Source organism: Rhipicephalus microplus, chromosome 2 (assembly GCF_043290135.1).
Source record: "Rhipicephalus microplus isolate Deutch F79 chromosome 2, USDA_Rmic, whole genome shotgun sequence".
In the NCBI taxonomy this organism is placed as follows: Eukaryota; Metazoa; Arthropoda; class Arachnida; order Ixodida; family Ixodidae; genus Rhipicephalus; species Rhipicephalus microplus.
In genome coordinates, this window is record NC_134701.1 from 252875337 (window position 1) to 253163694 (window position 288358).

Consider the following 288358-nt stretch of genomic DNA (forward strand, 5'->3'; position numbering starts at 1 on the left):
AATCACAAGAAAGGACGTGTATTCTCTCCCACGAATAGACGACGCCCTTGATCGGCTCCACAACGCCAAGTACTTCTCGTCAATGGACCTCAAGACTGGCTATTGGCAAATCGAAGTCGACGAACGAGACCGAGAGAAGACGGCGTTTATAACACCGGACGGCCTTTTCGAGTTTAAGGTGATGCCCTTCGGCCTTTGCTCAGCGCCTGCAACTTTTCAACGCGTTATGGATACAGTACTGGCAGGATTGAAGTGGCAGACTTGCCTTGTGTACTTGGACGACGTCATCGTGTTTTCCTCGAGTTTCGACGAGCATCTTCGGCGCCTTGAAGCTGTACTTCAAGCCATCAAGACGTCCGGACTCACACTGAAACCAGAAAAGTGCAGATTTGCGTATGAGGAGCTCTTGTTTCTGGGGCACGTTATCAGCAAGTCTGGAGTTCGTCCTGATCCACGGAAAACAGCCGCCATCACCGATTTCCCGCCGCCCACTGACAAGAAGGCCGTGCGCCGATTTCTGGGCCTGTGCGCCTATTATAGGCTGTTCGTGAAAAACTTCGCCCGCATCGCCGATCTTCTCACTAACCTTACCAAGGCCGACTCGGAGTTCAAGTGGGAAACGCCACAGGAACACGCTTTCCAGGAGCTTAAACATCGCCTCCAGACGCCTCCGTTACTTGCCCATTTCGACGAATTCGCCGAGACAGAAATACATACTGACGCAAGCAGCGTAGGTCTTGGCGCCGTTCTTGTGCAGAAGGCTGACGGACTTGAAAGGGTTATTAGTTACGCCAGCCGATCGCTATCCAAAGCAGAAGCAAATTATTGCACAACAGAAAAGGAGTGCCTCGCCATCATCTGGGCTACGTCGAAATTTCGCCCCTACCTCTACAGCAGGCCCTTCAAAGTTGTGAGCGACCACCACGCCTTGTGTTAGCTAGCCACCTTGAAGGACCCTTCAGGTCGCCTCGCACGATGGAGCCTGAGACTTCAAGAATATGACATTACTGTCATTTACAAGACCGGCAAAAAACACTCCGACGCTGACTGTCTCTCTCGTGCGCCTTTCGACCAACCGCTACCCGACGACTCGGATGACGACTACTTCTTGGGAACGATAACTACCGACGACTTCGCTGAACGACAGCGGGCCGACCCGGAACTTAAAGCCCTAATAGAATACCTCGAAGGCAGGACCGCCGAATTCCTGAAGGTATTCAAGCGCGCACTTGCGTCGTTCTTTCTATGAAACGGTCTTCTACAAAAGAAAAACTTTTCACCGCTTCGAGCTAAGTACCTCCTTGTGGTGCCTTCAGCTCTGCGACCAGAACTCCTGCGGGCCCTGCACGACGATCCGACGGCAGGGCACCTCGTTGTTTCCCCCACGCTCGCGAGGATACAAGAAAGGTACTACTGGCCACGTCTTACCACCGACGTCACTCGTTATGTGAGGACATGCCGGGACTGTCAGCGACGCAAGACACCGCCGACAAGGCCAGCGGGACTTCTGCAGCCAATTGATCCACCTTGCCGACCTTTCCAGCAGATTGGTATGGACCTACTGGGGCCGTTCCCGACGTCGGCTTTCGGAAACAAGTTGATCGTGGTAGCTACCGACTACCTCACCCGCTACGCCGAGACAAAAGCCCTGCCAAAAGGCAGTGCATCCGAGGTAGCTAAGTTTTTCGTCGAAAATATCGTCCTACGTCACGGAGCCCCGGAGGTCCTTATCACCGACAGAGGAACGACATTCACTGCCGACTTAACTCAAGCGATCTTGGCATACAGCAAAACAAACCACCGCCGGACGACAGCGTACCACCCACAGACCAACGGCCTCACCGAGCGGCTTAACAAGACGATCGCCGACATGCTGTCAATGTACGTCGATGTCGAACACAAGACGTGGGACACCATTCTTCCGTATGTGACCTTCGCATACAACACGGCGGTGCAGGAGACGACGCAGATATCTCCATACAAACTGGTCTACGGAAGGAGCCCGGCAACGACGCTCGATGCCATGTTACCCAACGTCACCGACGAAGAAAACCTCGATGTGAGCGAGTACCTTCAACGCACCGAAGAAGCCCGACAACTTGCGCGTCTTCGTATCAAGAATCAACAGACGACCGACAGCCACCGTTACAACCTTCGACGACGCTTCGTGGAATACCAGCCCGGTGAACGTGTTTGGGTGTGGACGCCGATACGCCGACGTGGACTAAGTGAAAAGCTTCTGCGACGGTACTTCGGACCGTACAAGGTGGTTCGACGTCTCGGCCCACTTGATTACGAGGTTGTCCCCGACGGCATCACGAACTCTCAACGACGCCGATCGCGACCTGAAGTCGTGCATGTCGCGCGCCTCAAGCCGTTTCATGCACGTTAACAAACTGAAACAGTGTTTTTTGTATTATTGTTGTATTGTAATTTATTCATTGTACTTTCTTGCATTATTATTGTACCTTCATCTTTAGTTAAAGCATCGAAACGATGCCTTTTTTCAGAAGGGGGCAATGCCACGTTCCATTTCACAAGTTTTTGTTATCGTTCCGAAGCACCGCACGATTCTCGGCGCAAGCCGCGCCTGCAGGTTTCTAGAGGGTTCCGGACTGTAGTAGATCATTTCAATAAGATCACGCCCGCTGTGCGAACGGTACCGATTGTTCTGGAACCTGCGCCACCGCCAGCGATAACGCTAGAACATTCGACGGCAAGGGTATAAATGCCGACGCGCTTCGCCGCTTGTCAGTTGTTGATCGAAGGCCGACGCTGCGTTTGCCGCTATCAGTCCGAGACTGCTATCTGTGCAAGACTGCTGCTGTAATTAGACTTTCCCTTTACCGGGCACAGGTTCGCCCAAATAAACAGTTAAATCCCAACACAAAGTTTTCTGCTTTGGCCACGTCACGACCCCGTGACAATATGGTGTTATACAAAACTTTTTTCATTACATGGCCGCGCGAAGGAAACATTTTTTTTTGTGACCACACGTGTTTGTCATTTTGATGGAGGTTCAGGTTGCTACGCGCCATGTAGTCAGGCGTTCTTGTTCTTCTTGATTTTTTTTTCGCCACTTGTCCGCACTCATATATACTGAAAGCAAACATAGGAACGCTTCTATCAGGCATTCGTGCCATCCCTTGCTCCTTCTTATCACTAACATCCACATCCCACCCGCCCATTCCTGTGAATCTGATGACCACGGTGCGCCTTCACGCGATGAACCTGCCCCTAGGCGTCCGTTTTGGGTGTTTGGTTATACGCGGCGTGCTGCCCGTTTCGGCCGCCGCCGTTTCTTGTGGTCATGGCGAAGATTATTGGTCGAGTTCACCGCGACATCTGTTCACAGTGAATAAATTTTGCATCCTAACGCCACTCACAGGGAGCAGTGCTACATAATAAAAAAGGAAGAGGGATTTACAAATTTATTGATTGATAGGTAAGGTTTAACATTCCCAAACCACCTTATGATTATAATAGACGCCGTAATCGAGGGCTCTCAAAATTTTGACCACCTGGGGTTCTTTAACGTGCACCCAAATCTGAGCACACGGGCAATCAGCATTTTCGCCTCCATAAAAAATGCAGCTGCTGCAGCCGGGATTCGATTCCGTGACCTGCGAGTACCTTAGCCACTACACCATCGCGGCGGGGTAGAGATATGAAAAAAAAACAGATCTTTGTTTCAAATGAATAGATCCGAGACACACGTACAGATACAACCTAAAAAATGAAACACCTTTGAAATGAAATGAGCGGGTCAGTGTGGTATAAATCACTAGTCTTCGATATTATTGGAGACGTCATGAATAGTCTTTCGGACATTTGCTTTCACGCCAAGATGGTATTGTTTTATATTTGTGTGTTTTATGCATGTGTGTGCTCATGCGTTTATTTACCGTGTGCTACTGTTTGTACGTTCACTTGTTGCGCAGTATGCTCGGTCCACTAAATAGATAAGGTGTAGCCGGCACCATATTTGTTCGCCAACTTCTCCTTTAATATTAAATCAACGTACAAACACTTTCGAATGAACTTTTACATGTTATGTTCATTAACTTGTCTCATTAAAAAAACAAGCCTAAAAGAATTAGCTGAGGCCGACATGATGTGACAGAATTTCTGTCTAGATTTTGTCTCAATTTAAAAAAGAGAGTGGCTAAAGTGAAGTGAACAAAGTGTAAAAAAAAAGAAGAAAGCAAGGAGAAGTGACAGAGAAAGAAGCGACAAACGACAACCAAATTGTTGTTGGTTATAAAACGAATCGAGAGCGGGAGAGAAGATAAAAGCTACAGAGAAGAATATATGCTAAAAACGAACGAAACGCGAATGAAATCACAAATGGAACATGGTCTCTGTAGAGCACAACGTAAATTTGTTGTAGAAATAATGACCTAGAAAGAACACGATTAGGCTCTTGAAGAAGTAAGAAGAAAGGGTAAGCAAGATATTAAAGCTGAAAATGAAATCTTAAAAGGAAATAAAGAATAAAAAGGGCGTATGGAGAAAAAAAAGAGAGTTATCACTACTCCTTGAATTCACATTTTAGAAGAAGGAAACGCAATAAAATGGTGACATTCAGAAGTGAAAAAAGACGGGAAAATGAAAATAAGCATTAAGATGAACTTGACGGAGGAGGTTTGTTTATTCCATGGATCAAAAGAAAGACGGGCTGTCGTCTTTGTAAGGTGGTTGAGTCATTAAAACTTGCTTTTGTGCTCTTACCGTTCTTTTTCGGGTGTGTGGGATAACTTTTTCATTCACGTTGAGTGGTTGCAGTGAATTGTTTGGCTTTATTTCCCGCGTAAAAAGGGGCACTCATTCGTACCAAAGCACGTCTGCGTATTGTTTTTTTTTTGTCACTGTTGCTTTGTATTTTTTAGACGTTGTTTACAGGAGCTAGAATGTGGGAAAGCGGACCTTTTTTTCTCTGTTCCCGGTTTTAGAGAAGCAGAAATGAATATAAATTAATGAAAACTGATGATTTGAGCCGCGCTGTATGAAACAGTTGCCAATTCAGATGAATGTGACGGTGCACTGGGACCAATGGACGCAGGATGGTTTCGTATGCACGAAGCCGATTCTGCACACAAACCTTGTTTCAGCATCGGAAGTCAGGGCAGTGTTCCGGATCCACAATTGTGGTCTGAACACAGCTTAGCTCGTCATACAGAATGCTCTCAAAGCTTTGTTGCGTTTTCGCCCAGACGTCTTGCACGTCTCTGCATATCTTGTACTCGTCCGTGCGCGGCAAGTACATGCGCATTAACATAAAACACAAGAATGGTGGCCCCAGCATGGACGATGGTTCTGTATGCACACCCGCAGTTCATACAGTCAATTCTTATAATTACATTCGAATTAATGTAATAAAAAGATGACTATAAACAAATTAAGCCATAATATATATGTCAAAATGCATGAACATTCATGACTCCTTAATTTACCATACACACCCCGCCGCAGTAGTCTAGTGGCTAAGGTACTTGGTTGCTGACCTGCAGGTCGCGGGATCGAATCCCGGCTGCGGTGGCTGCATTTTTGATGGAGGCGAAAATGCTGAAGACCCGTGTGCTCAGATTTGGGAGCTCGTTAAAGAACCCCAGGTGGTCGAAATTTCTGGAGCCCTCCACTACGGCGTCTCTCATAATCATATGGTGGTTACGGGACGTTAAACCCTACACATCTATTTAGTTTACCATGCACTTAAATTAGTAATAGCCTTAGGTCTTTCTGACGTGTTGCATGTCATCGAGTTTGTGCCACACTGTGTCCTGCTTCCTTGCGTCCTTCTCTCCGAGGTGTACATCAGCGCCAGTGTAAACACGTTATGTTAAAAACACACGACTGAACGTGTTGCGGCGCAACGCGTAGTTTCTAGCTTTTACAAGAATTTGTGCAACGGCGGTTACCTGTTTTTCAGAGAATGCTTGCGCTTTGTCGAGAAGCATAGATCCACACTCGCACAAATTGAGCCGAAGCCATCGGGCGTGCAAAAAAACAAAAACAAAAAAACAAAACGTCCTGCTTTTTTTCTATAGTCGAAAGTCCGGAAGAAACACAGACAAAATCACTTTAGAAAATACATTTTAAAATGAACGAAATGCTTTTCATAGAGCTTCTCGTATGTGGGAGACAAAAACGAAAGCGTAAAGTTGGACGCAGTGCGCCTGCCGCGTTGTGTATCTCACCAGTGGGCCTCGTAAATTCAGAAAAGTAGCGAGCTACACGTTATTGAATCTTCGGAGCAATGAATCTTTATTTGCGCGCGCCAAATAGCAGGAAAACTTTGACAGCGTAATACCCTTCTGTGTTTGTACTATACATTTTGATTAATACTGCCAGCCCGAGGAAAACACCGAGAAGCAGCTCCTTTCTTTACAAACGAGCGTCGCAGATTTAGGTGGGGAAAAATAAAAGTGAAGGATGAGAGAGAGAGAGAGAGGGAGAGAGAGAGGGTGTGTTAACAAAGTGAGAGCGGGGTGAACCATCGTAGATTTTGCGGGATGATACCGCATACAGTTTTCAAATTAACTCGACAGCTTCGCACGTTATAGAACCCCAGGTGGTCTGAATTTTCGGAGCCCTCTACTACGGCGTCTCTCATAATCATAGAGTGGTTTTGGGACGTTAAACCCCACATATCAATCAATCAATCAACTCGACAGCTTCGGGCATTGTTGTTCAACTACTTGCTTCGTTTGTTTCTTTTTTTTTTGCGCACGTATAAGATGAAATAGATCGTATATATCTAGAACAAGGTCGATGCTTTCGTGATATACGTTGAAGTTAAAGCCTAAATGCAAAAAAAAAACAAATAACAAAAGAATATACGATGACAAGACGCAGCCGGAAAGTTGGCAGTATATATATATATATATATATATATATATATATATATATATAATAAATTGTCGCATGGCTGCTGATAGCGAGTAGCAACTTTACAACTAAGGCCATAAATATATGCTGGATGTGCATGCTTTGTGGGTGCCTCGTAGCTATTTCCGCTGATTTATGTTTGTGCGGTGCAGGAAATGCGAGAAAGCAGGCGTTTCGCGGTATGCTTACCCTAAAATAAAGAAAAAATGTGATTATACTTGGCTTACATGGCTGCCGTGTTAAACTTAAACGTATTGCTTTTTTTCTGCGATAGCTTTGTTCATGTTCATTTTCTTCCAGAAAAACTGGAAGAAAATATCGAGCGTAACTGACGCGCAAATTGTTAATGAACATTTTATGGATATAATAATAAACCACATTGCTAAAAAGTATATGCACTGCTAAATTTAGGAAAGCGATCTTCGAAAACGTGTTCTTTTGAAAATGAACACGTTGGCAGTGTGCGTTCGTACTTTTTATTCGATTACGCCTTTGTGCCGTGTTGTGCCGATTTCCTGTATTTAACTTTCGATATGCTTAAGCGTGAACTCCTGTAGTCTCAGCGACGGTGTCTGAGCTTTTGATAAGTGTGGAGAAGTGATGGTCATCAACAGAGTTGGGCAGGTATTGACACCTACCGCAAGCGTGCTCACGTTGCTGGGATTCTGTCCCATTTAAATGAAGGAGGACTGCTAGAGGGACGTGTTCTATGCGATGTATTGCACGGTGAAAAAAACTGAGTGGTCAACATTTCCAGAGACCTCCCCCCCCCCCCCCCCCACAGCGTCAGTCACAATCAATCATACGGTGGTTTGGGATGTTAAACCACAAATATTAGAATTATTTCTGGGAATCTGGTTTTGCATCTCACGTTTTCACTTACCCCTCATTTACAAAGGGCTGATGAATACAGTGTGTTTTTTTCCACCGTTAAGTCGAAAATTAGGAGGTGGTTCCAATCTTTGTCTTGGTTGTATATTACACGCACGCTGAAGTGCTCTTGCTCCTCGGCGTTCGTAGGCCCCAGTGTGTTTTTGTCGATATCCGCTTCGAGATACACTTCATCTGATGCGATATCCGCTTTGTCGCATTCCCGAAGCAGATCTCGGAAGGCACGTTGAAAGACGCACGTGGTTGAGATTTGTCCCGCCAGGTGCCGCTGAGATCTGAGCCACTCCCAATTTTTCAGTGAACTCGATCAATTCATCATCATTAGTTACCACGACAATCAACTGGCCCCCCAAAAAACCTATGCTTCACATGTATCCAACAGAACTTTGAACTTTAGCCATAACCATCAATTTTAGATTTTTAGAAGAGCTTTGACGAATATCGGAAAACCGGAAACAAATGCTCGTCTGGAAGTGCTGGGAAGACAAACGGGAGCGTCCCTCGGAGCTCGTCCCACTAGAAGCGCACCAACGCCACCACCGAACCCTCACTTACGTCGAGACAAATTGTCACGCCAGCAACACACTGGTGCGCACCAGCCTAGAATTTCCTAGAAACCCCGTTTAGGGTCAGTTGTTTTTTTTACGCCAATGACACACGTGGAGACCACAGACCTACGTCCAGGATCTTGCGAAACCGCTCTAGGCAAGTACGCAACGACAAAAAGCACTGTAGTGAGGCCACAGAAACTCTGGATGAACAACGGAAGAGCACTCGCCGATCCTAGCAATGCCTCCCTCATTATGGCTTCCCATTTGGCTTACTCCCTGCGTCGTTTTCCTGGGGTCTCGGGGACAATAAAGGAAAATGGGAGGGCCACCAAGAGGAATGTTGCCAGGCTTTGTTTCCTGTTACCGATGTTGCGGTCTTCGTAATGACACTGTACAAGTATGTTTCTTTTTTTTTCGACACAATTCATGTTATGATAATGTAAGAGGTAACTCCTGGTTGGCTTTCTAGCAATACCTGCTGCCGATGACGGGGTGAGGGGATTTCAAGCTTACATTTTTCTATGCAACTACGTAGCACTGTGCTGTATGCTGCGCTATACGATGCGTTGCAATGACAGTTTGTGCCTTGCTGCCCTACACTTCGCGACGCCATACTCTAACGCTTTGCCGTGATAGGTGCCGCTTTGCTACGCCACGCAACGCTATATGCTTCGAAATGTTACGTTAGGCTGTGCTAGGCTGAGGTGTGAGTTTAGCATCTTCACTCTCATTAAATCAATGTTTAATGCCTGTTTTTACTTACCCGAGAGCATACAAATCTTCCCGATTGGTCATTTCGGGGTTGTCTGTACCAACAAACCTGTACGGAACCTTCTTATTGATATCGAGTGGCGGTATTATATTCTGTTGCTAACTTGAACGTTAATAGCGATTTAATCGTGGTGTTAGCTTTGCCCACCATTCGTGCTCGTTGTGCGTACTACTTTCGGTTGTTGGGGCTTTGCGTTCTAAAATCACGATATACGAATATGAGGTGCGCCGTAGTGGAGGGCTCTGGAAGTTTCAGCCACCGGGGGACCACGTAAATTCATGTTCGTGGACCTCAAGCGTTTTCGCCACCATTGAAGATTCGGCTGCTGCGGCCGAAATTCAATCCCGTGACTTTCGGGTCAGGAGTCGAGCGTCATAACCATTAGACCAATGTGGTGGACCATTGTGACAGCGGAAACGTCTCGACGTGTGAAGGGCTTGCGCGGTAACCAGCATTGGCAAATATGGTACGTGATGATGTGATACAGAAAACTATTTCTTGCGCATTGCGTTAACCTGTAGAAGGTGCGTCAAATCCGCATTTTCGCACGCCTTGTTTTATGTAACAAATAATGTTGCATACTTGTTTTTTTTTCTTCAGAGTGTATATGCTTTCTTATTTTTGAATATAGACGAGCACTACATAGCCAGAAGCAACTTATATGCGCCCGACACGACAGCGTCTCGCTGCATCGACCAGTGGTTCGTAGTGAAATTTCTCTTCCAGACGAACATCATTTGTTTTTGCGTGGTTAACGCACCTTTAATAATGCAATCTAGAGGCAGCGTTGCGCCAGAAAGCTCGAGTCTCGTCGACTCTTGCCGTGTCCGTGCGCTCTGCTCGTTCGGGCAATCAATGACCGAGCCGAAAAGCCGACGGACAGGAGCCGGTTCCAGTGGTGCTCTATCGCCCCACCCATGCATCAGTGTCAGCGCCTGACGACGTGTTCTACTACACACAGCGAGTCCATGGTACCGCGTGAAAAAAGGCGCCGCCAATAGGCGTTCTTGTCGCAACTTCTTCCAAGCAAAGGCTTTTATGTTCTACCTTCGTTGCCGCTGCATTATCCGTGTATCAGGCTCACCATAGGAAGTAAAGAACTACACGTAGGTGTTGCGAATAATACAAGTTCTATCGCTAGTAGCGAAGTACTTTCAGGAAGCAACGCCAAAGGTAATATTGGTAGTAAAAAAAAAAAAGAAGCATGAGAGGAGCATCACGCCACGACAACCTGCCTAGTCCCGGCGGCTGATGCCAGTCTCCTGAAGCTGGTTTCGAAAGAGTACACAAAAGGCAAGCATCGTTTCTGCAGGCAGCTTGCCTCATTATGGTGCGTTGGCCAGCTGCGTCGTTAGTACGTACGGATGGTGCGCGCGAGGGAATCAATGAATGGATTGCACCGCACTTGGCACGGATTCTCGCAAACGAATGGGCCCCTGCGTTTTCGTTACGATTCTGAAAGGAAAGCAAAAAAGAGGAAATATTGTATTAACAGCATCGCACATGAAAGAAGGGGGTCGGTGAGTCTGCCCTCAATGCGTAACGTGCGCACCTTATTACTTATTCAGATATTCTCAAGACGAGCGTTCGGTAATCAGGCGTAAGTCTTCAGCGTGCATTTGGGCGCATTAGGAGTGCAGAAGTAATGAGGCAGATATATGGAGGTGTATCTGGCTCCACGAATAAAGCCCGTGAAGTGCAGTGAGCGATGACGGCCGAGGGCGAACCAACTGAAATATTTATGTTCGAAAATATTTCACGACAAGTGGCAACAATATACATGCTTCATATAGATGTGTCCTTTGACTTTTTTTCTTCTTTCGAGACCTGAGTTGTAATTTATTTGACTCTCTTTAAAGAGACAGGTGAACAGCTTTAAATATTATTAAACTCTCTTCGAAGAGTTGCGGGAGCCTGAAGAAAGCGTGTCTCTTCAAAGTCATTCATATACGTGGTGAGTCAATAACACAAACTTTACTCTCTGTTTTCTTTAGAGTGTACCACATAATATTCTGGTGGTTTGGGGCACTAACACTGAAGAAAATAAAAGCTTTAAAAGAACAACAAAATAAATGTAGATGAAATGGAGACAGGAAGGAAATGGCTTTTAAGCGGCTTTATTGTCACATGACGACTATAACTATTTCACTGAGCAGAAATATAATAGGTAAAATAACAAAAGCAGCAGCAACAACAAAAACAACACAAAACACGAATAACGAAAGACGTGGATAGCAAAGCAACAATGCAGCGATGAATATACTTGATAGACTTTCTTATAGACTGTTCCGCATCTCCTCATACTTTATTAAATTTCTTAATATTCTTCGCCTCTTGCATTTGCGGCAGTCAGACAGACTCTCGAGTGATATTCTGTGTGCCGAGCGAACATAGCGAGGTAGTCGTCATCTATATGCGCATATATTTTAGAAGAAAGGTAAATCACTGATACAACGCGCCTGTGCAAAGCCATTTCTTCGACGATGTGTCGCCATTGGTATTTGTGAAAATTTTATTTCAGTCCCATCTGCAAGTCTTCGACAATTCTATACAAATTAACACGCACTCGAAAGCATACACGAGAACAGCGTTGTGACTTGCGAGTACGCGCGATGGAGAACAAAGAAGACTAGCTTGCGCATCTTATAAGTGTGTTTTTCAATTTTAATCTTACCCGTCAGGGCTCGGAAAGGAAAATAGGGGAGATGCGATAAAAACTGAGAAACTAGAAAAATGATACGAATGTGGGAAACAACTAATAACGATAAGGCGAATTAACTAGAATAAAAAAAGCGGACAAATAAAAAAAAACACTTCGGCTGACAGGACTTTCGGTTCACGGCTGCGCAGTTTGCATGATAATAGGTGAGAGCAGGTGGCCAATTTGCAGATAAGTGTGCGGAGTGTCGACTCAACGCCAGCATTTATTTTCACAAGCTGATTAGCTGGGCTTTATCAGCGAAAAATAACTGGATCTTCAATCGAGAGCGCCAAATTGCATTCCAGTTGAGATGAATGACGTTATATTCAATTCAAATCACTCAAAAACGTGCTCTCGTCTCTACTAATAATGGTAAATGATGTTGCGTTGCTTTTTTGCCCATTTTAATAATTTTTTGTCTGTTGCTTCGCTGTTTTAAGGTTATTTAAAGGTTTTGTAATTATATTGAAACTTTTTTGCGCTTTGAAGCCTCAGGCATCTTCAGTGTGAGGTTAATTATTACGGTTGATAAATGCTCGGGGTGTCCTCGTATTGGTTGATCAATATCGCTTTTTTCCTCTCTTGTGCGTTTGGTGGTATTGAAATTATACATACAGCCTCTGTCAAAATGGCCAAAAAAATATGCGTTCTTAACGTGCATTGCAGAACGCATAATGTTCTGAACGCCTGTAGTTACAGCCTATAGTAACATTAGTATATGGTTGAAACTGAAAGTGCGCCGATTTTCACTGATTTTCCGCAGAAATGTCGTAATACAGTTCATTCGTAGATACTCGCGAATCAAAGTAAGTAATAATGTGTGATTAACCATCTGTCTCAAAAAACCTATTACTATACTAACAATGAGTGGAAATTTTAGTACAACCTGGATGCTTGAGTTTCTTCAATCGTACTAAGCAGACAAGCCTGTTTAGGTTAAGATGCAGTTTCCTGCAGAGAAAAAGTGGTGGCAGCCTATTTCTCGGCTAGTGGCTGGAATGAATACAGCCTATAACGTTGTGTAAATGGAGCTTCGTGTGTAGAACATGTGACGCCTAACGTACACAAATCTTGCTTTCGCAAATCCCCAATTCCATATGCTAAGCTGAGCTCATATATCAGCTTGCTTGTATAGCACGCCTATAGCACGCCTATTGTAAAGTAGGATAGATTGTGGTAGTGCACTTTCTAATGTATACCGTGCTGTGAGGTGATGACTCTTCGGGGACCTTGCGTCAGACATATTTCTGTGCTGTTTCATTACGACAGCCAAATATCATAATCACAACCAAGAGCTAGGTGATCTTGAAGTCAATCAAAATATATATTTATCAAAGTCTAGCGAAAGCTGCAAATTGAGACTTTCATTTTTTTCGGTTCTCGTTCATTGCACACATGTCGGCATGGTCAGAGATTGGTACGTCCAAGGATGTGCGGCCATTTTCGCTTTTTTTTGTTCTTGCGTATGGGGCACAGTTTTCGCACTCTTGAAAAATGGTGCCACGAATTCAATCAACTTTTTTTTTTCATTTTATAAGATGTGGGCATTGATGAAGACGTTATCACTAACTGAACGCCAAGCGCGCAACTTCAGAAATGAAGCGTTTCTTCAAATCTATTGAAGCGCTTTCTTTCACTGATAAGACAGCTTGATAAACAGTTCTCTTACAACAAGTTCTGAAGCTGGTTTCATCGCGTCGTCGACGTGGCGATGTTCAAACGAAGAGTTGCAAAATAAAAGACAAATATAACTTTAATAGAAAAGCACTATTACTCTCTGACATTTCTTTTTTCGTGACATCAACTCTTGGACAAACACAAGCTTTCTTTATTTTTCCTTCGATTAAGTCGAATCTTTGTACTTGTGAGATTATTGATTTAATCTAGCTGATACTGTAATAACCGACGCTTTGGTATAACAGTACCTCTATAGTTAACACGGCAACAAAGCTGTGGAGAGGTTGGTTAAATGTATATGGCCATGTCACTAGGGAAATAAATAAGAAAGCTATTGTTGACGTTAATATTTTTCTCTGAAAACTTTCTAACTTGTCGATCTTGGCTTATAATCTTGTGCGTTATGTGTCAGGACGTGTTCTCAATAGCCCTTCGTCTCAAACATCACTCAATAGCACAAAGAAATCAGATGCCTGTTTAGCATTTATTTCTGGCGCAATGTTCGAAACACGATGAAAAAGAAAGAGAGAGACAGACGAGCGCAAACAAGTACAAGTTACTGCAATGTCACAACCTAATTTGCAATGAGATGTTGTCGAACAAGAATAGTAACGAGAGCCAGCCTCTGCATAAAAGAGCTTGTTTATTTCAAAGTAGCGACTGCTTTTTTTTCTTAGTGTCTTTAATGAACAGCTAACAAACTCTGCTCCATCATCAATGGAGGAAGAGGACGAGTAAAACCTATTTGAGTGCAGAGATGAAGAATGTAACTATACACTGAGCCCAAGCTCACATTTCCTCCTAAATCACCTTTTTTTTGGGGGGTGGTTCTAGCTTAGCGCGAAATGTATGGCATGACGCAAAAACTATCGCGATCAAGAACGGGCGTGTCTCACAGAAATCGAGCGAATACCACCACTCAGCTCTGAACCACTCGGATATCCAGTAACGCTTGTGGAACGTTGCATGGCCTTGTATGCTTATCTATTTTCTGGTTAACCTCCCTGCCTTTCCCTCATTTTATTCTCTCTCTCTCTATAGTAAGGGGTTAGAAATGGGAAGTGAGGCCGAGCAGGAGAGATGTGTCGGTGAGTAGGATAGAAAGGAGGAATAGAAGAGTGTAAAGCTCGGCATATAAAAAAATGATAAGTAAGTGCAACAAAGAGAGAAATGGATAGAGAAGGAAAGAGAATGAAATAGAGAGAAAGAAATGGTGAGAGATAAAGCAAGATGGAAAGAAAAAAGTAACAAGTGAGAAATAGGGATTGCGAGAGAAAGAAAGAGGGAAGAAAGAGAAAGAACTAGATAGGAAGAGAGAGAGGGAGGGGGGAAAGACTGGCAGGAAGAAAGAAAGAGAAAACTAAGCAGAAACAAAGAAGGCCGCCCAACACCACACTTCTTTCAGACTTAGCACTGCTATTGCGAAGCTGCCCGTTCCTGCCCCCGGCAAGTTATCCTTTCACCCACCTTTCTTTTTTCACTTTTCATATTTACATTGCAATTTGGTCTAATAACTGCCCCTATACTTTCCTTGGCATTGTTATCTGTTAGATCTCATTATTATTGTGTCAAACACGGAAGAACGAGCCCATATATATATATATATATATATATATATATATATATATATATATATATATATATATATAGTCTAGTAGATCCTCCGTGAGCGGTCACAACGTGGTTTATTTCGACGTTTCGGCCTAGAGTATGGCCTTCATCAGGATGAAGGCCAGACTCTAGGCCGAAACGTCGAAATAAACCACGTTGTGACCGCTCACGGAGGATCTACTAGACTATATGCAACGCTACGGCCCCTCAACCACCATGCCTGCCTATATATATATATATATATATATATATATATATATATATATATATATATATATATATATATATATATATATATATATATATATATATATATATATATATGTATGTATGTGAGCGCGTTGGAGGTATGAGAAGCACGTCCGGTAATGTTTAAGGTCGCGTCATCCTATTATTGGTGGTATCACGGAAATAAACCCGACATCCATTTCTTTGCAAATGAAAACTCAAATGGAAGAACCACGTTTTCTGTAGACTCGCTCCTCGTGTGTCATGTGTGACTTCTGTTGGAAATACTGCGACGGCGTCGGTATATATATTGTGACCGGGGACCTGCTGGGTTAGAGGCGATAAAGCCAGGAGTCTTTCACTCGGCAGTCTTCGATGGTTTTGTCTACTATTAAACCTCGAGAGTAAGATATCGATTTGTATTGGAACGGACTATCGATTTCTGCCTACTCTTCTTCACTCTCTTAGTGTTTCACAGGTTCTCGGAAAAAGGTTTCCGGGAGGGTGATCAAAGTAGCGAGTGCCAGACTCCGTTTCAATTTCAGTACTTTAGGTTCTGCGTCGAGCGTGGGTGATAGAAATAGATATGGCGGGCTTTCAGCCCCGACCAGGAAGGCATTGCACGGCAGCCATATAGTCTGCAGTCACCAAAAAATGATCCGGTCGCCTGTATCATCAGTCTAACCTTCGAGTTAGCAAGTGCAAGCTACCAGCGCTCTGTGATCTAATCGATGTCTTTTGGGTTTGCAGCCGAACACCGTAACACAAAAAAAGATAATCTGTGATAAATGAGCATTGACACGTTGTTCATAAGAAACTTCATAATACTTTAGAATCGCTGGCTGTGTCACTTGAACATGAAATTGTATGAAAATGCGGTGCGAATTTTCATCTCCGTGGCTATAAGCTAAGGGCACAAATTTTACGTCTTTGTAAACACACAGACACACACACACACACACACACACACACGCACGCACACACACACACGCACGCACACACACACACACACACACACACAACACACACACACACACACACATACAAACACACATACACACACACACACTGATACTGATTTGTTTTGTTGTAGTGGTCTATGCGCCCTTTCAGTTAGGCAGAATTCAAGCTCTCATGCTCGCCGTTTACTTGCAAACTGTCTCAGAAGATCATTTCAAGATTACCTGGAGGGCGGAAAGCAGTTATTTGCTGGAAAACTGTTTGAAAGCATTCAGTTTCATTCAAGGTTGGATAGGCTGTTAGCGCTATTCGATTTGTACGGGATCCTATCTCAAAGATTGTTATTTGTACACTTTTAATTGAATGTGCAATCAAAGTGCCTAGTTTTACGACCACGCACTAACAAAAAATTCGGGAACGCACAACAATGCACATGTCATCAAAGTGGGAAAGTGACTTAGAAGTGTGGCGGTTTGGGCTATAGTTGGTATGACATGACGATAGGTATAGCGCGAGAACAGAACAACTACTTGTCTTTTTGTCGTCGTTTGGTTCTCGCACTATAACTATCGTCAAGAAAGTGACATTACGTAAAGTTCATTAGAATGAATAAAGTTGTAGAAATTATTTTTTTTTTTTTGCACGCCAGTACTATGATCTGAATGCCAGGATTAGGCACAATGATATTACAGTGCCCAATAAGAACCTTACATTCACCGTGGTGGAGCAGTAATTATGGTGCTCGGTTGCTTATCTAAAGGCCACGGGTTTGATCCCGGCCGCATCATTCACAGAGGATGGAGTTGAAATAATACATGCACTGCGCATGCACTGTGCAGTGTCAGCGTATATGTCTAATAAGATCAGATTGCCGAAATATACACAGCCCTCCACTACGATGTATCTCATAATCAAACTGGTTTTTGGACGTAAAAGCAGATATTATTATTAAGAATCTCGACAAAATGTTTTCGGGATTGATTAATTGATATGTGGAGTTTAACGTCCCGAAACCACCATATGAATATGAGAGACGCCGTAGTTGAGGGCTCCGGAAATTTCAATCACCTGGGGTTCTTTAACGTGCACCCAAATCTGAGCACACGGGTCTACAACATCTCCGCCTCCATTGGAAATACAGCCGCCCCAGCCGGAATTTGATCCCGCGACCGGCGGTTTAGCAGCCGAGTATCTTAGCCAGTAGACCACCGTGGCGGGGCATTTTTACCGGGAGTGTTACTATGATTCATGTTATCTTAGGAGTGTCGTTATAGAGAAATCACTATAGATATAAATTATATTATTTACGTCATAACGTGCACCTCACATAGGTCCTGCTGTGAAACAGCGTCGATGTTTAAAACAGCAAACCTGCCCGATTAGAAAAACCACGTTTAAATAGAACAACAACAACAACAGCCCGTGGCTATTACGCGCGTTTCCGACGCAATAAATAGCGCGGTCACGCCACAGTGCGTTTTACCCGGTGTTCATATCGGAAGCGAAGAAAAAAACGCGAGCTACGAACACCCCTGTTTGTTGCATTCGATCTCGCGTGCAGAGATATGCGATCTTCCAGCCTCTGTTCCCTGACTGAGATAGCGGACCAGCATTTGAAGCGCGCCTTTACTTATTTCGCTTGTCTCGCTTTTTCTTTTTGTACAATTTATTCCGTTTGGATTTCTTTGACGTGTACGGTAAATTGTTTTCAACTCCCGTTTGCGTGCGTGTTTCGTCGAGTTTTTTTTTTTAAGTTTAGAACACGGGCGAATAGGTTTCTCTACGGTTTCAGCTTTCTTTCTTTTGGATTTCTCTCATATCTCGCCTCCCCGTCGGTCGGTTTCGAACTCCATTCAACGTGGCCGCGTTTCCGTTCTGCTCTTCCGTTCGACTATCGCCGTTTGCTTCATTGACGACGTATCGGCAAGACACGACAATGCCCGGGCTTTACCCATTCGCCGTGCCGAGAAACGATAATGTAAGATCCACTTCGCTACTCCTTGCATCTATTTATTTTCCGCACATTTCCTCATTTCTCAATTTCTTACGTGATAAACTTCTTTTGCTGCTTCTGATTCACTTGACCGAATGAACGGAAGAAAACAGAAAAATTATTCATTACGTGCTTGTGAAGGAAGCAACGATTGCAGTCAAATCCTGCCGGGGGCGTTCGACCCAAGGTTCGACCATACCATCTCATAGTTAGCTGATTCCAGACAAGGAATGATTGAACTTATGGGCGAGGCTTTCAGGACTTGTGAACCAGGAAAACTCACAAGGTTTTTTTTTTTAGAACCTCTCCTAGTTTCGAACATGGTTCTGGGGCTGTTGACAACAGAAGTGACTTCCGGGCACATATTATCTTTCTTTTGTCAGCTTCTGATTTCTGCTTATGGTTTGAAAATTCGCTTTGTCTTTCCACTTTCGACATATTAGTACGATGGCTCTGCGCTGGTCCTTCTGTCCATTTCGTCCGTCCTCATGTGTGTGCGCTAAAGATTCAGTAGGCATCTTAATGCGCTTTAGTTTTCTGGTACGTCACCGCTCAGCTCACATAAGAAAGACCTTTAAGACAAGTGCAATCACACTTTCTTTTTTATACGTTAAACAAGGATTACCCCGCATAGACGTTAGAGCAGATTGATTGATTGATAGATATGTAGGATTTAAGGTTTCCAAACCACCGTATGATTATGAGAGACGCCATAGTGAAGGGTTCCGGAAATTTCGACCACTTGGGGTTCTTTAACGTGCACCTAAATCTGAGCACACGGGCCTACAGCGTTTCCGCCTCCATCGGAAATGCAGCCGCCGCAGCCGGGATTCGATCCCGTGACCGGCGTGTCAGCGGCGTTAGAGCGGGGTGGGTAACAGCAGGGACGTTAACAATTTTGCTTTTTCACAGCACACTTGCATTTCCGACCACTCTCTTTAATGGTTCTAACAAAAAAAAATGAATTTGTGAATAGGTTCGTCTTGGCACGATATTTTCTTTGTTTGAAAACATTATCAGTTGTAGTTGATGAGGTTCCCTAAGATATTTTTCTTTTTTAATTACTGCTACATTATGAAACGACAGAAAAAAGGACTTCATTCGCAGTTCTTGCCGACGTGAAGAAAGCGCTTTCCACACAAGTTTATTTTTCGTTTGAGTGCAGCCCTAACTTTTCTTGTATCATCCCAAGACGAACGTGGCCACCTGACTTCAAATTTTCTCAACTTTATCAATCAAAGTTACTTGCGAATGATCTCATACGACACTAGCATAGTCTATAGTATAGGTGAAACACATGTTAAATAGTATAAGTTCAGTTCCTAAGTTATTAGGTTGCTTTGAATAAAGTTTAGTGACCATCCAGCTTCACAAAGCACATCGTCCGAATGCGCATTTCATTAGCAATAAGATGAAAAAGACTACACATAGGTATTTATATCTTACCACTCTTTTTACACATTCATTGCTTAAAATATACCCTGCTTCCAATGGTCTGCGCTTCCTTGTAAAAAAAATTGAACACACTTTTTATTATTTAAGTTCGTTTTTCACATGAAGCATCAATTCTGAACACGTTCCAAACCAGTCAGCAGTTGGTCAAGATTACTGTCTCTCTTTAATTGGCTATACACAACGTAATCGTATGCAAACAAACGTGATGATTGCAGACGTCATGGGGTGACATACTCCATCAAAAGAAAAAAAAAGCAGAAAGTGGGGGGGGGGGAGGGGGTGGTATGCGTATCGCAATCGATACGCATACCCGAAAGAAAAAAAAATGGGAGGGAGTTTCGCTGTTAACGATTCCAACAAGACGCGTTTGTCATGCTCAAGGTTTGATTACATCAAACTTCAGTCACCTTAGAACTGCTCAGAATGAGCGCAAGAAAAAAAATTGCGACCCCCCCCCCCCTTCTACCACATTAAGAAAATAAGCAAGAACCACACGCACGTAGTCTGAATAAACGCAAAATGGGCAAGCTGTGTACACTATACACTGCAAATGTGAAGGCTTATTCAGGCATGCGACTATAGCACCGTTTTCACGTTCGCTTGTGATGGCTGGTCGAAAGGCGACTTAATGCGACTGACGTTCACACCTTCGTGCGGCCTGAATTATACGACGCTCGATAGAATTTAGGTCTGCTCGTATATGGCTCGCATTGCCATTGTCCCGTAACAGGATCTGACGTCCTGTTCCTGCACACGCGATTCGCTCAGAGCTTTGCGACCGCAGTCGCGCAGCCACTTCGCGACCAAAGCGGCCGTGTCCGACCAGTCGCATTGCGACTGGCTTAGTCGCGTGACCACTGTTTGTCGCTGGTGTGAACAAGCCTTGAAAGGGGGGCACTGGGCACAGAGGTGAAGCCACTGGCAGATAATTTAGTTAGCCACAGCGAGATCTTTATATGCAACAACAGACAGAAGACAGCGCACCTTTGAAATCCTTTTTTTTTTTCGATAATAAATACGCCTTCGGCGATTTGAGACGGTGCCGGTGGCTGGGTGAAAGAAAAGTACTTTATCCTCTCCGGACTTCTTTGCTCTTTAGGTATTCGTATTTTCGTTTCAAACACGCACCTTGAGAAATATCGGTATTCAATGTTTCTCAGCTGACAGTTGTCGCGAAAAAGAATGTGAAGAATTGTCTTTTCTGCGTATTTATTTTCAGAACTGTCCAACTCCCGAAGATATAGGGTTTTGTCTCCTAGTATGCAAGTGGGTACTAAAAACATTCTCAAAGAATAAAGGTTTTCGCGCAATGAAATTGCATCTTTAAAATCGTATACTATTTTATAAGCTTCCGCGCTTATTACAACCAGTGGCTAGACGTATATCACATCGGCTCGTTTCGTGATTGTCACGCTACTGTCACTCTCGTATGAATCAATATATTTTTTTTCTTCACTCTTGCTTTTGTTTATACAAGCGATTTCACCAGCGGGTGTTGGGGCACTTGAACCTCCTCCTTTATGTTGTTTATTGTTAGCCGAATTTTTGTTTCGAACATTATGGAAACAACGCGTCTTTTCTTTTTCAATAATTTTGAAGTGCCGCCGGGCTGACAATGTTCCACATCACTAACAACAAAATGGTTGTGGTGCAACTCTTGTAAACCTCGTTATCGGTAGTAAAAGACATTTCTGATCTTGTTTTACTAGAACCGCGCCGAGGTCCAAGTTTAGTTATGACGTTTCAGTTTTGCAGCAGTCTACAGCGAAAACTTGCGCTGCTGAGTGACTTTGATAGCCGAAACGTTGCCCTCACTCGTTTCACACTTTCATTCTTTGTTCTGCATACGTCGGCCCTGGCATGCCAGTGTTCTATAGCGCCCCGCCGCGGTGGTCTAGTGGCTAAGGTGCTCGGCTGCTGACCCGCAGGTCGCGGGGTCAAATCTCGGCTGCGGCGGCTGCATTTCTGATGGAGGCGGAAATGTTGTAGGCCCGTGTGCTCAGATTTGGGTGCACGTTAAAGAACCCCAGGTGGTCGAAATTTGTGGAGCCCTCCACTACGGCGTCTTTTTTAATCGTAGCGTGGCTTTGGGACGTTAAACTCCAAAAATCAATCAATCAATCAATCAGTCTGCTACAGCACCTGCTAGGAGTGCGTGCACCTGCTAGCAGGATAAACAGGATCTTCATCGCCCACTCGGCAGAGTATGTTGTTTGCGACATCTTGACATCACCCGTTTGGACAGGTGACGTAACAGCTGCCACTGAGGGAACTGAGTAGGGACAAAGAGGAACACGCGAGCGTCCATTGGTGGTTTACTTTCGTCTGGTCCCATGGCACCGCAGTGGCGAGGCTTCGTGCGAGCGCAGCTGCGAAGCTTCTCCGTAGTGAATCACGTGACGTGCGGTCACGCCTGCCACACTTGCTCTCCGGCGGCTGAAGGTTACTGCGACGCCATGAATGACCTTGGGGGACATAGCGGAGCAGACTATGCACTCTAAAGAAATCAACAAACAAGCAAACTTGTATCAGCAGAGAACTGAGTTAGTACGTATTCATGTTCAATGGAGATGGTGTCCTTACTTTTTCCCTCCCATATCTGCGTCGTACGCCATGTTTTTTTTTTTTTCCACGAGCAACCCTGTGTTTCACGGTGAGCCTAAATCGGGACTCTAATGACCGTTGTCAATTGATTTTAGTGTTCTACTTTCGTCTCAATCGAATAGGCCTGTTCCCCATAACTTCATTACATATTTGAGGCCACTGTATTTCGAATATTCTTAGTTGATTCCTAATATTCTTTTTTTATTCTTAACTACTGCATGCAAGATAAAATGCTAATATTGGACTTACTAAGTGATGTCTTCGTTTCCTGCACCGCGTGACAGCGTCGGCATTGAATCCAGAAACCTGTAACGTAGATCGGCAACCACTGATGCTGTATAGCTAAGCGAAAATAGTGGAAGCTCACCAGCGACGTTATTTTCAAATGGTGATTATAGGTCGAAGAAGCACCGACAAGGAGCCATCCGCAAGAACTTAATGCGATAAAAGAAAGGTTGGTGCAAATGGTCTTGCTTTTATAGCTAAACATTTGAAAAAGCACAGGACAAACATCATATGGATCTTGTACGCATTTTCTTGTTCTACGAAAAAAAAACAAAAAATAAAAACAAAACGGAAGTCGCATCATTTCTTCCTGTGCACTGGTACACGCGATGTAACTTGAACGACGACGGGGTGGGATGGGATTGCCCTGAACGGCTCCGATCGGCCGGGATTGTGGCGAGTGATCCCTTTACGGTTTCTTGGCACTCGAGATCGATTGTTGCAATCACGGTGAGCAATTGGAACTAGCAGCCATTTTCTTGAGAAATCCATTGAAGGGCATCCAAGGAATACGCATACGTGCAGCTTCCACGAGTGCGGAATGCGTCGTAGTCTAGAACACTCGGCAAATTCGAATGCTTAAGTACCGCATCGCATTCCCGTCTAAACTTCTTTCCTTCCATTGTTGGCTGAGAGCTATTCGTGTTCCTGACTGTGCGTGGAAAGCGTTACTTCGTAGAACATTGTTCAGAGAAATCCAAGCGCGCAGAAAAGGTGATGACAGGAGTCACCAAAAAAGAAAAAAGAAGAAGAAAAGGTTACAAGAAAAAGCGTTAAAAACGAGTATAAGAAAGTATGAATACACATTTGATATCAACTTGCCGTGGCTGCTTTGCCAAATGGGAAAACGTATAAGCATCACAAGAAGCGGTGGTTCAATCTGGGAATGCATTGCCACGCATCAGTAGTCGTGTTCTTTGAGCTTTTATCTCTTTTACCTTTCTTTTTTGTCCGAGCGAGAACAAAGTCCCTCAAACTTTTATAGTTCTCAACATCGAAATTACCGGTTGTAGTTTTGCGTGAAGTAACACCTGATTGAATTACTTTACACGTCTCGAACCTCGGTTCCACTTCTTTTGGGTGCTTTTCTCGTGTTTTTACTTTTTATGCGTGATGAAGCCACGTAATATATTAGCTTTTATGTATTGCTTTAGAAAGCACTGTTATAAAAGAAAGAAAATGAAAAAAAGTGAAGCGAAATGCAAATGTCTAGCTAACTGATTTCTCGTTCTAAAATAATATGAAAAAAAAAGAACATTAGAACTCCAGCAGAGAAGAGATCCCCTGTCGTCAGCTCCTCCTTGCCCGTGGTTTCCCTTTGTGCCCTAAATTTTATTGTTCCCTGCCGTGGTACCTCTGACTGCTCTTGGACTATTTCGATGCTGAAAGCGAACCAAGCCTTTTGGTGTGCTTGTTTTTTATAACCAGTTGTTTTCTTGTGGAATGTGTATTCGCGCAGTGGTGGGACGTGGATGAAATTGATATCGCAGCCTGCCCGGGGCTCCTTTTCTTTTTGGCGGTGTTCGGCCTGATTAAGGCTCCACCAACGTTGGTGTTGGGAGCTCCACCTTGTCCGACAAGCGCGCCATCGTTGAAGCACCGCGAGCGAGATCTATAGAATACGCCCCCCCCCCACCCCCCCGCCAGCCTGTTCCCTCCAAAAAAAAAAAAGGACATGAATTCAATGGAGGCTGTCGGAAGATATTGAGCTGAACGGTTCGCAGACAGACTGAATGGACTTTATCGGCTTTTTCCACCAAAGATTTTTTTGTTGTTGTTGTTGTAAGGCGAACCTCCCTCTGTGCTTGAACGGAACGCATCTGCTGCTGTGAAACCATACGAGATAATTCTGCGTGCGTTGCTTTCGACCACTACTGAACAGTATTTCGCAAGCATCAGTGCATTTTTGCTTCAGCTGTTATGGAACTCACCTGAAGACGTTTCGTTCCTTTGGTTTGCTTCAGTGTATGTTTCGTAGTCTTAAAAAAAAAGCAGTCGATTCTCATCCTTGGAAGCCCTATATAAGAAGTAAAGTTGACAAAAAAGATTTTAAAGGGGCAGTAGAAATTCTTTCGCAGTGAAGTCTATACCTTTCGTTTAAAAGCAGCGGTAACTGTGAATAGAGCAGAGAACGCTTATTTAAATACACGTGAAGATGATAGCTAGCGAGGTAGTAACTCGGGCCTGTTCTGATTTGATTGTTTTTTTTTTTTTTTGCTTTACATCCCCAAATCATATTCTGATTTTGAGGAACGCTGTAAGAAAGGGAATTCGAAATTTCGATCGTCTGGCGTTCTTTCAGGTGCGGTTCAAGTTAAATGTACGGGCCTCCCGAATTTCGCCCCCGACGAAATGCTGCCGCCGTTGGCGTGGTTTGATCCCTCGACGAACGGATCAGCAGTCGAGCACCTCTTGACCACTGACCTCTTGACCAGTCTCTTGACCACTGCGGCAGCTAACGCTCCAGTTTTATTCGAGTGAAAAACAGCAAATGCACTGACCTACCGCACCGAGTGCAGCTTTATAATCTGAATTCTCTTAACAGAGGGAGTCAGCCCTACTCAGTTTCTCGACAGGCCACCGAAAGTAGATGTCATCTGGACTAGCGGTAGTTTATCACTGGGGAGACTGCCGATTACTCTTTATATGCACCGAAAAGTTAAGGGAACATCTTGGAAGGGATGTGGTTAATTTTCGCAGGAACAGAGAAATCCGCCAGAGCCATTTTCGTAACACAACAGAGAAGGTTTCCGCCAGACTTGCCAACAGCATTGTAGCGGCTCGACCCTAACTCAACTTTGGGGAGTTAACTTTCTTCAACAGCGTTTCACGTCTCTGATATGCGTTACATTGAATAGGTTACATTTAATTAAAATTTGCATAGAAAATGGCAAGAAGAAGGTCTGGAGTGAAGCGCCAAGTATCAGTAACTTGAGTGGCCTTCGTTGTTTTTTTTTCATGACCCCATTAGGTTAAACTAGACGCCCTTCAAAAACAATAATGAAATGACGAACCCTTGAAAAATAATCTAAACGGGGCAGTAATTCTTGACTTAGGTGTCCTGTAGCAGCACTCCATGGCACGTCGGCGCTTGTGTGATCCGGTGTATTTAATTTGGTTATGTCTTCCGTTTCGCAGTGCTGCCGGAGCAGATCTCAGAAACCACGTAGGAGAGAACGCGTTGTTGAAATATCCTTCTCTGTGGCGGCAAAAAGGCTGTAGGCTGGTGTGCTCATAATTGGGTACACGTTAAAGAACACCAGGTTGTCGAAATATCCGGAGCCCTCCGCTACGGCATCTCTCATAATCATGTGGTGGTGTTGGGACGTCGAACCTCACATATCGATCATATAAATCGAGATATGCTTCTCGCAAGAAAAGTGTCTGCTCTTTCAACTGACTCCTTCAAATATTATTAATTAAATATATTGATAGTAGTCTGAAGTGAGCTTACGCACTGATAGCCAATATAACTCTTAACCATAACCAGAACTATCAACTTCGTACCAGTGTAACCTGGGAGAATAACTTTGCTGAATATTCATAAAACCGAAAGTAGTTTCTCGACCGGAAGTGCAGTACAGAGGAAAAAAAAAGGCAGTTCCAAAAATAAAAAGTGAAGGAAGTGAGAGAAACATTTTGCAACTTGCAACTATGGCGAAGATCATGTTAGCATATGCACAAAAAATATTTGCCGCAAATTGTTTGAAGCGTAGCGTGAAGGGCTCAGGAAATGTTCGCTAAGAAGCCGCCGTCAAACGCACGGTGCCGCCAAGAGTTATGGCTTCCAAGGCGAACCGGGGACGTCGTAGTTTTTCACGGTACTCAGAAAGGCAGTCAGTTCTACGGAGATGAGCATCGCACGTGCGTTGGTTCCATTAGCTTACTCAGCACAGCTTCTAATGATGCTTCGGTTCTGCACTTTGGAGTAAGGGCCACGAATACGTGGAATATGAAGTCGAAAAGTTACTGAATTTCGGGGTTGGCAAAGGTTTCCTCCAGAGCTTGATGATGGGAAAGTCGGAGATGAAGAGATGGGCATAACTTTATGTAGTCAAATTTTATTTGCCAGCGGAGCCGTTAAACTTTCCACTACTCCTCGTGGCATGACCTGGAAACTATCACCACCATAAATCGACACGGGTTCTCTCCGTAGTATTCGTCCTTCTCATCTTCTCTCCCACATCCACTGCACCATTTTGTAAGACATGAGACGTATTAAGCTCTGATGGGCGGGGGGACGAGTAAAGAGAGAGATAGAGAGAGAGAGGGGGGGGAGGAGGAGGAGGAGGAAAGGTAATACAGAAAAATAGACAGAGAGAGAAAGATATAGACACAGTAAGTACTGAAAGAAAAAGACAGTATAGCCATCCGTATTGTAGCATAGTGAGTGATGATAAGAGGTGAGAAAGGAGAAAGAGGGTGAAAAATAGCGTAGTCTTATATAGTGTGGTATAATAAGGGGTGGAAAGGGGAAATGTGGGTGAGGAAGAGGAAATTAGGTGGGAAACACCACCAGCCCACTGTTTCTCCATTCTACGTCATAGTAGAGCGTAGCTGTCTGAAGCTTTCTTTAGTTTTTTCACGGACAGGTTTTTTTTTTCACGGACGACCCTCGCTCCAGGTTTTTCTACCGCCAGGTTTTCAGGCTGGCGTTGCGTGAGGGGGACGTAAAAATGTCTAGGAGTTGGGAGTCACGCTTGCAGTTGTACAGGACGTGTGCGAGGTATTCAATAGCGCTGCATCTCGTGGAGTGTTTATAGAAAACTTCAGGGCAAATGTGGCTGTGGACTTGCGTATTTTGCAATCAATGAATTTGTAGGTGTCCCCACGTGGTGTTCTGGGGTTTGTTTAGCTTCGAAGTAGTGTGGGGCCTCCGTACATCAGAGCGTCGAGTGAAATGGGTGCTTAGTCTATAATGTAGGTCTCGTGGTTATTGGCCACTCTGAAATCCGAACGCCGATGATATTTGCCTCTGGAGTGCTGCAGTTACTCGCCCTCAGGTGCGTGCACGAATACAGCGGGCAGCAACTCTCACAACAGCCTACCTTCAGAAACAAGGCCTAACTATATCAACCGTGAAGTGCGCGTTGATCGCGTTTACACGCAAACCAATGACGCCATACCCTGTTTATATCAATGGGCAGAGTGTCAAATATGCACGGACGCATCGTTTCCTGGGCATAATAATCGACAGAAGTCTTTCGTGGAGCCCACATTGTGCGTACTTGAAGAAGAGACTGCTATCTATTGTGCATATAATGAAATTCATGTGCGGGAAAGCATGGGGAACTTCTGTGGCCTTCATGCTACAGCTGTACAGGGCCCTATTTCTGGGTCTATTGCGCTACAGCTTGCCGGTACTGACTAACACTTGCAAATTGAATACTCATTCATTGGAGAGTTTGCAGGGTCAGGCACTGCGTGTCTGCCTAGGACTGCCCCGATGCGCTTCTACTTATGCCACTATCATGCTTGCCAAAGACCATCCGGTCAGGACATATATAGTTGTGCATTGCCTCAGAGCGCACATTCGACATGCTAGCCGTGTCCCCGACCACCCCTTGGCCCTCCTACCTTCCGGAAGACCCATAGCCAAGCACCTAAACAGCATTCCATCAGGATATACGCCAGCTGCGAGAACGGCATGTCCTTTGTGGTGCCTCGACCAGCCGCAAGTACGTCTAGAAATTCCAGGAATCAAAAAGAAAAGCAGTCACTCCAGAGTAGCATTGAAGCAAGCAACACTGCTATTATTACATGAGTTGTACTTAGACCGAACGCAGATATACACTGATGGGTCCGTCTCGTCCAGCAGCTCATCAGGTGCCGCTGTAATTCCGGCTGCAGAAATGACAATCAAGTTTAAGTTGTCGCATATGACTACATCTACGGCATCAGAGCTTGCTGCTATAAGGGCTGCTTTACAATATCCCGTTCAAGAACGTCCAGGTAAATGGGTCATATTCTGTGATTCGAAGGCAGCGCTTCAGAGTTTGCAGTCTTCCATGCGTAGGAGGAGTCATGACCAACTGGTACAAGAAATAAGACATTGCCATCATGAAGCTCTAGCACGAGGGCATGATATTATATATCAATGGCTGCCTGGACATATCGGTATTACCGGAAATCAATTAGCCGATGATGCAGCCCGCCCAGCCCATGAAGAAACCCGTGTAGTCCCGATTCCTCTATCAAGGAATGATGCAGCAAGACAACTTTACCTGCTGGCTCGAGATCTCACACGCACGTTCTGGTCGTCTACCAGCTTCCAAAGGTGTCAATTTTATGAACTGGATCCTTCGCTCAAGCTAAAGCTACCATCACAACTTTCCCGCTCCGATGCGACACTGTTATGCCGCCTTTGGTTGGGTGTTGCATTTATAAAGGTGTACTCCTTTCGCATTGGTATGGCAGACACTCCTACATGCGACTACTGCGGAGCTGAAGAGACCATCGAACACGTCCTGTGCAGCTGCGCTTGCTACGACACACAGCGATGCCAGCTCCGGATGGTTTTGAATCGACTTGACCCCGGACCATTTTGTGTGCAGAAGATACTAGGACCTTGGGCATCTGCCTCAGTTGCGCAGAAAGCAACTAAAGCACTGCTATTTTACCTTATGTCAACAAACCTGAGCGACCACCTGTAGACTGTGTGTGCTCACCGAGTGTGCTCGTGATTGTGTGTACCTGCTCATCTTTCTGCAACCTCTTTTCTCCCCTTTATCCCTTCCCCAGTGCAGGGTAGCAAACCGGATGTGCGTCTGGTTAACCTCCCTGCTTTTTCTTGCATCTTTATCTCTCTCTCTCTCTCTCTGAAATCCGAACACTCAGACCTCAATAGATTGCACCCAAAAAGCATTGAACCGAGCCAGAGTGTCTGTGCAATCGTTCACCTGTAGTATTCGTTTTCGATGCTGAAAAAAATGAAGATGAACCAGTGTGCTACCAGTTACGGCCAGCATACGTAACGATGTTGACGCTGACCTCATTGGTGATGCTACTTTCTCGCGCTCTACTTCCCTCCATTTTCTTGTAATACGTTCGGGATATAGGGGACCGTAGAATGGCTCCTCCTGTTAGTGTTCTTTTTATGCTCAATCTGCACGAAGAATCGGCTCAATAAGGAAAGCACGCGAATTTTCTCACGGTGCCCTAATTTCAAAGATCTGCATCTTTGAAAGAAGCTGTCTTTGGAGGTAAATGTATCCGAATACCTTGACTATATATAAGGCAATATCTCGAGGCTGAAAGTTGCGTTATTATGGCAGTGTGCAAAGGCCATATCTGGAGGCTGAAAGTTGCATTTTTATGGCATTGTGCACACGAGGTTTAGCGACGGTTTAAGAATTATTCTTTTCTGAGCACATTTCTGGCACAGCGCTAACTCGCCCAAAAGCGAGAATATTGGCCACCGTAGTAGCTCACTCGCCGAAACGTTTTACTTTAACCGAAGTAAAAAAAAAAAGACGTGAAAGCTCACTGAAGCTTTAACGACAATGTCCGCTGAATGGTCGTCAGGAGCATGAAACATCAAAACGCCCAAGACAGCGAAATACTGTGCCCTGCCGTCACTTTTGTGTAGGAACTCAAAAGACCATTAGATGACCGCAGCTGTGAAAGGAACATTTCTTCGGATGATCTTTACTTTAGCCGAGAAAAGCTCGAGTAGTTACTTGTGCATTGTTCCAGTCGCCGTGGACATTCTGTCTCCACGCAGACAGTCTAAAGGGAAACAATTTGCAACATTCTACACTGCCCGACGCAAGAAACATTGTTTTATTGTTTTTGTTTTCGTGCACTGGAAACGCTTCTAGATCGTGGTTGTATCGCATAAACACTCGTTTTTGTTTTCAAGACAAGAAATGCTGCGTCTCCAAACTCAGGATTATACATTTTTGTTCCTTCAGTGAGGTTTGCAACTGCAAGAGCGGCGTCAGGGGGGGCCGAATATTAGCACAGTATCTCACAGAAATACTGGCGTCTTGCCACATGGTCGTATATATCAGTATAGATCGACAGAACACTTGCGTCTGCAGCCACATTACACGGAGCAGTTTAGTCGGCAGTAGTACACAAAGCTAAACAGCTCTGTAAGAAAAATAAGCCTCCGACACAGAGCTTTAGTGGGAACATTTCAACAGCAGCTCTGTACTGTTTTACTTTTGCCACATGTTTTCCCGCCACAAAAATAGAATACAATGTGCCAGTGTGGTTAGGACACTTCACTGGACGGTTCCAGTGAAGAGAACACTTTAGTGTTATGAAACTGCGATGACGCAAGCGACGAAGCCTGAAAAAACAGAACAAACATGATGTACAATGCTGGAAACATTGTATCGGGGAAGTGGTCTGGACGGCCATCTGTGACTTTGATGGAAAACGCACCCGTATTTCTTGCTTACGGTGAATGAACTGAGGAATGCCAAGAAGTTCACTGCATACTTGCGATGCTGCGAAGGAGAGAAAAAAACGCGACTTCGAGCTTCTGATAAAGCTCAGACTGTGCGAATAATTCGGCTGTAAAATTAAGTGTTTCGGTCGTGTGCAGATTTCGTAAGCACATCTTTTTGTGGGAGCGCTTGGAGAAATATGAGTACAATGTAAGCGATGTAATGCGTCTTGAAAGGCTGATTGCTACATAAGTAACGCAATCGCAGCTTTAGAAGATGGGCTGTGCGTAAAAATTGAGAATGATAAAAAAGGTTCCCAGCAGGAGCACTTTGAATTTAAATGAACTTTTCTGATTTCGCAAAATAAATGAGAAAAAAATTACAGCATATCCACGGAGTAAATAATGATGAGTGGGGCGAAGCGTCCATCCGTCCGTCCGTCCGTCCGTCCGTCCGTCCGTCCGTCTGTCTGTCTGTCTGTCTGTCTGTCTGTCTGTCTGTCTGTCTGTCTGTCTGTCTGTCTGTCTGTCTGTCTGTCTGTCTGTCTGTCTGTCTGTCTGTCTGTCTGTCTGTCTGTTGATATGCTGTACTAGCTACGCCGTATAGATTGACTGCCCTAGACCATAAAGAGCTTCGCCCCTAAAAAAGTCATCTTTCCAACAAAGTGCATTTCCAAGGCGACTGCTGAAAAAATATGGGTTTGCTATGTCTTCAAAGCAATGCACTCGCAAAAAAAAGTTTTTTTTCTTCTGTGCGCTGCAGTATCTTCTGAGGAAAGAAAAAAATGAAGAAAGAAAATGCTAGCAGGGCAACGAGGCGTTAGTATGACTTACGAGAACACGAGGAAAATTTAGTGAGAAATACATGAGCTGCTATATAGGACAAGTAATCTATGGAACCGCACAAACAGCTGGAACTAATAACCATGACCAACCTTGTGATATGGTGGGAATGGGTCAACTTCCTGCCGTAAAATTATCTATTTCTACAGATCCCTGCAATCTAGAAAGTGTAGAACTGTAGCGAAACCGTAAACACGCGTGCACAAGACAGCTTGCCCAACGCCAATAATATCGATGTTACGAAACTTATCTGATCCTTGCAAGAAGACGTTCTCTAAGCAAGAAGACGTTCAGCAGCGGGTGACAGGAGAAGGCAGACAAAACAGCGGAGGCAGCAGACGCCGCTGAATGTGCTTAACATTATTCTTGCACAAAATTGTTTAGACAGCAGACGAAACGGCAAAAGACGAAAGACTAAAACAGACAACAGACGAAAAAACTTTGAGCAAGAAGTAGTCATCATGGAGTTTCAGGGCCTTTCCATTGTCGAACACTCATTTTCCGTAATTTGCCTATCAGAAACGTGGCTGTCGGCAGACGAAGGGCATCTGTATGCTTTGCCAGGCTATGAATCCGAATATTGTCACCGTGTCACAAATCGTGGTGGCGGATCTGCAGTCCTAATAACTTCATCAATACCATACAAACGCCGTCAGGATCTGTTTTTTGACATTAATTGTGAGTCTGTTTGGCTTGAAGTAGAATCTTCTGCTCTGCCATTGAACAATCGTCATACAGTCATTGCATCCATCTACCGTTCTCCCTCATCCTCGAATTCCGAGTTTTGCGTGCAGCTTGAAAGAATCCTTGCTACTCTAACCCTGGAAAACAAAAACATTATTATTTGCGGTGACGTAAACATAAATATCCTTGATACTAACACTCCAGTTTGCTTGGAATATGTTCGCTGTTTTCTTAGTTTTGGCCTACAATCTCTGATCCACTCCCCGACTAGATGTGATATGAATGGGTCTAACACATTAATCGACCATGTACTGTCAAATATCTTTGCTGATTCGAAGTCCGGGGTTATTGACTATTTATTCACCGACCACTATCCTGTATTTTTCTGTCTTGATGCCTGTATTCCCATAAAAAATAAGCATAATACCAAGACAGTATTCAACTCAGCGGAATTTGTTGAGATAGTGCGTAATGCTAACTGGGACTTTGTAGCACAAGAAGAATGTGGCGAGGAAGCGTTTAATGAATTTTCGGCAAAAATAAGCGCATTCATTGCACAATGCACAACCACAAGTACCGTCATACATTGGTTTCGCACGCCTAGAAACCCATGGATAACACCTGGTCTCTTGCATTCCATATCTAAAAAGGAAAACATGCGAAGAAAATTAAAATCTCAGCCTTCAAACAGCTCTCTAAAAACGCGCCTTAAAAGATATTCAAATCTACTTTCAATGCTGCTCAAGAGGGCCAAACGCGAGTATTATGAAAAACAAATAGATAAGAACGGTAATGATACCAGGAAAAGCTGGCAGCTAATAAAAAAATTCTTGAACAGCAGCGAGACTACATGCTTATCAAAAATAACGGTTGACGGACGTTCCCTTACCGAGCCACTCGATATCGCTAATGCTTTCAGTGATACTTTTGCATCAAATTCCCCCGATTCACTAGTTGACCTTCATTTTCCCATTCTATCTCGTTCACCTCAGTCTTTTTATTTACGTCCTACATCTGCAGACGAAGTCTTTCAAATCATGTCATCTCTAAAAACCAAAGGGCCAGGCTTAGATTCCATTCACCCGTCTAAGATAAAGCTCGTGGCACGTGAACTGTCTCCTATTTTAGCTGAAATAATTAACAAATTGTTCAAAGCAGGTGCATTTCCTGATGCTTTAAAGGTAGGAAAGATAACACCTGTTTTCAAAAAGGGCGATCGTTTGTCAACTAATAATTACCGTCCGATTTGTGTACTTCCTTTCTTTAGCAAAGTAATTGAAAAGCTTTTTTACTTGCGTTTGATGTGCTATCTGCTTAAATTTAACCTACTCTCTCCCCACCAATTCGGTTTTCGACCTGACTACTCGACAGAGCTCGCCTTGCTCAGCTTTACTGACCGAATTAAACAAGCCATAGACAATGGATTACTTACTGGGGCAGTTTTTATTGATCTCACGAAGGCTTTCGACACAATTAACCACCGGATCCTTCTGTGTAAACTTGAATCTTTCGGAATTGTGGGTCCCGCTTTGCAGTTCATTCGCAATTACTTAACAAATCGCTCACAGGTAGTTTATGTCAATAACATTGCGTCATCTGCTAAGCCAGTTACCATGGGCGTCCCTCAAGGTTCAATCTTAGGCCCTCTTCTATTCCTACTTTTTATTAACGACCTACCTAGTTCCCTTAATCATACTAACTGTCTTCTTTACGCCGATGACACTACTATTTTTACATCCCAGAAAACAACTGCTGAACTTGAAAGTAGCTTAAACTCCGATCTCTGTAATATTTATCAATGGTGTGTTAACAATCATCTTTATATGAATCCCTCTAAAACTACATTTGTGGTGTTTTCATCCGCACAGAACACATTTCCCTCACCAGTTTCCGTATCTCTTAACAACCATATTATTTCCGTATCGGATCATGTGAAGTTCTTAGGCGTAATACTAGACAAGCATTTAAAATATAACTATCATGTACTCTCAATATTAAAAAAAGCTTCTTTTGGCATTCATGTTCTCATTAAAGCCCGCCCATATTTTCAGTCACGCATTATTTTATCATTATACTATGCATATATTCATAGCCATCTTTCCTATTGCATTTCATCCTGGGGTAATACATATGCCAGTCACCTGGAGCCCCTTCTACATCTTCAGAAACGGGCACTACGTCTGATCGCCTTCGCTCCATTTCAATCGCCTTCTACGCCACTCTTTATTTATTTTTCCGTGCTTCCAATTAATCTTTTGTTCACTCTAAAGTTAGCTATATTGATGTACCGCCTCATTTATCATGGTCTATGTGTTTCAGGGCTATCCACACAACATCTTGTCAATACTAATAACACCAGGTTTTCAGCCTGTCACAATTTCGTTCTCCCTAAAGTGCGTAGCAATTATGGAAAACTAACTCTTAAATTTACAGGTGTATCCGTATGGAACAACATACCACTTGAAATAAAGTTATGTCCCACATTCTATTCGTTTCGCAAAATGTTTAAAGAGTACCTAATCACAAAACGTGTTTTCTAAACTCTGCCGTCGTGCCTTACTCCTAATTTTAGTATTTCTTTTACTAACTATACCACTTGCTGTTGCACAGAACTTTTCTTGCCTTGTTATTACAAAATTTTAACCATTCTTTGTTTAAATCGTACAAAGTGTTTTTCACTGCTTGCTGCATTGTTATCGCAATTTACTTATTCTCTAACGGAGGTCCCCCCGACAGTTTTCTAACTTCGGGACCTCCTCTGTACTGTAAAATTTTATTCACGTAACGTATGCATTCCTGAAATAAAGTTTGATTGATTGATTGATTGATTGATTGAGTACCGATTAGCTCGAACCCTGTTAAGCTGAAGGTGCTTGTCACTAAGCGCGAGTACTAGAGAGCAACGATTGCCGGCTCATAGTAACGCTGCTGTGCGGCGCGCGAAAAGAACCTGTTTGCTGCTCACTGTAGAGAAGAACCTTGCGCAGAAAATTATGATAAGTGAGTCAATAGACGATGAGGTTTTCTAGTACAGTGCGAAAGGAGGTAGTGTGTTTTGAGTATCGGAAAAGCGCTCGTAAAGTATCATTGTTCATGGGGAAGGAGAGGTGTGGGGAAGGAAGAAAGTGGAACGGAGAGGCGACCTTTTCGAAAAATACTAGTACACAAAGAGCCAGGCTGGGGTACCTAGCTCATAAGAAAAAACTGGTGGGTGCCGGTTTTCTTGGGTTGAATTACCACTAGGTCAAAAACTATAGGTCCATCACTGGGAATTGAATCCAGTACCTTCCGCATTACAGGCAGGCCCTAACTCTACGGCCGCTGAGGCGTCTGGATGGAAGTTGGCATGCAGCATCGTCGCCTAATCATTCCCACTGCACCATCCTCGCTCACTATCTCTCTCTTCTCCTCGTGTTTACGTGTGGGGCTGAGAGTAGCTAATCACGGGAGCAAATCAGTCCCCGAGTCCGGCGGGTCAGGGATTCTTCCTCGGACGCAGAGGACCTCCATTTCAACTGGCGACCTAATTCGTTGAAGCGACAAGACACACGGGCTTTCATTCGGAAGCCACAGAGCGTATAGCGCTTCCGTTCGCTGTGGGCCTAGCTATAGCGCCACGAGCTCGCCGTATAGTCCTGCTCGCAATGGGGAGCTCTTCAGAGAAGCTCCAATCGCGGTCGGCACGAGGCCATCGGCTTCGCTGGTTGCGCGCGGTGCATCACGCGTAATAGCGCAGCGGCTCTCACGATTGCGTATTGCGTGGCGTTGACGAGCAAGCACTCAGGTGCAGACGCTCTTGTTCGGCCGTGCGGCAGCGGACGTTGCCACAGAGGCGCGCGACGCCACCGTGCTCGCTTCTACGGTTATGGTCGTCGGCTAATGCTCAGGACGGATAATTGCGGCCAGCAAAGCATTAGTGCTGCAACCGGGGCTGATTGATTGGCCTTTTTTAGCCAAGCCCCGTTATCCCGGAGAAAGTGTGCGCCGGAGTTTGTGGGCCATGGCCGTCATCGATTTCGGTACACAGGGGCACGTTTAAGCCTTTCTTCAGTCCGTATACCGTCTTAGAGGTATCTAAGTGCTTTTAATACGCCAGGCTCTCACGAAGAGTTTTTTGTGTATTTTTTTATCTTCACAGTCAAGCCGAAAGCCGTGGACGTCACCGATAAATAGCAGCAACTTGTTCGTTTATATTTATTGTTTAAAAAAATAGAACAAAATGAAACGAGGAGTTATCAGTAGTCTAGGCGGTATTTTACACATAGTGTTATCATTTGTTTAATTGCAGAAAAAAAAACACGATAAAATGAATCTTTTCAATGTAGGGAAAAGAAGGCACACCCGTACACCACGGGAAGTTTGATTTATGCTTTTATATTTCAGAAGTGAACACGCTGAAAAAAATTGAGGCTATAACGTAAAAAAGAAACGCTTGCATCTTTTTATTCCATACGGAAAATCTCTTACAGAGCGCTCTCTTGGAAGTGTACTCCTAATGCCGATGTTTTGTTCAAAGCAACGCCACTCATTATTGGCTTGTTACCAATATATGCGAAAATTGTAGCACAACGCAGCAATACTGTCATCACTGGCCGTGCTGGGCTAAAAAGATTCTACTGGTAACTGTCTTCATTAGATATTTAAAGAAATCTTCATCCGAAACAAGTTGTAGATGAATAGGAGCACTGCCATTTGTATCCGAAAGTGATTTACGTTTCGTTTTAATTGTTCTCCCAGAGAACGAAAAGTCTGTATGTGTGGATAACGCAATATATAAAAAAAGAAAGCAATTGAACTAGTCTTTTCTTTCATACCCTTTCATCTGGAAGCGATGAAAAAGTCGTAAAAGTGGGTGGGTGCTGTGGACATACCTTTTTCAATGACTTTGCTTTTTCAAGGCTGCATCTTTGAAAAAAAAAGTCCACTTGTCGAAACGTCCGCGTCAGCACCCAGAACTGTTTAGGAATTTCTCATTTCAAGCTTCTTGCCACTTCTTACTTTTTCATTTATTATCTTTCTTTTGCATGGAAGCGTTATGTCTCAGGACATCTTGGGAGTGAATAACACTAAACATTCGTAATTAAAGCAAACATCTACTCAAGAAGTTTATTGCACGTTTGCAGTTATTTCATTTTAGTAAGCAGTTTACCTTTACTACATAATACCGTTGGTCCACCGCTCTATAAGAAAACCTATAACCCCCGTCTAATTCCATCTCAGACATTCATGAAGTTTGTGCGCGTGATAAGTATCAGAACTGTGGTATTGCGGAGGGTCAGCTACGAGTTATTTCTGTGCAAAAGCACACAAAGGCTTCCTTTGACGCCCTAATACGCTCGTGTAGAGACTATCAGTCATTCACTCATGAGTTGCTCCTGTAGGGATGACAGAGTGCCTGACTTCTCTAGATGAGATGAACTCTTGCTGCTCAAGTTGCGACTCGAAGATACGGCATTAAAGAGGCGAGTGTTTCGGGAACATTGATTCTCTAAAAGGTACAATTAGGGTGCCTTTTTTTCATGGTGTGGGGAGTCTCTTATCTTGGATTTCAAGAACCCACTCTGTGAAGCTTCTTTCATAAGTATCCGTTATACATCGCCTTATCTATGCGGCATCCCGTTCTTGGTTTTTCAGAAAGAAGTGGAAGGAAATTTTCGAAAAGAGAATATTTATATGACGCGAAAATTTCTAAAAATCTGGCTATATATACTGCAGACTCCCGTTTCTCTTTATTTTTCAAAAAAAAAAGAAGGCGCTTTTTCACCGTGAAACACCGTCAGCCTCTTAGAGAAGTTGAACTTCAAGCGAACTGCTTCGCGTTTTGTTTTAAACATTCTTCCACTTTTTTTGAAAAAAATAGTGAAAATATCATAGTTCTCTTCCGAATTGCATTTTGCGTAATTATGATGCAACCGCCATTGCCGAAATCCGGGCTTGATGGTGAATGGTATGATGCAATGCTGTTCTAGCTATAAGGAACAAGAAGACAAGGAAATTGTAAAAGCACCGGTGTATAATTAAACTAAAGTTGGTTGGTTAGTTGGTTCCTCAACAACTCGGCGCAACCCACCTAGGGGGGTAGGCCATCAATGGGACGGTGTGCATTAAACAATATGCAGCTGGCTGAAACAATTTTTGATTGCCCCACTACGGTAAGCTTCATTATAACAACGTGAATCGGCCACTTAGGGCCTTATAGATTTTTTAAATAATAAGAACAGAAAAAAAATGTCCCTCCCTCCCCCCCCCCCCCACACACAAAAAAAAGAATTCTCAAACTGGACTTGTCGGGTTCATCTTCATTAGCATCGTTATGTGTGATATACTAGCTTATACTGTGTTGGGAATTTAATTATATTTCCTAACCATGCCATATTAGCATAATATTGATTTTTTTCATTATTGTGCGTCCACTTAGTTTTCGCTTTCTTTCCCGTCTTTCTTCCCCATTCTGCCTTTCCTTAGCACAGGGTAGCGAACCGTATGCTCCAATTTCTGGTTAACCTCCCTGCCTTTCCTTGATTTTATTCTCTCTCTCTCTCTAGTGAGATGTTAAATACAAACAATCTATGGCAAAAGCGCTTGTTAATTTTTTTTTAGTTTTCACTGTAGTCGCTGCGCACATGAGAAACACGCGTGCATAGAAATGCATTAGGAATATTGTAATGTTAGAAAATATAATTTATAATGCAATGACCGTAGAGGCTATAGCGGGAGGAAGATGAATAAAGTCTACAGCGAATTAGCAGTAGAAAAGAAAGTGATGCAAGCTCCTTTTAAATATGAAAAAAGAAAGCGATTTCACAGCTCCAGGCAAACTTAAGAAACCTGCACAGATCACAGAACATGCAGAGTAGCGCACGAAGGCTCGCTCGGGTGCTGTGATGCTGAGCATGTGTTTATGCAGTAATACGGGAGCCCTTTTAAGGCAACAATCGCACAACAGATAAAATAAAGATACAAGAAACGGTAATCAAACCTGTTCGTTATGTATGATAATAATGGTATAACCAACAAGACGCCGCGTCTATTCAATCTATTAAAAACGAGGTTCCCTCGACTGATATATTTCATATTTTTTGTAAACATTAGTTTTTGTGATGTGTTCTCATTAGTTATGTTGTGCTGAGTTTCACGCTTCATGGCTTTTTTGTTCGATCTCGAATTGCAAGTGTTGGCTTTTCTAACAATGCCATATTAGCATATTATTGTATTGCACATGAACGTCTAAGCAGGTGTAAAAGACGCAAACAGTAGCATCAGTTGTTTTTTTTTAAACCTTCGCGCATGCCTCTCTGACCATATAAAGTTAGACTGTGAACCGTGCTATGACGATGAATGCCGGATGATGTTACCATGGCAACGTGTTCTATATGCCACGTTCACATTTACGCCAATTGAAGCTTTCCTACAGTCAGTGGAATGCCTTCCTTGGGTCTCGAAATCTCGAACCGAGTTTCAACTGCTTCAAATTGTGTACTGCCGCTGGGCTTATCTTTGTGCAAGGAAGGCACAAACTATGTCAGGCTTAAGTGTTCCTTTGAACTTCTGCCTTTGAAGCGTACGGAAACCGAAGTCGTCATAATTTTCTAGGAAAATGCAAACGAAAATCGCATTTTTCTGAAGGATAAAAGAGTGCTTCTCGGTGCCGTAAGCTTGTACTGCGAAGGAACACGTGTAAACAGCTATGACAACTACCAGATCACCGTGCGGTACGCACGTTTTCGTCACTCTGTGAAAAACCTAATTGAAATTTCAATAAAGCGCACGTTACACAATGGTCGCATACTTAAAAAAATAGCTTCCGACGAAGCATGCTGCACTGAGAGACCAAATATTTCTCGCCAGTGACCATGGCAGGCTCAAACGCACATGCATACCTTGCAACGAAGGAGTCATTATGCGAGACTTGCTTTTATCACAGCAAATGCGTACAAAGGCAAGAGACACTACAAGTACGTGGTCTTTTTCTTGTCCTTCCATCGCTAATTGCTCTCAAGTTAAGTCGTTAGACACGAACATGCACATCGTTTTTCGTTTAATTGAACTTCCGCCACTGTGTGAATGAAACTGCTCCTCTTCACCCTTGGCTTTATTAGTGATCCTTTTTTTTTTTGTCTTTTTGCTTCAGCGCTCACGAAACATGGCCGCTCGTTACTAAACTTAAAAAGGGGAGCCTAACTGCTGTCTCCACAGTTCAGTGCAGTGCAGAGAAGGCTCCACTTGCCGTACCAAATGAAGTTTACAGATAAGCCCCTTTAATGAAGGTTGTCTCCTTCAGGGCGAACGCTGGCTGGGTGTCTTAGATGGAGAAAAAAAAGGTTCACCCTTGTGTACACCGCTAAACCCCACGTAATCCTCAAGTTGAACCACCGTCGAGTAAAAGGAGGATTAGGGATTGATAACGGACAAGCTTTTTTTAGTTCTTCCTCTCCTTTTCTCGGCTGTCGCGTGCTGTATACTTTCGGCAGCGATGCACGCACGTGGTACAGAGACCACGTTTCGGGGGTCTTACAAGCGCTGCATTGTTCTCGTCGAAGTGGCCGGAACAAATTAAAACGCACGTCAGCTCAAGTGCTTTGCTGACGCTGTCCCGCACGCGTGAACACGCAGGCAACCGAACATGCGCAAAAGGAAAGCATTAGTTGCACCGCTGGCTGCGCTCCGGCAGCTGCCTGACAGCGCGAGCGTCGCTGATGGTGTGGGAGGAACGTATTTGCAGCGCGAAATGACTTCATCGTTGTTGCGCTTGCGAAGAACAACTAGAACGCGTGGGACGATTCGCGAATGTCCTTGCGAACTGAAAAATCGGCTGTCGCTGCGCCTTCAGGGGGCTGGTACGCTCGAAGACTGGGGCTCGTGATAAGCCACGAGCGCGAAAAAGCCCACGCAATGTGCATGCAGCTTCTTCGATCAGAGAAGTAGTTCGGCAGATCCCTCGTACCTTGGGAATCGATGTCATTCGAAGCATGTGGAGGGAGCGTAACTGTGGCGTACTCTTTCGTGGATGGAAATGCTACGAAATGACGCTAAACATGTGTGCGAATGTTATACGCACAGACATGTATGTCGAACAGTCATACGCGTTTTATACAACCAGTTGTTTACAGTTGCGTAACGATTCCAGGAGCGACGTCAATACTACCAACAGCAGAGGCGGTAAGCTGAAATATGACGCTCATGCTTGCGAGGATGGTATCTCTGGATAGCGATACGCTAGCGACTTGAGTGGATGGTGCTTAACTGCTATTGACGCTAACCCGACTTGGTGCACGTATTGTTGGGGTGCATATGTCCGCCTCATTGACACAGTGGCTAGGATGCTCGAGTGCTGACCCGGAGGTCGTGGGTTCGATTGCGGCCGCGAAGGTCGCATTTCCGTGAGGCCAAATGGTACAGGCCCATTTACTGTGCCATATCTGCGCAAGTTAAAAGAACACCAGATGGTCTGAATTTCCAAAGCCTTCCACTTCGGCGTCTGTCATATTCAGATAGTGTGCTTGGGACGTAAAACTCCAGATGCCCCTACTACTACAAAATGCAGACACACATTAGTGGTGCTCCGTACTAGTGGGGCGGACTGAAGAAACGGTGTTGCGGGTGGCCTTTCCTCCCTTCTCACTCTCACTTCCTTTTGCCACCCCCTCGATATCTGTGCATGGCTGTATGCTACGCTAAGAGCTGATATAGGCAGGTACCTGCTTTCTGTGGTGCATAGAATCTCAGTTTTGTGTGGACGATTCTGGATTTTCGTGAATTGCTTAAGCTGCTACGCTGTTTGAAACGGTGCTCTTGAACAGTGAAGTTATTAAAGCTAGGCGTAATTTATGCCTGAAGCCTGTCAGTAAACTGTCGTCATTATAAACGGTTATGCGAAACAGAAATAGGGTATATCCCACTATTCTCCTTTGGCACGCTAAAAAACAAAGAAAGCGATTGGTTAGTGCAACAAACAGTTGTGAAACAATTGAGGTGAGTCGAAGACATCAAGTAGAGGTGAGTCGAAGACATCAAGTAGGTACATGCGTACATTTATTGCGAGGAAAAATAAAAAAAAATGAAAGTACCTTAGCTTGCACGACAAGAATAACGGTCGTTCAACAATAAGAAACATGTGAATGAATAGGGCAAAAGTCAGAAGAATTCTGATGACAAGGAAGAGGGAAAAAGTTAACACGAGAAAAGGAAGTATATGAATTTTTTTTCCAAAAAGAAAGAGAGACTGAAAGGTCTTTTTTTTTTTTTTTGGCTCCGGGTGTAGGTGTTTTGACTTCTGAATCTTAAACTTTTCTTCGGCGGCTGTCGATCGGCTCGATATCCTGGAGCTCTTCGAGGAAGTTGCCGGATCCAGTTAAGAACAACAAGAGAATACTAGGGGACGGTAAAGGCAACGGCGGCTGTGATAAGAACCGGAAGAGATGGAATGCGTACGCGAACGACGGCGAGCTCGTAAATCTGTGAGAGCTACGAACTCTGAGTGGTACTGTGGTTACGGTGTCCGGCTGCTGACTGGAAGGTCGCAAGTTCGACTGCGATCGCGTCAGCAGCTGAACACCGTTTACAAAAAAAACACAAACAAAAACACACACACACGGGTTTAGACAGCGGAGCTACTTAAGCCATTGTCAAAACTTCGGTATTATCTAGGCAAAACTGGTGGGAGCAATTTGTTGGAGGAGTATGTTCTGCGCGATGTAAGTGCACACGAAAAAAATGCCAAATGGCCGGAATTTCAACAACATTCCACTACGGCATGGCTCGTAATCAGATAATGGCGCGTCCAACTGCAGATACTATTTGAGGATCACGTTTCGACCCCGAGAAAAACGCCTTCCGACCGACAACACGCTGTAGGGGCTTGCGGTTTCTCTGTGGCATTAAAGTATTGATCAGCTTTTTTTCGTGGACGCGCCCGGAATCGGTAACTATGGTAGGGTATTCAGGTACGATAGACCTCTCTCTCCTAGTTTCTTGTGGATTGCTTTTCTATTTCTTATTATACTCGCTATTCTATTGAAAGAAAATTATGGATTTTATGGGTGGGATCTAGTACGACAGTGAACGTGCGCGGATTAATAAAAACATACTGCTTATAGTGTTCCCTTCATTCCTGTAATGCCTCTCACGCCTATTTGCAGTTGCTTTTATTCACTGAAATGATTATTTGGGCTCCTGTTTGGCCCAGTTTCTTGTTACACCGGTAGGAAAAGACATTTGTGGAAAGGATCGTGATAATGTAGAAGTAAATTGAGTACTTTTGTCCAGTACTACCACCACCACCACCACTGCCTAGAAGGAAACAACAATACTTTGCACCAAAGAAACCTAGAAAAAAGCATTGAAGTTGAGTTTAGAAAAAAAAAGTAATTACTAACTTTAACTGTGGCTTCAGATTTCGCAATACTGGCAAATAAGCCCCCCCCCCCCAAAAAAAATATATATATATATGTATAGAGTCTACCCGCAAAAACATTCATATGGCAAATGCGTGCGCAGCGCTCTTGTTTATATTTCATATCTCTTTCTTGGCTCTTTTATAGTGAAAACTGTTATGAGCTCACAACGAGGTTCGTGTGCGCCGTAGTTGTCCGCCATCGTTCGTAACCACTATCACGCAAAATGAGACAATACTAAATAAATAAAACCACCAGAGACACAATGAGATTTGAATTCGGGTCTCCTGCGTGCCAGCCCAGTACTCTACCACTGAGCTACACTGGTGCTTGGAATCCCGTTGCAAACTTACCATAGGCAAACTTCATGTCAGAAAAGGAATCGCATTATTGTGCGTAATGAAGCGCTTTAGAGCAGCTAGGGAACAGCCAGGCATCAAACAATGCGCATGGCATAACGAGCAGTTCGTCGAATGATACAGCCCATTACAATACCACTGGGCATAACTCTTCATCGTCGTCAGCCACATCATCCAAAATTGAACAATACGTTTTTGCAAGTGTGTAAAGGGTACCACGCTTCTCCGAATAATGAATAAGGATAGCATTGCGAATGCCAGTCTACTACACAGACATTATGATTGTTTATGAAATAGTGGGTACCAAGAATGTGTGCTTGTAGCAGTTTCCCGAAGAGTGTTATAAAAGATCCCTAAAATGTCCTCTTTCCCAGCTTTCGCTGTCACTGTGCTGCACGTTCCGCGCAGGCTTGGCTGTTTTTCTTTTTAGCTTAGTGTTGATTCCATAATTTTCCAACAGCCGGCTCTAACTCACGCTAGCGCCTCATGTTTTCGAATCTAAATAATGATAAAGAAAATTTGTACACTGTTGGCGTCACATATTATCTTGAATGTGTATGCAAGCATATTATACCGAATTCTAGTGAGAGAAAGAGACGCTAGTACAGAGGGAGGGAGAGAGAGAAAGAAAGAAAGAGAACAAGAAGCCAGCAATGTCCATTTTTGTTATGCACCTGAAATACTGCATGATCAATTGCCTTTACGAAACCTTCTAGTTTCAAGCACTTGCTCTGTTTTCATTATGAGTTGTTAGTTATAAAACCGGAGAGTAAAAACTAACGAGTATAGAAGAGTTGAAATAGTTGTTAATGAAGTTAATAGACGGGATAATTACTTAATTGTGAGCCAAGAAAACCATCACAAGGAGACAGGGGCGTCGGCAGAAAATCTTTTCTTTAGGGTTTAGGGCACGTTCCTAATTTCGGGGGAGAGGGAACCTCCTTGAAATGGGGATATTTGCTCTGTGTATGCCATGGCAAAAAAAAAATTCAAGAAGTGGGGATGAGCCCGGTCACGGTGTGCCGCCCCCTGGTTAGGCTACTGCAAAGGACGAAAGAAAAGTTGTTCGTAATTACGGGCTCTTGGTCAGGTTAAGTAACAATTTCTTTTCCCCTGCAAACACTGGGCAGGCACTCATTGATGTCCGACTACAATAATGGGTGGTTGTTTTGTTGGACTTGCGGGCGATTTGATAGATTGCTCGAACATAAAAAAACTGCATGGAATTGACTACACCACAAATGAAGAAAACTTGCATGGTTTCATGAAGTTCATTCAGCAGGTATTGCGTAAAAAGCGTGCACGTAATTGTATTGTACAGTGCGTATTTTCCAGTTACTCAGCATGCTTAAAAGAAACAGAGAATTGCACAGTTGGAAACATTTTTCGTACCTCAGTGAGCCTGTTTTCGCAAGTGCCTGAGAAGTGAAAATACAGTAAAGTGTAATTTTATATTGTCTGTATGCAGCTGTTGTCTTTGTGTATTCGCAAGCAGCCATGTGAAACTGCGATAAAGGTCATATGTCTGTCTAAGCCCTCAAGATATTGACACGTCGAAGCACTGCGATGTCGTACGCGTGTGCGACATGTGTTTTTGTGAACGGGGAACAATCGACGCCCCCAACCCGCGATCTGAAGAGTGGGAGCGTATAGTCTCTAACTCTCCGGACGTTAGGACTGCGTGCGCAGAGGTTGAGGTCGCATACCCGTTACATACTCCGCAATACTACAACATCGAAGGCTGGTGCGCAGAGAGTACTCCCCAACAGAATCAAAATGAGAGAGAGAGAGAGATATATATATAAACGAAGAGGAAAGGCAGGGAGCTTAACCAAGCTTTGTCTCGGTTGGCTACCCTGCACTTGAGGTGGGCGAAAGGGGGATCAATAGACACAAAGGAGAGAGAAAAAGTAAAAGCGAGAAAAAGATAGAGGAACAGCCAGCTTGAATCTACACAGCACTAACTCGCGCATTCGAAACTCAACAAAGAGAACAGCACCATATTTAGAAGTCTCCAGAGGAACTTATACACACATGACATACTAATGAACAGGCTATACTCATCGTTACACCCCACTTAGGCCCAATTCACGGCCTACTGGACATTTTGGCCCGCATGACCTTCGCTTGCTCATGCAGTATACACACAAACACTTCAACTTTCCCGAATGCTTGTAAGTACGTCATTTGGGAAAACAAATGGAGGCCAAGCTTGCCTTAGATGACCAGGACCAACAGTGATGTCTCGTCCCCAGGGCCAAGGAGGTGGCGAAGGCTAGATGGTTCCTGGAATGAGGAGACCTCCAACCCTGGGTAGAAGCGGAACTTGTACCGCTATGCCGTTTCGAGCAATAAACGTTTATTCGCCCTCCTTCCCCGCAGGCAACTGTCGTACTTCTTTACCTTATTTGTAAACTTACTTGTGTGAACTACTCTAGCGACTAAAATCGGTTATCAAGGACACTGAATAATTTTCCCATTTCGTATTCGGATGCTTACTTTATTTGTAGTGCAACAGTGCAATGATATAGACAGTTATACAGTGATATATACATAATATAGACAGTGTTATAGACATAAGCCAGTGATATATACGTGATAGTGATAGAGACAGTGATATAGACATAGGTGGTTATCACTTACATTGGGAAGATTAGCGCTAAAGTAAGCTTCGGGTAAGATATCTTAACATATGAGTCACCCGTCGCTCAGTCAGCACGCGAGTAGATGAACAGACGCCTTTTAAGAACACTGCTTTGCCGTTATTGTTTAATATAAAAATTACCTGTGCTCCCCAATTTTTTTAAGTTTCTTTGATATATTTGATTTTGAGTTCCTGATTAGTGCTGGTAATATTTGTATTCCCCCTCCCCCCGAATTGTTAGAAGGCGCACTGAGAGAAGACGAGACTACTTCATTAATGAGCCGCATTGAGAGACATCAAAAATAACCAAAAACAATGAATGCATGCCCTGATCGATGTCGTCTTTATACACTGTAACGAAGCGTTGACACGCCACAAAATAGATGCAAGCGTGACAGCATTAACAAATTTGCAAGCACACCTTCTTTGCAATATGTCAACGTTGCCTATTCGTGAAATGTGAAACAAAGAGTATATTAAAAAGAAAGTTGGATTTGTGCAGCGAAAATGAAGTCCAATTCAATTTTGATCAGTCCGTTTATTTAGTCGCTGACGCGTATGAAAAAGCACCGCGATCTCGCCGACGAAGCTTTTGCAAATATCTTCTCCGAGCACAAAGCACGTTTATGTATAGTGCGGCTGAGATGAAAGAAGCAGCCGACATTGTAGGCGCTCAGGAGTGGATGATTGGACCCTTACAGCGGGACGCACAGACTCGGCATTCCGGCGTAAATCGTATTCCGACCATCTCTGCACGGCGATAGCCTTTGGGCTAAGTCTTTAGGAACACTTCGCCATTGTAAATTTTCCTGCTTTATGAGTTTGCTTTATTTAAAGTGAACAGCGTATCGTCATTTTCAAAGTGACGCTGATTAGTAAAAATGTGGGGTAGATCGAAGGATTATGTACGTTTTTCGTGTGCCGAGGCTTGCATGTTATTTTTGCTGGAAGGAGTCGATAAATGTATTTGTAGACCTCAGGAGTGTTTTTTTTTTATGTGTGTCGCTTGTGCAGGGTAGCATACCACGGTTAGCTGAACTGGTTGGAATCTATGCCTTTTCACTCTCTCCTTGTTTTTTTCCTTCACCGTTTCAGTTATGGCACATTCTTTGAAAAATAAACTTCGTTTGAAACACAAGTTCAAAAACAGGAGGCAGTTTTACAATTCAATAACAGATGAAAGAACTATTTTCTGAATAAGAACTAGATGACAAAAAAATAATAAGACATCACACATCATTTGAGTCGAGGTTACCTGAGGGCATTTGTTCAATCAATACGGTGTTCTTCAATTGAGTCGAAGCATAAAACACTGTTCAGATAAAAACTATGATGCCGAAACTTAGTTGTGTAAAGAAAAATCTTGGAAATTGGATTCCGAAATATATAGCTTGTACAGAAACGTAGTAGAAAAAAAACTAATTTGGCCGAAATTCAAGATGGGACTCGTGACCTCTGAAATGTGAATACGCTTCTTTTGCAGGTTCATGAAGGCTGTAAAATTTTTTGTTACTCTTTGAACAATTGTGTTTCTTTTAATTGTGCAATTCCATCTACAACTTGAACTTTACCACACTCTTCACAAAAAGTGCTTTTGGTGTTCGCGTTCCTAATCTCCAAAACACTTGTTTTTTTTATATTCTCGGAGCTGTTAGTGCGGCGTAAAAAGAACCCTCGGTAAATGTACCTAAAATGGACAAGAAGCACTGCTATGAACATACTAGGTTGTAAGTGTCCAGCGCCGAGTAAATGATAGCAGTGTGGCGTGCAATGCTGGTTGCCAAACGATGATGTTGCAAAAGTAAACGCAAAAAAAAAAAGAGGAAACACGGATATTAGCGAACTTCAACGCGTACGCTTCACTGAGAACTCGGCCAGCTGTACGAGTATTCGTCAGAGAAAAAAAAATTATGTGGGCTTTCTTCTGTCTTCTGAAGTGTTCCAGCTATGTCTTTGCTCGATGATGTTGCTATAGAGAGAATGTTGCTAGAGCAAACAAAAAGTAATGCGAATCCAATAAAAAAGAAAGCTGCACTGAGACGGAAGAGAGGAACGAAAGAATAGAGAGATGACACTTTAGTCTTGCGGGGTCTCGATGCACTCACCCGGATGTGATGCAGTGTGTGGAAAAACGCACCGCAGTCGAGGCGATGATGGACGCCGTAGTAGGACTGTCTGGCCTACAAGTGACCCAAGAACTTTGAAAAAGCATCCAACCATGGGCGGCGAGACGCGCATGGCTGAATTGGAGACACGGCATTACACTGGGGGGGGGGGGGGGGGGGTTGCTTTCTCATTTAAGCACTTAGAAAGGAGCAAAAAGAAATACAAGCTAAACAAGCAATGAAACGAAAATGTGAAGTAAGGCTAGACAAGTCAATGCCACGTAAGTCAAATAAAGGCGTAGCAAAGCAATAAAGCATGTAGAGAGGAAGCGTGGAAAAAACGTCACAGCGCTCAAACTGTTTGAATTTTTAAAGTGAACAAGACCGACTCAGTGTTTAGATTGGTTTGAGGAGATGATTAAGTTTATTATGATAAATATGACAATAATGATGACGATGATGGTATATACGATGTAAATGAAAGGTTTTATACCAACAACAAAGAGTGTGTGAGAGAGAAGGAGCAGAGTTTGCGTAAAAAGTACTAGCTTGACTGAAATTTTTATTATGAGAAGACTAATGGATTGGTCGTAGGAGGCACGACTGACCCAAAATACTCGAGAAACCACTTGCCGACCCTTGGCAGGTAAGCCACATATTTCAATCACGTGTGATTTCCAGTAATCAATGAATATATAATGACTCGGGAAGCCACTAAATAATGTAGCCCAATTGAAAGAATGCTTTGGGGCGAATGGCCACGTGCTACAAAGACAGATGTGCGCAGAACGGCGTGCAAGTCACACCGGCTAAAATCGAACAAACTGAAGTCGTTGTTTGGGTGTAATCTGCAGGTAATCGACAGTGAGAATGCAGAATGCTATAGCCACTGGTGATAGCTTCGGTTGTTCGACGGTCATGCAGTTTTTTTCCAAACGAAGAACTAACACAATATAACTCGCTCGGCGTCGGCGCTTTTCGTCTGGAACAATAAATGGAGTAGGAGCCAATGAGATTCCCTACCGGGTTTCCGAAAACGTTCAGCATCTCTCATCCTTCCACGCTTTCAGGCCAGTTGGAGTGATCGAGCTTGGCCGCGGTCTCTGAGTAAGGGTGGAAGTTGCGAGACTGCCCTTAAGAAGCCGTCCTCTTACTTATTTTCACATCTCTTCCCATGAGTCATTGCTATAGAGTCAACGCGGTTCGTGCCTCAAATTTCTCTCTAATGGAGCCCGAGGCCATGGGGTTTGGTGGTTTTACCCGTAGGGCACACACGCGAAGCCGTCAGTATTTCATTTCTTTCGTTTCTTGCCACATCATGGTACTAGGCTCTTCCGTCGTTTAGTTCTCCCCTACCCCGTCTCCTTCTAGCAATTTAGTGGTATACTGGAGATTCACTTCCGTTACTTAGGAGAACTTAGTAGTGCTGTACGCGCAACAACCACCTCTTCGTTCTCCCAAGCTCTGCCTTACGCAGGATCATATGTGTCTGCTTTAGCTTGCTAGCGCGCTCAAGTGCGTGCGTGTGTGTGATTTGTGAAAAAAAGGATCGATGTGTGATTGATTGAGATGATGGGCTTAACGTCCCAAAACCACCATGTGATTATGAGGGACGCCTTAGTGAAGGGCTCCGGAAATTTAGACCACCTGGGGTTCTTTAGCGTGCACTTAAATCTGAGCACACGGGCCTACAGCATTTTCGCCTCCATCGAAAATGCAGCCGCCGGGTTGATGTGTGCCTGCGTCACTCGTTTGTATGTGAATGAGAGAGTGTGGTAGTGAACGTGTACCTGGGCACACTCACTTTGAAATGCGTGAAGTGAGCGAGTGAGTATTTGTCTGCACGTGTTTTCGCGCGCTGGTGAGGGCATGAAGGAAGCGAGGTCTAATCCCGGCCGCAGTAGCGGAATTGAGGCGAAATGCGACAGGGCCGTGTGCTGAAATTTAGGCGCACGATAAATGACTCCACGTGGTTAAAATTTCCGGGGGTCATCGACAACGGCATTTTCGATAATTATATACTGATTTTGGAACGTTGGCTAACACTTCAAGAATTTGGCCAACTATGTTCGTGCCATTGTTTGTCATTGCTTGTGTGCTCATCCCTTGAACGCGGCATGGCAAAAAAAAACAATGAAGCTTGGAGGCTCTCGGCACGCCTTGGCAGAACAAGCCGAGAAGACAGAGCAGAACAAGAAAAAGAAGGAAAAGAAAAAAAGAGGTGAAAAAGGAGGAGCAAGAGACACAATGGCTCTTTTCGTCTTGCACGGGGCGTCGTAGGTCATTTGTTGTCCTTGCCTCTACGCTCGGATGCACCCGCTTGCTTGCCGTCGATGTCGGGTTCCCTTTTTGCCGCCGCCTGCACCTTTTCTTCTTCTCCAAATCCTAGCCTAGGGCCACTCGTCTTCTCGCGTCTTGCTGTTGCTTTGTCGCGATCGGCCGTGTCTCGACGCCTCTCCCCTTTTTCTTTTCTTTCTGTCTTTCAATCGTTGGTTGCTTTCTGTGTTCTTGCGTAACTTCATTTGCAACGCTCCGACCTCCTGTCGTCTGACACGCTATTTTTTTTTTTTGCTCTTTTTGTGGTCGTATGCTTTTCTTACCTTCGGTCCCACGTTTGCCTTGTTCCGTTTTGCCGCGAGTCTTGTTCCTCTTTGGCCAGGTATGTCTGAGATGATGTAGTTTGTGTGCACCCCGTATTCTTCGGTACCTTTTGTACGCGTGTCTGGGCGTGTGCGTTTGCGTGTGTGTGCGTGGGTGTATTTCGTAACGCACTTTTGTTGCAATCTCTGCAGTATCAAACTATTCTTCTTCAATTTTACACTCGCTTGCTTTAGTTTGATATTACTTTAACCTTGAGTCAACGAACTATAATAATAAATTGCTTGTCTATTCTTTTTGTGCGAGAACTTTGTTCTTACGAACAGTTACGCGAGATTTTTGTCGTCCGAAAATTTGGTCGATATGCACAGTTGGCATACGGCCAGGGCACTCTTTTTTTTACAAACAAGCGGGCATGTTCACTGCGAAGCCATCCTTTCAAACACAAATTGATCATGGTATTAAGAATGAACAGAACAATTAGTTGTCATCATAATCCTTGCATGCTGCTAACACAACCAGTTCCCAAAACATTCGTGCACCCTAAGCTTAAGTACAAGCCGTCGGTGCTGAACTCGTACTACCGATTTGATCGCTCGCTTGTGTCAACCTAGAATGGCTATGCTATGGGTTACGTTCTGACCTGCAAGGGAGTGTCAGTGGGAGATTTCTCCTGTGCGTTCTTGAACAATAAAAAGTTCGCAGCGTGCGCGTTAATTAAAAGCCGAATGCTCCTGTCTCTCATTCCCCATTAGCAGCCATTGACATGTACATGGACCACTATCCGACAAGAAAGGATTGCTACGTTATACTAGCTTGGCGTAACTTCCTTGGTTTTAGAAAGGTTCAGCGAGCGTTGGGCTGCAGTTCCATTCAGTGAACTAGTATATACTATGAACTCGAGGTGGTTAAAGTGTGCAAGAAAGTGTGCGTGTGCCACTTCTCGTTCAGTCCTTGGAATGTCCGCTGGATGACGGTGTTTCTATAAGCGGAATATATAATGAAAAGATGCGAGATGGTGGTACTTGGAGTGTTGACTAGATGGACGAACGGACACATAGACAAATGCATGGACGGACGCACGGATGCCTGCATGGACGGATGGATGCATAGATGGATGCCGGGGTGGAGCTTGGACGAACGCAGGGACGGACGCACAGATGGACGTGCGGACGCACGAACAGACGCACGCGCGGATCGGCGGATGGACGCATGGTCGGGCGCATGGACGGACGGAAGCAAGAACGAATAGACGGACGGATGTTTTGCCGCACTCTCCATCATTCACTCCATGGATATGCTGCCATTTTTTTTTCGTTGCTTGACTAAGAACACCACATGCACCATTGAAAACACAGCAGAAACTGCGGTAGGCAGAGCGTCTTTTGCCTACCAAGACAGCGCCACTGCATTTTGGGGACGTAAGTCCGGTGGAATTTGTCTATAGATTTAGCTGTGGTCGCGATGTTGTAAGGCGCTCGGCAGGAACTAATCTCAGAGGCCACCATGTTGAGTTTTATGAAGGATGCTTAGTGCAGGCATGAAAAGCTTCAAAATGAATTGAAACAGCTCGCGACTTAAAAAAATATAATCGGGAAATGTTCTGACACTAATACTGCATGGGAGCACTTTTGCACACTGGAACGATAAACGAATGGAAGATGTTGCCTCTGGTTTGGAAACACAACCAAACGTTGTCGAATATCCTTGACGCAATGCCGCGTTCCATCGTAACCAATTGAGCGCAGCGCACTGAGGGGTGGATTTGACCGTTTCGTACTGTTGGCTCGTTACTAAAGGAGTGTCGCCAGAGCTCGGAAAAAGCCTGAGTTTTGCCAAGCTCGGGCTATCTAGCATATGGGCCTAGAAAGTGATATTCGTCAAACCCTCTTACACTCCCGTACTGCTTTTGTTATATCCCAAGTGAAATATGTGATCATAAGAGCACGCGCAGATAGATAGATAGATAGATAGATAGATAGATAGATAGATAGATAGATAGATAGATAGATAGATAGATAGATAGATAGATAGATAGATAGATAGATAGATAGATAGATAGATAGATAGATAGATAGATAGATAGATAGATAGATAGATAGATAGATAGATAGATAGATAGATAGATAGATAGATAGATAGATAGATAGATAGATAGATAGATAGATAGATAGATAGATAGATAGATAGATAGATAGATAGATAGATAGATAGATAGATAGATAGATAGATAGATAGATAGATAGATAGATAGATAGATAGATAGATAGATAGATAGATAATCTCGAAGTGCGTTAGACTCACCGAAAAATGCTTCCTATTTACTATAACATCAATTCGTTGTCGCAAAGTCGGCCTGAATTTGCATAGGTTATTGTAAAGTAGTATTCAGTGTACTTTTTCTGGTCTCTTCAGTTTTGAGAAATACCGAGCGTTTAGTTTCGTCATAAAAAATAGTAAGAAATACGTATACACTACAAAGTAAGTTTAGGTTAAAAGACCAGCTTCGACAACTGTTCATTACTTCATTGCTTCAACTCCCCACGCATTTATTCTGCCCAAAGTTTTGCGATAAATAAGAACGAGAGAAAAAAAACAACAAAAACCACTGAAGTGCTGTTGCGAGTGTTCACTGAAAAGTGAACACGTTGCACGAGGGCGTTCGCGAATGCTTTGTGTCACAACTCTGAAATGCGTCGTCCCGTTCTTGCTTCCTTACCGCGTCATTCCCTAATTGAAATGCGCCGTTTTCTGCGCAGCAGCTGTCACAACCAGGCCCGACATCGCGCATCTTTTTCCTATATCGGTGGCTGCCAAGGCAGTGAGCGCGACTTGGCCCTCGGCGCGAAACAAAAGACCGCACGTGCGAAGTCACTCCATCACAAAAATAATCGAGCGTTTCTGGTAGCACGTCTTTTAAAAGCTGAGTATTGTTTTCCAAAGTTCAATAGGAGGCTTTCGGAAGTAATACATGTGGTGCTTCTGCGTTCTGTCTCGTCTCAGTACAGCTGAATAGGTGGCAGCGCATAAGATGAAGTTCGTACCCACCTCGTTTCGCTGTTTGAAGTGACTCGTTTAATTCATTTGTCAATGGGTGCTTTGTCTTGGTACTTGTTTTGTTCTGGCTGTACTTCCTTCTTGACTTGTTTTCAGTTTTATTCCGTGCTTGAAATTTCCGGCTTACAACTGCACCATTTTTTGTGCCCATAGTAAAGCCACACTTGCAGGTTATGCTCCATGAAGACGTTGTCTGCATGCTTGTGGGCCATGAGCGGGAACAAAACTTTGTAAACAGTGTAATCTATATGTGTGCGCTTGCATGGCCGCACATGTTATGTGCTTATCCTTGTGTGTATCATAATAATCACCGATCACCTGAAGTATCGTGTGAGGCGAACAGCCTGGCTAACATCTCTAGATTTTCAATAAAACATATTCTCTCTCTCTCTCTGTTTTCCGCTGCCAGGTTACGTTTTGTTTTGTTAGTATCATGATATATTTTTACAGTATTTGTTTAATTTCTAAGCTTCCTCATTGTAAGCTTCTCATAATAAGCTACCAAAATATTCTGAAAAACAAAATACATCACTTGAATAAGCGATGTCTTTTCTTTTCAGAGTATTTTTGTACTTCTTGGTTTCTTTATTCTTTCAATGAGGTGACTTCGACGGAAACTTTCGTACTACGGGAAGATTTTTCGAAAATAGCCCTGTTGCTATTGGCGTTGCACTGTGCACTTCACGTCGACGTACAGATGGTTGAAGTTTTTTTTTTTGACGTGTGTTTGCCGTATGTGCCACAAGTACGTCGTCTTTGCATGGTAGCGGGAGAACTAAGACAGCAGCGTAGGGCCCTCAGTCTGTTCCGAATGTTCACTTGAGGGGGCAGCACGGTTTCTTTCTGGCTTAGCACATCGCTAGGATGTTTAATAAAGAAATCATTTTGAAAAGTAGAATTAGAAAGATGCAAGTGGTCCAGGAGTTCGTGCACTGTGTTTCTCGGCCAGAACAACTAAAAATTGTGTTTTCCCGGACTTGACGCACCCTTGCCGTCATTCAAGCAGACATGCAAGACATGCCCGCAGTCAGAAAATGACTCAAAGGGGACCATCAGATATATGAGAGGAATACATTCAGAATTCTGGTGCTTAGAAGATGGGAGTCAGATCCCCGGTTTTCTTGTTTTTTTTTATCAGCCCCAAAATCTACGTACAAGACGTTTGCAACTTCGAAACGCTTACTGCAGTGTCCAAAAATATCCACTTACGTTATCCTGTAAAGCGTGCACTGCCACAGTAAGAAGCACTGTGGGGGAAAGCTACAACTTATTTTGAAGAAGGAAGAAATTGAAAAAAAAAAGCATTAACATCGCCCTGCGTTCTAATTCCACAAAAATAGTTGATTGTTGATAATACGTGGAGTTTTACGTAAAAAACAAAAAAACATGATATGATTACGAGAGATGCCGTAGTGGAGGGCTCCGGTAATTTTGATAATCTGGTGTTCCTTAACCTGCGCTGACATCCCCCAACATACCGGCCTCTGTCAATTAGTGAATGACTACCTTCTTTCTCCAATAAAACATATAAATTTTCAAGAGAGTATTTTAATACCTGTAGCAATTTCTGAAAAGTGCTGCCTACATTTCTGTCCAGCCCTGAAGACAGTACTGCCGCAAGACTCGCTGTTGTGTGGAAAAGCCATAAACTGCATTTAAGGGCACTAACGCCGAAAGCGAGCACAATCTCGACGTCTAACATTTGGAACAACAAATATTTACTGACCATCCTGTTCTTTTTTAACTGCTTAAGTGAGAGCATTTTAGTACTGGTAATAGTGTCCGACGCATGCTGTCAGTTATTCCGTTCACCGGTCAAGTGTATGGGGCTAAAGTACGTAAAGAAGCTTCAAAACATTTCGAACGAAATGGACGTCTAAGGAAACAGTTTCGCGATATAAAAATTGGTTACCTCAAAAAACAAATTTTTCATTAGAACAAAATTTTCCATTAGTTGGAGACCGCTCTAAAAGGCAGAAATTGTTATACTGAGTGATAGTAGAACAACAAATGCGTTCATTTATTTGTGAAAAAAAAGGGGGGGGCGGAATTGTGTGCCATGCCAAGTGCTTAATAGAACATTACAGTTTTGTCCTAATATTAAAAATCTATTTCGGAAAACACAGATAAGTGATATCGCAGTCTGGGGACACGAAAATATTTAGAGATACTGACGGTAATTCTGGCGATGGCTTCTGGTCTAAGGCAATAATTTTCTTTTCATATTATTAAGCTAACACAAGACGGCAAAGTCTAAACGAAGAAATACTAAATATTTTGAGAATGATTCACTATATGAGCGTTGGGCCGTTATTACTAGCCAAAGCAAGAATTTTGAAAATGACAGGGTAAACAAAGTTCTTAATAATGACATCTTGAGAAGCTGAAAAAAAAAGTGCTTTGTTTCCTCTCTGGAACGCAAGGATGCACTATTCTTCAACACTGGCGTGAACTGCGATGTCAGTTAACTTTAACTCGCGAAGGATGACTTATAATGCTGCCTAGCCTGCGCTGGCTTAGGCAACGTTACACCATTCTATTGAGAAAAAATTGGCAGATCTGACGTACAGTGGGAATCGATGATATGTGAAGCACGATTGAAAAATGTTGATATGTCACTTTAAAATCAGCCCAACGTTACAAAGTGGAGGTAAATGATGCCATACATGACTTCAGTGTCATGATTATTATGTTTGGATGTGTCGTTTACTTTCGTTATCTGTTCACGTCACGTGATGCCAAATTTAGTATATGTGGAGCTAGCGAAACGGCCGCGAGCACGCTATGAGCGTGGTATGCTGTCATGTTCTTACATGAAACGCGTGTCACGATTGTCATGTTTACACCTATCATATATTTCGTCATCCATTGACGGCACGTAACACCAAATTTGGTATATGTGGAGCGATGTAGCGATGACGCGTGCGCACACTGTGCACAGCGATGCTACGTTAGCAAAACGGGAGCACTCTATAGTCTGACGAGAGGTGTGATCGGTGCGAACAGCGTCCGTCGGCACGGCCTGACGGCAACCTGCGCGAAATGCGACATGCTGTATTTCGCACCGATGCGTGCCTAGACAACACTGTGTCTCCCTCTTTTTGTGACGGAGGGACGCTGGACGCGCTGAAACGCACATGCGTCAAAGCAACGCAGCGCGGCGCGTGCCTGCAAGTATATAGCAGGACCGGCGCCTGGCGTGACAACGCCGGCGTGACGCCACGAAATGAACGCCGGCTAGCACGCGCACCGTGTCACGTCGAAATGTTATGGCGCCTTGACTGTGCCATGTAGTAATGTTCTCACGTGACATGCATCTTATGATTATCATGTTTGCACCTGTCAAATACCTTCGTCATTCATTGGTCACGTAATACCAAATTCGGCATGTGTGAAGCTAGCGAAACAGCCGCGAGCGCATCATAAGTATGGCCTTAGTCATGTTCTTACACGTCACGCATGTCATGATTATCCTGTTGGAATGTGTCATTTACCTATGTCGTCCTTTCGCGTCACGTAATAGCGAGTTTGGCACATGTGAAGCTAGCGAAATGGCCCCGAGCGCATTATGAGCGTAGCATGTAGTCATGTTGTTACATGACACGCATCTAATGTTTATCATGCTTGCACCAGTATCGCACCTTCGTCAACCATTCACGTCCCGTAATACCGAATTTGGTATGAGTGAAGCAAGCTAAACGGCCACCAGCGCATTATGCGCGTGGAATGTAGTCATGTTGTTACATGAGACGCATCTCATGATTATCATGTTTCCACTAGTCCCATACCTTCGTCATCCATTCACGTATGGTAATACCAAATTTGGTATATGTGACGCAAGCGAAACAGCCGTCAGTGCATCCTGAGCGTGGCATGTAGTAATGTTGTTACATGACACGCATGTCATGACTTTCATGTCAGGGTTTGTCTCTTGTGTTCGCCATGCAATCATGTCGTACCATACCAGTTTTGCAACATGCCATGTGAACGAAACCACCACAAGAGCTGTAGGACAATGAAATGCAAATCATGACATTCATGACATACATATCATGATTTTCATGTTATGACTGGTCCAATATGTTCCTTATACAGTCATGTTATGCCATTATAAGTTTGGTACCGATAGCATCATCGAAACGGCAGGAGAGCTAAAAGTCGTAGGTGGCTAGACAGATAGATACATACGCTCAAATTCGCTGAAGTTCGCTAAGAAATGCTTCGAATTTAAAGAAATATGATTAGAGAGAAAAGTCTAAAGGACTGTGGTTAGCTTGCAGAAAGGTGAGGTCTGCTTATCCACAGAAAACAAAAAAATATTAAAGAATTGTAAAGAGATAAACCGTGGTAGAAATACACCAGGTGAGAAATGGTTAGTATACTTTGAATTTGTACTGGCACCAGTACGCAGACAGTCGCTCGTAGGAATCTTGGCTCTAGTCAGGAACTGAAGGAAAAGAAACCACGGAAGTCACAAAGTGAACTTCACCTCGTGCTTCTAAAACGTTTGACGTAGATGACAACACGATGCTTTACGAGACGGAAGAATTAGAAACAGTGCTGAGAGATTTAGTGCCTGCGCCCCCAAGCGACTTGCGTACCCGGGCTTCTTGTGTGCGGTTGCTGAACGCAAAAAAAAGTAGAAATAGTAAAAAAAAACGAAAATAAGAAGTCACGGCTTTGCCGCAAAGGCGAAGCAATGAACGCGTTAGCAAAAGATTGGAAGGTTACGCGCAGAATGGCAAGCATATTGAAACGTGGCCCGCGTTTTTCACGCACAAATGACACGCGACAAGTACTCACAGGTACATATTACCGCGAATAAGCGTCTCAGCTGTTCCTTCGCTGTGTGTGAAAAGTGCGCCCCTTTCGCAAACGAAGGCTGTACAATGGTTGCAGTAAATTTTGTGCGCCTAGTAACTACAACAGAATTGTTCCGACGAAACACAAAAGCTAGCCAAGAGGTACGATCCTCCCCACCGCAAGATCAGGGCGCACGATCGAGTGTACACCCCCTTATTCTCTACGCGGGCCAAAGTACGCGTGAGAGATGAGGGCCGCCGTGCGCTCACTGCGCCATCTTGCTGATAATGCTCCCCCCCCCCCCCTGAGATGCCCGCCAACAGCGGTAAGTGGTAGATGGTAATAGCTTGCCGTTTGAACGTAGATGGAGGTACCTTTCAGTGGTTCAGTGGTTAACGCCTCGCATTCACAACGCGGAGGTCACACGTTTGATTCTGCGGGCCGGAGCATTTTATGTGTGATTTTTTTCTTGTTTGCGTTTTAATATATATAGACACGTATACATATACGGTAGATGACATTGACGCCGATGTCCACGTCGACGCCTACGCCAACGCAGGCGGGGAAATCCAGCCGAGAGTGCCCATATAATTGCTGTCGCAATAAAACAAGAATGCTAGGAAGCAATGGCTGAGTGTTTCCGGCATTACAACTCTGTGATAAAGAGTTGTGTCACGGTGGTTGACACTCGCTTAGACGCAGGGATTGTCTCATCTAATAACACCATGGCAGGAAAGCAAATTTTAAAGCACTTTGAAAAGGGCCTGCAACTACCAAATTCCACCAATAAATTGTCGCTTTTTATTTAGAAACAAATTCGGCCTATCCCACGTGCCTTGGGAATCGATGTTATGCGCACTATGCAGAGGGAAGGTGACTGTGTTGTAATTTTTTAATTGAGCGACAGGTTATGAAAGGACGCTAAATATATGTACAAATGTTGAAAGAACGGTCATGTTGAACAGTCGCAGATGTTTATATAACTGGTTGATCGCACTTGAGCAACGATGCCAAGAGGAACATGAGTGTTGGCAACAACAGAAGCGATAAGCTAGTATGATACGCTGGTGCTCGCGAGGATCGCAGCCCTGGACACTGCTACATAAACAAACTTCAGGGAATAGCACCTAACTACAAATAATGCCAATCCGACATGACGGCTGCATTACAGAAGTACATATCTAACGTTTATAAAATTAGATAGCCAGCACTGCGACCACAGTTGATGTCTCACGAACATACGCGTCCGTTTGAAAAGTAGTTCCGAGACCTGGCGAGGCTCTGTGGTAGAATGCTTGATTGCTGCGCGGAATGCTGCAGGGTTTGATTTCGGCTGGCTCCCTGACATTTATTTTATGCATTCGTCGGGTCAACGCAGGATATGTCAGCTTTTTCTTAACGTCCACGCGTTAAAAATACCGATGTGTGCTCTCACCGTTACTGAGTAGATACTAAGTGTCAACCGCTGGTAGAGCATACCCGCATACCAGTGGCACATACCCATCCGCCAGTATGTGACACTGCCTGGCGAAAAGTGTTTGATGACTTACGTGACGGGATTGTGACATTATTTATGTCGTGACCAGCAAGTCATATTCGTCAAACTATCTTGCTATCCCATAGTAATTTTTGATTGATTGGCATGTGGGGTTTAACGTCCCAAAACCACCATATGATTATGTGAGACGCCGTAGTGGAGGGCTCCGGAAATTACGACCACCTGGGGTTCTTTAGGTTGCACCCAAATATGAGCACACGGGCCTCCAACATTTCCGCCTCCATCGGAAATGCATCCGCCGCAGCCGGGATTCGAGCCCGCGACCTGCGGGTCAAGAGCTGAGTACCTTAGCCACTAGACCACCGCGGTGGGGCTCCCATACTAATTTTGGTTCATGCCAAGTTAAGGGGGTGATTATGAGAGCACCCCGACGTAAGCGGCTATATAATAGATAGATAGATAGATAGATAGATAGATAGATAGATAGATAGATAGATAGATAGATAGATAGATAGATAGATAGATAGATAGATAGATAGATAGATAGATAGATAGATAGATAGATAGATAGATAGATAGATAGATAGATAGATAGATAGATAGATAGATAGATAGATAGATAGATAGATAGATAGATAGATAGATAGATAGATAGATAGATAGATAGATAGATAGATAGATAGATAGATAGATAGATAGATAGATAGATAGATAGATAGATAGATAGATAGATAGATAGATAGATAGATAGATAGATAGATAGATAGATAGATAGATAGATAGATAGATAGATAGATAATATTTTAACGTTAGCATATCGTCCTGTACCTCACCTTCCATACAAACACTAGAGGCTCTTTAATATGAGAAGCGCTTAGCTTAACGTACCCGCTCATATTGAATCGCTTAAGCCTCTTTCGTGAAGGTGTGGAAAGTACATTCTGTCGGCCAACTCTTGCGCGTTATTGGTGCTCATAAATACGTGCCCTTCATTTTATTTCGTAACGTGCGGACTTCTCTAAAATTGTTTCTCACCTCAGCAGCTTGCAATGTAAAGCAGTTAGTACATTTCGATGGCGCCAACGAGTGCCCCTTATGGGATTCCAAAAATAATCTCGCGCCACGAGGACCCAATGACTAGAATAATATTAAAAAAACAGAGGTCAAGCAACGTGAAGGACGTATTGTCACACACGTCATTCACAGATTGCGCGATTCGGAATCAAAGCCGCTTTGGGGCCGAGATGTCCCGCCCACCCACACACTCGAGGCTTCGTGTCAGCCGCATTAGGCAATGCCTATCGCCTCCGAGGCTGATCTAAGAAAACGGGACCTGCCTCGGCCATGCGCGTAGTAGGGCGTGTAATGGCAGTCACCGAAAAAAGGGGTGGGAGATTGAACCGATTCACCTCGCAACACACTGAGTGCAAGCAATCGCGCATCTGGAAAAAAACGACTTCGGCGGCAGGAGCCGCGCCGCGCGCTCAACGTCCCCTTTAACGCTCCGGCGAAACCTGCCGCCGGCTTTCCGCTCGGGCGACCGTGCCGAGCCGTGCGGAGAAACCCTCCTTCCTCTCATTCTCGCCTCCCTTTCTCTCTATTCACCCAGACAAACATGTGGCGCTGTATAGCCCTTCTTTTTCTACACCCTTTTCTGTACCAGCTCACCTCAGTGCCGCAAATTAGAGAGGAAATAGCTCCTTCGGTGCCCGCTCCATTGCTCGCGAGACTCTCCGCTCGGTCAGCAGGACGAGCGGCGTGGTTGGGACGGCTGCCTCTTACGACGACGCTAAAGCGACAACACTGGGGCCGAAACTGGCGCGGCGACTCGGAAATTACCGCCACCGTCGTCGTCGCTCGCACTGCGTTATACGAGCGCTTCTCGTCCACTTCTTACTTCTTTTTTTTTTTGGTGCAGTGTGTTTTTGTATTAGAGTACGCTTTATTTTTTACAGCACTTTTCCGTAAAATATCGTCGGTGTTTTACTTTATCTTATACCCTCTTTCGTTACAGTTTGATTGTTAGAAAAAGAAGGTCTATCTCGCGAGTTTTTGAAGACGCATGCAAAGCTCTTCGCGTTTCATTGAAAAAAAAACGTTTTCTTCCTTAGTTCTCGTGGCGTACGTCTAACCTAACCTAACCTAGCCTTCAGATGTAAAATGCATCTGAAGAAACCTTCTTCATGGTTGGTGATTACATTGTGTGGTTTCTTTTTGCAAACAGTTTAACCCTTCCTGTCAGGGAGCAGCGACCGGCGAGATAAGATAGGTGCTTTGGTCTGTCAATTCTAGCAATATTGGCATTGTTCTGTGAGTTTTTGTAACGTTTGGTTTTTAAAGAAGTCGTCATGTTTGGGAGGCGCCACTCGTACAAATGCGATATAAAAAAACAAGTGCTTCCGGTGAAAAGCTTGAATAAACTTTAAGGTTGGAATGAAAAATATCTTCGGAAAATATTACGTACAAGTGAAGTATTTTAAATAATGTTCAGGGTAATAACTGTACTAGGTTACTTTCTGAAACAAAATGCTTTTATTGGTGATGTTCACACTTACAGTTAACGTGCTCGCATCAGCAAGTTCTATTTTCTTCCGTGGTGTTCACTGCGGGATAGGTGATTACATTTTCTTTCGCAGCATCAAACAGGGAAACTTCAGGAATATGAGAGATTACATATGTAAAAAAAAAGAGTCCAATGAACCATTCATATGGTCTAATAGAAACAGTTATTATCCCGTATTTCTGTTTCTTGGCTTCATACTGTACTGGCATCGCATAGTTAAAAAAAAACAGATTTCCTGATGAGTTTACACTTGATGCTCAACACTATATCCTGCGTCTCTTTCAATTTACGTGTTCAGAAGGTGTAAGTGAACAAAGTCAAACTAACACCATGCCCACCTCCGCTTACCGAGCCGTAAGATTGTTAACCTGCACGTGTGCATACCACAAAATTCCATAACAAAACGCAACTTTCTCAAACAATGATATCTTTTTACAGCGAGAGACTTGTTCGCAAACTTGCCTTACGCAAGGTTCAAAATGGAATGGTGTTAATATGAGTAATAAGGTGTTTTGAAACAGCAAAAGAACAATTAGGCGTCAAACAATGGGAATCGCGTTACGAGTAAGTCGTCCAATGCTCTAACCTACTACAAAAGCTTATCCTTGATCACTTATGAACCATGGCACATCGGTTAGATTATTCATCGTCGACAGCCACTGAATGAAAAATTGGCACGAAATTCTTTGCAAGTGTGTAGCGGATACCACGCTTCTCCGAAGAATCACGAAGGATATCATAGTAAATGCCGGCCTTCCACACAGAAATTATGATTATTTATAGCGTAGTGGCTACCCAGCAAGTGTGCTTGTAGCAGCTACCAAAATAGTCTTTCGAAACGGCTCTGAAACGTGCAGCACCGTCCAGCTTTCGCTGTGACTGTGCTGCGCGTTCCGCGCAGGCCTGGCTAATTCAGATTTCACGCCGAGGCTGCTGTGAACAGGAAGACGCTGAACTTTATTTTTCTCTCTGTATCTATCGTCTCGCCTACAGGAAACCGCTAGCGAGAGTAGGAAACTTTTTACGTCGGCCTGTTTTCTTCCTTCCTCTTTTTCTTTTCATTGCATTTATCGCGAGCTCTGATAAGACACCACGACACCAGCTCCACGCACCGGCGTGTGCACACGACCGCGAAAGATACGTTGTACATTTGCGAACTCGAGGGTAAAAGCTTCGCGACTCGTTGCACTGTGCTACGCATTTGCCTGTGACTACACCGAAGACCCGCATCGTTTTCTGGGACAGCACAGCGCGCTACGTTTTCCCGTTGTGTAGAGTGAATTGTTCGCTGTGGAAGAGGCTCGCTGAGACGAGTTCAAAATCAATGAAAGAAGAAACTTCACGAAGAAGAATCGCAGACACAGTACAGGTGATACAGAAATGCGAAAAACATTTACAAAAAAAAACGGAAGGAAGGAGTACGTTATAGCAAACAAGGTGAATAAGTGGTGGTTGAATGAGTGAACGTAGGCAGAAACAAACAAGTGTGGGAGAAACGAAATATGAGAGTGACTAAACTAAAGAAATATATTTGAGTGCGTAAGTGTGTAACTGAAGGAACGAAAACAAGAGAAATAATAAAACAATAAATGAATAATTGAAGAAAGAAAAATATTGAAGCCTGGAAAATTTTAGTAACGAAACGTATTTTGATAAAGAGATTGAATATGTATATAAATAACAATGCTAGAATGGTAAGGAATTGCTAGAATTAGTGAAATAAATCGTTGTAGAGTAGAAAAAAATAATGAGCGAGTTTATGAATATGCAAATGAACAAACAGATAAATGGCTGCATGAGCGAATGATGTGATAACCAAATTTTGGGCTTGCCCCTACAAAGTTTCTCCAAGAAAGCCATAATTTGAAGTCTGTTATTTCTAACATCCGCGGTTTCGTAAGTTTCAGCAAAAATACGGTGCACGTATACAATTCTTCAGGTAGGTGTGGTTGTCGTTATGATGAATTAAAAATCGTAACTTGCAAAATGAACATACATACAAGTCGGGAACAGAGGTAGAGAAACGGAAGTAAAGAAGAACAAAATGAGATAAACTGGTAGAGGTAAACGCCGGGATAACGGAAATAAAAACGCATAAGTCAGCAATAGCTCTGCCGCTGTGTCTATTACCCTTTCTTTTTTGTGCGTCTTTTTTTGTGATTACTTTGTGTGAGAATGTATAGACATGGTACAAAGTTACAGAAAAAACACAGTATTTAGGAAACATCCACTCCAATGCCCCGTATAAAGCCGGAGAGGCTAAGTACACGAGTTAGTGCGTGTGCCTTCATAAACTAACTTGGCGCCAGAAATGTGTTTTAAAAAAGCTGATCATTTCATTTTTGTTTCTTTCGCGAGGTTTCATTGGCATAACGCTTCGTATTTTGCTTACTCATTGGAATACCGTTCATTTACAGTTCAGCACAAAATACGTGAAGAATACGCAGGAATAACATTGTTTTCGAGTAAAAGTTGAACCACAGATATTACGGAAGAGAAAAAAAAATAGCTTAAGAAGAGAGGGATAGGCAAGATGACAAGCAAAATAGGAAGGCAAGACGTGCCATATTTTCCGACGGCGTTCCATTTTCGTATTAAACCCTCGTGCTATCCATCTTTTATTCAAAAGGAAAATTTTCGTCCTGCGTGTCAGAGAAGAAGATCGCTCGTATATTCTCCACCGGAAGAGTCGATCCCGAAGGGGCAGAGATGGGATCTATGAAGGTAGGTGGGCTGTCGGGGAAATAACAGGAGGTTGGGGAATGTGCTGAAGTAAGAGACATGGCTGCGATGACAGTGTGGTTTCTCCGATAAGGTTCGCTATTTATTTCATATTCTTGCATCAGCCGGTGCAGAATACAATCTAAGTACGTGCTTAAATTAGTACGGCTGTCGTGTTTTGTGCGGGGAATCAACGTCGTTGTCGACGCGTTGATTCGCGTGTGAATTGCATTATAACGTACGTCCTTAGTTTTTAACGTCCCAAAAGCACCATATGATGATGAGAGACGCCGTGGTGAAGGGCTCCGGAAATTTCGACCACTTAGGTTTCTTTAATGTGCACCCAAATCTGAGCACACGGGCCTACAACATTTCCGCCTCCATCGGAAATGCAGCCGCCGCAGCCAGGATTGATCCCGCGACTTGAGGGTCAGCAGCCGAGTACCTTAGCCACTAGACCACCGCGGCGCGGTCAAATCGGTCAAAAAAAAGAAAGAAAAAAGAGAGAGAGAAAGGAAAGATTCAAGAAGCTTCGAGAGTTCAATGATTGCGTCCGCACCACCTGTAAGCTTTATTAGTGACTAGCAATTTCTACACGAATATTCTTAGAATGAATTCAATGCAACTAATCACGACTTATTGAGAGTGAAACAACGACAATATATAAAAAAAGGCATAATGAGCATTTGTACTTGTGCCTTTCTTGAATTTTTTTACCTCGTTCTCAAGAAATCGCGTTGTTTCCCTGCAGTTCTGTAGAAATGACCCTGACCAAACGGTGACGTTCCAAATTTTAAAATACAACTGCTTTCCCTATTATTCCCTAAATAAGCATTGCATATCCGTGTTATTGTGCTGTGCGTTGCCTTGAGGATGAAGGAGCACCGAATTTTTCTAAAGCACACCACTTAATGGGATGAAGGAAACCTTCTTAAGGGCGTCGTGTGGCTTCTAAATTATTTTCTCTCTCTGTCGGCTAAACTTGCACAACAATCTGGAGAGCTCATCTGCTGTTCTTTTGTATTTCTTTCTTTCCCTGGTTTTTCACAGCATGACGTATGTGCCTTTCTTTCTTTCTCTCTTTTTCTTTCTTTCTTTCTTTCTTTCTGTCTTTCTTTCTTTCTTTCTTCCTTTGTTTCTTTCTTTCTTTTTTTCTTTCTCTCTTTCTTTTCTTTCTTTCTTTCTTTCCTTCTTTCTTTCTTTCTTTACTTCTTTCTTTCTTTATTTCTATTTATATTTCTTTCTTTCTTTCTTTCTTCTTTCTTTCTTTCTTTTTTCTTTCTTTCTTTCTTTCTTTCTAACACAGCTATGATAGGCACTGAATTCAGCTCCATCAGAGGTCGTCACGGTATACGTAATAAACAACACAAAACAAGCTTGCGAGCCCTGTACAAAGTCTAGCCACGTGTTGCCACTGTGAATTGTTACATTTTGCGCTCCGTCATCCAGAATGACGCTATAGGCATGTCTGAACATCACCGAGCACAACCACACTTATAAGGCGCTTGTGGGGAAAAAAATGGTTCACTGAAACACACGCGAAAGAAGTCTGAATTACCATCCTATCAGATCAACATGACTGATGGGTACCGCCGTGGGGCGCATTCCTCACGACAGTGGCAGTCATCTCTCTACTCACCCTCCATGTATGCATGTAATGCAGTGCTCTCGTTGTTTGTCGACAAGCAACGTCAATTTTTTTTCAATGAGTTATTACACTACAGGAGTATCATTTTTATCTGGTGAGTTGGCGTGTGTGTTCTTATTGTAACTGTTTTAGGCACTAAAGATACACACGTGCCACAGTAAAAGACGGGGCCGAACGCTTGTTCACTGTGCCGTCGTGTTCTCTCTCTCTCGCGCGCGCGCGCGTGTGTGTGTGTGTGTGTGCACCTAAACTTTATAAATAGAGATAAGGCATACATGCTCGGCCGAGCTGCACTAAAGCATTTATTTACGATAGAGGAAACATGAGAAAGACTTCGTGTGACAGTGAGTCACTGATATTCTGTTAAGTTTGACATGCTAGGCTTAAAGACTATGTTCATATCAATGACACCAAAATATGTGTCACAGGGGATATAGCAAATGAAAATGAACTGGGCATTCTTTTTGCTCGGTATAATTTTTTGTAACAAAGGAGCTTTCCTGGCGCTTTATTGTGTGTAAATTTGATTGAACATATCAAGCATAATTAGTACAAAAGAGATTCTCTGTCTGCTACATTACGGCTCCAGAACGTGCTATGCACATGAGCGTCATCATTTCCTGCTACTAGAAATGCAGTGTTTTCCCTCCTTTCCTTTTTCACTCACTCACTCACTCACTCACTCAGAACAACAAGCACAGCGTAATGATCCAAGGCGGAAAGAAAAAAGACAGAAAAAAACAGAAGTTATTACTCTTTCACATTCAAACCACAGTGAATCGATTTGTTCTACTGGGACTACCAACACGTGTGCCAACTGTATTTTTCAAACAGCGATTCGTGGAGTCATGCACGCGACCTTACAAGAAAGGAGTACGTAGCCCACATTTCGTTATGTACACTTTCTTGTCAATCACACGCTGAAGTGATCTTTGCCAACCGTTCTTTCCGACAAAAGGCTCTCTATGCCGTTGCCTGTCACTCCTACAATGGGCGAAGCTTCGGCGCACGACACGCATTAACCGGGAATCCTTTCACTCTCCTAAATCACTTCCGCAGAGGCTTTGACGGGAACACAGCCGCGGCACACAAGCCACCCTCTTTCATGAACACGCTGCGCAGTGCGTGCGACGACGTTTGGCTAACCGAGGTTGCACAAATATAGACCCCCTCGGTTGTGGTGGTGCAGCGTGAGGAGTAGAAAGGTGGGATGGAGGCTGTGGGCGAGGTGTGCTCGTTGTCATAAGCAACAAGAGGGATGCTATGCTTTCCTTTAGGGAAGACGTGCAGTACAGAGTATTCTCGCGCTCTTTCTATTCGACTGATTTTGTTAAACGAACGACAGCATGATCGTTTTGCTGCGCTTATCATTTCGGGAATATTTCGTTTAGCTAGCGTGGTAGTGAGAATAGGTAACGATGGGCGATGAAATAACGCTTCTTTCGATCACGCTTACGGAACCCATGGTTCTAGTTCTGCTCTCGTAATGCGGCGCTGTGTGGCTGCCGGAACTAGCGAGGCGTTATAAAGAAGCCACGTTGAAGAAGCAAGTGTGGACGCTGACAGCAAAAACGACGGTGTTGTGATGTTCATAAAAGCGGGTTGAAAATGTTGGCGCGAACGTACAGCGGCGTTCAGTAAGAAGGCTTGTTGTTTGCTGAGAAAGTGATTGCTCACGTGTTGTAGGCTTCCCGGGATTTTCGATGAACGCGTTTGTAAATACCGGATCTTTTTACTCGATCTCGATAGCATTCTCTCTGTCCTGTTTTTCGTACACTTCCCGTCTTCACCGTCGCTTGGAACACAATGCCATTATTTTCTCTAGTTTTGTGTACGCCTCGTCACGTGTCAAAGAAGGCTTCTCTGTGTACTGCGGTGGCGCGTATCTGTGTGCTCTTGCATAAAGTTCTTCCACATATTTGCGCTTGCGCTTTTTGTGAGAGGAAAGGTTGATTGATATCAAAGGTGAATACAAAGACTGTAAAATAAACGCGACTTCAATAGGCGGGCCAAGCTGCTAGTTACCCTCAGTCCTGTATCCTTGAGCGATAGCTTTGTGTTTACTTTATTTTTTTAGTACTATGCCACGTTTCTTGTCTCTGAAAACACAAATACCTTTTGGCATCGACGCCAGGGCAAAGTTCAATGTCAGCACAGACGTCGAAATTCCCGCTCCCTTTTTTCTGTCTGGTCGGAAACAAACGTGTGGCGTGACATATGCCTGCCAACAAGTTTGGCGTGAACTGTGTGCGCATAAGGAACTTTTGTGACTGCAATTTCATTTCGCGTGACGAACAAGTGCAATAAAATTTACGTTTCGTTTTGCCATAGTTTTCCGCTTAAGAATGCTGTCATTTCGAAGGGATATTCGTTGGTATAAAAGAGAGAAATGCACTTTTCTTAAAACGCGATAGGTTTTACGGAAATGTAAAATGATTTGGAATAAAGATGCAAGATTGCTTTGATATGCATAATGGTACTGCGATGGTGCGCGTTGCTGTTCAAGGCAACAGCACTAGAATGGTTTTGTCTCGGTGGTGCAGTCGTTGTGGCGCTCGGCTGTTGAATCGGAAGCAGTGAGCTTGAACTGGTGACTTTCATGACTTTTAAACGCCGTGACCGTGCTTGAGCCTGGCCACTGCGTTTAAGTCTCGATGGAGATGAATTTCTGGAGGCCTTTGTTTTGTGCGGTGGCAGTGCGCGTAAAAAAAAAAAACATGATGGGTTAATTTTCCGCAGCCTACTACAGCATTCGTCACAATCGTATCGGTGTTCTGGCGCAAAAAATTGCAGACATTTTCTTCTTCTTCTTCTTATAATAATAATAATAATATTATTATTATTATTATTATTATTATTATTATTATTATTATTATTATTATTATTATTATTATTATTATTATTATTATTATTATTATTATTATTATTATTATTATTATTATTATTATTATTATTATTACCTAATTTTCGAAACTTCCTTGCGTGTACTTTTATATAAAGAAGACACAGTTAGTTGACGTGTTGCCTTCATTCGTACAATATGACTCCACGAAACTGTGGCGCTCCCTGTATGTGATTGAGCCCTCTCTATTGAGCCCTCTCTCATTGAGCCCTCTCTACAGAGCACAGATGTTACTTGTGTTTGAGAGTTATCCATAGTAATACTTTAATTACAGTGGACTCTTCGCAACTATTGTTTAATTGTTCTGCCTTGCCCTTCCTTCTCTGATATGTATTATGTACCCTGAGGGTGAAAAAAAACAAACAACGCCAGGCCTATACGCAACGCGCAGCCCTGTTTCAGTGAAGGCTGGAAAAGCGGGCTTTCCGAGCCTTCTTCAACCCTTTTCGGGTAGCCACTGCAAGCACACAAGTAGGGTACACACTAAGCCAGAAATGATTGTGTAGTAGGTAGGAATTCACAATGCCGTATTTCATTATTCCTTGGAAGAAGCGTGGTACCCGCTGCACATTTGCAAGAGACTTTGTGCATTTTTTTGTGCTGTGGCTAATGACAACGAAACTTTACGCCAGAAGCTTTTATAATTCCACAATCTCTCACAATGGGTATGCGCCACAGTTAATAGGCGGATAAGATCAAGCTTTTGTAAAGGGTTGGATCATTTGACGAACTACTCGTTGCGCAATTCGCATTACGGGACACCTGGTGGTTGCCTTGCTGTTCTAAAACTCTTCATTACTCATATTAAGGCGCTTACTTTCCCGACATCAAGCCTGCCTCAGGTCAGTTTGCAAAGCAGTTCCAAGCACTGGCGTGGCTCAGTGATAGAATACTGGTCTAGCACGCAGGAGACCCGGGTTGGAATCCCATTGTGCCCATGGTGTTTTTGATTTACTGAGTTTTTTTCTTATTTCGTGTGATAGTGGTTACGGATGCCGGCGGCAAACAACTATGACGCGCACGCGACTAGTGTTTTGATCTCATAAGAGCGGTCGCTGTAAAAAAAAATCAATAAAGGTGTAACAGGTGCAACTTACAAGCATGTTGGAAGGCACAAAACATTTAAGCTGAACTTAACAACGAAGCGTCAGCATGATTTGGCCATTAAAAGAGGAAGCGTATTCGAACTGTGCTACATGACCTTCTATCAGGTTTCTTTATTAATGACATCGACACGTAATACTGCGTCACTCTCCCCGTTAGAATGACGTCGGCGCTTCAGCACATGATGAGTTTATGCTGGAGTTAGATTTGCTTTTAATAAGGCAAAAGCCTTATAGGTGCCTCGTAAAACACGAATATTAACCGTCGGAGTCAGCGTCCCATGCCATCGAAACGAATAACTCAAAAATTCATCATCACATGACATCACCATTATACGTCAAGATGACTTAGGAGATTGCCAGAAGTAGTGAAATCACGTGACGTAACGTCACATGAGGAGGTCATGGCGTGAAATCGTGGGTTGCTCAAAGGTGGTCCGACCACTGGGGCAATGCAAAACTGCCTTAGCCGGAGAAAGCTTTCTATGGTTGTGTTCCAATTCTAGACAGGATCGCCGTCAGTCTACGCCGACAGCTTAGGAGGCATCATCGTGTCCATGCTGTCCGAGAAATTGAACACGTCTGAACGGCTTCTACGCGACGAGACGCGACTTCGCGTCGAGAAGAAAAAGCTAAGATAAACAAATGGAACTGTTAATTTTAGTGAATTTTGTGGACACATCTACGCAAATTTGAACAATACTCATATTGAACGTCCGAAAAAAAAAACGCCTGCTTGTGTGCAGACGACCGTTGCGGCGAGATCCGAGCCATTCGAGCAGTTTGCTGAGTCATAAAGTTTTCTAAAATTAATTAGAGGGGATTCTGGGACAGCGATCGTTTAGCGACTATGGGAATTACGAGTATTACATGGATTTGCCTAGTCTTCATGCTTGCGGGTGGCAAATCGCACTTGTTAAGTTCGTTTATTGCCGTGTTTTCGTTTTTTTTCGAATGAAAGAACAAACGGTTTTGATCTTTGTGAGCTGATTTAAAGTGGTTATCCGAAAATGTGAAGGTGGTGAAGTGTAACTGCCGAAACTTTTTCGATTGATGTTTCGTGACAAAGCGTCTTCAAGCCACGTGAATCCAGAAGGAACGTAAAGTACGAAGACAAGGAAAACCTATGTACTACCCACAATTTCGATTCTCGCTGAAGCGCCTTGCGTTGCAGCTCCCATAGACATTAGAGCCAGAGTTCCCCCTAGTGTATATTTAGGAAACTCGATGCGCTGAGCCACCATCTTGTTTGGATATCAAAGTAGCCTGCATCAACCCGCCGCGGTGGTCTAGTGGCTAAAGTACTCGGCTGCTGACCCGCAGGTCGCGAGATCGAATCCCGGCTGTAGCAGCTGTATTTTCGAAGGAGGCGAAAATACTGTAGGCTCATGTGCTCAGATTTAGGTGCATGTTAAAGAATCCCAGGCGGTCTAAATTTTCGGAGCTTTCCACTACGGCGTCTCTCATAACCCTATGGTGGTTTTGGGACGTTAAACCTCACATATCAATCAAAGTAGCCCACATCGTTTTTGTCTCCGATGCTGCCTTCTCGAAGCTGAAAATTTTGCAAGCTACGAGAGAATCGGAAAGGGACTTAGGATGGTCGCTGTTCACTTAGCTGTCTATTTAGCCATCTATGGTGAGTATTGGAAAACACCGTAAGGGTAGCAGAGTAGGATAAGTTCTCTAACCGAGCAGAAGAAAAATATGATGGCATTACGCCTTCAAATCCTTTTCGTGATAGGTGACCCTGTGAGTTTTTTTAAAAGTGTGGCCAAACCTAATATTATTTTGTGTGTTAATCTTTTTCGGCATACCTGTACTTAACGTTCTGTTGAACGAACAGGTAATGCTGCAACGTTACATGTTCCTGTAAAATTGATTTTACCGAAAACTGTATTTTTCTTCATACGTAGCAAGGAATTCGTCAAACCTCAAGTTGATCTTTTTTCACACTTTTCAGTTGAATTAGTACATTGACGAAAGTCACATTGTTGCGTATACGGTTGCCTAAAATGACTCGAAGAAAAAAACAGAAAAGGTCTAAGCCAACTTCTCAGCTGACTGTATTGCCCCTGCCCACTTTTTTTTTTTTTTTGCCGAAAAGCTCTCTGCACCCAGCGTGGTTTTGTATTGCCTTGGACATCGGAGGTGTTTGAAGCTCTCCACACCTCACGTGGTGTTGCAGTGCCTCTGAGATCTGCCCGCTTGTGACCAAGCAGCGTTGTCAGGCGATTACGTCCTAATGCGTAGTCATCATTGCGTGACGTCATAGTACCACTTACGATGACGTCATCACACAATGATGGTAGCTTGTATCACTTGTGTTGACGCCGCCAATGCCAAAGGTCACTTTTCACGCTTAATGAGGCATAACAAAATGAATGATATTACTACTGTTGTAGTGGTGTACGTATTTCGTAAACACCAGTCTATGTTAGGCATAACGGGCACGCACTTACGCCTGCGCAGCCACAAATAATGCAGGTGAAGAAAGCGCAATGCGTCCCGGACCAGCCCCTTGACTAGGGCCCCGTGTTTCGTCACTTGGCCATCAACGGTCGTCCTGAACTGGCGCAATGAATCGGCCGCCGAGCTGCTCTGTCTCGACAGCAATGCATCAGTGTCGGCGACGAAGGAGTGCCTTCTGTTCTGACACAATTATGGGTGCCGAACGCTCAATGCGGCGCTGTCGTAACACCCTATTAACGTCGCTCTCTTGTTCTTTCTTCCTTTGTTTCGTTCTTGAATTTTTTACGTGTAAATGAGCAAGCAAAGCAGTATAAGAGCAATTTGTTTTGTTTAGAGGCGTTTCTGCAAAGTCACTCGCATTTTATTACGATAGCGTTACGTTAGGAAGAACACGAGGGTAAAGTGCTCTCGTATGGTTATTCAGTCTGAACTCTGTCGCGATAGAATGAGCTGGCTCCGAAGTACAATGAAAAGACGGAGGCATAATCTTATGGCGGCATCATTATGAACTGCTTCGGTGAAGAATCATTAGCATGACAAAGCAGCGACTAGATTAAGCTCAAGTCGTCTGTAAATCTTGTCAATCAATATAAAGAGTTTGGATCCTAATGAATCGAGTGGTAACGAGAGAAAATGGAGGCCATATATAGCGAAACTTTGGAGGGAGGGAGGGCATGCAGGAGCTTTGTCATCGGTGAACTTATTCGAAATTCATGAAGAAGAACGGCGATTTCCACTGGAGCTGTGTAGAATAATAAAAAAATGTACAAAACTGATTTCCTAAAAGATAAGTCCAACGTAGCTGCTGTATGTTGCCCAGTTTTCAATGTACACGTTTTTTTTTTTTTTAAATCCCAGTTGGGGAATCCTTCCGGTAATAAAATACATGATGATTTGAACGAGGTTGCTTGGGATTGTAATCCGTTATAGCAGGGTTGTTGAGATCGCCATTTAAATGCCACGACTATTACTGATAGGCTCCGTTCAACCGTGACAATTAAGCAACATCAAATTCGATTCAGATCTTAAGAACTGAAATCAGCAAGCTTTAGTATACGAACTCGGCTGGCGCACTATTTCATCTGTTAAATTATGAACACAAGTTTCATCAACATTAGCGCACCTTGCGTTTTGTCACGCAAGTGTGCGTCACAGCAAAGCTGCCGGGCGCGTTTCAGCTTTTCTTGTTAAGCGTCTGCAGAGAACGCTCAGGGAATTGGTGGAGTGTGTGCCGGTTAATGAGGATCATAAAGTTCAGTCTCTGACACTCAGCAGACCTCAACCGCAATAGAGAGTTTGAGAATTGGGGGCCTAAGACACTGGGTCCCCGAGACGCATTGCGTAGGTTACTGTTGCGTTCGGAGGACCAGCAGAGTTCGAAAGCTGGGTCAAACCAACGCCTCCTGTATCAAGATGCCCGACGAATGGCTCGTGTTGCCAGTGGAGTCGCCTTGCCGTCAGTTTTGAGCAAGCGCCGTGCAGTGACTTTCGCGACCGACACTATTATCACGGCGTTTTTTACTTGGGGCCCCTATTAGAGCAACGTCCACATGCCTCGACAGCCCACAAGGCAGTGAAAGCCCGGCTGTGTTTCCTGAGAAAGACAGGCTTGTGTGAACGCCTCTGACATGCGGTAGAGTTCTACACGCTGCAGTGAAACTACTGTCAGTCTCCCCCCCCCTCACTTTTGTTTTCTTTTCCCTCTCTTCCATCTTTCTCATCTTTCTTGCCCCTTCCGTAATCCCCCAGTGTAGGGTAGCCAACCGGATGTCTTTGTGGTTAACCTCCCTGCCTTCTCCATTTTGTTGCTTCCTCCTAGGAGCACGTCACTCGAGGGTCATTCGAGATCTGCAACTAAACACGACTATTTCGAAGGCTATGCAAAATGTCGAGTTGTTGCACCGTCCGCCACAGGTGACGCCAAAGACCGAGAATATTCGAAAATAAAGGAGAGAAAGGGTGTGGCAGCTGTTTTTGTGCTAACGTGGTTGGCATCTGATAGAGGAGGCGTTGGTTAAACGCAGGCTGCGTTGGATGGATGGATGGATGGATGGATGGATGGATGGATGGATGGATGGATGGATGGATGGATGGATGGATGGATGGATGGATGGATGGATGGATGGATGGATGGATGGATGGATGGACGGACGGACGGACGGACGGACGGACGGATGGATGGATGGATGGATGGATGGATGGATGGACGGACGGACGGATGGATGGATGGATGGATGGATGGATGGATGGATGGATGGATGGATGGATGGATGGATGGATGGATGGACGGATGGATGGATGGATGGATGAATGGATGGATGGATGGATGGATGTATATGGCTGTATCCTTTAGATCGGGCGGTGGCTAGCACCACCAAGCCGTAATAAATAATGAACCAAAAACTAGATTTATTTTTTTTTCCTTAAATAGTGAGGTTGAGGATTCGTACTTTGCAGTGAAGGGTTTAGTTTTCACTCGTGTCTTGACTTTAGCCACCAATCAGATAACCTCCTTCTAGTTAATTCTACCCGCTTAAAGTCTATTTTGCCCTCTCTGTCCCTAAACCCCAGTGCTTTGAAAAACTCTGCGCCATCATCCTGAACTACAGGGTGAAGCCATTTACAGAACATTATCAAGTGTTCGGCAGTTTCTTCTTTCTCTCCACACGCACTGCATGCCGTGTCTACCCCTTCGTATTTGGCCCGATATGTCTTTGTTCGCAATACTCTCGTCCTGGCCTCAAACAGTAAAGAACTACTCCGAGTATTATCATAGATCCTTTCCTTGGATATTTCCTGCTTAGAAGTTCGATATATCTTTAGTGCGGACTTCATAATCATGCCAATTCTCCACATATTGGTCTCAGCTTCCTTCACCTTTTTCTTAACCGATAGTTTTTTTTTTGGTTGAACCCCCTGCTGTTATCCAAGTATTTACCAGTCAATTTTCTGTTCGCTTCCGCCATTTTGTATCGACATTCTTCATGTACAAGAAGCTGAATACCTTCCTAGCCCAACGCTCCTCCCCCATTTCTCTCAATCGCTTCTCAAATGTTATCTTGCACTAGCTTCCCTGCCCTCAAATGATGTCAATCCCATATCACCTTGTAATCCCTGACTTGGCGTATTCCAGTGAGCTCCTAAAGCAAGCCTACCTATTCCGCGTTGTTTAATTTCTAATCTTGCTTGAACTTCTGATCTCATGCATAAGACCGTATTGCCGAACGTCAGACCAGGAACCATGACCCCATTTCCATATTCCTCTGACAGCATCATACCTGTTGTAATTCCACAGTGCCATGTTTTTCATTACCGCTGCATTTCTGTTACCTTTAGTCGTCACGTATATTTCGTGTTCCCTTAGGTACTCGGCCCCACTGCTTATCCATACGCCCAGATATTTGTATTTATCTGTTATCTCTAGCGTTACCACCTGTATTCTAAGCTCACTATCTTCATTGTCATTAAAAATCACGACTGCTGATTTTCTCTTACTGAATCTGAAATCTAACCTTTCTCACTAATTACCGCAGATATCCACCAATCTCTGCAAATCTTGCTTGTTGTCGGCCATTAGCACTATATCATCTGCGTACATCAATGCTGGTAGTGCCTGTTCAATGAGTTTTCCTTGTTTGACAAAAGAGAGGTTGAAGCCCAGTCCACTTCCATCTAATTCGGCCTCTAATCCTTGTAGGTACATCATGAATAATAAGGGTGACAGGGGACACCCCTGCCTAAGCCCCCGTTTGACCTCTGCAGGCTTGAATACCTGTTTCTCCCACTTTATAACTACCTTGTTGCCTTTATCCATTAAAAGGTTGCCTTTATCCATTAAAAGATCCATTAAAAGATATCCATTAAAAGATTAGTGACTACATGTTCCACGCCTAGTGTGTCCAGTATTCCCCACAATTCCTCCTGAACCACGTTATCGTACGCTCCCTTGATATCCAAAAATGCTAGCCACAGGGGCCTGTGTTCCTTTTCTGATATTTCGATGCACTGCGTCAGTGAGGACATATTGTCTTCCAACCTCCTGTGTTTCCGAAACCCATTCTGCAGTTTCCCAGCACCCCCTCATCTTCTATCCATGCCTGCAGTCTTTCCTTTATAATCTGCATCCCCAGCCTGTAGACCACTGATGTCACTGTTATAAAACGGTAGTTGTTTATGTCAGCTTTGTCCCCCTTTCCTTTATAGATCATGCTCATCCTGCTAAGTTTCCATCCATCGGGAACTTCACCATCGATTATTAGTTTGCTCACTGCCTCTCTCAAAGCCTGCTTAGACTTCGGACCTAATGTATTTATCAGCATAAATAGAATGCCATCTGGGCCTGTTGATGTACTACTAGGAACCCTTTTCTCAGCCCTTTCCCACTCTCGTTGTGAAGATGAAGCCATTGCGCCACTTGATTCATCCTTGTCTATTGTGGTGCATAAAGCACTTCTCTGTTGAAACTTTTCTGTCACCCTTGTTCTTGTATAATCAATGGCTTCGTCCCCTTTTAGCCTAGCACCTTGAGCTGTAGTTATAAACCTCTGCTCTAGGCTCGTCTCATTTCTTAGGGAGTTTAGATGGTTCCAAAGTTTCGCAGCTGCCTTTCTATCTTTTTTACGTACTTCTGCCAGCCACTGAGCTCCCTTTCTTCTAATCTTTTCATTGATCAGAAGAGATGCATCCCTTCTACAGCTTAGAAAGATTTTCCATTTTCTCTCAACATCATCTGTCGGTTCACCCCGCTGCTTAGCATGTCTGTGTTCCCTAAAGGCTTCCTCACGTTTTGCTATGGCTCTCTTAACTTCCTGATCCCACCAACTTTTGGGTTTGTGTCTTCTTTTCCGGGGTGATTGTCACGTGCCTTAGCCAGTTCTTGCCTAAACAGTCTAACTTGATTCGTGTATGTCCACACTGTTTTAGTATCCTCAGTGATTTGGTTAACCTCCCTGCCTTTCCCTCATTTTATTCTCTCTCTCTCTCAGTGATTACTTTCTGAATTTGTTCAGTGGCTATTTCAATTCGCCTGTCTGAATAACGCACGGAGCCCCACCCGCGGCCAAATTGAAAATTGTGCGAGACGCAGGCCATACGGCACCGCTGTGTCTGCTTCGTCTCGCTGGTGACTCGAGACGCCTTGAGGCCCACGACTTTTGGTCCTTGAGGCAACACGAACGCAAGAGCCCAAGATGGGCTTTGGTTCTGCGCATGCACCCTGACGCGTCGCAAGCTTTTTGGGTCTCCAAGCTCCTTGGGGCCCCAGTTCTCAAATTTTCTTATGACTCTGTTGTCAAAGAGTCGGGAAGATCTAGCGTGGGTCCAAGTTTTCTCGCGGTATAGTATCTGTTGAAAGGGTACACGCAAATATACGCACTCGCGGCGCTGCTATACTGCAGCTCAGCAGAAACACTTCGCATAGATCATAATAATTGTTGGGGCTTAATGTGCCAACACCACGATATGATTATGAGGGACGCTGTAGTGGAGCCATCATTCAACAGTGGTCCTACGACAGGTGACATTGTCGCTACTCAACGAAAAATACGGCCAGAGGACCCACATTTACACCAATGGATCGGTCTCGGCTGACAGCTCCACAGGTGCTGTTGTCATCCCGGCGTACCAGGTCACTATAAAGCTCAAACTGTCGCATAGGACAACATCCACAGCAGCGGAGCTTGCCGCCTTACGTGCTGCCATACTTTATATCGCGGAAGCCCGACCTCATAAATGGGCTGTGTTCTGCGACTCCAAGGCATCCCTTCAGAGCTTGCAATCAGCTTTACGACAAAGGGAGCATCAACAACTAGTGAATGAAATAAGAGAAGTGATTCACGAAGTTTTATCGAAAGGACATGACTTGGTGTTCCAGTGGTTACCGGGACATTGTGGTATTGTCGGTAATGACCTTGCTGATAAAACTGCCCGATCCGTCCACGCGGACGCCAAGACAACCCCAATTCCATTGTCGAGAACAGACGCTGCAAGGGGCCTTCACTCGTTCGCTAACACCATGACGGAAACTTGGCTGAGTGACCCCAGTGTCAGGAACCACCGCCTACACAAATTGGACCCATTGAGAAAGCTAAAAGTTCTATCGGACCTCTCCCGCCAGGATGCAACTTTACTGTGCCGCCTGTGGTTAGGAGTAGCTTTTACAAAGGCGTACTCCTTTCGCATAGGAATGGCGGATAGCTCCCGATGTGAATCGTGCGACACTGACGAGACAATAGAACATCTACTGTGTTTATGTGAGCGTTTTGCGAGCGAACGCAACTTGCTACGCGAAACGTTAGAGACACTAGACAGTAGACCTTTTTCCGAAGAGAAGATACTTGGCTCATGACTCTACGCGTCGCTGGCCAGCAAAGCGACGCGGGCATTGCTAAGTTTTCTAAAGACGACCGGACTACGCGACCGCTTATAAGCGTGCAATGGACAAGGTCACATCTACACACACGTTGCCCTTCACTTCTCTCTCTCTCTCTGTAGTGGAGGGCTCCGAAAATTTCGTCCAGCTGGTGTTATTTACCGTGCACGTTAATCTAAATAAACGAGCCGTATGTATTTTCACCTCCACTGAAAATGTTGCCATCGCGGCCGGCATTCGATCCCGCGACCTTCAGCTCAGCACTCGAGTAACATAACACCACCAGGCCACCTTGGCAGGTAAGAAAGTTCGGCATAGAGACACGTCTAGTTTTCTCTTCATATTTCGTTCTTATGAATACGAAGTTGGTACGGGGCCGAGGCGCTTATCGTAACACACATAATAAACAGGGTGTCCCACATAACTTGAGCCAAGAGTTTGAAAATGAAAGACACTTCAGCGGTGAATTGAACCAAACGCACACTTGATTGCACTAACCAGTAGGTACTCAGGCAAATTTTTATTTGTCCCTATACTAATTAAGTAATAATTTTAATTACCTATATTTTAATATTATGATTTGGAAACCCAAAATATGAACATTGAGATGTAGAGCACTTTCAAAAACCACCGAATAAATTGTTTTCTGTACGATACGTCTAGCGCTGTTATTTTTTCCGCGTTGTAAAAAAAGCCTATAGCAGCACTCTAACAGTGCGCTCGCGGTCCGTCACCCGTGGCTTCTTTTCACGAATTTGTGGGCTTTCTTTATAACGTAGAAAGAATAACAGCGCGAGACGTATCGTACAGGAAACAATTTAGTCGGTGGTTTCTGAAAGTGCTCTACATCTTAGTGTTCATAGTTGGGGTTTTCAGCCCATAATTTAAAAAAATAGGTAATTAAGAATTAATAATTAACGATTATGGGGAGAAATAATGAAATAGCCTGAGTACCTACAGGCTAGTGCGAGTAGTATGCGTTTGGTTCAATTTGCCTCCTAAGCGCCTTTCATTTTCAAAATCTTGGCTCAAGTTATGTGGGACACCCTGTATATGCATGTATATATACGTATATCCCTTTGATGATGCTTCCTTGAGCAGCTATTGAGCATCGGCTTTTTATTCTGTCTAATCCAATGCTTCGTACGCAGTTTTGTAGGGACGTGAATCAGTTTTTGCGTCCGGTGTAGAGGACAATTTCCCTCTGTATACCAGCGAGTACACTTTTTTTTGTTCAGTGTTACTGGCTCTGTTGCTTGAACTGACTGCATACACGCGCCTTATAAGCTGACGAAGATAGCATTGCAACGAACGAAAGGAACAAAACAAAACATGTTTAGAGACAGACAAGTTCACGTTCTCATACCTTTACTAAATGAATTTCTTTTTTTTCGTTTGTAGCTCTTTTGTTTACATCTTTGATCATACGCGTTCGCGGTCTATGTGCTCCTGAAAATATCTCGAAAACCTAAATGTGGGTCAGGTAAAAGCTCAGCCCTTGCTTAGGCAAAGCTTACGTGGTACTCTTTTGTACTACAGAAACCTCATGCTATGCTAATGGGCTGCCTGACATTTTTGCAACGCAAATGAGCGCCATATGCCCGCCTACACGCTTTGTCTGCGTCTCACTACGAGTACGCTACAGCGGGTTCTCTGTAACTAACGACCATAACAATAAAGTCCATGGAAGAAATTGTTTTGAAGACGCGGGACAATAAAAAAAAACGGGAGGCAGATGCTCACTGGATCGTTGTGCTCCGCACACTCACTAATTGTTTTATTTTCTCGACAGTCATTGTGTTCATTGCGGTGCCTTTTTCCTCCCTGAAAGTTCAGTAACGACAGCAACGTTCTTGTAAAATAATTTATTAAACAGAGTTTTTTGATCTTCAGTTTATGTACACATACAATCTGTCGTCATTCAAGGCAGCTGCTACCTTCGTTTGCTGTGTGCTCTCTTTTAAACTGGAGACAGTTGCGGGTATAAATGACCGAGATTTCGCAACAAGGGTTACAAAATTTCAAAGTGAATGAATAAATGTGAATTAGCCTAAAAACAATGACCTGCGTCAAAGCTGGGTCCCTTCGTGTATTACGATGCATCGTGCGTGATTGTTTTGTTGCCTTGGATGGCTGCATCTTACGAGCAAATGAATGTGGGCGATGGCGAGCACGTGAGCCACTTGTCACAAAGTGCGTGTGGTCGTTTTGTGGGCGAGATTCAAAGAAACAACTAGGCTGCGTCAGAATGTCTGCGCTGCTTTGAAACACACGAACGCGAGCCCAGGAGTGTTCCGCTTAAGAGAAAATGTTGACCGAAATAGTCATGCGAGATGGTCCTTAAGCAGAGTATGACATACCCATTCCGTTTTCTTCTGGACAGCGGTGGTGTTTGTAAATAAAGAGTGTGAATAGAAACCATAAGTTCTAAAGTATCACGGGATCAATAATCCGTGGTTGGCAGTGAAAAACTGCTTTTATTCTTAAAGTATACCTGTTGCAAGTTCAGCCGTGCTCCACGTTTTCAAAGCTCAGTGCTGATGCTAAACTTATAGAATAATAATTATCTCGCTTTGTTAACCTTCAACAGGCGCAATACACGCAACTCGTGCCACCAGCGCAGCGGTCGATCATGATCAATACAGAAACGCTTGCTGGGAACAATGAGTACGACTTATAGTGCTGGCGGCTAGCGTCGCCGTGTGTCTTACAGCCGGAGACGCTACACAACGTGAACATGTTATTTTGCAGCCGTGCACGTGGCCTGGCCTATACAGCGTTTGCCTTGTTTTTGGCCTTGTCCCAAAAGGTCGTTCGCGACACAGCTCGCGAGCTTAGGTTCGCCGCAGTGGAAGTCTCGTTAAAGTAGGGCACAGCTTGTCGTCGGCCTTGGCGCGTCTGAACTTTGCAGAAACGCTAGATGATGCAGGATTGGAGGTGGTCATCACGTGCACCATGTTCATGGCGCAGACTTGGCTGAAAAAAAGAAGCCTCGTATTACAGTGACGAAATCGCGAGATAAGATCCTGACAGTCTACTGCTCCTCGCCATACTAACTACTAACAACTGAAGTCATTAAGACAATTTTGCTTCGATGATTGTGCGACCTGAGCTAAAGACCAAATACACTGCCGTGTCGTGTATTCCATTGCATCACATAGTCCCGCCTTTAAAGAGGAGCATTTTTTTACGTTATCTCGTGCCTGAATTTATCAATATTTATTGTTATTTGCTCACTATATACGAAGACGTCCAAAGACAAACAGGCCTTTACGCTTATTAACACATCTGTCAATTTACACAGCTATGTTAGTGTTATGCGTAATTTCTGCCGCATATAGCTTTGTTTTATGCAGTGCAATGACTGCAAGTGGCTAGAAGTAATAGTCACCTTCCCGTGAATTCTCCCGCAATTTATTACATTTGCATGAACCAATCTTTCAAATGACACCAGTGTGTGTGACGAGAATTTGGCATAATTTCAGTGCTTACTGTATACACAACACCTTTCTTGATTATCCTTAAGCAGCGTCGCTTAATCGCCAATCTTCGACAGTCGCAGAGAAGTTCGAACCTGTAAACAATTTTTGTACCAACTCCATTATGCGTGAACGTTTGCTGCACGGTAATATCGCAGGACACACGTAATGGAAACTCACCACGCGTCATAACCTGTGCATGTCGTCCTCATCAAACACTTTGCATTTGCTGTAAACGTAGAAAAGCTCCGACCCATCTCGGCTTCTGAAATGGAAGGCAGGCAGTCAGAAAATAAAGACATATTTAGAAGAGATATCACCGTCGATGTAAACATGACTGCAAGAGAAATGCTTTAGAATAACCTATATTCATATAATTACTTGCAATTACCTCGATTTCTAATGCTAACCAACACTATGGGCTGCCCTAGCCAACATCGTCCAGCGGTTACCCAAAATTAACCATTACTCCTAATGAGCGAGTACATGCGGTAAGCTTCGGAGGGCAGGCTTTAAACACTTGCAATCTGAAGATAACATCGTTCTGGACATTTTTCGTACGCTTTCCGTTTTGCAGTAAAATGCTGGTAACAGCTGTTCCTAAGTCAGGTAAACCATACTTACACGCATACAACATGCACTAGCTAAATGATGGCTAGCGTAAGCAGGTATTGGCTAATGTTATAATTTATTGGCGTCTATTCTTGTGCGTATCACTTGAAGTGAAAGAACTGAGAGGTATTATTCAAGCACAATACAACGTAGTACATAAAATGTAAATAGTCACTTACAAGCCTGTGGCAGTTTGAGACTTTCTTGATTGTATGGCTATATGTTCACCTGAAAAGATGAAAGAGAAAATATTGGGGGGGGGGGGGGGGGATTCAAATAACGAAATCAGAAAAATAAAACGTATTTGGGAGGTGGTGAATGCGCAGAAAAGATTTTGGAGTTACTAAATATATTATCCTGCATGTCGCACTATACTCGCTTAAATATAAATGAAAATAGTAACGCGCGGCAAAGTACTCACAGTAAATGTCACTGCACTCTGCGAACGTGCGAAGCTCTTATTGAAGAACTGATGAACTGTGCGATCAGGGTAGAAGTAAAAGCGAGTGTGCATATGAATGATGGAACAGAAAAAGGAGGGATAATGTTGTATGATCACAATTTACTCACAATTGTGGCTAATCTGACGAAATATATAATTTATTATATTTCTCAATCAACGGCTCTCTGTGACAAGTGTTCTTTATAGTTTGCCCATAAAAAAAAACAGGATGAGAACAGACAGTAATTTGACTCGGAGCCCTCACTTTTGAATCCAGTGAAGAGTGTGATTATAATAAAAATGAATGCTATAGATACATTTTTCAAACTAACGAGGCTGTCAAAAGCGTTTAAAGGTAAAAATATCGAGCACAAGGCCACCGTTTGGGGGCCGAAACGTCGGTTGCCTTTAGGTATTTTTTTTTGTATTTATTCAGAGCCTTCTTTTACCTTTGCATGTGTAAGTGCATATTTTCTTACCCTAAAACTCCTGCATGCCTACTTGAATCGCATTAACCATGTCTCGTGTGTCCGCGCGACTGCGCGGACATGTTCTCAAACACAACAAAACAATTGTTTTGCAATGTTGGATCCTCTGCTTGGACAGATGCTTCGCCTTGCCTTAGATGACCATCGTGGATATTTTTTTTGCGTGTAAAGGTGTTTTTAAAAACCTAAAGACCGTCGTAAATTAGGCTATGCTAGATTGCGTGATAGCATCGGGATGGCTGTTTTATTGTAGGAATAGTAAAAAAACAAAAGAAACACAAATAACACAAAACAAAACAAATATTCATAATCACTATGTAATATTTGTTGGTCGGCGTATAAAGAGGAAGAATAGTCCAAGGAGAGAGGCCGACAGATACAGGGTACACTGTAACCTACATTACCGCGGATACAGTCCGTACAGATAGTTTTAAAAGTACACACATATGAGATGACTATGAGAAATGTCGATTATTAACACAGTACTATGAAAGGAAGCAATATCGGCAAACATAAATGGCTTATTAAAGAGTGCGCAGCATGGTGCGATTCGCTGACGCACACTCAACTAAACACATCATACGGAGGTGCTGAGACTGTGACGACCGCGTGAGAGAAGGGAATGCTGCGAAGAGCATCGACGAGTACCTGGCCTCTTGTGGGCGTAAGGCACGTCGTAAACCCTGTGCGGCACGGCGTACGCGGACGATCCCCGGGACGAGCCGCCGTTGCCGCCGCAGTAAGTGGGCTCCACGGAGCTCAGCACCTCGCTCTTGTAACGCTCGCCTGACATGCTCCCTGCAGTGGGACGAAGAACAGGCTGAGAATGCAGCGTGACGCCTTATCATTGTTATGTGCCCGTAGTGTCAGCAATGGCTCGGAAATTGGGCTGTCGCGAATGAGAACGTTGAGGTCTCTATACTAAACACAAGGCTTTAGCATACTGTGATTCATCCTATTCAGCTCATGCTAACCCGTAACTTCAGTGATGCATGCTGCTTTAATTTGGCTGTGTTAAGAAGATCCGTGCGCTTGGGTTCACATGCATATAAACTCCATCTGACTGCAGTTGCAGATTGGAGCATTACACTTTGTTAAAACGCTGAAGCAATGTATACATTATTTTACATCACTTTACACAACTTATAAAAAGTGCGCGCAGATGTGCTTGAAATAGTCGGCAGTGGAAAACAAGAAACCTCATCCTCACTGTGTTAATAATCAATAAGGCAGCAGATACAATGACGCCTATTCAGGCCATCTACACGACTGCAACCGAAATCGGATTTGTAAAACTTTCGTTTAAATTTAGCAACCTTAAGTTTGCAGTAGCATGCGCTTTGCTAATGTGCAGTTTTTCACAGGGAGATTCAGAGCGGCCGCCACAATCCTGAAGTGAGCACTGGAATGCACAAGGCCGAATGTGCCAATCAATCAGGGGGAAAGCTTTGCGTGAGATCAAGCCAACAGCCTTTTGTGTACATGCCAAGTAAACTGGTTCTGGGCACTATTGGTGCTTCCGCTCTGCATGTTTTCTTGGCAGCCTTGGCCAATGACGGAATTGACGCGTGCTGCTCGTTCTGTCTCCACCGAAATCCTCGGCTTTGGCGGCGGTACAAGTCAGAGCAATTGAGTGCAGATCGAGCTTCTCTGAAACGACCAACGCAAAGCAGGAACTCACTCTCAATCGATCAGCGAATGCCGCTTTCCCCTCCGCAAAGCAATAAATGCTGCTCTAAATCAACCAGTGAAAAAAAGCCAAAATTATTACACGTTAAAATTTATTGATGGCTTCAATGGCCATCAGTGAACTGGCCTTGCGGCGTGCCGTGGACCACCGTTGCGTCCTCCGCATGCCGCCGTAGAACGCACCACAGCACGGTGAGCACCACTACAAGCACCAGCACCGAACTGCCAATAGGCAAAGTAACGGTCAAGTGGCGATAGAAGGACGCCATCTTGGCGTCAAGAAGGTGCAGCTTCTGAGAAGGCACGTCTGCGTAACAAGGAGCGAAGAGGGTTACAGTAAGTAGGCGATCTCCCTGTTGGCCCAACGCCACTTTAAATTCAGCGCAGCGGTGACAAAAGAGCATGACATTGCTATTACTGCTGTGGAAGCAAGCGCAACAGAACAGCTGCACTAATATTTCAAGATGAGCAAGCGCAGGTTTTGGAGCAGGAATCATTTCTGGATTAAGATAGGCTCTTAAAGACTCATAATCAAATGTTGGGCTAGTTGGATATGCATGGCATAACTGTCAGTTCAAGTTTATTTGTTTATTTGTCAGTTCTGTTTATTCGTGCGCTTAGTTGAACTGACAGTTATACCATACTTAAAGACTTGTTTTACTAATAAGGAACTCTAAGTACTAACGAGGCTTCTACACTTTATGTTCCGCAGTAATGTGCACTTGAGGGAAAAGTTTAGAACTTAATAGGGCGAGAGAGAAGGAAGAAAATGAAGTCAACTAGATGAGCATCCGATTTGTTACCCTACACAGCGGGCGAAAGAAAACGAAAAAAAAACGCCAGGCCTGCGCGGTAAGCGCAACACAGTCGCAGCGAAAGCTAGAAGAGCGGCCTTTCAGAGCTTTTTAAAAACACTCATTTGGGTAACTACTTCAAGCCCACTTGCTTGATACCCACTATTGCACTAGTAGGCCGGCATTCGCTATACTATTTTTTATCATTCTTCTGCGAAGCGTAGTATCCGCTAAACACTTGCAAGGGATTTTGTTGTGCCAATTGTACATGCAGTGGCTGACGACAATGAGGAATTAAGGTTGAAGTGGGTATGCGGCACAGTTAATAGGGGAACAAGAACAAGCTTTTGTAATGGGTGGGAGCATTTGACGACCCACTCGTTACGCTATTCGCATTGTGCGACGACTGGTTGTTCTTTCGCTGTTGTAAAACGCTTTATAAGTCGTAATAACGCGATTGCTTTCCCGAAATCAAGCCTTCCTAAGGTAAGTTTGACAACAAGTCACGAGCACCGGTGTAGCTAAGGCGACTGTCTTGTCATCGCTTCTGTTGTGTATATTATTGTTAATACTCATGTATATTATTTTTCATGTTTGCACCACGTGCAAAACCGGTAATAGAAGAGGAGCAGGAGGAGGACTGGTGAAGCTCAGTGGTAGAATATTGAGCTGGCACCCAGCGGACCCTGGTTCGAGTCCCACTATGCCATTGGCGCTAGGTTTTTTTTTCTAATTTCGCTCAATGAGGTTATAGACACCGGCAGTGGCGGCGGCGGACAACATGCAAGTGTGCGTGACCCGAAAAGTGATCTCATAACAGCTTTCGTTGCAATAAAGAAAGTATGTGCCACTTCAATCAACTTAGCGTCGCAAAGGCTGATTAAGCACTAGAGCTGGTGGCACCAGCTTTCATTTTGGTTAGTGCTCAGTGTGCCCTTCCTTTTTTGTTAGCACTACCTGCGATCGACCACACCCTACAATTAATTGATCTACTCCTTTCACCGGCACAGCCAATGATGCTGCTGCTCTCTCCCCCACTCCACATCATCTGCGTCACTACCGCCATAGCTTCGCTTTTGCATGACGCAGTCTACGTAGCTAACCTTTCTCTTTTAGACTCAACTCGCACCGCCAGTAAAACTGGTTGTTGGACTAGTTGGTAGATGTTACCTTCTTAGTTGATACAATAAAGTTGATACACTCATGCCCTTAGCATCGACCGTGCTCTCTCTCGTCAAGCTACGGCCGCAAGTGCGGGCGAGGTATCCCCAGGAAATTACCCGGGGTTTAAACAGTTCCACTGTTAAAACGAAGCAAATAAGGAGGGAGTACTTATTGCAGCACGGAAAAGCTTATGTGTCATGCATTTACGCCACCTAAATAAAGGCTTGCAGCCGTAGTAAATGGTGCGGTGGCAAAACCAAACGCCTCGCGCATATTCCGCAGCACAACGCACCTCCGGACAGCGTTAGCGTGGCAAAGTTGACTTGCGCCGTGGTGCTGCCGGCGTCGTTGTGGGCCACCATGAGCAGCACGTACCAGGACCCCGGTTCGAGATCGGCGAGCACCAGCGGCTCGTCGTTGAGCCTGAAAGGCGGGTGACTGGACACCAGCGTCCAGTCTGCTTCCGTGCTGCGCCGGTAGTGGACGGTGAAGTGGCTGATGGGGCATCCGCCGTGCCACCACGCTTCGGGGTGGAGCCAGGCGGATGTGGAGTTGCTGTCAACCAGGCGGTCCGGCTGCTGCAGCACCGGGCCTACGACCAGGAGCGTCATGACGTAACAGAAAGGGTGGCATTCAGATACGGCATAGTATCACAGCTTGCTAGAGCAACGTTATAAGTTAAAGTAATGCCGGTGTCAATTGCGCGATCTTGATCGCGATCAGGGCTGATCCGGATTGAGCATCGTCCGGATCGTGTAGCTGCACCTGATACGGACTAAGTCTCATCCGGGTCAGCTGCTGCTACACGATGAATTTTATTAGTGATCATGCCCACTTGGGGTCGAGACCATCGCGACATGTGCGTCATGTCCTGGCTTTCGAAACCCGATATGACTGACGTTCTTGCCAACCTCCATCCCGATTAGCTTGAACCACGTGGCAGTGAGCATTCTTGACCATGGTAGAGACATCATATACGGATCCACCCTGGACGCGATCAGTAGTATACCCATGTGTCGCCTTTATAACTCTACAAAGAGACGAACAGCCTACGGGTTTCGTGCAACGAAAACATGCAAGTGAAAGAAGTTCGTCTACAATGATCGAGCATTGCAATAAAGGGTAATCGAGAAAACATATTGAGTTACTTCAGAGCAGCACGCATAATTATTGTACCACAGTGAACTTACTTAGGCAGCGCAAAAAGCTTCACTTTGTAATTATACTAGGAATAGCGCGAATGAACGGCGCAATCATAGTGGCTTTCGGGATTGCTGGGCGTGCGCACTAACTGGTCTCTGCGGCAAGTTATCGTGCTTCCGACATAAGAATACCTAGGAAAGGTGTGACGACTACGACAGCAAGGAGACGACAACAGGAAGAGGCAATGGTTGTTTCCTGTTGCTACTTCGATTATTCGGGTAAGGACAACTCACGGTTCCCTTCAGTCGAGGCTGTGACGACGTTGCCTTCGGGTCCTCGTCCTACATCGCTGGCAGAACGCATGCGCAGTTGATGTCTGGTGCCGCATGCGAGACCCGAGAGAGCAAAGTTTGTGCGGTCACCGCCCACCGACTGCTCTCGCCAAGGATGCTCGTCGCCTTCTACTCGCCACGACACGTAGTACGCTGTAACGATTGCACGCTCAGTAAATCAATCGAACGGGAAATGGACCCGAAGCGGGAATTACCACATTCCCAACCTCCAGAAAAATTGCGGTTTGCTACTAACTGCTTTAGGTATGTGTAGTTCCGTTACAGTGTGTGCACAACGACCGAGTATCGATCTTGCAACAGCAGCGGAAAAGCTTACTAGGCATTGAAGCTGCGGAATAAGTTTGTTAGTTCTTGCCGTGATTTCTAACTGTTTTTATGTCCATCAGAACGACTAGATTGCATACCGTCAAATCACCTTTTGGTTCATAAAGCAGTTAAAATGTATTTGCGCCATGCATGCTTCTGCGTCACTTTGAACAGACAAAAAAAACTACATTTCTTTCAATTGTATTTATCCTGAGTATATTTCAATGTATAGTCAGATTAAAATGTTGCTGGTGTGCACTCTCTTCTTTATTAAGCTTCATGGTTTTCATAGGAACGTTAAACGCCACAAATCAATCAGTAATCATGGTTTTCATACGTGCTGATAAAAAAAAACTAGAAATATCGATGCGCAAATATTTGAGACCTTCTATTACATTCAAAAAGGCATTTTATTCTCGTACGATGACGCTTTTGGCTCGCGCTTAGCAAAGCCAGCAATGCAGAAACAACACACACGCACTAGCATGCGCGCCTTATACACGTGCAGCGCAGCTCCAGAAATGACAGCTTTCTCGCTAGGTCGCACAGACAACTATCACCTTAGCGCCAGACTAGCGCTAAGCTCTACAAGCCGTTTGATCTGACCGCGTATATAACCCGTTAGATGAGCCTGTGCAGCCAGTATCAATCACGCTGCACATGCTCCGCCCGGTCGAAACCGTCTGCGCGCCGTCAATAATGCATCGGGCGGGCTTACTCCTTATGGGGGCATCATCGAAAGCGATGACCGGCCTCTCCCACGCCAACGATATGATCCGAGCAGTGGTGCCGACCACCCGGTACGTCGGAGCTGGAGGGGGATCTGCAACATTCAAGGAGAGCGATAAGCCGAAGACGCCCCGGCATGGCAGCCGGTCATATTGACTACTCTGCGCCCGGCGTTGCAGAATTAAACAAGTCCGGCACCATGCTTGTCATCGTTTGAGGGCATAGACAATCGCAGTCAATTATTTACGCCGCTTTTTCGCGAGTTGATTTGATGTACGGCTTATATTTTTGAAGAAATTTCGATTATCTCTATTTCTGACGCCATGGCTCGTAAGGGCAATACGACCATCTGTAACCAGCAAACCATAGTGTGAAAGATGGCTTCGACATCAATGTTTTGCTTTGTTTTCCACGTTGGCTGAATGAAAGATTGAGCTGGACGGATGTTTTCAGCATAACGCAAGCATGAGTTATGAATGTATATTTATCATAGCATTATTTGTTTTTCTATTTAACTTCTGATAAAATAAAATCCCTGAAGTTTGTCATTTTCGGTTGTCATTTTCGGTTGTCATTTTGACTGAAGTTATCATTTTCGGTGTCGAATTCTGTGAGTACGAGAGAAAGGAAAAGAAGATGTGATTTTTAACCAGAACAAATGACTAGTTTGTTACGCTAAACCAAGTGTGGAAAAAAACAGTAAAAAATGTAAAGCAGATAGATAGATAGATAGATAGATAGATAGATAGATAGATAGATAGATAGATAGATAGATAGATAGATAGATAGATAGATAGATAGATAGATAGATAGATAGATAGATAGATAGATAGATAGATAGATAGATAGATAGATAGATAGATAGATAGATAGATAGATAGATAGATAGATAGATAGATAGATAGATAGATAGATAGATAGATAGATAGATAGATAGATAGATAGATAGATAGATAGATAGATAGATAGATAGATAGATAGATAGATAGATAGATAGATAGATAGATAGATAGATAGATAGATAGATGGATAGATGGATAGATGGATAGATAGATAGATAGATAGATAGATAGATAGATAGATAGATAGATAGATAGATAGATAGATAGATAGATAGATAGATAGATAGATAGATAGATAGATAGATAGATAGATAGATAGATAGATAGATAGGACACTCAACCGTTGCTGACGGCCCCGTTTTGTCTGTTGTAGAATGAACAATGACATGAGTATTAAGAGCGTAGTGTGTATCTAATCATCCGGTTGCTTTGCTCACCAGCAACTAGCGTGCGCACGGAGTGCGTTCTGGACGGAGGCCCTGGTCCCTTGGAGTAGTTGTAGGACTGCACGAGCACCTCGTAGCGGGTGTCCCTGTCCAAGCCGGTGAGCACGCCTTCTCGTTCGTGCAGCGTCTGGTAGCGGATGGGCTCTGGCGACCCCTCGCGCCTGTAGGCCACGTAGTAACCGTCCACGCGGTTGCTGCCACCGGGCCCCGATTGTCCGGGCGAGGAAGAAACGTCCTGATTGCAAGCAATATCAATCAATCAATCAATCAATCAATCAATCAATCAATCAATAACCATTTATTCATTTGTTCGGCAAGTCATAGTCATGGACATTTACTAATTAGTTAAATGCTTGCTAGTTATTACGTATGACCACTGACTGAAATACATGGCCTGCTAGCATCATGCTCGTATGTGCAGAGGTTAGCGGAATGTGTTCGCTCGATAGAGTTCACCAAACAAAATAATGGGTTTTTTTCTCAATATTTAATTATATTTCCTAACAACCAAGTGAAAAGGGATAGCCATTACCATAAAATGGTGACAACGACTTTTCCGCTTAATTTTGCACCAACAAAAAGTAAAAGAACGAACGCATGAATCTATCGACTGCTACGTGCTACGTAATTGGACAGCCCAGTGCAAAGCAAACGCTTTTGAGTGCGTGAGATCTCATGTGAATAGGGTAAGAAACGAACATAGTACGTGGCTTTGCGTGGAAACGCTGTACGGTTTAATAAAATATGCAGTGTACGCCCCACAGGTGGAAGAAAATAAAAAACAACAATGCAGTGAATGAACAGATTTAAGAACGCACGAAGTTTGTATAAATTTTATATACACAGAACACATTGCTATCGTCATAGCTTTGAATGATAATTTTCCTTCCGTTCATCCTGTTTATCGCTGAAGATTGATAGCTGATTTGTCATTGCCCTAGCTCTATTTAATGTAAAACTATAAGGACTCTGCGGTGACATCAGTGGGAATAGCTTCTGGTTGTATTACCTGTGGAGCGACAGTTATGCTCACCTCAAATTTTATTGCGATGCTCCTGGAATCGATCGGCGTGAGGTGAACACTCGTTGGCGCATTTCGAGGAGCGGCAATAACAAATACCAGGAAAAAGAAAGCTGAAAATTCGGCAGATCCCACGTACTCTGCAATCGATGTTATGTGAAGAATGCGGAGGGAAGGTGACTGTGGTGAAACTTTTTTTTAATGAGCGAAACGCTACGAAATGACGCTGAAGGTATATACAAATGTATGCGCAGACATATGTAGGACAGTCGCATATGTTCTGTATAACCAGTTCGTATGCAGCTGCACAATGATGCTAACAGCAACATGAATATTAACAAGACCAAATGCGGTTAGTTGGTCTTTAGCGTTCGAATTTGTGATCCTAATAGGTTTTCTAGGGATGTACTTGCCATAGCATTCTTTTAGCGGGACGGCTCAGTGCTTTCCCATAGTTGAGTACGAAGTACTCTAAATCGTTAAACACTTTTTTCTAAACATGCCACCTCTGGATAGTGCCGCGTAGACCAACATGTGAGCATTGCGCTGAAGTATACAACTGATGTTAACCCGATGAGACGCCTGTATCATAAGAGCACATATGTAATATTTAAGAGATTAGACATGGAGCACTCCACCTACAACTGACATTTCACCAGCATTGCGTCTGTATAGCGCCTTTTTCGAAAGAAGTTTTGAGACCTGGCGCGTCTCTGATAGAATACTTCATTGTCACGCAGAATGCTTGGGTTCGATTACTGCCAGCCCTCTGACATTAATTCTTTGCAAACGTCTTGTCAACACTGCCAATGTCAGTTTTTCTTAACGCTCTCGCATTTAAATTACCAATGTGCGTTCTCACCATTCATGGGTAGGTATAAACTATCAATCCCCAGTCGCGTATATCCACATACCATGTCCTATGCTGACTGGGTATATGTCACACGCATCTAGTGAAAAGGGTCTGACGACGTACGCGACAGGAGTTTCACGTTATTCATGTCACGACCAGCCAGAAGTATTGGCGATGCCCTCTTACGTTCGTATATTAATTTTGGTCAGCTTCAAGTTAATAATAATAATAATAATAATAATAATAATAATAATAATAATAATAATAATAATAATAATAATAAATAGAGTTTATCGTCCCAAACCACCAGAGGCTCTTGACCGTGCACCCAGATCTGAGCAAACGAGCGTAAAGCATTTTCGCCTCCACTGAAAATGCAACCACCGCAGCCGGGATTCGATCCCGCGACTTGAAGGAAGCTTATTAAAAGGACGATCACTAGAGCACCCAGACGTAGGCGGCTAAACGATAGACAGGTACAAAGATAGAAAGGCTGAAAGTGCCTTCAGTTTGCCGAGAAATGATTCGCATTTAAAAATTGTCTATGTTGTTTTTTATTGTTCTCTCTGACACGAAAGCCTTAATTTGGAGAAATTTTCAAGAAAAGCAAAAAAAACGTAGCCAGAGCACAACGAAAGGGTTCTGATTCACCTTACTTCTGGTATTTTGTGTGTGACTGACCAAAACGCCAGTGCAGGCTCCCTCGAAAAGAGATAAAACAAAGTCCAAGAACTATTAACCAAGGCTTTTGGATGACCGGCCTCCGTCGGAATACAGAAATTCGCAACATCGGCAGAATTTGATGCCAAGTTCGGCCCATGGTTCGTCTAAGGAAGCAGCGCAAGCGCGACAGTGCGTCCTGCGTTCCAAAGACGTGTGCAACGCCCTTAATTAAATTACCTTTTTAAAAATATTTTTTTTCTGCCTTTCGCATGTTGAAAGGTTACGCGTCCCACTTTAATATTTGCTGTATCATATATATAGGTTCCATACGAAAACACATTGAATTATTAGAATGGCATGTGGAATGTTTGAGTAGGGTTTTTACTTTCTCGTTTAGCCATGCTTTCAAGCCTTACTTTCCCACTCCCGTTCAACTCGTACGCAACACCACTCTCTCTATTCCAAGATTGTGGAGTTCCTTTAAAACGTGGAACAAGGCGGCAATACTCCCTTTTGTACACGTAGTTTTTCGATTTATGACTAGGTCAATGTTCCGATTCTACCTTGCTACTGTTATCAGACCGATAACCTAATTTTATTTACCGATGAATGCAACTTCCGAATCCGTGTTCTGCGAAACGGATATAAAATTAGGATCTTGTCTGTTTTGAACGCCAAAGCCAGTTCGACTGAACAATAATTAAAAATTGTCTCAGCACACATCCTTCACTGCTACTGCCATGGCCACCATTGGGATATCACTGATATAATCTCAATTATCGTAGGGAGTCAGAAGCTTGCTATAACCATAATTGTCGCATTTGAAAATAACCCCAAGGGAGGTGTGACCCCTAAAAGTCGGAACAAATTTTCTCAAAACATAAGACAAGGAGCGAAAAGACGAACACAACGCGCTCTTTTCAAACTAAAGTTCATTCAAAAGCTGGGCACATTTACAGAAAAAAAATAAAAACAGAGAAAAAAGCAAGATGTTGAAAAACGTGCCAAGTTAAGAAATCAATGTTGACGTCGACAACATAAAACTTAGCAAGGTACTTCTACCATCCTTTTGACAGGTATTCTTGCTACCACGAAATACGCGCGTTTAGAAAGGGATAAAAAAAACCATCAACGATTCGAATCGGTTTATCGAGTTGACCTCAAACTCACGTTCGTCGTCGGTGTGCACCTCCAGGGGCAAGGTGTAGCTGCCGGGACCCAGTGCGTTCTCCGCTCGCACGGTGAACAGGTACGAGGCAGCGGGCACCAGTCCTCGCACGGTAACCTTCGTCTCGGTGCCAGACACCGCCACGCTGTCCTCCCACGTTCCTATACAATATGAATATAAATGCTTCCGGTTGCTCGAATGTACATGCCTACAAGGGCCCCTCTGGTGGTGGCTCTCCTTTCATGTTACAATTATGTCATGCTTACATTATGAAGATATGCTGCTATAGTTGACGGATGAATGGAAGAACTACAATTGAGTCCTACAGGTCGCACTAGATTTATATTAAGAAACTTAAAGGTTGATTGATTGATATGCGAAGTTTAACGTCCCAAAACCATCATATGATAATGAGAGACGCCGTAGTGGAGGACTTTGGAAATTTCGACCACCTGGGGTTCTTTAACGTGAAACCAAATGTGAGCACACGGGCCTACACCATTTTCGCCTCCATCGAAAATGGAGCCGTCGCAGCCGGGATTCAATCCCGCGACCTGCGGGTCAGCAGCCGATTACCTAAGCCACTATAGACCACCGCTGCGGGCCAACAAACTTAAAGAGGCCATGCCACGACCACGCATTAATTCGTGCATATAAGCGAAAAATAGACGTAAAGGGTGCATTGTACATGTACATAAGTGAAAAAAAAATGCACTGCACAATAACTTTTGGGGTACAGAATAAGCACTAAAGTCGCCGGCACCAGACACCACCCACGGACGGTGATCGCCATTTTGCCATGGCATGTGTGACGCCATATTTTGCATGGAGCGCAGCTTTGGTTTTCTGCCATAGTTTCAGCCGCCGCGAATCGTTCAATTTCAATATCAAGCCGAAGAAAGCGGAAATGGGTTAATGGCACGCGCGGCACGGCACACAAAATCATTTGAAAGGATTCATATGCTCGCAGAGAAAAACAGCTTGCTACGCCACAGATCGCGAGTGCGCCTGTGTTGCCCGACTTTTAGGCCGCTGACGTCATATAAAAACATTCAAATATAAATTAAGTTCTTCAGAATATGCACTAAAATTTAGCAAATGCGCTAAATGGTAATTGTGAACGCACAAGGAATATCTCACATAACACAGATTATGATCAAAAATGGAGTTTAATGGCCATTGTAAACACACAGGACTTCAGGGTAGAACTTAATAAAAGAAATAGAAGCAATGTTATTCTGTTTAAAATCACATTTTGAGTCAATCCCGAAACAAGTTACCTTCTTTATTTGTCCATCTCAGCAGGTACTGTGATCAGGGAAGGTTTCCATTAAAAGGCTCAGTCCAGGCAAGCCGCACATATCTGCTGGACGCTTCGCTGACTTGTAGGCTTTCGGGTACGCCGGGTACGTCTGACAAGAAAAAAAAAAGTTGACCTGAGCGGGAAGTTGAAACTACAAGAACTCTAGCCTTCACAGAAGAAAAAATACGCACGATTGTTGTATGAAGCGTTGAATAAATTTAATCACACTTATCCGAGGCCTTAGTGTTATTTTTATGACACTGCAATTTATATTTCACTAGCATATACGCATTAGTGTACAACGTTCGCGAATAAAAAACAAAATTCTGGGGCCGTAATTGGGAAAACCACGGGCGATTATGAGGCGCACCGTAGCAAGACGCTTCGGATTAATTCCACCCGGAGTTATTTAACGAGCACTCAAATCTTATTGCAACATCTATTGATGCTTTACATCCCAAAACAATGATATGATTATGAGAGACGCTGTAGGAGAAAGCTTTGCAAGTTTCAACAAGTTGGGCGCTTATTTGACGTACCCTTAAAGCTAAGTACACATCAAGGCCTCGAGCATTCCATTTCCGTCGAAATGCGGCTGCCGAAACCGGGATTTGATGTCGCGATCTGCAGCCAGTTAAGTACCGTAAACATTGCCAGAACATCGTGGCTGGTTCTTAGTCTCACGAGTGAGTTCGCCGACCTATACGTACAACTCAAAAGTTTGGAGGAAGACGTCGACATCAGATGCTCGTACCCTGCACTGTCAGCTGCACGTTGTTTGTGTCCTCTCCGTAGTCGTTGGAAGCGTGACAGGTGAACACGGCGTCGTCAGACTTTTGGATGTTCATGATTGTCAGCGTAGACTTGGGCCTCTTGACGTCAGCGTGCTGCGTTTGCGTGTACCTCAAAGAAAAAAAAGAAACACGTATTCGCTTGTCGCGTGAGGGAAGTGAAAGCGGATATAAAGTTTGGTCGTGTTTTAAATCGGCTTTGCTGCTTGAAATTTGAATTAATAAGGACGCAGTACGCCACCTAAAACATTGGACTTAGCTGGCTAATTGTATTGGAAATGAAAGTAAGGTAAGTGTGCTCTGCCTTTAAAAAAAACAACGAATTCAGAAGGAATGACGTAATATTGTAGTAGCGTAAAATTTAATACTCGTGTTCTTCATTCACACAAAGAAACAAAAAGTTTGGTGAATAGAAACTGACATTGACGTGATAATGCGCTTTGAGTGAGTTGTGATTCAAACTTTGCGAGGACCTACATCTGAAATATAGTTTTAATAAATTTTCAAGAATAAAACTCATGTTTCCCAAATTAAATTAGAGTGAAGTAGGGGTCAGTTATACACAAGCTTCAACGCAAATGGACGGTTGAAGATATATGCTGCCCAATTACATATGAATGCAAAAAAAAAAAAAACGCGTTGCAGTAGACATAGTATATCAGGCAAGTTAACTCACTGTGTGTGCTTTGCGAGACTGTATAGGCTTAACTTATATATTCTACGAAAAAGAAGCTTCTTTGGTACTAATCAGTTTGGAATACTTGTTTGGACTAGTCAGTTTGTGTGTACCGCTTAGTGGTGGGTTTTCTTGGATTTCGTTGCGAAGCTCTCATTGTTTCTAACGGGCGTCTTGTAGTTGCTTAGCAGACACACCGTGCATGAACTGGTGAAAGAGTATAGTTATAAATAGTTATAATTGCACTGCGCACAGTGCAGATACCTGTGATCTCCGAGAGCTGCGACGGGCACTCCGTCCTTGAGCCACCAGAGGCGCATGGGTGTGTCTCCAGCCTCCGGTTCGCACTGGAGGTGCACCGTACTTCCCCGCTTGGCGGACGTGGTCGACTCCTTGGGTGACAGACGAGGACTGCCTGCGCAACGAAACAAAAAGATATAATTTGGGCAGACATGCCTCTAAGCATCCCCACAGATTTGCGTGGCTCGCGTTTTCGTCAACGATTTCACTGTGGGCTCAGTTTAAAAGCGTGTTTTGCTCAAGGCACGCAGTTTAGCCACCTCGAGCGCCATCCAGCGGCTTGAGGAGACTGTGGCGAAGCAACGGAGAAAAGGCGCGGAGGCACCCGAGTAACTGTCGAAGTACAATATCCTCAAGGTCTAGGCTCCGAAATTATCGGAATAGCCGTAATCTTAACATAGGGAAGATCCGCGCCTTGTGAGGCCGGGCATTTCCTTCACGCCGGATGTATAAATAAATGTCATTTCTCTCTCTCTAGCCACCTCGAGCACAAAGGTGCACTTATATCAGGAACCATCGTATGTATATCACTCGTGAATTACTTGCTACACGTGTATTAGCAAGATACCAAACTTCAGATTCTCATCACGGGAGCAGGATTTTACGTTGACGGTATAGGCGGAGCGCAATCCCGAGCAAAAGCAATCATAAACTGCAGGTTCGACTGGTAGGAAAGCACGACCCAGCATCGTTTTTCTCACTCACTGCGTACGGTGAGGCGCACCACCTTGGAGAGTTCAGCGCCGACGCCGTTGGAGGCCTCGCAGAGGTAGAGACCCGCGTCGCCAGTCTCCAGACTGCGCACGCTCAGAAATCCGTTGACGAGCACGTGCACTCGGGAGGTGCTCACCAGGGCGCGATAGGGGCCGCCGTCCCAACCTGTAGAGATGAAAATAGTCCAAGAAGCAGCGTTGGCTGGAATAATATACCAAGTTGGCTTTCTTTAGGGGACGATGGATGTCAGCGAAAAATAATCAGAAGAGAAGGACCGAGGTATATGAACAGCACTTACTCTTAGCAGGAAGTCCCCGTGACTATTCATACTTAACAGCTGAATTAACATCCCAGCCTAGTATTAAATATTGATCGCTGGAGATAACACAGTTATACTTGCTAACAAGTTGAAGAGGTTTGTGTTATAGTAATATCTGCCTAATTATTAACATATGGAAGACTCATCGCGATCGGCATTGTAAGGTTCCCGATAGTTACAGAAGTCATTTCATCTACAATAATACCGTGCTGAACTAATAGAAGTGACGCTTCGGCGAGATGCTTCGATAGAAAGACTGAACTATCCTGTGCTCTTACTGATCGCCTACGGCAGCATGCGTGCTTGCTGAGAGTTACGCAAAACGTGCTTTGGAATGACATTTCACCTAACACGAACTCAATTGTTCAAGCATTAGTGCGTCTTTTTTCATGTGTACAACCTTGTGAGAAGTGGTCTTTACTTATGGCAGACGGTTGATTTTAAGGGCTTGTGATATAACGTAGAGAGAAAGAGAGAGAGAAACTTTGGCAGAAAAGTAACTAGATTATCACGTTTCCTGCACAGTTTGTTTTCTATTCCGTGTTACAACTGCTCCTTTTCCATTTTCGCTGAGTACGTTTACAAGTGTTCGGTCACTAACTCAAACGCGCTGCAGCTATATGTTAATAATGCGCGTGCTATATAACATCTCGTAACTAGGAGGTGAATATTGCTTTTCTGGATACGTTATACAGTGACAACCTAACGGTGCGAAGAGTACAAGACAAGCGCTAACCCTACGCATTTTTAGACCATCATCAATTATTTTGCACGGGCTGGCACCAAAGAAAATCTTCCTGAATTTTCCTCGGATGCTTGTTTTGCTTTTTCATCCCCATTCATTACGACACCAATCCCATTTCCAAGCGACAGGCCAATCCCATCTTAACGTTGCCTTGTTCTTTCGCACATCCGTTCTCAGCCCGAGACTAATTCCTTTAATGACTGCCTAGAAAAAGATAAACGAAAGCGAAAACGTAATTTAATTCAACCTTCCTCTCAGAAGTTTTGCCCCGGAATCAATTGTCGGTTAGTGGCCGCGATATGCTTGTGCTCATTCTCGCTGCGAGACTTCTCGTTTGTTGAATTGCTGGATATCCTGCAGCTGGGTCCGACGGTATGCAACGGTGCGCGTTTCTCCTTTTCCATCGCCCATCTTTGTTTCTTACTTCCCTCTACTCCTTTCTCGTTCCCTGTTCTCTCCTTTTCTTGCCGTCTCTTCAGCTCTTACGCTGCCGCGCAGATTCCAAAATGATATTCGGCGTGCAAGGCGAGAACAGACGCGTGACGTCGCGATATATATGCGCATATCTTAAACGCGGATCCGCGCGAGAGAAAGCGAGGGGGCAAGGAGGAAAAAAACCAAAACAAATCGAGGTTTGGCTGGAGGGCTAGCGCGCGCACGGGACCCGTTATTTCTCGCTGAATCTCTGCATTCGCGAATCTCTCACTGGAGCGGGTCATTCCCGCTCTTGCCGTCCTCTCCGTTTCGCGGCGCTATAGTCGCGGCAAATGCCGACGCCGCCGCGCCGTTCCTCGCGCCTGCATTCCGAGACCGTCTTCTTCGGCTGCCTCATCGCCAGTCTGCACCTCCGCGTCCTTGCTTTCTTTCAAAACAAGATAAGCAGATACGAACAAAAAAGAACTCCGGGTCTGCTATTGCCTCCTTCGCTTTGTTTTGTGACACCGACTTCTCGCGTGAAGGCGCCGCCTCTGTGCTGCTGCTGCTGCTGCTGCTTTTTGACCCGCTTTCTGACGTCGCTTCGCTTGTTGTTTTCTGCTGCATTCCGCGGTATTCATTCCACCCTGTCCTGCTAGGAGGGAACACCACCCCGCCCCTCACTTTCTATTTTGTTTATATATGTTCTACGCCTCCGCAAATTTCTGGCGGCACGTGCATGATGACGCTTTTTTTTTCGCACATGCAAACACGCAAGAGAATGCGCATGCGCAAAAACGTACAATAGAGGCACAGGGTGAAAAAAGTAAACGCATTACAAAAAACACAGACACACTGGCAATGTAAGAAAGAACACATGCACAGATATTAAGATCTGTGCGAAGGACGGCAAAAATAAACACGCACATACACACAAAGGGGGAAAGAGATGTTCAAATTTGCACGTTCAGCAACGCCAGTGCTTCATAAGGCGCCTTAGCCTGACACAGCATGCGTGACTAATTTTTTATGTGTTTACCTTAGGCGCTTATTTGCGTTTACGGATGAAGAGAGAGTGCTGGGAAAGAAAGAAAGTGTTTCCCCACATGTTTTTTTTTTTCGCATAACGAAACCGTCGTGACCTCATTGGACCTCGGAAAGGAAAATGAACAACTTCTCAGAATGGGGAAGGTTCTATGAGAACGTAAGTAAAAAAAATAAAACCGAAATGAGACAGAGAGACTAAACGGGTGAAGAGGAAGAGAAGTGATTCAAACGAGTTGCGAACGAAAGGTGATGGCTGAAAAGAAAGCACGGCAGAGGAGTATAACGCGAAGCGAAAAACTTTTCGTGGCGGCGTCTTAGGAAACGACCTTCGCATGGCCACGTCGCTGCCGTTTGAATAATAATAAGTGGGAGCAGGTGGCACATTTGTTTGCGACGATGGTTTGGGTGGGACGATGGTTTGGGAGGAGGCGGGGGTCGGATTCTTTGAGAGAGAGAGAGAGAGAGAGAGAAAGAAAACGTGGCATCGTCAAGTCGACGCTATCGCTGACTGGCACTCGGCTGCCGCTTCGATTTCCTCCGCGCGAGCGAACTCTCTACGGTGACCCCCGAGGCGCATCTGATTGCGCTGCAAGCCGGACTATTTTCTGGTGAGAGGTGCTTCAAAGGCAGTTGCGTGCGTACGTACTTGCTTTCGTAAGGAAAAAAAAGAAATGCGTTTAACCAGAGCGTATGAGAATTGAAGAAAGTTGAGCCAGTTGTTCCCGATTTGCGACAAATCGTAAATGTTGTAATTTTCGTTGCGTTATTGGGGTGATGTCAGAAAGTGTACTTGTGATACATTTTGATACTGCGATGTTCAGCGGCCCGGGCCCGCGTTTAAGCTTAAATTAGAAGGGAAGAATCTTGTAAGGTTTTTCATGTTTCCACCTGTGTTGCCACTATTGATGAATTCAGGACAAATAAACTTTAATTCAAAAAGGTGTGGAGATACGGCCACAAGACACCAAGACAACACAAACGCCGTGTTTGTTACGGATTCCCCTGGTGGCTCTTTGCATTTCATTGAATAAAATTTGACGAAGTAGTTCCCACCCTTTAAGTACTGCCGAGAAAACGCGAATTCTTGTGCTGGCTTCTAAAAGGACATACGTGACTCGTGTGATGCTTGTAGCGAAATAGCTACGCCCACCTGCAGCTTCATTGCTCCGTCTCAGTAAAGTCGCGCTCTTCTGCCGAGATCTCTTCACGTATCTACGGGCGCCAGTGCCCGAAAGTTGTGAAGCTTGATTTCACATATACCATGTGACGGTGACGTTCATGCGTTACGCTTGCATCTGCTGCGAGGTAGCACAATGTCAGATAACGCTTTTAAACAGGGAACAGAACGGTGAGTGTGTTCGTTCATGCCGCTTACCCGACGCCGTCTTCCAGCGTATGTGCGGCGGTGGCTCGCCTTCCGCCTGGCAGTCGACCACTACCGAGTGACCGGTGACTGCGACCACGTCCTTGGGCTCCGATCTCCAGCTCGGGGCCACTGCCGAAGATTAGATAATTGAAACCGTCGATATTCTTGTCAAGTTAAGCCAGTAAACACGAAACTCTTTATTTGCCGAAGTTATTTACATTTTCGACAAGGCGCATGAGTGGACAAGGACCAATGTGCTTAGATTAGAGTGTCATGTACTCTTCTATGTGACAGACAAGTACACTTCAATACTTCTGGCAAAGAACTTACGGTACATCTAACATATCTCGAAAACTTGACCCCCCGCCCCCTCCCCGACTATCCCCCCAACACAAGCACGTAGTGTCCAGCTTTTGTTGTGATTTATGGTAAGTGAACATTTACGTAATCGCCTAAGTGTCATGCTATCCAAGTTAGCACATGACGTGAATGCTTATTTGGATAAACTGCGCGTCGAGAATATCATGTAACTCAGACAATGAAGCACGACACGCGCGCTTGCATGGTCTCTGTGAGTTGTGGTATTGTTTATCCCCGCAGAAGGGCCACAGCAAACTTAAATAGAAATCACCAACGAATACGATACTGTCTAATGCATGTTCTGAGTGCAGCTTCAGGTTGGAGTAGCTTATTTGTAAATTTGTTTTGTTGTGTTATTGTGAGGACTTGTTTAATTAAAAAAAGAGATAGATCTGTCAGACGAAATGAACACATTTAAACGAGTACATTTAAACGAGTACACATTTGAACAAGTACTATTTGAAGAAATTGGCCAAGCCTTCAAGGTTCAATTGAAAACAGCAGTAACACAAAGACACACATTGAGTTGTATGAGTCCAGAAAACTTTCCCAATGTAAACTTGCAAGGAGTTGAATCCAAAGGTGCCCTTTTTATACGCTAAACTTAAGTGTTCTATCCTACTCCTGGTAAAATGATCGCCACCGCCATCTGAGTTAGTTCTGACTTCACTCTTGAACATAACTTCCTCTCCAATCTTTTAAACCTCCTTGAAGTTGGCCAATGAGGTTAAAAAGCACATTGAATTGAATAACAATGACGATGCAAGTGACTGACCTTTGACCCTGAGCACGGTGCTGTGACTAGCGGTCGCCCAGGCGTTTGACGCGCGGCAGGTGTAGTTGCCGTTGTCCTGCGGCGTAAGGGCGTCCATCGATATCGTGGACATGAAGCCGTCCGGGCGCACGGATTTGGTGAAAGGCGCGTCGTCCTTGAGCCATTCGATGACGATTGGTGGCTCGCCGGCGTGCACGAAGCAACTGAGTGCGGCACGCATGCCTTCCTGGAGTACGTCCAGCCACCGGAATGGCGTGATCTGCGGCCCAGCTGCGAGGGAAGCCCGAAGATTCAGTGGCGAATGAGCTCTGGAAACGTACTACGAATGGGCGCTTCTGTTTCGATCCGTTAGCGAAATTGAATATACAATTTTTTTTACATTTTTTGACAAGTCCTAACTGTTCACGTAATTATCCACATTTGTCATATAACTCTCCATAAGGATAAATTTTTACTCTCCTTGGAGATCATAATACCTCTTAGTGTCGTGGGAGGCGCGACTTTCCGAAAGAGTATTAACTTTAAAGAGGGTTCATTATTTGACATCTTAGGACATACCAAAAAGAGCAATGGGTATTCTCAGAATGTCGGCACGAGGAGCAGCCAACGTGATGCTTCACCGCCTCATTTAGTTAGGGCCTGTCATCACTCCACCAATCACGATGAAAGATACTACAACACTTCTTCGGCCTCTAACGCTCCTCCTCCTCTAATTCGAAATCTGTGATGTCGGCCGATGTTCATCCAAGATTGCCAAATTAGCTATAGAAAGCTATCGCTTTAAAACAGGCGGCACATAGAACTGAGTTTACTGCGCTAGAATAAAGGGCACCACAGAGAAGCCCCCTCTTTCGCCTTCCCATTCAAGAACCTATCTCCACTGATCGCACTACCTCGACTCCGGAAAGTCGATTTCAGCGATGCTCCTCGGGTGGAGTTGTCATTGCGGATGAGTGATAATTGGCAAAATTCTTTGAGAAACCAGGCAGCGTGTTCGGTTGAGCGGCGTCTCTTTGCTCAACTCGCTCGAGCGAGGGCCGAACTTCTTGCTTAGGGGAGCGCGCATTTGGTTAGCAAAAAAACACACGACAGCAAGGATGCTCCTAACGAAATCCGTGATCCCGTAACAAACATGTCGAGCCAATTAGCCCAATCATTGACCATATTGAAGCTAACTTCTAGTCGAGGTATTTCTGGTAATGCGAGGTTTAGTGCATATATTTCACGCGTACTATGACAACGAAAAGAAGCGCTTATAGTAAGAGTGGCTTTCCGCACAGTCAAACCACGACATGCCTTGAGCGTCGCTAGGCGAATCTGTGCTTTCAGTCGGCGTCGCCGTTGAGATAAAATCTTGCTCTGGCTGGCGCTATCCCACTGCGTGTTTTCCGAGTACCAGGCAGAACTTGCAAATGATAAATACACGGTTCGATGACATCAGCCGCAGTAAGACTCTAGCGCTACGGTGGCGCAGACTGAAAGCACGGATACCACACTCATCAACAGGTATGTGTCAGTTCGGCAGGGCCAAACGCCACGCTTTTAAAGACGATAGTCTTTCTTGGGGACCTTTGACGGAAAAATTTTGGTCTGTCTGTCTGTACATTTGCCTGTTTGTCCGCCCTAACGATACCTCAAACGGCATCAAACGGCCAACCCCATCCGCCGGGCCCACCAACATTGCTCAAGGTTTAGCGTTCATCGTTGTGTGATTGTCAATTAAAAAAGCAAATATTGCGCATATCTGAGGCGCCATAACTACATCTCTATGTTTTGTATGTCTGCCTTTATACTAGAACAGGCACACACAAGTAACTGGAAGGACTCTAGCGTTTAACGCGCTGCGCTGACAGTGCAACGCGATGCTCAAGAAGGTGTTTCCAACGCTTTGCTACGACGACTCGGTGGTGGCACCTTTCCCGTCGCTTTGAATTCTACACCTTATCACCTCTGTGACTAAGGCGAATCTTTCTCCGCGGTAGCGCACGCCTTCGTTTTGGAAGATAACTGCCAGATGGCGCTCGTGCCTAAGATGCCTAGATGCGCTTGTTCGCCACCGTTACACGCTCGAGGCACGCTAACGCAGCGCCTTCAGAATACCATTCACCGATTTTCTTGCGCAGAACATCAAAGAAACGTTTTTGTTCACTCTCTTCAGACGCAAGACTATCGTTTTTCGACGACATTTACAGTGTGACATGTAGATTCAGGCCAATTTTTCACGGCTCACGTAGTACTTTTATAACCAAGCGCAGGTCGTGTGATCTTATACCGGCAGCGCAGGTCTCATTTTAGACGGAGGCAGAAATGCTTAAGGCCCGTGCACATTGAGGTGCACTTTAAAGAACCCCAAGAGGTCAAAATTTTTGGAGCCCCCAGTACGGAAGCCTTTGTGCCTAGTGTGGAGTCGAGGTGACGATGGCTTTTACTGTCTTGTGCATTTTCTTAGCGCCGGACTGGTTCTGGGACACCTTTGTTCACGTTTGACAGAGAGGAAATCAGCCCACCTTGACTGCACCTTCTTGCTTGGAATGCGTCGAAACTTTTCGTCGGGTTCACAGACGCCGAAAGAACTTCAATGCGGATGACGGTCATAACAGCTTTCTTTCAACCCACCTTTGCAAGAAGCACTCATTCATTGCATTAAACATGTACGATGGTGCACTGGCAAGCAAGCATTAACTGTTCGTGCATTAAGCTGTGACTGCGCGCTGCTGTTGCCCAATCTTGGTGTTGATGCGTTTTAAAGGGACACAAAAGGCAAATATTAAGTCGATATTGATTGCTGAAATAGCGGTCCAGAAACCTGGTAGTGGTACTTGTGTGCAAAAAAAAACTGCAGATTGTAAAATAAAATTACGTTTCAATGGTGCCCGTCGCGTTAGCACACTTCAAACCCCCCTCCTGAAAGTTGCCATCTCACGTCACTATCACCATGCGCAACGTTGCCCAGCTTTACTGAGCGGCCACCAACACTAGTAGCAGCAGAGCGAAAGTAGTGGGAGGCACAGCAGCAACAATGGCCATTGAACGATTTTCTGCCATGGTCTCCAAGATGGTAGGCGTGCACGGCCTGTCCAGTTTGACCAGGAAAAAATAGAATTTTTTAACCACTCGCGCCATTCCTCGTAGTAATGTCCGGCGCTTCTGTTTTCCATGAAGCAAATAGAAACAAGCAAGCAGTATTACGTCTCTTGATGCATGGATGGTTCTTTATTTAGTGCAGCTAGTTCGATTACCTGTGGTTATTTGTAGGGGTAAATTCTGGAGTCATCGGGTTCATTTTGCGAATGTCCTCGTTGTACATGTGTTACCTTAATTTCTCGGTAAGTAGGGTAGCGGTGTTGATATAATATAGTCGTTTTAGACATTGTCATACATTGAGAATTCACTTTGACATGAAATGTTATTTCGCTTTTGTGTCCCTTTAATTCATTTAAAATTATACACGCATTTTCCTTGTTCGCTCAAAATGGGCATAGCCTTTACGGCAACTTTTGAAGTTTTATATGGTGCTTCTTCAAAGCATCAAAGCCACGGATCTTTTTTTTTTCAAGCTTTAAGTGGCACGGCTTGCCTTTTATGAATGCTCTCAATGACAACGCTGGTTAAAGAAGTGGGTACCACATTCATGAACTCCATCTTGTGCCTTACCTGTGGACTCATTAGCTGTAGCACTTGCAGATACGTTAAGTTCTTTGCTGCTGTGGCTTTTTCGATTGCGGAATAACAAGTTCTTCTTACATCGGTTTCAAAAATTAATCCTTATCAACCACTTCAACATCTCTTTCTTCGCAGTTTTCACGCTTATGCCTTAGTCTTTTCAGATGCAATTTATGGAGAACTAACTGTCCGCAAGTGCGCAAAGCTTACGCAACATTACTTACGGACACATATTTTATTGCTGCAAAATAATGCCATAGCACGTAGATTTATAAATACTAAGGTTATCAGTTAACCTGATTTCGATTGAAATTAAATATCTATCTATTCTGAATGGATGAAAGAGTGCGACGTTATCTCGAAGAAACAAAGTTTGAGACCACTACTGAGTGCACTGTAGTTAAAAGTGAGCGTAGCGACTACGTGTTTGTTCTGCCCGTATGAGAACTCTTGTATAGGCCTATGTAGGATTGTATGTGTATATGTGCTAATTTGTTTTTTTACCTTCTTTATTTGTAACAATCAAGTGAAAAAGGGTAGCCGTCGCAAATTAACGATGACAACAACTCCTTGTTTATTTTCTATTTCAATAAAAAAACGGACATAGTAAAAGCCGCCCCCCCCCCTTTTTTTTTTGTGAAGAACAAGATTAGTGAGAACTAACGGACAAGACTCGTAATCGTGGCTACTAGCGACGCTAGCACTCCAACATTTAAAGGGCTCGTAAACCACCTCCGATATTTTTTGGAACGTTTCAAGTAAGCACGCGCATCGTGTGGAGAATGCTGTCGCGATCAACAATTCTACACGTGGCATCGCTACGAGCCCCCGGCGAGCCACAAATTCCAAGAAACTATCGCTCAGGCTTTCCGGGCCTGTTGTGCCTCCGCATGAGGCGTCGTTCCAGTATCTCCGACGCGCCGATCCAAACATGCCGTGATTGGTCGAGCAAGAGCATACGACTTCCGGTCAGTCGGCAAGAAGCTGTCCACGCTGCTCTCTGTTCGTAGTGTTTCCAGCGTGCGTGCGTGTGCTCACGAATCAGCTGTGGATGTTATACGGAACGTTGTGTCCCCGTGTGGGTCCATCGTGTTGGCGATCCTTTGGACGCATGCGGGCAACGCAGGCATCATACCGGCACGACTCGTATGGGCAAGGCAGCCGCGATTCGACAACAAGCACGCAGCTACAAATCAACTGACGGAGTTGACAGACGGTGTCGCGCAAGCCGGAAGTGGACAATGTTTCAAGCAGCACGTTAGCGATGATGTATACCACGTGAGATTGGGAGGGAAGGGGCGCTCGGCGAGAGGGCAAAGCGGTTTTGGGAGAAAATACCACGGAGAGTAGCGCAAGAGAGAGCGAAAGGAGGGATCGTTGCGGTTTCGATAGTTAAACGCGTCGAACTTCGCTATTGCGGCACTGTTTCGAGAAATTCTCACGGCTTCGTGTTAGTCGTACACTCGTGCACAATTTCCTCATAATAACCGAATTTCGACCTCAGGGTGGTTTGCGGACCCTTTAAATGCACATATATACCCCATAAAGTACACAGGGGGCATGACCGGTGCTCGAGCTTTGTTGGTAGAGCATTGGATATATTGCTCGAATGTCGCAGGTTCCGTTTCTGCCAGTCGCAAGTTATCTTTTTGTCCGCTTTACTTTTTTCTCACATTTACACCATAATTACTACGAACAACATACCCTACATACTTTCCTTGGCTTTTTTGTCTGTTAGGTCTCGTAATTTATCCTGATATCATTCATCTTCGGTTATTGCATAAATAAAAAAACAAATATGAGGCTACAAATAGGGTTTAATTTTGTTTTCGGTTACGTTCATTTTAAGCAAAGAAAAGTCACAATGTCGACGTGGCTTCCAGGAAGGGACACGTCGAAGAACTCGTCGAACATGGTAGTGCCTTCAGCGAAGTGACCACACGCCAAGAGTAAATGCGATATCAAATTTAATGAAGATATTACGATGCATAAGGTTCAATTTATTGATATCGTTATGCATCTTGCACTTTCTCAGGCACTTCTCGGCACAACTAGCGTATACAAGCGGTGCACACGTATGTGTACAAGGCGTGTCAAAGGCTTCGAGTTCACTAAAGTGAGCCTTCATGCACGGCAGAAGTGCCGGTCTTACTTCTGACGATGACGCGGATGGCCTGCTGCACAGCGGGACCCGCGGGACTGTCGACGGAGCAGCTGTACTCTCCGGAATCCTTGGCCTTCGTCAGGGTCTCCAGCAGTAGCGTGCCATTGGGGAACACGGTCTGCCTTTGGTTCACCGGAAGTTCACTGCCGTCTGCGAAGTAAGAGGCGTAGTGGGAACACTCGCTTCTCATGCGGCTTGTGGATTTCACGGCGGTACAGACAGCGCACGACAGGCAAAGGATGCAAGATATGCGTAACGTGCACACTCCGTCTTGTCGCTATCAATAGATATTCAGATTGAGATAGTCGGTGTTGTATTTTTCGTGTTTATTTCCTTTTTCTTGGTGTTACCAAGGGACGAAAGGACGAACAAAGCAAAACTAGACGTGTAGCTGCTCATTGTCGCTATTGCCCCTTCACATTTTAAGATGCGAAGCATTTCTTAGCGAACTTCGGCGTCTTTGAGCGTATCTATCTATCTATCTATCTATCTATCTATCTAACCCCTTACGTTTGGGTGCTCTCGTGGTCACCCCCTTAAATTGGCGTGAACAAAAATTTGCATGGGAGGGTAAGATGGTTTGACGAATAGGACGCGCTGGTCAAGAACTGAATATTGCCACATTCCCGTCGCGTACGTCGTCAAACAGTTCGCGCCAGACAGCGGCACATACTCATGGGCGGGTATGTGCCACTTGTATGCGGGTATGTGCCACAGGTCATTGACACTTAGTATCTAACCACGAACGGCGAGAACACACATGGGCAATTTTAACGCGTGAGCGTTAAGAAATATCATACGTTCGTAGCGTCGACCCGACAAATGGAAATAATAAATGTCAGGGCCCCAGCTGCAATCGAACCCAAGCATTCTGCGCGGCAATGAAGCATTTTACCACAAAGCTACGACAGATCTCGGAACTTCTTTTCAAATAGACGCTAATCTTCGTGAAACGTCAATAGTGCATGGTTGCCGTGCTGCCAACCCAATTTTTTAAACCTTACGTGAGTACTCCTTTGATACAGCCGTCACGTCGGGTTAACGTTATTTGTGGTTAGTTGCCACGCGCTGAAGTTGATTTATGTATCAGTGTCCAGGGCCAGCATCCTCGCGAGCATCAGAGCTTCATGTCAGCTGCCGGTGTTGCTAATACGCATGTTCCAGTTGGCATCGTCGCGCAAGTGCAAACAGCCTGTTATATAAGCATCTACAACTCTTCAACCAATGTCTGTGCGTGCAACACTTGAACATATATTATGCGTCATTTCCTGACATGTCGCCCAATAAAAAAAAATTGTAACACGGTCACCTTCCCTCCGCATGCTTCGCATAACGTCGATTCTCAGGTACGTGGTCTGGCTAACCTCCCAGTCCTTCCTCATTTATTCCTCCTCCTCAGGTACGTGGGACCTGCCGATTTTTTTTCGCTTATCTAGGACGACCATACTTTTAGTACAGAAGCACGTTTCATGATATTGGCGCCGGAACTTTTAAAGAGAAAAAAAGCAGTGAACGCAATACTATGGTAACATTTACAACACGCCCGTCATACTTCTGTGAACTTTCAGTAAAAATCTAGTTGTTGTGGCACACTATAAACACGCATAAAACAAGGGAGATTAAAGTGTGGTACAATTGCTTTTGTTTACTGAGCAAAACGAACATCGATGTAGTGACCACACCTTTGAACCAAGTGATCTTGTCGTACGGGTATCCGCCGAATGGGCACCGCAGCACTGTGCGGTGTCCGTCCAGCGCGGTGATGTTGTACGCCGGCCGAGTGAAGAGCGGACCGCGCACGTCAAGCCTGAAGTCATGCACCACTCGTCCCGCAGCATTGCTCGCCACACACTGGTAATTCCCCGAGTCTGATGGCTCCACCGACGTCCAGTTGAGGAAGCTGACCGCATCGCCCGTCACCGAGTCGCTGGTTGACCATAGACGCAAACGAGGACCGCTGCCGGACACGGGCCACGCACCGTCCAACGTCCACGTGATCGAGGGTGCCGGGTCGCCCGATGCCCGGCACCCTAGGCTCGCGGGAGACTTGGGGCTTAGGCTTCCTGAGGTGCCGTACGTTCGCTCCATGCGTGGTGCTCGCTCTGCGAAAATATGCAATGTGAATGGAGCAGTGACTGAAATGCAACTTGCAAAACCTACTATTGTTTCTGTGATAGCCTTGAGTTTTTAATGGACCCTTCGCAAGGTCATTTTGCAAATTTAATTAACAAGATACTCTGGTTAAAGTAAAGGCTGGTGGCACTTAATACATTATATATAGAAGTACGTTCTAGGCTTGGTACAACGATGAGAAAGATGTCCACGTTCTTCCCTTCTTACGAAATAATATGAGCTGCATCGGTACGAATAGATACATAATAGTGTATAGAACTCTACAGATCCCTTACGCGTTTCAAATACACACAATAATTCCAGTTGCACTGCACACATGCAAAGATGAAGCATAGCACAACGGCAACCTTTATTTTCCAGTTGAACATCTGATTGGAAACGCAACAAACCCATTCCCCCTACTCATCAGGCAACATTTGTTCTAACCTTGTCAAGCAAAACAAGCGGGCATAAATCTTTCACGAAGTATGAAAGGCGCTGTCAGTGAGACAGTCAGTCAGTCAGAAAACTTCATGTGGAACCTAAAGAAGGCGCAGTAATGCTACATGCTTTAAACAAGAGGAATCGAAAGCATTTTTCGCAGCGATAAAATGCCATCGGGATGAAAAATTGGTGGCTCCGCGTACCTCCCACAACGAGCTCTGCCGTAGCCTGCGCTGCCCTGCGTCCATCCCTGGAAGTAGCGAAGCACTGCAGCATGCCACCCTGGTGCCGGGCCACAGCGGCGATTCGCACGAACCCTCGCTGGAGCCGCTGAAATCCCAGCGGAAGCGGCGACCCGTTCAGGCGCCACTCGAGTGACGCTTCGCTGCTGCTCGCGTTGCACTGGAAGGACACTGAGTCACCGGCCTCGGCACGAACCAGGCGTGGACGGATGGTGACGGACAAGTCTCCTGTGTGCATGCAACCACGGGGAGCAATAATTGAGCTATGCAAGCGACACAGTGTAATGGCTGCTGTACATTCATTGACTGAGAAAGCCTAGGTAGGCGTCTTCATATATATATATATATATATATATATATATATATATATATATATATATATATATATATATATATATATATATATATGATACTTCTCTTGTTCTTCCTCCAATGCCCCCTTGCCAACTTCGCTACAAGACTCTGTCGTGACGTGCCAACGATGCCGTGCTGCTCTATTGCTTTCAGCAACTTTCATTAAAGATGCATCTCGGGCCGGTGTTTTTTTTTTTTTTTTGCTAAATACATATGGGTGACAGTTTTGAGAAGCTGCATAACATGGTCCAAATGATGAAATAATAACGGTGGTTACAACTAGTTTGGTAACTACTTTGTTCATGTAGCCACCAGAAGTAAATATTAATATTCTATAGAAGAGTGAAATATCTTTCTTTTTGTTTGATGATTCTAATGATATTGGTTGCGTTATAAACTTGCCAGTTGAACACACGTAATGTATAAATGCCTGGTACGATTTACGTACCACAGAAGAAAAACCACCGCAGGAAGTCCTCGCGCTCGGCCACTAGTTTCCTTGCAAGCAGGTATAGTTGACAACAGCGCTGGCATCGCAGTGCCTAACAGGACCATCCCAGCTTATCTTGTTCTCGTTGCTTCTCTAAAGAAAAGACCTACGTGCCGAGGAATGTGGCAGAAGAGGCTAATATACGAAAAAGAAAAAGAAAAAATTGCCCGCAGCTTCCCTCGGGGGAACACTGAGGAGGATGCGGAGCATATAATTGGTTAACGGGGTGTTAAAGTGCGACTTACTTGGGTCGATGGCTAAATTGGTTAACGTGGTTGTGAAATGGGGTGTTAAATTGCGACTTACTTGGGTCGATGGCTAAATTGGTTAACGTGGTTGTAGGAGGGGGTGTTAAATGAGTGAACACGTACACACGTATGCGAAAGGGCGGCGCTGGTCGAAGGGACGTCGATCATTGTGTTTGTGGATTCGTTGGAATTCATTTCACCGCGACCTTGGACGTCGACGCGCCGTACAAACCAACCGACGAGCGGCAACTGAGCGAGCGAGCGCCGACCTTGAGTATATATACAGCTCGACGGCGCATGCACTGTCAGCTGTTGAATGTTCTCGAAGCGCGACGCCACATGCGCGTCCACTGGAGAATCAGGAGAATTGTAGATGTCTAACGCGGTGTGTAGAGGAGGAAGGGTGCACAGATGGTGGAGGAGTGAAGCGCGCGCGGTGTGTAGAGGAGGAAGGGATGCACAGATGGTGGAAGAGTGGGCGACGGCGCGACGGCACATGCGCGCGCGTCAGCTGTCGAATGTTCGAGAAGCGGTGCGGACGGCGCGGACGGCGCGGACGGCGCACTACAAGGCGCGAGTATAAGATGCTTCCGCATCTAAAACGGCTTCCCTGTTCACACCAAGCGGCCGATAATTGGGTCTGGAATCTACAAGCGGCTCCCGAGCATTGTGTTGCGAGCACAATAGGTTGGCTTGCTGTGGCAGTAGGCCCCCACATTGTTTATTTCGTGGATCCCACGTATACAGCGAGTGAAGAAGGGAGAATGAACTGCCGAGGATGTATGTATATACGCACGTGAGCACGGTGAGATAATCAGGTGGGCGCTGCAACAAGAGGCCCTCTCAGTGAAAGTGAGGAAACACGTAAAGCCTGTAGTTTTTTTTTTCGCGTTTTTTTTTGTCTTTGCTACGTTCAACTTATTCAAAGACCCCTTGTTTTCTTTGATTTTTCGCGCGTTCAGTGTTGTGAGCCTAAAGTCTCATTTACGTAAGTGCACTTAGCTTTGAGGAGAACACTAACATATGCGGCATGGCTTGACTGGAAGCGCCATCACCATCATCACCATCATCATCATCATCATCATCATCATCGTCATCATCTTAATGGCTATGCCCACCGCAAGACAAATGCCTGCAGTGGGCGTAGCCAGGAACTGCAGATAGTACACGTTTACGTTTGTATTTGCGGCCTTTATTTCTACACAGCTTATACAACTACTACTACTGCTACTAATACTATTAATCACGCCGCAATCACCGTCATCATTGCTAGCGTAAAGTCATTGGCGTAAATTTAGAAACCTTTTCGTTCGTGAGTCCTGCTTGTAATTTGCTGTCACCTTCCCTAATTATTTACGCACCGTTTCATGATTGGCTGAATTTTAAATGCGAAGCCTTTCTTAGCGAACTGCGGTGACTTCGAGCGTATCTATCTATCTATCTATCTATCTATCTATCTATCTATCTATCTATCTATCTATCTATCTATCTATCTATCTATCTATCTAGCCGCCTACGACGTTTAGCTCTCCTGGTGGTTTCGAAAATGTTATCAATACCAAACTTGGTATGGCATACCATGATTGTATGAAGCACATATTTGACTAGTCATGACATAAAAATCATGATATGTATGTCATGAATGTCAGGATTTAAATTTCATGGTCCTGCAGCTCTTGCAGTGGTTTTGTTCACATGGCATGTTGCAAAACTGGTATGGCATGGCATGATTGCATGGCGAACACAAATGACAGACCCTAACATGAAAATCATGGCATGCATGTCATGTAACAACATGGCTACATGCCATGCTCATGATGTGCACGCGGCCGTATCACCAGCTTCACATGTACCAAATTCGGTATTACGTGACGCGAACGGACGGCATAGGTAAATAGCACATCCAAACATGATAATCAAGATATGCGTGTCATGTAGGAACATGACTACATGCCACACTGATGATGCACTCACGGTGGTTTCGCTAGCTTCACATATGCCAAATTTGGTATTACGTGACGCCAATGAATGACAAAGGTATGTGACTGGTGCAAACATGATAATCATCAGATGCGTGTCATGTGAGAACATTACTGTATGCCACCGTCAAGGCGCCAATACCTTTCGACGTGACGTGGTGCGCATGCTCGCCGGCGTTCATTTCGTCGCGTCATGCCGGCGTTGCCACGCCAGGTGCCGGTACTGCCACATCCTCGCAGGCCAGTGCCGCGCTGCGTTGCTTTGACGCATGCGCGTTTCGTCGCGTCCGGCGTCCCTCCGTCACGAAAAGAGGGAGACGCAGTGTTGTCTGGGTATAACGCATCAGCGCGAAATGCAGCATGTCGCAATTCGCGCCGGTTGCCGTCGGGCCGCGCCAAGGAACGCTGGTCATGCCTGGCGTCAGACTATAGAGTGGTCGCGTTTTTATAACGTAGCGTCACTGTGCCCAGCGTGCGCGCGCGTCAACTCTACATTGGAGTATATTGGGCCCTTCATGATGCGCTCGTGGCCGTTTTGCCAGCTCCACATATACGAAATTTTGTGTTACGTGACGTCAATGGATTACGAAATATATGACTGGTGCAAACTTGATAATCCTGAGAGGTGTGTCATGTAAGAACATGACAGCATACCACACTCATAGCGTGCTCGCGGCCGTTTCGCTATCTCCACATATACTAAATTCAGTATGACGTAACTTGATTAGTTTAAGAAGGTAAAGAACACATCTAAACATGATAATCATGACACGGAAGTCATGTACGGGATTATTTACCTCCACCTCGTAACGTTGTGCTGATTTTAAAGTGACTTATCAACATTTCTCATTCGTGCTTCGCATATTGTCGATTCCCACCGTACGTGGAATCGGCCACTTTTTTCTTGTTACAAACATCTCCGACGTAAGGCGTTCTTGTGGACACGACGGGTCGCTAAGTATTGTCGAAAGGTGTCTCGCGCGAGCAACGAAAGCTTTTTGCATATTGACGCCATGCGGCTGTCTACGGCACGCGTAGGTTGCTTTCCCGACGTACCCCGTTCCTCAAGGCACGCCAACGACTAGCGTTCGGGGCAGGAATGAATGAGCGAGAGGCCCTGAAATCTCTCTCGACCGCGGAAGTGATTTTCGTGCAGCCTGGTCTCCACCGCGTTGCGAGGATCAATACTTGGTTTCTATACCATGCAAGCCGGCTTCCGTGGAGAGACGTGGTCTCTCTCTTCGACCACCACAGCTATACCGCGCGGCGCACGGGTTATTTCGACCGCTGTATCGCGAGCGATGTATAATAGGAAGTGGAAACGAAAAAGGAGAGGAGAGAGAGAGAGAGAGAGTTGATTGTGGTGAGGAAGCGCACTGCGCTGGTTTGCCTTAATTGTCTTCGATGCATACTGCAACTCTTTTTCTCGTCCTAAATTACTATTGCGCCGCTTGCTCGCAGCAGTGAAGCAAGCAGGCAAGCGTCGCCCACGCTATACGAACACGCGCTCTTGCGTTCCGAATTTTATCGCTGCCGGTTTCATCAATACGTTTGTTCGAAAGGAGGGAATAGATGAGCTTGAAAGTTCCTTGCAACAAACTACAGGTAAACTATCGAGCGCGAAGCACGTATTTTGAGTTCGGCCTGACTCGAGTCGCTTTTGCATCTTTTGAGGGTGCGTCGAAAAGCGTAGAAGTTGGAAGGAAAAAAAAAGAGGACATGGGCTGAATTCACAAACTTTTCTTTCATAAATGCGTTTTTCCGTTGGTGATCCAACTTCGTTAATTGTATGGATGGATAGATAAATAGATTTATCAATCTATAGATAGATAGATAGATAGATAGATAGATAGATAGATAGATAGATAGATAGATAGATAGATAGATAGATAGATAGATAGATAGATAGATAGATAGATAGATATAGATAGATAGATAGATAGATAGATAGATAGATAGATAGATAGATAGATAGATAGATAGATAGATAGATAGATAGATAGATAGATAGATAGATAGATAGATAGATAGATAGATAGATAGATAGATAGATAGATAGGTAGATAGATAGATAGATAGATAGATAGATAGATAGATAGATAGATAGATAGATAGATAGATAGATAGATAGATAGATAGATAGATAGATAGATAGATAGATAGATAGATAGATTAGATAGATAGATAGGTGGGTGGGTGGGTGGGTTGGTGGGTAGGTGGGTGGGTGGGTGGGTAGGTAGGTAGGTAGGTAGGTAGGTAGGTAGGTAGGTAGGTAGGTAGGTAGGCAGGCAGGCAGGCAGGCAGGCAGGCAGGCAGGTAGATCGATCGATCGATAGATAGATAGATAGATAGATAGATAGATAGATAGATAGATAGATAGATAGATAGATAGATAGATAGATAGATAGATAGATAGATAGATAGATAGATAGATAGATAGATAGATAGATAGATAGATAGATAGATAGATAGATAGATAGATAGATAGATAGATAGATAGATAGATAGATAGATAGATAGATAGATAGATAGATAGATAGATAGATAGATAGATAGATAGATAGATAGATGTTAGGCTACTTCATTACCTGGTACATGGTTAGCAGCTCCAAGTGAAATGACACGTACAGTCACGCACAAACACATACGCTAAAGCTTTACTAGTGTTTAAAACGTGGTATTTATAGGAGTCATAGATCACACTGTTTTACTGCCGCATGCCCCATCCGCCGCTCTCCTTGAAATATGAGTACCCCATGAAAGCGTATAATATTTTTGTCCTTACTAGGCGTTGATGAACCCGGCGTGAGAGAAGCATGCGTGCTCACCGATGACTGAGAGCTGCAGCGTGGCCCTGGCCTCTCCCAAGGTGTTGGAGGCGACGCAGACGTACTGGCCTTCGTCTTCGGCGTCCACTCCTCCGCTCCAGTGCAGCACTCCGTCGAGCACCGTAGGTGCAGGTGAGGACGACACCGGTGCCAGCCTTTGTCCCTGCTTGCGGTACCACCTGTACAAGCGACAAAAGTGGTCGTCCACAGGTGGGCAACATCCAAGAAGCCGTGGCTCAAGCCGGCATCATCAACCACGAGTGTACCACAACTCGCAGTGTGCATTGCGAAGCGATCGATACGTCCGGTATTCTTTCTGGCCACCGAATGAGCGAGTGATAATCGTAGAAAGTCGGCTTGAGGAAGCTGGTATCAATTTAATAATTGTCACAAATGTACAGAGCCCCGAAACCCGCATCTCCACTTGGTTTTAAATATATTTTTTGTTCGTTTATAGAATTTGCCCCCGTTGGGTACCAAGCACAGTGATGAGGAACAAGTCGAGTGTGAGAAGCTACAGGTTCGTTAGAAGCACGAAACAGTGTGCGCTACACAAAATAGCCTTTATAAATCCGTTTTGCTGCAACAACACTAGAAGCAGAATCCCCCCAAGAGCCTGTTTTATTTGCACCATTCTCTTTCAATAATGAGCTGTTATGGCATGTGTAGCTTTTGACATTTAGAACAGACTTGCCGATAAGTGGGACGACATATAATAATGAGTGTGTGAAAGTGAAATGAAATTAATTAAGGCAATGTTTGTTTTATTTTAATGAGATTCGAGTTCCGTGATCGCCAAGGCGGCCACTTATCTCCTAAGAGGCATGAATGAGGCTCACTTGAACTTCGGTGGAGGCCAACCTTGCGCTAAACAGACTAGGTCAGTCGGGCGACCTTGGTCTATGGTCACGTGTCCAGAGTGAAAAGTGATTGATGGTGTCTGGCTTCCGCTTGTTTCTGCAAAGAAGGAGAGAGAGAGAGGAGGAGGAGGGAAATAAGAGAAATAATAAAATCTTGTGGAACTTTACGTCTCAAAACCACGACATGATTATGAAAGACGCCTCAGTGGAGGGCTCCAGAAATTTAGACCATCAGGGGTTCTTCAAGGTGCACCGACATTGCACACTACAAGCGCCTCTAACATTTGGCCTCCATATTTATATGTGACCACCGGGATCGAACCAGCGCCCTTCGGGTCAGCAGCCGAGCACTCTAGCCACTGTTCCACCGAGGCAGATGGAAGATGGACGGCCTACGTTCATGCACAAAAACATAGAAGGGAACAAGGATGCGTAAAGAATCCTTAGCTAATGCTTGAGCAACAAGAGGACATCGAGAGAGGCTGTAAGGATAGCACAAGAAGATAGCTTAATTTACCATATTACTTCATACTACCGCTTCTGGCCTCTCATTACCGTGCATTGGTCGTGTGGAAGAAATAAAACGTAGTCTTTTGTTTCAAAGCATCGGCTCGAGCCAGTCAATGCTACATATTTTAGCACAGTTAAGCGCAGAACTTTTGCACGAAGGACGAAATAGACGCGTTACGTAATAAACAAAGATGTAGTTGACCCGTAGTGCCAGTCCCTGCTTATTTTTGGCTTCGTCCAAAAAATTTCGCACAAATGAAGTGCCGAACTTCATTTGTTTTACCCCTTTAATCATACGATGTCGGCGATACTCTAAATTCAAGCGGATTGACTGTACCAAGTAAAATAGTTCCCAGCCCAGGTTGAGCCCAGCCAGAGGTGTTTCTCACACGCCTTTGCATTTCGACATAATATGCGCGTACGTGATTTCCACGTGAATGAAAGCAAATACACGAACGCTCAAAGCGCGGGATCGACTCGTGCTGCTGCACTCTAAAAGAAGCGCGAGTAAAAAGGGTGTCTTTTTGTCCCACAACAGTAATCGTCATCTATATTGCGTTCCATCCTTGCGCTATCGCCCCGCGCCCGGTACATTCCGGTCACGATCGACATGCCCATTATCAGGGTTACATTGCATTCTCGATAGGAAAGTGGCCAGCGCCGAGTTTTCAAAAAAGGAAGTGCACGCAAGCCTGATGACGATTATTGCTGTGGGACAAAAATACACTCTTTTTACTCGATATTTTTTTAGTGTGTGTTAGATGAACGGCGCACAGAATGCAGGAGGTGTTGTAAAAAAAAAGAAAAAAAAAGAAGTCAACACACATTGTCGCAACTCTGACGCTCCCTGAGGCTGGTGGTGTAGACTGGAAATGAAGTGTTGGCTGCTATATTAATTAAGTCTGATTATATTTTCGTGCTTCTTCTCCCACATGTCCTGATATTTTGAGTGTTTCCTCAGTTGTTCACGGTAAGTAAGCTAGAAGCGCAAATTTTTCGGCAAACGCCAAGCCGACATTGTCGCACTGCATATGCACTGAAAACATATTTTATCAGTCACGGACTGAACACGAAGTAAAAATAACGAACCAATGTCTTCGTTTTATAACAAATTATGATATACAAGTTTTCTAATTACGGCATCCTATTTCCCCCTACGCGCTGAATGTGGTTAAGGGACAAAAACTAGAACAGAAAAAAAAGTAACACGACAGATTTTTCCCTCGCATGTGAAATCTGTTTCGTCTTCGACTAAAAAAAGCAAACAAAAACCACAGAAAAAATCTCGCGAGCCGCTAATTAAGAGATCGTGACAGATTATACGCTTGAATTCACGGGAACAGGAGGAACAATAGCCGACCCAGTGGTTGAACGTTTTTTTTTTTTTTGTTTATTGTGAAAATTAGGAAAATGAACATGAGGGAAAAATCCGCGCTGTCACGTAACTTAAATGCGCGAGTTTTTTTTTTTCTTTTCAAAAGACTCCTATTTTGTTTTTTATGAAGGTGTCACAACGATTATTTTTCGTTAGTGATGTTTGATATGCCTCAGTGGAAGAATAAAAGTTATGATTGCCATATATAAAGAGATCAGAACGAATGTTTTTGTGAAGCTATCGCAGAGGATTGGCTAGCGGGAAGTAAGTGCCCGAGCTGACTAGAACGGAATATTTTCGATAAACAAAAATCAAGCAAAAGTAGGGAAGCTGCAAAGTCATATAACAGTCGCTAAAGCGCTGGCTCAGTGACATGCTTCGCCTGCAAAAAAGAAAAGGAAGATGAAGTCGGGCCTTGTGAAAAAGTTTGGCGCAGGAATCATTTACGCCCAAACAGCTGCTTCCTAAAAGAAAAAAAAACTCCCTATTAAGCATGCACTCGGAGTGTTGTTTGCAGAGAATAACTATAGCTAGTTAGTTTAGTTGAGTGGTGTCAAAGAGACCCACCTAACAGCCTCTGAGTTTGTAAAGTTTGGCTTTCAATGAGGTCGGCTAAATGGAAATTGCCGCTGCAGGCACGCTAACTACGTTATATAGCTGTATCTTTGACCGGTTGGGTCGTTAGCGTAATTTATGCGGGTAGTTTTTGCAAAGGCGCTGGAAAAACAAGGCGATATACTAAGCTCCTTAAATGTTTTCTTCAAAAGTTTACTAGAACAAATGACTGATATTCTAACTGGAGTTTATTAGGATGATCAAGTACATGTTTGTAGGATAAAAAAAAACGAAGAATAAAGAATTTGCTCAAAAGTGCTTCATACCTAATTAGACAAATAGTCCTGACCCCGCACTTCGTGCTACTTGTGGCCATGTGCGACGTGAACTAAATATTGTTGCTGTTGTTCATGTAAACAATTTATAAACACTCTGAAGGAAAAATGAAAAGGGCTGAGAATTGTTTCGTAAAATGTATGTATGTATGTATGTATGTATGTATGTATGTATGTATGTATGTATGTATGTATGTATGTATGTATGTATGTATGTATGTATGTATGTATGTATGTATGTATGTATGTATGTATGTATGTATGTATGTATGTATGTATGTATGTATGTATGTATGTATGTATGTATGTATGTATGTATGTATGTATGTATGTATGTATGTATGTATGTATGCATGCATGCAGCTGCAAAGCTGGGCCATCCACGTACCCGTAGCATGGTAGTGCGCGTAGGTGGAGCTCGTCCTGTTGCGGCGGGTGAGCACGTCCTCCGTGTGGCAGCGGAAGCGGGAAGCTTGCGTCAGGCTGCGCACGTACAGATCACCCGACGCCGTCATCACGTACCGGTCTGCGAGCAACGCGAAAACAGAGAGAGTCTGGTAGAAGGGCAGCAACGTTGTCTTCTCGAGTTCTAAAGTACAGCATGAACGGATTCTAATTTGTCAAGCGTGGACCCCAACTCGTTAGATTCATGGCGTATGCACACACACGTAAACTCACTCACTCACTCACTCACTCACTCACTCATTCACTCACTCACTCGCTTTCTGTAAAGTAACCCCGCTGCGGTGGTCTAGTGGCTAAGGTCATCGGCTGCTGACCCGCAGGTCACGGGTTCGAATCCCGGTTTCGGCGGCTGCATTTCCGATGGAGGCGGAAATGTTGTAGGCCCGTGTGCTCAGATTTGGGTGCACGTTAAAGAACCCCAGGTGGTCGTAATTTCCGAAGACCTCCACTACGGCGTCTCTCATAATCATATGGTGGTTTTGGGATGTTAAACCCCACATATCAATCAATCAATCAATCAGTCAATCAATCAATCAATTGATCGATCAATCGATCGATCAATCAATCAATCAATCAATTGCATATCACAATGAGAAGCTTAGCAATCTCGTTCTTAATTCTTATCGCTGCAGAGACATATCGAAAGCAACGTCATATAAGTTGATCTAATTTAACCGAACCAGATCCAACTTAGCGAAACTTCGTGCATCTTGGTCACTTCTTCTGGCCAAGTTGCGGAGAAAAAAACGATAAACGTGGATTTCAACGCGTCGTTTCAAGAAACCGTGCTCGAAGTTGAAAACGATGAGCTTATGGGCTAGCCTAACGGTCGATCATCTTCTGCGGTTGCTAATTTGCCTTGCCACTCAGTGCAGGTTTCTTTGAGCTTTTGATGAAAAGTGTTTGTATCCTGTCTTCGCACGTTACTGCACGATGCGATCGACGTACGTCAGACGTCATGCTAAAAATAATGGGCAGACTGCACGTACAGTGGGAATCGTTGATATGCGAAGCACGAATGAGAAATGTTGATATTGGATTGGGTAAACTTTTATTTGGTCCTCCAAAACACAGATCACTGTGTTGCGGGCAGCTCCCACGTGGGGACTGAGATGCCAAGCTCCTCAGCCGCCTCGCGGGCTTGGTGGACAGCCCAGAGCTGATCTGCCAAGGACGAGCTGCGGATTGCCGCCTCCCATCTGGCAGAGGTGATGTGCGATAAATGAGCGAATTTGGTGCACTGCCAGAGCATGTGTTCTAATGAAGCTATTTCCCCACAATGTGGACAAAGATTACTTGGGTATAGGTCAGGGTACATGATGTGTAACATTTTCAAAGTAGGGTACATCCACGTTTGCAAAAGCCTTAATGTAAGTGCTTGGGGCCGGGTTAGATTTTTGTGAGGTGGAGGGAAAATCCTTCTAGACAGGTAGAAATGTTTAGTGAGCTCGTTATATGTTGTAAGAATTTCCCGGTTATCCCCTTCACCGGTAGAACGCATCCCCGGGGAGGTGCGGTTGGAGAGTTCTCGCGCCGCCTCGTGTGCTGCTTCGTTGAGATTGGGAGGGGAATCGTTGATTTGTCCAAGGTGAGCTGGGAACCAACTCAGAAGATGATGTGTTATGTTCTTGCCTTGCAGTATTTTCAGCGTTTGTTCACAGACCGTCCCCTTGGCGAACGCCCGTAGTGCTGCCATGGAATCACTGTAGACGACTTCAATGTTATCCATCTTGAGTGCTAAGGCGATGGCCACTTGTTCCGCAATGATTGGGTCTTTCGTCCTGACCGTCGCTGAGTTGACGACATGGCCAGCCCCATCGACTACCACTGCCACAAACGCTTTCCCATTGGCGTAGGAAGCCGCGTCAACAAATACGACACCTCGTTACTCGTTTGAGACTTGACGAAGTATAGTCCTGGCCCTCGCTACTCTTCTTCCGACGTTGTGTTCTGGATGCATGTTTCTCGGTATAGGAGATACCGTGATAGTCTCCCTGATGTTGTCAGGGATATCATTGTAATTGCGTCTGATTGCTATTGGGTGTTGGCCCAGCTCCTGCAGGATCATTCTCCCCGACCTTGTAGTAGATAACCTTGCAAACTGTGCTCTCTCTTGGGCTTCTGCTATTTCTTCGAGCGTGTTGTGAATGCCAAGCTCAAGCAGACGCTCGGTGCTGGTATATATGGGTAGGCCCAGGACCTTCTTGATAACTTTCCTGAGGAGCACATTCGGTGTCTCGGACTCTGCTCTTGACCAGTTGTGCATTGCTGCCTCGTATGTGAAGTGACTTAGAACAAACGCATGCATCAACCTGATGAGGTTGATATGTCACTTTGAAATTAGCACAACGTTACGAGGTGGAGGTAAATGATGCGATACATGACTTCCATGACAAGATTATCAAGTTTGGATATGTAGCTTACCTTCGTCATATATTCACGTCAAGTGATACCAAATTTAGTATATGTGGAGCAAGCGAAACGGCCGCGAGAACGCTATGAGCGGGGTATGTTGTCAAGTTCTTACATGACGTGCGTGTCAGTATTATCATGTTTCCACCAGTGATAGATCTCGTCATGCAACGACGTCACGTAACACGAAATTTGGTATACTTGGAGCTAGCAAAACGGATCATGAAGGGCCGAATGTACTCCGATGTAGCGTTGACGCGAGCGCACGATGGGCACAGTGACGCAACGTTAGCAAAACGCGAGCACTCTAAAGTCTGACGCCAGGCGCCACCAGCGTCCGTCGACGCGGCACGACGGCAACCGGCACGAAATGCGACATGCTGCATTTCGCGTCGATGCATTACCCAGACAACACTACGTCTCCCTTTTTTCGAGACGGAGAGACGCAGGACGCGCTGAAACGTGCATGCGTCAAAGCAACGCAGCGTGGCGCGCACCTGCGAGTATATGGCAGGACCGGTGCCTGGCGTGGCAAAGCCGACATGACGGGACCAAATGAACGCTGGCGAGCACGCGCACCGCGTAACGTCGGAATGTATTGGTGTCTTGACTGTGGCTTGTAGTCATGTTCTCACATGACACGCATGTCATGCTTATCGTGTTTGCACCAGTCACATACCTTCGCCATCCATTGACGTCACGCAATACCAAATTTGGCATATGTGAAGCTAGCGAAACGGGCGCGAGCGCATCACGAGTTTGGAATGTAGTAATGTTGTTACATGACACGCATGTCGTGATTATCATGTTTGGACGTGTCATTTTCCTATGTCGTCAGTTCGCGTCGCGTAATAACGAGTTTGGTATAAGTGAAGCTAGCGAAACGGCCGCCAGTGCATCATGAGCGCGGCATGTAGTCATGTTGTCGCATGACACGCATCTAATGACTATCATGTTTGCACCAGTCACATACCTTCGTAAACCATTCACGTACCGTAGTACCAAATTCGGTATATCTGACGCTAGCGAAACGGCCGCGAGCGCGTCATGAGCGTGGCATCTAGTCATCTTGTTACATAACACACATGTCATGATTTTCATGTTAGGGTCTGTAGCTTGAGTTCGCCATGCAATCATGCCATAACATACCAGTTTTGCAACATGCAATGTGAACGAAACCACCGAAAGAGCTGCAGGACCATGAAATATAAATCATTACATTCATCACAAAGATGTCATGATTTTCATCTCATGACTAGCAAAATATGTCCTTCATACAGTGATGTTACACTATAGCAAGTTTGGTATCGATACCATTATCGAAACGGCCAGGATAGCTGAAAGTCGTAGGCGGTTAGATAGACAGACAGACAGACAGACAGACAGACAGACAGACAGACAGACAGACAGACAGACAGACAGACAGACAGATAGGCAGACAGATAGATAGATAGATAGATAGATAGATAGATAGATAGATAGATAGATAGATAGATAGATAGATAGATAGATAGATAGATAGATAGATAGATAGATAGATAGATAGATAGATAGATAGATAGATAGATAGATAGATAGATAGATAGATAGATAGATAGATAGATAGATAGATAGATAGATAGATAGATAGATAGATAGATAGATAGATAGATAGATAGATAGATAGATAGATAGATAGATAGATAGATAGATAGATAGATAGATAGATAGATAGATAGATAGACAGACAGACAGACAGACAGACAGACAGACAGACAGACAGACAGACAGACAGACAGACAGACAGACTCAAAGTCACCGAAGTTTGCTAAGAAATTCTTCGCATTTAAAAAGGGTAAAAAGGTGGTAGTTGTGGTACGGGCTATAAAAACGTAGCCGCTCCTGTGGTTAAAGGTACCTACCTGTCTCCAAACATGGTTCCTATTATGTCATGATAACAAAACTGAACGCTTTGTGTGTTTCTAAATTTTTATTTTTTTTTTTTGGCTAAATAGAACCAACACCCGTCGACTGAGTTTGATATTGATTTGATTCGACGTTGGAATCGCTGAGCAGGTAGTTATACGAGGCCCTTCCAACTAAGTAAGCTTTGTGTGCTATTACTTTTGAATTATGCTTAACTAACCACAATCTTAATGGTGTACGCGCACATAAGAAAAGTAATATTTCTAGTCACTCTTGTAGTGGTAAACGGTTAGAGAAACCGAATGAGGTAATCTGCGTGTGTAGATCTATATCAGCATTCTGAAGTTTTTAGAACATCTTGCGGCTAGATAGGGATGTACCCTCTATTAAACAATTCGCCTACATTTTCACTAGTCTGATGTACGTACCACATCAAACCCGAATTTTTGTTGTCAGCTAAATTGATGACCCTCACGGCACTTTCACACACACACACACACACACACACACACACACACACACGCACACGCACACGCACACACACGCGCGCACACACACACACGCATGCACGCGCACACGCACACACACACACACACGCACGCACGCACACACACACAAACACGCACGCACGCACACACGCACGCACACACACACACACACGCACACACACACACGCACGCACGCACACACACACACACACACACACAAACACGCACGCACGCACACACGCACGCACGCACACACACACGCACGCGCGCACACACACACACACACAAGCACACACGCACACGCACCGACGCCAGGTATGACATCAGACGTTCATAATATACATATATTCACCGACCAGAGAATCTTGGAGCCGTGTCTTTCTCTTTTTCTATTTGTGCAAGGTCCCTCTCGTGAGGCCTCTTTTTATTCACGCCCTTCTCTCCAGCAGACATTACACACACTTCACGCACAGCACTCGTGATAAGATGGGGCGAGTTGCTTGCTGACGTGTACCTTTCTTTACTTTGTTCTATAGTACGCATGAAATCGAAGTCTCGAGTCGTTCTCCTCTTTTCGGCCATTCTTCACATCCGCTTCGTTCTCCCCGTACAGATTCAGCCAGCGCCGTGTCTTCGTCCCATTTGGGCCACGTGTCGATGTGTCAGCGGCAGGAGGGCCCGGGAGGGGCACGAGCTCTTCCGCTATCTTTCTTCGCCCTACCGCAGTAAGTTCCGGTACAACGTTATGTGTTCCCGGCTGTTTTTTTTTATCGATAACTTTACTCACTTTTCCGCTTTCCGATTTTCACCTACAATTTTAGTTCTTACTGCGATTCCTTTTGAGCGGAGAACAACGACACAACAAAAAAGCACTTCGTTTATGGTTTCCAAAAGAAGAGCTGGGAATAGGAGAAGAATGTAAAGACGGACAACACCAAATGCAGTTGCGTGCTTGCAAATTTGATGCGCCTGTATTATGCTCCGATGTTGTTTGACGAGACTTTTGCAGGCTGGCACTGCGCCACGCTTGCAAACACAGCAAAGGCAAAGGTTTTTCCCCCTCCCCCCTCCCCATATAAACAATCTACCACTGTTTACAAACATGAGATAGCTCTGCACTCTTATACTTTAACTTCTCTGCACTTCTATAGACAATTCTTTCTATTTCTCTTTCCGTCGTTATTTCCCAAAGAATTCATTTTGGAAATAATGTAGAAAGTTGAACCGTCGCCTACGGTAGCGGCTGCTAGGATGTCCCACGTGGGCACCCTGGTGGCTTAAACTCCTCAGGACCATATATTAAAGTTCTTGACTGACTGACTGACTGAGTTGAACCCAGAAACCAACTTGATCTCGTGTTCAATAATATGTTCTGAATTGAAGTGCGCCTTGTGTTTCAATTGGTAAAGCGTTCCCTGAGTAGCAAGGACACCATAAGTAGTGCCGCAGAGTGAAATGTGTTTAACCAGAAGGCGCAGTTTCAAACACCTCGCAATGGGTTCTAGCACTCGTGCCAAGCTCCTTGAAATGCGTGGAGACTCGATGTTGTATTTTCAGAAAAGGAAGCAGGGTTACGGTGGTGGCGTGCCCTTTAATAACTCGGCTTAGCTGGACGCGCAGCGAAATTGCACTGTTGAGAATTATTTACTTCACCAGCTACTTTATGTCGTAAAGTTCAGCAGATATATATATATATATATATATATATATATATATAGAAGCTGTCACGTTCCGACGCCAAAACTTAATGATTAGGAAAAAGGAATTACTTCTATGAACATGGTTTTTATTTCACTTTTCTAGCTTGATTAAGAGCCCGAAACAGTGCTTTTAAATTTAGAGTGTTGCTCGATAGACGCTTCCTGACGTGCTTGAAAAGTCACGTTTTGTTTGGTACAACAGTTTCATTTGTTTCAGTTAATTGCTTATAAGAGAAGCACTGTGAAGCATGTTTATTGTCTTTTTTTCACGGCAGTGGGTGGTTCGGAAACCAAAGGTAAACTCGAAGCTATAACGTTACTTTGCTTGGAGTTACAATGGATAAAGCGTTTGTTTTTACGTTTCAATATAGAAAACCGCCAGGCCTGCGCGGCACGCGCGGCACAGGCGCAACGAAAGCTGGAATAGTAGCATTTTAGAGCCTTCTTTACACATTCTTTGGGTAACTGCTACAAACACACTTGCAGGTTATACCCCTACCGCATAAATCATCGTAATATTTGGTTATAGGTATGCATTCACTATGTCATCCTTCGTGATTTGGAGAAGCGTGATAACCACCACACGCTTGCAAAAAATATTTTGCAAATTTTTTTTCATGCTGTGGATGACGACGATGAAGAACTATGCCTGAAGTTTTGTAATAGGTTGGAGCATTCAACGACTCACAAATAAAGCAATTCCCATTCTGTTACGCCTGGTCATTCCTTTGATGTTTTAAAATGCTTCGTTACTGATATTAACGTGATTCCTTTCCCGAAATCAAGCATGCCTATGGTCAATTTGCCATGGAGCTATAACCACCGTCGTTACTCAGTGGTATAGAGTGCTGGGATGGCATGCAGTGTACCCTGGTTCAAATCGCATTGGGTCACTAGTGTCTTTATTTCATTAGTTGTTTCTTGTTTCACGCGATAGTGGTTCCGGCGTGGACACCAGTGGCAACAGTGGACAACTTCGGCGCTCGTGAACCTTGTTATCATCTCATAACAGATTTCGCTGTAAAAGGAGGGATGTAAAGGTTGACGGAGAGATAGTGTGTCTCTGTTCTTAATGACAGACAGACAGACAGACAGACAGAAAGACAGAAAGACAGACAGACAGACAGACAGAAAGACAGACAGACAGACAGACAGACAGACAGACAGACAGACAGACAGACAGACAGACAGACAGACAGAAAGACAGACAGACAGACAGACAGACAGACAGACAGACAGACAGACAGACAGACAGACAGACAGACAGACAGACAGACAGACAGACAGACACAGAACTTTATTGGGTCCTGAGAAACACTATTCTTTGGGAGCAACGTCGCGGGCCGCTCCCACGTATAGGAACGGGAAGGTCTCACCTCCGCATCGGGGGCTCTCTGGACAGCCCGTAGTTGTAGTGTAGTCGTTGTGTAGTTGCAAACGCTTTCGTGGTTGCTATGTTCCAGCAATTAGCTGAAGTGCGTGGTTTTTCGTAAACAAAGGCACAATTTTATAAAACCTAAATAAATAGGCTTTTTAGTACTATTCAAGAGCATAGGAATGTCTAAAGCGACTGATGCAAGGCAATAATGTGAGGCCGGGAGGAAAGGTATGATTATCACCGGCCTTGTATGGGATATAACAGATAACGCTCTTAATAATCTAAGAGCGTTTGTATGAAAACTACTACTAGCATAACTACATAACGTTCATTTGTTTTCGCGCCCATGTGCTCAGAATTGGGTCCACGTTTAAGAACCCCAGATGGTCGAAATATTCGGAGCCCTCCACTACGGCGTCTCTCATAATCATATCGTGGTTTTGCGACGTTAAACCCCACACATCTATCTTCATTTGTTTTCGTGTTTCACTTTGTAGGTTCGTCGAAGGTTGTCGGTTCGATCCCCACCGGCGGGGGAGTTGGCTTTTCATATTTACAACATGATTGCAAAACCAAACTAGGGAATAAATTCCACTGCTTTCGTACAGTATAGTCAACGATGTGCGTCTTTATACGCTAGGTGAGATTGCCATTTTGTCGGCAATGTGTGACCAAATGACGTCAGCAAATGCTATCAGGACTGTGATGAATTTTCTCAATTGTACAGGATCAGACATCAATTTTCAGCGAAACCATCATGTTTCATATTTTTGTATATACTCAACTTTTTTCTCTCCCCTTCATCGGCCCTCATCAGTCTTTTACAGCGAAAGCTGTTATGAGATCAGAACATGGGTCACGCTCGGCGCCGTAGTTGTCCGCTGCCGCCACCTGTGTCCGTAGCCAAGAAACCAAGAGTATCGCAGTAAGAATAAGAGTATTTACTGAGTTGCAAGAAACAACTCAGTAAATAAAAAGTAAATAAAAACACAGTGGACACAATGGGAATCGAACCCGAGTTCGCTGCGTGCCAGCCCAGCATTCTTCTACTGAACCCCGCCAGTGCTTGGAAATCGTTTCCAGTCTGGCCTTAGGCAGCTTGATGTCGGGAAAGGAATCGCGTAAATGTGAGTAATAAAGCGTTTTAAAACATCAAAAAAACAACCAGGCGTCACACATTGCGAATTGCGGAACGATTGGGTCATCCAATGATCCAATCCATTACAAAACTTATTCTTGACGATCTATTAACTCTGGCGCATACCCACAATAGGCATAATCTTCATCGTCGTCAGACACGGTATAAAAAAATTGCACAAAGTTTCTTGCAAGTGAGTAGCGGATACTAGGATTCTCCAAAGAATGCCGAAGGGTAGCATAGTAAATACTGGGCTACTACACAACAATTATAATTGTTTATGGCGTAGCGGGTACTGAGAAAGTGTGCTTGTAGCAGTTACCCAAAGAGTATTTAGAAAGGCCGCGCTTCTAACTTTCGGTGTGACTGTGCTGCGCGTTCCGTGCAGGGCTGGTGTTTTTTTTTTCCTCTCTACATTATCCCCTGTGCAGGGAAGCACGCTTAGAGTGCTCAGGCTGACCTTTCTGCTTTCCAATAATTTATCTGGCCTCTGCCCTCTCTTTGACTGCCGTCTTCACGCATAGACTACGAACTGAACAAAACGGTAGTCCACATTGGTTAGGTTTGGCAAACTTTTTGTTGGTGACCGCACCTTTCGCCGTCAGGGGATCATTGGTGAAAGAAAAGGAGGCATAGGGTAAACAAAATACATAGTCGTGGTTGCTTGCGTTGGTAAAAAAATGAAAGACGCTATTTTAATTGAACTGGCTAAAGGAAAATGAAGAAAGTAGAGTAGCTCCCATGAGACAAGGAATGCACGGTGACGCGAAAAGTGCCAACTGGACGTGCCACTGGTTTTTAGCTGCTAAACCGTTTAAGCTAGCCGCAAACTTGTGTGTGGTCTATCAGAAAACTGTCATCCTCATGAACAGCTATAAGTCACAGAAAATGTGTAAATCCCACTACTCAGCACTGGGAAACGGGAAAGGCAATGGCGGCTACGAGAAGACACCGAAGCGATGGGTGGCCTTCGCCCACGTCGACGTGCCCGTACAACTATGAGAAGTACGAACGCTTGGTTTAAGCGCGAGTTTCTGTCTTTCGAATTTGGACCACTGTGTCATGTTTTTGAATATTTGCAGTTTAACTCAAACGTCTCTGCGCTGAATTTCAATGTAGGATCAACCTATCATTGCCTAGATAAAACCCAGCCACAACATAGAAGCAACCAGATTAGCCTTCTAAATCGTGCACCTTCGCTGTTTCTAGCCTTGTGCGGCTTCTGGAAGGTGCGGCATTTTTTATTTTTAATTTTGTTTTGCCGCACATAGGGTGTTATGCTCACGGGTAACGTGAAAAGAAAGAAAAGGGGAGACATCTACCATCACCCTGTTCACATCTAAGGACGCTCAGCATTAGTTTGAGCGAACGCTTAAATTAAAAAAACATAAAAAATTGCCTGTAGCACACAAAGGGCTTTCCGCGGTGACGAGAAATGTGGCCGTGGTTGTGAAGGTTTCGTCTCAGTAAACCATAGGCAGGATAACCACAGATGGGTTTGGTTAGTGCGGCTTTTCAGCGGTAAAAATAAGAAAGAAATGGAAGTATAAAAGTAGGACATTTAAAAAAACGCAATGTCTCCAATTGAAAGAATGATGAGGGTCTGGCTATCACATTCTTCGGCTCGAATTCGTCGAATCTGGCTAAAACAAAAGGAGGAACTTTGTATATCTGAGTGCAGATGGCCTTCAGGAGCGTCATATCCGCGGGCTATTACGAGGAGATATCTCACCGCTCGCGTTTACTTACATTTTTTATCCAAGGAACACGGCGGGGTGACCTATACTTTAACGGCCGCGCCAACGACGCGTTATAAAACGAGACGGTTTCTCAGGAAGCGGATAGAAAATATCCGAGAAGCTAGACTTAGTGGGGAAAGCGTAGACGGAGTGCTCTCAACGACCTCAAATATTAAAATGAGAAAAAGAAGAAGGGGGGAGGAGGAAAAGGAACTCGTTCAGGACAAAAACGAGTACCTATATGTGTACGCATCAGCGGATGTCGTCTAATGGAGTTGGCGCCGTTGACTTTTACGCAGCCGTGGTCTGCAGCCTGTCATGAAAGTAGCGCGAAACATGTGGCCTCGGGCAGTGCATGGGCCACTCAAGAACGTTGCCGACAGAAGACGCGAGCTCGCAAAGCCTCTTGATATACAAAAGATGGCTATTAGTCGCACGTTAGGTAATTGTTTCGGAAGTGCCCGACCTGCAAGCGCCAAGAACGTTCCCGCGATTAGGGTGTTCTATAGCAGCGTCGGTTTACCGAACGGTGACGCCGTACCATCGTGGTCAATTCGTAGGTTTTGTTTATTTTTAGTGTGCTGCACCCATATTTAAAGCTCTGATCATCTCAATCACGTTGCTGTATGCAGTGAGCGACTGGCGTGGCTAAAATGTTAAAAAAGAAAAGGAAAGCAACGTGCTGACTGTATGGTGTATTCATGCTTACAGTAGGGTAAGCCGGCTCTCGTAAAACACCCTGCTGAGAGACGAAAATGTGTTTTTGAGTGACGGAAACAGTGAAATGTGTGGCATAAATATGGGAGGAGGTGCACTGAAAAATACATATCTTGAATGCAATACTCTGAATTAGGTGCAAAGGTTCTTTGACGCAGGTCTTCGCAGGCGAAGTGAACATGGCCGTGTGTAGTGAGAAGTTCTTACGTTGTCCTTAAGACGTTACTAAAGTAAGAGAGCAAACCAAGTATGGCAAGCTAAAATGTGAAATTGGAGATACAAATGACAACATTTAACTACGAATTTATGCCCTTGGCTTCCTTTTTTTGTTTATTCACACCAAGGAATGCTGAGGTTGCATTTTATATTTTTAATTTTTGGCGCTAAATCTCTCGCGGTAGTAGTTTATGATACTTTTCAGCTTAGCTTTCCTGGAGGTGTAACTTGGCAGCTTCTTCACTTAGGAGGTGGCCACTTGGAAGTGAGACATCTCGACATTTTAGAATTTAGTCGAGCTCACTTGGTGCACGGTTATTATACTAAACCTGTATAACATAGCATGTATTATTGCACTACATATTTGACCCGGCGGCACTCTTCTGGCGCAGGGTTGAAGCAGAAATAATAGAAACAGGTGACATCATTAATACTCTCTCTTTAATGTTACACACCTGCTGAACACAAATTATACGACAGTTTCAAAAGTTTTTCAGCAAAGGTATCGTAATTTCTTAAACGTATAAGAACAGCGGTGTATTCATCGGCGGCTCCGCCCCGTACGTGCACAATGAAATAGAAAAACCGTATTGGGTTTCCGATAGGTTATGAAAGAAATAAAATTTTAGGGACTTCGCGTGAGAAGTGTGCTTTCATGGAATTCCAAGTCGGACATTCATTCTAATTCGTCGCCGAAATGTGCACGTCCACTTTCGCTGAACGCCGTCTTTCTTCACGCTCTGGAACAAAGAGTAAGAAAACGCCACCTAAGGGTGTCAGCATATTCCTTAATTTAATTACCAACGTAACGAACGTAATGTATAATTAAGAGAGTGGATGGGGACCATCCAAGCTACGTTCGTAAATAATTGATCTGCTTTTTTTCTGTTTGTTGATTTCCTGTTCGCTAAGTAAACCAGGCCTAACTCAATAAGAGACGCATAAGGTTCTGCTTGCTTTCATTTTTCAGACAAGAAAAAAAAGCACACAGAAAAGGTGGAGAATAACTATCTACACCTCAGGAGCCCGGTATAGGGAACGGATAGAAGCATTCCTTACGCTTAGAAATATAGCGATCGTGCAATAAATAAAGAAATAGAATAGCAAATGAACGACTCTGGCAGGCATGGAAGGGCCGGTACCGAGAAGACGGCCCGACAACACTCGGGTGTTGGTAACGATCGGCGCAAGACTGGCGAAGATTCAATTACCCGACTCGCTGACGACGACCACGACAAGCTAGCGTAGGATGGCCGGCGCAGCATTTAGCGACGTGGCACCGATAAGAAATACGCTGTCGGCGATTGGGCAGACATCCGGCTAAGGGAATGTCACTTGGACGTTTCTGGTTCTTAGTTTTTTTTTTATTATTCATTAGGCACAGCAGTGGCTGGCCATGTCAGATATATTTAACGAAGAGCCTCTTCATTGTACGATGCAGTTTCAGCAGTTGCAGAAAGTCTCACTCTTCACTGCATGCCGTCCTATTCACCGCACTTATTTTTGTCGCCATATTACGTCGACTGACAAACAGTAATCAACATTTTTTTCATTAGGAAAGCACTGACCCCGTGTTTGGCTATCGTTGTTTGCCGCTAGTTTAGCCGGAATGTCTTCTCTGTCTACTGTCTACTTTTCCGTCGGGCATTGTTACTTCTGCACAATATCCACTTTGCGACAGCATTGTCCCGTTATTTAGTTTTTAAGCTTTCTGACCTACTGAGTTTATCAAGAGGGTGACAGTTTCTAACCGTGTGAGAACAAGTTCCACGACAATAACGCAAGTGTCTCTTGAACAAAAAGTGGCAGAATTAGACAACCGATTATGCGCAGTTGAGGAATGTGTCCGGGTCTCAGACAGCGAGCCGAATCGTCAACGGGTACCGGAGGTACTTTCGGTTAACAAGCGTCTTGACGAACTTGAAGATCGTTCTCGCCGAGAAAACTTGATTTTTTTATGGAATAGAAGATCACGATTCGGAAACGTGGGCGCAATCAGAAGAAAAAATTTGCCAAATCCTCAATGAAACTCTGAAGCTAAACTTGGGAAGTAGCGACGACCGCATATCCCGCGCGCACAGGCTAGGCAGATTTGTAGTTGGCAAATCTCGACCAGTGATCGTAAAATTTGCTTCTTTTAAGTTCCGAGAAAGCATACTGCAGTCTAGAAGTAGTTTTCGCAAGTCTCATGTGTCAATCAGCGAGGATTTCTGCCGCGCAACAAGAAGCGTGCGCAAGAAGCTTTTTGAATTCGGCAGGGCGAGTGGCGAGAAGTACACCGTCAAGTACAATAAGCTTTACATCAACAAAAAGTGGTTTGTGTACTCTCCGGTGACCGACAGCGTTTGTGAGCTGCATACAAATGCGCAGAACTCATCAGAAGCTTCGTCCTCCGCTACGCATGCCGACGAAGATACGCTCTTATCCTAACAAAGTTCACCCCTCGGCTACATATCGTAACTACTCAGTTTTATATTCTAACGTACGTAGTGTTCTTAACAAACGGGATGCATTATCTTCAATTTTTGATGACTGCGCCGCCGATGTTGTAGTGTTAACGGAAACCTGGCTTACCCCTAACATTGCAAGTGTAGAGCTGTTCGATTGTGAAAATAATTATACCATTTACAGATGTGATAGAGAAGAATCGCCAGGAGGTGGTGTACTTATAGCCGTAGCTGATTATATAGTTTCTAGCCATATATTAATAGCATCACCTTTAGAATTTGTCTGTGTTTCCCTCCATGTCAACTATCAAAATGTCATATTTTGTGGCTGTTACCGCCCTCCGAGTGCGACGCCAGAGTTTTGCGAGCAACTGCATGATGCTTTGAATGATATTGTCAAAAGGCACCCGCATACACCTGTTTTTATTCTAGGCGATTTTAACTACCCGAAAATAAACTGGTCACTTCCTTCCTGTTCATTAAGCTCACTTTCAGCCGACAGTTTACATTTCGTGGAACTGTGCGAAGACTTTAACCTTACCCAACTCGTAACGCAACCAACAAGAATGGGCCCCAATTCATCAAATGTTCTTGATCTGATTCTCACCACTGTACCTGACCTTGTCCATTCTATTTCATATATCCCAGGCATAAGTGACCATTGTTTCGTGCACTTCAATCTAACAGGTTCTTTAAGGCGTCGGTCAAACAATTGCAAAACAATAAGAGACTACTCACGCGGCGATTATGACTCAATCAACAGTGAACTCGAATCGAATTTTGAGAGCTTTGCTGATGGCTTCTTTGATCGCAGCGTTCAACAAAACTGGAACTTGTTCAAAATGAAAGTTGAATCTTTAATCACGCGATATATTCCCACATACGTTATCAAGGGTCGCCAACGCCCCCCTTGGTTCTCAACTGACTTAAAAAAATTGCGGAATAAAAAGAAACGGTTGTTCCGTCAGGCAAAGCAGACTAATTCGTTAGCCCGTTGGCACGTGTACAAATCTGTCCTTTCCGAATACAGAGCAGCTATCAAGGAAGCCAAGCGCGTTTTTCTTAATGATACCCTTCCTTCAATTCTTGTAACCAACCCTTCTAAGTTTTGGAAAACTGTTAAACCTAGGGAAAAGATAAACATTTCGCTTACGAACTCAGATGGGCAGCCAGTTCGCTGTGAAGAGTGTTGCATGGCATTAAATGATTTTTTGTTACTTCTTTTTCAAGTTGTTCTGCTTCTGCGTTGCCGCAAATGCCTAGTCGTGATTTTTTACCCATGTATCCTGTTACCGTTGATGCCGTTGGAGTGCAAAATTTAATTCACAAGCTTAAGTTATCCTCTTTTTGTGGCGTAGATGAAATCAACTCAAAGTTTCTAAAAAACACTGCATTGTATTCATCAATTTACTTGTCCTTAATCTTTTCGCAATCTATTCAGACCTCCACTTTGCCGCTTGAGTGGAAGGTGGGGAAGGTGGTCCCTCTGCACAAATCTGGTAACACACAGTCTCCTCTCAATTACAGACCAATTTCCCTAATCAGTGTTCCTTGTAAAATGTTAGGACATATAATTTACTCCAACCTTGTCTCATTCCTAGAATCAAATTCTTTTTTTACTCCCTACCAGCACGGATTCCGAAAAAGTTACTCATGTGAAAACCCAACTTCTTTACTTTACTAATGACATAGGATCGGCTTTAGATCGCGGCTCACTTGTGCATTGCAATTTTCTTGACTTTCAAAAAGCTTTCGATAAAGTACCTCACCAATTACTCCTCCTGAAAATTAGTGCCTTAAACATTGACCCGAACATTCTTAAATGGATTGAATGCTTTCTGACTAAACGCACTCAGTTTGTAACAACTAATGGCTATAACTCACCTCTTTCTAAAGTAACATCCGGCGTACCCCAAGGTTCCGTATTAGGCCCTTTACTCTTTCTTATATATATTAATGATCTCCCAGACAGCATTAACTCCGCTATAAGGTTATTTGCAGATGATTGTGTAATTTACCGCGAAATAAACAATGAATATGATAACCAATTTCTACAGTCAGACCTTGACACTGTCTCAACCTGGTGCAATAAATGGCTTATGACTCTCAACTCTAACAAATCTAAATGCATGTCAATAACCCGGCGATCTATTTCTCCCCCTGTACCTACAGAACAAACGCCGTTCCCCTCCAGCATGTCTCTTCATATAAGTACCTCGGCGTTTACATTACCAACAATCTATCTTGGCACACGCATGTTACCTACATCTGTAATAACGCTAACCGAACGCTAGGATACTTACGCCGCAACTTTTCTCGCGCTCCGCTGTCCCTCAAAATTCTATTATACCGATCACTAATTCGCCCAAAGCTTGAGTACGCGTCCGCTATATGGGATCCCGTGCAGCAAAATTTAATTAACGCGTTAGAATCTGTTCAGAACCGCTCAGTTCGATTCATTTGTTCTAATTATTCCCGTACTGCTAGCATATCAGAAATGAAATCTAACCTTGACCTACCCAATTTAACTGTCCGGAGGAAACTGGCGCGATTGCATTTTTTTCATAAGATATTTTTTCACAATCCATCAATGAAGCGAGACCTCATTTCACAACCGTCATACCACTCATCGCGCATTGATCATCAGCATAAGGTTGCCATTCCGTTTTGCCGCACCAAATTCTTTTCAGCAGCCTTCTTACCGAAAACAGCCGCCGATTGGAACCACCTTCCCTCTTCCGTTGTATCAATAACAGACCCTTTGTTATTCAAGACTGCAATTTCTCAGCAATGCTTGTAACTATACGCAGTTTCCATTATCTATCTTTGTCTTGTATGTGCTTGAATTCTTATACATTTTAGTTGACTTATGTTGCCTTCCTGATTTGCGCATCTGATACTTGTTTCTTTATTTTGTCTTTTTTTCTTGTGTGTTATATATGTTGTACCCACCCCCTCTGTAATGCCCTAGGGGCCCTGAGGGTATTCTAATAAATAAATAAATAAATAACTGTGTGCATTCAATGAAACGTTGTCACATTCTAGAGGAGGTACTTGCTTTCTCTGGTCACTGTTTAAGGTGCTGCCGTTTGGAAACGCTGTGAGTCGTGAATGGTGATTGCGAAGAACGGCAAGTTTGCTGCATCTAAGCAAGCGGCAATGTGTCAGAGTTTAGGATGTAATATTGAAAAGTAGGCTCTTTGTTGCGAGAATTCCGTGGCTTTCAAACGAAACAACATTAATTAATTCTAGCCTTCCCTGCTGGAAGGTTCCTCCAATGTTCGTTTCACTGATTGCTTCGTCAATGATTTTGGTCAGAATGCTACCCTTGATTTCTTTACAAATGTACAATTAGGAGGCTCATTTACATTATATAAAGGTTTTTATATACACATTTGAAAAATATAGCATAAGTATATTTCAAAGAGCCCCCACGCAGCCTCTGAAAAGGGGAAAAAAGGAATGAGGGATTTATTCTCTCTTAGCGTTTCCTGTGTTTTTTTTTTCTGGTACAATTCGTGATGCCAGCAGTACGCTATTATGATATCACGAGGAAATAAAGTAATGATTGCTACATCTATGAGAAGTTTTAGTCGTGTATTGTCACTTACCTGGATTTGCCATTCAGTCGAACGTCCGTTCTGCTTCGTATTGCATGGCTATCACGGACAATAAACTGATCTCAGCTCGGTTTTCGCGTTTCCGAATGCATGAGTGTGAATAACAGGTCGTATATCGCCAAAAATTACGAAATGCCATATGCCCAATGCCAAGTGCTGCCATTTTCCGCATGTTTTATGAAAGAATGAGTGACGAGGGGAAAACAGCTCCTGTAGATTGAGTAGTGAAGGCGAGAAAGAAACTTCCCTGTCCTCTTTGAACTAGGAGTCGTTTAGGAGCCAGTCAGCAATAAAGAAACTCACCTGTCGGTGAACGGGGTGTGATGAGCGCTGGACTGTGGTGCTCCTCCTCCCAGGCTGTGACGATCACATGACTGCTCACGTGACTCGGTACCGGGCAGCGCACCAATAGGGCGCCGCCGCGCGGCACCGAACCCGGAGCCGACCACATGCGCAGCTCCCAGTCCTGGGCCACCACTGCACGAGCAAAAAAAAGTACAGATGTATATGTCAGAGCGCTGTTTGTTCACCTCATATGTAGGCTTCCCTTATTACAATGTGTTGTGAATCTGAAAGAAGAAATACACTGGTACAAATGCTTGAATAGAACAAATGACGTTGACAGATGCAGAAATGAAAAAAATTACGGGAATTCAGTGCAAAAAAAATGATTCACTTTGATACTGATGCAATCTATTAGCATGAAGTTTTAATAATAAAGAAGACAGAATATTTTATACAGCGTGAAAATATATCAGATGTCGATCACTTTGCTTGAAAAAGGCGACGCTTGTACAAACACAACTTCACCTTATGACGGTGGTGTATAAAAAAAAAGCACATGAGAAAAAATGTACCTGTTTGTTTGTCTTTCGTTACTTTAAATCTTTTGCCTTTGGTGCATTCCGCAACACAATCGCGAATGAACTAAAAACGAAACGCCTTTTTATGAGCCAGGTGCGAGTACAAAAAACAAAAGGAAGCGCCTCTTACTCGCATGTTTTTTTAAAAGATGTACAGAACAAAAGGTAAAGCGTCAGAACGCGCACAATGCCGATGCGGCATCGGCTTACCACGCCGAGGAAGCTGGCGACTGGAAAGGCTTCGGTAGCGTGATAAATGGACTAAACGCGCAGGTTTTCCCCCTCCTTCTCGACGCACTCCAAAGGTGCCATCAAGGATGCCGATGCTCCGAACGCGAGTATGGCGTTACACTATTGTACACTGCTCAGAGGAGCGAGGCCGGGTGTGAGGTTCCCGCTGAATTGTGAGCAAGGGCGGGCTTCGAATTTTCGCCGTGCGATGGGGTAGCAGATTACACAGGATAGCTTAGCCCAGCTGTGTGAGGAAAGAGCCTCCAGAACGTAAATTGCCGTCGGTGTCGTAGCCTCAACGCTGTAGGCACCCCCCCCCCCCCCTCTGCAGCTGTCGATCACGGCTGCGCTCGACGGATGCACCGCCGAGATTAATGGAATATGCAAATGACCGCCCCCACACGCGCCTCTTTGTGGCGGCGAATAGTAAGTGAGTGAAAGAGAGAGAGAGAGGTTGACACCTTCGGCATTGTCGAGTGCCGCCACATGGCTCCTGCCCGCTTGGCCGCATCAGTTGCCGCTTTTTTACTGCTCACCTTTTTTCCCCTGCGCACAACTCCAGCGGCACGAAAAAGAATAAGAAGAAGAGGAGAAGAAGAAAAAGACAATTTCTGACTCTGCCAAAGTGTGTATTCTTGTGCCCTTTTCTCCGTGGATATGAAGGAAGAGACATTTGCTTTGATCGATCACCTTATCTTGGAATCCGAGGGCTTTACTTCGAAACATATCTTTCGCGCAATGTTTCAGATAAATAATTTCCTTTTGAGCCCTCTCTTTAAGTACTTTTCCCAGAAAGCCACATCACGAGTGAAAGAAACATGTTTGCTGTTCACGACTTAGGCTCAAGGCACTGTTTTCATGGCGGTGTTTATGAAGAAGATGAGTGCAATTAAAAAGACTAAAACAAAGGTGGTGCTGAGAAAACAGGGGTCTTTATTATTTTACTCAATCGTTTATTAGTAAAGCCCAAACATCCATGCGCATTTTTGCCGTCACCGTCGGTGTCGCCGTGAAGGGTTGAATAAAGCCAGAAGCCAAAAAAAAATGCCCCACTTGTCGTACAATCTACATTCGAATGAAAGCTGCTAGGGCAGACGGAGACTGGCGATCAAGGCGAGATGAGAAGCAGCGGCCGTCTTCTGTCACACGAAAAAAAAAAACAAAAAAAAACCCGGAGAGGACCCGGAAAAACAAGAGCTATGTGGCTCTGGCAGGAACTGCGTATTTCAGTCGACCAGGTGCGGTCACGCGAGTACTATCTTGGTAGAGATTAGCAGACAGCCCATACCTTTGTACGTTTTATTTGTGTTGACGCTGATGCTCACGTGAGCTCTCGTATGAACATCACTATTCGCATCCTGCGCGTGATATGATCAGAAGGATCTGAGGCAATCGCGAGCTTCTCAAACGCTGTGGCGGAGTCGGAGTCGAGTGTCGCTAACGGTCTTTGTGGGGGAAACCCGTATACATCAAACCAAGGCAATAAGCAAGCGTGGCAATATGAAGGCCCAGCGTTTCTGCAAAGCAAATGTTGTGGTGTTGGTCTCCGCCTGTAACAAGTTGTTTTCATCGTTATCTCTGCATTGTTTCCCTTTTACGTCATAATAGATACTCTTGAATGAAAGCAAACTAACGCTGCAAATAACACCCGTTATGATTTTCTTTGATTGATTTTGGGCTTGTAAATCTTAAGGCCGTGTTCGAACAAAAGTTTTGGGGGTGCAATAATTCTCGAAACTGGCGTCTGTTATAGTCACTTGCTCATTGGCCCTCGCGGGCCTGGTGTATTTCTTTGGTTAACATCTTGTTTCGCACACTGCTGAAGCGGACATTAAAAACTGCGCATCGAAGCAAGCGCCTAGTTCAGATCTGTTCTATGAGCTGCCGCAATGAATGGGGCTTCTCACAGCCTCACAACAAACTCATTCAATTATTTCTATAATTTTTTTGACGGTTCATCAACTCGAATTCTCAAAAAATTAAACTTCCATAACTTACGTATTCAATGTAACGATCAACCTAACAAGAACAGTCAATTTCTATTTAGAAGGTTTCTTTATATATTGTTAAAACAGGACTTAATGCTCGCCCGTATACGCTTGGAAGAAAGTAAATAAGCGTCACACAAAGCTAGTGTTACGATGTAAACAGACACTTCAATACATCTGCCCTTTCGCTAACTCAGGATGATTACCCCACAAGAAAGCTGAGTGCCTCGGTGGTTCCTGAACAATATTGGACTCTTCAATCACCTAAACTTTTAAAGTGGAAAGTCTTGCGTGGTGAATTTCAGATTTTCTACTCTCATCACGTGCGCTTATCTGCTTCCCAAAGCCCATGGCATAAGAAGTGGAGCGTAAATATTTTAAACTAATTTTGCCCCATTTTTTTCTTTTGCACTGTAGGGATCATCATAAACAAGGAAAGGTTAACTTTCAACTTTCTCTCAACTTTGGCAGAGCTGACGAGTAACTGACCTTATTATTCACCTGTGCACTCGTGACAAAAAAAAAATCGGCAGATCTCATATACCTTGGGAATCGACGTTATACAAAGCATGCGGAGGAAAGATGATCGTGTTGTAATTTTTTATAGGGCGGCACGTTATAAAATGACGCTAAATATATGCACAAATGTTGCACGCGTACACATATGTTGAACAGTTGGAGGTGTTCATATAATCACTTGTTTGCACTCGCGCAACGGTAACAACAGTAACATGAGTATTAAAACACCAGAAGTTACAAGCTGATATCTAGCGCTCTTATTTTGAGGGTGGTAGCCTGGACACTGATACATAAATCAACTTCAGTGCCTGACACCTAACTACAATTGATGTTAACACGTCATGGTGGCTGTATTATAGGAGTACATATGTATACAAAATTTGATAGCCAGCCCTGTAACCACAATTGACGTGTTACGGACATTATGGTCTACTTGAGAAGCTTTTCCGAAGCCTAATGTGGCTCTGTGGTAGGATGCTTGATTGCCACGCAGAATGCTGTGGTTGGATTCCTGCTGGAACCCTGTCAGTTATCCTATGAATTTTCCGGGTCAAGGCTGCCGATGTCAGCGTTTACTTAACGCTCACCCATGTCTATTTTCGCCTTTACTCGGTGTTTTCGCCTTTCCTAAGTGTCAGTCACATGTGGCACATACCCGCATACCATTGGCACATACCCGCCTGCGGGTATGTGCCACTAGCTGGCGCGAGATGTTTGAAGACGTACGTGACGGGATTGTGGCAATGTTCATCTCACGACCAGCGAGTCATATTCGTCAAACTATCTTACCCTGCCATACTAATTTTGGTTCAGGCCAAGTTGAGAGAGTGTACACGAGAGCACCCAGACGTATACAAGCGGCTATATAGATCGATAAATACGCAGATAGACGTCAAAAGTACTTGCAGTACACAAAGAAATGCTTGGCATTTAAACTAAATGACCACGTTTAAACCTCTCTAGTTCCCCGAATTTTGTAGCCAGAATCGCTATATGTGCGCCGGTCAAGTGAGATTTATACGAGAAATCAATGGTGCGCGAATGCAATCTGCCACAATTTTTATGTTTTTTTTTAAAGAAACGCCCGTCGAGAACCCGGAAATTTAAATGGTGCCTCTGCGGTTTGGTTCCAACAGCTGATTACAAGGTTGTGCTTTTACTGTACTACTGAACCACAAAGCATTGTCCTACGCACGTTACTCTACTGCTCGTCTGTTGCACCGTGAATGATTTCGAAAGCGCACGTTGGCGGAAATAACGCTCAGTGCGGCAAGGTTAAACACGGGAGGGAAAAAGAAGGCGACAGAAGTGCCCCAGCGGACGACAAATGTGTTTGCTTTCTGTGCCGAACACCACCTTACTACAAACGTAATGTCTGAATGCATGTAACCGAACGTGCAAAATAAATACGCGCACGAAAAAAAAACTGAAGCTGTACGACCAATATAAGGAACAACAAAAGAAACTGAAGCTAACCACTGCACGGAATATATGTAGCTGTCTATTGCTGTTGATAAAAACCTTTTCCTGCAGGCCTAATTGAAAAGGCAAGTGAGGGAGCACCGATGCAAAAAGAAGTTTTGAAATACTGTTTTGGGGTGGGTTTCTGATTACTATGCTGATTTTTAGTTTAAGTAAAAAAGACTGTACTCCTCTTGATTTAATCCGACTCTAAACAGCGGTTTATGTTCCCAAGCTTGATTGCATACTCGTGTGTGCCTAAGATTTACCTTTCACGCCTTTCTAATTTGATGTTTCTTCTTTTCGTCTTTCTTTTTAAATGGACATTTTATTTCCCGTTGCTCAATGACAGTACTCACGTAAAATAATAATACTGTAAGCGGAAGGTGAGAAGAAATGAAGCTTTGCCTTTGTTTGCCTCGCTTTCATAGAAAAAAAAAACATAAGAGAGTAAAAGAAGAATGGCGCTCCGAACGCGGGGAATAGGCCGACTGACTTCTATTTATACATCCTTTTTATTGTCACTTTATGCCCCCTTTACTCTTTTTATTCGCTGGTCAATTTTTCTTCTGTCTCATTTCACACCCTTTCCCCACTCCTCATTTACCGTTCAATTCTGTCCCGGCAGGTATGGAATATTTATTTTTTATTTTTTCTCCTTTACCGTGACGGGTGTTCTCATGGGTTGGGGGAACACGAATGAAATCGATATCGCAGTTCACCCTGCGTTCGTGCCGTGCGATCAGCCTGATTGGGGCTCCACCCACGCGGTGTTTGGGGGGTGGAGGGGGGTTGGGGGTAGGCTACGAGGGGGGGGGAGAGGCACCTTGTCAGAAAAGCTCTCTTCGCGCCGCTCGAACATCAATACGGACATAGAAAGAGTGTGAAGCATGCTATCGGGGAGGGAAAAAAAATGGTCGTACGACATGGCGAAGAAGACGAGAAGAGATCTTATCGGCCTCAAGCTACGTTGTTATTTTCTCGAAGCGAATTTGGCTGCTCGGTCTATGGATGGACACCTGATGGCGAAAGATAGCCGGTAAAAGAGAGTCCGAAAGGTTGTGGACTTTGGCCACTTGTCGAAGTGTTTGCGAGGTACTCATTGTGGCGATGCGCAGTGCTATTCTTTGTGAGGGGATCGCACTTCGCGGAAGTTTCTTTTATTTTTTTGCTCTTTTTTCTTTCCTCTTGAGATATCACGAAAAAACAGTGACTTATACAATCCTTCCATTTTCTTTACCACCAGGATTATGCACTGGACAGAACGCTTCATTAAACGCCAGCAGAATCGGAATGAAAGGACGTCTTAGTCGTTCAGTGATCTTGGAGTGTGAGAACACACAACAGCCAGAGGAAGAACCACACAACACGAGCGCTCTTCTTTATATTGTTGTGTGTTCCCGTGCTCCCAGTTCACGGATATAATATTGTCACGTGCTAGCGGCAAAAAGATGATACCAACTGGCGTCCCGCACTTGCTCGTCGTGTCTGATTGATTGATATGTGTGGTTCAAAGTCCCAAAACCACCATATGATTATGACAGACGCAGTAGTAGTAGGCTCCGGGAATTTCGACCACCTGGGGTTCTTTAACGTGAACCCCATTCTGAGCACACGGGCCTACAAAATTTCCGCCTCCATAATTGTGTCTGCATACCTTCGAAACGAAATAATTGAAGCCTGTCATGAAGAAGCCACTTCTGGCTATCTAAGATACACCCCAACATTGTGCCGACTGCGATGCAAGTACTACTGGCCAAAGCTACCTGCTGCTGTTAAACATGACAAGCATACTTGCACCGACTACCAAAGACGCAGTGTGCCTCCCGGCAAGCCATCCGGTCTCTTGCATTCAGTCGAAGCACCAGAAAAGCCGTTCATGCGAATTGGTATGGATTTCCTGGGTCCATTCCCAACTTCCACCACAGGGAAAATATGAATTATATTTGTAACCGAGAACCTGTTTCGTTATGCGGAGACTAAAGCTATGCAGAGCGACAAAGCAGTAAAATCCACCCAGTTGTCCATAGAAAACATCGTCCTTCGGGATGACGCTGCAACAGTGGTGGTCACAGACAGAGGACCTGCCTTCACCGCAGACGTTTTGGAGTCGGTTCTCAGACTGAGTGATACAGCTCACCGGAGAACAGCTGTATACCATCCGCAGGCAAACGAACTGTCGGAGCACCTCAATAAGACATGCATAGACATTCTCTGCATGTACGTCAACACGGAACAAAAAAAATGGCAGCATACCCACGGTGGGAATGATGAAGGGCGGGTCCAAGCACAAAAAAAAATGGCAGCATACCCACGGTGGGAATGATGAAGGGCGGGTCCAAGCATCCGTCCGTTTATTCGTTCTTGCTTCCGTTCGTCTATGCGTCCGTCTGTGTGACCGTCCATGCGTCCATTCGCCCGTCCTTGCGTGCGTCTATTCGTGCGTCCGCACGTCCAGCCATGCGTCCATCCCTGCGCTCGTCCATACATCCGCTCCGGCGTCCATCCATGCGTCCATCCGTCCGTACAGCCATTCGTGCATCCGTTCACGCATCTGTCTGTGTGTCCATTCGTCCATCTAGTCAACACTCCTAGTACCACCATCTCGCATCTTTTCATCACATATTCCGCATACAGAAGCACCACCATCCAGCGTACATTCCAAGGAATAAAGAAGAGGTGGCCCACGCACACTTTCTTTCGGCTTGCGTTTCTTGTCTACTTTCCACCTTTAACCACCCCGAGTTCATGGTATGCACTAGTTCACTGTATTCATGGCACTGTGGCCCAACACTCGCTAAACCTTTCTAAAACCAAGGAGGTTACGCCTGGCGAGTATAACGTAGCAACCCTTTCTTGTCAGATAGTGCTCAATGTACATGCCAATGGCTGCTAATGAGGAATGAGAAATAGGAGATTTCGGCTTTTAGTTGACGTGCACGCTGCAAATTTTTATTGTTTACTAACGCACAGGAGAAATCTCCCACCGGCACCACCTTGCAGGTGAAAGCGTAAAACATGTTACGCACTACTGAGAGGGACGAACGGGTGTCGCTTTAAGGAGCTTCGCCCCTAAAACTACGATCAGATATTGCCGTACGTGACCTTTGCTTACAATACCGCTCGACAAGAAACACCGGAATGACAACGTTGAGTTTGATCTATGGTCGCAAAGTCACTCAACGTTGGACGCCAGGTTGCCGCATGAGTGTGACGACACTTATATAGACGCCAAAGAACACGCTCAGCGCATCGAAGAAGCCAGACATGTCGCGCGCGCGCACATCTGTCATCAGCAACATCAAAATGCACAACGGTACGTCCCCTGACACAAGTTCATTAGATACACACCAAATGACCAGGTATGGGTATGGATTCCAAATACGTCAACGTGGACTGTCTGAAAAATTGCTGAGATGGTTATTTAGCCCATACAGAGTCACCCTACGCCTGAACGACGTGAACAACGAGGTGGTTCCTGATATTTTCATTTCCAAGCACCGATAGCATTAACCCAAAGACTTGCACGTTGCGCGGATGAAGCTGTGTTTATCTAGTTGGTTAGCTCCCGGTTGCCGTGTGGGTGCAAACAATCCATAGGCCAGGTATGGTGCCTAAGTTGCGCATGGCTCTTTCGAAGGGAGGCAAATGTCACGTGCTTGAGGCAAGAAAGACGATAATATAGTTGTGCATGTGTTGTCAAGAACTATAAAAATGACGTATAAGAGCTTGCTTGCGCGTTCTATTAAAAAGAGACTGACCTGCTTGTGGCATCTGGATATCTGCGGCAAGACATCTGCTTCGACGTCGTGACTATGAACTACCAATGAGCCAACCTTTTGAATCATTTTAGAGAACCTCTTAAGCTATCCGACTCATACTAATGAAGTGTGAATCACGTGGGCGGGTGAGCGTGTGGCTGTGGACACTGTCGCCATCCGAAGCTGCTACTTTGTGTTACCTTATCGCACGACAATTTTTGTGTCCCTCGTCTGACACCGCCGATGACGAAGGTCACTTTTCACGTCTGTGGAGACACGTGAGGCTTTTTTCTTAACAGAGTCAAATGACTTTTTTTTGTTTTCATTCATCTTAAAATAGTCCAACCACCCTTTTTTTTAAGAGTGTCGAATGTTGTTTAGCTATATGGAAGATTCTGTGATCCTCTATCCTTATATGCCACTTCTGATTTCGCATTCCAACTCTTCATTCTGCCTCTGCAGCTCATCTTCGTTGCAGGCAGCAGAAACGAACAAAAGCTACGAGTACAGGCGAAAGCGAGGTCACCCTAAAAACGATTTGCCCTACAGCAGGCGGACCTTCAAAACCAAGTGTATTTTGCTGTTTCTAGGAAGAACGACAAGGGGCAGGGGGGGGGGGGTAATAGCATTGATACCCGGGCGGGTCTGAAGCACCAATGAGATTTTTGCTTGAAAGACGGAGATAGACTGCTGTCGTTATGTTCTTCATGATATGATATAACTTGTGCGCATGTACTCGGAGAAACTCCGGAGAGACGGCGCCGTATTATCGGAGATTGCCGAAAAGAGAGCCGAGAAGGTCGTGTCTGTGACGAGAAGATAGTAAAAGAGATAAAAAAAGCTTGATATTTTGTGCTGCTTAGCGGCTGTATATTTCCACTGACACGTAAGCATTTGAAAATCGGATTGCAGCAAGAGCATTACGTATCGACCAGCCTTTCTGCTTCGCTACCGCTTAAGGTTAAAGAAAAGGTTACAATCATCGGCGCCATGAGTGGGATTCCGCTGGCTAAAAATACACAGCGCAATAAAACATAAGTGAAGTGCGCAAAAACCGATATCTAGAATGTGAAAAAATAATGCAAGACGTTGACTATCCACACCCAGATAGATATAGACAGTGAGAATAATTCAAGTACTATAACCAGTCATGCACCATAACCGCCTTGGTGAATTTGGCCGCCGCTTGGTTCAGAGCTTCATTTCTCATCGCACTGGGTCTAACTAGGATTTCGCCTGGATACCATTACAAAGTTTGAAAATTTTCTCGTCATTGTACAAACTGGAAAATGTCGAACCAATACTGTGAGTGTTGTCGACTTGTAAAATTAACTTCACCGCACAATGATCAGCTAAGTGGCTGTGCACCCTTTACAGGATGACACTGTATTCGGGGTGATGGTCAATCCCAAAACGCACACACTTAGTGCATGAACCGTTGATTGATTGATAAGTGGGGTTTAACGTCCCAAAACCACCATAAGATTACAAAAGACGCTGTAGTGGAGGGCTCCGGAAATGTCGGTCACCTGGGGTTCTTTAACGTGCACCCAAATATGAGCACACGGGCCTACAACATTCCCGCCTCCATCGGAAAAGTGCATGAACTGTTGTGTTCGTACCTCGCGCTCATTGTGTTGCGGTGCTGAACACATGAATTGGCAAGAAAACGGCGGCTTTAGACTTCCAGTTATCTCAGGTGAACGCATGAGGGAACCTGAGAGTTTTAATTTTGCGATAGCTGCTGCTACATGCGGTGCTCGGAGACCAGAGGAGGCACAAAAGCGTCCAGTCGGTCAAGTGTAACTGCAACTTGCTGTGTTCACACTGAACCTAAGCAGCAACGCGCACTGTCAAATCTGTCCAACGCAGTAGACAAACTTCGCCTGCAAGGAGTGACATGCACAAGAGTCCGCGAACTGTCTCTGACAGGGCATCGCGACTGCAACTTCTTCGCTAAGAGACGTCCTGGGCACTTCGGAATGTAGTGTGGAGGCTCCTTTGCTGCCGACATCTGTTCACGCAAATAGTCTAGAGGGAAGTGTACAGTACGTAGATATACGAATCAGCATCAAGCCGTGGAACGTACACCGAGGCGTGCTCCAACTTATCTCTTTCTGTAATGACGTCGGTGGTGTGTAGACTGCGACTCGTACGTTCCACTTGTTGCACTGACATCTGTCAAGAAGCATGAACGCTCGTATCGCGGACGTGGCCTTTCACATCGCCGTGTTCGTCTATGTACCAGCGTACGCTGATGAGTCTGGGGAGAGGGCTGAAAAAAGCAAACAAATCGGGATACGTTTTTTTTGGCATTGTCTTGGCGTCGTTATTGGCTGCTGATTTAAACTTCAATTTGAAAAAAAATAATTGTTTTCTTGTACAAAAAACAAAAGGATGTTGGCGGTAAAATCATATCAAATTAAATCAAGTCAAATCAAAGTTTTATTCTGCATTGCGTTGTTACAGCGTGATTACCCTCTGCGCAGAATTACAAGATGCAAACTACAAAATATGCACACAAATGTAAAAAATTGGTTCTAATTCAACACACACACACACACACACACACACACACGCGCGCGCGCGCGCGCGCGCGCGCACGCACGCACGCACATGGGTTCAAAAGTTATGCATAAGGAATACTGCGATAATAGGTGACAATAATGAAGTATCTTTAGTACATAGAACTTACTTTTTATTTGTAAAATACTGCAATAACGAAATACAAGTTAATTCTGACAGTCCATTCATGCAGAGGAGGCTACCATAAATAGTAAGAGTGCAATAAGGTAACGGTCTTACGTGACTAAATGAAAACAAAAAAGCGCCAAAGGAACACAGTACAAGCTATCTTTAACTATTGGCTCAAGAAATGAGCTTGAAGCGTTTTTGTAGCGCAGTAAGAGATGACGATGTTTTGATGGGCTGAGGGGGAGGATTCCATATTTTGATATTACAGAATAATAATGTCATTTTGCCGTAATTTGTAAATGCTTTCGGGAGCAAGACGTTATTTTTAGCAAAACGAGTGGGGTTGTTTTTTTTCAAGAGATGCAATGAAATAAACTCGTGGGTGAGGTCTTGACTGATTAACCTGAATGCCTTGGTGATTAGGTTAAGTGCGAATAAATAGTGGACTGGGCACCTTATTTTCCGTGTTTAAGATATTATATTATTACAACTAAAATTTGGAATATTGAGTAGAGCATGGCTTTGTATGTGTTGAACAGACGAGAGGTGGCACTGATACTTTTTGCCGTAGACAGTAGGGCAGTGATTATTATGACTATGAATGAATGCATGGTGGAGTAAAAGGAGAGCAGGAGTAGATATGCAATGTCTAGCTTCTATTAGGGCTCTTAAGTCGAAGGAAGTTTTTTTAACTTAAAATTGTGTATGTGAAATTTTAGCAGTTCATCGAGATACACTCCGAGAAATGAAACACAGTCGCTAGTAGGAATGAAGCGGCAGTGAAGTGTTAGCTAAGGTGAAAACTGTAGGCGTCTTTGAGAAGAACGAGAAACCATAACTTCAGTTTTATTTGAATGTAAGATCAAGTGATCATAGTGACACCAATTAACGATGTTAGCTAATGCACTATTTAATATATTAGTTAACAATCTTAAAGATACATCCGAGTCTGAAAGAGTTGTATCCTTTGCGATAACATGATTATGAGGCTGAAGCGGGCTGGGCTAGGTCATTATCATAGAAAATTAATAATAATGGTCCTAAGAGTGAGGCTTGAGGCACCGCCTGATTAATTATTTTTGTGTCTGAAAACTTGCCAGATAAATTAATTGTTAGCTTTTCGTAACACAAATAGTTTCTCCAAAAAGGTTAACGCTGGACCTTTTCTTCCATAGGCCTCGAATTTTTTTAATTACATACCGTGATCAAAAGCCTTGGAAAACTCTAAGAATACGGAAGCAACAAATAGGCTTTTGTCAATCTTTAGGCCCGTGTGCTCAGATTCGGGTGCTCGTTAAAAAACCCTGGTGGTCTCAATTTCCGGAGCCATCCAATACGTCGTCTCTGATAATCATATGGCGGTTTTAGGACGCTAAACCCCACATATCAATAAATAAATCACTCATTTACCAATGGATTGTTTATTGCAGTCTGCTAGTGAAATCACCGCCAAGTCAGTTGAAATGCCTGAAAGGAAAAGGAATTGAAATTCGTTCAAGAGATTAAAATTTTTAGGTAACCATTCGGGTGACTTGCAAACAGTTTCTTAATCATTTTGCTCATGGAAGACAAGGTAGAACTATGTCGATAATTAAGAACAAATGACATATCCCATTTCTAAAAATAGGCATAACTTTTGTGTTCCTAAGGGTAATTGAAAAATACTAGTTTAAAATTACTGTTATTTATACTGCTCAGTGTATGAGAAATTAAGTGAGCTACCATTTTTAAGTGGTGAGCATGGATGTCATCTAATCCGGGCGATGTGTCTTTAAGGTTCTTAATCTTGATGAAAACTTCTTTTGGTGTAACAGGGAAAAGAAGAAAATAAGAACTTACCTCGATTCATGTTACATTTAGCTTCCCTATGGTCCTGATTGTAAATTTCATGAAAAAGTCACTGAAAGCTTTTGATTGTCAAGCACATTATTATGCGTACAATCATTAACTTTAATTTAAGAAATTGCAGTCTGACATGTTGTGCTGTTAAGGAATGATGTTAGCAACTCCCATTTTTTTATTTTTTCTGACTAATTAGTAGTTCAATTTCGTAAAAACTTTTCATAGCTTTCTTTATTGAACAAATTAACGTGTAGCAATATTTCTTCTATTATGATGCTAAATAAAAACTGATTTGTCGCTTTTTGTTTTTGTAAAAGATTTCCTTGTACGTATACATTTAGGAAGCCCCTTGGTTGTCCATGGACACTGAGGTAAACTGTCATGTCATTTGCATTTGCATAGAGTCGTAGTTCAAGACACAGCTTCCCGAAATAACTAGCAGAAGCTTTCAAGTGCACAGTGAAGGTCGTTCATCTGATAAATTCGGGTCGTTCGTCTTGTTACTTACATCTTATAAAAATCTATTTTTATTGAATACTTTGGTGAAGTATCGTGAACTGTCCGGACTATGCGATTAGTTAAAGATGACGAAAATAGGATAATGATCGCTAACATCAGTTTTAATGACTTCTGAGCTAGGCGTGAGAGTGATGTTAGTTGATGCATGGTCTAGGCGCGTTTCGGTTCTATAAAGAGCACACGTAACCAATTTTTACAGCAATATAGCCTGACAAAGGACCCAACACTTTCTTACGCAGTTCGTAGAGTGAAAATATTTTGTACAGTTTCAAACCTTGAATAAAACACAGAAAAAACACTTTGTAGCTGATCGTCAGTGTTTGCAGTATATCAGTTATAAACAAAGTATTGGCTACGTTCGCAAGTCTTGCTGTATTTCTGAGCTGCATGTTGAGCGTTTTCTGTCTTAAATAACTTAGCAGATGTTGAGCGTTTTCTGTCTAAAAGAATTTAGTGGAAAGGACTTTTCCACAATTCTGAGTAATCGGAAGCCTTAATGAAGTCTGAACTATCGTTTGAAAAAAAAAACGCTTAGTTCCTCATTATTTTTTCTCACCTCACTATTCCCTAATTTGGCGATCTCTCTAATGCACATTTATTATTAAGCGAGAGATGAGCCCTGAAATGAGGCAAAAAGAGCTTGGCGCGACTGCTTTAGATCCGACAATCGGCGCAAAACTATAAAAAAAGGAGGGAAAATGGCATTAAGTTTTAGCCGTCTCCTCGGAGGGCAATCTCAAAACACTTGCTCTGCTGGTGGACTAGCAGTTAAAGAAGACCGAGTGGTGCCATCTTTCTCTTTACTTTCTTGAGAGCAAATTATAAACAAACGCCTTCGTAAACGCTCAAAGCGGGAAGACGTTAACGCGCCTTCAGTGCTCGCGCACAGCGTAGACATGCTGGCACGAACTGTGAGGAAGCTCAACTGGCGATCTCAGTAAGGCGTCTAAGGAAGAGAAAAAAAAAATCCCAAGGAGCTTATGTACTATGCGAGCTGAAGCTGAGAAAAATGGTTCGGCTAGAAGAAAATGCGAAATTATGTAGGAGACGTGGTTAAGCAGAACGCCGGATGACCGGGCCCCGAGAAGAGATGCGCGACATCTCCAAGCCAGTTACGTCTCCCCGGGGTGAAGTCATCGCGGGCTTCTGACGCTCGCCTCGCCGATGCTCAGTTGATGAGCGTCGCACGTGCAGTGCTTACTTCAGCACTATGCCCAACGCTCCAGCTCTCTTCTTCGCCCATTTCACACAAGAGCAGGCAGGCTAGCACCATCCGCGCATAACAGTAAGCAAACAAAATGCTGATTGAATTGCCGGCCTGATAAAAGACGTGCCCTGGAGGGGGCACGATGCTGCACTAAGAACTGAGGGTGCCTGGAGCGTTATTTAGCCCTTCTTTCATCGCTGCGTGCTCGGCAGTTTGCTTCTTCAAAGCAGGAAGCCTTGCGAAATAAACAATGGCGTATATAAAGGCCCAGTGGGGCACAGAAAACGTCTCCGGCACTTTCTCGTGCATTTATATTTCTTGGATGTCTTCGACGGACGATGCTGTTGACGGCGTTGATGGTGCTATTCTGTCCACCGGCCGTAAAACCTCGTGGGGCCTAAGAGGGCTGTAAACCGCCTTGAGCCGGCAGGGGCTCCTCCCTATACGTGGCAACTAAGTGCGAAGACCGGGTCGCGGTTCGGGCGAAGTATAGATGCGTCCACTCCCAGTGACGGGCATCCCGCACTACATACGACCTCTATACTCTGTTCCCCCCCCCCCCTTGGGGTTTTCACGTTTGGCCACTTACTCGTAAACTCGGGAGACGGGTCAATTTCGGCACCAGTAGTTACACCTGCTGGCAGTGAGATGTGTTAATAGCTGGTATAGTTGTTAGCATTTGTAGACCAGAAGGATTTGTGAAAGTGAATGAAGAACAACGCTGTTGTTCGCGCTTGTTCAGGTTAGTGTGAAGTGTAGCTAAATTCGCTAAGGTGTACTGTAGAACAAAAAGTCGCCTACTTGTCACGTGTATAATCGTGTGTCGCGGATGGTTCATTGTAACGATCTCCGACTGAAGAGTAATTTTTTTTGCCGTAAACAGGGATGTTGGGAGAGAAGGAATGGCAAAAAATTATTAATATCTGGGGTTTAGAGCCTCCTGAAAACCACCATATGTGAGCATGAGAAACACCGTAGCGAAGGGTTCCGAAAATTTCGACCATTCGGTGTCCTTTAATGTGAACTTAAATATAAGTATATGGGCCCTAAGCATTTTCGCCTCCATCCAAAATGCGGCCGTTATGGCCGGTATTTGATGCTGTGACCTGCAGGTCAGCAATGAAGCACCGTTACAACTAGACGATCGTGGCAGATAGTACAAAGAAATTAACCAGGGGAGATTTTCATCAGGCTACTCCGTACTTTGGAATAGATAAATATGTAGGGTTTAACGTCCCGAAACCACCATATGTTTTATAACAAAAGCCCTAGTGGAAGGCTGTGGAAATTTCGACCACCTGGGGTTCTTTAACGTGACCCCAAATGTCGGCACGTGGACGAAGAGATTCTAAACATTAAAAAGGAATACAGTTATGGTTATTCTATGAAGTCTCTATTATTGTTTCAATATCAAACTAATATTTTCAGATGAAAAATTCGCGAGCATGGCGTGTTGTCGGAGCCGATGTTTCGGCATGTGGACAATCAAGGCTGCAACAGGCGCTGTTGTAGCACTGAAAAAGACAAGCCCGCTTCTCGAAACATCACCTCGTGTTCAGGAATTTTTAATCTCTTCAAACTTCCATCTTCCCCTCATCTTCTACATTATTCCAGTGAGAGCTGTTATGAGATCACAACAACGATCACGTGCGGAGTCAAAGTTTCCGACGCCGCCACCGCCGGTGTCCGCATCCACTATCGCACACACACACACACACACACACACACACACACACACACACACACACACACACACACACACACGCACACACACACACACACACACACACGTACACACACACACGTACACACATACACACACACACGCACACACACATACACACACTCTCTCTCTCTCAAAGAGTTATCGACACAGCGAAATTTAAACTATGCGCCCTGCGTGCCAGCCCAGTATTCTACCATAGAGCCACGCTGGTGCTTGGAACTCTATTGCAAACTCTCCTTAGGCAGGCTTTATGTCGGGAAAGTGTTTCAGAACAGCGAAGGAACAACCAGACGTCACGCAATGCGAATTGCGTAAGGAGTGGGCCGCCCGATTCTAGAACCTATTACAAAAGCTTGTTCTTGATACCTTATTAACTTTGGAGAATGCCAACTTCAGGCATAGTTCTTCATCGTCTTCATCGTCTTCATAGTTCTTCATAAAAGTTGCACGAAATTCTTTGCGAATCTGTAGCAAATACGACGCTTCGCTGAAAAATGACAATTGGTAGCATAGTGAATGCCAGTCTACTACACAAAAATTATGATTATTTAGGCGTAGTGAGTACCCAGCAGGTCTGCTCTTAGCAGTTACTCAAATACTGTTTAGAAGAAGCTCTGAAAGCCTGGTGTTGTAGCTTTCGCTGTGAATGTGCTGCGAATTCTGCGCAGGTATGGCGTTTTTTGTTTTGAAGGCACACTCAGCAGTAACGAGCTGATAAACGTGACAGCGTAGTTTAAAAGTTTCAATTCCTGGATTTTATGGGCCAGAGGTATATTGTAAATGCGGGTTGCGCTTTAGTTCGGAACTCAGGATTATTTAAACCGCCCAGGGTTTTTTAACGTGAACCCAAATGTGATTATACGAGTCTTTTCATTTTGCTTTTCGATGTCATTTAAATGTGCTCGTCTAGGTCGGTCGCTGAAAACTTCTCCTGGATGTTACCAGAGTAACACCTAGACCTAAATGATGCCCCAGCACACGGCAGTGGATACTTTTCTAAAAGCGGGAAGCCTGAACGAACATAAAAATTCGTAATAATATTGAAATATTTGGAAAACTGAGTAAACAAAGCCAAGTTGGGCCACCTACACAATAATTGTGCGAAGACTGAGGAAGCAGTGGAGCTGGCGACGTTTTCTCGTTCCTTTCTCTCCTCCCCACCCGTACCCTCTTTCGCCAACCTATTAATGTGTACTGTACAAAACTGTGCCTTACTCTCCCCCCTCCGTCTGACCCTCGCATTACTCCTTCTCACTTTCATTTGCCTTTGTACCCCTTCAATACTGTGCTGTAAATGTCTACGCTATGCTTCACCCCCTTCACTCACCTTTTCTCATACTCAACCTCACAAACCAATTACCCCCCTCTGCAACACTTGGGTGGGTTCCAAAGCTGACCGTAGACGGTTGAATAGCGGACGGCGGCTATCCTAAGTCCGAATCCAATTTCCACGAAGGTGACAAAAAAGACAGATTTGAAAAAAAAAAACGGCATCGTAGACAAAACCAATGCAGGCTACTTTGCTGTCCAAACAAGGTGGTGGCTCAGAGAATCGCTCGAATAGTTCGTATCTGACCGGCATTGTGGTCTGCCCCCAAGCCAACGCTTCTCTGGCCGCTTAATGTTAGTAACGGTAATTTTTTTAAAAATATGAACGTGAAAAAACGTTCAAAGAAAAACACTTTCGTTTGTTTACCTTCACTTTCTCTTTTCGACGCGAGGTGGCGTCGCGTCGCGTATACATCATCCAGACGCGTTTCCTTTCTCGGAAAATATGGGTAAAATGCTGTCTTCTAAGCTGTCAGCGTACACTGTCTGCTATGCTGTCTAGAATGGGAACACAGCTGTCTAGAATGGGAACGCAGCCACTGTTAGCTGACGTGTTCTTCGAACCCCCCGCTCCGCCGCTACTCCCGCCCTCTTCAACTTTCTTCACTGCCCTGGCTCTTGCGGGACGCCACTTAGTTAGTCCATATAAGGTAGAGACCGTTCATGACGATGGTAGTTTCCTGTACATGAAACAGCACCTAACCTGAATTTAAGCTGCTCCGCTGTTCAAAAGGTGCATTTGGTTGGGTGGTGAGCTGGAAAAGATACGTGAAAATAGAATCAAAGGGCGAACTATATCTGTGGTTATAACGTTGCGCTGCTGATAATTAGGTGGTAGTTTTGACAGAGAATACAAAGACCGCATAGAGCAAAAGTAAAAATAAAACACTTCATTAGATTCTCGGCGTGTTAACAGCGCAGTAAAATAAATTAAAAATGCACCTGCACACGTACCTTTCTGGTGACATAAAGATGTAGATTCATATTCTTTACGAATTTTCAAAAGCGGGAGGACAAGAGACAAACACGAAGAAGCTTGTGTTCACATTTTGTTTTTCCGGCAGTGCAATACGATAAAAAACAGAAGAAAAGTCTTCTTGAATAGTACGGCCCATCTAAGCAAAACCTCTGCAGGTAAGAATCAGCAGAAAATATACTGCATCATTTTTTTTATTCGCTGAAGAGTGTTGACATGACATTTATGCATTTCCATAATCGCATTCACTGAGATATTCTCAAGAACCTCGAAGAAGTATTTGTATCTTTGTTTCAACAATTTTCTCTGTATACACAGTAAAGCGCCGTGCTTTTGTTTTTTAACTGATTTAGACGGGTGCGCGATCGGTAAGCCTGAGTGGTTTATAGTGTTTCGGAGCAGTTTTTCTGACAATATGCGCATTTTTATGCGCTTGACTTTACGTTGCAGTTATGCCAAGGTGTGAGCTCAGGAAAATGTCCTCACTAAGTAAGCATATTGATCGATGGTAAACATTATATTCATACGTACAGTCAACGTAAGAAGCTTAAGAACCATGAGGTACAAATAAAAAACAAAAAATAACAACTGAATAGTCCTGAGGTTTTGGCAGCATCTTTGAAAGTACGTTTATCACCTGTTTTAAAATGCACTAACGACGTGTAAAGTGCAGTTAGATCAAATACAATCACATAATAATGAGAAGTATATTGTTCCCTCAGACCTTGCAATCTATAAACTTTTGACGCCGGCTGTACAGTGCTCACAGAAGGAAACAAGAGAGATTTAGTAATAAGTAGGTAGGTAGGTATGTAATAAACTTTATTAGGATCCAACGAGAGATTACTGGCCCGTGCTAGGCCTCCAGGAGCTGTCGTCCGCTGAGCTTTAGTGATAAGTGACATGCGTGCTTTTGTTTCCAAACGTTTTTGCCTGCCCCGCCACGGTGGTCTTGTAGCTAAGATACTCGGCTTCTGGCCGACAAGTCGCGGGATCGAATCCGGGCTGCGGCCACTGCATTTTCGACGCAGGCGAAAATGTAGTAGGCCCGTGTGGTCTGATTTGGGTGCACGCTAAAGAAACCCAGGTGGTCAAAGCTTCCGAAGTCCTCTACAACGGCGTCTCTCGCCATCATATGGTGGTTTTGGGATGTTGAACCCTACACATAAATGAACTGTTGTTGCCTTCACGTACTTAAGTTCAGAAAGTCATACGAGCCCTTCTATTATTCTTGACGGCAACGTCACTGTGCGACCGCCTCTGAAACCTGAACTGTGTGTGGTGTGTGTGTGTGTGTGTGTGTTATGTGCAATGTGTATCTCCCCATCGCTCTCTTTTTCTCCCTCATTACCCTCTCCCGTGTGTAGGGTAGCAAACTGGGCTTAGTCTAGTTAACCTCCCTACCTTTCTGATATTTTTTTTCTTCTCTTTCTCTTACCGGCCGCTGAGGTTTAGTGGTTATATATTACGACTGCTGCTCGAGACCCGTGGGTTTAGATTTAGTTTCACACTAAAGGACCCACGGTGGTCGGAATTTCCCGAACTCTCCACTAAGGCGTCTCTCATAATTGTATCTTGGTTTTGGAATGTTGAACCCCCTCAATTATTATTATCTAATACATTTCACTTGGGCCACACGGATTACGGGTGCACGTTGAAAAATGATAAAACTGCGTGTCTTATGTGAGGTCAATAGCTAAGGAACGACATTACTTGAAGCCCCGCTTCGAAGACGCATGCCACGTATAGATGCAGGTTATTTTTGTGTTTTGATGGGCATTGTTTCTGGGCGCTTAAGAATAGTATAAAGAGCTGTGGTTTTGCGTCCCAAACCCGCGACATGATTATGGAAGAGGCCGTATGGAGGGCTCTGGACAATTTTGATTATCTGGTGTTCTTAAACGTGCACTGCTTCAAAAAAGTTGCTTGTTTCATCGAGTTCGAATCGGTTGCTGAAAGCAGCGATAAAAAGGCGGGTTTCGTAGGCATTTATTATATTATTTTTTTATCATAGGTGCGGCAGAGAGTAGGATTAGACTCGAAATAAACGTTGCTGTTGTAGATTCTGACGTTTGCATGTGGGAGTTTCCGGGTTAACTGGCAGAACATGGGAGATACCTTTGTCCTGCAGTGGACGTAGTCAGGATGATGATGATGATGATGATGATGATGATGATGATGATGATGATGATGATGATGATGATGTAGATTCTAGTACGCAGTGAAAGTTATGCGCTGGCGTAAAAAACATAAAGAGCGACAAAAGATGAACGGACATGGGCTTCGTAAAATACAGCAGTGGGTTCATAGAACGACGTGAACGTGGTCCTCAGTGAGCCTAGTGTTGATGTTGGTAGTGCTTCCATGATCTAAGTAAAAAAAAAAATGTGACTGTGGTATATATCGCTCTATCGCACTTGATATGCAACAAAGTAGAGTGCTTCAACTAGTTGTGAAAATAAAATGAGTCTAAGCCAATCTTTTTTCCGGCCTCTTTCTTCAGTATTCGGTCCCGTGCAGCACCTGAAGGTGTCGCTTCTGCTGTTATCTAGTCGGCTGCCATTCTGTTCGTATACTGATGCAGCTAGGTGTGTAAGGTGCTTTCTGTACGTGGAAATATATTCGTTCTTCACCTTTAGCCAGCGAATGCTCTGGACAAAGTCACGGAAAATTCCGAAGGAACAGCGAACACTACTGTGCTGTGCGCCCACTCGGGGAACAGAGGGAAATTTTCCTATGGCTCAACAGTCGAGGGGTCAGCATGCTTTTTACGTCCATATTTTAAAGAATATAGCTATGATATTCATTGGAACATCTATAAGATCACAAAATACGTCTCTTGTGCGTAGTAATATTTTTCTGACGTGTCTTGAAAAGGCTATTATGTTCATCTGGCAAAAATGACGCTTCAAAATGCCTTGGTGACCGACTTTCCCTGTTACAAAAAAAAGAAAAACTCGTCATTCGTTTTTGTTGAGCATGTTTCCAAACGTGCCTCATGAAGGAAGTTGTTTAGAGAATGCTACACTGGTCTCCTCTTCAAGGTTAGGCATGTCGTCCAGCGTTTCACGGTGTGCCAAAGTAGATTCAGGTCTCGAGGCTCAAAGAGCACGACTGCGTTTTCTGCTATTGCTCGATATGTCAAGAAACGAAAACGTCTCTGCACATGCACATACAAAAAAAATGGCAGCGTATCTGCGCGCTTCCCTGGCGAATGTCATCCAAAGACGATAGTCTTCTGCTTTGAGAGAGTGAATAAAACATTTATTTGACGTTCTGCGCGATAAAATCGGCGATTATGCGCTGTGTGGGATATAGACGCAATGTAGCAGCAATTTGAAGAAATGAAGTTCTTCTTTGCCCTGCCGCGGTGATCTAGTGGCAAAGGTACTCAGCTGCTGATCTGCACGTCGCGGGTTTGAATCCCGGCCGTGGCGGCTGCATTTCCGATGGCGGCGGAAATGTAGGCCCGTGTGCTCAGATTTCGGTGCACGTTAAAGAACCCTAGGTGGTCAAAATTTCCGGAGCCCTTCACTACGGCATCTCTCATAATCATATTCTGGTTTTGGGAGTTAAACCCCACCTATAAATCAATATTTTGAAGCGTTTCCTTGGAGTACCTGCCGTTCACCATAAATGCAAGTTTATACCAAGCAACTGCTCTCTCGAAAATAGACATCAGGCGTCTGATAAGTCCATCAAAAACCAATCACACTAAAGACATTACTGGTTGGGTTGACCTATAGCTAGTGCACATCACTTAAAATCAACCACTCACTACGGTGCAAAAGGCCTAGTTACGACCATCAAAAGCGCATTTGGGAAAGCACACAAGTAAAATTGACACACAAAAAAACGAAAGTAGAAGTTAGGCACCCGTTTTAACATTCCCGGTTTAAGTTTCGGGTAGAACATAAAATGGCCTTTAGATGTCACAACAAACAAAACCTTTGGGTCTGACGTTGGTGAACTATGTCTTCTCCTTCCACAGAAAGAGCTTACTAGCAGCGACTGTTATCTTCTTCGGATGAAAAAAAATTTTCTTACAGTGCCGATATCACTAAAAATCTATAAATCAGCCATTACTGCGACGTGTAGCAAGCCTTGTACTATCCTTTGCGAGCGTATACAGTAGGTTGCTGTTATCTCGCGTAAGCCTCTGCATATATCATACTAACATAAAACAAGCCGTCACATTTCAGCAAAAAAAAAAGAAATGAAAAGAAAAAAAAACAGAAAAGGTGGAACTTAGAAAAATGACGTTGCTTTATAGTCACAAAAATGGCCCAGCTGGCCCGCAGATAGTAGCGAAACATTTTTGTTTGTTAACCCGATGGGTTAACATCGACCTCGTAACCGACTGGTCCCAAGGCACAGACGACACTAAACTGAGCAGTCCAGGTCGATTATGTCCCGTCTGAAAGGACTATGTCTGAAAGTTTGGTAAAAGACGAAAGCCACAAGTATATCAAGCCGAAAAGTGCGTACCTTGATAGCTGCTTATGTTATGTAGGTTTCACCGCTGCGTAATTGTATATTAACGTTTACTTGTGAAGTTGGAGAATATGTACACGTAATATGGTTGGTAATTTATACGGGGCCTCATGGTGTGCCTTTGCGTGCTTCCGATTTATTATACCGTCACACACTCTTCTCACATTTTAAAGACGTCAGTCTTTCTTTTTTGGGGTACTTCAATGCAAAAACTTTGGCCCGTCTGTTTAGCAAAAGTGGTTAATGATGTTGAGTACTTGGTACTCTACTATGGGAGAGTAAAAAGCCGTCTCGTTGTCGAGCAAGCACTAGTACTGCAATGTGAGCGTTACATTGGACTGTCCATCTGTGTGCCTGTTTTTCTACTGCTGTCACCCGATTCAGTTGAATGGCGAAGTTTAACCAATTACTAAGCGACCGGCCATCTTGCGTGCTGACATATTCAATAAAAAAAGCAAATATTGCGTATGTTTTGCCACAACATTAGTACGGGATCATTAGGTAGTGTGTTACTTTATTCATAAAATACATAGACACATAACTATGAGAACCACAGTGCTTATTACGCGGTGCTTGCAATGCAACACTATGTTCGAGAAAACGGGTGTTTGCTATGCTTAACTAAAACGGGCTTTAATTAAAACTGCATGTTGTTGCTACCTACCAATGGCCTTGCCATCGAGAAAAACTTCGTTTCTTCAAATTACCGTTAGATGGCGTTCACATCTCACGCAGCGCCTATTCGCCGATTTTCTCGCGCAGAACGTCAAATAAACGTCTTATTCTCTCTCTCTAGACAGAAGACTATTGTCTTCAGATGACCTTTGCCATAGAGGCACGCAGGTATGCCACCAATTTTTATGTTATCGATCCATCGCGTATGTCGATACTGCCTTGAACCGCGCTAGAATGTCCGAGAGCATTTCGTATTATTTTGTTGTCATTGAATAGAATTGAGCGTGCAGACACGAACAGCCGAGTTTATTCTCGAATAAATCGAGCCAGCAGTGATAACGCTGGGACGTTCGGTGCCGCATGCGCAAATGCCCACATACAGCCACGGCGACGTCTGTGTAGAGCACGCGAGGAGCCGGTTTTTGCTTCGCGGGGCGAAACCTCGAGGCAGTTTCGGGTTCTGAAGTGCTGTATCAGAAGCATGTGTGGCCTAGCTGTCAGGCTGACCACATCGGAGCCCGAAATTGCCTCGAGGTTTCGCCCCGCGAAGCGAAAACCGGCTCCTCGCGTGCTTTACACAGACGTGGTCGCGGCTGTACTTTGCCGCTCAACAGTTTTTCGACGGCCGACGCTGTGTTCACCGATACCAGTGACAGCGCTCATTGCTTGCTGTACAGTTTGAGTTTTCATTTCCTGGCCACAAGTTGCGCCAAATAAAGATTTTCATTTCGCACGCATCGTCTCAGCCTTTGTCAACGTCGCGACAACGTGACAATGTGTTTAACCGTGGCGTTCACTTACCGGGTGCAACGATGACGCATGCGATAAAATGGAGCACATAATATGCCGTTGGCAAGCAGTATTTGCAAGCGAGCGCTCAGCGTTGTTCTTTATCTTTCAGAATTCAGAATTGCCTTTCTGAGCCTTTGCTTCTGTGGGCCAAACGATAATAGTATTTCTTTTTTAGCTGAGGCGATGTATTTCAGGTGGGCGGTGCATTTTACGTCATCAGTGATTCCATGTCAATCGCACATCTACTTTAACGCGCCCAGCACATCGTCCAATTTCACTTGGCATGGATTTGGTAATGGAATGGAATGAAAAAACTTTATTTCGGTCCTGCAGGACGCGCTTAGCGCGTAGCGGGCGTCTCCCACGTAGGGACCAACAGGGAGTACCTGGCAGCCGCTTCGTGAGCCTGCTGGGACGGCCTATTGCTGGTCGGCGAGAAGTGAGCTCCTGAGGGACCTCTCCCACTTGCTTGAGGTAGAGTCGGGAGGAGTTGTTCTACACTCCCAGAGCATGTGTGCGAGTGTCGCTGTGTGTCCACATGATGGGCATGTGTCGCTGGGGTATGCATCGGGATAATAAACGTGAAGCGTGGCAAGGTTTGGGTACGTGTGTGTCTGTAATAGGCGTACGCTTAATGCCTGCGGTCGGTTAAGTTTCGGATGTGGGGGTGGAAAAATGCGGCGTTCCAAGTAAAAGTGCTTTGTAATTTCATTGTACGTAATTGGTGCATCCCGAATGGTATCCAACCCAGCAAGATGAGGTTGCCTTGTGGCAGTGCGGTCGGTAAGTGTGCGCGCTGCATCATGGGCGATCTCGTTGAAGTTGCATAGGGCACCCGGCACCTGGCCGAGATGGGCGGGGAACCAGATGACAGTGTGGTGCTTCAGGGCACTCGGGTCCGCATTGCGCAGGATACGTAACGCCTGGTCGGAGATGACTCCGCGTTCGAAGGCTTTGATGGCTGGCCTGGAGTCGCTGTAGATGAATTCCCGTTTGCTGTCGAGCATAGCTATAGCTATAGCTACTTGCTCCGCTACTTCGGGGTTTCGGGTGAGGATTGTGGCTGAGTTAAGAGTTTACTGCGCGGATGATACCGCGACCGCGGCGAAGGCTTGGTTGTTGCGATAGGCAGCGGCGTCCACGACGAGACGTTGTCCGCTTCCATAACTATGCGCTTGAGAATGGCGGTCGCCCGCGCAAGGCGCCTGCCTCTGTTGTATTCGGGGAGTACATTTCGTGGTATGGGAGCGATCGTGATAAGGTCGTGGATTTCACGGGGAATTAGAGTCAACTCTGGGGGGTCCCTGGCCCTCGAGGAGAAGAAGCCGAGCTCGCGCAGAATATGGCGGCCCGCCTTGGTGGTAGTGAGTCGGGTCAATTGCACACGTTCCTGAGCTTCGGCGATCTCTTCTAGCGTGTTATGTACTCAAGCTCGAGGAGTTTGTACGTTGGAGTGGTGATAGGGAGGCAAAGGGCTCGTTTGACCACCTTGCGAATAAGCGCATTGAGTTGATCGCGCTCAGCACGTAGCCACTTGTGTATAGCGGCAACGTAGATAAAATGGCACAAAACAAACGCGCTTACGAGACGCAGCAGGTTGTCTTCTTTGAGGTCATGGTGCCTGTTGGCTACTCTACGTACGAGTCGTATGGCATTCTCAGTCTTAGTCCTGAGCTTGTGTACTGTTTGGGTGTTGGCTCCGCGGGACTCGATGATTATGCCGAGAACCTTGATGGTGTCTACCCTGGGTATAGTACGACCATCTCTGGTGTGAAGGGTGATATTGCGTTCCGCCGGAGGTTTCCACCCTTTGGGCTTGGCACCCCGGCGTTTGGGCAAATATATCAACAGCTCCGACTTCGCAGGTGAGCACCTGAGACCGGTGTGGTCGAGGTAAGACTCGGCGGCATCGATAGCCTCCTGCAGGGCGGACTCAATGAAGCCATCCGACCCTGTGGAGCACCATATGATTACAACATCCGCATAGATAGTGTGATTTAGCCCGTCTATTTTTGAAAGTCGTTCGGAAAGCCCGATCATCACGAGGTTGAAGAGCGTGGGTGAGAGGACGGATCCCTGAGGAGTGCCCCGCTGTCCGAGCTCCACTTCTTCCGACACTAGGTCTCCTACGCGGAGGACGGCTCTGCGTCGAGTGAGAAAAGAGCGGATAAAGTAGTAAAATCGATGACCTAGGCCGAGGGCTGCGATCGCTTTCAAGATTGAGGAGTGCGTTATTGTATCGAAGGCCTTTTCTAAATCGAAACCGAGTATTGCACGAGTGTCCCGAGTGTTTCCGCCATCTAGAATTTGATGCTTTAGGAGTAACATGGCGTCTTGAGTGGATAACCCTGGTCGGAAGCCAATCATGTGGTGCGGGATGTAGTCGTTATATTCGAGGTATCGACCAACCCTGTTGAGGACGACGTGCTCAGCCAGCTTGCCCACGCACGACGTGAGAGATATGGGGCGTAGGTCATCTAGGCTCGGCGCCTTTCCCGGTATGGGTATGAGAACCGTGTGAACTAGTTTCCAAGCATCGGGTATTTCACCCTTTTTCCATATCTCGTTGATAGTATCAGTGAGGTAAGTGACGGAAGAATCGTCTAGGTTGCGTAGGAGCTTGTTGGTGATGCCATCGGGGCCAGGGGCTGAGCGGCCATTGAGCTCATGGAGAGCTCGGCGCACATCTTCAATAGAGAACTCGGCGTCTAAGTTAGTGTTGTCGCTGCCAGAGTAATCAGGGTGAGGGGTCACAGGGCCCGTGGGGAGCGGGAGATATTTTTCCACAAGGTTCTTGACAACATCTTCCGGTGACACTGTTCGTTTAGCCTGATGAAGTATCTTCACGATCGAATGACGCTGATTTGTGCGGGTGTTGGTTTGATTGAGGAGGTGTTTGAGCAAGTTCCACGTTTTGCCATTTCGAACCTGACCATCAATCGAATTACAAATTTCGTCCCACTGCTGTTTTTAAAGGATAATCATTTTGATAAATTTTTGTTGATGATACACTTAGAGCAGACGTACTAAACCGCGCTGCGTCACAGTAAAGATTTGAATGCGCGAAAGTCGCTCGCGAACCTTCGTGAATATTACAGCGAAAAAAAAAGGGTACGAACATGCGGCAAACATATCGCGACGAACGACCGCGGTGTCCTCGGATAATTCGAGTAAAATATATTTTGTCAGTTGCGGGTGGGTTCACTCCTGTTTCACGCTACAGACGAAAGAAAGGAGAATTCTGGCTCTTGACGTGGAACACCTGCGAGACGGCGCTTTCGAACACAGATTGCTCTCTTGCAATTTAGACCATGAAAACAAAATAGCCTTACTTATAGTGCTACCATTAATCACACTACTGCTTACTCTTAGTGCACAACCTACTGTCAGTCATATCTTATTTTCTTTTTATATTAAGGCCAAGACAGCTGCCATTTGAAAGAGGTCGCACCGAAGTTTAACGGGACGCTAAAGAAATACAATTACTTGTTTTAGATTGACAAACTGCCCTCTGAGAATACTAAAACCATATCTTTCCTTATCATAATTTCCCTATTAGCGGTGAACGTCAAGGGATAAGTGTCATTCTTAAATTTACCGCCGCAATTTTCGCGCTTGATGTCAAAACTTTCTAAATGCATCTCTCGTATTTTCGCGACATTGTTTAGAGGAAATTTTCTGGACCTCTTTATAAGTCTAAGGCACCAACACATGTCAATGTACTTCATCTTTATAAATTACGAGCTACGTAGAGGCCAAAATACGCTTCCAAAATTTATGACGTCATGGCGTTTTGTGCACGAATTTCAAAGTGAAATCTGCTCACGCATTTTCTCTTCGCGCGTTTTCTAGCTTATCAAGAGTCGTGTCGCCGTAAGAGTGGTGTCTTTGGGATCATGTAATCTTTTCACTCTTTAGTGGCCGTTTAACAACTCAGTAAATCAAGGTACTTGCCATATACCACCGACTAACTCAGCATCATGCACTATTGTAGTACTCTAACATAAGGTGGCGCACACAGTGGCATGGTCTACTTCAACGCAGCACGCACTCATGTGCTGGACAGGTACACGTATGTATACAGAGGAGAAGTCACATGGGTCCGAGGCAACGTGAACTTTTAGTGGCATTCATAAGTTGTTGAAGCAAGCCTGGTGCACAACAATAGCACTCGCTGATAAAGCCAAAGATCTTTGCGAAATGAGCTTATGAGCAAGTCCTCTATAAGGCCACAACCCCACCCCCCCTCCCCGACTGCTTTTTTAAAGAGTGTAGCAAATATTTTTAATATGCTATGGTCTCTACCATATGTTTATCCTCTGCCACTTGCACTTTAAATATAATTTGATACGCGTAACTTGCGCAATTTTTTAAGAGGCCCAACTTACGCCGCTCGCACATAGAGGGTGAAATAACGCTCGAGAGTGCGCGTGCCTTAGCGGAACTAGGTGCGTGGTTTACGCTTGACCCGTGACGGAGAATTCTTCGGTGAAAAGTCGCTCGTTCAAGCCGGCCATCTTGGTGACACCGCCGCGATTTCATCGCCAGGCGACGCTTAGATTCAGGCCGGCATTATGCGTGAATGGGTTCACGCTTGCAGCCAATGCGTGTTCGGTGTTTACGAGTGGCCGCTCAGGCGGGCATGGCAGCGCGCGGTTTTTTTTTCTTTTTACGCAACAGCCACACGTACCTGCCACACCACTTTTGCGTGAGTGAGCTGGTCTTTTAATACGTTAATTGAGGAGGCCAACTTAGACTCCCACAGCAGCCAACGCTGATAGATGTGTGCTTTTCGAAAGTGGGCGGAAGCAGAGGAAAAGAGACAGCGGGAAGAAGTGAGTGGGAAAGAGAGATGAATAAGGAAAGAAGTGGGGCGTAAAGGATTAGGACAGCTAACAAGACAACATCTGCAGCTGTCTACCCATAGTTTTGAATGTTTCTACAGTTGCGAGTAGTGCTAAAACATTTAACTTAGCAGACCGTTTGTCGTAAAATGCACCTACGTTGACGCCTAATGACACCTCTACAACCCGATGAGTAATGTCTAAGATAATGATTTTACATTTGGAGTAGCCGATTAGCATTCTCTTGGAAACAGCATTATTTAAGTCCCGCGCCACGATGGCATCGACAAGCCTATAACGCTGGTGCTCAATATGAACTTGTCCAAATCGTCATTTGAGGGGAGGAACGCCAAGGTAGGGACTCCCCAACAAACGGCTAAACTACGCTCGTGCTCACGCATTCAGCACATAGTGCTTCTGGGAAGGCGCGAGGCAGAGTTCGTAGCTGAAGCCGTGCTTCTCAAGCCTTGCTTGGTATAGCTCGAGCCGTGAATGCAGGAAGGCGTTGAGCCTACCGCTTGCGTGTCTTTGGCTGCGCTGAAGGCTGTAACTACCGAAGCGCTTATTGTCAATGCTCGTTCGCGTTATGATGCAGTACTTCACTACACCAATTCAAGATGGCGACAACACCCGTAGCCATGAAGGTCACCATGATGAAACACATATGAGATGCCTTTGTCAAAGCTCAAGCGCCAGCGTGGGTAGCAGAGTGAGTAATGCACTCGGTACCTATCATCGTGGACCGAGGGGTCGTGGGTTCGGCTACCAGGTCATCCAAATCAACAAATAATTTTCTTCTGATTTTTTTTTGTAATGTCTATTACACTGACATGTGCATCAGATAAGTCTTGGTCGACCCCGGAATGAAACACTTTCGTGTTACAGAGCATCTGGTACCTGCTGAACCAGGCAGGAACCATGTGGTGCACTCGACTTTACCGGAGACAGTATTAAGCAAGCCTGATGGCGGTGACGGGATATGTATTCTCTGGGGCAATTCAGATCGCTTATCCCGAGGGACGAGCTTGCAATGCCTGAAGTGCTCCGAGAACGTACACACCGCGTGATTGGGACTTGTTTACAATCTAAAGATGGAAGCGCGATGATCGCCCACCTTGACCATGGCAAAGTCCATCGTGTAATGATTGGACGAGTGATGGAAAATAGGTCACTGGCACGTCGAATGTCATCAAACTTTCTTCAACTTCTCCAAATGGCAGACTCGGCGAGGAGATCAATGAAACAAAACGGTGCCGCAAATGGATGAACTTGGACAAAGCATACGTGGTCTTAATTTTCCACAGATCGCGCACATTAAACGTTAGAACATTTGTCATAGCGTATTTACCAGGAATGACGGTTTACTATGAAAACCGCCCGTGATTGTCGATATTCCTGATGCACGTTGACTGGGTAGCTACTGCACTCAAGCTGATACTGCATAAGGGTACGTTTCTTGGAAAGAGCGTTGCCAACGACAAGTTGCCATCACTAGGCGGAAATGAATCGTTTGGAGATAACAAAACTTTGCGCTTCGAACATAAGCAGACCACGGTGATCTATGGGCAGTACACGTGAGAAAACATTCTCAAAGATTTAGAATATCATATTATTTGGAGATAGAGGGAGAGAGAGAGAGGCGGGCTACTTTAACACACATAAGACTTCTGGGTTACTATGCAGGAAGCCTCTCGTTTAGTGCCCCATGCAATTGCGACTCGCTGAGCTTGTTCAAGAATCGTCAACTGGCTTCCCAAGTCTTGTTTTGAGAGTCACCCAAACATCTCACGCTTGATTCGTTCGTAAAAGAGAGCATCAGTCGATACTCATGCTGGGGACATTATTACCGAAGGTGGCCAGCCAATAGCAGAGCGCAACTATGAAATAAGTTTCCTGCATTCAGTTCCACTGCTCCGACTTGCCATCTGTGGGTCGTTGTGTAAGGCATTCGTTCTCGGCCATTTACTTTTGTTGCTGTAAAACAAACTAATCGATCAATATATACATTAACATGGTAATATTCTGACATAGCTTATCGAACGAATAACTCTCAATTCGTAAGCGCATAATTCAGCTATACGACAACCATTTGAAACATTTATGGCATTCAGAGCAATAATATTTCCATAACGAGGCTAAGGCTAATTGCAGTAGCTACCCAGTCAACGTGCATCAAGAATATCGACAATCACGTGTGGCTTCCATAGGAAACCCGGGTCAGTACAACATGTAAGCCAAATGGTGTCTTCGTTACACGTGATAGCGCACATCGATCGAACGTTGTGGAAATATCATTGCTCTGCATGTCGTAAATGTTTCAAACAGTTGTCGTGTAGCTGAATTATGCGCTTACGAATTGAGAGTTGGTCTCAATTAGTGCGCCCACTACACGTTTAATGAACTTCAGTTTGTTGTTTATGGTTTCTCATTTATAGTTACTGGCCGGGAGAACATGCATTGGGCTCTCCTGTGCAAGCTTGGGCACTAGTACTCGGTATTACTCGATATAAGCCCTACGCCATCCGTGCACCGACTAACATGTTGACCGGTGCGCAATATTAGTCACCGGCTTTGTTGTACGTGTATTCAATACTTTGTTCAAAGAGAAACGCTAGCGAATTCACTGACAGGCAATGATCCCAGCTCATGTTGAATAAAGTCGTTTGAGAGCACCGAACATATTAGTCGTCGCAGAAGAATATGAACATGTATGGACGACTGTAACGCTGACAGAACCATGTGAAGCCCAACGATTATGAAGTAAAAGGAAACATGCGGCAACTTCAGAATGACGAAGCAGCGCTAAAACCAGACGAAAATAAGAGAACACAAGCAGCGTGCTGTATTGTATTCAACCGGTTGTAGCGCTGCTCCATTGTTTAAATTCACCTTGTGCAAACCAGACCAATTGAAGACGCGGCTAATACGCTCAGTTATGTGTAGTACTACGTCATAGTATAGTAATTATAAAAGGAAGTAAAAGAAAAAAAATAAAACTAAAAATTAAACGGAAAAAGTTTGCTACAGTGGTAACCGAACCCGCAACCTCCGTATTTAGTCGCAAAATTAGCACTGTGTAGTGCGAAAGTTGATAGTTCAGTCCTCATCCGCGGCTGCTTGCACTGCTCTTTCGTTCAAGTCTCTTGTGCCCACGGTTGAACCTCTTTGCTTTCTTCCGCACTGTTTTGGACAGTTCGTGTTGTTCACTTCACGCTGTATGTTAGCTCCACGTCTTTATGTTGGAAGTATGTCGAGCGCAGAATCTTGAAGTGCTAGCCTATCTGGCCTTCAACACTAGTCACTCGGAGGCCGTCGTCGGGGTTTCTTCGAAAAACTGGATTAAATCGATAATAGACCATTTTCATGTGACTCGCAAGTACGCCACCCTGTGCTGCATATTCGCTCTATACCAATGGTGGCACCTGTGGTCTTTCAAGTGGAGACGATATCATGGCTGCACGTGGTCGGGCTTGTCTGTCGTTGAAGTGATAAATAAAAACAAACCAACAAGCGATGAAGCTCTCTCGGACTAGAGGAAGGTGACGTGTCTTTAACGGTAAGCAATATTCATTGTAAGTACACCGCCTATACATTTCTGCGCCTGCTTTATTCATGCAACGTTCTGACGGAAATGCGGGGCACATGTACAGGACTTCACAGCGGACGACATGTGCGTATCGCATGTCCAACGTGATCACCTCAGCAGCACGAGGCGGCTGCATCATTAATTTCATCGAAACAATATTATGTGCGTTTATGTCAAAAGAGTTGGCTCCACATTTCCTGCATCATAGCTGAATCAAAACTGCGCTTAAACACGCTGTTGCCACTGACTAGCCACCGCTAGTTGGGCTAACTGCATCACAGGCAAGCTAGCTTTACCATTACGAAGGGACCTATTGTGCCTGATCACAGAGAGTTTTTGTGTGTCGTATTTTGACAGTGCTGTAGTCAAGATTTTATACTTTACTCCCAGAGTGATCCTCTTCATTAGCCCCGCCGTGGTGGTCTATAGTGGCTAAGGTAATCGGCTGCTGACCGGCAGGTCGCGCGATCGAATTACCGCTGTGGCTGCTGCATTTTCGATGGAGGCGAAAAGGCTGTAGGCCCGTGTGCTCTAATTTGGTTGCACTCTAAAAAACCCCAGGTGGTCAAATTTTCCGGAGCTTTCCACTACGGAGTCTCTTATAATCATACGGTGGTTTTGGGACGGTAAACCCCGCAAGTCCATCCAATCCTCTTCATAAGTCTTTCACACTTCATGTCCCCTTCTCAAATCAAGGTTTGCGAAGCGGAGACCTCCTGTGGTTATTCTCCACGTCTTCCTATTATCTATATCGAAGTTTGTAGAGGCAGATATTCACGGGGTAATAAACCGGGGTCTTCATTGAAGTTTGTTGCTAAGATTTTTAAACAAGCAAAGATACAAAATATACACCATAAAGAAGAATCATCGCTCTCAAGAAGACGAGTAATTCCAGTCCCGTATAAGAGAAATGCAATCGACCTGTAGCCCTAGAAATTGAAGAGAGTACAAAAAAACAGAAAAAAATATTACACCGTCAGAAAGACCATGTGGCATAATTACGGAAGAAGAAAAGCCAGATAGTAATTATAGTGTCCGAAACGGCTTCTTTTAAATGATAATTTGCCGACGCCATTTAGGCACGCAGTCATCTGCACGTTGTAATAGAAGGTGACCCGGGCCGACAGGTCCGACTGTCGAAGCCGAGATTAAACGAGCGTACTTATCGTATGTTCCTTTTTTGCTTAGCAATAAAAAAAAGAGAGAGAAGGTTTAGGAATTCTGGTGAAGGGGGAGTTTCACAGCGATGGGCTCAGAGAAGGGCAAGAAAGAAAGGGCAGTACGATTTCACCGAAAAATGGTGCTGTGCGCTTTCGAGCGTACTTAGCCCGTCGGCCCGCACGGCTCATTGGGGGAAGAAACCATCGGTCATTCGCTAATGAGCTGCTCCGCAGGAGATCAGTCCAACGTGGACCGGAAGACTGGTGGAAATTCTCGCCGCTCCGACGTCGCAGATACGGGCGTTCAAGAGGCGCGAGAGGTTCGGACAAGAGGCGAGGGAGACATTGATTCCTTAAAAGCTGCAATTAGGGAGGTCGGGCGGTGAGGGAGGTGGTGGTGCTTGTACAGGGGACACGCCTGTGTAGCCGGACCGTTGTCTGGATAAGGCGACCGACCTACGTGCGACTTGCTTCTTTCTGTCTTTTGTTCGAGTCAATGCACGGTAGAGGACTCCCTGTGGTACGTATCTGAGGCTGTACATTGCTTCGTTCTCCGCACTCTCGGAGCACTGGGAATGTAGGACGTAGTGAACGACGGGATGTAGTGAGGATGGGAGTTGCGGAGCGTGCGCAAGCCGCGGTTGCGGAAAGGAGAGAGAGAGAGAACTTCCCTATAAAGGGAGTGGGTGAGAGACGCTGCTTTTTGAAGATCCCGCACAGTTTCCTCCACTTTCTCTCTGGAATAACGGGAATGACAGGGCCGCAGAGACGGGAAGAGAAATTTGAATATTTTGTTTCCCGCGTGACGGGAAATTATTCTTCCGGCTTCTGCGGTGGGAAATATGGTAGAAAGAAAAAAAAACTGAAAATAGAGGCAACATAAACTCTCTCGAATGCGTCTTTTTCACTTTTACGAGTCATTGTATTATTTTTTTCCCTTTTCCCAAAGCAGATGTACACCAGACATACCCGCATTCCGCTCTTAAGGAGAAAGTTCCATTGTTCCGTTTCCATCTGTTCTGCTGTCTTGCGCTGGCGGTTCCTCCGCCCTGCAGCTTCCGTATCAAATTTCTTTTGCAGGCCAAGCAGGGATAAGTGCCGCAAATGTCCTCAAAGCTTCTCTTTTTTTCCTTTTACTCCCCGTCTCGACTAGGATGCAGAGATTCTCGCTAGGGCTGTCTCCCTAATTGTGATGAATCGGAAAGCATCTACGCCTGCGAGGTCGCTTTCAATGCTCAGCGCGCCGAATAGTGCTCCCCGTCTTAGAAAAGAAAACCCTCCAGGATGCGTTGAAGAGAACTAAAAGCCGTCTCATTATACACTGAATCGTATACATGCTTTGTTCTTTTCTGCGGCTTTGACGGAGTCATGACATTGTCGTCGTATTACCATCGCGGAAGTTCTTCCTTGGTATCCGTCTATGAGTACTTTCTGTTGTGTGGTGAACAGACTGAGAAACTCCTTCTATAGCGGCACACCTACGACCGTCGTATAGCAATTGCGCTGTACCCAGCACGTGAAGATTGAAGTCGATATAAAATGAAGAATATTGATAACGAATAATAAAAAAAACCTCACGAGATGCCTCATGCATTGGCGTAAGGCGACTCGAAGACAACAGCGATCCTCCTCCTTCTCTTCTTTTCAGTCTATGCATAATTATCCTTTTTCACCCTCCTCCGAAAGCTTTCTGTGCCTTGCGTGGTTTCACGGTGCCTCCAAGATTGACTCCTATTTGACCAAACAAAAACGTCAATGCGATAACGTCATCACGTGATGTCGTGGTATATGACGTTACAGCAGCGTCCTGTTGACGTCATGATGGTACGATATGGCGGCGTCATCAGGCGATGATTTTTCGCACCTTTCTTGTGAACGCACAAGTGGCGGACGTCGTTCCGAAAGCCTTCATTTATGACGTCTCTAAAGCTGCCGCAACAGCTGAGTCAGTGAAAATGCATGTAGATCCTGCACAGCTTCGTAAAAAAAGCTTTTCATTCATTTGCATATAAACTAAGTATATTCTCAGTAGCTTAAAAAAGGAAAGAAAAAAAAAACCTTTAGCATTCCACAGTGCATGAGAGGCTATAGGCAGGCGGCGAGAACACTCGCATCGTAGAGTCATATTTATAGAATGTGCATGCTGAACGGCATAGTTGCGATAACGATAAATGAATTTCCTTGTGACCGCTTGCATGTCTCATTTTGTCAAGAGCGGTACCCAACTGCGAGCAGTCAACCAATTGGCTGGTGGATTTTAGCCTATTTCACTGAAAATGTGTGCATGCCTTGCAGGGTTTCAAAACGTAATGTCCGTACTTGCAAATTATCGCACGTTTGACAAAATATTACTGCTCCCATATACTGCTTTTTTCGTTCCTGTGCCCTTACTGTAGTAGAAAAATGCGCAAATCCTGCGGCACAACCTGATTATACTCACTCTGCGGCGCACGGGGTGATGATAGCCACCGCAGTTGTCTGCATTGTTGCACAGGCATACAGGATATATCGCGTAGACGCATTACTCGCATGATTACATCGAAAAGGGAGCAGGCACAAATGCCTGCTTAGAAGAAGCCATTAGGTGCAACGCATTTCAGTTCTGAGAAGAGGCGGAAACAAGGGAACAAGGCTTCCCTCAGTAGTACACGGCTTTCTTCTTGTCTTCCGGCTGCTAATTGCAATCGAGTAAAGTCGTTAGACACGGAACATTTGGGGCCTCGAGCTTTTGTTTAATTCGACTCGCCGTGCGCTCAGAATGGGTCGTTTCTGTTTCCGGACAAGAAGATCTGCGCGCGGTACTTTCTCTTTTACACTTCGACGGGTGCGCAACATGGCTGCTCATGAGCGAAATTAAGAACCAAACCGGACGCCCATCCAAACGTGTGCGCTGTTTTCTCGCCATAGTTGCTGCCCGGGGGCAAATTAGCTCAAAATTCGGGTTAAGTGCTCCGCCCGCCACGCTTCGAAACACAACACGTGCGTGCATACATGTACGCGCGCCAGCATGGCGCAAGCGGGACCATTAGTTGCGCCGACTTGCTTGCTCCAAGTCGGCCTGACAGCTAGAGCATCGCGTTGGCGGCCTAGAAGTCCTCGCAACCGGGATGACTTTATCGCTGTCACAGCTCGAAATACGCCACTGTGCCCGAGGATTGCCTCGGGGACTGTCTTCGCGCTGAAAAATGGTGTAAGTCGGAGCGTGGCTTGGAGTTTTAGAAGAATGCCAGCGCACTACGCATAAGTGCGCGAAATGAAAATTGCAAAGCTGCACTGAATGAAGGCGGTGCGTTTCTCGCAGTAATGAAATCCCGATTTCTTTCCCGCCGGAAAGGAAACAAAGCGTAGAAAAAGAACGGATGATGCTGAGTCTGACCTGTTGTAAAAGTTCGACAATCGTTAGTCAAGTGAACGAAAGTTATTGTGGCATATTTGAAAAAAAAACGCTGTTTCATGTTAAACAAGTCGATGAACGGCGTACTAGATGTGCCGCAAGTGTTATGCGTTTGGCAACTGCGTGATTATAGCTTCTTGTAGTCAACCCTAACTAGCTTCCAGCACTCATACCGAAATGTTTGGTGCCTGGCGGTGATTGTTTTACGTGGAACACTTACACTAATCAAGGTTGAACCACCGCAAGGCAATACAATAAACACAGGAGGGTAGCAGATGGTTGCTGAATGCATGACTGTTGCCAGTCCAAGCTCAGCTCAGTAGTGGCCCATAGAATTGGACAGAATCATGTTATATTACGACGAGCTCTGTAATTTTATTTTTGCCTTCATTTTTGTTTATGGTGATAACGTTCCTTTCTAAAGCGATCTTGTTTTAATGGGCAGACAGAGCACTGGATCTCTGCAGTGTTTACAAATACGATGCTCAAGTATATATATTTCGCACAGTGCGCATTAGTAGAAGAAAAAAAAAAGATGATCGATCTCCTGCTCACTTCTTGCTTTGTTTTGCAATACAGGTGACCTACGTATATACAATACGAATTCGGCAATACGTTATTTGTAAACTGAGTTAAACTTGCCAACGAATTGCAGGAGTGCAAATTATGAAAATTATTATTTACCGCTTTCTTTGTTACTTTGCCATAGGCATAAACTAGGCTAAGATTTCCAGCGTTGCATTAGAGCATTTATCATTTCTCTCTCTTTATCGGTGCAAGAATACTTTTGCTACTACGTTACGCCTTGGTACGGCCGACACGACCAAGAATCGAGCCTACGACCTTACGCTCGACTGCAAAACTAAACAGCACGCTGAATAACATGCATAAATATATTACTCGCGCCAATATGCCTTCAATGGGTACATAACAAGTAAGTAAAAGCCCTCGCAGCCGAAAAGTCTTCGGAGAAGCAGCCAGTGTGTTTGCGCCGGGATTTGAGCATCGCCGCTCGCCTGTGTTTCCTGTACTTGCCGGTTTGTACATCAGAGCTTGGCTCCCAGAGTTTGCCATTTTGGAAGACGTGGCCGGAATTCTTCGAGAAGTCTTTTATTATTTGTTTTTTGCCACCTTGTTTGTTCGCGCTCATATCCCTGAAGCTGGGAGAAAAAAAAAAGAATTTGCCGGCTTCAACTCAGAGGTGTACATACATGCGACGTGAGCTGTGTGATAGGATTCACTTTTCCCGCCTTTTTTATATACCCATCCTCTTCTCCTGTCTCAGCCTCTTGGTGTATTATTTTGCTTTTGTCGGCGCATACACTTAGGCTAGGAAAGCCACGCGCAGCGACGTGGACTTTGAGAGGCGTGAGAAAAAGTGAATCCGGCGCCCAATGTTTATTTTCATTTACGTAAGGCTGATTTTAATGGCTTAGCGGATAAGCTCAGAGAGGCAGCAGGCACAGAGATGGCTGGATCTCTAGAAACCGAAAGAAAAAGAACGTCTCAGTTTGAACGGGAAAAACGTGCGAGCGAATCTGTGGATTCTATCGCTCAGGTTTTAGTCAAAGAAGGAAAAGAGAATGAAAAAAAAATCAGGAAACAAGAAAAGGCGCACTTAGGTGTTTGCGTCGCCAAGACGGTAAAGGTGTCGAGCGACAGAGCTGTTGCGAAGGTGCATGACTACGTCTCTATTATTGTGGCGGAACGGCCACCTCCATTCCATTCCAATTCCATTCCGGGAAATTAAAGCTTGCCGCAACTCCATTCCATTCATTTCCTTGGAATGAAAAAAAAAACTTCGCCCAGTTCTCTTTGTAATCTTTAACTCCCTCCTTCCATTCCCCCAGCGTAGGGTAGCAAACTGGCCATGTGCCTAGTTAACCTCCCTGCCTTCTCTCGCGTTGTTCTTGTCCTTCCTCCTAGCCCGTTCCTTATCCGGGAACGGCCGGGCAGGTCAACTCCATTCATGTAACTCCTCAATGTGGGAAAGACTTGTTCATAGTTTTATGGAGTTAGGAATGATCGCTATATAAATATGATGTCAACAGACGCATCCAGCACAGCAAATGTACGCAAATCGTTACGAAGGTCGAGGGATAGTGGGCTGGTGGCACATCTCGCGCTGTTTCGAGCGAATGTGCTCATCTGTCTGGACAGGGGGGACAGTGATGTGAAAGGGGAGAGGGGATGAGGTGGGATGGTGCGCAAGCTGGTATACGAAAACTTGCAGTGAACACAAGCATCGTGTCAGTGTCAATACTCAGCAGAACTTAGAGAAGCACTTTTTCGAATATGCGTCCGAGTCGTTGATGGTGACAGAAGCAAAAACAAAAAAGCGGGGGGGGGGGGGGGGGGGAGTAGATATAGGGGTGTATGTTGTATGCCACCAGCGTAGTTTCCGACGATGGATACCTACGGCATAGCGCCACGGTTACGCGAAGAATAGAGAGATTTCGGAGCAACATGGTCTGTAACGGGACACAATTGTACGTGGTACGTTGCTTATAAATGCACCACAATTGTAATCAGCCAAACCATCTTAAAAATACTGCTTTATTGCAAGGTCTGAGGCTATAAAACTCTAATCTTCAATGTTCAAAAAAACAGTGCGGAAGCTAAAACGTGCACTGTTTAAAAAAAAAGATGTAATTTCATCCCCATTACATTCCGTGCGAAAGGAGCTAATTTCGATTCCCATTCCATTCCGGGGTCGCGAAAATGCAGAATGATTCCGTAGTCATTCCGATTCTATAGTGGAAACTTCACGACCCTGTTATCGACGAAAGTTTGTTCATTTCTTCTTTGAACACACCCGTTTGTGTCATTTTCCAGCTACAAGCCTTTTACTTTATTGTACGCCAGAAATCAAGCTGGTTCAATAAAAATTCAGCTGTACGAGCTGGTTTATACTTGCTAAGAAAAAATTGTTGCGCGCAAACTACACCAGAACACAGAGGACATGGATGAGCCCAAACTTTCAACTGAAAGTTTACGCTCGTTCATGCTTTTTGTGTCCTTGTGCAATTCGCGCGCAACAATCTTCTGCTTGTAACACCTAGCTGGCGCTAAGGTAAGTTGAAGTTAGGTTGGCCGTAACGCAGGTCGCTTTGCATTACGTGAGCCTATGTACAGCGTGCATTCGTTCAGTATTAGTCCAGACTTTACGAAAGTGGTAAAACAAAAACGGAAGAATTTAAGTCAGCATCCCACGAGAGTTACAAAGCTTGAAAGAAGTACACAGCTTAACCGCCTACACTGTTAATTTCATTTTTTCCCCACTTTTTTGCCTTCCGTGTGTTGTTTCTATCGCTTTTTGTTTTTCGCTTTGTACTTTTTTCTTCCTATTTCTCTTTCTCACTGTGTTTCTTTTTCTTTCCTTTCTTTTCTCACTCTCTCTACCACTCACTTTCTCTTTCTTTAATTGTCGCTGCCGTTTTTTCTCTCTGTTTTTTTAATATCTGTCTTCCTTCATCTCTTTCTGTCTCGCTCTCTTTTTACCCTTTCTTTCTGTGTTTCTATTTTTTCTTCCCCTTCTTTTTTATTTCTCTTTCCCTCTTTGTGTATTTGTTGTCTCCCCCATCAGAGTTATTGCTTTTCATGCCGTACAAATCGGCGCAATAATTCTAGGAAGGAAGCAGAAGATGAAGAATAGGAAGCACGAGAAGGGTGCGTGCAGGTTCGCAATACTGATTGTTAGCACTGCACGGACTAACGTTCGGTTTAAACAGCTCTGAAAACCGCAATACCCAATTTTGTGTGAAGACAAGTCCACAAGACCTCTTTCCGCATTCGGAAGTCACCACCGAAAACCCGGACCGCCGTGTGGAGCTGATCTGGATGACTGCGCACTCTGAGAACCACTGCAACGAAGCCGCCAATGACTACGCTCGAGGTGCCACCAACCGGGCGGTTGTGAAATGGGAGTCTGGTTCTTCCAGGGAGGGCATGCAATCGCTCAACGAGATGACCCACGCACATAGCGCCTAACGCCGGCTTGCGTTCCTGCATCATTGCACACTTTCACGCAAATGTTGTCCGTGATCACGCGAAGACTAGGCGAAAAAAAATGGGGGGATTATCAGGCACTTTAGTAACACTCCATTCACAGCATGGTTTAAGTACATACAATCAGGCGCGAACATCTGTATGCGCAAGGACATTATTCCTTATATTGTCATTCAAGTAGCCATTATATGGACACTGTCGGGGGGGGGGGGGGGGGGTCGCTCGAGGAGCAACTGTGAATTTAGCTCATGAGGATGTGGTCACAAGCGCAGACATGTGCGCTTGTTGACAGAGATCAAAATGGCCAACATGCGTGCTGTGCTCGTGACGATTACTTAGTGTTGAAACGACACACAGCATAACAACAACTTCACTACCAAGAGCAGCCGTACTTCCTTAAACCAGCCTTTGGTAATGTTAAGCGAGGTCGAATACATAAGAGTTACCTGCTATACTTTCTTCGTGCAACGTTTTAATTCGTTGCTTTTGCACTAATTGTTTCACCCTTGCGGCAACGCTGTGATTTATCTTCTTACAGAAGAGAGCTGTCTCTTCTTCAAGCTAAAGAAGGTGGCCTCGCTTGAGGCTACGTGTCCAGCACAAACTATCACGCTGAAATTTGCAGCAAGAAATGCCAGCCAATCTGGATGGCTAACGTATTATTATATTGAAGGTGATCAGCCAATCGAGAAGCACCATTGCGAAGTAAAAAAAAAAAGAGAAGGCGTGGTGGATTCGGCCCCTGGGACCTCCGTGGCTGCCCACGTCCCTCGTGTGGCGATAATAAAGCATCACGCCGCCGTTGTCTGCCCTGTTCTATCGAACGTGCTCAACCCAGTCGCGTGGACTCGGGGGAGCTGTATTATATCTGCTCCGGAAAACGGGGTACTTCCACCACCTGAACGTCGAAGATGATGGGACCCTTGTGATCTGGAGAACACTTCCTGTCTCCGTACTTCCGGTATAACGAGAATCCACGCGACCTTGCCACAGGGTGGTTGACGCGTGCTAGTTTCAGCAGGCTTGCCGCGGAAGGGTGGGTAGCTATACAGAATAATCATAATATGCAGTCTGCTTTAAGTTGGTTAGCTCGCATTGAGCGAGAAGACATGTAATTTAAACAAAAGCTAATATCGCTTAACTCTGCTCATTATTCTAAAGCAAAGGCCGCTACAAAGAGGGGTGGTATGAGTTAAGCGAAAAAAAAACGTAAACGAGACAAAAATAAAACAAAACGAATAGTAAATGGCAATAGTCACTGTGCTATGAATTTGTTAATTATCTGGCCATCGTACGCTACACCTCACGCTACTTTTACGATGTTTTCATTGTAGTACGCTACTGTAACATTTTACGTGGTCATTGAAGCTGTGATTACCCACAAAATGAGGCATCACAAACCGTGCAATAGTTCGGAACATGAGTAGCTGTGCTCACAGGACCACGGTGTCAAATGAGCTTTGCCGAAATGTCAGGCTTTGCTTCGCATAAACCTATAATCAGTGTGTATTACCTTTTCTCTTGTGTTTTTTTTCTTCGTTTTCTTAAGAGAAGGGTCACTTTACTGGCGACTTTTCTCACTTTCGTCTGATCGTTAAGCAGACCCACTTTGTGGCCCAATATTTCGCCATTTCAAGATTTTAAAAAGCCTCAAAAACGTGGCTGCCGATTTAGAACCTTGGAGCAGTCGTTTTTTACATGAAATTCAAAGGAGAAACACCATTTGTACGCGAATGTGATTCGTTCTTTCTTTTTTATTTTTTCATTCCTCCATTTGAATTCGTGGCTGAGAGCACCTAAATCTACGATGGCTCGACTATAAAACTGTCGAAACGAATGCGCAGGTGTAGAAGGAACGAGAATTCTTTCTTCGTAAAGTAGATTACCGCGGGTCTTCCGTTAAATTGCCTTACATCGGTGGAGGCGTTCAGAAGCCGTAAAGTAGGCTAGAGCAGCTGAACAAAAGTATTCCTGAAATCGATTCTGCTTGCTCAAAATAGAAAGACAGAAACAAGAAGAGCCTAGACCTGCGAAAGAGGTCATCGGTAGCGAGTGCCTATTTCGACCCCTGGAACCAGCAATTGCCGTTTTCGACGCTGTTCGCATAAATCATGGATCCCGATTGTCAGACAGAAAGTGGCGCCATTTTAACAATGACGGATATAAAAGGGAGCAGCCGTTTTTACCCATAAAGTTTCTGAATATTCACGCCGCATGGGCAAAGAAGATTTGAATTAAGCTGTAATCCGAATCGAATTTGATAAACCCACTACGGGTCCCACCGCTCTGCACCCTCCTCATGTATGCTGCATCTCTGCTCTATATCTTTCATCTCTTCATTCCCCTCCCATGCGCAGGGTAGCAAACCGGCTGCCTATAGGCTGGTTAACCTCCCTGCCGTTCTTTTCCTCCTATTTTCCTTCCTTTCTTCTGAGGTAAAGGAAACAGTGGGTGCGCCTTGAAATCCAACCACAGGGCGTTCGCTGTGTTGTTTATTTCGTAAATTTTTATTTCTGTACGTGGTTTTATCTGCTGCAAATCAAGCTTCTGCGTGCTTTTCGTCTGCTTAAGCTGGACTGCTTAGGCCGTGCTTGTCGAATCCCTTAAATAGATGACCGCTGTTGGATCATGTTACCGAGCTGCAATATTCTTCTAATGCTTTGTACCTGTTACTACCACTCCTGCTTACAGCCATAGCTAGAGGCCAGCAGTACTGTATAAATAAATAAATAAATAAATAAATAAATAAATAAATAAATAAATAAATAAATAAATAAAAAATAAATACATAATCACTTCTCTATTGCTGCATCTTTTGTTGGCGTGTTTCATCGGCGACCGCTTCACGATGTGAAGTATTATGCATTACTTCATTTGAGCTGGTCCCCAAGACAGGTGCGTGAAACCGACTTCAGTAGTACCACACACACACAGATAAAAAAAGGGGGGGGGGGGGAGATGATGAAGAGAGAAATAAATTGAATACAACAGAGGCAGAGAGGTTAAGTAACCGCAGTTATGAAACGTAAAATAGGGTTGACTTGATGCATGGTTTTATTACGAAATGGGCTAAGGCACGCTAGGGGTACGTTGGTCTAAATTTTTCGTGCCGTTTTTCATCGGCTCAAAACGTTGGTTGAACTCTGGGAAAACGTTGGTGCGACTGTCACTTTTCATAAGGGTGAAGCTTTGCTTTAAAATTGACCCAACACCGTAACCGAAACACAAGCTCGTCGCTGTGTAAATCATAGATTGTCAGCTGAATTGGGCATTGTGCTGTTCTATAGCGCGCATCTCTTGCGTTTAGTGTATTGGGCCGGTTTTCGTGCTTTGCGTAGACACTGAGAATCGCGCAGCATCTGCATTTATTTTGGAAGCGACCGTCGGCAGCTGGCACAACAGCAAACGTTGTGTGTCTCGTGATAAGAATGGCGCAGATCTCAAAAGATAATAACGTAATCTTGTTCCTCGTTGAATTGTGCTATAGTGTCGATGCGAATGAGTTATGGGCGAATGCTGAAATCGGTTGATTTTGCCCGTATCCATTTTTTCAAAGTTTCGCAAATCAAAATGGAGTAGAGCTTCATAGGCACGGTCACGAATTCGAACCACGCATGCAGACTTTAGCTTTGTTCTGCGGCTACGGGACTGAAAAACTAATGCTGGTGAAACAAGCAATCGCACCGCTTGGCTACAACAAGCACCACAGTGACAGCGAAAGCGTGGATAGCGGCCTTTCTAGATCATGTTGCGAATTCTCTTGCACAGACAGAGTTACGCGTTACCCGCTGCGTCATAAGTCGTCGTAATAATGTGTGGCAAAGAAGTAACCACCAAACCATTATACGCCATTCTGTGGATGAGCGAGATACCGCTGCAGATCTACAAGAAGTTATGTGAACTTCGTTGATGCAGTGGCTGATGAATGCATAGGTGGATAAACTTCATTGTGGTCCTTCGGAACGCGCTAGACGTATAAGAATAAAGGCGGAGCCCTTTTTATTGGGGGGCAACACTTTAAACCATCCCCTGATTAAGTGATTCGCCGTAAGTGTGCTCTATTATGACATTTCAGCCTTTTTGCCATGCTATTATGCACCTATAACGTGATTCCTTATCTGACACGACCCATGTAGAGAGTATTTTACGAAGGAGGTTTAGGCACCGTCATTTATGAAGATTCAAGCACCAGCCTAGCTTTGTGGCCGAATACTCTACTGCCACACGGCAGGGTCGTATCCTGCTCGAACTTAAATGTATGTTTTGTGCTCATTGGGCGCGATAGCGGTTAGCAACGCCAGCGGCGGTGGTGTACACATACGTCACCGAAATACGCTCTTGTTGTGATCTCAAGACAGCTTACGCTGCAAAATGAACGACAGTAGCGAGGGCACATATTGGGAACAGTGTTGCTCACCCGCACTGACGTGAACTACGGTGCTCAGCACGGTCCCTCTGGTGTTGCGCGCGTGGCAGCGGAAGGAACCTCGGTGTAATTGCTCGCGGAACTGGTGCTCCCGAAAGGGCAGGAAGGTGAGCGTGCCGTCGTGGACGGCGAGCAGCTGAGCTCGGGAGGCCACCGGCAGCGCGCTGGCGTTCAGCCCGTCGGCGGCGCTCACCCACCAGACGTCGGGGCGCGGCTCTCCCTCGGCTAAGCAGCGCACCGTGGCACCCGTCCAGTTGGAGAACAAGAGACGCGCGGGGAGCTCGTTCAGCCAGCGAGGCCCGGATGTCCCGTGGGTGGCGTCGCATCGGCTCGCCAACACGCCGAGTGTAGCAGCTATGGAAGAAATAGAGAGAGAGGAGAGAGACAGGAGAGAGAGAGGAGAGAGAAAGAGAAATTAGTAGCTGTGCACACAATACCTTAAAGAAAATACCAATTAAACTTACTGTTCATCCGCAACTTTTTTTTCTTTTGATAAAAATTTTTTACCGTGTTCTGAAAAAGCTAAAAGCTGAAAATTACAAATTGAAGTAAATTTCACTGTGCCAGCTCAGTCCGAATATGAAAGTTCACTTAATTTTTAACGTCACTCTGATGTTTGGGCAGTAGGGATCTCACTTTCGATATTAATTCCGATTGTATTAAAGATCAAAATATTTTTAAACTAGTGGCCATTGAATATTCAAAATGAGTCCAAACTAACATTGCCTTTTGATAGTAGTCACAGCTGTTACCTGTGAACGGTTATAAAGTCAATCGTTCAGTTATTTATTAAATTGAGGACACTGATTATAAATGAATAGATTTGCCAATCAGTCGCGACAATAGTTCAACGCATACGCAGTTTGTTACCTGTTATGGTCACGATAAATCAAGTCCAAGCGCTATGAGAAGCCTGTGAGGAGTTAGTTTTTGTGTTTCGGACAATAACAACTAAACTTCCCATCCTAACTTTTGCGATGTTCAGAATACTTGCATATACAGTAAGTACAGTAATAGTTTTATTTATTTAAGCCATGTCATCTTTCTGTAAAAAGGAGTTCGTAATTCCCAAATATGGCGAAATTTCTCCAATATTTATGAGCAACGAGCAATACTAACTTTGCAATAGTTTACTTCGTCTATAAATTTTCTAGTATACCGCAATGATTGAGAGTAAGACGAGCACGGTAATCCAGACATGAAAGCGAGCCTACTGCACGAAGACACTTACCAGCCACTTATGCGTACGCCTGGCTCATTCCCTCGATAACCATACGTTGCAACCAAAACTCTCATGCCTACGTTAAAACTGTCCTTAAGCTTTTTTTATTAACTGATGATGACGCCAAGTCTGGTCACTTTTATTTAGGGCCAATGGAATTTAAAGCATGACTATGTCAAGTAGAGAGACAGATAGATAACAATATTCAATGATGTTGCCGGAGATGTTAGCCTCACCTCAGGTGGTCAAAATTTCTGGAGCCCTCCACTACGGAGTCTCTCATAATCATATGGTGGTTTCGGGACGTTAAATACCACATATCAATCTATCAGATGTTAGCCTCGTTCGTTGTCTGACTTGCTACACCGTGGTCAAATAGTTTTTCACCGCATATATATCCTTTCCATCACGAGATCAGATATATAAAAGAAGATTCTGCAAATCCCACGTACCTTGGGAATAGACGTTATGCGAAGCATGCGGGGGAAGGTGACTGTGTTATTATTTTTTATTGAGCCACACGTTACAAAATAACGCTAAATAAATGTACAAACGTTGTACTCAGAGACATATGTTGAACAGTCGCATATCTTTATATAACCAGTTCGCACTTACGCAACGAAGCTAGCAGGGGCACGAGTATTAGCAACATGTGAAGCGGTAAGCTATGTAACGCTTGTGCTCGCGAGGATGGTAGCCCTGAACGTAAAGAAACTTCAGCGGATAGCCCTTAATTACGATTGACGTTAACTTGATGAAAAGGCTGTACTGTAGGAGTACACATTCAATGTTTATGAAAGTGAATCGGCAGCATTGCAATCACAATCGAGGATTCACCATTATTATCACAGGAAACAGTATATTGCAAAGGCAATACCCAGACCTGGCATGGCTCTGTGGTAGAATACTTGGTTGCCACGCAGAATGCTCGGTATCAATTCCAGCTGGGACCCTGAAACTTATTCTTAGCAGTCGTCCGGTCAACGCTGCCGATGTCAGCTGTTTTTTAGCACTCTCGCGTTAAAATTACCAACGTCTGTTATAGCCATTCATTAACCTGTGGTACATACCTGTGGCCCATGCCCGCCCGCGGAAACGTGTCGCACGTCTGGCGGAGAGGGTTTGACAACGCACTTTACGTTATACCAGCACTTCACATTCGTTAAACCATCTTACCCTCTCATACTAATTGTGGTCCAGTCAGGTGATCACGAGAGCAATGAGACGTAGGCGTCTTGATAGATAGATAGATAGATAGATAGATAGATAGATAGATAGATAGATAGATAGATAGATAGATAGATAGATAGATAGATAGATAGATAGATAGATAGATAGATAGATAGATAGATAGATAGATAGATAGATAGATAGATAGATAGATAGATAGATAGATAGATAGATAGATAGATAGATAGATAGATAGATAGATAGATAGATTCCATAAGTGCTTGCAGTGCTACGTGGTATCAGCAAGTGGTAGTTCCCCATAGGGTAACGTGCAGCATGAAAATAATGTACTCTGTATACTTGATGCTTGTAAAGCGTGCATTTCTGCAATAATACCCCTACGACGGCAAAGCCCACGCATAAAGATTCCGTGATACACATTTAAAAAGAGACAAAACAACGACGTAACGCATGCAGGCCACCTAGAAGGAGGCTAGGATCGCTACCTTGCAGGTATATCGAATGACTCAGTGAGTGAGTGAATGAGCAAGTGAGCGAGTGAGTGAATGAGTTTCTTGTAGGTGGGAGCAGGTACAATGAAGAGTCCAAATCGTATTTACCGACTGACACCTGATAGAGTAATGTAAGCAGGCAATTTTTCTCTGAACATTTAGTGTTTGTAGTGCTGCCCTTGGATTTCGTCCGTCTATAAGGCGACTGAATAAATCTTGTTGCTAATTTTTGAACACGTTCTAGTTTATTGTTTTGGCATTGTTGAAGAGAGCCCCATATATAAAAATGTGCATATAGGAACCGAAGAACGTCCGCACTTCGGCTTTCTTTGCGGCATGGTTCAAGTGACAACCGCAAAGCGAAGCGAGGGTAACATTTGAGCAGGCGACACGAACCGGGTCCCACCGTGGTATCACGTTCTACTCTTGAAAGCGAAGCTCAAGCATCCTCCAAGTTTTTTTTAGTTTACTCTACAAATTCGAGAGCTTTCTGCACGAGAGTAAAGTTTCATAGTCGTGAATATACTGAATGAACAAAACACTAACATGTCTCAAGATGGCTGAACAGCATAGAAGTCCAACACGCTTCGTCGTGACATCATACTTCTGCTTCCGTTTTTTTCCCTGCATCGCCGCTGCGTACCCGGCCCTCTACTGTGTGCAGTTTAGCGTACAAGCGCTTACGAGGGCGTTGATATTAGTATTTGTTTATACACGGTCTCGGTTTAGGAAAGGCATTCGATACCATAATGCACTCGTTCATCTTAAAAGCGATCGCAGACCTCGGCCTGGGGCATCGATCCTACAACTTTATCCGCTTTTTTATCAATCGACGCAGAGCCGTCCTTCATGTGGGAGACCTAGTGTCGGAAGAAGTAGAGCTCGGACTGCGGGGCACTCCTCAGGGATCCCTCCTCTCACCGATGCTCTTCAACCTCGTGATGATTGGGCTTTCCGAACGACTATCGAAAATCGATGGGCTAAATCACACTATCTATGCGGACGATGTAACCATATGGTGCTCCACCGGGTCGGATGGCTTGCTTGAGTCCGCCCTACAAGAAGCCATCGACACCGCCTAGTCCTACCTCAACCAAACCGGTTTCAGGAGCTCACCCGCGAAGTCGGAGCTGTTTATATATTTCACGAAACGCCAGAGTGCCAAGCCCAAAGGGTGTAAACCTCCGGTGGAACGCAATATCACCCTCCACACCAGAGATGGTCGTACAGTCCCCAAGGTAGACAACGTCAGGGTCCTCGGCATGATGATTGAGTCCCGTGGAACCAACACCAAAACAGTAAAGAAGCTCAGGACTAGAACTGAGAACGCCATACGACGCCTACGTAGAGTAACCAATCGGCCCTATGGCCTCAAAGAAGACAACCGGTGGCCTCTTGTACACGTGTTTGTTTTTTGCTACAAGTTTACCAACGTTGCCACTGTACAGAAATGGCTACGTGCTGAGCGCGATCAACTCAATGCCCTTGTTCGCAAGGGGTCAAACGAACCCTCGGCCTCCCTGTCACTACTCCAACGCACAATTTCTTCAAGCTTGGCGTACATAACACGCTAGAAGAGATTGCCGAGGCTCAGAAACGCGTGCAATTGACCCGACTCACGACCACCAAGGTGGGAGGCCATATTCTGCGTGAGCTCGGCTTCTTATCCTTGGCGGCCTGGGACCTTCATAGTTGACTCTGATTCCCCGGGAAATCCGCGACCTTATCACGATTGCTCCCATTCCGCGAAATGTACACCCCGAATACAACAGAGGCAGGCGCCTTGCGCTGGCGCCCGTCATTCTCAAGCGCATAGATATTGAAAGTGGGCAATATCTCGTTCGTGGACGCCGCTGCCTATCAAAACAACCGAGCCTTCATCGCAGTCGCGGTATCATCCACGCAGCAGATTCTTAACTCTGCCACAATCCTCACCCGTGAACCCGAATTAGCGGAGCAAGTAGCTATAACTACAGGTATGCTACAGCAAACGGAAAGTCATCTACAGCGACTTCAGAACGGCCATCAAAGCCTTCGAACGTGGCGTATTATCCGACCAGGCGTTTCGTATACATGGACCCGAGTGCCCTGAAGCACCACACTGTCATCTGGTTTTTCGCCCATCTGGGCCAGGTGCTGGGTGCCCCATCCAACCTCAACGAGATCGTCCTTGATGCAGCGCGCGCACTTAACAACCGCACCACCACAGGGCAACCCCGTCTTGCTGAGTTAGAGACCAATCGGGATGCACCCATTACATACAACGACATCACAAAGCACTTTTACCTTGAACGCCGATTTTTTCTACCCCCACATCAGAAACCTAACAGACCACAGGCGCTAACCCTACGCCTATTACAGACCCCCGCGTACCGAAACCTTGCCAAGCTTTATGTTTATTACCCTGATGCATGCCCCAGTGACACGTGCTCCTTGTGTGGACACACGACGACACTCCCAAACATGCTCTGGGAGTGTAGAAACACTCCTCCCGACTCTACCTCGAACAAGTGGGAGAGGTCCCTCAGGAGCTCGCATCTCACCGACCAGCAAGGGGCCGTCCAGCAGGCTCTCGAAGTGGCCGCCAGGTACTTACCGTCAGTCTCTACGTGGGAGACGCCCACTACGTGCTAAGCGCGTCCTGTGGGACTAAAATAAAGTTTTTTTCAATCCATTAAGCTTTCTCTTCTCCTGCATCAAAGTGCAATACGTTAACTCAGAGGTGAGCGTTTTGTAAAAAGATAAATATGCCGGTATTTATGAAAAGAACAACGATTGAAAATGTCATGGTAAACTAGATACCGATGACAATCAAATACATGAACGAATCCTGTGAACTGTCTGGAAACACCTAGGAATTATCATTGAACACTCTCACCGAACTTGCTGTGATCGGTTCTCTCCCAAGAGCGTGCACGATCGCGGGCACTCGCCTTAAGTTTCCTCACACTAAGCTGTAACTATCAAACTTTATTTTTTTGCATTTAATATGCGGCTATACAAAGGCTAACAGGTACACGGCGGTTGTCGTATTCATTATCATTTACACAATTTTCTACCATAACAGAGTGTGTTAAAAAGAGAGACAATGAAATATATTTATTATCGTAGAGAATTTGAGATGCTGGCCCCAATTTTAGTTCTGCCACAAGATTCTTACTTACTCTTCGCTTACATGTGGCGCTCAATTTCTAATTACAAGGGAAGATTTTATGCGGGAGCTAAGAGCCCGAAGCCGAGACGAGTTGCCCGGGATGGAAGCGGAGAATTTCGCTCAGGCCTTGCGTGTGATCAATGAGAGCGTGGAAAATTGATGGTAGCGAGAAAACAAAACCTTATCCGAGCAATAATTCCGAGTCGCAATTACCCGCGCGTGTCGACTAAAAACGGGGCGAAAGAAAATACAAAAATCTAATGAATGATGTTGAAACATATGCCTCAATGCAATATTCCTGCTGGTGTATGTGAAAGATGCATTACGGCATACATTTCGCCCGAGCTAGCTTGAACAGCTTTCTTATTTGGAAACGTGTGCTATAAGGCCGTCATACTTTCATTGTGAGCTCTAATACCATGCACCATCAATTTGACAGTAGCCCTGAAGTGATGCCGTGGTTAACTCTCTAAAATTGAAATCTATAGTAAAGAATACACGAGACCTTAGAAATAGAAAAACAAATAATACCAAGTTAAACATACTGAATGCTGCTTGTTTGCAAGAAAGCGCTCGACGTGAAATCCCCTCCCACGACGGGTAGCTATGGCAGCGAAAAGCGTAGACAAGCCTGCGTGGTTCTTTTGGATACGAGGAGGTGCGGACGGGTTGAAAGACGAGATGGGTTCGGCATCCGTGGTAAGGAAAGCCTGTAGCGAGTTGGGTTATAACGGGGTCTTAGACTGTTTTTGTGAAAACAAGAAGAACGCGAGAAATCCCCCGTGGTCTTGGCCTCTGCCTTCCTTCTCGGAAGATAAATGAAGCGGTCGCGTATAAGCTCCCTATGGTGGCCGCCTCCAAATGCGTTCTGGCCGTGTCTTTCGCTACACATCCCCGTTTCCGACTTCACTCTTCTTCCACATCTCGTGCGCGGGGACGGCTTTGATCGGCTTTTAAGGAATGATGCCTCGAGACATGGCACGTCAGGCCTCAGTACACCATTTTCCTTCTTTTTAGTTTCTCTTTTCTAACGTGGCTGTAGGGGTTAGCGAAAAAGCCCGCCCTCCGTTTGTGTGCCGTTCATGCCTCGAATATCTCTTGCGAAGCCAGAAGAGGGGATTTCATTTGCCTTCGGCATGGTCTAGCTGTAGGAGCTCTCCAGTCCGGTAGCGTGGAGTGATATTTCATTTCTGACCCATTCGTTAAGCGCCTCGCACACATTTGTTCCACATTTCTTTAGCGTGGCTTTTCTTTCACTTTGACATTTTTTTTTTACGGGCGAAGCTCCTTATCGTCTAAGGCAGTTAGTTCATTTTTCCGGCGTAGCCAGCACAGCATATCCAGATGGACAAACAGACTGATATACGCACAGACGGATGAAGAGACGGACGGACGGACGGACGGACGGACAAACAGACAGACAGACAGACAGACAGACAGACAGACAGACAGACAGACAGACAGACAGACAGACAGACGGATGGACGGACGGACGGACGGAGGGACGGACGGAGGGATGGACCAACGTACCAACGGTGGTACGAACGGATGGACGGATGAACAGACAGACAGATAGACGAACGGAAGCTTCACCCCAGTCATCATCATTCACTCTGTGGATATGCTGTGATTTTTTTAGAGACTTCGGACTTCATGGAGCTACAAGCTCCGCAGCTTCCTTCAAATTCCCTTGCTTTGTGCGGCGTTCCTTCTTAACGATGTCGGGTTCTCGCTGCTTCTACCTCTTTTACTCTTCAATGAGCGCCTTGATTCTCAAGAAACAATAATGCCCGGATGTTTCTCTAAACCGCGGAGAAGGGGGGTCAAACGAAAGAGAGGGACGAAGAGTCCAATAGTCGTTGTTATTGGCCTCGGACGCGTGGGGTCGTTTGTCGCCATTGTTTACATGCTCGGAGGTTCTCTACCTTCCCTGCCTTAGTGTTCGGGACGTCCACTTTATACGAAGCGCTGCCAGTTTCGGGCATAACGGTGAACACCTACTACACCTAGCCGAGTGAGTCGGGGACGTAAATGTCACTTCATTTTTCCACCTCTCGCCACCTTTTGATGCATGATGCGCACTGGAAACGTCGGGGAAAGATTGCTCGAGTGCTATAAGTGTAGTCCCCTGCCGCATTCCAGAAACGTGCTGTCGGTGCTGGTCTTAATGATTGGCTGGCAACATTACTAGGCCATTTGCCGTACTGCACGGAATTAGAGAGACGGGAGAATGGCCCTTCGTTTTTCCGGACATTGCTTGTTTAGTTTGCTCGCACAATCGACCGCCAGTCTCAGCGACATTTGTGTGTGTTTTGTGAGCATGTGTTTTTTTTTTACCGATTCCTTGAGCGTTTGTTTGGACTACGACGTACTGTGGCCTCTGGCGCGTAGCGTTGGTTCGTGCTATTCATTTTTATTTTGTTGGACGAAAGCACTTTTTGGTAACTTATACGCTCCTTCTTTCTCTGGATAACTTACGCGCTTTGTCACATACCTTTGGTGTTGGGAATAGTAGCTCCTTGTTTTTGTTCTTGAGTAGTTCTCTCCTCTCCATTCTGATTCATGTTTTTTCTACGCTATTTCATTTTTTTCATTCGTGGCTTTGTTTTCGTATCATTACTTCAGTATAATCACCCACCACCACTATGAAGACACTACTTTTTTTATAGTAACGCAGAGCTGAGGTAGCTGGTACGTATTATTTCGAAAAAGACAGGTCATGCGAACACGGACTCAAGGAGTTTGTGGAGCTCTGACTTCTTTCTCGTGTTTGCCCGTGGTGCCTTTTTATTGTCAACACTAGATTATATTTTTTTTTATTGCGACAGCAATTATATGGACACTCTCAGTTTGATTGTGCCACTGGCGTCAGCGTCGCTCACCGTATATGTATACAGACACACACACACACACACACACACACACACACACACACACACACACACACACACACACACACATATATATATATATATATATATATGTATATATATATATATATATATATACATATATTTATATATATATATATATATATATATATATATATATATATATATATATATATATATATATATATATATATATATGAAAATACAAGAAACAAAATTCCGGCGTGCAGAATTGAACTTGCGTCCTGTCAATCGTGAGTGCGAGGCGTTAACCACTGAGCCACCGAGGAGCACGGCCTTCATCGTTCAAGTGGCAAGCTATTTATATCTACCACTTACCGTTGCTCAAGGGCATCTCAGGGGGGGGAGAGAACCATCATGCCTTCGGCTTTACCAGCAAGATGGCGCAATGAGCGCGCGTCGCCACATCGTGCGGCGGAATGCAATCTAATCTCCCACACATACTTTGCTGCGCGTAGAGGAGAGAAGCGACGCTCCCTCGCGCGCCCTTATTACGCGGTAGGGAGCTGGGGAGGATCGTACGTCTTGGCTGGCCTGGGGCTTTACCTGGAACGATTTTGTTGTAGGTATCGCGCACACAAGGTCACTGCAGTCATTGCAGTTTCCGTTTGCGAAAAGCGCGCGCTTTTCAGACATATCGAAGTAACAACTGAGACGCTTATTCGCGTGCATCTGTACCTGTGGGTACGTTTTGTGCGTCATTTTGCGCGTGAGAAACGCGGTGCACGTTTCGATCTGCTTTCTATTCTGCACGTGACCTTCCAATTTGTTGCTATCGCGTTTATTGCTTCGCTTTTGCGGCAAAGCTGTGACTTTTTGCTTATTTCCTTCGCAGTCAGAATCCGTGGGTGATACTTACATTTCCTACACTTTCTTAGTCACAGAAAAGTATGTTTGTTATTTTGTTTTTGCCTTCTTGAGTATTGTTTATAGTGGTAAATAAGGGCGTCTTGCTAGATATTCTTCCTCCTAAGTCTGTATTGAATATATTGGGTGGTCGCTTTCTTCAAAAACCTCGCATTTCGTGACAGTGTCTCGTGTCGAACAAACACGCATTACATAACCTTTCGTTCTTCTTTTCACCGACTTTTTTTGCCACTTTCTCCGCACCGTGATTCATATTTACATATTGGTTACATCTGTAGTCCGTGAAAGTATCAATGTGAATGCAAAACAGCCCGCATTTGCTAGATCTTTTTTTCATTTGACGACCAGTTCAGTAGTTGTAAAGGTAGCATTAGGTTCAGCAGCATACAGCAAAGTGAGACAGAGAGGGAGACTTATTAGACGAAAGAATAAAAGGTTGACCTCAACTGGTATCGTCTGGTTTGATATTCGGTGCAGTAGGTGGAACAAATGAAACAATATGGGGCATGACAATAAGATGAAAGGTCATATATATTACAGGATAACTCATTATTTTGTGCAAACATTTACCCCTGTCGAATGTATGTTAAAGTTAGTAGTTTTTCGCAGCCTAAAGTACCGGCGTCCTTATACAAGCGTAGCAACCGATATACACTGATTTGATTTGGATTGGCTCGTAAGAAAACAAAACACATTCTAGATCTCTCTCTCTCTCTTTCTGTTTTGTTATACTCTACAGCTATTAGTTTATCCGTAATTGTTACTTACCAGGAGATAATAAACTTATCAGTGAAGAAAATATCTATACACTGAAACGTTCCCGCATTTTTGTGCAAAAAAAAAAGAACAGTGACCGCACACGGCTAGTTCTTGCTGACAGCACAACTAAAGAGCCTTTTTTATGCCGTTACACATCCTGTGCCACATGTTACTTAAAGGAACTTTACATGGTCTGCGTTACGCAAAACACGGCGAAGTGACTCTTAAGCGGAACGCTTTAGAGTGACGCTTCAATAATGCTGCGTAAAACAAGAAGCGGTTATGTACGCAGCACCCACCGTGAACACAACGAGAAAAATAGTGGCTGCGAGATGGCATTATTTTTCCAGGACGTTGTGACAGCCGGGAAGACGTCGTGCATTTTTTTTTTTTTTGCTTTCTCGCCGAGATGTCGTTTTGCTGCCGTACTTCGCGTCTCGCCGCGTAGTCCACGCCCGCATTCCTAATTGGAATTCGCCATTTTCCGAGCTGCGGCAGCAGCTGTCGTGGCCGTGCTCCGGCGCATTGCGTGTGTTGTTTTTTTTAGTCTCAACGTAGCCCCACTGGTGGCTGCCAAGCCCCAGAACAGGTCTCGCCTCGTCCTAATCATACGAGAGCCACGCAAGCAAAAAAAAGCACTAAAAACAAAACAAAATACGTTCGTGCGAGAGATGAACTGTGCGTGTGAGTGCACGGCGAGAAATTGCTTCCAAATGTTTGAAATGCACTTGGAGACAGTGTAACAGTCGAGTGGTGTTCTTTAGAGCTGTCCTTTTCGCAGGCACTGTCATAAATATATGCCGCTTTGATGAAACCTTTATGCTGTTCTTGTTTTGTTCCTGCAGTAAATTTATCTTTTCTTGTTCTCGTCTTTTTTCAGTTTTGTTTTCTTAGACACGATATGCTGTTTGCCTGTACCTAGATGAAATGATTAAATAAAACAATATCGGACGAAATTTATGGGTCTAGGTATATGATAGCGTCTCTGTATTTATTATTTATTTATGTCTTTAAGAAAACACCACCAGTTGGAATTTATACTTTAGGAAGGGGTGAGCGATGCATTCAAAATAACAAACTTCGGTAAGTACGAAAGGACAAGAAGTGTTGAGTGGATCATACAGCAGGAATCAGAGCATTAGGTGCTTAGGGCGAAAACGCGATGGCTGACAAGTGAAAGTATAACTGCATATTACAAAGCTATGTGCAATACAATTGCTACAACGAATGGCTGGGCAAATAAATAAACCACGAAAATGATTTTTGAAAATGTTTTTGTCTGAACCTTTAAGAAGCTCATTGTAACTATACATTTTGTTGTATGTGTTCGCCTATCATCACATTTCGGGTAGTTTATTAGCGCTTAGAGTAGTGCTTCTTAATTGCGTGTGTGTACTTGCCACTACGTGGCTTCCTCGCATTATTTGTGCCACGAATCTCGCAACGTCTTTGAAATTTTTTGTACTATGAAATAACGCAGTCTTTTTTTATACCAATAAAGCGTTCGTCAATGATACTGTGTCCTTGCGAGCTTGTGTAATTCACTCTATTCACGATATTGTCAGAGTTAATTAACTTTCGTTAAGCGCAATTCGGGTGTCACAGAGGCTTTGACACGAATGCGAGAGGATCGCACGTTCTACTTACTACTTTGCGCCTTTTCTCTGAAGAGACTAACCCCCGTTATCTAGAACGTCTCTTCACTCAACGCTTCACCTTCATTTGAGAAAGCCGATGGGAGCACCATCTCTAGCCAGGGCAAGTCACTGCATATCAGTGATAATTTTCTGCTATTCTTGAGTAGCGCAGCGTCATTTTTAGCCTACCAGCGACGCAATGTTCAACTCTGTCAAGTGAAGGGTGAAAGTCGAGTCGAGGAGCGTTTGTGAATACGAGGGTAAGTCCTGGGTCCGTTTGTAACAAAGCTTCTTGCTTATTTTGCTCCTTCGTAATCAATGTAATTAACGTATACCGGCAAAGTTAGAAGACTTTGTTAATAATTAAACTCTTACTTATATTATATTCCTATAAACGCGTCATGCACGATGCTATTCATTATGCCCCGGTCATCTCCTATAAAATATCTTGAATGGGTGGCTTGAAGCACGCACTTGCTTTATTAAACAGATCCGCGGTGTGTTTACCTCTCTCACTTTGACCTACTCGCACTGTTTTATAGCTATTCTAAATGATATCGCCACTAATGGTTTGGTTAAGAGCCTGGCAATATTCATTACGGGCACAGCTATGGCATAAACAGCAAGTGTGTTCCTCCGTGATACCTTTCGTACTCTTTTTGTGGCGAAGCTTGTATGAGAACAGTTCGGACGGGAATCGCCATCCGACAAAAGGAGGATGCGAATTCATTCACCCGCACCCGCAATGCTTCGGCAAAGAACCGGTGGTGGCACCGTTGCACCGTAAGCACGTACCGGCACTCCTTTCACGCTTGAACGCGGCCTGCCTCTGGATATCCACCGGGTAGGACCACGTGCCACGAGCCGTGCCCATCCCAACTCCTCCGTCTTCTCTCTCCCTTTTTTTCTTGCCCTCTCTTCTCCCGTTGATCTCCCTCTGCACGGGTTGTCTCCCACCTTTCTCTTCCTTACGCGCCCTTCCTTTCCAGAAGCGACCAAGTTTCGCGGATTAGGGAGGATATAGCCCCCTTCCTTTAGCGCTCGCTTCATTGCTCGCGAGATTCTCCACTCGGCCGGATCGGGTCAGCCCGGCGCGGCTCCGAACACCGGTGCAAACCGGCGTGGCGTCTCGCAATTACCACTCCCATCGTCGCTTTTTTCCCTCCGCGTCTTTCATACGGAGTAGTGGTTTCTCGCTTCTCTCATCCGCAGAAAACACTACCTGTTATGTGGCTTGGCTCCCCACCCCCCCCCCCCTGCTTCGTTCGTGTGCTTCCTTCTCCTATCGTGTTTGTTTTTGCTTCACCACTTCTTTTATTTCAAGTTGCAGGGCCGTTCAGGTCACGTGTCTTCTTCAACGTCTCGTTCCGGTTATTCTCTGTGCCACGGGGGTGAGCTTACATGCCGGCCTTCTTCTGGGTCCGATTTCACTTCTTTCCCTCTGCCTAGGAGCGAGAGCCCCTTCAGTCTCTCTCGCGTTTGGTGGTTTTGCGAGCTGTCTGCCCTCCTCACCTCGGGTCGGCGAGCCATAAACCCCGCTTCTCCGGTTCACAGTCCAGACCGAGGTTTATTCGGCATTACTGGTTTTATGGGGGCGAGGTGATTTGCACGTACGCCGTATTCCACGCGCGCCCCCGAAGTCTGAGTAGCGGGCTGCTTTCCTGAGCTCGAGGCTGACATTTCTTCCTCTGAGAGCGGAGCGTCAAAAGTGGGTTTGTGGGTATTCTGGGATGGAACTTTACTTTGGTCGTAACAACTTACGTAAGGCCTTAGAAAAGCGGCCTTTGTGTATTATAATCGTGTTTTTCTAATCGGACGTGAACGAATTTTATCACCTCCACGAAAAGTTTCGCTTTTAAGCGCGTTCAACTGCCTTTCGAGTCATTAGTCTGCCTCAATACCATCGATTCGCTTTTGCACGAAGAAGCACTGTTGAAATTCGGCGTGGAAGTTTGGAATGTTGCATAAAACGTTATTTATGTTGAAGGTCTGACTGGAGTTATTTTCACACTTCTAGAGCCACCGATACTCCACCATGGTGTTTTTTTTTTCCTATTCCGGCACCGCTGCTTTCAAGTGAGATCTTTTAAATGTCCCAATGCTTTGCAGTCGCGCATGCCTTCTCCTCATTTCTATTCAACGTGCGCACTTCAGCTGCGCCACGCACTTATTGGAATGAAAGCGTACTTTCAGTTCACCGTGTGGATTTAAGGGTGTTACGTTATTTATCTGACATGAGCTGGAGAAGAAAGAAGTAGCCAAAGCTTCGGGAAGCACGAGAACAACTCCTTGAACTTTAACCTGCTGGTCTTAAAAAATACTTAATTTTTTGTGTGGGGTAAGGTGTTTAGTGCATGCTATGCATTTGTCTTACTCTACATAGCAATTCATTTTGCATTGTATACATGTAAAACAGCGTGCCAGGCAAAACAGGTTTTAGGAGCGAAGCTCCTTAAAGCGGCACCCATTCGTCCCTCGTAGTAGTCGTAGTCATAGTCGTAGTGTGTAACCAGTCTTACGTTTTGACCTGCAAGGTGGTGCCCGTGGGAGATTTCGCGTGCGCGTTGTTGGACAATAAAAAATTCGCAACGATCGCGTTTACTAAAAGCCGAATTATCCTGTCTCTCATTTCCCATTAGCAGCCATTGGCATGTACATGGAGCAGTATCTGACAAGAAAGGGTTGCTACGTTATACTCGCTGGGCGTAACCTCCTTGGTTTTAGGAAAGTTTAGCGAGCGTTGAGCCACAGCGCCATGAACACAGTGAACTAGTATATATCATGGACTCGAGGTGGTTAAAGGTGGGAAGTAGACGCGAAGGGCAAGCCCTAAGAAAGTCTGCGTGTGCTACCTCTCGTTTAGTCCTTGGAATGTCCGCTGGATGGTGGTGCTTCTATATGGGGAATATATGATGAAAAGATGCGACGTGGTGGTACTTGGAGTGTTGAATAGATGGACGAACGGACACACAGACAGATGCATGGACGGATGCATGGATGGCTGCATGAATGAATGGACGCATGTACGGACGCAGGGGCGGATGCATCGACGAACGCAGGGACGGACGCACGGATGGACGTGCGGACGCATGAACAGACGCATGCACGGACAGGTGGATGGACGCACGTACGGTCACACAGACGGACGCATATATGATGAAAAGATGCGAGGTGGTAGTACTTGGAGTGTTGAATAGATTGACGAACGGACACCAGACAGATGCATGGACGGACGCATGGATGGCTGCACGGATGAATGGACGCATGTACGGACGCAGGGGTGGATGCATGGACGTACGGTCACACAGACGGACGCATATATGATGAAAAGATGCGAGGTGGTGGTACTTGGAGTGTTGAATAGATGGACGAACGGACACACAGACAGATGCATGGACGGACGCATGGATGGCTGCACGGATGAATGGACGCATGTACGGACGCACGGATGGACGTGCGGACGCATGAACAGACGCACGCACGGACAGGTGGATGGACGCACGTACGGTCACACAGACGGACGCATATAGGATGAAAAGATGCGAGGTGGTAGTACTTGGAGTGTTGAATAGATGGACGAACGGACACACAGACAGATGCATGGACGGACGCATAGATGGCTGCACGCATGAATGGACGCATGTACGGACGCAGGGGCGGATGCATGGACGAACGCACAGACGGACGCCTGGACGGACGGAAGCAAGAGCGAATGGAGGGACGGATGCTTCGCCCCACTCTCCATCATTCACCCCGTGAATAGGCTGCCATTTTTTTTAACAATCACCTTTTTTTCATGGGCTCCTTTAGGGACTTACCATGAACCGCACAAGCGTCGTTTAAAACGGCAGCGCCCACTTATCGTTCAGCTACATGTCTAAAACAGGTTGCTACTTTAAGCAACGGTGATCAGTCAACGGTCATTTCAACCTTGTTTTCGGCGTGGTCAGTATGTTCGGACAGCGCAATAATCTAGAGAAAAAAAACGCTACGAAGAGGCTGGACGCCGTGGACAGAAACTGAGCTGCCCTCGCTGGCGATCGGGATCAATGACGCAGTTTCCTCTCGCGGAGTTCTTATCGTGAACGGCCAGGGTAGGAAACAGGCACCGCAATCTCGTCGTCGAAGAACATCGCTTCCTAACTCCTTACCAAGCACTTCCGGCCGGCTTTTTTCCCGCAACCAAGAACAGTCCCCGCGTGCCCCCCCTTCCCAGCACTTTATTCTTCCGGAATTGATCGGCTAATCGACCCCATTACACAGCGCTGCCGAATCGATTCAAAATCGCGCTACGCGTGTCACGGTGTATACCATTTTCACTTATTTACGGTTCACTTGCTTTCGCAACGGTCCCGCGCTAGGCGTACCAGGTCCCACAGCCGCGCATCGACGCATTTCAACGTTCGTTTCGAAGGCCACGTTTCAGAGCTTATCCGGCCATTCTTTACTCTGCCTCCTCGCTTCTGAGTCATCGAGCGTCGCCGGCATGTTGCCCACTTCGGGCTTGACATCGAATTTGACATAATTTTTTCCGTGTACCAAATCGATGTCAAGTGGTATACGGGCACACTTCTTCATTCAATAAAATAGTGAATATTTATTCACGCATAAGTTTCTTTCTTGCAAATGATTCACAATGGAGAAGTTCACTGAGCTGCATTGGTACAAACGAGTTCTCTGATTGGATCGCCATTCTTGAAAGCTGTCCGCGTGCATATCGTCCGCCTCGGTGAATCAGTGGCTAGGGCGCTCGGCTGCTGTACCGAAGGTCGCAGGTTCGATACCGGCCAAAGCGGTCGCATTACGATGGAAGTGAAACGCTAGAGGCTCATGTTCTGTGCTATGTGAGTCCACGTTACAGAACACCACACGGTGAAAATTTTCGGAGCCCACTACCGTGGCGACTTTCATAATTATGTGTTGGTTTCGGTGCGTAAAACCCTACATGTTATTATTATTATTATTATTATTATTATTATTATTATTATTATTATTATTATTATTATTATTATTATTATTATTATTATTATTATTATTATTATTATTATTATTATTATTATTATTATTCAAGATGTCCATAGATTAATAAACGAAACATTACCTGCAAGTGATGATAGTAATCATCGTTTCACACTTTTAATTTGAAATGTGTACATGTCACCAAACTCGCTACCTAAGACTTTCGTGTTTGTCTCAATTCATAAAAGAGTGTAAATAAAAGGGAATGACAGGGAGGTTAACCTGGAAGAACTGGTTTGCTACCCTGTACGCGAGTAAGGAAAAGGGTCGGAAAAAGGATTTCGTGAATTACCTATTTTAAATAAAACTTGTTTCATCAGTTCTCTCTTCTGTTTCCACATTCACGACTTTGAAGCCAAAAAAGTATTTCGTGAATAGTCCATTTGAAATCAAAATGGCTTCATCAGTTCACATTTTTTTCTTTCACATTCCCGACCTTACAGTCAGGCGAACACAAAGGAACAAATATACGGAGTGTGGCACCTAACTTGAGCCAAGAATTTGAAAGGGAAAGGCACTTAAGGGGCGAATTGAACCAACATATTACTTGCACTAGCCTGTAGGTACTCAGGCTAATTTTTGTTTCTCCCCATACTAATTGATTAATAGTTACTAATTACCTATTTTTTATTTATGGGATGGAAACCCATATTATGAACATCGAGATGTAGAGCACTTTCAGAAACCACTGACCAAATTGTTTCCTGTACGATACCTTTCACGCTGTTATTTTTTCCACGTTCTAAAGAAAGCCCGCGAATTCGTGAAAAGAAGGCACGGGTGACGGACCGCGAGCGCACTGCTATAGTGCTGCTATAGGCTTTCTTCACAACGCTGAAAAAATAACAGCGCTAGACGTATCGCGCAGGAATCAATTAAGTCATTGGTTTTTGAAATCGGTCTACATCTCAGTGTTGATATTTGGGATTTGCAGCCCAGAATTAAGAAAAAGGTAATTAAGAATCATTATTCATTTCGTATGGGGAGAAATAAAAAATAGTCTGAGTATCTGCAGGCTAGTGTGAGTAGTACGCGTTTGGTTCAACTCGCCACTGAAGTGTCTTTCCTTTTGAAATTCTTGGCTCAAGTTATGTGGGACATCCTGTATTATGAAGTAAGTTCAAAATCATAACACGTCATACTTTCTCTTTACGCTGAATAGTGTTACCTGAACTCTAACGATTTAGATTGAAAAGACAAGTTTGCATTTTTAAGAACGCGTGGAAAAATGATTACATCGCATAGCTGGACAGTCGACACGTCACTCAAGCAAAGTAAGTAGGAATTGTACTACGAGAGCGAATAAGTGACCTATCGCCATTAACTTGTTCTCGCATGTCCTGAGAGGCACATTGCTAAACAAATGTTTGTGTGCCGAGCCAAAAAAAGTTTTGTTAGATGAAGAACTTCTCTGTCTACACTGCTCACAAAATGTTTTTTTTTAATTACTGTATGTCATTTGCCATCAAGAGCAAAAGTGGGAGATTACAAAAAATCAAGAAAACTATGAATAGCTCGAGGAAAAGTTCGCAAGATGCCGCCTAAATAAAAACGAAACTTAATGATGAATGACCTTCCGAGGAACGTTAAAACCAAGTCGTAATTCCCGTGCTGTTGTGAGCATTTCATGCAGTGACAGCGTACTTGATCGATCGGTTTCGGAACTGCTACAACATTCAATCACTGCCTCGAACTTCTGGTTGCTGTGACTGGCATAGACAACGCTCGTTACGACGTGTCTTCTACTTTGTCGCATGCAGTGATACTGCTGTGGTCAGGTATGTTTGGTTCCGCTTAAAATTATTTTATAGATATAACTTCGAGGTCACTGCAAATGAGTCCTTGATTCGCCAGTCTTTCTGAAGGGGTATTACATAGCAATTAACGAGTTGTGAAATATCGCAGACGTGTGTATGATTTTAATATGAGACACGAACAGTTATAATAGAATACTACGGAGTGATTTTGACCATCTATTTTCTAAACATTATTGTTCTTCATATTATAACCAGGAAAGCATTGCCACCTCAGTGAGGATCGAATCTATATACGAGCTCCCGCAAAGCAGCGCAACATTATAACTTTTCTAACTATTGACGGATAAGACGCAATTCTATCCATCAATACAGAATATACCTCTTTTTTGGTGTTTGAGCAAACAATTGTGACGTTGGCACCTTACGTCGCAAGAATGATTTGCGTCAGTTGTAATTTCTGAATCCATTTGAGAAAAGTGTCTGTATACGCAGTAGTGGTTAACACAGTATTTCACCTGTCTCTTCGCGTAATCACATTGAATCTACGAGCTGCCGCTGTTTCGCTGGAGCTCGTAGATTTGATTGTCGCCGAGGTGGCAATGCTTCTTCGGTTACAGTAAGGGGAAAGAACGATGATGTTTAAAAAAACAGATGGTCAAAATCATTCCGTAGTAATTCATTATAACTGTTCGTGTCTCATAATAAAATTATACTGCATGTAGCACACACGTCTGCGAGATTTCAGAACTCGTTCATCGCTATGTAATACCCCTTAGGAGAGACGGCCAAATCATGGACACATTTGCAGCGACCTCGAGGTTATAACTGTGAAATAATGTGAATAATGTGTGTACAAATAATGGGGAATTCGGTAACGCTCACATCAGTCAAGGACCGGGTGGATGTATTGGCTCATTAAGCTTTACTTATATGCTTATCTTGCTTTCTCCCTCCCCCTCTCAACTTTCGCGTTTTGATTGGTGTGATATGAGGAGAAACTGTTGCAAGAATTAGTTGCCGGCTGCTCCCTAGCTGTTAGACGTGTTCTGTAGGATGACCAAGTGTACTATGTGCCGGTTAAGATTTCTTTCTTGAGCAAATCGGAGTATTCTAATACATCTAGCTTCACCAGTCTTGTACCCTGACTAACCGTGTAGTCTGCCTCTCGTAGTTCTCTCTTTCGTCGGAGCGCGAGCACAGGGAAAGCAAATTGGTGAGTAAAACGTTACAACTACGCTCCTTACCGCGGAATGTACGAGTGCGACAGTGCAACTTGTAAGGAGACGGTGTGGTATAGGAACGCTCAGCTAAAGAACCCTAATGACAAAAGTGGATATCGTGCCAGATGTTGTTGACCACTGCGCCTCTCGTGCCGTGGCTCGTAATAATTGCCGCCATGTGGACGGCCGGGGAGAGTGAGGCGGGCTGTAGTGTCGGTGTAGGCATCGTGTAATCAAGTGTGTATAAATCTCGCACGGTCAGCTTCGAGCGCACCATCGGGCGGGACCAGCTGCGGCGACTTAATGGCCAGAGTGGTTGACTCGGGAGCCGACTAGCGTGGTCATCAACACTGCGTCACCTTGCGTCATTGTTTTTTTTTTAGGCTTTTGCCTTTCTTTCTTTTTTGTGTACTGTGGACTCCTTCAGCCAGCGAACTATATAGGTGGTGATTAAGAGTGGTGTGGTGACGGCCGCCTTTATAGGAATCCCGTTTGTCGGCTTCTGCTGGCTTTGGCTTGCTTTGTTGTTCTGTACTACATCCACCGCTACTCCTTATGTAACACTCTGTCGGGTGTCCGTGCTATCACAGCAGTTTGCGCACTACGCTAATGGTTCCCGCTGAGAGCAACTGACCTCAATTCTTTCCGGCTTCGTACTTCTGCTGTTGGAGTTCTTATTATGGAAGCAGAGGCTCGACGAAGATGTGCTGCCTAATTACGGCGAAGGATCAATTATCGATTCTAGTTTCACACCGTGTATAGGATGCTCGAACACGCGAAAGATTAGAGGATTTCAGCTTGTCCGATATTCTGGTACGTGCAAAGGGGTTTAATGAATACAGGGTTATCGGACGACGACGACAACATCTTGTGACGCTTGGTGCAGCCACTATTAAAGACACATTTGCTTATTTCCACCTAGGGTCCTCGAGGAAGACATTCTTACAAAGGCAAATTGTTAGTATTGGGTCACTGCCGATAGTTTAGACCAGTGGAGAAAACGAATGTACAAGGTTTCCGCAGTTTCAATTCTGTACTTACCTAGTTCATCTCAGCATCGCCAGATGACACCACTATAGAGCTCTCTATTGTATTTACTTGAAAGAACTCTGGTGCTGTGGTTTCTTAGCCACCATGAGAATGATTGGTAGTAAACGGATTTTCCTAATATTCGTGGTTGTGCCTTCGAACGCAGCAGTGGCTTTGTTTATCGTTGTGTTTTGATGTTTCTTTAGAAAAAAATATAACTGGTGTTTGGAGTTTCGAGAGCGGATTCGAATTTGCGAGCCTGAAAGGTTAATGTGCTGAAGTGGAACTGCTGAACATTTGCTTACATTCATCTGTTGTCAGAGCGACTCCACGCCACGTGGAGTCAAACAAAACCGAATGAACTAAGCTTAAACAAAGTTGTGTACTACCCCTAATTCTCATGCTTGATGAAACACCATGCGTTGCATTTTCCATATACTAGTGCCAGAGTTCCCAATGGGTAGTACTTGTTCTGACTCTGATGTTCACGGCTACGGTGCCTGGTACAACGCGAACGGAAACAAGTTTGGGTACAACCTAGAACTCTATTCATGGTCTAGATTTCTAGAACACAACCTAGAAATCTATAACAGAAAGCTTTTAATCCTTGTAGTGAAGTGGAGTTCCCCTGAAGCATGCGTAAGCCATGTTCGGTTTTACATGTTGGTGTTAATAATGGATACGTCGTTTGAGCATCGACGCGTGAAATTCCATAGGGATGAGCTGGGTACATCCGTTCGCAACTCGTACGTCGGCAAACCTCGGCAGTCCAACGCTGGTATAATAACGTCAGTGGCGTCAGACACTGCAGTAGCTTATTCCTTGGTTTTCTGCGAACGTGTGCTCCGAGTAAAACAGTTCGCTCTGGTTTAAAATGAAAAAATGAAGGTGCATACTCGGGTTCCCGTTTGGGTGTTTAAACGAAGCCTCCTCGCTCCATCTCTTCCTTTCCCTATTTTCTTTTGTATTAAGAACCACACTTCCTGCCACGTGTTTCAAAAGCAAAGCTTGTTGCACATTTCAGATTTCTGGTGGGAAACATTTCTTTGCATTCCCTGAGTTGAGTGAACGTAATTAAGCCGACGCCTGCTCAACTACTTCAATATTACTTGATTTTAATGAACTCGCACGAGAGCTTTCTTGAGCTAACTAGCCATTTTTAATAGAAAACTTCAGTGTTCTGAACTTTAATTTGAATTCTTCAAGTTACTCAGAAGACAAAGATTCGTTTATCAGATAACTGCGAACTTCAAATTTTAATCAAACTCGTCGTATTTACCAGGAAACAAATCACTAGTTCACTCCATTATTGACACGAAATTGTTTATTTTGTAACACCAAGTAATTCAAAGAAAATAATACGTATTGCCGACGAAAAAGAAAGGCATATGTGAATACGAAAGTATACTGTTAAGAAACAAGAAATTTATTGGTAAAACAAACAAATGTTCAGAAAAAATGTATATGTAGCAGCATGGTGTGATGTAAATAATTAAATAGGTTTGTGAAACTTCACTTGCAGTGTGGTGCAGCCACACTGTCTTCAATCTCAGTTTAACTTGGTGTTTATAGGTCAAAAGTAGGGTGTGCCGCATTCACTTAGATATAAAATTGTTTACGCTTACGTCCATCATTAATATTTTGTGGTTCCGGGAAGTTAGATTCCAACAATTATTGCAATTCTACATTATGTTAAAATAAGACTGATAAAAAACACATTAATACTGCGTATTTGGTACAGAGCGAAGTACAGTTGAATAGGACGTTCCTCAAGGCATTGTGAACGCTGAAAGTAAACAACTTTTTTGTGAAATTTAACACTAACAAGCATGGAAGTACGTTCAAATGAACTAAATATCTTCAGAACAATAAAAGAAGATAAATTCTAGTTATATGAACTCGCTTTCGAGTGATAAGTAAGCTTTGTTCTCAAACCATATTAGAGAATAACCGCATACCTCGTCAAATAATCCCTTATAATCAGTGGGCTTATGAGATTATGCAGTTCTTCGTAGAGGTCTGCACATCGTGGTATATATGAATAAGGAAAGGGCACATATGTGGATTAAGCCATTCACTCGAAAAAATCGAAGACAGAAATTCTGATCTTGTATTGCCTTCTGCGGAATTCTCAATACGGCTCCGTATCCATTGTACAATCTGATATTTGCGTAAGGTAAGCAAACTTTACGTAAATAAACACTGCTGAAGACTTCCGCGTTCAGCAGCCTCATTGCAGTTTCATGGTGAGTTTCCTTAAGAAAACATACAATTAGGGTCCTATAATCTACACATTGTTTTTGAAAACTCGGCTAAAGTGTGTCGGAATATAATCTATATAGAGAACATCCTTCGGCTAAAGTAACATGTTCCAGATTGAGGCAGAACTCAACTATGCTGCTTATGCTACTCAGAGTTAAATGAAGCGAGCCAAATTGAAGATAGCTGTTAGCCAAGAAATATAGAGTAGCTGGTCATTCCAACGGTCAAACGTAACGGCAGCATAAAATACGTATACATACATGACAAGCGCTCTCCCTGCTTGTAACTCTCTGTTGCTATATTATCTTTCATGCTACCATTATTCGTATGTGTTCATGACCAGCGCTTTCCCTGCTTGTAATTCTCTTTTGCTATATTATCTTTCATGCTACCATTATTCGTATGTGTTCATTCGTGAAAATGAGGAGTAAATGTGGTCACAGCAATGACAAGTAGCCGGGGCCGGGCTTTAGTGCAATCAACAAGCTATAGAGCTCCATGTAATTGCTATGTCAAACAGGTGACACGCGTTTTGTGTTATTTGATGACACTCGAGGAAAACGGGAAGAGGAAGCTTGGAACGAGTCTTAATATGAGGCTTAAGGCGAGGCTTAGCATGAGGCTTGGAACGCCATTTTGCCCTGTCAAAGCACTTTCAGAAAGGAGCTACAGGCTGGGCTGGAAAATTGTGATTGATGCACGATCATCGCGAAGACGTTGTAGCCACACGACATTGTGCGTAGCGCTGGTAGTCGTTTGTCTGCGCGACGTTTATATAGGCGATCCTCCCACCGTTGTCGCCATAAATCGCCATTTCGCTCCCGCGCTAAGTGATTCACGCTGACGATGACCGCGTTTTCGCGTACTGCAGCATCCGATACTTCGATGGAGATGCCACTTCGCAGAAAATCATACTCTGTCGACCTTAGATTCTCCTACAACGGCAACGTGCAAGTCGTGTAGCGACGTCATACCAGATATGCAATGTCATCGTAAGACGCAAGAACAATTACTTCTTGCGTCTTTAAGCTTTTGTCCGGAACCTGAATCAGCGAAAAAATGTCTTTGATAGCTCGGGCGTTTTAAAGCGAAACGGAGCAGAGGTAACTGACCTCGATTCATTTGAAATGGTATATGCTGCACAGCATTTGCTTATCTCATTCACCTGGACGCTCTAACAAATTCGATAGAATCTGATTTACCCCGCTGCATTCATGAGCACCCTTCTTTCTCTCTTTCTTTCTCAAGACACTGGTAGGATACATTAACACGTGAACTACGTTTGACAAGTTGATTCTTAACTTTCACACTTTACGCTGTTAAGCTGTGCGTTGAATAAAAAGGGAAGTTTTAGTGTACACGTAACTCGTACATACACAAACGAAACACCGAAAACAAGTGAATGCAGTGTATATATCTTATGACTGAGCCCTGTTTAGAAAAAAAAATGGTAGATCCCACGTACAGTATAATCGATGATATACGAAGCACGAATGAGGAAGGTTGATGTGTCACATTAAAATCAGCACAATGTTACGAGGCGGAGGTAAATGATGCCGTACATGACTTACGTGTCATGATGTGTCGTTTGGATGTGTCGTTTACCTTCGTCATCTATTCATCTATTCACGTCACGTTATACCAAGTTTAGTAAATCTGGAGCTAGCGAAATGGCCGCGAGCAAGCTATGAGCGTGGTATGTTGTCATGTTCTTTCATAACAGGCATGTCGTGATTATCATGTTTCGATGTGTCATTTTTCTATGTCGTCCGTTCACATCGTGTTGTACCAAGTTTGGTGCATGTGTAGCTTGCAAAACGGCCGCGAGCGCATCATGAAGAGCTTAACGTGCTCCAATGTAGCGTTGACGCGCGCGCACGCTGAGAACAGCGACGCTACGTTAGGAAAAGGTGAGCATTCTATAGTCTGACGCCAGGCGCAAACGGCCCGACCAGCGTCTGTCAGCGCGGCCCGACGGGAAACGGCGCGAAATGTGACATGCCGCATTTTGCGCCAATGCGTTACTCAGGCAACACTGCTTCTCTCTCTATTCGTGAAGGAGGGACGCTGGACGCGCTTAAACGCGCATGCTTGAAGCTACGCAGCGCGGCGTGCGCCTGCGAGTATCTGGCAGGACCGGCGCCTGGCGTCGCAACGCCGGCGTGACGCGATCAAGTGAACGCTGGCGAGCACGCACACCGCGTCACGTCGAAATGTATTGGCGCTTGACTGTGGCATGTAGTCATGTTCTCACATGACACGCATTTCATGATTATCATGTTTGAACCAGTCGTATACCTTCGTGATCCGTTCTCGTACCGTAACACCAAATTTGGTATATGTGACGCTAGCTAAACGGCCGCGAGTGCATCATGAGCGTGGCATGTAGTCATGTTAAATGACACGCATGTCATGATTTTCATGTTAGGGTCTGTCGCTCGTGTTTCCAATGCAATCATGTCCTACCTTAGCAGTTTTGCAACATGCCATGTGAACGAAACCACCGCAACAGCTGCAGTACCCTGAAATGTAAATTATAATATTCATGACATAGATATCATGATATTTATGTTATTACCTGTCAAATACGTTCTTCATACAGTCATGTTATGCCATACCAAGTTTGGTATCGATACCATTATTGAAACGGCCAGGAAAGCTAAATGTCGCAGGTGGCTAGATAGATAGATAGATAGATAGATAGATAGATAGATAGATAGATAGATAGATAGATAGATAGATAGATAGATAGATAGATAGATAGATAGATAGATAGATAGATAGATAGATAGATAGATAGATAGATAGATAGATAGATAGATAGATAGATAGATAGATAGATAGATAGATAGATAGATAGATAGATAGATAGATAGACAGACAGACAGACAGACAGACAGACAGACAGACAGACAGACAGACAGACAGACAGACAGACAGACAGACAGACAGACAGACAGACAGACAGACAGACAGACAGACAGACAGACAGATAGATAGATAGATAGATAGATAGATAGATAGATAGATAGATAGATAGATAGATAGATAGATAGATAGATAGATAGATAGATAGATAGATAGATAGATAGATAGATAGATAGATAGATAGATAGATAGATAGATAGATAGATAGATAGATAGATAGATAGATAGATACAAAATTCACCAAAGTTTGCTAAAAATGCTTCGAATTTATAAAGTAGTTAACGACTCTGACTACTTGCTACTCTACTATGGAAGGGCATAATGCCGTCCCACCTGAAAGTTATGAGGCAGGCTTGTAAAACAGCGCCTAGCTAACTTCAACATTGTCACAGTCCATAAACACTGCGTTTAGAAAAAAGCAGGTAATGATTAGAAGTACTAGGTACTCTACTATGGGAGAGCATAAGACCGTCCCGTGATTAACATTACGATTGAGAAAGGGAAGTTTATTGTACGCTTGCGTTTGGAAAAAGGTAATAACGATTTAGAATACCCTGTACTTCATTATGGGAGAGCAAGCAGCCGTCCCGTGGGCGCCACCCATAACGTGCAGCGGCAACATGTGTTAAGAAAAAAATTGTTTAACGATTTCGAGTACTTCGCACTCAACTATATATGGGAGAGCACTGGGCTGTTCCGCTAAGTATCAACCGAAATGGCTTGTTCCCAAAACAACAACATGAGAAAATGTTCTATTCGAAGACAAGCTGTTAAGGACACGTGGTGGCTAACTAAAGCCTTGGGCCTACCCCAGGTTCTCGATTTAATCGTGCAATTGTTGAGTGTTTATATTCCATTTAACAGTAATTTATGAACGTATAGAGCATAAGGCATAGCCTACTTCGCAAAAAAAATATCTTCTTTTATTTCAAATGTTCAAGCAGAAGGTTTAATGTCTATACGTGGAACTAACGTTGCCAAATTCTGCACCGTTTAGCCGTGTGAGCAGCTTTGCTTGAGCAGGCCTTTCCTTGAAACGCCGCATTCGACTCACGTATTCTTGATATCTCTAAACTACAAAATCCGTGACAACGAGAGTCAACTTTTGCAATCGCGATTCATGGGTAAAGTCCGCTTTAGCTGTGAATCACCATGGCTAAAGCTGAAATGATAAAGCGATTAACTGATTATGAGGCGTGTTTTCGTTCGACAACAACCATCGGACGGGCTGTACGCTATCAGCGCGACATCGGATTAGTGACGGATAAATGGCGAGCGACGAGTTTTTATGTAAACACGCACGAGCCATTTGCGAGTTGCTCATTGCTGCTAAGGTACAACCACACTCCTCAAAAGAGTCAAGCCGTTGTTACAGCGGGAACAGACCGCAATGTTTTCGCTTCGGTACCCATGAAATTGAAAGTAACCACGTTTTTTTCTTCTACAGGATGTTTTTCAGGTCAGCATTTCCCAGAAGTTTACGTTGATATACATCTTTCCCGCAGCTGGGTCATTCGATGTAGTGTGACCAGGGCTAAATTGTTTCAATTTTGAGCTTCACTGCGTTTGTTCTTCTCTGCATAACCTTTTGCAGGATGATCTAGGTAAAAATCTCATTCATCCAGTTTATTCCCATTTATGACTTACGGCAAAATAATTACGAAAGAAATAAGATGGGGTATCAAACTAAAAACTTAATGTTGACGAATGAATGCATTTTTTAATGTTTTCCCATATGCCATCGATCACTCCAAGACAAGCTTTGAAAAAATAGATATATAAAGCAGCTCCTGAGAATTTATCTAAGAGGGCTACAAAACTGAGCCTGCAGAAGCGTACTACTCGTAAGTTAGCGTGCCGCTCGTCTGTACGTGTTTTTTGTCTGCCTCTCTGCCCTGTGGTTGCTTTTGTGCTAGTACACAAGCAACTACACGGGAATCGATTAATGGCAACAAGAACGAAAACAGCCCGACTGCGTGGCAAGCAGAAGGGTATATAGCTGCGATCAGCCTGGTTGACAGTAATGTACCATCAATTTCTCACAACGGTAAGCTGCTAGTTAACTTTTTATGTGTGGAGAGGGAGAGAGAGAGAAACGAGAAAAAAGGAAGGAAGAGAGGTTAACCAGATGCTGGGATTGGGTATGCTACCCTGCGCTGTAGTTGGGGAATAGCGGGTTGAAAGAGGGAGAGATAAAAATATATAAAAATAAGAAACACTGATAGACACGCACACACAAAATCAATGCACTAAGAGTCGTTCGCACAAGCCAGTAGTTCGCAAGAAGCCCAGTAGCGCTTGCACGGCCTTTTTCTGTGATGACGAGTCTAGACGATGGCGTAATGTACTCTCCTCTCACAGTCGCTGGTCATCTAACTTGTTGAGTATACTAGAAAAATATAAAATGATGTGTGGAATGACACGGTCAGCATAATGAAATTCCCGTGGCATAATGATGAAGGAGTGCGCATAGCGTACCCTGCGAACGCTTGCAACGAGTGGATTTATCATATCAACGTTTTTTGCATTTCACTCGCTGAGCGCGTTCGTGGATAACGGACGCGTGCCCGCGTTCACTCGTGGAAAACATCATGTGCATATACACTGTTGCGTTTATGCACCATTACATCCAATCGAATAATTAAATAATGCACCTAGCTTGACTTACCTCTAGCCAGTCTATATCTACGTCTTTCCTAGATCACCTTCCCGCGCACTGATATGCATTGTGTGGTGGAAGAAAAAATAGAAAGAAATAAAGAGAAAGAAAGAAAAACGCAGCGCTGGCCGCTGCTCTGGTCTATCTCGGGGGGACACGTTTCGCGCAACACGTGCGGTGGCGGCTAACTGTGGTTAGAAATATACGCTGCCCGGTCAGGGCGTCGCCATGGCAACTACATCGGGAGTTGTGTGATGAGAAAAGCGGGAATGGACCGATGGTAGAGGCGCCACAGAGAGCATCACAGCGAGAGTTAAAATGGTCTCGGTGCGTGCAATGACGTTGCGGCCATTTCTGAGGAGCATTCCCTAAAAAAAAGCGAACAAACAAAAAAAAATAAAAAAAACGGTGGGCGTGTGAGGTGATCTGGTGTAACGCCGCGGCTATTCAGAGGGTAGTTCAGTGGTGGCGGTGTTTTCCAACCTCCGGAGCGGTCAACTCTACCCTACATTTCACCCTAGCACGGTGCCAGAGTTCGTCGTCGCACAAGGAAAGCACCGTCGTTTCGAAGGGCTCGCTTCGTTTGCGCGAGAGCGCATCAAAAGCAGCCTATCCTCCACACTCTACACTGTGTGATTCGTGTATATACACGCGTGCACAGTTCTACCTCGCACATACACCTCTGCTGCGGCCGATCATCAGAGAAGGGGCTGAATGCCGCGTGCCACGAAAGAACCCCCGCCTCCTCCTGTTTTTATCTTCGTCAGTTTTTCTCTATTTCCCCCACTCTCCTTCTTTCTCTCTTCTACCCTCAACTCTCGTGAGTTTTTTTTTCCCGATTTCCCTCAGTCCCTTCCTTTCTCTCTTCTACCCTCATCTCGCATGGGTGATTCGCAAACGCCCTCCCACCCGGCCTGTTTGTAGCGATTCTGTCTTTTCAGGTCCGTGGTATTACCGAGAACGAAGTGTTTGTTTGCTCGCGCTCGCATATGTTGAAAGCGGGAGGGTGCACGGATTGCCCGTGCTTGCAAGAAGACCTAGTTCGCGTGACGCGCCTTTTGTTCGGAGCCCTCGCCGCGGTCTGCGGGTGCGGCGTAAATGAAGGCTGGCGTGATTCCCGCTTTTCGCGGACCCGCTCGGGAGGATATTGAAACAACCTGCCCGTATATTCGCGGCGGCGAAGCGCATTTGCATTTTTTTTTAGTTTTGTTGCACTTTCATTGTCTCGGCGGCAGTGTGATTTTGGGCTATGTTTACTACGGAAAGTGAGAACCTTTCATGAGAGAAAAGGGTAATGCGAGAGAACAAAAAAGTTCAGCGCAATCTCAGCTTCGCTGCGACCCATATCGTTATCGCTGCAATCAGCAACAGAACAAGCACTTTCTTCTCACGCTCGGATGGCCTCGGTCGAGGAAAGAGGCTGTATTTACATTTGAGTCGTGTGTTGTGTCTTGGAAAGTAAAACAAAACAAAGCGCTAATAAAGCTCTGCCACTCTTCATTTGATTATTATGTTTCTGCACAGTGAATAACAATGAGTCTCATCTCTGTCCCCACGTAAATTTGCGTGTCATCTCCTTTGACAGCACGACGAATATTTCAGGAACTTTCATTGTATCTATTTCTCATCACTCAACTATCAATAATTGAGTGAGAATAGTCAAATACAGCCGGATGTGGCTTTCGGGTTGTCGGTAATTTTTCAAAGGAACGGGAACTGTCTGATTTTTGCGCTATGATAGCCATATAGCGCGAAATAGCGCTATATGCGTATTAGCGCTATATGCGTAAATAGCGCGAATAGCGCTATATGCGTAAATAGCGCTATATGCGTAAATAGCGCTATATGCGTAAGATAGCCATAAGGCGGAGACAAATTGATATGCCACAGAAAGCGCTTTGACGGAAATACAATTCCCGCAGGATCGTTCTTATAGATTTTCGCACTGCAAACTTGTAATCTTCAAATCGTTTAGGGTGCACAATAAACTTTTTGAAATGCATAAGACCCCGTGCATATGAGAAAAGATTGAAACGTTGATATCGAACCAGTTTCTTGCTGTGGCTGTTAGAACGTGATTCCGTATGTAGGAGCCATGTAAAGGCTTAAACTAACAATTCAAAATTTTTTTAGGCTCTTACACAGAGGGGCCGACTTATTATCAATATTACTTCTCCGCAAACACAGCATTGTTACGAACTTTCACTTTTGAATGACGCCCCAGTACGCAGAGTTACGACATAATTTGTTTTAAAAGAAGACCTCTGTATAGAAGTACGTAGATATATACATCTAGTTGAGCCATAGCATACTATATGATGATGTCTTTCGGACATCAAATGCAACAAGAGACTGATGCAGACTGACGCCACAGCAACTGCTCATTCATACGAAACCAGCTTATTTTTTTTCCATCGATATATATTACGCAGTAGAAAACACGGACGATAAGTAGAAAAGGGCAAGCGCGCACGCACACTATCAAATGATGGTTTATTCACTACGCTGTTTGTGTCATATATATATATATATATATATATATATATATATATATATATATATATATATATATATATATATATATATATATATATATATATATATATATATATATATAATGTGGGAAGGGATGAATAAACTTTCAGTTGATAGCCTGCGCCTGTCCTTGCGTTACTATCGCGCTTGTTTTCTACGGCGCAGTATGAATCGATCATGAATCCCGAAATGACCCAACTGTCCACTTTGAATAATTTCACTCACTGTTTTCTCGTTTCACGTGGGCAGATAAACGTAAAATACTGTACAATTAGACAATGATTGGATCAGTGAGGTGGTAACGAAACTCGATCAACGAGTGGCTCACAATACCGCCACAGATAATCGTGGCGAGAGCGTCAGTGTTCACGAGCCGGTGATTCCGACTAATGCCGGACAACGTGTTTAGTCAGCGGTAAATTAAATTCGGCCGAATCCGCTTGAATCCATGCTGGCCACAAACGCTGTTTCGAAAACATTTTGGCCACCTATAGAGAAGATTTGTGACGAGTGTCGTGCCATCTATGGCAGCGGAAGCGCAACTCGATCGCTGGCAGTAGCATATCGACACCAAATCGCATCAGTATACCGTATCTAACACTTTGAAAAGCGTTCGTTCGCATTGTGTTATTGTCACGTCCGTTATTAACACGTATCTCGCTTGAGGGGGCTCCTGGAGAACCTCTGAAAATATGAATACCGTGTGCTTTATGTTCTTTCACGGCTCTTCCCGTACTTCCAGCACAATTCATAATGCTAGCAGTCTGTTTACGAGGCGTTTTTCAGGAAATAAGTTCTTCATTAGTCCACATGAGGCACATAGGTTGTGAATTGCCTGCGTACTTGCTTTATCAAGCAGCCAGACTCCCGTTCTGCAGTTCTTCAGTGGACTGCTTTGTGCGCGATCGATTGATTACACTTCGTTTTTTTTTGGCGTTTTAGAAGGTGCAAGCGGAGAAAGCAGCAGGTAGGCGAAAAAGTGTGAAAGCGTGATTCACTCAACGCTTCGTTGTTGCCCACGTCTGTCATTGTCCACGTCTGAGGAGGAGACAGCGCTTGTAGAATCGTCATTATAACATCAACACATCGCATTATTTTTCTTTCTCAACAGGTTATGAAACAAGACAACGGCATGCTTTACCATAGTTACCTTGATTGATTTGTGGGGTTTAACGTCCTAAAACCGCCATATGATTATGAGAGACGCCGTAGTGGAGGGCTCCGGAAATTTTGACCACCTGGGGTTCTTTAACGTGCACCCAAATATGAGCACACGGGCCTACAGAATTTCCGCCTCCATCGGAAATGCAGCCACCGCAGCCGGGATTCGAGCCCGCGACCTGAGGGTCGGCAGCCGAGTACCTTAGCCACTAGACCACCGCGGCGGGGCCCATAGTTCCCTTCCCCACAAGGAATAACTGTTTTAAGTATTCCTTTTTTTCCCGGACTATAACGGAGTGGAATAATCTTAATACCACTGTAGTTTCTCAGAAGCCTTTAGCCGTGTTTGAAAAACATCTGAATATGTTATGCATTTCTTTGTGTTATTTCATTCGTTCATTACCAGTGTTTTTTACCCTCCATTTGATTTCTTAAAAATGTTTGATGAAAGCCTGCAATTTATGTGTGCTAAATAGTTTGTAATTTTATGTATAAACACCCTGCTATGATCTGGGAAGAGATCACAATATCTATAAATAAAAAAATAAAATAAAAAGAGAAGTGAGGGTGAGAGAGAAACCACTCACTCGTAGTCGAACTCGCACTGGTTTAGAGGCCCTTCAAGAAAGCGTGATTTGCGCTGTGTATCTCGCCATTTTGAAATCGTGGTATCAAGGGGACAGTTGTGAGACATTAAAACCCGGGATCTTGGTCTAGTTGGGATACTATACTGCTGGATTGGAAGGTCGTGGGTTCGAATCCCAACCGTGGCAGCCACATTTTGATGTAGGCGAATTGTTGGAGGTCTGTGTATTTCAGTTTAGGTGCAGGGTAAAGACCACACCGGGTCTTGGAAATTTCCCGCGCACTTCTTCACATCGTCTTTCATAATCATATCGTGGTTTTCAGACGTAACATCTCAACGGCAATTATTGTAAGACATCGATAGCACTGTCACCAGTGAAGGCGTGCCCCGCCGTCGTGGTCTAGTGGCTAAGGTACTCGGCTGCTGACCCTCAGGTCACGGGTTCGATTGCCGGCTGTGGCGGCTACAGTTTCAATGGAGGTGGAAATGTTGTAGGCCCGTGTGCTCAGATTTAGGTGCCCGTTAAGGAAACCCAGGTGAACGGAATTTTCGGAGCCTTCCACTACGGCGTCTCTCATAATCATATGGTGGTTTTGGGACGTTAAACCCCACATATCAATCAATCAACCAGTGAAGGCGCGGGGATCGCCAAGTTGCAATACTGTTCGGAGAACAATACTCACTGACGAACGAGAGCAGATGTGGTACGGAGAGCATGGTGTGCGTCGTCTGTCCGGTGGGGCACTGGCCGACTTGTCAGTCACATTCACAAGCACACACACAATCCTGGTTCTCACTCACTGCTGTTGCGGGTGCTGCCAGTATTCCAACTTCCGCAGGCTCCGTCCTTACAGGCATTTTTGCCGCTTTGGCCGGTGACTGATGCTACACATATACTCCCTGCGCACGAAATATGGGAGGTTGTGTAATGTTTTTTGGACGTACGAAATTCTTTCATGTTTCAACGAACATGGTTGTTTCATGTTTTAATGGACCCGCTTACATTTCTTGTTCTAACAAACATCACTTCAAACTGAAATAGAGAGCAAGAGAGAGAGGCGCAGAGACACACACACAAACACACACACAAAAAAGACGGAAAAATTGGATTGGCGAACCACGTGCGTCTCTGGCTGCGGTAATTCACGGAAGATAAGGGAGTTGCCGCGATGAAAACAAAATGATGAAAGTACGTAGAACTAAGTATATTGCTTCTAGCTGATAAGTTCCCCAATGATGGGGTGCTATGAGGATGACCCGAGCTTCCCAGGCAGACTAGTTTGCTCTGAGGTGGCTCTATGGCGGCCGTGGTATCAAGACAGTGCGGAGAGCGGGATAGCAGCGTTGATCAAAATGGCTACAAGAACGCGCGGGGCGTTGCAAATGCATATGGCATATTTGCTGCGGTTATCAGAGAAACTCCGTCAGCATTCAGCAGAGCAGTGACGTCAGCATGATTGTCGCGCTATCTTTTTGCCAACTAACCTCGCGCCTCCCAAGGAGTTTCTTAAAATTATAGACGGCACTCTGGCGCTGCGATCGTTCCGCGACCATGGGAATGATGGGTAGTACACACATTTGCCTAGTCTTCGTACTTGCGGGCGGCGATACGTACTTGCGGCTTCGTTCTATGTTGTGTTTCAGTTTTGTTTTGAAAGAAAGAATGAACCATTTTGAACTTCGTGAGCCAATTCGAAAAGTAGGTCTAAAAAAATAAAATGGTGAAGCGCAACTGCTGAACATTTGCTAATACTTGTTTCGTAAGAAAACAGCTCCAAGCCACACGAACACACATGGAACCAAAAGGAGGCCAGAAGTACGAATATTAGACAAATGTGTGTACTACCCATCATTCTCATGCTCGATGAAGCGCCGTGCGTTGCAGCTCCCATAGACACTAGCGCCAGAGTTCCCTCTAGTAAGTATTGTAGGAAACTATATGCGCGCCTCCCACAGGCATGTTCGTCTCCATGGGTGTTTGTCCTCATTCGGGGAGGTTCTTTCGTTCCACCTGCTGCATCGAGATTTCTTCTCTCGAAAGCAGCAAGAGTGCACACGCAGCACTTTCGTACTGCTCGTTTCACTTCAATAAGATATTGCAGGTAAATAAGGAGAGGTGGTCACCAGGGGTGCTCGATTCGTGGCAGCAACGCGATTGCGAGTGGATGCGTAGCGAGTCTGGAGAAACTGAACGCGAAACACCGAAGCCACGTATATCGCCTTCACTTCTGTGTGCATGTGTACATAGTCTGCGCAATCAAGCTGATACAATAATCGTGTAACTCGGCGTGAGCAGTGCTCCTCGGCAAGAGCTAACGTGGTGGCTGTACCCGATCTTCGCCGTGGCTGTCTGTCAATCAAACTGATTGACGCATGAACTCTGATACGAACTCGTTGATTCTGAGAAGGCCCACGTTGAACTCGTGACTTTCACGGCGCCGGTGTGACTGACAAGCGTTTCATGCGGTGAACGCTAAGTAGCAGCTTCTTTGCATATAAAATAATTTAGTCAGCTTGTACTACTTGCGCAAGGCTGAAGCGATAGAAGAGCTTGTGATAACCTAGCTTCTTCCAGCTTTTTAAGTCGGTCATCTACTCATATGCTTAATCAGCTTCGGAGGGAAGACCACATCACCTCCGTCTTAATTTCAATTTTGCGAATTGACTGATCCCTAATGGCCATTACCCTGAACTGTTTTCTCTTCATTAATAAGGTTTCAGTTACCAGGTAATTATATTGGGTGCAATCAGCAAGGTAATTATCAGCATGCAGCTATTAAGCGTGATCTTGCTTAACATGATCCTAATTATCCTCATATTAGTAAGTGCTCATTAGCATGTTTTCCTCAGCGTACTCACGACGTCGCGCTAATTAGCATGGATTAGTTATCTCATCAACTAGTACGCTTTAGTTAGCTTGGTTACAGCTTTACATGGCTTCATTAGCATGATCTTCTTAAGATCTAGCGTAACGACAACGGTATTACCAGGACTTGGCATAATTAGCTTGTTCTTAGCATGCCCTGGCCTAACCAGCCAAGTATGCTGCCTAGCCAAATAGGCCAAATAGCTTATTAGCCAGGCGCAAATGCACGGGTGCTAGCAGGCCATAAATACGACGAAGTAGGCACGCACCGACTGAGCAGCGCGCTAGAATGTGCAGGCCGACCATGATGACTAACACGTGGCCTCAGATTTAACTGCAGTATACTGATGTCATACGCTCGGCCGGAGCTTATTTCAAGAGGCCCCATGCTGTTTACTTCAAACGGGACTTAGTCCAGACATTAAAAGCTTCGAAATAGATTTAAACACGAATGCTTCTAAAAATATTGTCACAAAACGTTTCTGGCATTTACTCAATGGGTGCACTTCTGCACTCAGTAGAACAAGAAACAAACCAGAAGATGCCAATGGTTTGAAAACACCGCCCAAATTTGTCGACCATCTTTGACGTAATACCGGGTTTCATCGTAAACGAAGAAATACCGAGCGCTGAAGGGTGGATCGGACTGTTTTGTGCTGTTGGCTTATTCAAAGTGGGGGTGTCGTCAAAATTCGAAAAGATCCCGAGCTCATACCGAATTTCGCCAGGCTCGGGTTATCCTGCATAGTGCCCAACGTGTTGTTTTTCAGCGAAGTGCGAGGATATGAAACATTAGTTGATGCACGTATTTTACATTTTGGGGCATGTGATGGCGTATGGCCGCGGTCAAAGTAAATTATCTTGCTGTCCCGAACAACGAATGCCACACTTATTTATCTTTAACTTACGTCAGGTCATTCATGTTTCTCCAATATTCAAACAACTTGTTTTTTTAATAAAATTGGTATGTGAAAGGGTGGAGTTATGGTTCAAGTTAAGAATTATTTTGCATACATATTGTGACGTGCTTAAGGTAAGAAAGACGATGATAGTTATTTATGTGCTATGAAGGACTATGAAAAAGAACTCACTTGCGCATTCTAATTAAAAAAAGGCAAGACCTGCTTGTAGTATCTCGATCTCTGCGGCAAGACCTTTGTTTTGACATCGTGACATCACGTGCTTGTGGCAAGAAAGAATTTGATATTATTGAAACAATGTGACTTCAAATTACGCGCGCTAGCAAATACTTGTGCCTTCTAGATGATTTGCGATGCACGAGCCTGCGGGACCCAGCTGCGCGCGAACCGTATTGAAAGAAAAGAAGAACGTAGAAGAAGAGGCAGAAGGGAATCCTCGAGACAATCTAGCTGTGCTATAATTCTCGGGCACAAGTTCGCCCAGCCTACGTTACCTTATTAAAAGAGTTTATTGAAAAGTGCGTTACAAATCTGGTGGAAGTGCTGGGTGTGATGCCAAGCCCCTCTCGAGTGACGGAGCACAGTCCAGAACCACAGCGATTTCGACCCAACGAGCTGACGCCTGTTCATCAACGCTGCAGTCGGCGCCTACGTGGTTAGGGGCCTGAATTTTCATCTTTATCGACTTCGCTTGGAACATCAACGGCTGTGAACGGGTACGCGACCGACATGACAGCTCAGGTCACTCCAGCCAACATTGTCGTAAACCAGCCAATGCTACCAAAGCCTTTCCACGGCGAAAGCTACGAGGACGCAGAGGACTGGCTTGAGCACTTTGAACGCGTCGCAAAGGCTAACGGATATGGGGAAGAGCGCAAACTTGGAAGTGTTTACTTCGCACTAGAAGATAGCGCACGAACGTGGTATGAAAACCACGAAGCCACCTTCCGGTCATGGAATGATTTTCGACGGGAGCTGCTCGCTGCTTTCTCGAACACAGACAGCATAGAGAGAGCTGAAGCTGCGCTCCAGACAAGAAATCAGCGCAATAACGAAACTGTCGCCATGTATCAGGAAGACATGTCTCGCTTATTCCGCCGAGCGGATTCAAATATGAGCGAAGACAGGAAGCTGCGCCATCTGATGCGAGGCGTGAAGCAAGAACTCTTTGCTGGACTTATTCGAAGCCCACCGCGCACCGTCGCCGAGTTTCGTTCCGAGGCGACTACAATGGAAAGGACGCTACAACAGCGAGCAAGGTTATACAACCGGGATGCAATCGTCACTTCCTTGGACATGTTGCCACCAGCCTTCGGTAACGGCATGGAAGCACTACGCGAGTTGGTGCGGTCTGTTGTGCGAGAAGAGCTGCAGAGGCAGCGTCTTGACCAGAACGCCCCAATGCCTTCGTCTCTGGCCGATGTGATCCGTGAGGAGGTCAGGCAGGTGGTACGCGAACCTTCGAGCAACGCACAGCCAGAGCCGCCACTACAACAGAAGACGAGAATGACGTATGCTGATGTGCTACTACGAGGACCTCCAGGACGTGCGGACGTCGCGGCGGCTACACCTATGCAGCACCCGATGCCGCCGAGCACCCTGCAGCCAACTCCAGAGAGGAGACTAAGGAAGAGCGATGTGTGGCGCACTCCCGACAGGATACTGCTGTGTTACCACTGTGGGGAGCCTGGTCATCTCTACCGAACGTGCCACTACCGCCAGACAGGACTACGTGGTTTTCCTGTTAATGCACCTCGACCACGAAATGGTGAACATCCCTTCGAAATTGAAGAATACCTGTCAGGTCGTCAAACCTGAAGTGGCTTCCAACGACACAAACCTCGGGCAACGACAACGGGGAGGTATAGATCGCCTAGCCTACGACCTTCAGCAAGCTCCCCAAGGTCTCGTTCCACAACGGGGAGGTATAAATCGCCTAGCCCCCGACCTTCAGCAAGCTCCCCAAGGTCTCGTTCCCCAAGCCCGCGTCGGGAAAACTAGAGTCAGCGACCTGTGGAGGCAAGGCCGCTGTCGACGCTAATGCAGAAAAACCTCCATTGCTGACTCTGAACGCCGACCGATTCAGAAACCGGTGCTTCGATAGTGACGTTGCTTCCGATTTACGTTTGTTCGTTGACGGCTACGAAGTCATCGGACTGATAGATACCGGCGCAGATTATTCAGTGATGAGTAGCGGACTTTCTAAAATACTAAAGAAAGTGCTGACTCCTTGGAAGGGACCACAAGTTCGCACAACAGGAGGGCACCTCATCGACCCTACTGAAGTATGCACAGCAAGAACCGGAATACAGGGTTTCACGTACGTCGCCAGTATTATTGTGCTGCCGGAATGCTCAAGAGACTTGATTATCGGCATGGATTTCTTACGAGCTAATGGCGCTGTAATTAACTTGCGAGAATCTTCCGTCTCATTCTCGACTAGGCACGCGATTGCTACCTTTGAAACGGAAGAAAATGTATATGACCTTTGTATTGCAGATGATGGCGTCATGGTTCCGCCAAGATCGAGCATATCTGTCGCAGTGAACAACAAAGCATTCAGTGAATTCGAAGGATTTGCTGACAACAACACTAACTTACTACTCCAAAAAGGGATCTGCATGGCACGAGGCCTTGTTAAGTTACGTGACAGATGTGCAAATGTTCTACTTACAAACTTTGGAAATGAGGTGCAGCACGTTGCAAAAGGAACCGTCATCGCCAATCTGAATGATTTCGTCCAGGTTACGGAGCTGCGAACTTTTGAAACCAATGATTCTGATTTCGAAGACGTGGAGTCTGTCGTTGCAGCAATCTACGTCGAGCCAGGCCTACTACCAAGCAAAAAAGAGCAAATAGAGGGTATTTTAAGGGAATTCGCCGAATGCTTCTCGTTCTCATCTAAGGTTCGACGCATTCCTGTCGCCAAACATCGCATCATTGTCGACGAGTCAGTGAGGCCAATACACCAGCATCCCTACCGAGTGTCACCAAGAGAAGGAGAAGCTATTGGTAATCAGGTTAAAGAAATACTCAAAGACGATGTAGTCCAGCCTTCATCAAGTCCATGGGCGTCACCTGTTGTTCTTGTGAAGAAAAAAAGACCAAACCTTACGTTTCTGCGTTGATTATCGAAAGCTGAATGCCGTCACCAAACGGGATGTTTATCCTCTGCCAAGAATTGATGACACTCTGGATAGGCTGCGAAATGCCAGGTATTTTTCCTCATTGGATCTAAAAAGTGGGTATTGGCAGATAGAAGTTGACGAAAGAGATGGCGAAAAGACAGCGTTTGTGACACAGGACGGTTATTACGAGTTCAAGGTACTCCCTTTTGACCTTTGTTCAGCACCCGCCACATTCCAACGGATGATGGACACAGTGCTTTGTGGTCTTAAATGGCAGTCATGTCTGATTTATCTCAACGATGCTGTAGTTTTCTCTGCTACCTTTGAGCAACATTTGGAAAGGCTCCGGGCCGTGCTCACTGTGATCAAATCAGCGGACTTGACGATAAAACCGCAGAAATGTCATTTCGGCTTCCGTGAGCACCTTTTTCTCGGCCATGTCATCAGTGCAGAAGGCGTCCACCCAGACCCTGCAAAAACTGAGGCCGTAGCAAGATTTCCGAAGCCAACAGACAAAAAGGCTGTTAGGCGATTTTTAGGTCTCTGCGCCTATTATCGACGGTTCGTTAAAAATTTTTCACGAATTGCTGAACCACTGACACGGCTGACAAAAGAGGAAATGCCTTCCGTATGGCTTGCCGAACAAGAGGATGCCTTCAATGAACTACGAAAGTGCCTTCAAAGCCATCCTGTTCTGGCGCATTTTGACGAGGAAGCGGAAACCGATATCCACATGGATGCAAGCAATTTAGGTCTTGGGGCCGTGCTCATCCAATGGCAAAACGGACAAGAACGAGTCATTGCGTATGCCAGTCGCACTCTTTCGAAAGCTGAGGTGAACTGCTCAGCGACCGAGAAAGAATGCCTTGCCGTGGTATGGGCTATCAGCAAGTCTCGACCATATTTATATGGTAGGCCTTTTCGAGCTATAAGCGACCATCATTCGCTATGTTGGCTGGCTAATCTCAAGGACCCATGTGGACGGCTGCACGATGGAGCTTGCCATTACAGGAGTATGATATCACGCTTGTGTACAAGTCAGGTCGCAAGCACAGTGATGCGGACTGCTTGTCACGTGCTCCGATTCAACCTGCTGCTTCTGCTTCCACCGAGGATGGTGAAGATTTTATTTTCTTGGGAGCTGTGACACCATCAGACATGGCACATCAGCAGCGATCCGACCCTGAGATACTCCTCTTGATCAAGTACCTACAAGGACAGTCTGTCGATGTTCCACGACCTTTTGTCCGCGGCTTGTCAGCGTTTGTCCTACGGAACAACATCCTGTATAAAAGGAACTTTGACAACAATACAACGACATTTCTGCTTGTCGTCCCTTCACCTCTGCAAACAGAGATTTTGGAGGCTTGCCACGACGATCCATCAGCTGGACGCTTAGGAGTAAGCAGAACGTTAGCACGCATCCGCACTAAATACTACTGGCCGAAGTTGCTTAGCTCTGTACGACACTATGTCAGAACCTGCCGGGACTGCCGAAGACGTAAAACGCCACCTCTAAAACCAGCAGGTCTCCTTCAACCGATAGAACCACCAGAAGCCCCATTCACACAAGTGGGAATGGACTTACTGGGCCCATTTCCTACGTCGTCATCGGGAAAACGGTGGATAATAGTTGCGACCGACTATTTAACCAGATATGCCGAGACAAGTGACTCTAGTTAAAGGATCAGCCGTTGAAGTAGCCGAATTCTTCGTCTCCAACATAGTACTGCGGCACGGAGATCCAAAAGCGTTGATCACGGACCGAGGGACTGCATTTACGGCCGACCTGATGAAATGTATCATGAAATTGACGCACACCAGTCATAGAAAAACGACTGCATATCATCCTCAAGCAAATGGTCTTACGGAACGACTGAACAGAACGCTGGCTGATATGTTGTCAATGCACGTTGATATAGAACACCGCACTTGGGATAAAATATTACCCTATGCAACATTCGCCTATAACACTGCGACGCAAGAGACAACACGGATGACGCCATTCCAAATTGTTTTTGGCCGGACGGTAACGAACGACACCTTTAGATGCAATGTTACCTATCGACGAGACGCCCGAGAATTACTATGACGTTCACGACTACATACAAAGAGCAGAAGAAGCCAGACAGCTGGCACGATATCGCATTCTCCAACAGCAGAAAACTGACACGCATCGATACAATCTGCGAAGAAGAGACCTCCAGTACGTACCAGGAGACAGAGTATGGGTGTGGATTCCTGTACGAATACGGTGCCTGTCAGAAAAACTGCTTCGCCGCTATTTCGGTCCGTACACAGTGCTCCGCCACGTCGGCTCGCTACACTACGAAGTTATGCAAGAGGGACAGGATATTTCATCCCGACGGCGGCATCGCACGGAAACTGTGCATGTCGTCAGGATGAAACCATATCATGACAGGCAATGAAACGCTGAAGATACAACGTTCTTTGACGTTAACGACATCCCCGACAAGGGTTTGTGAATGACTGCCATGCAACCAGTTTGACACAAGCATCGGGACGATGCACTCTGGAAAGGGGGGCAATGACACAATGTGACTTCAAATTACACGTGCTAGCAAATACTTGTGCCTTCTAGATGATTTGCGATGCACGATCCTGCGGGACCCAGCTGCGCGCGAACCGTGTTGAAAGAAAAGAAGAACGTAGAAGAAGAGGCAGAAGGGAATCCTCGAGACAATCTAGCTGTGCTATAATTCTCTGGCACAAGTTAGCCCAGCCTACGTTAGCTTATTAAAAGAGTTTATTGAAAAGTGCGTTACAATATCTTATGCATCTAATGTAACGATCAACAAGAACAGTCAATTTTTATTTAGGATGTTTTTTTATATATATTTAAAAACAGGACTTAATGCTCACCCGTATACGCTTGGAAGAAAATAAAGAACCGTCACACAAAGCTAGTGTTACAACGTAAGAGGACACTTCAATACATCTGCCCTTTTGTTTACTGAGGATGATTACCCCACAAGAAAGCTGAGTGCCGTGACGGTTCCTGAACAATACTGGACTATTCAATCACCTAAAATTTTAAAGCGGAAGGTCTTGCGTGGTGTATTTCAGATTTTCTACTCTCATCACGTGGGCTTATCTGCTTCCCGAAGCGCATGACATAAGAAGTGGAGCGTAGATATATTCAGCTAGCCTTGCCCCATTTTTTCCCTTTAGCACTGTAGGGATCATCATAAACAAGGAAATGTGTATTCTCAGCTTCCTCTTAACTTTGGTAGAGCTGACGAGCACTAACCTTATTAATCACCGGTGCACTCCTGATAAAAAAAATGGTGAAAATTGGCAGATCCCACATACCTTGGGAATCGACGTTATACGAAGCATGCGGAGGAAAGATGACCATGTTGTAATTTTTTATAGAGCGGCAGGTTATGAAATGACGCTAGGTATATGCACACATGTTGCACGCATACGCATATGTTGAACAGTTGGAGGTGTCCATATAACCGGTTGTTTGCACTCGCGCAACGGTAACAGCAGTAACATGAGTATTAGCAATACCAGAAGGTACATGCTGATATCTAGCGCTCGTATTTTGAGGGTGGTAGCCTGGGCACTGATACCTAAATTAACTTCAGCGCATGGCGCCTAACTACAATTGATGTTAACACCCCATGGCGGCTGTATTACAGGAGTACATATGTATATAAAATTGGATAGCCAGCACTGTGACCACAATTGACGTTTCATACCGGATACTAGCATCTGGTTAACCTCCCTGCCTTCCTTATTTCTCGTTTCTCTCTCACGGACATTAGGGTCTATTTGAGAAGCATTTCCGAGACCTGGTGTGGCTCTGTGGTAGAATGCTTGATTGCGACGCAGAATGCTGTGGTTGGATTCCTGCTGGAACCCTGTCATTCATCCTATGAATTCGCAGGGTCAACGCTGCCGATGTCAGCTTTTACTTAACGCTCACCCATGTCAATCTTCGCCTTTCCTTGGTGGATACTAAGTGTCAGTCTCCTGTGGCACATACCCGCACACCATTGGCACATACCCGCCTGCGGGTATTTGCCACTAGCTGACGCGAGATGTTTGACGACCTACGTGATGTGATTGTGGCAATGTTCATCTCACGACCAGCGAGTAAAATTCGTCAAACCCTCTTACCCTTCCGTACTAATTTTGGTTCACTCCAAGTTGAGAAAGTGTACACGAGAGCACCCAGACGTAAGCGGCTAGATAGATACGCAGATAGACGTCAAAACTACTTGCAGTAGCTCAAAAGATTCTTGGAATTTAAAGTGAACGACCACGTCTCATCCTAACAACCCGGTTTGCGTAGCCTGAATCACTATATGTGCGCCGGTCGAGTGAGATTAATACTAGAAATCAATGATGCGCAAATGCAATCTGCCGCAATTTTCATGTTCTTCTTGTGAAAGAAACGCTCCTCGAGAACCTGGAGATTGCATTGGTTCCTTTGCGGTTTGGTTCCAACAGCTGATTACAAGGTTGTGCATTTACTGTACTACTGAACCACAAAGCATCGTCCTACGCACGTTACTCTACTGCTCGTCTGTTGCACCGTGAATAATTTATTTCGCGAACGCACGTTGGCGGAAATAATGCTCAGTGCGGCAAGGTTAAACACGGGAGGGAAAAAGAAAGCGACAGAAGCGCCCCAGCGGACGACAAATGTGTTCGCTTTGTGTGCCGAACACCGCCTTACTACAAACGTAATGTCTGAATGCATGTAACCACACGTGCAAATTAAATGCGCGCACGTAAAAAAAAGTGAAGGTGTACGACCAATATAAAGAACAACAAAAGAAACTGGAGCTAACCACCGCGCGGAATATATGTAGCTATCCAACGCTGTTGATAAAAATCTTTTCCTGCATGCCTAATCGAAAAGGCAAGCGAGGGAGCACCGTTGCAAAAAGAAGTTTTGAAATTCTGTTTGGACTTGGTTTCTGATTACTATGCTGATTTTTAGTTTAACTAAAAAAAACTGTGCTCCTCTTGATTTAATCCGACTCTAAACAGCGGTTTATGTTCCAAGCTTGATTGCATACTCGTGTGTGCCTAAGATTTACCTTTCACGCCTTTATACTTTGATGTTTCTTCCTTCCATTTTTATTTTTAAACTGACATTTTATTTCCCGTTGCTCAATGACAGTACTCACGTAAAATAATAATAATGTAAGCAGAAGGTGAGAAGAAATGGAGCTCTGCCTTTGTTTGCCTCGCTTTCATAGAAAATAACAAAAAAACATAAGAGAGTAAAAGAAGAATGGCGCTCCGAACGCGGGGAACAGGCTGACTGACTTCTATTTATACATCCTTTTTATTGTCACTTTATGCCCCCTTTACTCCATTTATTCGCTGGTATATTTTTTTCTGTCTCATTTCACACCCTTTCCCCACTCCTCATTTCCCGTTCAATTCTGTCCCGGCAGGTATGGTATATTTATTTTTTATTCTTCTCTCCTTTGCCGTGACGGGTGTTCTCATGGGTTGGGGGAACACGTATGAAATCGATATCGCACCTCACCCTGCGTTCGTGCCGTGCGATCAGCCTGATTGGGGCTCCACCCACGCGGTGTTTGGGTGTGGAGGTGGGTACGGGGGGTTACGAGAAGGAGGGGGGAGGCACCTTGTCAGACAAGCCCTCTCCGCGCCGCTCGAACATCAATACGGACACAGAAAGAGTGTGAAGCATGCTATCGGGGAGGAAAAAAAAACGGTCGTACGACACGGCGAAGAAGACGAGAAGAGATCTTATCGGGCTCCTGCTCCGTTGTTATTCTCTCGAAGCGAATTTGGCTGCTCGGTCTTTGGATGGACACCTGATGGTGGAAGATATAGCCGGAAAAAGAGTCCGAATAGTTGTGGACTTTGGACACTTGTCGAGGTGTTTACGAGGTACTCATTGTGGTGATGCGCAGTGCTATTTTTTGTGAGGGGATCGCACTTCGTGGAAGTTTCTTTTATTTTTTTGCTCTTTCTTCTTTCCTTTTGAGATATCACGAAAAAACAGTGACTTCTACAATCCGACCCTTTATTTGACCACCAGGGTTATGCACTGGACAGAACGCTTCATTAAACGCCAGCAGAATCGGAATGAAAGGACGTCTTAGTCGTTCAGTGATCTGGGAGTGTGAGAACACACAACAGCCAGAGGAAGAACCGGACAACACGAGCGCTCTTCTTTCTATTTTTGTGTTCCCGTGCTCCCAGTTCGTGGATATAATATTGTCACGTGCTAGCGGCAAAAAGATGATACCAACTGGCAGCCCGCAGTTGCTCGTTGTGTCTGATTGATTGATATGTGGGGTTTAACGTCCCAAAACCACCATATGATTATGAGAGACGCCGTAGTAGAGGGCTCCAAGAATTTCGACCACCTGGGGTTCTTTAACGTGAACCCGATTCTGAGCACACGGGCCTACAAAATTTCCGCCTCCATCATCGTGTATGCATACCTTCGAAACGAAATAATTGAAGCCTGTCATGAAGAAACCACTTCTGGCCATCTAAGATACACCCCAACATTGTGCCGACTGCGATGCAAGTACTACTGGCCAAAGCTACCTGCTGCTGGTAAACATCACATGCAAACTTGCACCGACTGCCAAAGACGCAATATGCCTCCCTGCAAGTCATCCGGTCTCTTACATCCAGTCGAAGTTCCAGAAAAGCCATTCGCGCAAATTGGTATAGTTTTCCGGGGTTCATTCCGAACTTCCACCAGAGGGAAAAGATGGATTATATATGCCACCGAGAACCTGTTTCGTTATGCGAAGACTAAAGCAATGCAGAGCGGCAAAACAATAAAATCTAGCCAGTTATTCATAGAAAACATCGTCCTTCGGCATGACGCTGCAACAGCGTCATGTCGAAGGACAATGTTGGTCACAGACAGAGGACCTGCCTTCACCGCAATAGTTTTGGAGTCGGTTCTCAGACTCAGTGATACAGCTCACCGGAGAACAGTTGTATATTATCCGCAGGCAAACGAACTGTCGGAGCGCCTCAATAAGACATTCATAGACATTCTCTGCATGTACGTCAACACAAAACATAAAAATATGGCACCATATCCACGGGGGGAATGATGGAGGGCGGGGCGAAGCATCCGTCCGTTCATTCGTTCTTGCTTCCATCCGTCCATGCGTCCGTCTGTGTGACCGTCCATTCGCCCGTCCGTGCGTGCGTCTATTCATGCGTCCGCACGTCCATCCGTGCGTCCATCCCTGCATTCGTCCATGCACCCACCCCTGCGTCTGTCCTTGCGTCCATCCGTCCGCGCGTCCGTCCACGCATCTGTCTGTGTGTCCGTTCGTTCATCCACTCAACACTCCAAGTACCACCATCTCGCATCTTTTCATCTTATATTCGATGATGATGATTATTATTATTATTAAAGGCATCCCCTTTGAATCGGGGTGACAGCATGCGCCATCTAGCCTACCTTAATAGTTCGAGTTTAAATTCTGTCCCTCAACTCGGATGTCTTTTTAATTTTGCCCAGCCGCTCCTCTTGGCTGGGATGTTATTTTATCGACTTCTCTGCTTTTCCTCCACCAATACTCCAGCCGCTGCTTAGTAATACCTACTGCTGACCAGTTAATGCTTCCATCAACCGCGAAGCCCAGCGCCTCAGGAAGTCTGACCTTCCCCCCATTTCTATCCGGCTGAATCTTTTGACATTCCATGACTATGTGGTCGATTGTTTCTTTATTTACGCCACATCCAACACATGTCTCATCCTGTGACGAATATTTGCTCCTGTAAGTTAGAGTTCTCAAGCAGCCAGCCCACGCCTCAAAGAGCAACGCACTACCTTTATTGTTGTCATAAAAGTTCTCTTTCCGGATCTCTTGTTTGCTTGCCTTGTAGATTCCCAGCGATCCCTTCTTTTCTATCCTCTCTTTCCACATGAGCGTCTCTGTTTCCCTCACTTGCTTTTTAACTGGCCCCCTTTGCTTATTGGCCGCGTTCAAGTTATATTTAGTCGCCAGCTTTCGCGTCCTCTTCCGCCATTTGGTGTCCACACTTTTCAGGTACAGGTATCTGTGCACTCTGGCTGCCCAGTTCTTCTCATGTCTAAGTCGCTCCTCAAACCGTATTTTACTTTGTGCTTCCCTCGCCTCAAATGAAGCCCAACCCATATCGCCTTGTACAGCCTCGTTTGTAGTCTTACTGTGAGCTCCCAGAGCTAACCTGCCGACTGCCTTTTGGTTAACCTCCAGACCCGACAGGATATCTGACTTTAAGCATAATACGGCATTAGAGAACGTGAGCGCCGGCACCATTACCCCTTTCCAGATGCCTCGTACTACCTCGTACTTATTGTGTCCCCAAAGTGCTCTATGTTTCATTACTGCTGCATTTCGTCTCCCTTTCAGTTTGAGGTGTTCTTCATGAGCATTCAGGTAGCATTTTCCTTCATTAAGCCAGATCCCCAAGTATTTGTACTTATTTACTAATGGTATGGCTTCCTGTTGTATCCTTATTGGTGCTACATGAGCTTCCTCGTTGAACACCATGACTCCAGATTTCTGTGGGTTAAAATGTAGGCCTAGGTACGTTGCCTCATCACCACAAATGTCAGCCAGTTTTTGAAGTTCTTCCGCATTATCCGCCAGCAGCACTATATCGTCTGCGTACATCAATCCCGGAATCCGTTGCTCCACTAACACTCCATTGCTTCGGTGTGACAAATCAAAGCCCAATCCACTCTCCTCCAGTCGTCTTTCCATTCCTCTAATGTACAGTGTGAACAGAAATGGCGAAAGAGGGCACCCCTGTTTTAAACCTCTTCGAATGTACACGGGCTCTGTGTATGTACGCCCTTCCCATGTAATGTGTGCCTTGTTACCCTCATATATTGCCCTTAGCAGCCCTACAAATTCCGACCCAATCCCCTCCTCTTCCAGTATATGCCACAGCAATCCCCTGTCCACGTTGTCATAGGCACCCTTTATGTCCAGAAACAGTAGCCATGTTGGTCTGCCCTGTGCTGCCGAAATTTCGATGGTCTGGGTTATGACGAAAAGATTGTCTTCCAAGCGTCGACCCGGCCTAAATCCATTCTGCAGTTCCCCTAAAATACCGTTACTTTCAACCCACTTCAACAACTCGGCTTTGATGGCTTGTATAGCTAATCTATAGAGCACTGAGGTGACTGTAATCGGCCTGTAAGAGCTCGCCTTGTCCCTTTCTCCCTTGCCTTTGTAGATCAAACTCATTCTACTTTCGCGCCAGTGCGCAGGAATCCTCTTGGATTTTATAGCGCGCTCGATGGCTCCATACAAGTGCGACTGTCCCGCTGGTCCCAAATGGTTGATAATCTCTATCGGGATTCCATCCGGTCCTGTTGCCGTACTTTTGGGAACACTGTGTTCTGCCTTTTTCCAGTCCAAAAATTCGATATTAAATTTTTCATCTGCCACTCTTTTATTTTCTACCTGTGTCCAGTTAGCCGACCTCTCGCGTGCTTGGCCGAAAGTATTTCCTATGACTCCATGTAGGTATTCTAATGCGCTGTCCCCCAGGAGAACGTTGCCGTCCCCGTCCTGTATCTGAGTCTGCATCTCTTTAGTCGTCGTTCCCAATGCTTTTAAATGGTTCCAGAGTTTTCGGGGGGCGCTCTTATCCTTCTTACGTATGTCTGATACCCATTTCTCACTCGCAGCTTTAATCTTCGCTTGTACTAGTTTCTCGTACAGTTCCTCGTACAGAAGCACTGCCATTCAGCGGACATTCCAAGGACTAAACGAGAGGTGACACACGCACGCTTTCTTACGGCTTGCGCTTCGTGTCTACTTCCCACCTTTAACCACCTCGAGTTCATGGTATATACTAGTTCACTGTATTCATGGCACTGCAGCCCAACGCTCGCTAAACCTTTTTAAAAGCAAGGAGGATACGCCCGGCGAGTATAACGTAGCAACCCTTTCTTGTCAGATAGTGCTCAATGTACACGACAATGGCTGCAAATGGGGAATGAGAGACAGGAGATTTTGGCTTTTAGTTAACGCGCACGCTGCGAATTTTTTATTGTTCAACAACGCACAGGAGCAATCTCCCACCGGCACTACCTTGCAGGTCAAAGCATAAAACAGGTTACGCACTACTACGAGGGACGAACGGGTGCCGCTTTAAGGAGCTTCACCCGTAAAGCTACGATCAGATAGCCAATTGTGTGGTGACCAGCCATGAGTTCGTCGTGAGAGGATCGCAACAGTGCGGCTCTCAGACTTTTGGGCATAACCACCCTAAACGCGTCGATTGACTCGTCGTCAGTGGCTATATATTTCAGCAGGAGCCCGTCATGGTCCAGCAAAATGAGTCCGCCGGGGACTCAGCGACACATGCTGTTTCAGCCCCCTAATCGCGCCCGCTGCAGAATAAGCAGCGTCACGGCGCTCCGCGCCTCTCGTGACGCTTTAACGGCGCCCGCCGCAAAGCAAGCAGCGTATACGGCGCTCCGTCCCTCCGAGACTCGAAACGGATCACTCTGCTGAGCCTTCAGTAGCTCTTCGCTGCCGAAAGCAATTCTCATTCTCCCAAATGGGGGAGTCTGGTATCGCACCCACTCTGGACCGCAGCAATCACCGCAAGCACGGCGTCACGGGTTCGCTCTCGGCACGGTGGCCTACGGAAAGTTCCCCCGCTCGGCCGCTACGCAGTGCACCGCTTACCTGGATAGCAGCCAAGGTCGTCCTCATGGGGACTCTCCCTTTTCGCCGCTGTTTCGCCCCCGACGCTTGCATGTGCTAAGGCACCGCGAGCGGCCGTCGCACCGAAATCCAGGTTCTCGGCAGACAACAGGGGGCACGAGATAGCACGTCAGCTACCACGTAGGAGTGTATTCACCACAAAAGGGGTGACGACTCAGGCGAGCGCCGGAGGGCGCCCGTCGATAGAGGCGGTGGCCTCTGTGCAACGCGGCATGCAACGAAGCAGACATGTTGCGACGAGCCCGAATCGCGCAGGCGAACTGACTCGCTAAGAGCAGTCAAAAGCTGGAGCTTTTGATACCGCGTTGGGCGCCAGTGTGGTGTACACGTATCCCGAAGGAGTACGGCCACCAGCGTGCGTCCGGTCTTAGCGAGCCGCAAGGCACGCGTTAACCGTCGCCGTGGCGAGAACACGATACTGCTCAAAGTCGCAACACTTTATTGTGGCAACACCAAACGCAGTACATCCCGTTGCAAAAAGGCGCGGCGGGAAAGCAAGTAGGCTTATCCACGCCACGGGCTCAAAGTACTACACAGGGTGCCACAAGCACGTCTCTGCGGTAAAGGTGATCCACGAAGACACCGGGACCAAGGCCCGGTTGTTCGAGCGAGGGCTAAGGCGCTCGCGTTGGCCTCGGAGGGAGACGGGTCGGCGTAGCGAGGCCACGCACTAGGGCACCGTACCGCCCTTCGGCCGTGCGTGCGCAGCGGGGCAACAAAAGGTGAGCGTTCGCCTCGGGCACGAGGCGCCGTCAGCGAAGTCCGACGAGCCCCGAGTGACGGGAGTCGACGGACGAAAAAGATAGCGTGGCTCACCGTTTGCTGTCCCGCAGAGTATCTGACCGCTCCCGACGCAGCGCAGCGAAAACCTCTCGGGAGTCCCCGCGCGCGGCGCCACAGTCAACATCTGCTTCCGGGTGAGGGAGTTAAACGTCACTCCGCTCCCCCACCACGGCAGACAGCAATGAAGGGCAGACATGTCAATTTGTCTATGGACATGTCGGGACATGAGAACGGCAGAAAAGGCGGCAAAGCCCGCGCAAAGGCACTGGGCTAGCCTCAATTCCCACAACCCACGAGGGCGAGCCCTTAAATTGTGCCATTGTGAGCCCACAGTCGCACGATATCTCGACAGCTTTCACATGGATGCACTTCGCTGTCACGGGTAGCGACCTTGCACGCAACTTCTGGATTGATTCGGCGAATAGCGTTGCACCGAGTAGCTGCACATTTAATAATAATGAGCCAAGATTATTCCAAAGGCTTCTAACATGGCATATTTCATAGCCCAAGTATCGCTATGACATGTTGAATTCGATCAGTCAATCAGATTGTAATTTCTGAGGATGGTGTGTGGGACACACGCACGCCAGTCATATAAACATGGGGCAGACAGACACAGGTAGAGGAATCTTGAAATAGGCTAGTTGGTTGATCATGTTTATTGTTGGTGTGGATATGCACAACCTTTGCATGTACGTATGCAGATGCACTGATGCAGCCTAGAATTTGGGCCGTAGTGCTTTTATTTCTTACTCTTTCATTAAGAAGAAATGAGTAACGCATACGCCCTTTCCATGGACCTTTAACGAATTTGTAAATGTGTAGGAATGAAGAGATATAGTAAATTTTGCTACGACAAAAGCTCATTCATTCTATCTCTGTTAACTTAGAAAATTGGATGATGCAGACATGTTATAAGTTTCCTGGTAAACATATGTATTGTTTAATAGCATGAAACCCTCGTTTATTCAGTCATATTTGGCCACAACCTGGTTAATCGGATGACCCTCACAGCGCACAAAACACAGAAAATGTGGGACGTCAAGGAGCAAAGACGGCGTTCGCGAACAACCGAAACAGTTGCGGGCCTTCAGAAAGGTGGAGTCACGATCCAAAGTCTTGCCACGGTCGTATTGTGGGCGACCAAGGTTTCAGTGGTGACAAGGCTTCAGTGGCTACAAACTTGTTTTGTTTCCATTTTTACTCTGCACAAGCAAGCTTCATAGGTGCTATCCATAGTTTTTCATACTCCATAGCCCAACCTGTGGTCGCATCAGTAACCACTGGTGTCAAGGTGACAAGCAGTATCGTTTTTGTCACATGTCTTCAGAACTGGGTATTTGCCATTCATGATTGTGCATTTGCTAGTCAGGTTTATTCAGCAACAGATGTGGTCTTGAGCAGTTTTGTTTCAACTCTGGGTGTAGGCTGCATGCATGACTTGAGAACTGTGTGGACGCTAGGGTAGCGTCCTTGCTGTTTGCTTGCTACATTGTAATGGACGAACGATCAGTTGCCTGCCTTTTTTCTGCTGGAAAAATAATACGTGTGTTTGGTGATGTTCGTGTGGGTGGTATGTAGAGATGAATTCAGAGTGTGTTTTGGCTTATGACGTGGGGGTCTTGAGCCGTGATCACATTGTGAATAAACCCCGAGACAAGAATTTAAAAGACAACAATTTCTCCCCAGACAAGAATAAAAGACAAGAACACAAAAGACAAGAATTTCTCCCCAGTGCATGTCTTTTGTGAAGTAGCTCAACTGTAGGCACTTTGTATTGGTGATACTTCCGATAATTCGGCAATTCTGACATTTTTTTGGGGTCCCATGAAATCTGAAATGGCGAGCTTTTGCTTTACTTTCTTCCACATGTGTGTACTAATAACAGACATAAATGAAAGTTTTTTTTTTCTGAATTTTTCTGAATCAGGTCCAGTGGTGCATCAACTTCAGCTAGAGCAGCGCAATCTGCCACTTCCGATGACATGGTCACCTACCTGTTACCAAACCTAGTGAACACTGAGGAAACATACCTGGCAACAGAGGAAGAGGATGTGGTGCTGCAGGAAGGTGAACTGCAACAGGGCATGATTCCACAAGTACAGGGCATGATTCCACAAGTAGTGACAGTGACCACACGACCTGATGGGGCCAACCTAGCAGTGGCAGTAGACAACATCATCAACCTGATGGTGTGCGACACCCTAGTAGAGACTAACTGCGTTGAGCTGGCAAGCGAAGAACAATACGTTGAAGATTGTTGATGGTGGCCATTGGTAAAAGCTGCTGCAGTGATCATAGCGATGCAACGACTTGCTGAGTTTATTATTAATTTCTTTCAGGCCTTTTTGACTCTTCAGTACCTTATCACATGTGCTTAAGAGGTTTAAGCAATTTGAAGCGTACAATAAAATATAGTTTGGATATCCTGTTTTCTTTTTCAACACCCTTGCATAGACTATAAATAAAAATATTCAGCTAGTTCCGCACCGGCTGAATTTGCTGTTGCACTGCAAAGCTGCAAATGTGCGAGTGTGTGGGGGGTAGAATAAGATGCGTATTCTCATTTTGGGACATCATTGTCACTTTGTTTTAATTATTTCTTTATTCACTCCTCTCTCGTCATGCGACCTGTGTGATGCCTTTGCCACTGTTGCTACTACCTAAATGAAGACAGCAGCACAGGGTAGACTGAGACGGCTTTGCTATAAAAGTTCTTTATCTGCTCCTTGCATGAGATTGCAAGGAAATTCAAAACTGTGGCTGGGGAAGTACTGACTGCATGGACAGTTGTATTAATGTTCCATTTCAGAGCATAAAATGGTGGGAGATCTGGGGAGTACGCCATTATGCTTGTCTTGGTGCACTTCCAAGGGTCATCTTGTGCATGTGACATGGAAGTGCCAAATGTTTGATGTTGTTTTGAGGACTGACTTGTTCTGTTCAGAAGAGTGATGATATTTTATCTTGCTGTTCAAATGGCATATATTAGTCTCAAATTCATTGCAGGCACAATGATAATCAGATGATCTGCACACTCTGCTTTTCCTTTTGCCATGTCCAAAGCTGAAAGGGGCTCTGTGCAACATAAAGTTCTGTTGGGCACTTTCCACTGGCTGAGGTACTATTTGATGACATAGTCTTAAGCGTTCTTGTTTGGGTTAAGTTAATTATAATGGAGTGCAATGGAGTATTAAACTGCAACTACCAGTGTTTTGTTAGTGGTAGTCTTGACTGAATGGAAACTAGTAGACCGTTGCTTTGGAAATTGGGACATTTTTACTGCATTTCTTTCGAACCATCCCTAACCACGAACTTGTACAAAGGAGAAATTCCCACCCCTCCCCCCATCCCCCGGCCACATAGTGTTGTGGTAATGGGATGAACACCTTGGGACCACCAACTTGCAAGGTTTGATCACCACCATCGTAAAGCATGAAGAAGGTTCTCTAACAATTGTGGCATGGGAGCTCAGTGAATCTGGTGTGCCTGAATGCTTTGCCTTCCTCTCTGCCCTGTGGAGCGGTGGGAAAAGAGGAACGTTTAGGCAGCTTCACCACAGCTCCTCTACCTTCTTTCCAGCCCCGTTTTGCTCAAGCTCCTAAAGGGGCCCTGCAATGCTTTTTGAGCATGGTCAGAAAATGCTGCTAATCGGTAGTAGGGTCTCCCGAGAACAGGCTTTTTGAGCATGGTCAGAAAATGCTGCTAATCAGTAGTAGAGTCTCCCGAGAACAGGCGAGCCAAATATTGTAGTACACCATGTGGCCAGGAATTCATAATACATTCTCAAAGTCAGCTAAAAATTCCCTTCTCTCGACAAATGATGGAACAAGCTCAGAAAATTGGCAGATCCCACAAACAGTGACAATAGATGATATGCGAAGCATGAATGAAGAACGTTAATATGTCACTTTAAAATCAGCACAATGTTACGAGGCGGAGGTAAATTAAGTCGTAAATGACTTCCATGTGATGATTATCACATTTGGACGTGACATTTACCTTGGTAATGTATTCACGTCACCTGATACCAAATTTGGTATATGTGGAGCTAGCGAAACGGCCACGAGCGTGCTATGAGCGTAGTATGTAGTTCAGTTTTACATGACACGCATGTCATGATTATCATGTTTGGACTTGTCATTTGAATTCGTCGTCCATTCACGTCACGTGATACCAAATTTGGTATACGGGTAACTAGAGAAACGGCCGTGAGCACGCTATGAGCGTAGCATGTAGTCATATGTTTTCACGACACGCATTACATGATTATCATGTTCGGACCTGCCATTGACCTTCGTCATGTATTCGTCATGCAATACCGAATTTGGTATGTGCGGAGCTAGCGAAATGGCCACGAGCGTGACATGTGGTCGTGTTGTTACATGACACGCATCTCATGATTACCATGTTTGAACCAGTCACATACCTTCGTCGTACATTCACGTCCCGTAACACCAAACTTGGTATATGTGAAGCTAGCGAAACGGCGGCGAGCGCACGTAGCGCTGATGCGCGCGTACGCTGGGCGCAGCGACGCAACGCTAGCAAAACTCGAGCACTCTATAGTCTGATGCTTGGTGCGACCAGCGTCTGTCAGCGAAGCCCGGCGACAATCGTCGCGAAAAGCGATATGCTGCATTTCGCGCCGACGACGTTACCCAGACAGCACCGCGTCATAAAATAAAGAACCGACCGCGTCTGTCTGGATTCGTGACGGAGGGACGCCGGGCGTGCTCAAACGCGCATGCGTCAAAGCAACGCAGCGCGCGCCTGCGAGCATATGCCAGGCAGATAGGCGCCTGGCGTGGCATTGCCGGCGTGACTCGACGAAACGAACGCCGGCGCGAACGCGCTCCGAGTCACGTCGAAGTGTATTGGCGCTTTCAGTGTGGCATGTAGTCATGTCACGCATGTCATGGCACGCGTGTCATGATTATTATGTTTGGACAAGTGATTTACATATGTCATCCGTTCGCGTGGCGTAATACCGAATTTAGTGCATGCCAAGCTAGCGAAACGGCATGTAGTGATGTAGCATGTGGTGATGTTACAATACACGCATCTCATGATTATCATGTTTTGGCTTATTTAAGCATGGCGCGCTCGGTCGTTACAGAGTCCGCCGCGGGAGGCTGCGACTTGTCCACACGTGCGCACGCGATCGCACTGAAAGGCCGCGTACTCGAAAAAAAAAAGTGCTCGAGGTCACGTGGCATTTTTTCTTTTCCCGTGTCATTCCTCCCTGCTAGCTTCCAGCGCTTTCGTCGGGACGAAAGAAGAGAGAATGTACTTGCAGCGTGCGACAGTTCAGTGTAGCTCCGCTCGTACTGGACGGATTCGAAAAATTTGTGCGGCGGTGAATTCGCGGCAATAAACACCTTCAGTGAATCCATTTCATGGCTATTTGGAAAAGTGTTGCAGGGCCCCCTAAGTAAGATCAAAATGTAGATCAAGACGAGACACTTGGGAATGGGGGTGAATGCACGCCTATATATCAGTAAGGGCAGATTTGTGTTGTGTTACCGTCAGTGCACGGTTAGCAGGCTGGACAAACCATTCCACCTCCCACAATTGGGTGTACTCACAAGGGCGACACAACACATGCACCCAGAGTGCACTAGCTGTGGCAAGTTACTAGAGATACAGTGTACTAGAATATTACTAGAGAGCCCACGATGCGGTGCTGAGCTATGGTGGCTTAGCTGAGCCTCGCCCTCCGTATGGCCACACGTAGTGACGGCGCGGCTACGTGGGAGCGGCCCGCGACGTTCTCAAAAAGAGCAGCGTTTCTCAGGACACAATAAAGTTCTGTGTCTGTCTGTCGTCTAGACACCACGTTTTTGCATCGGCAAGCGTGGCGGCGTCCGCGACGCTCTTCTTGAGCGAGGTGGTTAAAAAGAATTGTACCTAGTTTGCTCCTAATAAACGCGATGGAGCGCGCGCACTCAAAAAAAAAAAAAGAATAACTTTTTGTCGTCAAGAGCGGGGCTCCGCAGACGACCCAGCACGCCCGTGAGGTGGCGTAGAGGCAAGCACACGAAGGCTCCCTGCCCTTGACGTCCCCTCGTGGGAAGCCTAGGCCCGGCCACCTAAACCTGCTGGTTTGTTCTAATAAAGTTTATTCCTCCTCCTATCTTTTTGTCCGACGACGATAATCGTCACCTGACTTGCTTGCGCGATCCTTTCTTGAAAGCTCGGCGCTGTCCACTTCCCTGTCGAGAGTGACAATTCACGCTGATAGCATGCATGTCGTCCGTAAACTAAAAGTGCTCGCCACTTTCGTATCGAGATATGTCACGCTGATAACAAGCATTCCGTTGGTGGCTTGGAAGTACCAAGCATACAGCGAGGAAAGGCACGCGAGCTGATTGTCGTTGGCTGACGCACACATACAAAAAAACCTTTGTTCACTCGTTATTTTCGAAGAAAACGCCAAACTCGAGGCACGTACGTTGAGAGGCTTGGAATCTTCCAGAACCAACGACGCTGCGCTGCCGGTGCCGCGTCGCTCCGTTCTCACAGTCGCGGAAATCATTCTCCGTGCGAGAGGTGCACGGACACAGCCACAGTGCAAACGCAGGAGCAACGTAAGTAAGTCCTCACTGCTGCTGCATATCACTCGGGCGCACACTTTCGCTCGTTTCATTTCTGGCGGGCCAGGCTAAATCGTTGACACTCGGGCGGCTGGCTCGTGTAACTATAGTGAACTAGAATAATGGGATATTCTAGTACACTATATTGTGTAACGTCGCCGAAGTGCAAATATCTAGGCAACCACCGGCGAACATGAGCGTCGAGAATTCACCTCACAGCTACTTGCCACAATCACGGCCGCTGGATGATAGAGTGCACGTGCGCTTTTTTATCCAGCGGCCGTGCCACAGATATATATATCGTCACGGGTGCTTTCAAATAATTTCCGATTCGAAAATGCGGTGGCTGGTTGTTTCTCAGCATTGGTACCAAAGGCCGCGCAATGTCGGAGACATCCCGTTTGGTCAGCATGATGTCCATACCGCAGTAGCGAGCGTGTGTGCCGTCGGTAACCTCCAGTCTTTCTGAACGCGCTACCCGGCTATTCGTTTACTTCGACGGTTTCTGCACGAATTCGGTGTGACAAGAGCATATCTGCAATTAACGTTGGCATTCCCTGATGAATGCATCTCTTGCAGATTTAGCAGCACGGCTGCACGTGCTTTTTGTAACACTGACGTCCGGCCGCCACGAAACTTAACGAACGAGCTAAATGAAGCTATTCGTGTCGAAGGCGGTCCAGTTAAGACCATGTGGCTGTCTGTAAGAAGCAGGTGCCGCGTCCACGGAAATCGATGGATTATGCAAACTGCACGTGCCATCTTTAGCGCCTCCCTATGAAGAAGCGGGAACAAGGGCAGAAATTTTATTCGGAGGGTGGGGGTGATCTGACCCATTGTCATCATCATCATCATAAGCCTGACTACGTCTACTGCAGGACAAAGGCCTCTCCCATGTTCCGCCAGTTAACCCGGTCCTGTGCTTGCTGCTGCCAATTTATACCCGCAAACCTCTTAATCTCATCTGTCCACCTATTTTTCTGTCTCCCACTAACCCGCTTACCTTCTCTGGGAATCCAGTTAGTTGCCGTTAACGACCAGTGGTTATCCTGTCTACACGCTACATGCCCGGCCCCTGTCCATTCCGTCTTCTTGATTTCAACTATGATATCATTACCCCCATTTGTTCCCTAATCCACTCTGCTCTCTTCTTGTCTCTTAAGGTTACACCTACCATTTTTCTCTGCATTGCTCGCTGCGTCTTCCTCAATTTAAGCTGAACCCTCTTTGTAAGTCTCCAGGTTTCTGCTCCGTAGCTAAGTACCGGCAAGATACAGCTGTTATATACCTGCCTCTTGAGTGATAGTGACAATCTACCTGTCATAATTTGAGAGTGCTTGCTAAATGTGCTCCACCCCATTCTTATTCTTCAAGTTACTTCAATATCGTGGTTCGGCTCCCCGGTTATTACCTGCCTTAAGTAGACATAGTCTTTTACAACTTGAAGTGCACTATTACCTATCTCGAAGCGCTGCTCTTTTCTGAGGTTGTTGTACATTACTTTCGTTTTCTGCAGATTAATTTTAAGACCCACCTTTCTGCTCTCCCTGTCTAACTCCGTAATCATGAGTTGCGATTCGTCCCCTAAGTTACTCAGCAATGCAATGTCATCGGCGAAGCGCAGGTTACTAAGGTACTCTCCATTAACTCTTATCCCTAACTGTTCCCATTCTAGGCTTCTGAAAACCTCATGTTAGCATGCGGTAAATAGCTTTGGGGAGATTGTGTTCCCCTGCCTTACACCCTTCTTGATTGGTATTCTGTTGCTTTCTTTATGAAGCACTATGGTAGCAGTTGATCCCCTGTAGATTTCTTCCAGGATGTTTATATATACTTCATCGACGCCCTGATTCCGCAGCGTCTACATGATGGCTGATATTTCTACTGAATCAAATGCGTTTTCGTAATCTATGAAGGCTATGTATAGTGGTTGGGTATATTCTGAGCATTTATCTATTACCTGATTGAGAGTATGAATGTGGTTGATGGTTGAGTATCCTGTTTGAAGTCCTGCTTGTTCGTTCGGTTGATTGAATTCTAATGTTTTCTTACCTCTGTTAGCAATTTACTTTGTAAATAGCTTGTATACTATGGAGAGTGAGCTGATCGGCCTGTAATTCTTCAAGTCCTTGTCATCTCATTTCTTATGTATTAAGATGATGTTAGCGTTCTTCCAAGACTCTGGTACTCTTCCCGCCAGAAAACGCCTCGTAAACAGGGTGCCTAGTTTTTCTAACACAATCTGTCCTCTATCTTTCAGCAGATCTGATGTTACCTGATCCTCACCAGCAGCTTTGCCTCTTTGCATGCACTCCAAAGCTTTTCTAACTTCTTCTATCATTACTGGTGGGGTGTCATCTGGGTTACTGCTAGTTCTTATAGTATTAAGGTCGTGGTGTTCCCGGCTGCTGTACAGATCTCTGTAAAACTCCTCCGCTATTTTAACTATCCTATCCATATCGGTAGTTATCTTGGCTTCTTTGTCCCTTAGTGCATACATACGATTTTTGCCTATCCCAAGTTTCCTCTTCACTGCTTTGATGCTTCCTCCGTTTTTCAGAGCGTGTTCGATTCTCTCCATGTTATACCTTCTTACATCGCATACCTTACGCCTATTATTCAACTTCGAAAGCTCTGCCAGTTCTATTTTGTCTGTTGTACTTGAGACTTTCATGATTTGACGCTTCTTAATGAGATCCTTCGTTTCCTGGGAAAGCTTGCCGGTGTTCTGTCTAACTACCCTGCCTACAACTTCTACTGCACACTCCGTAATGATACTCGTCAGATTATCACTCATTGTATCTACGCTAAGGTTGGTTTCCTCACTAAGAGCCGAGTACCTGTTCTGCAGCGACACTCTGAATTCCTGTACTTTCCCTCTCAGTGCTAGCTCATTGATTGGCTTTTTGCGTATCAGTTTCTGTCGTTCCTTCTTCAAGTCTAGGTGAATTCGAGATCGTACCATTCTATGGTCACTGCATCGTACTTTGCCAAGCACTTCCACATCCTGCACGATGCCTGGGTGTGCACTCATTGTAAAGTCTATTTCGTTCTTATTTTCGCCAATAGGGCTCCTCCATGTCCACTTGCGGTTTCCTCGTTTTCGGTAGAAGGTATTCAAAATCCGTAAATTATTGCGTTCTGCGAATTCTACTAATAGCTTTCCTCTGGCGTTTCTTGTACCGATGCCATAATCTCCTACTGCCTGGTCTCCAGCCTGCATCTTCCCTGCCTTTGCATTAAAGTCTCCCATCAGTATAGTATACAGTGTTTTTACCTTACTCATTACCGATTCCACATCTTCATAGAAGCTTTCAGCTGAAGCGTCGTCATGGCTGCATGTAGGCGCGTAAGCCTGTACCACCTTCACCTTGTATCTCTTAGTGAGTTTAATAACGATACCTACCACCGTTTCATTAATGCTATAGTATTACTCTTTGTTTCCAGCTATGTTTCTGTGAATTAGGAACCCCACTCCAGTTCTGTTCTGTCAACCAAGCCCCGTTAGCAAAGGACGTGCCCATCCTGTAGCACCGTATAGGCATCATCTGTCCTCCTAACCTCACTGAGCCCAATATTATATCCCATTTAACAACCTCCAGTTCCTCGAATAGTACAGCTAGACTTCCCTCACTAGATAAGGTTCTAGCGTTAAACGTTGCCAAGTTCAGGTTCCAATGGCGGCCAGTCCGGATCCAGAGATTCTTAGCACCCTCTGCTGTGTTGCAGATCTGACCGCCGCCGTGGTCAGTTGCTTCGCAGCTGCTGGGGACTGAGGGCCGTGAGTTATTTGACGTATGTATGTGGGAGGTAGGGGCCAGGTACTGCACCAGGGTGGCCAATCCTTTTCTGGTGAGGGAGTGCGTTCCCGGCGGTGGTTACCAGTGAGGCCGCACCCCAGGCCTCTCTTAATGCAGTTCCATCCCCACGCGGATTTTATCCGGTTGAGAACTTCGTGGCACCGGTATTTGAACCACGGACCTTTTGCATGCGAGGCGGATGCTCTAACCACTACGCCATCGCCGCACCTTCCCATTGTATGTGTGCGCATACGAAATTTCGCGAAGTAAAAGGGGGGGGGGGGTCTGAACTACATGACCAACCCCATGGTTATGCCACTGGTCTCAAGAGAGCTTAATTGTTATGCCATTTTATCTCAGTGCGCCATACCAGCTGCTGCTTCCGACATTGCCAGGATGGTGTTTCGCTCTGCGTGCCGACCGGGGCGAATTAGGCGGCCGCGGCTCCAGGCATCTACTTCGCAAACCGTCCATGGCGCGTCAGCATTTTTGACGCCGGCACACGGCAAGGAAGCGCCGTCGTCCCTTAAAAGCGATAGGTTGACGGTTCACTCACATGGTTGTGCTCTACCCGCCACGGTGGTCTCGAAGGCACACGTCTGCTGACCTGCAGGCACGGTCGCGGGGTTGAATCCCGGCCGCATTTTCGATCAAGGCGTAAACGCTCGAGGCCCCAGGTGGTCGGAATTTCTGCAGCACTCCACTACGGCGTCTCTCATAACCATATGGTGGTTTTGGGACGTTGAACCCCTACAATTATTATATATTAGTGCTATAAGCATGCAAGTTTGACAGGGTTGAAACGCTGCAACCCTGTTGCGCATGGTCGTAGTCACATGATTTGATTTCGCATTTTACGAGCTCACGTTGCCGTCGGAACATCTTAAAAACCACTGTTATTTCACACAACGTCAATACAGCCGTTACAAGCTAGAAATAAAGACGAACCCGCTCCCAGAATGGCGGCGCACGTGCCATTGATCTAAACAATGTACTTTTTTTCTTTGCTAATGTATGTTCTACAAATATTAAACTAAATGTTCGACGTCTCTGTCTAAAATATACGATATGGCTGATCAGGGATGAGTGAATATTAAAATTAACAGAATCTGCCAAGTTTTCGGCAAAAGACCACCGACGCGGGAATTTGGATCTGTTTGGGATAATCACCTATCTGAATTGCGCGAGCAGTGATTGACTTCACAGAAATGAGCAATTGCCATTGTGTATGCAATTTTTCTCTGAGTGGGATTGAGATGGCTGTCGGGGGAGCTTACAATTTATTTCTATAATAGTTGGATACAATAGTGCGCAGCATTTTCTCCTCAAAGGCCAATGCGCACAATGCTTGCACCAATGGTGTCCGTCAGCTGGACTACTTTCTTTTTTTTTAGTCGCGGATGCCGTTGGCCACGGTGGGGACACTGGATTGTCCACGAATGAATTAGTCACGTGTCGCGTTCCTGTTTCGTCAGTCTTTCTCTTCGTATTCTCTCATCCAAAGTCTTGTTATGAAGGAGAGGACTTTGGACAGACAGTCGTCGTCCACGTCTCTCGCTTCGACGGGACTGTCCTGCGGTTTTTCCAGCAGCACCTTTTCGTCGCTCATCACGTACACACCGGGAACACTGACTTCGCATTTCACTTTGATGTCCTCGCTTTCATCGAAGAAGTCTTCCGTGACCACAAACCGCAACCGCCGGGACACCGTATCGAAACCGTCGGAGTGCCTGACGGTTGTGAGGTCGCTCTGACTCTTGGAGTCGGTCACCAAGGCTCCGTTGATGAACCACCGCAGAACCGGCGCCGGTTTCGACTTCCCCGACGTGCAGTTCAGGTTCACCGTGTCGGCGGCTCTGTATCGCCTTCTGGCGCCCTCTATGCGAGGTCCGTGCCTCGGCAGGGCTGCAACGAAACGGCGATAAATTGTGTGAACCAGGAGGCACGGAAAACTTTGCTCGTACAGGAAGGAACGATGCTGATTAGTAAAACTTTCCAGCGAATCATTATGAAATACTGTAGTGATGACATACAGGAAGACATAAACTAGAAAAAAAGCGTGACGTCACGCAAATAGCCTCGGCGAGCGAGCTCTTCGCGAGGCCTCTTGGATATACGCGTTTTCTCTCGAATCGGCCCAATTCTGAGACCCCGTGTTTCTCGAGAATTGTTATTAGACTGCGCTGCCGAACCTTTGTTTGCACCAAAGGCACACCGCGTGCACGGGTCGACTTGGTGATCCCGTGTTGGGTCGTGACATTTTCGGTGATAGCGATCTCCACCGTCACGCTCCGTATATAGTCAGAATTAACGACAGCATCGCCCAGCGTACCGTGTGCTCTACGTGCGAGTGAATTGCTTGTGGAGGCTGCAGACGGACACAGGTCAAGCAGAAACGAGGCGCGTAGTGTCGCTCTGTCGGGGAAAGGAGCATGAATGGGTGCGCTGCAAGCATGGGTGGCAACCAAGAAGGTTATAAGTTTTAGTATAACCTCCTTGGCGGCAACAGAACTTTGATAGAAAGGCACCAAACACCTGTATACTGGGAAAGGGTGCAGTCGCGATACCTCGACTGACCTAATATACTCCGTCCTGGGACTTCACCGCTTCGCGTTCCAGCGACGGACAGCACGAAAGCTACTCCGCTCTCTGTAGCGGCCGTATTCACTTGCTCCATCGCTTGCTAGAGTTACGGGAGGTTAGATCACAAAGTAGTTCGCTGCTGGCCTTTTATAACTTTACAATTTGTTCCTAGCGCATTTACTGCTTCGTCCTTGCGGAGAACCTGACATATTTTTTTTTTGTTTTTGCTCCAGTAGTGTTGCGCTACCTCCCACTTATTTTTCTCCCTGCCTGTCTTAAACACTTCTCTCCTTTTCGTCCTTACCCTTCCGCTGTATCGCGACTGAAGTGCCTCCACGCGAGAGACAGTTACAGTCTCTTCTTGCCGAGAATTCTTATCAAGAATTAGTACAACCGTAAGGCTTTACCGTTGCTTCAACCTGACGTCTTTTGGCCTAATAGAGAAGCGTTTTACGGCTTCTTCATCGCGGGCACTTAATTCTATCGCTGTACTCATCAGCCGTGCCATTTTACTTCGGTTGAAAATATAAACTCAATCGACAAAGTGAAAGAGAAATGAAAATTAGGAGCAGATTGACAAATGCAATAAAAAGGAGCATGACTCATGCCTACTCCTTGAGAAAGGGGGCGACAAAAGTTGAAGACAGGATGTAGGGAATTGCACACAGGGACAGCATATAATGAAGGATACTGAGGTAAAGGAACGAAATACACGGCGCTAGAAATAATAATTAAAAAAACATTTCTGCCTGGGTGCAGTCTCTATAGAACGCGTGCACAGCGGATCGTATTTTGTCCTTACGTACTACTCTGATTCATATCACAAGCCTTTCCAGAATAAGGGGAAGGGGAGTTCTTATTCCCCTCCCCCCTATTTTTTTGAATGGTAGAAAACGCTCTTCTGATTTTTCTGCCGTGCATTTCAATCCAATCGGTACGAGATATTTCGATTCTGTCCAACTTCGCAGGAAGCCCGGCCGTAGCTATATTAAAAATAGTCGGAGAGAGGACTAACCCTTGTTGCTTGTCTCTATTCACCGCTTCAATGTTTTCGAGCAACTGTCCTCTTATGCTGCTGGTGGCTGTGCGATTTGAGACTTACGTTGTTGTATGTCTTGGCGCGCCCACGTTTAGTGCGCTAAAAGGTGAATGCCAATGCTATTCCTACCGTATAGGCACTACTAGGATCCCAAGGTTGCACATATACAAGCAAATAGAGAGAACACTGAAACTATCTGGAGACGAAGCTAGCGCCAACCACTTTAACCCGCATTTCTTGCAAGAATGAGGGGATGTAGGAAGTCGATTTTTTAAGCTTGGTTCAAGCTTTTGTCATAAGCCGTGTGTGGCATGGTCCGTTATCTAAAACTGGAAAGAGTAGACAAAGGTAAAATTGACACCATTACCAAAAAAGGTATCAACACTGCACTTGCATGGGCTTCCCCCGAACACTTCCGGTAAAACTTCTTGGGCTGGGAGCCTCCGATACTTTGGATGAGCTCAGCCGCCACGGTGGGGCAGCATCAAAGCATTTTGAGAAGTAAAACCGGGAGGAAAATCATGGAGCGCTTGCATTTCGAACCCACGGAGTGTTCCAGACAGACAGCTAGCATACCCAAACTGAGACAGACCCAAATTAAGTCCGCTGCAAAAAACAACAAAACAAAAAAAACATGTATCCTGTGTTTCCCGAAGGTAGATGCAAAGCAAGAGCTGCAGCCCCGTAGGCCAGACTTGAAGGTCAATACGACGTGCTCTTCAGGGACGCTCTTGAACACGAAAACGGAACAGCATACACGTGTGAGGACCTGGTCTCGTGCTGCACCTTTAAAAACACAATCCCAACTGAGGCAGAAGAACTTGTGATTGCTCTGGCAATGACTCAAACTGGTGAAACACAAGTGATTGTTTGCGACTCTAAGTCAGCCATTAACAATAATAATATGGGCCGGATCTTTGCTGCAGCCACCGAAATTCTGCGATAAGGACCAGTGCCCGTGGAGCAAATTTCACTGATATGGTCCCCGGCCCATGAAGGTCTGAATGAAAAAGAGAAGGCACACACGATCACAAGATATTTCCAAACCCTCACCTGTACAGTAAACGGCACCCTGTAATGTTTAACCCCAGAGGAGCGCACTGCAATAGCACTGCAGGTCCAGTGGACATGGTCTGAAGCTGCCCTTCCTACAACGATCCAAGCACAAACCTAGAATCCTGGGAGGCCTTATTACGCAGTCACGACGCCGCAAAACAGCTTAATGTCATCGGTCTAGCCCTGACCGCCGCTGAGTCCCAAGGGGTTTCAGCCGATGGCAAGAGGGTTTAATGGGGCAGAGGCCAGAGAGAGAGAGATTGACTTTATTTAAACATATTCTGAGAAGGCTGAGAAAGGGCCATTCGACTCTTAATTCAACTTGGAGGCTTCACCCAGGATGGCGCTGGCAGCCGAAGGCTTGTGGGGCAGAGGCCAAAACCTTCTTCCCCATCATTCTGGACGGGTGCGAATAAACATTATTTCTCTCTCTCTCTTTCTCAATCATTTACGTGTAGTGCAAACAGGCGTCCAAACTTCAAATGTAACTAGCTACAGCGACGTTTTTGCTCCTACAATTCTTTTCTTTTTCTCATATCGTTTCTTTACCGCTTCATCTGTGCGCATGCGATACGCCTAGTCCAGCGGGGATAGATCTTATAAGACACAGTGCCTATTGGCTAAGCTATACGCTACTCACCTATGACGTTTATTTGTTTGACTCCGATGACTGTTTGGAACGACGGTGATTCAGCTGATATTTCGCAGTTGTAGAGCCCTGAACTTTGAAGAGTTAGGTTGTGCAGGTAGACCGTCGCACCGATTGACCCCGAGGCCTGCAATGAAGTAGGGAGCGAACAAAAAAGAACATATCGCATGGAGGTTCACGCGAACCCAGGGATTCTTCACTAACAGGCAAGCAAGCACTGAGCAGCTTCGTTCTATAGATGCTATATAAACCCAAACCTCATAATATCAAAGTTGCAACTTGCACGAAAGTTTGTTATATCCAAAAATTTGTTATAAATATTCAGTTAGAACACTATAAGGCTCTCTTCTAGTTACTTGGTTATAACCAATATTTCGTTATATTCGGGTTTCCTATATTGAAGTTTGAGTATACCTACGCTGTAAAGGGACACCTGCATGAACAATGAGCTCCACCTGGTGAAACCCACACTCGGAAGACCTGCCGTCACCAGCAACGGTTTATTGAAGTTGTACTATGCCGACTTCGCATTGGACACACACACTTGACACACAACTTCTTACTCGCAAAGGAAGAACAACCAACGTGTGAAAAGTGCCAAGAAGCGTTAACACTTATGCACATCCTAATCACATGTCCTGTCATCGAAACACAGAGACAAAAACATTTCAGCAAGCTATACAAACAACACATACCTTTACACCCTGCTTTGTTCCTGGGAGATGACCCTCTAGTACATCTGCCTGACTTGTTGAGACTCACACCGCGCTGGAATTAAACACACAAATAAAAGACACACTGAAGCACAGGTAGGACACACACGAGCGCGAACTAACAACTGTTTATTCGATGGAAATGTGACACACACATATACAGGTTGAAAGGAGAGAAAAAGAAGAAAAAAAAAAAAAAAAAAAAGATGTTCAACCAACTAGCCCCCACTCTTGCCCTTCTAACTGCCTGACTTGCTAAACTTTCTGAAAGAATGTAACCTGTTAAATAAGCTTTAAAATCTCATCGTTTTAGTGTCCATTCCTGAAAGTCTTGTGTCTGGCGCAGCATAGCCTTAGCTGCTTTTGCGCCATAAAAAACCAAATTAACCTAACCTAACCTAACCTACGCTGTAATGTAACACTTCATTTCGTAATATTCGGATACTGAACGTCTTAGATATTGTCTTCTCCTGTCGGCATCTTGAAAAGTAGTTGCGAAATCACAAATTCAATATATATTGCGGTTTTGAGAACTATTCGGTTTCGAGAACTTACTCTGTATGAAGTATAGAATTGCTTACTACAGGCAGGCATTATTGGTACAGCGAAAAAATGATTAAATACAATCAATGCCTACAGAAGCAAAAAAGCAAACTATTATTAGAAGGACAAATGACCTTCTTGTTGTTCAATTTTTCCTTTTGATGGTGAGCATATGCTTTTATTCTCCGTGATCATAACCGAACAGACAAGCTTTCGTTGCACTTCGGGTCGAGTACCATTATAGTAGTGTTCGACCCATGGCCAATAATTTCCGGCCTGTGACTTATGACATTTATTTAGAGTAGGTTATAGACGACCACGTTTACTTTCGTTTTTGGCTTGAAAAAAAAAAGGCCGCAAGTATGTGTGCTTCGCCGAAAAAGACGTCAAAAAACGATATTATTTTGTCTGCAGGCGCTGCGTGAGTTACGGCGCTATCTGGCAGTAATGTGAAGAAACACGTTTTTTAGAATGCACAGCCACCGGCAGGTAGCAGCACAGGGCCGTTTTTAGCTATAGAGTTACTGTATATGCTACCTTTTGTTCTAGCGAAGCGTAAGAAACACCCGCTTTTTCGTTCGTAGCGTCGCATTGTCAGCGCGTCGTAATAAGCACTGCGGTCTTTAGCACTACTTATCTATGTTATTTTCTAAATAAAAACTCATTCTACCCATCTATTGATGATTACTGACATGATTTGGCCGCAAATAATACACACACAGAGTAAAGAAACACTCAATGACAAGCACAAGCGGCCTTGTGCTTGTCGTTGAGTGTTTCTTTACTCTGTGTGTGTACTATTTGCGGCCAAATCATGTCAGTAAGCAAGTACCAACTAGGCAAACAATCACTATTGATGATGCGCCCCAAATATGCGTAATATTCGCTCTTTGACAATGTTCACGAGAACGTAGCCATCAAGATGGGTTGACGTTGAGAAGGGGCTAAAGTTTCGCCGGGTGGCTGAATCGTTGGACAGGAGTACCAAAAGACACAGATATAAAAATTTCTGCGTTGAAGTATCCTAAGAAAAGCCATTGTTTTTCCCTCCCTCCCCCCACCACACACACACACATACAAGCAAGATATACTTACGTTTACGGTGATACCTTGCAGAGGGAAGGTGGTAACTCCGACGCCGGGCCTGTATCGGTAGAACTCGTTTCCGTCCTTGAACCACTTGGCGGCGTACAGCGTGTCCGACCCGAGGTCATACTGGCAGTCCAGCTTGGCGACACCGCCGTACAACACAGTCGGCGGTGCCTTCACCTTCAGCAGTCGCAGCGCAGATGAGCACCGGAGCATCAAGCCTGCGAGGACAGGGCATGCAATCCGGGTTCAGATGTTCGTAAACCACCTCCGTTATTTTTTTAGCATTCCAGGCAAACGCGCGCACCCAGTTCAAAACACCGTCACGATCTTCTACAACCCCAAAAGCGGCAGCGATACGAGCCGTGGGCGCGTCGCAAACCCCGAGAAACAATCCCTTTTCATCTCCGGGCCTTTCGGTAATCATCAGTGTTGGCCGTGACGTCATCACTCGCGTCTGGTCATGTCATTTGCTATACTAACCTGTTTTGACCGCTCGCAGATACGCGCGCTTGTCGCTCTTCCTCCTCGCACTTCGAAGAGGAGACAGGAGGAGAGACGAGCTGACCAACGGAGCATACACGGCGAAGGAAGATGCGGACTGAGCGAGGGGCTCTTTTAAACAATCAAACGCGAGTAACTCTATACTATTACGGTACCGTTTCTAAAGGTTCTCGGGGCTATGTGTTTGTTGTTGAAGACTCATGCACAACAGAACACGACTAAATTTCGACCTCTGGGTGGACGGTATGGTACTGTTTGTAGTATAGGAAATACGTATAGTTGAGCTTTGCGTTCGCTTGAATACACCATGCTAGCCTTATGGGTCTTGAAATAGAGCTAACTTAGCAACATTGACAATACGACGACCAGAAAACGATGACGGTGAGCGCCAGAGTGACTTCACGACAGTCCCAAGCTCGGATTTCATACTTGACATTTTTGTCACTTTCATCCCGATTTTTTTTTGCGCCATTAATTGCTTGAACTACATACAGTGTACCGCCTCTCACACCTATAGAAACACATCCGAAAAAAAAAACTCGTGTGTTTTCTTCTCTGCCCAATTTTGTTCGCGACAGTGAGCTTGCAGCTTACGGAATGTAAGGATTTAATAAAAGGAGGTGAAGGCGAGGTTCGGCACGTGTTTTAGTAAAGTAGCCCACAAGCCTAGCTAGTTAATTAGAAGCCAGAGTTGTTTAGGGAGAACCTGCGTTCGGTGTCCATGTCGTATCTCTAACAACGCAGGAAGCTACTTCATGCGTTACGACGGCAAGCTATACAATACATGTGGCTAACATTACGTCCCTGCCCGTCGTTCCCCCAATGATGGCAGACACTTTTTCATCCAAAATTATTTGTTTCATTGGGTCCCCACTGCTTCACTATTCACTTGCTTAGTGGCAGCGATGTTGTCTGCCTGCCGATGCTTAGTGGCACAGGCCGATGTTGTTGTTCTTTTACAGTGCACAACTTGTCTGCCTGACTACTACCGCAGGGAAACATGTTCGCGGCTCCAACGGCTGGCGCGAAAACTGGAGGACCTATATATTCTTAACGAATATCCTAAATGCCACTGACAAGGACCATAAAGAAGCAAGCGAAAAGGACGAAGAAAGCTGATGGAGAGTGTGCGCTAGCTTCAAGCCGCATCACATATACGGGAAGACGCGGCTACATCTATGTTGCTCCAATAAATTATCAAACAGGCGTGCTGCCCTCCCTTTATGCTCTTTCAAAGCAAGCGTTTGCACACGACACGCAATTGCGCGTGTTTAGTCCTTGGTGGGATAACAGTTTATCCTCTGGTACAGACGGCCGCGTTTAGCCTAACATTTAATAACAATTGTCGAAGTTGCACTCACAAAAGTACGATATGTATGAGTGAAGACGTAGTGGAGGGCTTGGAAATTTCAATTACATGGAATTCTTTCGTCATCGTCATCATCATCAGCCTGACTACGTACACTGCAGGACAAAGACCTCTCCCATGTTCCGCCACTTAACCCTGTCCTGTGCCTGCTGCTGCCAATTTATACCCGCAAACTCCTTAATCTCATCTGCCCACCTAACCATCTGTTTCCCCCTAACCCGCTTGCCTTATCTTAGAATGCAGTTAGTTACCCTTAATGACCAGTGGTTATCCTGTCTACGTGCTACATGCCCGGCCCAATTCTCCAATGTGCATCTAAATCTAAGCGCACGGGCCATCTGACATTTCGCCTCAATCGTAACGCGGCCGGGATTCGATACCGCCACCTTTGGGTTAGCAGTCGAACGCCGGTTGAGAAGTTATCGAGTGGCATACGTACCTCCAACTAAGATGACTTGCAGAACCCGGTGCACGCTTGCGAAGCGGACGAGGCGCGAACCTTCGGCCGACGTCATGAGGTCGTGTTCTTCGCGACGCTCTGGATTCGCCGAGCCACGCTATACGCCCCCTTTTTCAGCCATACGGAGAGACGAGTGTGGTCGTGTTATATAAAACCCGGACGCGTTGCGAGATCAGCGATGACGACACGGGACACACCCCCAGTGAAACCCGAATCGACTACGCGTAGTGTAAAATCGAGCCCCTTGACGGCGGCGGCTGCATCTGACAGAAACTGGGGGGGGGGGGGGGGGGGTGTCTTGTGTAACGAGGTTATCGCTAAGAGGGTTTGCGCTGGGACTGCAGGAGTATAGCTGGCGCAGCTTTCGATGCCTGCACTGAAGCGCGAGAAACCACACGCACTGAAATATGCATACCAACGGAGAGTTGTTGTTATTCGCGGAAGTTCGCAATGGTTGACTGCTCGGTTTCAAAACGTCCGCGAACATTATGCTTTCCGTTGCGGAAGAGCCCACGCGCTGGGAACATGAAGGAAGCTTGCCTAATTGAACGCGACTCTTTCAGTTCTGTTACTTAACCCGACTACAGACACTTTAAGCCATGCGAAATTGAAAACAGTCGCCTTACTTTATTATGTAAGGCCTGTTACATGTATTACATGTTGGAACCGAACCATGCAGGGAACCTTAATACATTCCTAAGAAATTAATTGAAGGACTCTCGTCTAACGTGGGATGTGAAAGTAAACGTAGATTGTTAGTACACTTTAATGGGGTTAGGAGTGACAGTAATCTGGTTATAGTGACGTCAGACTTTGGCGATGATTGTAGTGCGTCCCATTCAAATAAGGCCAGAGCAGATATACCTCTAAACTTGTTCGTTCTACTATCTTAATATTTTTGAAGCACTCTTGCAAAAGTCTGTGTGAACAGACACGCATTTGACTGGAATAAACATGCATGCAGAGAAGCACATCATGCATCTGCAAATGAAATGTGACGCATGGTGACACGTACGAATACATTAAGTTTATTTAATATACTAAGTAAGCTTAATACATTACGGATACATTGAGACCTGCTTAAGTTTTCGTACTTTCCAATAACCATAATTGAATGGAACTGCCTTACTAAGAGATGTGGTAATTGAATTGCCTTACCCGGCAACCTTCGTCGCTCTTTATTGTTTCAGTTCTGCAATTGCTATTTTATTTATATCTGTATTTGTATGTATATAAACCACCCTGCTTGGACTTGGAGTCTGCAGTATTGACTAGATAAATAATTAATTACATTAGTACTGATTGCTTATGCTTTTCTGCTCATTGTTAAATAATGATATAGTATGTGGTTCAAGAGAGACGAGGGCTCTGCGACACTTCTAAAAATTTTCAAGCCACAATTCATTTGTCTATTTTTGTCTCTTCCGTTTTTCGACCATCCTCCAAAGTAGGCGCTAGCGTATCACATTATTTTTCAAGCTCAACTTCAACATCAAGTGAACACGACGAGCGTATTGCCGATTTCATGTGCCCGCATCTTGTGAATATTTCATGTTCAATTTAAATGTATTAGTGTCCTCACATTTTTAAACGCGAAGCATTTCTTAGCGAACTTCAGTGACTTAGAGCGTATCTATCTATCTAGCCGCTTACGCTTGGGTACTCTCGTGGTCATCCCCTCAACTTGGCGTGAACCAAAAATAGCATGGGAGGGTAAGATGCGTTGACGAATATGACGCGCTGGTCAAGACGTGAGTAATGTCGCATTTCCGTCGCGTACGTCGTCAAACACTTCCCGTCAGACAGTGTCACATACTCACGGGCGGGTATGTGTCGCTGGTAAGCGGGTATGTGCCACAGGGGATCGACACTTAGTATCTACCCAGCAACGACGAGAACACACGGGGGCAATTTTAACGCGTGAGCGTTAAGCAGTACCAAACATCTGTAGCGTCGACCCAAGGAAGGCATAGAATGAATGTCGGTGTTAAGAAAAACCTGACATAGGCAGCGCTGGTCACCCGACGAATGCAAATAATAAATTGCAGGGACCCAGCAGGAATCGAACCCAAGTATTCTGTGTGGCAGTCAAGCATTCTACCACAGAGCTACGCCAGGTCTCTGAACTACTGTTCAAATAGACGCTAATCTTCGTGAAACGTCAATAGTGGTTGCAGTGCTGCCTATCAAATTTTATAAACATTACACATGTACTCCTTTTATACAGCCGTCACGTCGGGTTAACGTCAATTGTGGCGAGTGCCATGCGCTGAAATTGATTTATGTAGCAGTGTCAAGGGCCAGCCTCTTCACGACCGTCAGCGCTTCATATCAGCTTGTGCTGTTGCTAAAACACATTTACAGCCGACATCGTTGTGCAAGTGAAAAACTCGTTATATAAACAGCTTGTTTGTCATGGTAGGGACGGCTTATGCTCTCCCATAGTAGAGTACCTGGTACTCTAAATCGTTACCCCCTTTTTCTAACCCCCCCCCCCCTATATAAACATCTGCAACTCTTCAACACACATTATCTTCAACATATGTACATATATTTAGCGTCATTTCATGACGTGTCGCTCAATTAAAAAGAATGCAACACGGTCACCTTCCCTCCGCTTGCTTCGCATAAAGTTGATTCCCAGGTACGTGGGATCTGCCGAATTTTTATCTTGCCATATAATTCTTGCTTTCCAGCAGGCCAGCGAAGCGGCCGAAAGGCTTGGCCTGGGAACCCCGACGTGCGAGTGGCTAACTTCGCACTAGAGAACGTCCCACAGAACCTGAATAAAGTTATTACAATCTATCAACATAATTCTTGCTGGGCTATATGAATGCGAAGTGTAACTACGGAGTTCCGGTCAGTAATGTATAATGCGTGCGAATGATTTTGATGTGTCATCAGCACTGCCCAAATATTAGCACGGGCCTTACGCGACTGCGAAGTCCAAGTTATGCGAGACTCGCGCGCTTTTCTTCACTCTTTGTTCTAATAACTGTGGACGCCCGATCGGTCTGGAAATACTGGCGCTGTCCTCTTCACTGACAAGTGTCCATGACTTTCGGAAAAAACCAATTTTTGTCCTTTCGCTGCACCCTATAGATGAGCAGAACCGTCTACAAGAGGGCTTATATATATATATATATATATATATATATATATATATATATATATATATGCAAAGCGGAATTCTTGCCGGACACCGAACTTGGCTCGAGGCTTCGAACATACCGTACTCTTGGACAACGGCTTTTCACAAGGCCAACCCCCCTCTCTCTCTCTCTAACAATATAAGCGGGTGGGTAGGTTAGCTCCATATCTTCGCTCAGTCGTACCTGTCCTATTATGTCGAAGTAACGGCCATGCAAATTTTTTGGTGATAGTGGTGACCGCGGACCACAGATATTGTATTTTAAGAACTATATACATCAATCTTTTACCCCGTGGGAAAGCGGGCATCAAAATCAGGTTGTTAGAAGAACTTGATCGCTCCATTTTTTTTTTATTTCTGCATCCATTGTTTTCTTTCGGACTGGTCCAACGGCAGTGATGAGAAGTGCCACCCCCTCGCCCACAACTTTTATTTTGTACCTTGTGCACGCCCGACTTGTTCTCGTCCCATTGATGGAGAGCTCACTGAAGCCCGGAGCCGTGCATTCCGCACGGGTTGCACAGAAGAGCGCCATCCTCTAATCTTCAAGCATCAGCATTGACCACGAACCTACTATTTTCGCCCTTTTTTTAATAGGCCATCTCTCTTATACTCTGGTTCGCTATGCGATCACCGAGAATGTGAGAGCGAGGTGGATTGCGCTCGTTATCAAAGACTTATGGTTTATTCCAAGGTCAAGGTGGCGGGGAGGAGGAGCGAAAATGGGTTTCTCCCTCCATCTTGCTTCGTTATTGCAAACGCCCCCCTTTTCGCCATGGGCCGCCGTGCACGCTATAGTGGTTTAAGGTCCCTTGGTTCTCCTTGTGGTACATTAAACGACGTGTACGCGTCTGGATCGTGTCTGCGGCGCAACCGACACCCATTGGGAGCCTGTTGGTATTCGAATCAACAGCTCAGCACGTGGTGCTCACGCGTTGTGCACGAACGGAGCTCGTGACAGATGCGCCTGCCGCGCTGCACCCTGTGCACGTGGAGGGCCGAGAGCCGTGCGTGAAGAAGTGGCGTTCGCTTTGAGTTACCGCATTAACACGTTCTTAAGCACCCTTTTTTGTGGCATGCCGAAGCGAAGACGTCCGTTCTTTCTTGAAAGGTATGAAGTGCATTACGAATTAAACACTCAGGAAAACAGTGTGAAGCCTAAACACTTTAGCATCAAAACGCCTCCTCCGCCTTCCACTCTGCTATGTGCCCATCACAATTGCATGCAAAGGATCAAGATATGATAGATTACCGTTGTTAAACTGCTTATCATTTATAATGCAGTGCATTGATATTCTTTATTTTCTATTCTAATTGTCAGATGTACGTCGCGCTCAAAACGAGTTGAAACACTCTGTATGTGTTCAAAATGGCGCCAACTCTGCAATGTGGCGCCTACACATAAGTGACGTTACTCTGTAAAATGTGTAGGCGTCGCATAAGTGACGCCTACACATCTCAAGTGACGTTACTTTCTTACCCAATTTAACTTTTTTCGGTGTCATTGTTCAGGCTTGGTGTCACTTTATCCAGGGCCAGCGTGTTGCAACTCATATTCAGCGCGACTGTATACGTATTGTAATCTTAAAAAACAAATGTGCTGACGTTAATCGGTTCTCGTCTCCTACCCAGGGTGATTGAAACGCTCCACAATTGTTGACAAGGACACGTAAGCAATTTAGATTTAAGATCATATTTATCATTATCATCATCCTATAATGTAAGTTCACTGCAGGACGAATTTTCCCAGTAGTGATCAATCTACTTTCTCTTGCGTGCGCTGATTCTATTTGATTGTAGTTTTCTTAATCTGCCTTCAACGGCTAAGTTACCTATCACTTGATATCCGTTTCATTGCTTGAACTCGGGGGTCTCAAGCTTATACCTCACTTTGCGTGAACCAAAATTAGTACGTGGGAGGGTAAGATGATTTGACGAATATAACGCGCTGGTCAGTACATTAATAATGTCACAGTCCCGTCGCGTACGTCGTCAAGCACTTTCCGCCAGACAGTGGCACATACCCGCGGGCGGGTATGTGCCTCTGGTATGCGGGTATGTGCCACATGTGATTTACACTTAGTATGTATACCCAGAAATGACGAGAACACAGGCGGATAATTTTAACGCGTAAGCGTTAAGAAAGAAAAATATGATAACGACAGCGTTGATACAATGAATGCAAAGAATAAATGTCACGGTCCCAGGAGGAAACGAACCCCAGCATTCCACGTAGCAATCAAGTATTCTACCTCAGGGTCATGCCAGGTCTCGGAACTACTTTTAAAATATATAGACTCTAATGTTCGTGAAACGTCAATTGTGGCTGCAGTGCCGGCTATACGGTTTTACGGTTTTATAAACATTACATATGTATTCCTACCATACAGCCGTAACGTCGGGTTAACGTCAATGATAGTTAGGTGTCATGCGCTGAAGTTGATTCGTGAAGCAGTGTCCAAGGACACCATCCTCGCGAGCACCAGCGCTTCATATCAGCGTATCGCTTCTGGCGTTGCTAATAGTCATGTTTTTGTTGGCATTGTTGCGCAAGGGCCAACAACTGGTCATGTAAAAATCTGCAACTATTCAACGCATGTCTGTGCGTGCTATATATCTACATATATCTGGCGTCATTTCATAACGTGTCACGCAATAAAAAATTACAGCATGGTTACCTTATCTCAGCATGTTTGCCTAACGTCAATTCCCAAGGTACTTGGGATCTGCCGAATTTTTTCAGAAGGGGATTTGATGTCAGTTTTTGAAACAAACAAACAAACAAGCAAACAAACAAACAAGCAAGCAAACAAGCAAGCAAACAAGCAAGCAAAAAAGCAAGCAAAAAAGCAAGTAAACAAGAAAGTAAACAATCAAGCAAACATACATACATACATACATACATACATACATACATACATACATACATACATACATACATACATACATACATACATACATACATACATACATACATACATACATACATACATACATACATACATACATACATACATACATACATACATACATACATACATACATACATACATACATACATACATACATACATACATATGTAGCGTCATCATCATCGCCATTCATCATCATGGCCATTTTTCTAGCCACCGCGCTGCGCCTCTCGTGCAGCTGATGCGACAGCTCGAGGCGCGAGCGGTGAAGAACGAGCACCAGCCCTGGCGATTCGGACGCGGCAGCTGCTGCCGTTCCGCTTCGGCAATCGCCTTTGATAATAAAGTGGCGAGAGAACGACACGACCACGTTGGCCGCCGTCCCGTCTTCCTCTCTTGCTACATTGGTGACCACGGACACACGAACAAGCGACCGGCGCTGCACTACTGCCACCGAGCTACGCGGCCATGCTCCAGTCAGCACAAGCCTGGCAGCCTCAATTCGACCCGCCACTGCCCCCGTTCCGGACCTCTCGCCTAGAGTCGTGGTTCGAGGAGTTTGCGGCGGCCTTGTATCACAACGGCATCTGGATCCAAGAGCTCATGTACGAGGTATTGGAATACCATCTTCCACATGACCTCAAACACCACCTCACATACTTCTCCTGGAGCCCTCGCCCGTACGATCACTTGCGAGATGCCGTGCTCAAGTTTTACGGCCTTAAACATGCTCCTCCTCCCAAAAATGACACAACTGCACCTGGCTCATCACCTTCCAGGACGCATCTCGCCCCACAGCCAGTCCAGACCATACCCCTGCCGGCAACTGGCCACATAGATTCGACACCGGCCGCTGCCCCGTGCACCGTCGCATTCGCTGCAGAGACTTGGTCAGCTGAACTGTCTATCCCGGGCGATTCGACGACCTCAGCTGGGCCAGCTGACCTTCCTGCAGACTCCTCGCCTGTCCCGGCACCTGTGGAGGCCCGCGACACCACTCACACTATGGACCCAGAGCCCGCTGTGACACTGCACGCCATCAGTTTCCCCTGCACACCGGTGCATGCTGCTCAAAACCTCGTGGACTGCCAGCACCTACTAACATCATCCTCGATGTATCCTACAGAAGTTCAAGCCCCTGAGCATGCACGGCTGAACGTGCATGATGCTGTGACGATGTCAGGAAATCCCGAGGGCCGCACGCCTGGCTCACCACAGGTGGAGCACACCGTGCATGCCCCAACAGATGCGCAGTTAAACCATTCGCCTACCACTACGTACGCGTGCTTGAGCATTTCAATGCCGTCGACGGCCCATGACAACTGTGACGCCACATACCCGCCGCTCGATCTCGCATCACCAAACGTCGGTTCTAGCTCAAACAACGCGACGACTCATCGGCGTACGCCTACGCGTTACACGTCGTCAAAGGTAGGAAAAAGCAATCTATCAGAGCCCTCTGAGCCGGCTCGTTATCACTGTAAACCATGTCGCATTTCATCGGTCCAAAGCGCACCGTTTCCAACTTATCTGCACCCTACTCGGCCGACCAGGCGGCCGCCGCAGCCGTTAATGTGCCACCGGAAGCGACGGTACCAGCACGGTAAACACACTACCAGGGTTGATCGCACTCCCTGTCGACGTTCCCACCAGCTCCAACAAGGAAGTAACACTAGACCCTCTGGACTGGCCGTACTACGCTCATGCTACAGTCCACCTTTTAAGCATCAGTGTCCGAGTGCGCGCGACAATCGACCGCACCGAAACGGCCCGTTTGTGTTCTCGGCCTTTGACCATTTTTCACCTTGTCGTTGGTACTCGCTATCGACAAAAGTGTCCCTTCATCACGACCCTCGCCCACTCCTTCCAACAGCGTGCCTGCGTAGCCACCCTCGTCCGCTGCGCCATTCCCAGTGTCGCCCGCCAGAGACCCACTGGTTGCCGATTGTGCCTTCCCGTTGACGACCTGGACTGCTCACGGACCCCATTTCGTTTTGCAAACCTAACTCGCTTCTATATACGCTCTCATTATTTTCATTCCGGCTTCATTTCTGCGGGGGGGGGGGGGAGCAATCTGTAGCGTCATCATCATCGCCATTCATCATCATCGTCATTTTTCTAGCCACCGCGCTGCGCCTCTCGTGCAGCTGATGCGACAGCTCGAGGCGCGAGCGGTGAAGAACGAGCACCAGGCCTGGCGTTTCGGACGCGGCAGCTGCTGCCGTTCCGCTTCGGCAATCGCCTTTGATAATAAAGGGGCGAGAGAACGACACGACCACGTTGGCCGCCGTCCCGTATTCCTCTCTTGCTACGCATACTTACATACACACATACATACACACATACATATGGACACTTCTTTCCAGAATCACTAAAAGTTGCACGCCTATCCTTAAGTGTAGAGCTTTCGTTTCGTGTTGTTGCTTTAACTCACGGTGACCACGAGGGGTGCCTCATAAAAAGCAGTAGCTTGCTTGAACAAAGCGTTAATAATTGCAATAGGTCAGAGAATAATATGAAAACGATCTAGCAAGGCCAATATACTTCATTTCGTGTGAAGGTGCATGCCGCGTGTTTGGTCTCCCTGCTCCAACTGTCCACCGGTTATCTGTTCTACGCATTGCGTTGGCTACCATGTAATGGCTTGATTTATTGTGATTTCGATTATCTTGACTTCGGCTGTGTCGCTGGATTTTTACGTGCAAACGATAGTTATTTTTATTGATAGAAGACGTATATAACCGGGGGTAATATGCTAAAAAAGTGTTGAAGTCTTGCGAGTGAGCGCACACGGTAATCAACATGTTTTGCAGTGGCTGCAGGGTAGAAATTCTATTATAAAATTTTAAAAATTTATATGTGAATAAATATGGGAGGTTGTCACAAACGACTGCAATTTTCGTTTCGCCCGCGCGCCCCATCGTCCAAGGAAGGGCGCTTTTGTGTTGCGAAGACGACATCTGGTGACTAACGACGTAGCAGCGGCGCCACCGCGTCTTCCCTACACCTGTTCTACCCACTGTACCTGTACCGAAAGGGGCACGCTTGTGTTCGAGTTTGAACTGGTTCGGAATCAGCAGTTGACGTGCAACAAGCAAGGAGCGTGGTCGTCGGTATCGCGAGCCTCGCGTAGGCGACGAGCATGGAGTGGCCCTTGTGACGTATTGAGACGGCTGCATTACCGGGCACCCGCGTCGTCTACTAAGCTGGCGAGATCTTCAGCGGCTCCCCGCCAAATCCCCTACGTGTACCAAAAGCTGGCCTGGTCCGTATGGAACGTTTTATTGAGTTTTTTTTCAACTGTTATTTTATAATACCCAGCTCTTTCAATAATTGTAGCTGTGTGTTCTGCGTCGCACGTAGAAATACAGAAGGGCGAGCATGATCTTTTTTTTCTTAAAATTTCATTTGTATCCTTTAGTTTCATCATGTTATTTTATTAACTTTCTGCGTATTTGGGTTTTGTCTGTATCTGTTGTAGTGTTCTTTCAGAACATAGTTTGTATCTGTTCTTTTTCATCTCGTATTAGTGTTTTTCTCTGTTATTTTTTGTAATCTCCTTGCCATTGTCTATTTTGATTAAATATTTGCCTGTGTTTAATCCAATGTCCGCGTCAGCTCTATGAGTACGTCGGTCTGGCCCATACATCACCACACGTGCGACCCCACACGGGTCGACCGACCTGCAAATAAATTTGAGATGTACCACTTCGAGGCCTTTCAGGCGTCGCAGGCCGAAGTAAAGTGGAAGTCTACGAGTCTGCCGCACGTCGATAGATGGGCGGATGAATGGAAAGAAATAACTTTTTTATACGTCCTGTACAGGGTGTAGTTACCTGCCTGGCTAATGCCACGTTGGGACTGGGAGGTCAAGCCTCCTAGCCCTGTCATGGGCGTACTGGACAGCCAGGACTTGGGGGATATGGTCGTGAGACTTTATCATGCCTGTAAACCGTTCCCGGGAAACGCCATGGCCAAGTGACCCACACTCCCTGAGCATATGCTCAAGCGTGCATACTTCTTTCTTACATGCTTTGCAAACAACATCCATATCTTTTATATCGTACCATTTTTTTGCCTCTGCCGGTGAGTAATAAGGCCGTGTCTGTAATTGTCTAAGTGGGACCGCTTGTGCTACTGCAAATGGGTGCAAACTCTCTTCTTCCCAGCAAGTAATGTTTAGTAATTTCATTATATGTCATGGGCCTATCCCGTTGTAGATTTTCGAATACAGCAGAATCAGACCCATTGTAGCGATCGGGCTATGCCTTGACCCAGCGAGTCATTTGCCACGCCGGATTAGTGCAAAACGGACAGTCTCGCCACGTCTGGACGGAGGAAGCAACAGAGGCCGGCCCCACGAGACGTCGCCTGCTGATTGACAGCGGCGCCAACGGGATGGAATGTCGCCAAAGAGGGTTTTGGAGCCGCCACTCTATCTCCGGCCTGGGCCAGTCACGCATCGTTGGCGCGTTAACCGGCAGACGACGACGGCGCTGGTCAAAGGGCTCTCCCCAGAGGAATCCACGAACCGGGCACCCCTCGAAAGAGCGGCGCTTCTTTAATCCATTGTCAAGTAGCCGATCGGCTGACTGCCTATGCCCGCCAGGCATTGTCCCGGAGTACGAGACGTAGTGTCGCCAAGACGCCACCAAGAGGACAACAGGGACGGCGTCTTCCTGGGGGAGACCGCGGCGGCTGCCGCGGATCGCCCCGCTAATTGAGCGAACATAATCGGCGGACCCTTTGAAGTATGCGGCCAGGATTGTGGGCACTCTCGACCAAAGGCTCACACACGACGAGGAAGAGCCCTGCTGGTGCCACCAAAGTGCAGTGTTCACGTGGACCTTGCATGCTCGCCCCCCCTCACCTGTGTGTGCGTGATTGGTGGTCGACTCGTAGAGGAGGAGCCCGACAGGGCATAAAACGACGCGGCAGAGTGCTGGACGTCGCTCTAAACCTTGCTCTGAACTATGTAAAGTTTAACCACCACGCTCGTGGTTTGTGAAACCACTAGTTCTTCTCTTCTCTTCTGTCATCTCGACAACTCCATGTAAAGATGTAAATAAACCCGTTAAGTTCGCTCAAAGCTCTCCCCTAGTCCTTGGCTCGACGGAGCGACGGCGATCGGCCCCGCTACCCGCAGACTGCGGTCGCCGCAACCCGCAACACCATGTGTAAAAGCGTCCCGGTCCGTAAGTTCGCGGGTTGTTGGACGATTCATTTGGATTCATGGGAATGTCACCGAGTGATCCAAGGTGCACTGGGAACCAATATATGTAATGTGAATCAATGGCTTTTTTACTATTAATAATTCGAAACTGCTTGTGGTATGATCCTGCCCCTGCTGAAGGCTCTGATGGTTGGTTTTGAGTCACTGTATATATCGGTGTATTGATCATCCGTCAAAGCCAACGCTATGGCAACCTGTCCAGCGATTTCTGGTTTGGAAGTATATAAACCGTGGCGCAGTTGGTACGCCTGCTCTGGTGGTCAACTATACTACTGCGGCGAACTTATTTCGATCTTTATATAAGTCTGATTCGACAAAGGAAGCCCCCCTGCCTCCTTTATCCAACTTCTTCAATAAAGCCTTAGCCCGGACTACCATTCTGGTGACGTTAAAGATTTGGTGCATATTTCTTGGTAACGGGGCAATGATGATTCTCTCAGCAAAGTACTGTGGTATCTTGGTGAATAGGTCTCCTGGTCGATGACAGGGTTGATCATGATCCTATCGATGATCGATTCCCCGTGCAGTTTGTAGAAAGTATTGCTATTTGTGACCTTTCTTGAGCTTCCGCAAATTCTCTAGTCATGTTGTGTACCCCTAACTTGAGCAATTTTCGAGTGCTGGTGCAAAGCGGGGGACTCAGTACACTCTTGATGACTTTCTTGATCACCGTGTCGAGCTTCTTTAATTGGGTTTGTGTCCAGTTATACATGGAAGCCGCATATGAAATATGACATAGCATGAAAGAGTTGATCAACCTGATAAGATTGTCCTCTTTCATGCCTTTTTGTCTCCCTGCAAGTCGTTTGATCATCCAGTATACGTTCTCTGTCTTGAAGATAATTTTATTAAGTGCCATGTGATTCCTGCCGTTTGCATCTATAAAAAAGCCGAGTACCCTCATCGTGTCGACTCCGGGTATATTTACCCCGTTTTCGGTCAATATATGTATGTCCCTTTCGGATAGTGGCTTTCAGCCCTTAGGTCTCCCCGCTTCCTCTTTTCTGTAAAGAAATAACTCCGATTTGTGTGGGGAGCACCTGAGACCAGTAGGCCTCAAGTATTCCTCCACTGTCTGCATCACTACTGTAAGTGCATCTTGTCCTTCATTACCACCAGTACACCATATGGTAAAGTTTATTTGATTATTGATCGATATGTGGGGTTTAACGTCCCGAAACCACCATATGATTATGAGAGACGCCGTAATGGAGGGCTCCGGAAATTTCGACCACCTGAGGTTCTTTAACGTGCACCCAAATCTGAGCACACGGGCCTACAACAATTCCGCCTCCATCGGAAATGCAGCCGCCGCAGTCGGGATATATGGTAAGGTCATCAGCATAGATGGTGTGGTGAATGTTGCTGATATTGATCCGTTTCCTGGACAGGCCGATCATGCACAGGTTAAAGAGGACGGGAGAGATCACCGAGCCTTGAGGGGTTCCACGATCACTGAGTTGAACCTCATCTGAGTTGGTGTCTCCCACACTTAACCTCGCTGCACGTCGATGTTGGATTGGTGGGACCTCACCCGAAGTGTGTGACAGAGGTATACGATATACGTTAGAGCCGTCTATCCAGGCATAATCCAACCAAAGCTATCTATTTTATACGAACTAGACTTAAAACACACACATGACAACATTATTTTTATTGCGATAACAATTATAAGGACACTCTCGGCTGGATTTTGCCGCTGGCGTCAATCACCGTATATGTATTCGTATCTATGTATATAAAAACGCAAGAAAGAAAAAAAATAATCCAGAAAAAGACCCCGGCGCGCGGAATCGAACATGGGACCTCTGAATTCGCAGTGTGAGGCGTTAGCCACTGAACCACGGAAAAGCACTTTCGTCAATGTTCAAACGGCAAGCTATTTATATCTGCCACTTACCGCTGGGGACGGGCATCTCGGGGGAAACTATCGTGTTTACAGCATTGCCAGCAAGATGGCGCAATGAGCGCGCGTTGCCACATTATCACCACGCGGTGGCGCGTGCTCTCATCTCCCGCGTGTCCTTTGCCCCGCGGAGAGGGGGAAGGGTGGACGCTCACGTGTGCGCTTATCTCGCGGTGGGGACAATCGTACGTCTCGGCTGGCCTTGGGTTTTCACTGAAACGATGCTGTTGTAGTTACTGGGCACACAAAGATCACTGCAATCGTTGCACAGTCGCCGTTTGCGAAAAGGGTGCGCTTTTCAGACACAGTGAAGTAACAACTGAGACGCTTATTCGCGTTCATCTGTACCTGTGAGTACGTTTCGTGTTTCATTTGTGCATGAAAAACTCGGGACACGTTTCCATGTGCTTGTCATTTTGCGCTTGACTTTCTAATTTGTTGCTATCGCGTTCATTGCTTCGCATTGGTGGCAATGATGTGAACTTCAGGGGCGAAGCTCCTTGCGCCGTGGGTCGCATGTCCTGTGTCGTTGTCGTAGTAGCCACCTCTCGTTTAGTCCTTAGAATTTCCACTGGATGGCAGTACTTGTATATGATGAATATATGATGAAAGGATGCGAGATGGCGGGACCTGGAGTGTTCACTAGATGACGGATGGACAGACAGATGGACGGATGCATGGTCGGACTGACGAACGGACAGACAGACAGACAGACAGACAGACAGACAGACAGACAGACAGACGTACAGAGAAATGGACGAACGCTTCACCCCACTCATCATCATTTATATTCCGTGAATATGCTGTGATTTTTTTATAAAGAATGTTAGTAACTACGGCTCATTTGCCAGCCCAAACAACTTTACTACACGGAAAGAACGACAATCAAATTGAATCACTGTTGACCTCAAAACGCATTTTTGTTAAAGGTTAGTCCATACAATGTAATTCTCTGCCTGTACACACATATTTATATATTGCCCTTTAGTGCTCTTTTAAGCCATTCTTGCTGAAGTAAGAACCGATTTCACCATTATAATACATCGCAGTGTAAGCCGATGCAAGGCAATCCGCAGCCAACTGGCCTACGCATGCTTCGAGTTTTTCTAGTCGCTTAAACTCGGGCCGGTGCGGTATACGTGCCGGAGTAAGTTTCAGCGTTGCTGTCAGCTGTAACACGAGATACGTGGTCTGTGTTGCCGACCACGAAGCTCGGCCTTCCATGCAGTCGACGTAGGGAGATCTTCTTGAAGGCAGCGTACGAACGGGGCGAGCCGTAAATCTCGCCCGTCGGCAGGGGCGCGAGAAGTGCTACGCATGCAAGTTTGACAGCAGTGACCCCCGAGTGCAAAAAAAAAGAAGAAAAAAAGAAGAAAAGCTCCGAAAGTTGCGAAACTGGCGTTCGTCGGGACACATTTTCTCATGGTGTCGTTTACGGAACCGTCGTGCATGCGCTGATGAAGCTCGTCGACCACGTCGCTCGGTTATTTTCGTGTGGCCAGAGGGCAGCTTGAAGGCGTCCTTGGGGTCTCGCGTGTTCGTTTTGAGATTTAGAGGTGGCGCCCGCGGTGCGCCGTCTCGTGGCGTGCTTGCAGGCATCCGATCTTAAATGAGACGGCAGGCTATGGTTCAATAGCGGCGTTTAAACCTGGAAGTGTGGTCGAATTTGTAGGCTTCGTAACGTAGCTGCACAGCGCCTTGTGTTCTCCGAACCGACACCGTGCGTGTTACACACAAGATCCGGAATTACCAGAGTGCTAGATTAGAACATATACAAAACGTCAGAGCATGGAAACTCAAATTGTAAAAAAAATAAAAATAAAAAGTAGAGTGCAAAAAAGACAAGGCACAGGAGACAAGTAGACAGAAACGAGCGTTCGAGATGTTTCGTGTGTCTAGTTTTTTTTTTAGCCCTCTACTTTTATCTTTAGCCAATGCATCAACTCGCCCAGCAACTCATTCTATTACCTCATTTGTGAGTTTATTGTGTTGCTTTGTGCCCTGTTTTATACATGCAGAGTAACAGGCTAGACTGCAAGGGACGGCAAGTGGGCCAGGGTGCAGACAGAAAATTAGGTGGGCATGTGAGTTTAATAAGTTTGCTGGTTTATAACGGGACCACATGAAACACTGGAAACATGGGAGAGGCATTTTCTTCGTAGTGGACGCGTTGTGAGAATGATAATAATAATGATGGTGATGATGACGGGTTTTGTTTGGCGTTCTGTTTGACGCACGGAAAGCTTCCGGTAAATTTGCAGTGCCCCCAATATCGCAGGTTTGGAAAACTTTTTGCACCTCACCTGGTGTCGCACTGCCTTCGTGATCGGCGACCCACCTTTCATCAAGCGACAATCTCATGCGATGACGTCGTCATGTGGCGTCACGCGATGTGGCAATTTAGTGACGTCATGATGACGTAATATTGTGATGTCATCATACGGTGATTCCCTGCATCACTCGCGTTAATGCCGATGCCGCGATACGCCGACCGTTTTTCGCGTTTGACGAGGCATATTGTCCGAAATGAAAAATACACAGATATTGGATATTTCCGCAGATATTCCCTGTATATGTGTTTTTTTAAAATGAACTTCAGTTGTTAGTCTGCGCCTGTCTGTGGTCCCTTCTTGTCAGTTTTATTTTTGGCGCAAAATGCCTCTCACAATGGAAAGCAAACTCACCCAACACTCGGTTCTTCTAGGATATTGCAAATATTTCGTATTACCATGTACTGGCTGTGACGTAAAAAACTGCCTAATTGAGTCATCGTTAACTAAATTCCGCTGAAATTTATTGTCACCTAATTTATTATCTGGTATTGTTAGTTCGACCTCAGCCTCATTTTGTATAGGCGCGCCTCAGGCAAATACACCGTTGAACCGATGTGGCTGAGCAATACAGCCAATTACACGCGCGCGCTCTGTCGCCAAGCTTTCCGGGAAACGATCTCTCGCGATCCGGCTGGACCATATCTGTGTCATGGCTGCGATCCTTGCCGACTCGCCCTCTGCATTTCGTACCGACCGGTTGTGCCCCCGCGATCTCCGACGACAACGCAGTTCTGGCCGACTGGCTCGCCCTACGCCATCTTCTGACGTCGACAAGAGCTCTCACCGAGTGGTGTCCCGTGCTCGGACTCCCGCGACCGTGTCCATCTTTCCTACTTTCTCCTTGCTTCTGGGTGTCACTGTCCCCGTGCCACGCTCTCTCCTTCCCCCTCTATATCTTTATACCTTTAATCCTATCCTTTTAAATCCCTCCTTGCCCCCATCCTCTGTGCGCTACTGTTGACGTGTCGCACTGTGACGCAGACAGTTACGGGGCTCACTTTTATCTTCTATTCTCTCTTAAGAATCACATAAAAAGATCCTTGTCGTTGGGGTGATGTAAAAAGACATCGTTTACGTGAAGGCGCACGTGTCAGCCAGAGAATGTTTTGCTGTGATCTGATACCCTGAAGCAGCGAAGGAGAGTAAAAGAAGCGAGGGCCTGAGTAACAGCAGAGTTACATCAAATAAGTTCGACGACTGTGGTGATTGTAGTGAAGAGAAAGTAACGGTTAGCGTAATGCACGACTTCTCATTGTTTTGGTAGAGAACGTGCAGATAATTAGTCTCTTGTACGCCAGGAAAGTGAATAGAGCATCGTCATGCTGCTTTACATTAATTCAGATGACAAGCGGTGTGACCATGACGCTTTCGTGGCCTATGAATAAAGTGTGCATAGTAAAAACATGCTGTAAATAAATAACGCAATGACTGGGAAACAATTTTCTACAGCTTTATTATAAACGTTCAGAAGTCTCAAGTATACCTATCTCTAATAATGTTTACGCGTCCATGAGTGTAAGTAAAGGAAGAACATCTTTAAGTACAACTCTATTCACTGGTTGGCAGCCCACGCCTTTGCCAGAATCTCCATAGCCTTGGTGAGACATTCGTCTTGTATCGACGAGAGGGCACCGAGGTGTGGCTGTCGCTGTGATGGTTGCTTGTGCTGTGGACGCTGGTGCTGGTAAGGTGCCTTGTGGTCTCCCGTATGCTGCCCAACTGGAATGGCCATCTCGCCCACGGCTTCGTACAGGCCCACAAAGCTGGCCTGGCACTTGACTCGCAGGGCAGCTCTGCTTACGTCGTGCTGCTTTACTGGGATGATCGCAGAGAGCGTGGTCACCTGGAAGCCGTCCGGGTGCGTGTCGACTTTAGTCCTGACGTCGGCGTCGATCAAGAGACGGTCGTTGACGTACACCGCCAGTTTGGGAGCCGGCCGGGACCGGCTGGAGGTGCAGTTGAGGCGCACGAACTCTCCCACCTGGTAAGACTCCCTGTCGTACGTGATGTGGGGTCTCATGTCACGTTGTTCTGCGCGGAAACACGAAAACGTAAAAAAAAATGTTGCGGTCTGTAAAGGTCATTCTCAGAATTTGATCTATAATTAGTACTGTACCCCTCGGTGGACTTAGAATTTGATGTTATGCACGTGAAAAGGCGAAAGATCCGAAAAGGGGAAAATGGAAGGTGAGGCAATTCAAAAAAAGAAAGACGAAGCAACCGAATGAAAATGGAAAGAAGAACTAGCAGCCCGCTGAACGCTCGAACACGCAAGTAGCTGGTCGTGCTTGCTCTAGGGTTTTGGCCTAAGTTTGTGTAGTGGCTGTGGTTTCTTTGTCTTTATTAGGTGTTCCTACAGTGCTTTTACAGCTAAGTAAGCGCTTTTAGCGCTAGAAAGTTCACTTAGATGCAGTTTTCTTCACCTGGACCAGGGGCTTGCCTCTGGTCTGCTTCACTTCCGCCACAGGAAAGACCAGTGGATCAGTTTCTACGCAACGGCATTCCCGCAGTTCCTGTGGCCCTCGTCCCTAGCAATGACGGCTTTATTCGGATGAAGAATCCGAAAGTGACCCAGGCGGAGCTTAGTGCTGCGACGTCTCACTTTCACAGCATCACAGAGGTCCGCCAGTTCGGCAGAGGTGGTATTCTATGTTTTTCATCTGATCAGCTCTGTGTCCAAGACCTATTGAAGTGCTCGAGTTTCGCGACCAATCCAGTGAGCGCCTTTATTCCCCCGCATCTGGCATGTGTGAAAGGTGTTGTTCGCGGTGTCGATGTTAACTTGACCCCGTCTGAGGTATTAGAGATGTTTGCCGTGACTGGTGCTATTTCCGTTTATAGGTGTGCACGACTAGTAGAGAAGCAGAAGACGCCGACTGAGTCGGTAATTGTAACCTTTGCTGGAGCGAATCTCCCAAGCGAAATCAAGGCATGGCCACTAATATACAGAGTGGAACCGCTATCACCGCAACCACTCCAGTGTACGAAGTGCTGGCGATACGGTCACACTAATAAACGATGCAGGTCAAAACTCAGATGCCGAGTGTGTGGTGACAACCACGAAACAAATTACTGCAAAGCTAAAGAAGAGAAATGTTGTCTCTGCAACGAACAACACTGTGCAGATAATCCTGATTGTTCTGCAAAGTCTCGAGAAATGCAAATTCTTGAAATTATAGGGCGTAGGCGCTGTTCTCGACGAGAAGCCCTAGGGGAAATACAGACTAGAACTCAGGGGTATGCCAGTGTTGCAGCACGACATCTCTCGAAAATAAATGGGTCGATTTCCCTGAATGTAGCGGAGGCCATAGAAAAGGCTCTAGAAAAAGCCATGGAACGACTGACTTCTAACCTTTGCGATTCTCTATCTCAAATTTTGGCTAACCAGATGTCTCGCATATTTGGTACAGCGGGAGAGTCAGGCCTAGTATCCCAACATGTTGAGAGTTCACGACCAATAGCTGACGGTGAATCTGAAACTGCGCCATCATATTATCAGCCCGCAGGATCCTCTGCAATAGGCGTCCACAGCCAAAATTAGGAACTTGAAACCGCACCATCGTATTCTCCGTCTACAGCACCCTCTGCAGTAGATATACAGAGTGTAAGTGAGGACAAAGCTGCATGTACAATAGATTCCGATGACATGGATTTGGACCCTAGGTCCCTGAAGAGATCTAGATCCCCTGTGTCAAGGAAAACTAACTCACCGAAACAAATAAAGAACAAAAAGTATCTGAAAGAAAAGGAGAGCCTTTCAAAGAGGGATTTTTTGAAAGAAAGCATTCTAGAGAAAGCTATAGCGGAATCAGCTCTTTCGAAACCATAGGGTCGCTTAAGATTCTCCATTGGAATTGCCGATCAATCCATTCTGCATCTACGGATTTGGTATACTTGACTTCTAAATTCGCTCCTGATATTATAGCATTACAAGAGACATGGCTATCTGTACATAATTTGTTCCATTTAAATAACTTTCAATCTTTTAGATTAGACCGTCCATCGAGAGGTGGGGGTCTAGCTCTCTTTATTAGTAATAAAATTAGTATGAAAGTCAAATTGTCATACAAACATATGTCGCCAGAATGCGAAATTTTGGCAGTAGACATTACACTGCCCAACTGCACTCCTTTCACCTTAGTTAATATGTATTTTCCGGATGGAGTTCAAGACACACGAAGTTTGGATCTAGCTACAAAATCGTGGTGCAAAGACAAAGTTTTAGTTGGAGACTTTAATTCCCACCACACGAGTTGGGGTTTTAGAACTGATCTTAGTGGGAAACGCTTGTGGGAGTGGACAATGGCTAATGACCTGACGTGCCTCAACGTCAGAACCCCCACATTTATTCGTAATCACTCCAGGTCGGCCTTAGATTTAAGTTTTGTCAGTTCAGCCATTACTACTTCTTCTTGGAAAGCGCTGGACTGTGGCACCAATAGTGACCACTTACCGATAAGTTTTGAAATTTCTTGTCCGATAATTCCATCTTGTTCAAATGTAAGAGTATTTGTAAATTACACTAAATTTAGGAATGACCTGAAGTCAGCACTGGCTTTTCACTCAGAAGAGAGCGATGATAAAAAAGCACTGAAAATAAACGCAGTCATTAAACGATCCTACAAAAGAGCCGAATTTACTGTTGAATCCACAAAAAGAGTATATAGCCGTTGGTGGAATGATGAATGTACAAGAGAGCACCGACGACGTCAGGCAGCTTGGAAGCAGCTCTTACATAATCAATCCCCACAAAACTGGGCCGATTATAAATTCATTGCTGCAGGCTTTAAAAGAATGGTAGCTCAAGCTAAACAAGATTATGACAGAAGACATTATGAATACCTGTCGAAGCCTAAACATATGAAAGCACTGTTCCGATATATGAGAGCTCGGAAAATCTTGCCATCACCAGTTAATGTAGCTTGTGATAATCTGTCGGCACAAGAAATGACCACTACCTTAGAGGCAATCGGTAGAGGTCTGGAAAGCAGATTCACTTCAGTAGTGCCAAACAACTGGCACAAGTCTACGACAAAGTCTGACTTTGAAGAAGTGACACAGACTGAAGTATCCAACGTGATTAAACATTTACCCTGTGCATCTCCTGGCCCAGATGGAACCACAGTACCCATGATTAAAATTCTGTTCAATTTATCGCCTCGAGACGTCGCCAATGTTATTAACTACTCCTTAAAAAACTCATGGGTGCCGCAGGATTGGAGGATCGCAAATGTGATTCCTATACTAAAAAATCTGGGTGGAGGTTTAACAGTCGATAATATCAGACCAATCTCTCTAACATCTAACATGGTCAAACTAGTAGAGAGGGTCCTACATAGCCGAGTAAGTATCTGGATGGCAGAGAATTTAGTAATAAAACCGAACCAAATCGGCTTTCGTAGTTATTTCTCAGTTTGGTGTGCCCATGCTGATTTAGAGACCCGAATACAGCTCGCGCGTAAAAGAATGCAATACGCTGCTTTAGTAACGCTTGACATAGCCAAGGCGTATGACAGTGTGGAGCACTTCATATTGTTAAATACGCTAGAGAGATTGAACTTCCCACAATATTTTATTGAGTGGGTGGCAGAATTCTTAAAATCAAGAGAATTCTACTGCGTCAAGAATGGATGTTCCTCATCTAGATTTAAACAAACGCGCGGAGTTCCCCAAGGAGCAGTCTTATCTCCAATATTATTTAATGCTTTAATGCGCACAATTCCAACAGATCAAGAAGTTACTGTCCACATTTATGCTGATGACATCGCACTCTTTGCTGCTGACTGAGGTATTTACTCATTACAACTTAAATTACAAAGATATATTAACATGTTAGAAATTTGGTTGCAGTCAATGTCGTTATCGTTAAATGTCAACAAAAGCGCGCTCATGGCGTTTCCGCTTGCAAAACCAATTTTAATTTCAATTCTTTATAAACAGGAACCCTACCAGCAAGTAGACTCTATAAAATATTTGGGAATCATTTATAATGACAAACTTAACTGGAGTCCACACATAGAGTATATAACTACCAAAGCGCAGCGGGCTTCAGGCTTACTACACAAGCTAAGTAACCGGAAATATGGGTTACGGAGGCACACCTTGATAACGTTGTACAAGATGTACATGCGCCCCATCATGGAATTCGGCTGCATATTATTCTCGGGTGGCCCTGCTTATAAAACGAAACCTCTAGTTGTCTTGGAGCGAGAAGCACTGCGAATGTGTCTGGGACTCCCTAGATTTGTGGCTATCAACGTACTGTACCAGAAAGCGCGCCTGCCTACACTACTTTGTCGATTTCGAATTTTGACCGTACAAGCATTTTTAAAATTTTATAGCTTACCGGCAAGAAGATCTCAATATGCTTTTATCGCAAACCCAGACGCCTTCTTTCTTGCTCATTGGCCACGGTTTCACACACCGCAGATAATGTTTGTACAAAAAAATCTACAAAGTATAAATGTGAACATTAGAAATGTAATTGAGACTAATGACTCGAATTGTCATGTTATTATTGAGTATGATGATATATTCCCCCAAAACACCAAATTACAATCCCTCAAATTTTTAAATAACATATTATTAGATTACTTGGAGCATGCAGAAACTAAAAATATAATAGCCACAGATGCTTCCGTAAATAATCAAAAGGCAGGTGTAGGCATTGCCTCTGATTTGCTTGACTGGTCCTTTTCAGTGAGACTGCCTGATTTTACTCCAGTTTTTGAAGCGGAGCTCTTGGCGATTATTTTAGCTCTTCGAAAACTTCCATCAAATCAAAACAACGCAGTAATAATGACGGATTCTCTTTCAGTTTGTGCAGCTCTGACAGCTTCAGAGAACTCTCGAATTCTAAGCACATTCAAAACATTAGTACCCCCGCAGTTGAGACTCCTGAGATTACTATGGGTTCCGGGTCACTGTGGATTAAGATTAAATGAATTGGCCGATTCCTTAGCACGAGTCGCACTTGATGGGCCAGTTTTGTCCATACTGCCAGATGTTGAATATATCACGGCTATAAGATATCGAAAATCAGCAATCTCCACTGATACGATAGAAAAAGTAACTACACGGACAGACTATAACCACCTCATGTTTCCATGGCAACCCCACTGGAGTCAGTCCAGAAAGCTCGAAGTCTTAATTACTAAATTTCGATGTCGTGTCCCCCCCCCCCCCCTAAACCTGTATCTACACAGAACTGGTCAGACAAGATCACCCCTCTGCGCATTCTGCGGAGAAATGGAATCACTAGATCATTATTTTTTGTATTGTCGCCGCTACGAGATACTTAGAAAAAGGTTACTAGTTATGCCATTTCGGAAAATAGGCCTTAGATTGACGGCGGAAACGGCGCTAAGCTTTGGCGCCTCAGCTTTGGGACATTGCCACAGGGATGCTTTCAATGCCGTTTGCGATTATATTCAGGCAACCAAGCGTATACCTTTGTGATCTTCAATCAAAAAAAAATTATTTATTACTCCCCAGGGCAGAGTGAAGTAAACGCAGCTGAGTGGTAATCATAACACCTCAAATCTCAAAATTGCTCAACTTGATTTTTTTTGTTTGCTCTTTTTATGTTGTTTTTATTTTTACATTAGTCTTATTACAATACCAATTCATTACACATAGTTAAAACAATCACAGAACAACTGCACTACACTTTCTTGGCCAATCCCCCTGAGTGGGTATGAGCCAACCTCCCAGGGAAACAAAACAAAAGAATGGCCGTCAATGCTTGTAGGAGACCATGACGACGAGGTTGAAGGATCTCAGCAGCAACAAATGTAATGCCACAGCGGTGATAGAATTTGATGATACATTTTCAAAGAGTGCTAAACTATTACCCACCAGATATTTAAAAGGGTTGTTTGAAAACTACCTCAAGAGCGTGCGGATAAATCCAGTAGTAGCCTCACGTGCTTCTGTAACTGACGTGAAGGGTGGAGTGGGAATGTGTTCAAGGGATCTTAGTTGGTCCTTTTATCTTCGCTTGCCCGACTTCACACCAATATTAGAGGTAAAAATAATGACACTTATTCTTGCACTGTCTACCCCCATCACACCTTCTTTTAGTATTGGTGCTAACGGACCCATTTTCCGTGTGCACTGCTCTAACAGCATTTCACTCGTCGAGCTGCCTAGCAGAACTTTATTTGTTTATGCCAAATTATGTGCAAAACGTCCATCTGGTTCGGGATGCAGGTCACACTGGATTAGAAATAAATGAAGCGGCGGACACCCTAGCGGCAGCATCCATTAAACGACCTGTTCTAAATATTCTAAGACCTTCCCGCAATAACACGTTCGCACGATTCAGAATTCATGAGGAACGTACTGTATCCTATGTGCTAAGCGACACGATTTCCCAGCACCTTTGGTATCGGTGGAATAGCTCATAGAGCAGCACAAGACAATTGGAAGCTACGTTAACAAAATCGCGATGCAGACTACCGTCATTACATTTTTACTTACACGGACCTGGATTCGTTCCTTTCTCCCAATGTAACTTTTGTAATGAAGCAGAAACGACCGAGCATTTATTTATGGAATGTCGAAGATACTAAAACATAAGGCAAAGATTTCTGAAACCACCTTTGAAAATAAAGTGACCTTGAGCTTTCTACATTGGCATTGCTCTCCCTGGGGGCGTCAGCACTCGGACACGGCAACAGGGTCCATTACGATGCTGTATTTAATTATTTAAAACAATCAATGTGGATACCAGGTTAATACTATGAGTACATCTAAACATTACCTTTCATTTATCTATTCAATTTAACTTTACAAAGCATTGCATTAAAAGTACTAAAAGTATAACAAATAATTTTGTTTCTCTTTAGAATATCTTTTTTCGCATAGTTTTGCGATTTTTCTCCGGTCTCTTTCTTCTTTTATTATTTCTTTATTTTCCCTCCAAAATTCTACTGTCGTACGCCTCGTGGCTGATCCCACGTGGTGCACCATGGGTTGTGCCATTCTTTCGGAAATAACTATCTTGATTATCACCGGTCAGGTTGTTATGTGCTCACTACAATTTATTATTTGTATGTTCGCCCAATATTGGAGTTCGGCTGCGTCTTGTATTTTGGCGCATCGGTTTTCTCTTGGTTTTCTAAAACGCAAATCATTAGGTTTATGTTTTGAGTTTACTAAGTTTGTCGCAAATAATATTTCACATAAATAATTGCGCCCGTCTTTATTTCCCACATGGTTCTACATCTTAACAGTGCTTAACTTCTTACAGTTATATGCGTCCCCACAAAGGAGTCAGTATGCTTTTATTAATCAGCCCGCAACATTTTTCCCGATCAGTGGTCTAGATTAAGGTGCACAGAATTCATTTTCGCTATTTGGCGATATATTTCCCTAAAAATGCTGTCATTTTTCTAGTAGATACTTAAATGTCTTTTAGAAGGCCATTTCTCAAATTCAGAAATAAACATCGCAATATTGACTGATGCTTCACGTAGTGAAGAAAAGCAGGAGTGGGAATTGCATAATTATCTTGGGAATGGTCTTCAATTAGTTTTCCTGACTTTTTATTTCTCCCGTGAAATTAAAATTGTCCTAGCTTTACGCAAATTGCTGTCTTTACGCAAATCGCCGAGTTCTTCATTACCTGCCCCTAATTTGTCAGATATCTTGGAAGTATTTTAGTTCTAAGACATTTACGTCTTATTCGCATGGTGTAAGTACCAGGTGACAAAAGTGAATGCAGATGCACTCGCAGTATCATCCCATGATAGTCCTACAATTTGTATATGGCGACGTTGACATTCGTCTCTTCGGCGCGATTTGAAAAAAAAATGCCTCGTCAGATTACTTCGCTAAATCTCCTTCGTTAATATCCGAGTTTCTTCGTCTCAATTATCCTAGCAGAAATTGATGGCGCTCCACTAAAAGGGCAGAAATACCAATTACCGGCATATGATGCCAAGGTCCCCCACTGAAATTTTGCATGAACGGGTGTGGTCTGGAGCAGTTAGATTTATGTTTCTATTGCAATGAAAGTGAATCTCTAGATCATTTATTTTTAACATTAAACTTGTTTACAAACCAGAGAAAGCAATTCCTAGGTGAAACCTTCTGACAGATGTGCTTGAATTCATTATTCCTGGTTGCTTTTTTCTTTGGTGCTACTGAACTGGGCTTTATTCACAGGAACGTCCGACCTATCTTAGAGTACACCTCTGTGGCGTTGGACCCACAAACAAAAACTTTGTCCTAATATGCTTGAGATCGTCCAAAACCGCGCATATCGTTTTGTGATGAGCAACTACAACTTCAGTGTCAGTGTCACTGCACTTGAAGATAGGTTAGGGTGAGATTTGTTGGTATTACGTAGAAAACGCTTGAGATTAGAAATGCTATTCAAAATATTTCATGGGTTGATCAAAATAGATAAAGAATCTTACTTTTCAACTCCCTATTTTTTTTTCTAAGAGAACTGACCACCCCATAAAAGTAGGAGAATTTTTTGCAGAACAAACATTCATCGACACCCCCTTTTTTCCGCTCACAATCTCCCAGTGGAATCGGCTCCCACAGAAGGTTGCAGACTGCTGCACTGAAACATCTTTTAGGGACATATTGCTACTGTCATAGCTGCATTTTTATGATCTGTTTGTGTGACCATGTTGTTTATGAATACTTGTTTTTGTGTAAGCGTATTTTACGTTCTGTATTCCCCCCTGCAAGAATGCCTTCAGGTGCTGCTGGTACTTTTTAAATAAATAAATAGACGTCTGTGATGTCGTGTATGATTTTATATGTGAAGAGAAACAAATTTAGCGTTCAGTGTATCTAATTCCAGCTTGTTTTTCAACCATAGGCTTGACATTATTTTCGCTCCTTGATTTGGCCAATGAGTTACTGTGTACGTTATCTTTCTCCAAACATATATGAAATACAAAACAATTTAAATATATGAAACAAGGAACCATTTGTTTCATGGCCGAATTCCGCAGTGGGTTGTGCCAGCTTACTAAGAAACGACCGACCGGGCAACCAACCATGCTTCTCGTCTGCCACGATGGTCTTGTCTTTGTGTGACACAACCGCAATTGTCACGTGCACAATTACCTGCTTTGCGAGGACACATTGCGCAATATGTTAACACGAGTGCGCATCGCTACGCGAAGCTGCACAGTCAGTAATCTGCCAAATGTTTTGCGTAACGTAGGTTCTCACACTGCATAGAAATTGAGTAACCTAATTAAATATATAACGGAAATGGAAACGTTGTTGTCTGCCACGACTCCGGCTGTCTGCAAGAATACTCTAAGGGCAAAATAAATAAATTGGAGGTGCAGTAGCCTCTTGTGTATTGCGCATACATACCAAACACCGCAAGCCTTTTCTCGTCTTGGACCGTGAGAAAAGGGGGAGCATCGGAGCTGGCTTCGCAGCGGTAAGCGCCTGCACTCAGGGCACTCAGGTTCTTCAGGTAGAGGGACGAATAGTTGCTCTGCAGCATCTGCGGTTGCGAAGGTAGAAGATTGATAAGCTCTTTAATTAAAGGAGCATACTCTTGTCGGCATACATGCGAAATGAGCGCACCTGACAAACATTGCAAAGAATTGGCCTTGTTGGCTTAATGATCATTATGTTTAGTGATTGATGTTCGTTCCGTGGAGCAGCATGACCGACGCAGAAATTGTAGATTCGAAGTATGCGTAATCTTTTCACTTGAAGACGTCAATCTGACGTTATCGGAGAACGCGACTCACAGTTTAACACCTGACGACTGGAACGAACGGAAACTCATAAAACTGTAACAAGGAACCCTTCGATCCTACTTGTGTTTTGCTTTCTATTACAGCGCGTGTGGAGGTTCTTAAAAGTTCTCTTTTTATAAGCCACATATTTTGTGAGATGTATGCTTCAGTCTCATCAACTATTTTTCAACGCTCATGTGGCTTTTGTGATGGCCACAACCTGCA

General features: G+C 45.0%; 3 protein-coding genes across 3 annotated transcripts in view; all 3 read right to left on the minus strand.

The window, feature by feature from the left end:
- Positions 1-93357: 93357 nt before the first annotated feature.
- Positions 93358-201762, minus strand: LOC142794588 (cell adhesion molecule Dscam2-like). The gene is made up of 17 exons (XM_075885911.1): positions 201684-201762; positions 188647-189009; positions 142464-142637; positions 124324-124461; positions 121140-121257; positions 120301-120479; positions 114363-114629; positions 113286-113705; positions 111592-111753; positions 105777-106046; positions 104651-104770; positions 100742-100915; positions 100001-100151; positions 99024-99172; positions 98247-98378; positions 96969-97127; positions 93358-93496 (listed from the first exon to the last, which is right to left on the minus strand). The coding sequence occupies exons 1-15, from the start codon at positions 201760-201762 to the stop codon at positions 98281-98283; spliced, it is 2862 nt and encodes a 953-aa protein (XP_075742026.1). The 3' UTR covers positions 93358-93496; positions 96969-97127; positions 98247-98280.
- Positions 201763-252128: 50366 nt separating this feature from the next.
- Positions 252129-260986, minus strand: LOC119187332 (cell adhesion molecule 1). Its single transcript, XM_037435489.2, has 4 exons — positions 260852-260986; positions 258546-258760; positions 256186-256321; positions 252129-252772 (listed from the first exon to the last, which is right to left on the minus strand). The coding sequence occupies exons 1-4, from the start codon at positions 260925-260927 to the stop codon at positions 252339-252341; spliced, it is 861 nt and encodes a 286-aa protein (XP_037291386.2). The 5' UTR covers positions 260928-260986; the 3' UTR covers positions 252129-252338.
- Positions 260987-277841: 16855 nt separating this feature from the next.
- The window catches only part of LOC119184948 (endothelial cell-selective adhesion molecule), a 16275-nt gene continuing 5758 nt past the window's right edge, over positions 277842-288358 (minus strand). Inside the window, exons 5-6 of the mRNA XM_075879650.1 lie at positions 287757-287892; positions 277842-278438 (exon numbers count right to left, since the gene is read on the minus strand). Of these exons, the coding sequence (XP_075735765.1) occupies positions 277960-278438; positions 287757-287892 (615 nt within the window). The 3' untranslated portion in view covers positions 277842-277959. The remainder of the gene's footprint in view (positions 278439-287756; positions 287893-288358) is intronic.

Excerpts from the sequence above, each read along its gene's own strand:
- LOC119187332 (XM_037435489.2), bottom strand. The coding sequence starts at position 260,927 with ATGACGTCGGCCGAAGGTTCGCGCCTCGTCCGCTTCGCAAGCGTGCAC. Across the intron at positions 258,761-260,851 it reads GCAAGTCATCTTAGTTGGAG|GCTTGATGCTCCGGTGCTCA; the intron begins GTACGTATGCCA and ends CTGTCCTCGCAG. Across the intron at positions 256,322-258,545 it reads TGCAAGGTATCACCGTAAAC|GCCTCGGGGTCAATCGGTGC; the intron begins GTAAGTATATCT and ends ACTTCATTGCAG.
- LOC142794588 (XM_075885911.1), bottom strand. The coding sequence starts at position 201,762 with ATGGGCACGGCTCGTGGCACGTGGTCCTACCCGGTGGATATCCAGAGG. Across the intron at positions 121,258-124,323 it reads CGCGCACTACCATGCTACGG|AAACAAGCGGAAGCCAGACA; the intron begins GTACGTGGATGG and ends CCTTCTTTGCAG. Across the intron at positions 111,754-113,285 it reads CAAGATCACTTGGTTCAAAG|ACGGCAGTGAACTTCCGGTG; the intron begins GTGTGGTCACTA and ends CTTACTTCGCAG.